Source organism: Hippoglossus hippoglossus, chromosome 6, assembly GCF_009819705.1.
Source record: "Hippoglossus hippoglossus isolate fHipHip1 chromosome 6, fHipHip1.pri, whole genome shotgun sequence".
Classification (NCBI taxonomy): Eukaryota; Metazoa; Chordata; class Actinopteri; order Pleuronectiformes; family Pleuronectidae; genus Hippoglossus; species Hippoglossus hippoglossus.
The window spans coordinates 9,549,349-9,757,496 of NC_047156.1; the positions used below are offsets into that span (position 1 = coordinate 9,549,349).

Here is a 208,148-nt window from a genome sequence, read left to right on the forward strand (position 1 = left end):
CGGCACTAAGACACATTGAGCCCCAGGGTTAAACTAGAGTTTCCTTGTGTCTGGTAACAGAGTGTTTATAATAAGTTGTATCCCACTGCTGAGGTCAGTGAAGATCAGAATATGAACCTGGAATTAGAAAACTGGGAAGAGTCACATCAAATTCCCCAGATGTGTGTATTACATAGTTTTTTCCTCACTCAGGCGCAGCTTTGCGATCATTCTGCCAAATGACTTATATAACCCAGGAGCTGGAGGACACGAGCGCATTTAGAAATCCAGAGTGGTTTCCAGGCCACAGCCTCGCAGTTTAGCCAGCGAGGCTGCAGGGTTCATCCGTCATATTCAGAAAACTCACCGGGCAGATAATTAAAGGTATGCGTACACACAAGCACATGAACATGCAGTCCTGCTGCTACAGGACGGGCTCCGCCTCTGACTGAGAACCCTGTTGATTGAAATGTAGAGACAAACAATAAAAGGTGTGATCTGGTTTGCCAATAACAATATGACCTATCAACTGGTAAATACTGTTATTACTTGCACTGGGGTCAACAAATGCTTTCTTTCAGGATCACTGTGCTGCACAGTCATTGTTGTCTATGAATATGCAACATATTTCAGGCACATCGAATTATGAATCTAAAAACGAAATAGAGTAAAGTTAATGGGTACAGCCAGAAGCATAGATTAAAAAAAAAAAAAAATCAAGTTGCCATCATACAAAGGTGTTTGTTGTCTTTTTTCAGTTGTTCGATTGTGACAATCCATGGGTTTTGTAAATATGCAACTGGAACACAGGAGAGACGACCTAACCCAGGTGCTGAGGCTGAGCTGAGATTTATTAAACTCAAACGGGAACAAAAGTCTTCAAACAGGCACGAGTCATAAAACCAGGGAGTGGAGGGCAAACGGCGAAACAAGGTCAGGAGGGATCAGACAAAAAACTCCAATCCAATCAAACAGTCAAATGGGCAAACGCATGTGAATCAGGTAAAACACAGGGAACAAAGACAAGAAGCACTTGTCTGACATACGGTTCTTCACACATGATGTGAAATACGAGGCTTTAAATATTCTTCTGATGAGCAAATAAGAAACTGAAAAGAAGACGGGAAGTAAAGTCACAACAGTAATTTCCAAATAAAGCAGGAAACAGTGTGGAAAGACAGTCACTGAAGGAACAGATGGTGACAGTGTAACTGTTCTGTTGTATTACATCAAACCTTTAGATGTGTCTATGTGGCCAGTGAATGAACTGTGCAGAGTTACTACAGAACACCAGGTTTACAGTACAGGACATAAATGAGCTTGCAGTCAACCTGTGTGTGTGTGTGTGTGTGTGTGTGTGTGTGTGTGTGTGTGTGTGTGTGTGTGTGTGTGTGTGTGTGTGTGAGTGTGTGTGTGTGTATGTGAGACCATATGTTAGAAAAGTCTCTGTATAAGACCTCAGTTGCACAAACCACACTTTATTTTATGAGATAAGTTATGCTTGCGCACAGACACAACAAACCAGACACAGTGTTCACTGAGCATCGCTCACTGCTCCAGCACATGCTTGCTCCTGAGGCTGAACTCTGTGTTATCATTGGTGACATGTGCTTCTGAAACGACAGAGATGTGAAGCAGATTTCTGAAACCCTCACAGTTTTTCCATCGGTCTTATCTTAAACCGTGCAGAGCGACAGTTAAATAACAAGTCAGCATTAAAACAACAGGTTAAATACGCCTCAAGACACAATACAAATACATTTGATAAAACAAAAACTAAATCACACATCACATTAATTACACAACTCTTCACGGCATCTTTTAAAATGTTATATAAAACAGTTCAAATAAATACAACACAACTCCCATGTTCCCATTAATAAAAAAAAAAGTGTGATTTAAGCTACTATGACTTTATTACATGACAAATTCATCTTTTGCAGTCTTCATGTTTCTTTCTTTTCTTTTCCTCTTTAGTCCATTTCATGTTTGCTTCATGTTTCAGTCTTTAGTTTTCATGAAGTGTTCAATCAGTCGTCATCAGGCCGATAGTTGTTCCAGCAGTTTCTCCCTTGTGTGTTTAGAGTCAACAGGATGAGGTCCTTAGCGATTCATCAAAGAAGGCCAGGCGGTTGTGTGCCACCAGGGGGGTGTTCTCCCCTAGAACGGCCTCGGTGAAGTTTGGTCGTCTCCAGGCGTAAACCATACTGTTCAGGAAGCCCTGCAGGGACACACCAGCAGCCTGAAAAAGACAACAAAAATAACTATTTGCAACTCAAAAATCAGATAAAATTCTTCTTTTCTCTCATTAGGTGAAATCTTATACCTGTATCATATAAAGGCCAAATAGACTGCGCTGTTCAATATTTGTCCATCTCATCAGGGTGGAAAACAGAATGAGGACAAGAGCTGCAACATAGAAGAGCCAGCTGACGTTGAGTTAAGGTCAATGAGATGAAATACATGATCTTTAAATGTGTGTGTGTGTGTGTGTGTGTGTGTGTGTGTACCTGGTGCCCAACAAACTAAGATGACCATCACCATATTTCTTGCTGTAGAAAACACTGTCTTGAATCGCTTTCTCGAACGCCCGTCTCCTTCCACTGGAAAAAGACCCTGATGCTGATATCTTTCATACCATTTACCAACCTTATAATAAATCACCTGAAACAAGAAAAAAACAGGGATTACATTTTGCTCACACAATATACAATATAAAAATAAATACACTATACAAGCCTTTAAATAGCATCGTGAAAAATCACGAAAGAAAATCTTTAAATTGTGCAGTTGCTTATGACTTACGGAGCAAGACAGCATCACTGGTATCACCACAATGACCAGAAATATTTTGATGAAGTTATCATGGACTACATCCTGTTAAAGAAAAAGGAACATGCTTATATAATAAATACAATATGCAACCAAAACGGAAGAGGAAACAATCATAAAATCTGTGAAATGCAAGACTGCAGATAAAATGAATGTGTACAAGAGAGTTGACGGCACGTGTACAATGAGAGAGTTTCTTACTCACCGTATCCGAGCAGGAATCTCCCCAGACGTGCAAGAACAAAATACAACTGAGGGAAAAAGGAAAATCCAAAGAGTGAAAAACACAGGAGAAAAGATTATTTCACTTCTGTAACGTCTTTGGAAGAAGTTCATTTTGAAGGTTGTGTGCTCACCTGGTGCAGTACTTGCTTTCATTATGGAAGACCTGTGACTGGTTATTGTTTGCAATCAGCAACGTTGTGGTTATGAAGGAAGTGAGCACGTATGCTAAGTACAGAAATATAGGAATCAGCCTGTGATATTGGAGAGAAAGGGACAGAATTAAATTCAGTTCACCAGGGATGATATCCATATTTTGGAAAGGTTTAGTTTCAAGTTCCTGAACTCACCACACGATGGCATATACAGGCATAGCCACCATTTTTCTTCTACACTGACTCTGTAAACCAAGACAGAAGGTGATGAAAAATGATTAAATGATAATGACACTTTATTTCTATAGCACTTATTAAAAAAATTACAAAATATATGGAAATAAAACAACACAGGTCAAAATGAGTCAAAACAGAAATAAGAAAAGATGACATAAAAGAAAATATTAAAAACAAACACGATATGTTAAAACGGTTTTCCGAAAAAATATATATACTATAATATTTTTTCGTGTTGTGATAAATCATAATCCACAAATACAGTCTAGTTTACCTGCGCGCCCTCGTCCTCTGCCGGTCTCGTTCTCCATCCTTGAATCGCATTCTTCGACTGCCATGCATACATGACCACCAGCAGAAATGAAATAAAGTAAAATGTCTGGAACAGAACAGACAAACACATAGAGAATATATAGTGAGGCAGAATGTATCATGGAGATGAAAGATGATAGTGTAAATACATCTCTGAAAAAAGGTACAAATATTTGCTTTCATACATTAAAGGTTCAGAGTGTAGAATCTACTGACATCTAGTGGTGAGGTTTTATGTTGCAGCTGAATACCCCTCACCTCACCCTCCCCTTCCCCCTGTGGTCGCCTTCAGTTGTCATAAAAACTCAAAAGGTGTTTAGTTTGTCCAGTTAAGGCTACTGTAAAAAAAAAATGGCGGTCTCTGTAGAGAGGATCTGCTCCCGATGTAAATATTAAGTATATAAATATAAAGGGCCCATTCTAGGGTAAAGAAAACAACATTTCAAACAATTTAGATGAAACACACTAGTGAAAACGTCACTCGGAATATTTCATATTGAAATTCTGCCAATAGATCCCTTTCACATAAATCTTATACAATCCTTTAAATGTCAAACGGCTCAATTAAATGTTGAATAACATTTCTCCAGTAGGTGACTGGCGTTTTCTCTGTGTCTTTATGAGAACATTCTTTATGAGTCTGTTTGAGGACATTTTTACTATTCAGTTTAGTTTTATAACCTGCTCATAAAAAAGCTGCTCTACTTTCATCAGAACAGTCAGTTACATGTATTTTATTTTAAAACCTTCTAAAAAAACATTTCAATAGTTAGAGTGGTGACCTGTTAAAAGTTTATCTATACGGAGATTTTGAAGAATAGATCCGTAAATTAATTTTGTACAGTCGGCATTGCTTCCATTTCAACTTTCAATTTCAAATTGTAGTGTTTTAACTTAGATATCCTCTATATAAATATGTATACAGTACACTACATGTATATACAGCAGCTTGTACAGAATGCGCCGAAGTCTTTGAAACTCCTGCTCTAATTAATGTTTCTCTAATATTATTTTTCATTAGTAGTCTGATGTGGGCTCATACCATTTTATATTTTGTGTGACTTAATTCCATCAATTCAATTCAATTTTATTTGTATTGTGCTAAATCATACTCTACATGATCTCAAGGCACTTTACATAAAGGGTCAAGACCTTTAAAATGTATAGAGAAATTGTGCCATTCTGTTTTTGTTCCAACATTTCTAATCTTTTCTCTTTTTGTTTCATGTAAAATCAATATACATATGCTTAAGTCTTATCAATGTAAAATGTAATGTGAAATATTTGCAAAACTTTGGATTTAATTGAATGTAGTTAACAAAAGACTTACAGAGGGATCATAACCCTTTTTCGATTTTAACTCCTAAAACTATTTATAATTTTACAGCATGATACTTGCCTCTCGGGCTGAAGAAACAGCAACGTTTACGTAACCTGAGACATCAAAACAGCTCACAACTTGACTTTATAGATGCGATATAAGGAGTATTTTACTGGGATGACGTGACACTGCTGAGTCACAGTCCCAATTGACCCAGTGAAAATCCTGAGACCATCATGGGAAGTACCGCAAAAACCCTGGAGGATTTTTATTCAATCCAACGCCCTCCTTCTCCGCACCTTCTCAACGACCCCACCACCACACAATAAAACGAATGATGTATTTCTAGGGGTGACAGCTTTGGTCTAGCAGAGTGAAAGTGACTGTTCCTCACCAGCGACAGTGGCAGGCTGTACTGGCAGATGGGGACATTGCTGTGGATTCCCACTTTGTTCATGACACTGGTGGACATCAGGATCAGAGCAGCCAGAATGTCTGCCAGGGCGAGCTGCACGAGGAGCTGCACCTGTTAAATCAAGATATTATGGATTATTTGGCAGTGGTGACAAACTATCAAAAAATATATATATATAAATTTCAACTGTTTAACTAGCCATGAAATACATATAACACCAAGAATGCAGACACGCACGTAGACAAAAACACACAACTGGACTCACCTGTTGCTGTAGATGCTTCCTTCTCACTATGGACACTACCAGGACAGAAAAACTCCCAACCACACTGCATTAAATCAGAAACATGTGAACTGTTAAATCATGTCTGCAACACATTCAATTTAATCAGATTCTTGACCATGTGTATAAAGTTTTAAATTTGCAAACTGTGTGAGTGAGCAACAAGGCAGTGCCGAATAATAAAGTTTCTATGAGGAAAATAGGTGTCAGTGATTTTAACAGAACAGGAAGTGAAGGAATTCACAAGGTAATCACCAGCCTGTCTCTTGTTAAATTACTGGTTTGGCAGATGAAATCACCTAATTCTTTAAAGCCAGTTTGATAACTCAAGCATGAAAGTGATAGAGTGTGAGGAAGCATATTACCTGGGAGTGAGTAACACTAAGTACATGGTGGTGAGAACGTCAATCTGAAAAAAAAAAACAATTTTAAGGAATGCATGACAATTGTTTCCCTGCAAAACCTTTTCAAGCAAAGAAGCTGTTCATTGAATTTTTGGGATTGACAGTGACAAGAGAGTAACACCTACCTGATCTCCACTCAGTATACCATTCATGTCCATGGTAAATATCCAGTTATCAGTCTATCCAAAATTCACACCTCTCTCCATAACAAACCTTTGTGAAAAAGTTTTCCCATCACAGCACACTTATATAAAAACCTGCACCTTCGTCACGTGCTGCTGCTTTGACTCCACCTGCTCTGAGCCTGTGTGTTGGCCTTTGTCCTGTGGGTGGTTCAGTGGCACTTCCATGCTTTTACATGGGAATCCCCAAGTAGAATGGGAAAATTCTTTGTCTTACCAACAGTCTCAAAAAATTCAGACCATTAAGGGAGACAAAAGAATGAGATTTGGAATTCCCTCTGTACTATTTGGATAATTACCCTGTCTGGGCTGTTGGGGACACGTTTCCTGACAAAAAAACAAATGCAGATACTTTCATTTCCTCTGCTGCCAGGCTACATGTTTATCATCTGCTGTCCTGAGAATGTCTTAGTAACTTGTTCCACTGCATAGAACAGTGGTTCTCAAACTTTTTCTGTCATGCCCCACTTTGGAGCTAGAATATGTTTCCTGCCCCACCCGCTCCCCTGCCCCAACAAAATGATGACAAAATGGGCCAAGTTTAACATGTGTATTTACATAACATACACATGAACATTAAATTCACATTACTTTCAGGAATTTCTGATGTGCAAATAAAAAACCTTTTTCAAACAACTTTTTGTGACATTTGCCACTTTTTTCAAAGAATAGTGCAATAACTTTGCTTGAATTCAACTTAATTGAAGTACTTTTGGTGACATTTATCACTACATTCCTCCATCAGTCTGTACTTTTTCAAAAATGATAACGATGATAAAGCTCAACCAAAAAGAACACATGCATGTGACTGGGGTGTAATGTTTCTAAGTGTCTTCTTAATTTGTTGGGTCTCATTCTGTCAGCTGCCAGAGTTTTCAGACCTAAAATACACACTGGTCTCTCCTCATGTCCTCCTTCATTCACTGTGAACCCAAGAGCAAGATAGACTTCATCGTACTTTCTTTTCAACTTGGTTTTTGAACACTGTGTCTTGTTTGTCCCTGACCGGCTGCTTCACGTGAACGAGCTCTGATCTCACCTGGCTTGTGTGTGTGTGTGTGTGTGTGTGTGTGTGTGTGTGTGTGTGTGTGTGTGTGTGTGTGTGTGTGTGTGTGTGTGTGTGTGTGTGTGTGTGTGTGTGTGTGTGTGTGTGCTGTCTGGGGGCACACACAGACACACACACACATTCGCCCGCTCCTGGTATTTCATGCTGGCCTGATATGACGATGATTTAACAAATTAACGTGCTCGTGAAAAAAAAATGAATGTAGACATGAATTAATAAAAGAAAGAATTAATGAATGAATAAATAATTGAAAAAATTATAAATAACTATTGTATAAATATATAAATGTATGAAAAACAAACGAATAAATGTAGAAATAAATGAAAAGTAGAAATACAGAAATAGCCTTTTTCATCACAAAATATTTGTTACTGTTTATTTATTTAATAATTTATGTTATTTGTTTGTTTATTTATTTATACTTATGTCATGTTTTGTCCTTCATAGCACTGATTATACCCAGCACACTAGTTTGATCCACGTTTGTAATGTAGTGACATCTGGTGGTAGAAATCGGGCCTGCATTTAACAGCGAGTGACGAAAACAGTTTTTCACATTATAATGATCACGTTTCTGTCAGAGTCTGGCAGTGAGAGTGAAGAAGAGGAGGAGATATGTATGTGTGTATATAGAATGGATTTGTTTATGTGTGTGCATGTGTTTATGTTGTGTATGTTCGTGCATTGTGTTCTGTTGTCTATGCATCACTGGAGCAGCAGACTGACATGAGTGCGCTCAATTTCTAATTAAGTTCAAAACATCGATAATGACGTGAGAACCTTGCTTCAAATTTGTTTTTTTTCCAACCATATCTTGATTGTAATTGATGTTTCATTTGTATTGCATTTCATCACAAAAAAAACCAATAGCACTTAACCCAATTCTCCTTTTATTGTATGTCTTACTTTGTATCTTTATTACAACATCTTTTAATTGTTTGTATTCTATTTCATTTAACACTTTCATTTATATTTTTAACACAAACATTTGACCTCTTTCTTCTTATCTTCATCACAACATCTTTTAATTGTTTTGACTCTATTTCATTTATATTTTATTTGTATTTGAACCCAACCCTCCTTTCAATGTTACGTCTTCACAGAAACTGCACCGGAACGCGTCACTGTCCGTCCACGCGTGTCGATAAAGTTGATTCAAAGTGATGACGTAGCGGATTCCACGTTGGCCCGGACGTGGCAGTCGTGGTGAATCAGAGCAGCCGGAACAGAGAGAAACCTCCATCACAGCCTCTCTTCTGCCGGAGCGAAGCCACCAGCGTTTACCCCCCGAGAACACTCGCCCGTCCCCGCTCAGCCATGGGCCTCACGTTGTCCTCTATCTTCGACAAGTTCTTCGGCAAAAAGCAGATGCGGATCCTGATGGGTGAGTGGGCGCCTGTGGTGCGGCTAGCGCTCGTTAGCTTTAGCCGCGGCTCGACGGGGAGTTAGCTAGTTTCCCGACGCGCTGCTTGGGGGGGGGGGCGGCTTCTGGACGTGTCAAAACTTTTTTTGAAGTAAAAAGAAAGAAGGACACGGGACCGAAGCGGGAGTTAAAAGTAACGCGGGGCTGGTTTGATCCGTTGGAGTTTGGGAATTTAAAGTAAAGAGCCACTTTGACAAGCAAGTTTTTCGGCTGATGGGAGTCCGGGTGTTGTTAAAAGGGAGTTCGGCTGCTAGAGGCGACTTTATCACGGAAACAGCTTTTAAAATAAACACCAAATTACTTCAATACTTTTGGACGTTACGTTGGCTTCGTTAAAACAAGGTTTGTCTTGTACCCGATAATTCTTACTAAAATAACGTTGATGATTGGCTCTATTTTTTTAGTGAACAACCATGTTAGATAGTGACTCATTACAGTGCTGCCTCTTTTCTTTACTTTATCTAACTAGTTATCATGTAACTAAGTCCTCACATTAAATGGACGTTAGTCACTATTGACTCTAAAGGCTACTTCCGGTTACTACTGGACTGACGTGTTGTCACTTGAACTGTTTGTTAACACTAAGAGCAGCTGTAATAATGATGAATTGGTTTCCCCGGCTCGTTAATGAATCATTCAGTGTCGGTGCAGGTGATTGGCTTCGTACGGTCACATGTCCTCCGCTGTGTGGAGATCTATAGGACAACGCTGGTTATGTAATACAGAGTTCATGTTGTTATCTGTGGCTCTCGTCCTCCCCTCATGTAAATGTTGGTGTCAACCACATTTCTCTCCTCTGCAGTCGGGCTGGACGCTGCAGGGAAAACAACCATCTTGTACAAACTGAAGCTCGGAGAAATTGTGACCACCATCCCAACCATTGGTAAGAGATTATCAATAATTAGTTTTTTTTTAATGTGTATCTCACATTAGCAATACACGTGTTGTTAAAATATGTTCCTTCTCTCTCTCTCTCTCTCCCCCCCCTGCACAGGTTTCAATGTGGAGACGGTAGAATATAAAAATGTTAGTTTCACTGTGTGGGACGTCGGTGGACAGGACAAGATCAGACCTCTCTGGAGACACTACTTCCAGAACACACAGGTAAGAGAGGGACTGTCCCTCTGCTGTGTTTAGAATATGGACAAGTGTCCAATCAGCCTCAGATAACACTTAATGTCACAGTAATGTTTGTGTTTTCATTCTAGTACTTAAAATAGATGAATGTTCTGTTACTCCCCAAAACTGTATTTTATATGTATAGGAAATTAAGTAAAAAATACATGTAAAAGTTATGCATTTAGTATTTTACCAGAATACAGTTTAGTTCTATATTATTAATAAATAACATTTTATTAAACTTTTGTTCGGAGTTTGCCTTTCTCTGGAGTGCATGTCTGAAAACTGCTCTCGAGCTCCCTACGTAGCTGAATTGCTGGCAAACTGCAGATCAACCTGTCAGTAAACCAGCCAATCCCGTGTCTCGTTTAGCTCACATGACGACGCCTTCCTCTCTGGGGTAAATGTTGTAATGTAAAAATGGCGGAGACAAGTCCTCACAAGTGTGGAAACACTTCACATTAAAGTCTTCAGAGCTGCAAACTGTGTAAAGGGGACTTCACATGGAACAGCAGCTCGACTTCACTGAGGTATGAACCTGAAGAGAAAACATGTTGGAGCCATTGATCATCATCTTCTTCGTCTTCTCACGGTTTACTGGAGGATCGTAAACGACTTTAGGTTCATACCACAGTGATGTTGTGCCGTTTTGTTATGTGAAATCAGCCTTGCACAACTTTTCTCTGAGGTTTTGACGTAAAATGTTGACACACTTTTGACGATTGTAGAGAGAGAGAGAGAGAGAGAGAGAAACAAAATAAGTAATCGAATGGAAAGCCTTACAAATTACATTTTAGGTTATGTAAAAGTGACTCTTCTAAAACAATACATATACATCTATGTATATAAAACATATATGTATAGTGTGTTTATCATATTGATTATGATTGGTGCTGTTTGAAAATATTTATTAAAGTTGCACTTTTATAAAAATTAACTTTCATTTCCCCAGATATTTTTTTTGTTGTTGGATCTAAAACAATAATTGACAATTTCTCAAAATCTTTGTAATCCAAACATCAGCAGTGTTTTAGTAACCGTACATTCATTTCATTACTCAAATTCAGAAAAGGGTAAATCTAACCACTTGACTGTCTTGTCCATCCAGGGCCTCATCTTTGTGGTGGACAGTAACGACAGAGATCGAGTGGAAGAGTCTGCGGAAGAACTCTCAAAGATGGTACGTATTTATTATGTGAATCTCAGTAGGGGTGGTAAGTTATCATCAGTGTGCACTGTGACGTGGCTAAATTAGAACAAATAGTGTTATTGTTTGTTCCTCCTGGCTCCTCAGATGTGGAATGAGCCTCCCACACTAGTTACAACAGCAGAGTCACACTCTTGTCTTCGGTTGTTGGCTGAAACTTAATCTTTGTCAGTTACTTCCCCTCAAATCCTGTTTATATCATGGAATGTGAAAGCTCTGAATTGGATGACAATATTTTTGTAGGTAAAATATGACCTAACAGATGCAGGTCAAGTGAAACTGAAAATCTTTTTTTTTTAATGTGTTAAAGAGATATTAAGACCCTGTATTGTCGTGAAGAGGATCAGTTCATATTGCGATTGCAATTCATACATTTCTTTGTAACAACCACAATTATAAATGATATTGTAAAATTCCAGTTCCTGTATTGTAAATCTTATTTAACCCTAAAGGGGAAGGAAGCACCTTAAGTGTTGACATGAAGCCAATGTCGGCGTGGCTCACTAAAGTAGCCTGTTCTTTTGTGTTGCTCTGTGTTTGTTTTGGCAGTGCTTAGTGCTGAGTTTGTTGTACTGGTTGCTAGTAACTTGTGTATTGTGTTCTTCATCTTTTGAAACACAATCACTTACCTGCCCATCGATTTATTTGGGTCATACATTCCAACCTATGCTTGCAGATTCTGGAGCTGCTGGTATTGAATATTATTGTTTATTGTATCTTACATTTCATTCATTGTGCAGAAACCCTGTTTTGCATTATTGCTCCATTGAACCACAGCTGGTTTTGGCGGTCCCTCTATACAGTCACTTGCCTTTTTCTGCACATTTCGAACCATATCGATGTAATCGTAGTTAACTCCAATGGATTTATTTAAAACAGAAATGGTTGAACTGTTGACTAGACTTCTTTCTGGGACTAAAATTCTTATTTTTAGATTCTTTTTTAGGTTTTCAGGCAAACACGAAATCTCATTGTTCCTGTTCTTATCTATTTTCTGTCTCTAGTTGCTGGAGGACGAGTTGAAAGACGCAGTTTTGCTGGTGTTTGCTAACAAACAGGACCTCCCCAATGCCTTATCAGTCAGCGAACTCTCAGACAGACTTCGCCTGCAGACTCTCCGCAACAAAACTGTGAGTAATCTGATCAGAGGCACGATCCCTACACCTGCAGTAAAATTCAAATCTGTAAGCATGTGCACAGAGCTGTATTGATGTTCTCCGTAACTAAAACCATAAAATCTCTGAACCCACAGTGGCACATTGAGTCCACCTGCGCCACCCAGGGCACTGGGCTGTATGAAGGAATGGAGTGGCTATCCAGAGAACTTTCCAAGTAATGAAGGACGGGCTGGACAGAGAGTGAGAGAGACTGAACACCACAGCACAGGAGAGCGAAGGCACAGACATTCATACAGAAACATTTGGTCTTCAAGCACCGATGTTCAAAGAGGGACGAGGCTGGTGGACAATATAATCATCTTTGGGAAATTTTACTATTACTTGTTTCTTATTTTGTTATCAGTGCTATTAACATATTATCTTTTCACTTTCGGTACTTTTCTCCATTTGTTACCAAACTCTTACTTGACAACAAGTTTTAATCCAGTTACACATTGAGCAAATGGCTTAATATGGAAATTAATCAAACAATAAATAGCAAGTGGCTTTTCCAATCGACACCTTGGCTTCTGTTGAGGCAGCATTTGCAGTAATCAACCACTTGCCTCATCATTGGACTTCTAGTCATTGTTGAGCCTAAGTTAAGTGTGGGGGGGGGGCGATGATATGACCTTAGAGTTTTGGGGACGGACATCTTTTAAGCTGCCGCAGCTGTTTGAGTCCCTCGTGGATTTTTGACTCCCCTGCAGCCCTGACTCTGTTCTCTTCACTGCTCTGCCCTCGATCTCATGCCAAATCATTTATCTTCAGGCCTGAACGAGACGGAGGATTGCAGTGATTTCGCAGATAGATTTTGTCGGTGATGTGGAACCAAGTGGCCTCTCTGTAAATGGATCCAAAAAAGGAACATTGTGCCTTCTGGTCCCTCTACACAAATCTGACTAATCCTTCCCTCATCTCATTCGTAGGTCATGCTCCCTCCTAAGATGCTTTCGTGACTTTTTTAGCTTTTGAAAGAGAAAATGATGCAATAGCATACTTCCACTCATGCTGCAGTGCATGGTGAGGTGCTGCAGAATCACAATCGGTCGAGTATAGATGGCGCCATCGCAACTTGACTTTACCATTAACCAGGAATCGATCCTGTTTGAACATTTGTGAAGTTGTCCTCACTCCTCTTCCTTTCTTTTTAACAACCATGATGAAAACTGATCCAATAAAAGTGTCGGTTCCTGTATTGTCTCTGAAAGTAAATCTTATTTAACCCTAAAAGGGGAAGGAAGCATTTTGAAGTGTTGACATGAGGCCAATTTCAGTGCAGATCACTAAAGTAGCATGTTCTTTTGTGTTGCACAGTGCTTAGTGCTGACCTTGTTGTACTGGTTGTTGGTAAGTTCTGTATTGTATTCTTCATCTTTGGAAACACAAACACTTACCTGCCCATCGATTTATTTGGGTCATACATTCCAACCTATGCTTGCAGATTCTTGAGCTGCTGGTATTGAACATTATTCGCTAAAAATATTTTACAAAAAAGCTCTGAATAAAGCCAGTGTTTGAAAATATTACTTGTGTTGGACTCAAGTCATTGCTTTAGAATACGCTGGCGTCATCTCACCAGGATATGACGCTTTAACCCATTTAATATATAAAACATTTCTGATTACTATATTCACAGATGTGGGTCATGCTTCTTCACTTTCAGGTTATGTTTCTACCAGGAACTAGCTGAAGAAATGTGTTCTGCTGTCGCCTCTCCTTTCATCATTGACTTTGTTTAAGCTGGAGGCAAACTAAACTGCTTCTGTTGTCATGCTGATGATGGCCCCAGGAAAAACTAACAGGTTTTAATAAGCTTTCACGTGTCTTACTTAATCTTGCACTTAGGAGCAATACAGCAGAACTGCCCTGCTCTGTGTGAGACCTTTGCTCTGACTACTAAAGATACTGAACGACACGAGAGGAGAAGCACAGAGAGAACGTGTCAGCATGTTTATGTAAATGTTTTGTTTAAGAAACAGACACATACATACAGACATTCAGAATAATGTGGTTTCTGCATAAGGTGGTACATGAGAAAAAAAAGTGGTTGGTCTGCGTTAGTTTGTCGCAGGATTGCACAAAAACCACCGGACAGATTACTACGAAAACCTGCAGTAGGTTGCAGAATCAGTCAGGGAGGAACTCATTCAATTTGAGTGAGGATCTGGATCAGTTTTCACTTTCTTTATGCAAGATGAGGCATTTTTCATTAATTCATGGATCTTTAGGAGAAAAATCTGACAAGTTTGTATGAGTGTGTGTAATTTAGAGCAGATCTAAAAAGAAATCCCGATCTTGTGAATTCTACTGTGATTTCATATTGGGACAGTTTTATGGGAGTTCTCCACCCTGCTGAGGGTCTTTCTAGTTATAAGGTTGTCAGGAAGATACGAGTTCGACAACAAGAGAAAAAGCAGCACTTTCATATAAACTATTTTCTTTATGTTGGGCTGGAGTGAATGTGTAAAATCCTTTGAAGACTTTTCTTCAGGAGTTCTACAAGTGTACACAGACAACTAACTGGACCTGCCTGTCCAACAATAAAGCAGTAAACTTACAAATGGTAAGAAAACAGTTTTGTGTTTGTATTGACAGGAGCTAATATCACTCACCTATAGAGGAGCAGTATGTGTGGCCACCTCTCTCCTTAAATTGCTATCAGTATTATACTGTTCCCATCGCTGCACTGCAGGGGGCGACATGTCCACAGCTGCATGCAGCAAAACCTACTGTATGGTTTGTGTAATTTTGCTCTAAGACTGGGTCAATATATTAAAGTGAAACGATCAGAAATAGTTTTTTTTTATTAATTAATTTCAAAGTTCAACAACTGCTTCTTTTAAAGTCATGATTCTGCTCATACATTGTATATTTAAACCTGTTTATATAGAAGGAAGGGAAACTCTGCTGATGTGTTTAGATGACACCAGGATACATTGACATGTTCTTGTGGATGTTAACAGTAGCGAGCTCAATTATCAGCAGTTGCTCGGCAGCTCAATCTAAATAGCCGTGCACACCAGCAGCAGGTAATACACAGTGATTATAAGTGAAGGTGTGATCATTATATAATTGGCTTGTGATCGTGTGTGAATGTCTGTTCTAATGTATTTATGACAGTTAATCAGGATTAGTGGAGCTGGGTCAGCAAACCCAGTGTGAGTGTGTGTCTGTCAGCAGCAGGGGGGGTCAGCAGAGACGAGCACATGCTGCGTTCAACCCCCTTCCGCTTCTTCTCGGTTCACGATGATATATTCATGGGATTAAAACCTTCACCGTCCAACATAATCAGAAAGGTACGTTTCTGATTTGATTCATGCATTTTTAATCATCCAATTTATCACTGATTACCTGGTTAATTCCACGAGCTGTATCTTTTTCAAACTGCAGAAACTCAGTGATATGAGATGGCGAGTTAGCCCGGACGAGACATAGTTCTTCATATCTGCAGTGTGGTGGTTCAGGCGGATCTTGAGGTGCAGGATGATGCCGACCTTGACCTCGCACATACCGGTACCACGGCCCTCCTACTCCCAGGCCAGGGAGAACCTGGTGAGGGCCATCCCCCCCAGACTTCTCTGTCTGCTGGCCTGTGGAGGAATAGACTGTCGCTATGAAGGACCAGAGTGCTGGACGTTAAACCAACAGGTCATCCGAGGCCTTTTCTCCTCCTGGTGAGAATGTTTGACTGCAGCCCCATGGATGTTATTTGCTTATAGGATGTAGCAAAAACAGTAAGTGTTCATTTACTGATTGTGAACTTCATTTTAATGCCAGGGTGACGGATGATATAATTGCCATGGCACGGCCATCCAAACATTTAATTGAGAAATACAACATCATAGAGCAGTTTCAAAGGTAATCACTTTTTTTTATTTGTTCCTGCAAATGTTTGTGTGTGTGTGCAGTGTCTGGATATGCATGATTCATGAGTATATATAGACTAGTGTCTCATGTTGTCTTCATACTTTGGACTTTTTCCCAGGTTGAACATCCGGTCAATCGTCAACATGCAGTTCCCAGGAGAGCACGCTCACTGTGGACCCCCCCTCAACCCTGAAAGTGGTTTCACGTACTCCCCACAGATCTTCATGGACAATGACGGTGAGAATTACTCACTCTTTTATACATTATCCTGATGAGACGATTCCAAGTTAAGATGATTAGAACTGCACTGACTGCCCTTTGTCAATCACAAAGTGGGAGATGTGAATAAATAGAAACAGTTAAGATATTAACAGATATTATAGGAGACAGCTGAGTAGTGGTTTGTATCTGTGGGACACTAACTAATAAGTTGCACTATACTGTGTGCTGTGCCTCTACAAATACAGTTAATCCATATCATTTTACATTATGTTCCTAAATGCACTCCCGTGTTTTGCAGTTTACTTTTACAACTTTGCGATGCCGGACTTCGGTGTGTCCTCCCTCGTTGGGATAATTGATGGGGTGAAGGTTTTGGCGTTTGCAGTGAGGGAGGGAAGAGTGGCCGTGCACTGCCATGCAGGCTTGGGCAGGACAGGTAGGAATCAACATGCATCAGTCGGCGTGGGCACATGTCTCTGTCATGTCCTGTATGTTCACTGTTTCATGTGCTCTCACTGCTCAGGTGTGCTGATAGCCTGTTACTTGATCTACACCCTGCGAATCAGCCCAAGCGAGGCCGTCCACTACGTGCGGATCAAACGGCCTCGCTCTATCCAGACCCGGGCACAGATCAGCCAGGTGTTTGACTTTGCTCGCCTGCTTGGCACCCAGCTGGTCCAGTATCCAGACCTCAGCCTGCGGCACGGAGCCCCCTTCACCCTGCAGCATTACCTGAACCGACAGTCACTGCTGCTGCACGGCCAGGAGGGACGCACCCTCAGACAAACACCAAAGGTGAGGACTTGATCATTACACTACACTAATCCTGTGCCATGACCATACGTGACTACACTGCAGAACTCATTGTCCTCTCTGACTGCCACTGCACCATCTCATCAGGTGGTGTACCTCCTGTGTGTGCGCATCTCCTGCCTGGCCCTGGGTCTCCCTGCTCCTCCAGAGGTGCAAGCTGAGCTGGAGAAGAGGTCAGCACTGAGGACCCTGAGCAGGACTGTGAGGGAGACCCTGGTGGCCAAACAGTACTTGCCCTTGCTGAGGGAGGGTCAGAAGGGCTCGTGGGAGGGCTCGGGGTCGGTGTCCTCCTGGGACGAGCCACTGGGATTTTTGGAGAGGAAGAGAGACGTCCTGCTGGACAAACGCAGCTACAGCGACTCTGACCTCAGCAAGATCACAGTAAATGAGGTCAGATTTCACATTATGCATCCAACAGTATTTAAATAAATGAATAATCCTCGAAACATCATCGAGGCTTTTCTCACTCTCTTACCTTCTGTCCTGAAGGATCTGGAGCTGAGTCCATACTGCACCGCAGCTCTTGGAAATGAGAAGCACTGGTGTGTGCAGGATCTGGTGCGGCCTGATCTGAAGCTGTTCAGTCCGGTAGCTGCCAAACTTTCACAGGGTCACCAGATCTCCAGACAGGAGTCTCACAACATCCCAATGTCCAGCATGAAAACCAGCAACAACTGCACGAAGAGGTTGTGCACAGCTAAGATAACGTTTCCCAAATACAGCTCCAACATTGAGGTAATTATGATTCCTGCTTTAGAATAAAACTGAAAATGTGAATGCGTTAAATCATTCAGATTTTTGTCTTGTGAAAGCAGTGCAGAAATCCACATAATCCAGGCCCAACCTCAGTGGCCCGGGCTGTGGCTCAGGCGCTGGCAGGCCACGGTACTCCAGGGGAAACCATACTGCAGAGATCGGCTCTGCTGCAGGTAAAACAAGATAAAACACTGGTGAGAAGCTGTTTTTACATATCATTTTAAGTTTGTCCTCTGATGCCTCAATAATACTGTCACTTTACAACAGGAGGAGCTGAACAGTAGTGACTGTGGATGGGCTCTGCTGGTCACTGAGTCAGACCCTCACGTTCTCAGTTGCCTGTTGTGGACCTGGCTGGAAAGATTAAGGGTCAGTGACATTCAACAAGAGGCCGTGATGCCAGTTACACCAATGTGTCCAGGAGAGGCTTCACACACTGTGTTAAAAGTCTCTCTCTGTTTCTTAATCCTAATCCAGGAGCCGGTTCTAAGTACAGAGGATGTGCACAGGTTGTGTATCGGAGCAAAAAACAGAAAGTCTCTCAGTGTGCTCAAGAAGGTAAGGACACGGGTGCACCAGGCTCAGAATGATGAAACTTTAAGAAAGAGTTGAAGAGTTATTTGTTATTTCAGCCACAGAGACACACCATCTACTGCCTGCTGAGCTGTGTGAGCACAGTGACCAGCCTGTGTCCTCACAGAGAGGAGGAGGTGCTGCTGCGGCTCATCCGAGCGCTTACAAAGGTGAGACACATGTGGAATGATGGTGCGTTAAAGCCTCACATATGCTTCTGCTCCTGAAAGACTCGTATATGTTGAATTCAGTATTTGTTTGTTTGTTTTTAGCGCCCCCAAGAGGAAATTGGAAACCTTGCAACTTTGATGAAGGTACTAAAGTCAAGTTTGCGAGAAACTTTCCACAACTACAGACAGCTGACGAGGACCCGCAGCACCAGTGCTACACTCTGAAGAACGATGGCAACAACCTGAGCAGTTTTTAATTTGAAATTAGTCAGTATTTCATCCTGGAAACCCGATTGTGAACAAAATCATGAAGTGTAATTTTTTTTACTTTTATTACATTTTCTACATTTTGTCTTGCAAGAACAGAGCAGGTGTAAAGGTGAACTCCATTTGTTCCGTTTCAGGGTGTGGACTCACTGTCACATGTCTCGAGCCTGCATTAATGTTATTAATTTACATTATATTAAAACATCTGCAGTGAAAAGAATGATTTTTGCAGCTCTACGTGAGGGAGTCTCCTTCACATCTTACTGTTACAACCCAATTATAATTTATTTATATTTATTAAATATAACAAGTGGACAATTCATGTGAGTTCAAAACCAGCTGTTTCTACTGCTTCTATATTTTTAGATAAAATAAAAAATAATACAAAGAACAACTTTGAACACTATGATCTTAAATGCTCTGTTGTTTGTGTTTTCGCTCATATTTTCACAGAACTCCAACAAAACACAATAAATTATTGTCAGTGTCAATCATCAAAAAGGGAGCAAAAGATGAACAAATATTTCTAGCCGATTTTTTTTATTGAGTCTTAGGTGATGAACTGATTAATTTGCCTTAACATTCATATAATTTAAAATTATGTCACAGATTGATTGAATCTTTCTGATTTGATCTAATCTTTGTTTCATGTCTACTTTCACTCGTGTGTAAGCTCCTGTACTTTAGTTAAATTTGACCCCTGTTACAGCCTTTTTTACATAATTAATCATTTACACCATTCGTACACTGTATTCACATGCTGAGAATTCCTCCACTGTTTAAACACACACACACACACACACACACACACACACACACACACACACACACGTATTAAGCACGCCTGTCAAAGAGCCATCTCCATGGAAACATTGTTACGGTGAAGTTGACAACCAGTAAACAATCTGAGTTTGGGTTTAGAGAACATGCTGAAATAAAAGCTGCCACAGAGGGCCACTTGCAGTACGATCAGGAGTTTTACAAGGTAAACATATTTATATATTCATTCATCTATTTTATCTGATATCATTTTATTATTCATTTAAGTTTATTTAACCATGAAGTCTCAATGAAAGCAGTCACTGGTTTCATAAGCTTGTATGTCCTCTGCAGACATCTTGTATTTGTGACAAGGTACATTTGTTTACTATATTCACTTTACCTAAAAATTGAAATATATAGAATACACCGATAGATGATGATTTAGCAGTTTTATTAAATAACCTAAAAGAAATATCAGTGACTGATGTTACTGCTGCTCAGGTGTAAGTCAAAAAAAATAGTTTCCAGTAAATTAGCCAATGGAATAATTTAGGATCCAGAAATACAGAGAGACATGCACTTTATATGTTTTTTGTTTATGTCTTAATTTTGTTATGCCCTGAAAACTTAATATTTCATTGAGCTATATGTTTTCATGGTGAAATATTTGGACTTGAAACTAGTCCCTGGAAACAACCCTGCTATTTAGGGCCCGAGCACCAACAGTGCGAATGACCTATTGCTTTTAGTTTGATTATTTAGGAAAATCAATCGCATTTTGACGGCTTGAACATACTCAAAAACTCACCAAACTTCGCGGGCGCGTCAGGCATGAAAAATGTACGTATTCTGGAGTAAATTGAATTGGGCGTGGCAACATGGCTCAACAGCGCCCCCTAAAACGCAGCAATACCCTCTGGTTTCACCAATCTTCATGAAATTCAGTACACATGTGTATCATGACTGGACGACAAAAAAGTCCCTTGCACTGATTTGATTAACACTACAGGAAGTCGGCCATTTTGACGACCGTTTTACACATTGTGTATTTTAACAAACTCCTCCTTTCATCATATCAACTTCAAAATCAATGAGTGTCACTTTAACATCTGTACTCCTCCTCGTCCATTGACCAAAACCATGTCAAACTTTGTCAGAAGGGCCTCAAGACATTGATAATGCAGTCTTATGGCCGTGACACACAAAATTGCTGTAACTTTAGTGGACTTTGTTCAATCTCCCTCAAACTACATGTGTGTAACAACAGCTCTCTTGTGTAAAAATGGCCACTAAATCCAAAATGTCCAACTTCCTGTTGCGTTAATGGTGGCAGGACTTTTTTTCCGTCTGGTCATGATACACATGTATACTGAATTTCGTGAAGATCGGTTAAACCAGACAGAATTGCTGCGTTTTAGGAGGCGCTGTTGAGACATTTTGCCACAACCACTTCCAATTACTCCAGAATACGTACATTTTCTCCAAGACTAATGCGCCCGCGACGTTTGGTGAATTTTCAAATATGTTCAAAAAGCTGTCAGCTTCGCTTTGACCTCATTGTTTCTCTCCTGAAGTTTTCTCCAGTCTGTCTCAGCAGAGTCTTCTTTGTTAGCAGAGCTGGATATTCAGCAATTTTAAGAGCTCGAGAATTTTGCCTCTAGAATTATAGTGTCATCTGCCACCTTTTTCTCATTTTTCATTGTCGCCACTTCCTCACTGGGCTCCTGATAGTCATCGTACATAATGAACATTTCTTTCATCTTCTGCAGTTGTTGTCTGCTCTTCTCTTCATTCTCGTTGGCCCTCAATTCTGCAAGGTACAGCGGAAAGTTTATCAGCTGTTTGTCATTCTTCTCGTGTGCCATTATGGTCTTTTCCTCGATTTACTGCACTGTTGAGTTTAGTTGTTCAGGTGATTACTCTGAATATGTTAACCCTGTTATACACAAGCTATCCGAACCCCTACTAATGCACAACATGGGTCAAAAATGACCCGTATTAATTTCCTGTGTTATCTCATGCATGGCTGGGTGTTTCTTTGCTATATTCTTTTAAAGCTTATTCTTCCTTCTCTGATTTAGGAGAGCTGGATTCCAAGACCAGCCCACAACTCCAGCTTGATCCTGTAGAACATAGTCTGGGTCCTCAGCATCAGTGATTTCAGACTCAGAATCAAGACCAAGAATTGCCTTCTCATCTTCCTCATCCTGTTCTTGAAACAGCATCATTATGATCATATCAAACGTAAGTCTGAAATGATTGCGACCAGCCATACTAACACTCTGGATAAAGAAAATCCAAATCATATTTTCAAATGCACATCTATCAGTCTATTAAGTATATACTGTTATATTTCGAATTTTATTCTGTTGATCTAGCTATGGTTAGCTAGCCAGAATAGAAGCTAGCTAGCTAACAGCTTGTACATATTTCACTTTCTCACTAGTAATGGATTGTAATATAAGACTTACTTGCAGGTGTTCGGGAGTGAATACATACTTTATGTACCCATGTGTTAAAAGTTATTTGTGGTAATCAAAAACAAGATACTTAGAATATTAAATGATAAAATACATTTATTTCAAACATAAAGCAAAGAAACAGGAAATGAATACGGGTAATTTTCGACCCATGTTGTGCATTAGAAGGGCAAAGATACAAAAATGATTTTTGTTCAAAAAGTAACAAAGGAAGAATTCAAATAAGGATTAATGGGGGAATACCTGAAATACTGAATGGATAAATTCATTCACTGAAAGATATAGAAAATACAAACTGAGCCGGGTCACTTTTGACCCATGTTGTGTATCAAAGGGTTAAAAATGAAAGAATAACACTTGTTTGTGACTATTTAACTCGAAACGGGCTTTATATAAAGAGGATTCATTAAGCAAAGAATTCCTTTTTGTCTGTTTGCTTTAATGTGACAGGGTCAATGTTCATAGATTCCTTTGATGTCTTAGACTGTTGCAAAGGTGAAAGAAAAAGACCTGAAGGGAAACAAGAGAGGGGTTTTTGACCTGTCTATTAGCCTGTATGTAGTGATAGAAATAGCACCACCTACTGCCAAATGGAGGTGAGCCTTGTTTTTACAACTTTAATTTCGATTTACATTCAATTTTCACCGTGTGGTCTACACTTGATGGTGTGGACCGTAATGCTTGATTAGTGGGTGTGGTCCAGTGTTGCGTGACGGACGCGGGAAGCTACATGTTTATCCTTCCTGCGATGCACAAAACGTTCGCAACACGGAGCCGTTGCGCCCGGTCCCTGTTCGCCCTCCCCCACACCATTAGGTCCCGAGATCTCAAGTGCTCGGGCCTGCACAGTTCTGCTCGCAGCTCTAGTTTTACTCTGTATCTTACTGTTGAGTTTCAATGAGATTGTTTTGCTAGTTTTATGACAACTTGATTTAAGTCTGTGAGACTGTGGGTCTGTGGGTGACAGTTTTCCATCAAAGTTGGTTGTTTTACTAAAACCCTCAAACGCTTTGTGGTGGACAGATCTGTAAGTGACTGTAACACTTTTTCACAATGTACTTAATAATATTTGAACCATCCACTCAAATACCTGGAATTAGACAGCCCTAGATGGCATTTTGTCACTTTTTAAAATAACTTATTTCCCCCTACAGCAACACTGTATGAGTGACAGCTTATTTTATTACTCCTTTTCTTTTATGACATAAAAGCAAAAACTACAAATGTGCTTTCATTCACAATCTCTTCAAGGAAATAAAAAATGCTGAACTTTGGGTTGGAACATGGAGGCCCCACAAACCAAGAGGGCCCATAGCTGCCCTCTATGGTAGCCCAGGGCCGAAGTATGCGCTGCCTGGACTCACAGGTAGAGTCAAAGTTTCCATCAAGCCCTTTTCACCTCGAACACCATTTTTATTTTATAACTGACATTGTACGTTCTTGTTTCCTCCCATAAAGGTGTTTCTAAACATGACCCTACTAAATTCAAAGCACCAATGTTCAGCTTTGGGACGCGTCATGACCAGGAAATGTCAAGTTGCTCCCCTGGACCAAAGTACCTCATCCACTCTAACATCACCAGAACAGGGACAGGCGGCGCTCCTGCGTTTTCACTGCACAGCCGCTCAAAGGAGCAGGGATTGTTCCAGGGCCCTGGACCAGGTCAGCAAAACCAATTAGACATAAAAACACACTTTGTAGAAGCAGGTGGAAATGAAACATTGTCGATCTCCGATACATGTGAACAATATTCCAGTTCTGTGATGATGCAGACTGTTGTCATTTGAGTCTGTCATCAGATACTTTTTACTTACAAATATAAACTTCCCTTGGTGCTTCTTCAGGCCAGTACTCCCCTGAGCTTTCAGGAAAGATGACCTTTCTCTCTGCTCCTGCTTATTCTCTGTTTGGGAGAAGCAAAGACTTCCGCATCAACAAAACACCAGGTAACATATTGGATTTTTTTGGTCAACTTTAGTTTTTCAGAACATTCATGGTAGAAAGAATATAAAGTTTAGCAATGGCCCCGTTCTGCAGGTCCAGCCTCGTACACACTGCCCTCTGTGCTGGGGCCCAGGACTGTGGTCACAGCTACAGCTCCCGCCCACTCACTCCGTGGACGCAGCAAAACTGGAAGCTTCCACGAGGACCTGAACAAGGTACATGTGCACAATCATGAAATCTATTTTATTTTTTTTAATCTAGAAATCTTGTGATTTACTCTTGTTCTCTATACATTAATTTTACCTCTAGACTCCTGGCCCTGCTGCCTACAAAGTGGTGGACCCCTGTACTTACAGTCAGAAACCGCCACAGTTCAGCATGACGGGCCGCAACTTTGCTCCTGGTGAAACCACACAGAAACCAGGGCCTGGTTCCCACTGTCCTGAGCGGGTAAGAAAACCCCATTATATTTAATAATCATTAAGGAGGTTTGAATGTCGTTCACTTACTAAATGTTGTCTTTCTAGGTGACCACGACAAAAGCTAAAGCTCCGAGCTTCTCCTTCGGGATTCGTCACTCAGAATTCATCTCACCCCTCATTGTCAATGTGCCTGAATGACGACACGTGATCTCTTATTATGACTGAAAAGAAATCACACAAGAGCGTCAAATAAAGCCCAAGAAGAAAGTGACTCTGGATTCCTTAGATCATATTTTATCACCACAGATTAAGAGCTTGTTCTGTTGGTAATTGCCACTTTATCAGGCTTATGACGCTGTCTGTGTTTTGAGTGTCATTACATTTGTATTAATTCAACACGATCCTTGTGAAAGTCCTTTTCAAACCGCCTTATTTTTATAGTCCAGCTTTTTCTTCTTACTGTTTAATTCACATTCTCGGTAGATATTGTGGAGGAAATTTGACTTTGCGAGACTTCTGAAATAAAGAGAACTGACCATAATGGTCTTTAAAGTGCACGATTATTCTTTTGTCAAAGAAGGTCAAACAGATTTTACAGCATGCGGACAATGAAGATGGGTAAGACAAAGAAATGTTTTCGGGAGTGCTCTTTTATATAGAAAGAGGTGATGCATGTGCGTTATTCTCTTGTCTAACTCTTTTTGACCTGCCTGCTGCTGTAACAAGTGAATTTCCCCCGATGTGTGGATAAATAAAATTCTATCTAATCTAATCTAATCTAAGAAGCAAATATGTGTGTGTGTGTAAAGAGAAAGTGTGATAAAAGTCATGATGAATCTGCCTGCATGAGGCAGGTCACCAACGGACATCATGTCAGGTCACACATGGTGCGGTCATCTTGTCACACATGATATGCATAAGCAGAGATAATAGTGTGGTAACATAAGCAGAGATAATACAGAGTATAGTATGATTGTATAGTTTACATGACAGTATCTGCAGCAAATTACTTAAGTACTCATCATAACATCAATTAAGGTTTAATACATTTAAAGTGAGCCAACACGCACAATGGCTGCTGTCAATGTTACACCTGTGTTTTTAAAGCAAAGGCCGTTAATCTGGCAAATAAAAAAATTCTACATAACAGCAACAACTGAATTATTTCAACAAGACGTTATAATTTTATGAAAATAAATACATTTTTGGTGCTTTGAAGAATTTATGTGTCTCAGTCCACACACCCATGGATTTGCCACAAGCCTCGACAATCAGCTACTCAACACAAACATTGAGCACAAATAGGCTCCATCTAACGTAGGGCCGAAAGACGATGTAACACGAGTAAATACAATTATTATAGAATTATTATGAAGCTAAATGTGAGGACGTGAATGTTGCTGCTCATCAGCTTCACAGAGCTCGAGCATATTAAGAGGAAATCTGCACTGTTCATATGTGCAAAGCTGATAAAGTTCAATCTGTGCAGGTTCAAAGCTGTAAACGCTGCCAGAACTGCTCTCTATATGACAGAGAGGGGAAATAATCATGAACTCTATTTGCAGAAACTTTGACACGATACGACTTATATGTTCATCAGTATGGAGGTGTCACAGAAATCAGTGTCGGCACCATTTTTATTTCATCCACTGTGAGTTATTCTAATTGACTATCAGAGAAACATCAACAGGAATAAATGCAGAATACTGATTCAACGTTTGTGGCCCAGTGTCTCACACAGAGGGGGTTTCCATCCCTTCTGCAGACCCCCCACACCTCACTGTCATTCAGTGCAACTAAAAACTGTTAGTTCAGAGAAAAACTGAGTACATGCATTATTTGGTTTTGACTTTGATGTCATATTATTCTGTAATAGGCTCCATCTCTGAGTTTCAACACAGCAGAGCAAACATTTCTTCTGGTGATTTGTGAACCGGAAATAAGAGGATAATTAAAAAATATATTTTTCCTTATGAAATGTTTCTACAAATATTGCTGTCTAGCTGCTTTATATGTAAAAAATAATTAAAATAATTTACTATTAAATTAAATTAAAACTTCTGAATGTGTGATTGTTGACAGGCACTTGTGAGGACAGCAGCACACGCAGTGGAGTGGTCCTTCAGGCGTCCCCGTTGCGTAGGAACGAAACCCAGTCGGAGACTCGAAGCTTCATCTCCAAACTTTGACTTCCTGGATTCACAGACGAGCGGAGGACGCGGTACAAACTGCTCTCGGGTTATAAAAGAGTCGCACATGTAAAATACTCGGAGATATTCACATCATGTCTCTTTGTTAACGACAGATTCCAGTTAGCGGTGCTTAGCTAACTGTTAGCCTCCGCCAGCGGCTCTGTGGCGGAAACAGTCCAGCGCCGAAGAGACACTTTGAAAAAAAAAAGACAAATGTGACCAGTGGACTTCTCTGTAATGTCCTCACTTTTCTGCTGGAGTCACGTTTTGTAGATGTAACAACCCACGAACCGGTGAGATGACCGATTTCAAACCGACGCTCAGCTCAGCTAACCGGGGACAGACCAGCTAACGCGCCCCGTCGTGGAGGACGCGGCTCAGGAGACTAAGACAGACAGAGAAGCTCCTGTTGATCCAGTGGTTACAGTGGGAGCTGTGGTACAGGAGGAACATGGCCGGGGACGCGGACAGTCTCCCGGAACTGGACCAGAAGAAGTACGATGCGGACGAGCAGGTGAAGATCATCTGTCTGGGGGACAGCGCGGTGGGGAAATCCAAGTAAGTGTCGGTGAGCTGTGATTTGACCTTTACCTTCAGATGGATGATCTGTTTCCTGTGTAACTTCAGTGTTCTGATCTCCCTCTAGGCTGATGGAGAGGTTTCTCTTGGATGAATAGTATCCTTCATTTGTCCTTTCAACTCCTCTTCTGTACATGTTACTGTGTTTTTCTTCTCTACACACTTTCTCTCCAACATTGTTTCTCTCCATCACCCAGGCCCGTGTTGCCTTCCTCTCCCGTGTTTGTGAGATTTATAATAAGATTTATTATCAGAAGGCTCTGATGAGTTTTGTCTTGTGTCCCAAGACGTGCACTGTTTCACATAAATGACAAAAGAAACTGACATCACTAAACAACAAAGCATATACATAAGTTCAATTGATATTATCACTTCATTTAACATTTACTGCTCAGTCCACACAGGGAAATCTATTTAGAGATACAACTTTATAACTGTGACAGTTCCACAGTCTGTTCAGGTCTGTAAGACTCTTAATCTTCTGCTTGATTCCAAAAACTATAAAAATATTCTTCTGATAAGATATGAGTGTTCGGATTTTATATATAGATATATAACAGAGACAACACTGTTTTTGAACATGTTGCATGAAAAATTGACACAAGAGCTTGAAACCACAATCTTAGACATGTAGCAGTCTACCACGTCAAACTTAAAGCTGAGACAACTCTGCTATGAATTGATTCCATACTGCATTTTAACATTCTGTATTATAATTCTTAAAAACAACACCAGGCTCTGTTTGTTTGATCAATCTCCTGAGAAAGTAAAGTCAAAGTAAAGCCCTGTGGTTCAGTTCCTGTTGTTTAGAACGGGCTATAAATATAAATCTGACTTGACACGACCGTATCAGCTGTAAAAATGTTTGTATCAGTTGTTTGGTCAAAGCTGTCACAATCAATGTCTGCACATCATCGTGGTGTTAAAGATCAAGCATGTCTCCAACAAGAGAGATCCAGATCCTTAACTCTTTGCACAGTCGTCCCCAGCAGCTGTCAACCTACGCTCTGACTCTCTACAAACACACAGCCACTGTAGGAAACAAGACAGTAGCAGTGGGTATGTATGATGTTGTGCATCTACTACCGGTGACAGAAAAATCCTATCTGCCAAATGACACTTATCTTAAATCCGCAGCATTAGGAGCATGGGTCAGACTCTGAGCTGCTTCTGCAGGGACAGACGTCTTTGACCTTTTGTTTTTGATCCACAGATTTCTGGGACACAGCTGGTCAGGAGAGGTTCCAGAGCATGCATCCCTCTTACTACCACAAAGCACACGCATGCATCATGGTAAGACTCACTGCTGGCTTCACGGCAGGTGCTTCCCACTCAAGGGACTGACAGGAAAGTAAACAGAGAACAGAAAATTCTAGTAATCAGAGACGTTAGGAATACAATGGATGGCTGTGTTTAAAATATACATGTAAGTGCACATTTTGTTGTTTGTGCGCTTGACTGGCCTCGAAGCATTTACCTCACAAATGTTACTCGGTATAGTCACATAATGGGATTTCAGATGAAGGTCAACGAGGGCTGGTCAGACGGCTGCTGGCACCAGTCGACCTGAGCTGAACTCGGGCTGAACTCTTCTGTATTCTACCTTCTGTTCAAGGTTTTTGACGTTCAACGGAAGATCACATACAAGAACTTGACCAACTGGTACAAGGAGCTGAGAGAGTACAGACCGGAGATACCCTGCTGTGTGGTCGCCAACAAAATCGACGGTGGGTCCGGTTGCGGAGCGTATATACGTCCACCAAGGCCCAGCAGTCCCCTTAAAATCAATCCAGCTGCAGTAAAGTACACACACGTAATTTAGTCCCCTAAATATGCCGGATTTATTCCACCAAGATTCCATTCCTTGGGAAAAGTTGTGACTTTAAATAATCACTCTATCTTGTGACATTAAAGAAAGTGAAAAAAAAAAAAAATTAAATTCATCCGCCCCAGAATTGTTTGTCCTTTCCGGGCCGATCCTTCCACCAAGTTCTGTGGAAATCCATTCAGTAGATTTTGCGTAATCCTGCTGACAAACAAACGAACCTCCTTGGGGGATTTCAACATGTTCTTTTTTGGATTTGTGTTCATTATTCATATTTGCTCTTTTTTTTTTTTTTATCACAAAGTTGACTCTAGAATAACAGATGTTAAGACGTGTGTTTTTTCTTGTGTGCAGCTGATTTGAAGGTGACACAGAGAAGCTTCAGCTTCGGGAAGAAGCAAGGACTCCCGTTCTACTTTGTGTCCGCGGCCGACGGGACGAACGTAGTTAAGGTTTGAACTTTATTCTCCCGCAGTATTAATGGTAGTGATCCAGGAGTTCAGGCTCATCAGTAGTTTCACGGTTCACGCTGTGTCATTTTACTACCACACACAACTCTCCTTTTATAAGTCAAATGAGTTCAACCTGTAATTCAGTGTGAGCTCATCAATGTTGTAGACTGCTTAGCTGCCTGATCGTTTTCTGTCACAACAGATGTTCAGAGAGACGATCAAGAGAGCGGTGGAATACAAGCAAAACCCCAGCGACTTCATGGATGAAGTGATGCAAGAGTTAGAGGTACACGTCTCTGAATACTCAAACAGCCTGAGCAGGCATGTGCTCAACTTAAACTGCTGTACTTTTAACTGAATGATGTTTGAAAAATACAAAATAAAAATGTTGTTTTATGTAATACTTCCTCTGAGAAATCCCATCATTTAATCCACCATTGTTTTTGTCTATAGAATGTTTTCATATTCTTCCTCCAAACCTGCTTCTTTAAACTCAACACAATTCACTTTTCTATTGACTTTTCTGTTCATGAAATACAAACAATAATCTGCTTTTGTGTTTTGGACCAAAACCATGTATTTATGTCGGTTTCTCGCCCTCATCCTACAGAACTTTGACCTGGAGAAGAAGGAAGAGAATTCAGAAGCCGATGAAGATGGATTAAAAGCCGAGAGTCCTGAGCTGGTCTGACAGATTTTTTTCATTTACAATTCCTCTCATCATCTCATGGATTATTTCTCCTCCTCTGGAGTCGATGCTGCAAATAGACCATGATTTTAGTGAAAATGTCCGAGAGCTCTGATTCTCTGTGACGCTCTTGACGTAATTTTGGTGGTCTGCTTTAATCACTATTGAATTGTTGCTACTACTGGAGCGTGGCTGACATTGGGTTTGAAGTCACCGTCCTCCATCTGTCCACTGACAGGAAACACACCTGGTGGAATGATCAGGATTTGTTGAGCAGGTTCCTTTAGCCTCCATTTCTAACATCGTCACTTTTAAACAATATCTACTTTTGTAACAGGTGAAAATCCCTTAGTGAAGCTTAATGTTTGTTTCAGCGTGAAAACCAATTACTTTGTGTCGTGTAATGTGAATGTGAAGCATCGAAAAGCCAACTTGCAAAGAGAACGTGTGATTATGAATTTGCTGCTGTTCTCCGTGTTTGTCTGTAGTGTTGTGAGCAGTGTCAGCAGGGAGCCGTGTCTGTTGGCTGCGTCTGTTGCTTTCATTCTATTATGTAAAGTCTGTTTTCTAGTGTCCTTCAAATGTTTTTAATCGTATCATAGAAACATATGATCCCGGTTCTATTTCCAAGAGCACGTTGTAGATGCAACTGTCAGTCATTCGATGTGAAAGCAGACTGTTTATAAAGATGGACGACATTACGGCTCCACAGAAGTGAAGCCAAAGTGTACCGATCCCACCCCCCCCCCCGGTGGCTGGCTGTGGTATAAGTCATAAATTCTGCCTCCTCGTGTTAGCGAATGGGACATGGAGCAAACTAAAAGTCAAAAAATGTTTCTCAAGCTGGTTTCTGTCATTTTAGGGCTTAACTTGACTTCAAAACGGGCTGAAATGTGATGATCGACTGCTGAGACTTTCTCACAATTGGTAGAGAACGTCTTTTGGCAGAGTGGGGGGGAAGTGAACACGCTTCGTCCATCTTTATAGATAGAATGTGTACGAGTGGACATCAACTGAATCGTACTCTAGTACTCAAGTACTCAAGTCGCAGCCTTGTGTAATGTTGAGTCTTTTGTGATGAGTTTGAGGTGTTTGCACAGGAACGTTGCTATGACGATGTTTTAAACCTGTTTTCTGGCAGAAGAATCTGTGTGAAGGGTGAAACACACGATTCCATTATTTCTACATGTTTACGTATACACAGAAACCCTGGATGTATATTTTCTGTTTGTATTTGACTGTATTGTGTGAAATTTACAATAAATCACACTGGAACATAGTTTGAATACTGAAACACTAAATTAGCAGGGACAAGAATTTGACGCAGGTCATGTTTTAATTATAAATTTATTACATAATATAACAAACATATATCTCTGTGGTGGAGATATCCTGGGCAACATCTCAGATCTTGCCTCAGACTTCACTGTCACCCTTTCTCGGAGTATTACTAGGTAGCTTCTTGCGTGCTCGCGATTCAACTTGGGTTTTCGCGTATTAAAATCGTATCAGTAATGCTGAATGCGTCACTCGCTTGGAGAATAGTTTGATGATTTTCCTGCTCATCAGATGCCGAGAAGGGGACGTGACCCCTGTGAGACAAGGCTGAGGTGTTGCAGCGATACGTCCACCATTCTAAACTTCACAGTGCAAACAAGGAGAAAACCAACAATGAAAGAAAAAACCCCTTTCATGATAAGATCACTGGTTCCGGTGAGTGACCGGAGCCCAGTGGGTTTTTAAAAACTGCTCCCCCTACACTATGTAGATTGTGCTTTGTTGATTAGAAAATAAGACAAAGATAAACCCCCTCGCTGAACTTATTTGACCTAATGATGTGTAAGTCTGTTACACGCTGCTCATTTTGCATCTGTGAATTTGGTAAACTTACACAACAACCCAACCAGGTATTCACTACAGCATTGTTGCTCCTCAGCACATCAGCCTGTGTGAGTCCAGACTGCACACGTCATCTGTTGTTTGTATTTATAGGGGAACAGTAAGCCAAGCCGGATAATAACCTTCATCATCACAGTAAAATCAAGCAGTTGTGATACTTTGTCTCAAATGTTAAATAGAAACCATGTTGATGCAAAGCTCACAGGTAAGATACACACAGGATACATGTGTATATATAAATATATCATATACATATATATCCTGCATCTTCACAAAAGAATAACAATGACTGTATTTCCACCTGCAGGAAATACTGAAGGATCTCACAAATGTCTGTAGTTCTCAAGATTTCCAGGAGATGGCACCATATTATTGAGTCTAACAGCTCAAGAATGCTGTAACTAAGATAGTCCTAAAGCAAAGACAAATATACAGTTAAAAGTTTATTTTTTGGCACATTTTTTTTCTTTGTGTCGTTTCCTCCTCACTGGATCACCTCATGTAGCATATCGCCAAAAAACTCAGAAACCCAATGTCTGAAAAAGGAAAAAGGAGTGCTGCCAGACAGAGTGGAGGGTAAGGAGCGCAAATGCCATCTGGGAATGGGCGTACAAAACAGTGACTGTGCGCAGGCTTCAGCTACACACTTACAAGGTGAGTTACAGTAGAAAATGTTAACAATGGGTTCATTCAGTATCCCCAGGGTGATCGCGCTCCCTCTCTTTCTGCCTCTCCCATCCTCTGGGGCAGGACAGTCCACGTCTGAAGATGCCGCTCAGAACGAAACAAGAAAAACAATTATGTTCAGTCTGGAGTCGAAGGTGAGTGTGTGCATTGTTCTGTATATGTGTGTACCTAATGTCTGTGTGTGTGTTTGTGTGACACAGCCACTGCCGGGAATCTCTGATCGTATCACAGTAAGGCTATAGTGGACTAACTTCAGTGATGTAAACCCTAGTAATCAACCACGCACTCTCTCACTGTCATATGTGTATCATCATCGACACTCTCACACACACAAAATGGAAACATGCATCTGCACACATACACACAGCTGTAAACACGCTGAGGAGGAGCGACCGCACACACACACAGATTCAGGGAATCCAGATGCACGCATGCGCTTGAATGATGGGGTGGCTTTTAATGTTAGCACCTTGTCACCTTGTTTTGTGCAAATCATCCCCTAGTTCATAGTTCAGAGTTCAAAAGTTCAAGAGTTCATAGAAAGAATAAAATCTGCTCACCTTTTCCACAGGTGGTTAACTATGCATATATGCCAAACATTCATATATAGATCTATATACTTTTTGTTTTTCAAAAATTTATATGAAATCTATCATATATACATTGCTTGTGATCTTTTAAAAAAAAAAAAAAAGAAGAAACATTTGTAGTTTGTTCATTTTTACAAGTGTAAGTATGTTTTAGAATGGACAGGATATCAGTTTTTTTTCTTTTTCTGTCACTCTAAAATTCAAATGAGTGAAGAAATTTAAGTATCATGTTTCACACGCTACAAAATCTACCCCCAGTGTCTGAGGGTAACAAATCAACACACAAAAAAAATAATAATCAAAGAACCATTAACAAAAAAAAAAGTCCAAATGAGTTTGCGGACGAAACACTGGAGTCAGAAATTAAAATAATCAGTGAGGTCACAGTGAGGCAGTGAGTGCTATTCCTACAACCCAGATACCACGTTATATTCACCACCTGCTTTTACAAACTGTTCAAAAGAAGAGAAAAGAGAAATGTACACAACTCATCGCCACGAAGAAGTGCCGTGGCGTCCTGCTGATGTATGGAGGTTGTTTTGTGGTAATAGAGAAAATGGACAAAATGCTTTGTTGTTGTTGTCGTGAATAAAACTCACTGTTTCTCACTGCCAGCAGAAGCTACTCATGAGTACAATTATAGATTTTATATTGTTAAAGGAAAATTCAGTTTCTGTTCCTTTGTTGTTTTTTTTTTACATTTACAACCTGGGTCTTATGTTAAAAGTTCTGGCTGCTGCTGTTAATGATAATATTTTACTCACTAAGTAAATTGCAGAGATACAGAGAAGCAGCGATGTAGCAAGACACTGCCAGGTTGTAAAAATACAGAATTTTCTTTATGACCTTACAGAAGTGTTCCCATCCCCAGGGCCTGATGAGCTACAGACACGTTTCCAGTCGTCTCTTTTCAGATTCTGTACGTCCAGGTCACTTAAGCCCTTGTGTGGCAACTTTTTGTTGGTTCGATTTTAAAGGAAAATAATAAATTTGGTCAGGTTTACACTTAACTGGTTTCCTTATCTAGGAAAATGAAATCTTAAAAAGATTTCTGCCGTGCAGTACGTCCACAGTCATTTCCTCTCTGCAGATGAGGAAAACCCCAATGTTTCCTTTTCCTGACCTGCTTTCAGACCTTGTGCAGCTCAGTCTGAGAAGCATCCTCAGGGGTTGCAGGGATGGAAATTTCTTTACTAGCCGTCTAACATTTTTCAGAATGCTGTGGTGTTAAAACTGCCTTACAGGTAAGAATTTGAAATGATGATAAGAGTCAAAACCTCTCCATGCTAGTGCCCCAAACTTCCATCCCTGAGTGATTAACAGGCATAAGATGAAGAGCGCCCCCCCCCCCCCCCCCCCCTTTTTTTTTTCAAACTCCCTGGCTCATCAGTTGGATAAATCCGAGACGCTGGTGAGCTCTGTAGCAGAAGGGGCGGTGGGGATGGGTGTCACCTGCGGCCTCAGCCTCACATTACGGGATGCCCTTTAGTATGAAGGAAGACTGTAAGAAAAATAAAAACAAACGACAAACTCTCTGTTCAAGACCATGATGCAACTCGTCATGCTACGGTTCAAGATAGGGTGACCATAAGGAAAATTGTATACCTATGACAAAAAATTCATTTCCATATCTATATACTTTTTTCTTTCAAATATATATATTTATATATATGTATATAATTGGTAGAAATGAGTAAACTATTGGTGGAATAAATTTAAAGATTTCTCTTTGCCCTCTATACTAAAAACCAAAAACAGGCGAAGATTAATTTATTACATTTCCTCTTTGCAACATTGTCTTTTCTTCTGAAAGCTATATTTAGATACATATATATCATATTATATAATACCTATATATAATATTCCCTTTGGAAAAACCAAAAAATTGATTATGAAAAAAGCCACGAGTGTTGGTTAAACATTCTCCAAATATAATAGATAGCACAGTCTGGGTACCAAGGCGGAGGGGTTTTCTCCCGTGGTTTACTTGGTGGAGCTCCACCTCTGGGCTCGAAAGTCTTCGGTTTAAAAACAACAGCAGGTTATAGAGACGACACACCTCGTCAGAGCTGTGTCAACACTACGTCCTTAGTCCTGTGTTCATCACTGTAGAAATTATTTGAAAGGCAACTGAGCTCTGTGTTTGGAACAAAATCTCTTCCTCCTCCTCCTTTACTCAAACTGCGAAGGCTTTCAGAGGCCTGGTGGATGGCGGGATAGAGGTAGAGAAGGAGAGGAGGGAACAGGGACAGAGAAAGTGTGGGTGTTAGTCAGGGACCAACTGAAGCTTTCACAAATCAAATGTTAAATTGGAGCTCATGTAATTCTCCTCGGCAAAGAAACACCAGAGCCCATTTTGAAGTCTGATCTGATTGGCTGTGGGCGAGGAGGTGGGCCGATACAAAGGGCTGAGTAGAGTGTTGACTCCTCGTCTTCAGTGCAGCACCAGGTGCAGGGTATTTATGCAGGATGGGAAGGAAAAGTGTCACTAAGGACCACAAGTAAACATTAGTGATGCAGAAAATAAAAGCAGCCAGAGTAAAAGAGGAGCGGTAATTATCTGTTCTCTTTTCTGTCTTTTCATTAGCTCTGTATCTTCCCAGTTCAATCCAAATCTTCCTCTCCAACTGTTGCTCTGTCCCCAGGCAGGGGTCAGCTCTCCAGCAGCAGTTTTAGTGCTCGTTCAATGTTCATGCGATGTCCAACTCGTGTCACTCCCAGTTCTGCAAAGTCGTCCTTGGTCAGAGCTGGAAGATGAGAGCCTTCGATCTCGTGTTCCTGAAACCCTGCTCTGTGCTCACCCAGGTTGATGCTATCCAGCCAGTCTCCGACGTCGTACTTGTTCCAGAGGTGGAGGGGTTTTTGGTGGAAGGGCCGAAGGGCTAAAAGTGGTGACCCCAGCCCTGGTGAATGGGAGGGTGACGGGGAAGGGGAGCGAGAGCGGGAACGGGCGCTGGAGCTCCTCATGACAAAGCGGACCTCTTTAGGCTCCTGGGGCAGGCTGAGGCTGGAGGATTTGAGGATGGTTTGCGGTGGTGTTGTTGGTGAGGGGGGCAGGCCGTAGCCGGAAAATCTTCCAAGAGGGTCGCCCCGATCAGGCGAGCCTGAACCTGGGCTGAGGGTGCGTCGGCTGACGGGGTAACGGCTACCAGGGCGGATGGTGAATGTGGTGCCGTAACTTCTTTGAGAAATGGTGTGGAGCTCGCCTAGGCTGCTGAAAAGTCTGGCGGGAGACAGAGACAGAGAGAGGGATTCAGGAAAACCACGGAGATGAAAGTGATGAAAATGAAAATAGGGTAGAAGAAAAGAAGATAGAGCTTTAGCTTCGACGGTGCGTATCAGTTATTGTAGGCTAAAGGTTACTGACTGTTAGAAAGACCAAGGTAGTTTCACATCAAAGCAACATCAAAGCAGGAAGATACACTCACTGGTAGGTAGTAACATTATGAGAATATTTCCAGCTCGGGATACAAATCTTTTTACTCCTTAGTCATGAAAAATCACTTTGAACTCGCATCAGGATTTCAAGTTACACATGAACTGTACAAGAAAATAAATGATAACATTTGAGAATGAAATTGTATTTCACGATCCTCAGTCCTGTAATAAATTGAATGGAACCTACTGCCTGTTACGGAACACTGTAGCCTGCCTGACGTGATTTCTATTAATTGCTCTAAATTCTTATCTAAGTGATACAAATACAGTAACACATGCACACACATATACAGTACACACTCAACTGCGGCTGCTAAAGGACACGTGGAGGCACATGGAGAAGAATCTTTTCCAAAGTTTAATTCAATTACATAATTGCTTATTTACCTTGGACGAGCAGCTGACACTCACTTCAATACATGGGTCTACATTTAGAGAATCTCCTTGACAAATCTCATTAGCACCTGCAGCATGTAGAGGAAGGGCTGAACTAATATGAACTGATACTGCAGCAACAGCCACTCTGCTCTCTGACTCAACAAATGCTGGTTTATCTAGAGTTTCTATCCCTCTTTTGAAAAACAATAGAAGTGAAAGAGTACTATGGATACTGTAAACTACTACTACATACTATGGAGGAAAGGATGGTCAGAAAGGAGAAGCGTGATGCATTAGAGGTTTAGGCTAACATAAAAGTTTTGATTAGCTTGATGCAGGCAGGGAGACTCAAAGGGGAGGCCCTAAAGAGTTGGTGCAATGGTGTCCGTTTTATTCATGCATGTTAGTAAGTGTCTGATGTTCAGGTGCTGGTGCAGGATTTCCCTCCACTGTGTTTGAAACTTTTGACAGGGGTGAGCTTTGAACTAAAGAGTGTAATGGAACAAAGGTAGGCAGAGCACAGGCTGGAAAAAATGATCAAACTACAAGGGAGCGGACGGATATGAGATGAGCTCCATGCGCACTTACACAGTCGTCCTGCCCTCCTGGGCGCACAGTCAGTTCTAGACCAATCAGATCAGAGCAGCAGGGCGGAGCATGCAAGGTGAGCAGAGAGAGAGCAATGGGAGAGAATGTTAGCATCACTCCATGAGACGCAGCCTTCCAACCAGACTTCAACCGACTCTGCTGTCTGTGACAAGTCTCGTGTATGTGCACAGGCGGGACTGTGTGAGTGTGGCAGTGAGAACATGTATGCACATACAGTGTATATTTAAATGTGTTTGTGTGCTGGTGTTGCTGCAGCATGACAAAGACAGCAGAGTAGGCCTCAGCACTGGCAGGTCTGACCACTGGGCTACATGAGAGAGAAATGCGCAAACTATTCACATATCAACCACTGCACAAAGAAAACAAACACACAAACAAACAAACTAAAATAAAATAAAAGGAGGGCACATGTCCCTTGACTTTTGTGGTTGCTTTTGAAATATATTTTGAAATGACGTGGGCTTAAAGAACTGCAAAGTACTAATTATGGATTTACTTTTGTATATGCTGCCTTATATGTATGTGTCTATACGTATTGGCTCAAAAAGTAATACAACATATTCTGTTTTGTTTTAGCGTGATTTAAGTAACCTACAGTATCAAATTATAAACAGTCAGGGAACCATGGCCATCCTCAACACAATCACCGAAAAACAAAAACAAAGTTATGCAAATTACATAAACAGAGAAGAACAGAAAACCAAAGAGCAAAACTGAAATAAAACAAAAACCACAGGTTTCTAAACCACCCAAAGCTATGAAACACAGCATGTGAACAAGGTGGATACAAGAGAGACAAAATACAGCAGCATATGTGGTTTCTGAAGGGGTTTAAATGGGGTACGACGTGCTTGGAGTAGGTGATGGAAGAACATTACAATTAGGAGTGCTGGGATGAAGTGGAGGTGAGCAGACAAAAATGCAGAGATAGAGAGAGAGTGAGAGAAATAATGGTGTGCATGTTCATTTTAGTCACAGCCGAGGGCAATCAACTGTCAGAATGAGGATGGCGGGGATGATTTTGATTGCACCATCTCTGGAAAGAGTCCAGTCAGAACTGTGTTACATGATATGTTGTATTTAATATCATGGTCGCCTTCTCCATCCAGGGATCATGATGGTGTTGTGGTACAAATCAATGAGTGAGTCACATAATGGCTACAGTACATGTTTAATTTGTGGTCACCGAAGCAATGCATTGGGAATGTAAAAGATGCTTATAGGTCATTAACAATGAAAAGTTAAAGCTCATATGTTTGTTCTTGTTTTTAAAGAACCAGTGCTTTGAATAAATAACACTGATGTGTCTTCTCATGTGGAGGTCAACAGTGATAATTATAAAATATGGACAAGTGCAGGAAAGGCCATTAATTAGTTGCTCTCTTTTGATCAGTCCTAGAAAATAATTATTCTGACACAACTATGTAAGTAATTTTGTGGACAGCTGGATGGAAACAAAAACGTGAAGCACTTTGGTTTCAGGTCTGAAGTTCCAGACAAAAGCTCCACCTACAATCTTCCCAATCTTAGCTTGTCTATCTGTCTCTTTGAGCTTCGTCTTGATCAGCAGTGAAGTCAAGTGAACGCAAAACTTCCCACACATTATTCAGAGATGAGTACAAAGCAACAAAAATCAACCTGAACTGCATCTGAACAGTACTTACAAACTCCTGAGCTCTTTTATAGCTGCATGCTAAAACGGAGACAGATGAATCACAACATCTCTCCTAAAAAGAACATTAGCACTAACATCAGTTTATGTCAATTTCATGGCTGATTAAACTACAACAGACGACCCAAAAAATATTTATTCTCAAGCATCAGTTTATTACTCCCAACCAACCCACCAATCCATAAAAACACAACCGGGCTGAGGCAGGTTATTGTTCACCTGAGAAAAATCCTAAAGAGTAGATCAAAACAGAAGACTTGACAGTTACTCCCTGTGGCACCTCAGCACTACTGACAAGGTCGGGACATTGTCTGGTCGTCTTGTCATTAACATAGCCAAGATTGTGCGGGGATGGTTTTAACATGACACACCATTATAGTTCAGTCGTGTTCAAATACTTGTGAAAATACATCCTTAAATCTTTGCGCTTATCACTGACATCACTGTGGGATGTGGGGAGAGTGATTTAAAAAAAAGGAAAGTACAGTTTCTATATCAGTGACGGCTACAAAGAGCTGTGGATATAAGGATGTATTATGTGTTATTTGAACAAGGACTCTAGGAAAAGGTCAAGGGAAAACTGTAAGGGAAGCTACAAGCAGGGTCAAAGGTTAAAATCCAACAGTGAGAGTGTGTGTGAGATGAGGAGAAGCTTTAAGGAAGTGCATGACTTCAAACCCTGTTACCTTGTTTGCACCAACAGATTATCTACTACACACCCACAAACTTTCTGACTACTACTATCTACTGTATGTACTTAACAACACAGGTCATTTAACAGGAGGTCAACCCGTATCTATGGAAACAAGAAGAAGATGAGATCTGGGACCAGAGCCATCAACTGTAGTACTACTGTATACCGTATCAGTAAAATCAGTAATTCTGGCACTACAACCATTTCTTCCTCGCTAATTTTACTTTTGAAAGATTCTGACAGACTCTCGTGGTGCAAACAAGGTAACAAATAATATTTATAAGAAAATCAATCAAACAAAACTTATAAAAGGGTTGTTCTCTTTCAATGGGATTAGTTGGCTGGTTAGGACAAAAATATATTTTAAGAGGTTTTGGTTTACCCTATTTTCTATAACCATAAGGTTTACTCTCTTCGGTGTCCTCACATCTGCAGAAATATAAACAACTTGATTGAAAATTGTATTTTCAGGTAAGGTTAACAGACATAAAAAGAAAAAACACTTCAGATAACCCTGGTGTCACTGCGTAAACAAGTTAGTCTTTGCTTCATGTGTTTTATATCACTCATGTTGCAACATATTGTATGGTCAACAAAAAGGTAAAGAATGGATTTGTGTCTGCAAAGCCCTGTGGTGCCCTCTAATTATCACTGATAATCACAGTATGGACCCACAATAATTATTCACATATTTTAAATGTGACTAAAATGGCATCATGCACAGAAATAAATCTTTAAGCCAATGGCTTTAACTTGGCCTCTTGGTATCTTCCTTTCCAGAGAAGTTATACACAATTTCCGACAAAAAAGACTTTATATTCTGTATTGTTTGTTTTTAAACAATTTTGAAAGCCTCTGTGTTTGCAATCTTTCATCAAATAAACTTGTATTGCAAGTAGGCATTAGGTAATGAACAAATTTAACTCAGTGTCTGACAAGTATTCAAATTTAAATGAATTAAAAAACATTGTCTCTGAGGTTTGGCACTTGAACTGCTTTTTTTGATTGTAATGTATTAATTTCAGTCGACGCAACCATTTGTTCTGTCACTCAGTGTTAAACACAGTTTTGCAGAAGATTTTACTTGATTTGTTCTTACCTGGCACCTGCCACAGGTGACTTCCTCCCTGGGTCAAGTGATGCGCCCAGTGGTTCCTCTCCTAGTGACCTAGTGTCTTTATTTAGCTGCTGGAGTCGTGAACTGAGCTCCCCTATAACAGATGGTTTTGCTCCCTCATCTGCACCCAGCCCCAGTCCGAGCCCACCAAGATTGCCCAAACTCCCAATACCTAGCCCCACGCCTGGCCCACGGGGCTCCACTGGGTCCCCCCATAGCTTGGACCTCCGCTGGAAGAGGTAGCGCGGCTTGGTAGGAGCTAGTCCAGTCACTGAGGCTGAACCACCTGAGGGGAGCCCAGCTCCTCCTGCCGCAGCAGCAGCCAAGGCAGCAGCCTGTTGCTGTGACAGCAGCTCGCTGTCAGAGCTCTGCTTCAGCAGAGGGTCCCTGAAGGTGACAGGGCCTTTACTGCCACCTATCTGGGACTTGAGTCGAGGTTTAGGAGGCACTGGCGGCTTGTCGAGCACAAAAGTCTGCCCTTCGGCATAGGAGGTGTGCGTGGTGTGAGTGTCGGCAGGCTCGCCGCTTTCTGAGGACAACGTGGACATGCTGGATACTGTGGAGACGGTGCTGGTGGTCTCGAGATGGTGGTCTCGCTCTCTGTCACTTGAGCTGCGCGTGTCAGCCTCCTCCACGCCTGAGTCGGCCGCAGAGCCAGACTCGCCCACCGGTGGGGGCTCCCGAGGGTCAGAGGTCTTCCCTGAGACAGCTGCTGCACTGGGTTGCGGTGGGGGCTGGGGAGCCTGAGGCTGGGTGGGGGTCACAGTTGGGGTTGTTGGGGTAGAGGGAGTTTGGGATGTTGGTGTTGCAGGGGCTTTGGGAGGGGTGGCAGGTTTAGCTGGGGACACTGGAGTCTCCTTTGCCCGTGCCAGTAGCCCATTGGCAAACTCATCTGGTGGTGGAACGACTCCAATCTTCCGTAGCTCCTCTCTTGTTTCCTCATCACTTGAGGACAAAATTACCGGAGGCAGGGTCACTGTGTATGGATCCACATCCTCCTCGGAGCTTCCCTGAACCAGACTCTTCTCTTGGGCAGGACTTGCAGGACGCTGAGTTTGAGGCAGGACCTTGGGCTGGGAGACTGTGGGACTGGGAGATTTAGCCCGTGGACTTGGAGATTTGCTGGGCTCAATTGAAGCTGGGACAGGGGTCTGTTCTAGTTCTGAGCCTACCCCAACAGCCTGGCCATTACTGGTGGCATGAACCATAATTAGTCCTGCTGTCTTCTGCTGCGATGTATCCATAATACTGATCAACATACTTTTTTTATCCTCTAGTCTCTTCTCCTCCTTTCTCTCCTCTACTCTGGCCTCCATCTCCTGTCGGAACGATACAGGTGACTGTGATGGGGCCCACTGTTTAGTGGGCTGGTGAACTAAAATTGATGCTGGGGAGGATCCAACTCCATACCCTGCTGCCTTGGTGCTTTTGGGAGAGAAAGGGGGAGATGTAGGTGCCCCTTCATGTGGAGACTCTTTGGTCTGAGTGTCAATGAATATTATGCCCTGGCCTACCCGCTCCTGTTTAGTCCTAGGCTCTGGGCTGCTAGTTGGGGACTGGGTCAGTGCCCTCTCCCTTGCGGCCAGCGCAAGAGCCAGTGGTGAGTTTGGGTCCAGGGGTTTTCCTGTGAGCGGATGAATGAAAGTGGTCCCACTAGGTGAGGGGCTCAGGGCCAAGGCAGGGGGAGGCAGGTGACCCAGCTCTCTGGTGAGCAATCGCTCATCGATGGAGTGAGACTGGGAGAGGTGAGAGGGGGCATCGCAGCTGGTGGAAGATGCCCCCTCCATGGTACCAACAGAAAGGAAGACTGTGGATTTCCTCCGTTCTTCTAGGCGGCGCTCACGATCTTTTACTGCTCCAGCAATTGCTGCAGCAAAGGGGCCCTTACCCTGAAACATCATCTCTCCCTGGGCACGCATACGTTCTCGCTCTGCCATCAGCTGCTGCTGGTAGTAGTCTGCACGGCTGGTGTGTGTGTGCCCATGGGTATGTTGGTGTCGTCCTGAGGGTGAACTGTCTCGGGAGTGGGCAGCAGCTAAGGCCAAACTAGCTTTTTCTTGTGCATCTTCCACCTGCAGTCAAAAAAATGAACCAGACATGTAAAGGTCAAAAGATCCTTAGTACTCAAGATTAAAGGTTCAGTGTATAGGATTTAGTGAGATCTAGTGGTGAAGTTGCATATTGCAGCTGAATACCCCTCACCTCACCCTCCTAGCATGAAAGAGAGGGCCGTAGAGAGGACCAGCACCCGATGTAAATGTAAAGGGCAAATTTTGGGGTAAAGAAAAACAATTCTTACAATTTAGGTGATTACACACTAATGAAAACATCACTAGTATTATCTTATATTCTATTTCTGCCAATAGATCCCGTTCACCGAACTCTTACACACTTGACCTTTAAATCAGAAATCATACCAAACATGCAACATACCTGTAGTTGTTTTACCAGGGGACTTTTCTTCCTCTGGGGCTTGGTAGGTGTGTACAGTCCAATACTAAATTGACCCACATTAGCATAAGGGTTGTCAATAACCCGACCCTTCCTTTTGATGCGCTCAGGTGGAGTAGCAGCAGAGGGTCGGGGGATTTCTGTAGGTTCTACGGGCAGATGGGAAGAGTCCTGAAGGATGATCATGGAACGGGCTTTTTTCTGTCTCTCTAAGTGTGTGGCCTGCCGCTGAGCGGCCTCGTAAGGCAGGTCCAAGGAGGAGGGCTTGAAGCTGGAGCGTCCTCCAGGCTCATGGCCCTGACTTTGAGTCCTAGATGGGGGAGGAGGGGGGCAAAAGGCTGGGGGAGGACCAGTGTCTAGGTAGTAAGGAGGAGGAGGAGGTGCTGTCTGTGGAGGTGGCGGGATGGGATGGGGCTGCGAGTGGTCTCGGAGGCTGTCTGTCATAGAGGAACTACGGGGAAATCGGTGCTCGCCTGCCAGGGCAGACAGTCGATCCTCCTCAGTGGCACCTGATGAAGGGGATTTAAAGCAAAGATCATCTGGTGATGGAGTGTAAGCTCATGAAAAAGTACCATTTCACACAAGCCCAGCAGGTCCACAGCTTCATGTAAAATACACTGGAACGCATCCATTTGTTAATCTGTTAATTCTCACAGTTAATTATATTATGTGTCTCAAACCAAGCTATACAATAATATATAATAAACATGTAATTCTTAATTTTGTATTATTTAACTTATTTAGAATGTAATTCTTAATTTTGTCTCATTTAACAATTAGTTCTATATTCATTTAATGGGTGTACTTGAAAACAGGAAATGTTTATTAATACAGAGTACTAATAATGAATGTGTGTATCTACTTTGAAAGAAGACTGTGCTTGAACATCTGCTCTGCAAATCTGTTCCTGTGAATATTCAATATGGAGATTTGCACATCCTGAACATGTAATGCAGTCGAAGCATACATTTGTAACTACGTCAACTGTCAACATTTGCTCATCTGTCAAGGGGAAATTATTATATATCAATAGGTACTTTAAAGGTGATTGATTGGAGTACAGCTTCAACCTCTGTTGTGCTGCTGTCTACATGTTTTTCATTGTGGGTGTAGTGATGCAATTTATCTAATATTCTCTATATGTGAAAGTATTACCTATGAGCATACTGTACATAAGATACACTATCATTCACCTTATTTGAATATGTACAGGATGGGTGATAGTTTTACCAAAAGACTTGGTCCTGGACATCCCCTTTGGTAGTGGTATGTGACCTCTCTCCATGCCTGGGTGAAGACCTCCATGTAGAGTCATCCCCTGTCTCTCAAACAGTGACTGCGGCACAAAAAATAATTTGCCATGTCATTAAATCCATGATTGAATGACATGGTTGCTTCAAAAACAGTTTAGAATACTCAGTAGTGCATGCAGACATGTGTGCAGTGTTGCATGTGATGTGGCTCAGGTCTTTTGAGGTCATGTGTTTGTATATTAGCATAATGGCATATGCAGTCTGCCAGTGTGCTGTGTGTAGGTGCACTCACACTGATCTCTGCTGGTGTTATTCTCCTGCTGGTAGGCCGTTGTTTGACAGTGGCTGCTCTGTAATCTGCCTCCGAGGGCTGAGAACGTAACATAGACTCTTGGGATGCCAACATCTCGTCTAGTCTCTCTATTGAGGAGGAAATAAGCCAGAACTAAATACCAACACATTAAGCCCAGAGAAGCATTGTGCTGTCATTTCTGACAGTCTAACACAAACAATTAAAGTGGACTGTGATTAAAAAGGCATCTACAAAATCTAGCTATACACTACAATGTGATGTCATGCTCTGTGGTATTGTACCACATATCATTCATCTCAATGTGTGTCCTTGATGACCACTAGGAGAGTGCTACGAGATGAAAAAGGCAAAGAGAAAAAAAGATAGAAAGTGGGAAAAGAGGCCACATGTTTCAAGTGTTCTGCTCTTCTGTTCTGACTAACACTGCTTAAAATTGAAACAGCAGTGATGAATTATTATGACGTTCGGAGGGGTGACAATTTCTTGCCTCAGACTCACCTCCTCTTCTCCTCCGAGCAGAAGCTTGGTGGGAAAAAGATAGCGTCAGCAGAGGAGGGAAAATGACAAGAACAAGCCAACAGAAGTGACTATGCTAAAAGTTAGGAGACACACCAAGCTAATTACAAAGGGAAAGCAGAACTGTGACAGAAAAGGAGGAGGAGAGTGCAGAGTTTGGATGCCAGCTCTCTGGCACTCACCCAGTTCCTCGAGCTCAGCGGTCATGGACTTCGAGCGCAGTGTCAGGGTGGTGCTAGGAGCTCTCTTGGGTGGTGGGGGAGCTGCGGAGAAAAGGCATGGTGTTGAGGATGACGTTGAGGGGGATGAAAATCCTTTGGCTTTGCGGCTCAGTGCTCTCTTGGCGTCCCCCAGACGACCGGCCCAACCCGTCTTGGTTGCTTTGATCTGATCGAACTCAGATGAACTGGACGCTTCGCACTTAGTCAAGACCTTGTTCAGGCTACGATTGGAGCTCAACTTCTTCATGTTTTGTTGTCTGTTGGTCCAGTGCCTTTAAATTGTCAGTCTGTCTCCAAGTATTTCAGTTTTTTAGTCTTTGTGCTGCAAGAATTCCTCTCTGCTGAGGAGCCCAGAGGCAGTAAATGTACAGCTCAGTCCTCTCTGTAACATCCCTGGCTTTCTGAATCTTCCACTCACACACAGAACTGAATTTGTCCACTGCAGTAGGCAGAGTGCAAAAAATGAGTGAGGCAAGGAAAGGGAAAAAGTCGTCCATCTTACTTTTAATATGCTGCCTGTCTGGAATTTAGCAGGTGTGCATCAGACAGAAACACTCACACACTGGCTTATACACACACGCATATCCTCCCACATGTAGGACCACATGCAGATACACAGAGAAAACTCCCTGAGGGAGGTCATAATGAGGTGGGCTGACAGACGAAGAGATGACTATAGATTCAACAGCTAAAGAAAATGATTTGCTGCAGACTTTATACCCCAAAGCTCATGGGAGCCTCCCAATCCTACGATACACACAAAGCAACTGGGCTGATTTCAGCCCACTCACAGCAGTAAAGCACCAAATGTTTGTTGCAAGTGTAAACTACAGTTACAGGTTTTAATTAGGTCACAGTAAACACTGTAATCAACCAAATTAAAAAATAATGCAGTCAAGTACTTAAGCATGTTCAGTCTGCAGTACAAATGTAATGCCATGCAGGTGAATGGATCATAAAGCCACATACAACAGCAGTCTGTGCATGCTTTAACAAACCTAACTTTCTTATCAATACCCGACAACACAAAAACTAGATCAGCTCACTCTATCCAGGCTCGACCAGCTAACACTCAATGCACCAATGTGGAGCGATAGATCTCTAAATCCCACAGATGCCCTAGCGCCTTGCTAGAGCCCCACTATCCTGCTGTTGTCAGCAGCTGCAAATCTAGTGTACATACGCCATCCCGGGTACAGTCCATATCAAACATCTTCAATTCATCACCAATCTGCACAGTCTGGTACAGTAGCAGGGAGTAGAGGAGATGGAGGAGGAGGATGGAGAGAGAGAGAGAGAGAGAGAGAGAGAGAGAGAGAGAGAGAGAGAGAGAGAGAGAGAGAGAGAGAGAGAGAGATGCTTTTGCTGTAATGTAATGCTTAATTCAAACATGCAGTGTAGTCACCATGGCAACGGTGGCAGTAGTGAGGGCTCACATGGTGCAGAGAGTGTGTTTGCTTGTGTGTGTGTGAGAATGTGTGAGCATGCGTCTGGGCATTTGTGCGAAAGTGCGGCACAATATGCAGAGTGTGTCCCACTGGAGGAGCGGTGCAGGGGGAGAGGGTGTTCAACACAGCTTAGCAAGTTTGAGACACGAGTGGAGAATCTCTTTCTCCCTCAGCTCTGAAACACTAAACACACTCCATTGTGTCTCCAGCTGTTTGCACTGTCTGTGTGTCAGCACTTGAATCTGCCCGTCACAAGAAAGGATCTTATTACAGCTGTCTTTTCAATCAGCCTCAGTCATTCTACCTCAGACCAAATGTCTGAGGACTCAGCAGCTTAGACACAAGTAGAAACAGGCTTCAATGGAGGCAAAAAGACAATGACTTTGAAAGACAACAAGACGGAACTGACATAGACGACTAGTTAGACCTAAACCACTTGAAATAAATGCAATTAAACAAACATATTTTCATATAGTTTAAAAGAATATACCACAATGGTGTTACACTGCACAACCACCTGTATATACTGAAAACAATTATGTGTATAGATCTACACTTTGGGTATGCACTTAGCGCTTTATTCGGAACACCATATTAATATTGGTTCCTCCCTTTGCTCTAAAAACAGCCTCAACTCTTCACGGTACGGATTTCCTTGACATTGCATCAATTCTACAGATGTGTCAGCTGCACATTCACACTGTAAATCACCACTTCACCACATCCCAAAGGTTTTCTATTTGATTCATATCTGGTGTCTGAGGAAGCCACTGACTGAAGTACACTGAACTCAAGGTGACTTTTGCTCTATGACATTCTGCATTATCATGTTGGAAGTAGCCATTACAAGATAAGAACATTTTGCATTTGTGTATCAATAAATGGATACACATAACCAGGAACAATGCACAATACAAACTAAGAAAACAAAAACTTTCCCCACATAATTACACCACCACCACCAGCCTGGACTGTTGACACAACGCAGGGTGGGTCCATAGATTCATGCTGTTGACGCCAATTTCTGTCCCGACCATCTGTGTGCCTCCGCAGAAATCCAGATTCATTCGACTAGGCTACATTTCTCCAGTTTTCAGTTCGACATGTTTCTGAGATGCTTTCCAGCTCAACACAGTTGTAAAAGGTGGTTATCTGAGTTACTTTAGCTTCTCTGTCAGCTCCTGGCAGTCTGACTGTTCTCCTCGGATCTCTCTCATCAACCCGACCTTTCTGTACGCAGAAATACTGCTCACTGGGTTTTTGATCATGTTTAGATTTCTGAGCTTATGTGGAAAACTATTTCTGTGTAGGAACTAGCAACTAGAGACTTGGAGTCTGCTGGTTGCCTGGCAACTAGTCAGAGCCAAGAAATGTCTGGCACATAACCACCATAAACAATGTGTTGTCATTTTTACATTGTTTTTAAAAAGCACATATATAACATCTTTAATTAGTCTACCTTCAGAGATGAGCCATGCTAGCTGTTTCCCTGTTTGATGTCTCTGTGCTAAGCTAACCAGCTGTTGGCTGAACAGAAATTAACGTATTCATTGTTTCTTCTGACTCTGTCAAGTGTTAAATAAATTTTTTTAACTTTTTACCTCAACTGACAACTGAGCAATTTCAGTTCTAGGAGGATGGTGAATGTGAGCTGCAGGTCAAGGCTAAAAACGAAAGCCGGTAAGTGGATCTTCAGTTAAGATTTTTTTGTGTATGTACTGGCATCAGTCATGTCAAGAAATAATAATATTGAGAGACGATTATAAGACAACAGAGGTGAGGGACAGACAGTCAGGTGGAGAAGAAATCGCTAAAGATGGAGAAAGAGAGATTAAGAGATACCACAAGGGCCTAAAGATTGAGTTGATACAGTCTGTTTGTTCAAAACCATTGAACAAAGTGTCACTGAAGCCCCTCTGAAACTAGGTCAAACCCATTTATCAGTCTTTGTATCACAGTAATCTCTCACACACACACACACACACACACACACACACACACACACACACACACACACACACACACACACACACACACACACACACACTCTCCTGAGGTCAGAGTGGCAGGACTGTGTGGGAGCTGAGTAATGGTTGACATGGAAACCACATGAATTTACAGCAGAGATGAACATGGCAGAAATCACCTTGAAAATTGAAACATACATATTTTATACATAAATAACTTGTCTCCATTTAAACAATAAAAAAATCCATTAACAAATATCTGAGACATCCTGAGAAGTGCTACAATCAACAAACTTTAATTAAGTCAGTGTGTAATTACTAGAACATTTTCGATTTTAATTATAGTTCATACTAATGAATGAGATTGGTAATGGTTGAGTCAGTCCTCAAAAAAAGAACAGATGAAGCAGCTTGTCACATTCCACAAAATCGGGGGTGTTTTTGAGATGAAAAACCAATAGATGAAAATATATAATATATAAATATTAAATATTACATGTATTACATTTTAAAGTCACATAAACATGGGAGAATATGAATTTAGCATTGACCTTTTCTAAAGGGAGGATACAGAGGAGCTTGTCCATCCCACTGGTCTTTACCTTTCTTACGAATGACTTCCTCAGACTCGGGTTTGCGTGTGACAGACACCACCTTCATCAGCAGCCTGTTGCCCCCTTGCCGGATCAAGGACACCACCTGCTTGTGGCCCACCTTCACTACATTCACCCCATTTACCTGAGAGAAAACACACAGAATGAGACATGCTGACACAAGTCTCACCTTGTTTCCTGGAGAGCTGCTGACATTAACGCACCATAGTTACCAAAGTCTAGACAGTCAGGGTGAGATGCTTCACACGATTAAACATCCTGTGCCTCTTTGCAGAGACACAGGAGGGACAACTCATCACAACTTCAGCAGCACTACAGGACTGCAGCTTCCTGCACTTGTTAGTTTCCCCTCTGCATTCATCGACATTACCAGTGAGTTCATCCATGAGATTAAAAAGCAAGTGAAGAGCTGTCCTTAATTACCTCAATGAGGAAGTCTCCTGTCCTCAGACCAGCCCTCCAGGCCACTCCCTCCACATCCACAGACTCCAGGTACTGCAGGGCAGGGAATGCTGGGGTCGGAGTGAACTCTTCAATGGGCGTCTCAGCTGAGAATAAACACACAGAGAAAACCCAACCCGGAGCAGTTAATTAAAATCTATTGCTTCCAACTGAGGCATTTTTGTTCCTTCACTAAATGACCACCAAACGATCACAAACAGAAAAACGAATTGCATGCTGCAGAGAATATTTGAAAAATGTTTGCTATCAGTTTAAGTATGTTCAGTTTTATTTCCTAGGCAATGATTTATTCCTCAAATGTTTCCTTTCATCTTTACCAAATAATAATTTATTGATTAATATGTTGTGTTTAGTTCAATAAAAAATATGTTAGAGTGTATTAAACGGGAACATTAGTAGTAGGGGTGCAACTGTGGCCTCCTGCACCTGAACAGTCATTTATCAACTATCATTGATTTAAGCAGGGTCACAGAAAAACATGTGCACATGTCCACAGCTTCATGCATGTTTTAACAAAATACACACATGCACGCAAACAGTGCACAATCACACTTCATGAACGCGCTACTACAAACTCCATTTAATCCTGGAGCGAATCCAACAAAATCACTGACACATGAGAGTGCTCAATGGACCACTGCAGTGTGTTAGTGCATGTGTGTGTGTTTAAGGTTAGTGGGGAGTAAAAGACAGAGTGAGTAAAAGGGAACAGTGTGAGCCAGGATCCATGGCAGTGAGTGATGGAGCAGTAACAGACTCCCGGCAAGGTGCCTGAGAAGGGGTTGCCATGGTAACCATCCCGAGCAGGGGAGCTGGCACGTGCATGAGTAAAATTAATTTGCGGCGATGGAGATGAGTAGAGAGATGATTTTCCTAAAGAAAAAAATGCTGAAGGTAAGAAAGTGATTGTGTAAAAAAATATTTTGAGATGATAATGGAAAGGAAGGACATGAAGGAGGTGGAGGAGAGCAGAGAGGAATAAAAACAAGATAGACAAAGGAACGATGAAATGAGAGAGGAGAGTAAGGAGGAGAGTGTCTAGTAAAGCTCAACGCCATGTGCGGGGAACAGATGGGACAGCTAGCTGACAGCTCAGCCAAGGATGACGCCACACACACACACAGAAAGAGAGAGAGAGAGAGAGAGAGAAGCCTGAGTGCATCTAAGTATACAAGCAGAGTGTTGACCAAAGCTGGTCGTGTTGTTGACTCACACAGTAACAATCAAGAGACTCACAGTCGGTGAGTCAGATCAATAAACTATTTCTTAGTTCGAAACTCAGACAAATGTTGAAAAAAGGTAGATATAGTGAATGTGACTGTTTCGAGGTTTGTGTTTGTGCATGTGTGTGTGTAGCTCACCTTTGGCTCCTCGCAAGACAAAGCCAAATCCTTCATTTTCTTTTTTCTGCAAAACAGCATTCTTCTCCTCTATGATATAGTCACTGTGAAGGAGAGAAAAGAGGGAGAGCAGGTATGAATCCAACACCATCCCCACAAACACACACACACAAGCTGAGAGTGAGGGGCGAGAGGTAGAGCAGGAGAGTAAAGAGGGTCAGTCCGCGGGGGTTGAGAAGTTAGAGGCACACAAACACACACACACCTTTCCTGTTAACCAATCAAGTTAAAAGCCAAGCCAAGACACCACAGCTCAGGATTCCCAGAGGTTATTGTGAGAAAGAGTCAGAGAGGTATAGAGACAGGAAACAAGAGTGAGAGAAAGCGAGCAGACGAAAGAGGGAGTCCTCGTGATTGAAGAAGAGTGAATCAATCCTCCAACTGATCCTTCAGATGAGACTGCAGCTGAGGAGGGTGTTAAGGGCTCCTGCTAAAGAAACTGACAGAGATGGCTTCTGTGCAATATTATTCCCTGACTAATGATGGAGGGAATCAGAGGCAAAAGAAGGTGAGCAGTTCATCACTGTCTGATTTTGAGCGTTGAGAGGTGAAAGCTGTTATTTGATGTTAAGTCTGGGAGCCAAAACCAAAGCAGAGTTAGTAAAGCATTCAAAATAGCATGATGGCTGGTTGTGTGAGGAGAAGAATGCTGTATATAAAGATGGACGGCTCCCTAAAAGTAAAGCCAAAGCATCTTGATCGCCACCTGGTGGCTGGCTGCAAAACAGGTAATGAACACCACCTCCTTCATGTTAGTGGATGGGACATGTACCAAATTAAAAGCTCTAAGTACATGTAAATGTAAGAGTTTTGTAGTAAATGTAACAAGTACAAAAAAAAGTGTGTTTCTTATGGTAAATTTGGTTTTATTCACTTTGATGCTATGAAAATTGGGTAAAATGTAATGACTGATGGCTAAGACTGATTCGATACTGCTGCACCATCCCCTGATGGCTACCGCACAGACAGTCGCTCTAAATGTGCACGATGGCAGCATTTGTATATTTCGGCTTCATTTCTGGATAGTGTCATTCATCTTTATATACAATCTATACTTGTACATTTTATCTATATTTATGATATATGAAGAGGTAAATTGAGGAAAGGGTTACAGTAAAATGGATGTGAAAAAAGGCTAAAGACCATTTTCATTTTCAATGTAAAATAAAATATCATTAGGGTGACCTGAACATCTCAACCTTCATGTGTAGATGACTATAATCCAGTTTTCATTAACTTAAAAATGGTGTGGCTGTTATGTTACGTGTGTCTTCACAACACACTTGGACTGAGAAGACTGCTTTCAGTTAACAGCCGGAACACCATCACAAGAGTTTTGTAGTATTTTGTGATTTCCTCCATTAGACGTCATTCCTTGTTACGGCAAAGGCAGGTGTGGAGGGCAAGTGTTCATGTTGCAACTCAGTGCACTGCAGTCTCCATTAGCTCAGTTACACACCACTCTCTCAGACTTACCAAGGGAACACAAAGCTCCTGCTGCTGGAGCCAGGAGACCCGTAACAAACCTTTCTGCAGGAGGGAGGTCAAAGGTGTGTTTTCATAAAAAGCTATCCACTTCTGCACAAATTGTTATGCACAGAGAAACTGTGTTGGTTGAGCATCAGTAAGATGGTTTGTTTCTGTCCAAACCCTTTTATCCACTAGACTTTCATCTCTGCTCTAATGCCAGATTAATGCAATACGCTCACTGTCCTCGTTCAGAATCTCTATCCACCTACATAACTCAATAAAGAGAAACTATGATGTAAGAATTTCCCCTGAAAATAAATGTGTCATTTGACATTTGTGATTCTGAAATTTCTGAGACTGCAGTTCAGATACGATCTCGGAAATTGTAGAGTGTAACTCACTCACTGTCCTACAGTATCTATATTTACTCAGACATTCATGTTACATCTGGCCCTTAAAATTCCAGAGCTCTATCCTGCTATGATTAAATGCGGTGGCATTTATGCTGTTGCACTTCTGGAAGGCGACAAGATATTTATTTTATTTTCAGGTCTGAACATAACATACCTACCTATGGAAATCACAGCCTGTACTAAACCCAGAGCTCTGGTGAATGAAGTGATATTTAATCTGTCTAAAACATGGACATTTCATAAAAAGCTGAGAAAGTGGATGGAAACAATGCTCACTCAGAGTAGCTCTGTCACTCTTGTCTGACATACCTTGTCATTAAAGCGAAAATTTGCATTATAAAAAAAACCTCACATCACTTGCTTTTCCACTCTCAGCTAACAAATCCGATTTAAAGGAGCGGGAGCACTCACAATAAATTTCAGTTTGAGACAGGGAAAGAATTCAATAAGAATCCTGGCAGAAAAATAGAGATATAAAAGGCACAAAACCGTGCATGTTCCAATACACATGCATGCAGAGCATACAGTATTATGCCTGTGTGTGCACAGTGCACAAATACCGACAAAACATAGTGTTAAACAGCTATGCAACAGAAACTCAGTTTTACTGTTAGAACTGGGTGCAGTGGCTGCATGATGTCTATAGATGGCAGCAGCTCCAAAGCACTCAAACTGCTTTTTACATGCTCTTCATCACCCCTCTTAAGGTAACGTAATGTGACCTACATTGTTTGTGCAGTACAGTATGCACTAATCCACATGGCCTGCACACTGCAGTGGCACAGTGTCTCAGAGAAAGCGGCTGTACCTGTATGAGGTGAAGTTGTCGTAGGATCCCACAGTGTAGTGTCTGAACAGTCTCTTGGTGCGGTCCTCCCGAGTCTCTGCAAAACAAATGAAAAGCATTTTAATGCAATCAGACCATCCAGTACCTCCAGTTGCTCTGCATCATACCTTCATGCCAATTATATGCTCACATCAGACATAAAAAACATCTTTACAGGTAAAAAAAATGACTAAATGCCTTCACACTAAGTTACTGTGTATTTAAGTTATAGATCATTTATATGTAGTTTATTTATATTTATTTATGTTTACAAATAAACATGATTTTGATATTATTTTGAGAAATTCAAAATTCAAGAGAAAAGATGTATAAGCTGTAAAACTAAAAACCACAGTTTTTGATTTCCATAAGTGTCTTGCACTCACAGAATGGATGAGTCGTAATACCATCAACTTTTGACAGAATTATTGTCATGATTTCATATCAGAGGCTCTCTTGCAATTAACCACACGTCATCCAAGGTTTAAATTGCTAGTGCAGTGTCTTGGAAGGAAGGTCAACCCCATTTCCCGGTGTATGGGGTTCTTGCAGTGTTCGAGGAAATAAGCAACTTCTCAAATGGCACTATTTTAAATGTTATTAAAAAAGAACACAGTTTATTTTTCTGAATTACTTCCACGTTTGCTTAAATCTTTTCAGTCCACAAAAATGTCAGAAGTGTGACTGGTGTTTCTACCCCTGTTAGTATTAAACTGTCCTCAGAAATCTAATTCAGTTATCACAGAGAAGAATTAAGTTACCACACAGAAGTAATCATCATTAACATGCTTCATTTATCATAACCTACCAGAGTATAATTGTTCCATGGTATTTTTTATATTTTGAAACAGTTCATGAATTACAAAATTATTTTTCTTTAAAATGTTTCTTTTGAAGTGGGAAGTGTACTAGACTAGACATCATGTTGAGCACAATTAATAGTGTGTGTATGTGTGTGCGCATGTGCACGGTTTCCTGTCAGCATGTGGGTGGATTTATCCTCAGGGAGTGCAGATAGAGATTGATGCCCTCTCGCCATCACAATAATACACGTTGCTCCTCCACTAAACAACAGTCTGCTGACTACACAGCCCAAAACCCTTTCAGGTCACACGGACACGCTTTAAAAGTTCTTAGTGAAACAAATCAAGACATATGTGAGACAACACAGGACATAAAGTGCGTCTCACAAGAGAGGTTGCATATATTTTTTTCCCCGTTCCTTTCTTCTATCTGTGGCCGTCACACCTCCACCTCCAAATAAAATGTATTCCATTGTTATAATATACATTATTATCATGAGTACTAATACTGATGATGATAAAGTGTTTCAACAGAGACCTAACTCATAGCAACAATAGTATTTATGATACTGCTGACAAACAAATACTGGTAATAAACACACACAGACCTACCTACCTACCCACTGATCGACCTACCTATTCATCTATCTATACTGTACATATGGATTCATACACAGTAACCTTTGATTTGGTGAAGCTGTGAGAGTGAGCAGTGTCCTGCTGGTAATGTGAGACACTGCATGTAACCATAAGTCTTGCTGTACCATATTTCTGCGTTTCCTATCACTTCTGACAGTCTGCTATCTAATAAAGGTAATACATCAAACTGTTTGCGATGTCCTGTATATGTGGGGATAAAAAGACACGTAAAGAGTGAAAAGGAAAAGAGATCAAAGTAAGTGAGCACACTTGAAGTGGCGGGCATCCTCAGATCCACCTTAGCCTGTGCACTGACAGTGTGTGACTGACAGACAGTCAGCTGCGGAAAACTTGAAGCTCTGACGACTGCGTCCACTGTCACTTGGTGACACAACAGAAGGAAATTAGCAATCTGCTCCAAAATACAAAGTTCACGTTAAACTTTGACCTCTGGGAATGGAGAGACTGGGTTCTTCCTCTTTCACCTGCACTCTCATTTTCATCTGCTTTTCGATTTGTTGTTTATCATATTTTCTTTTAGTTCAGGCGAGGAATCCTCAACATTAATCCCGGTGGAGATTAATGTAGTTGGGAACACCTGTGCAGAGGGCTTTTTCCTTTTGGCAAACACGACTGGGTTTGTAGGTGTGTTGGCAAACTGCCGAGATAATGATGTTATGCCAACATTGTAATCAGCAGATGCAGTAAGAGGTGTCACTGTCCCCTTCTTCTAATGAGGCAGGGATTCTCCGGCTTTCACTGATGCCAAAAGAAGTCCAGTGAATTGTTTTAATGTGCTCTGACGTTTTACTACCTGGACGACTAAAACAGCTGCACACAGACCAGAAATGGGCAAATAGAAGTAGAAAGGCGTATCGATGGAAAGTGAACTCATGGAAATGACTGCCACACCTTTCAAAAAGATAAAAAACATAATATGTTTATGTTTATGTTTATCTAAAATTGTATATTATACAATTTTAGATGAATCAAACGTGTGTAAAGGACTGAGATGTGTTAATAAATAGGAAAAGAGAGTTAAGAGCTGGCTGGTGTTCATTCTGGGTTATAGAAGGTTACTCTACATCTGGTCGTGGGAGGAAGGATGTGGCATTTTGTTCGCACTAGTTGCCAAAGGGAAGATGAAATAAAAGGTGTTATTTGCTGAGATAGTTGTAGATGAGTGACTGTCTCTTCCTGCATATTCAGAGCCTGTCTTTTACAGCCGTCACTCAGCTTTCTCACACACCTTCATCCTCACGCATCATCAAAATGTCCTCACCTCAAAAAAGAGAATCAGTCAAATGTTGGATAATTCTGGGAGATTGTGAGTGAAATGTTGTGTGTCAGTTTTGTGAACATACAGTATATTTGTGTGAGTGTGCGTGCACGATGTGACACCAGATGCAATCTAATAGTATGAAATGCAGCTCATTCATCACAACTGTCACCTATTTTGTCCAGCCCAGGAGCATCTAAAGGCAGAGCTCAGATAGTACAGATAACCTCAACCACACACACACACACACTCACACAGGACACACTCACACAGGACAAAGCGTACCCACTGTAATTAAAGGCTGTTTAAGTTATGTACATCAGATCATTTAAGGTGTAATATGTCAGCTATCTCTGCTGTAGAACATGTTTTCTTGCTGTGAGCGGGTGGTGGTGACGGTCGCTTGCCGAGTTCAGCCATCGCTGCATTTACAAGACAAGAGTTTCTAATATGCTGTCTGAGCAGCACCGTTTCCTCAGGGAAGACTGGATGCTGTAGTGACTTGCTATCGGGAAGTAACGAGATGGCTCGTTAGCATGCAAACTTCAGTTGGAAACCAAATAGTGAGAGAAACATTGCAATTGTTTTCCACAGCCGGAGACAGCTCTTGCGAAGTAAGGGAACTTGCAACGTTTCTATTACATTGGTAAACAGCTGTTAATGCTAATGTAAGCTACAGTATGTAGGGTGGATTTCCAAAACACTGGGTGTCAGGATGTGGTATGGTTTAGGGAAGAATCTATAACATTTTAATGTGGATCTCGGGCAGGGGGCAGATCCAGGAATTCTTTGTTTTTATTGAGATAAGGCATTTTTAAATATTTTCACTGTTTTCCCATCTTAAAGAGAGAATCAGCTGCTGGAAACTTACTTCTATGAGTGTGGGAAATTTGGCGCATCTTGATTGAATTTAAGGGGACTGTTGGGCCTTGGTGGGGGAACGTGCTCTACTGAGTGTCTCTATGTGTTTCAAGTGATACCTCATCCATAAACATTTGAGAATAAGCTGTTAATCTTGTCTCTCTGGCGATAGCTGCAAACACAGCTGTCATTTTTAGCACATCAAGCTGCATCTCACGCTGTAACGTTGCTGCTCTTTCTGCTACTCTGCTAAACATGCAACGTCTCAGACTTCTGCTGTAAACATCTGTGTTTTAGCTCACATTGACAGATTGTTCCACCCTCACTACCCTTGTCTGAAGGACGCAAGTGTCACATCACACACACATCCCACACACATCACAACACAACACAAACACACACACACACACACACACACAATCTCTGGACCCTGATAAATAGAATTAACCTGTGCTGTTTTACCACTGATAAGAGCTGCAGACAAACATGTACACAGGGTCACGCGAACACACACACTTATCAAGTGTGCCTCATTGACTTTTTTATTCTTTCCATCCAAGCCCCCACTCATCCCTCTTTTCCTTGTCTCCTTTCTCTGTCTAATTACATTCGTGTTGTGCATTTTAACCATTTTAACCAGGTCAACAGAAGCGTAACAGGGGGAGTAGTAATATCTGCGGGCTCCTTACACCTTGAATACTAAAAACTTTTAAAAATTAATCTCAACAATGCTGGCTTGTGGAAGAAAAAGTACATAAAGAAAGACAGAATCGTTCTCTCTTTCTTTCTCCATTGTGCTGTCACACAATGCACCTGTCATTTCCTAGATCCAACAGGGAGTCATTGGACCGTACAGGTGGATACAGAACTAACCCACTTTCACGCAGCACAGAGGACAGAGCAATGTCTTCATTTTCTATTCTCTCCTCATATTCCTTTGTCTATCTCTGATTTTCTATTCTCTACAAACCAGTCATTCTCACAGTAGGACAGAATGTGACAGAGGTCACTAAAGGAGAACAACAATCAATCCAAAAGGAAGAAAAAAAAGAATATAAGCAGGTGTATTGTGAATTTAAACAAACAATGCAGTGGTTTGGATAATATTCAACATCAAAGGCCTCTGCAACAATTCAAACCAGTATTCAGTCAATGCAAGATTTCACAAGTATAATTTATGAACCAAATGTACACAGTTGGGATAGTTTACAAACAAACTGGACCTTTGTCAAACTAAATACTGAAGAAGAAACTCGTAATCTTGGTGCCAGCTGTTGCAGCAGTTCTTCAAACAGTCCAACGGATATCCTGAAATACATCCTGAAGCAGCTGTGGCACAGTTAAAGCTCCTGAACCAAGTAGTTCTCCTCTCTTCATTAATATTGGGTGTACCAAGATATTTAGTCATTTTCTTCTTGTCCTTAAGTAAAAGGACCAGATCATCATCGCTTGATGTAGATTTCATCTTTCTTTTCCGGAGGCGCAATTTTTCTCAATCCTTTTTTATTCACTAAATTGTGTCAAAATTCGACTCTAAATCATTCGCTATTCTATGCGATTCCGATTGATTTGCGTCGCCATTGATGTGCAAAGGCCTAAAAGCTGAAAAAACTAAAACTGTGTGAGCACATATCTTTGATGTGAGTGGGACGCACGACTTAATCTTCAAATCAAGCCATTTTTCTGCATAGATGGACATGATAAAGCAAATGTAGGGGAACTTAATTAACTGGGAAGTAGGGAGTTCCCAAACATAGAAAGATGAGAAGGAAAAAACAAAGCATGTTAGACTGGGAATACAGGGAGAACAAATAAAGCTGAAACAAAATCAACTCCATGGGGTGAAGGTTGTAGATGAGAATAGAGTTTAAAAGTCTGTATCCAGCAAAATAGTTCACCACTCCCCCCTCTCTACTGCCCTTTTAACGGATATCCCACTACTTTGTCATTAGGAAGATCCCTTATTATGCAGTGTTTGCTTGTTTACACTAAACCATGTAAGATGGCATAATGACACCCCAAAATGTGTGATTTCAGAGTGCATGCTCTCCCAGTCTGTGTCTGAATGGTTTGTGTTAAAGGGGCTTATGACAGCAGGTTTGTCACCCTCCCTTTGAGTGTGGTCATTCGGAAAATGGAGAACATGTTGTAAACAAATTATTCATTTTGAGCACAACCCAACCTGCAAAAGTGTATTATACAGTGTATACGTATTCGTTGCCATGGATTACTGCACAGAAGTACATCAGTTCAAAATATTGCAGCAAACGATAGAACAAGAAGAATCAGCCACAGGGAAATGTTAGATGAAGAGCTGCGGACAACAGGCTGCAAATGCCAAACTCCTCAACAAGGGAACAGGTTTTACTGTGACCCGCTGTTGATCTGGAAAACTATTTTTGTGCCATACGAAGCATGAAATCAGATTGTGGTTGCAATCATTTTGACTGATCTCTTTATTAAAACGATGCATGTATATTTGGCTGCTGTGAACACAGATACATCATTTGCTCTTCTGTTGTGCTGTTACTAACCCTGGGTGTAGCCAAATAAACAATGACTCAAATGCATGACTAAGTTTAGGGAACAATCGCGAGCACAGTAAAACCATGACATGAAGTGAGCTGCTGTCTTAAGTTCCCAAACAACAATATTTACACAATCCCAAGAGATTGCATGCTGGGTAAATGTAAGCTGATTTAAGTTTCCTCTATTGCACCTTTCACATAGCAAGACTAAGTGTCTGACACTGCAGAAGCCAAGAAAGGAGGAGAAAGAGAGGGCAGAGATTTTAAACTCAACCTTTGAGTCTGAGCAGTCACAATCTAACAAGATGCTTTGTTAAGAGTACAGAATAAGACAATGCCACTGCAAGCACTGGTCTGTTGGGAATCGGGCTTTTAATTAAATAGAATATGAGATTAGATCTAATAATGCTGTACTGAAGGAAAAGAGTTCATCAAAGCTATCGAGTGTGAGAGTTATGAGTTAAAATCGCACATCTACCAACTCTTATTTCATTAAATGCAACAGAAGGTCACTTGAGGAATGAGATTTACTTGATTATCATGACATATCTTTATTAAAATGGACACATGAGTAAGAATCCTTCATTACAAACATAAATGTTCAAATATGAAACAAAACAGCTTTGCATTTGTAGCAGGGAGATGAAGAGGAGGGAAATGATGGGGAAAGTCGACAAATGATTGGAAAGCCCTCTGATAAGTTCTTAATCGTAAAATCTATATTTGACAAGCAGTCAGATACGTTCCCCAAGGCTAATGTGTGTATTTTCAGTCACAGTCACTTGAGTTTGTAGTATTGCACAGCCCCGTCTTCTAAAAATAGAAACGTTTGTACGCTTGCAGACACTATGCTTCTGTCTTTTACTACATTTCCCCTTATGCTGAGTCATATTGCAAGTTTCACACATTTACAAAAGGCAGTATTTTTTATTTTATCCCACAAGACACCACGTTACATGCAGTGTGACTATAAGTGAGCTGTCTGCTCAGTGTGCTGACTATAAGAATAGTGTGCAGAGAAAAACTTACCCCAATACAGCTCATGACACGTGTAGATCGGTCGTTCTGCCTTCACGACTGTTACAACTCCGTCTATCCTGCTACACAGCACTGGCATATCTGACACCATGACTGGACAACAGTCCATATTTTTTACTTTACAACTCCCGTCCTAAGACTTCCACCAGGAAGTTATACCTCAACCATGACACTTGTCTGTCTCCTGGAGCTGGGCCTGGTCTCTCTCTCATCCTCACCTAGAGATAACTAAAAGCAAAATGTCAATTTTCTGCAGCTTTGCAGACTCCTAGTTTTAGACTTCCTGGACAAGTACCATAGAAAACAGTCCTATTCCATTTCAGCTTCCAGCGTATATGTTTCAAATCTCTGCTTCCTTTCTTTCTCCTCCTCTCCCTCAGAATTGGTTGGTTTGTTGAAGAGTCTTCAGAAAGCTTGTTGTTTAGGTGTAAGTGTCAGAGGCAGAGACCAACGCCTATAAATACTTCCGCTCTGTCAAAGTGGAAGAAACCTTGAATAATTCAGTCAAATTCAGACAACAAGAAGAAACTGCTCTACAAGCTCTTCAAATACTGGGATGGTTTATCATGACATGCCTTTGAGTCAAGGTCAAGACAAGCTGAGTTGCACTAAGACAAACAAATACATATTCAAGGAAAGGAAAGAGAGCAGGAGAGTATAAGTGTTCAGCACAGGAACAAACGTATCAGTATCAGTAGCTGAATTGAATGTACTGAACTATCAATGTCACTGATTAATTCAGTAGCCGTATGTGTTCCTTTACCGGCGACTGTCACTGTCAGCTCAGCTGTATGACAGTATATTACTTTATGTTTAAAAATATTGTGGTGGTCAATTGGCAGATCATTAACTGTAAAGTGACAACATCCTGAGGTTCTTCTAATCTTACTGATTAGCTTGTTGATATCCGACCTGAGCCTGATGGCTCCGGACAGGTCAGGCTAGGTTCTGACAAAAACTTTGAAATGATATCCGGGCTGGGGTTCGGTACGGTTACGTTGGCGGGGCTATCTACTTGAAAATGTCAGGCTTGGCGAAGGTTCCGACACGAACGTCTCTCTCCGACAGTTGGTTAGGTTTGGACAGAAAAGTGCTTCTAACTGATGTGCCTCGGAAAATCATGTTTGCTGTTCTCGAAGACAAAAGAACTAAATTGTCAGTTACAATCTCTGAACTCAAAACAAAAGTTTTCTGAACTGCTCGGGAAAGTGGGAAAGTGATGCTGGTAAGAAGATGGAGAGAAGTAGAGTGAAACAGTTGTAAATGTTGGTGATAAATCATGCTCAGTCTCTGCTGAGTAAGTTGCTCTGTGTGTTATGACATGTTGTGATGTGACATCCCACAGCAGTTATAGTTTTCAGTCAGGCCGGTCAAACTGTAAACAAAATGATTTGACCAACTGTGTTGACAGAATACTGGAAAGAACGACTGCTGCAGGTAAGTATCGTGAGCAAGAGCAGCCACGATGCTGTGAAATAGACTTCACTTTGAGACAAATGTAGAAAACCTGCCCATGTGTATATGTGCTTGTTTTTGTGTACGTGTGTGTGTGAGAGTGCATGTGACCTGCTGTCATCCAATGCGGCACCTGTCAAAAGTGATATGTCTCTGCTCCTCTGTGAGACCTGATACAGCTTTGATTCATTGTTCAAATATCATCGCCATCTATTATGATTTGATACGGCTCTGTCCTCCAGAGACGGAGAGGGAGGGAGAGGGAGGGAGGGAGAGAGAGAGAGAGAGAGAGAGATGGCTCAACACACTCCACTGACTCCTGATGAAAAGTATCAGATAGTGGCCATCACTCTGCTGCGAACAAACAAACGACAAGTACACACACACACAAAAACACACACTAACACCTTGAGATGTGTCACTGTAGGACACTTACTGTGATTTTTTTTTTACAGGGTTAAACAGCAGACCTCCTCTTGAACTGGCCCTCTGTAATGCTGACTCAGCTAAACCTTAATACCAGAGACATGTCTTTCAACCCATAAGCCGTACTCACTATCTCTTTCTCATGAGATGGATTAGTTGGCTATGCTAATTTAACTGCTGACTCCACACGGAGTATAGACAATAACCAAAGTGTGTGCATGTGCATAAACATGTGAATGTAAAAAAAGGCCAGAGAAAGTCAATTTGCATGCCCATACACAGACACTGCTCTGTGGTGTCAGCATTTGCATACTCACTCGGCATTTTACAAGTCGCCACTAGAGAGTAACTGACTAAACACACTATCAATGTGATTTGCAGTCTTGGCCCGTACGTACAAATTTATGGTACCATGAGAGAACTTAACAGAGTAGTTTCTTACTAAAAGGTAAATGCATTTCTGTTTCCTTTATCTTTACGAGTTTGCTCAGTTTAATCTTTGAGAACTGTAAAAGTACCGACTGAATAAATCTGAACAACAGGACATAAAATGTAGAATCGCTGCTACAATAAAGAGATAAGGTGACGGTTGGAGCACAACACGCTTGATGAGGAATGAGGACACGCTGGAGGATCAACACCAATTCAAGATTTCTATGAAATGAGCGGCTCAGGATTTTTCATTTCACCACATCACAGAATCAGTCTTTAACTTTCTAGTTTTCTGAATTAAATAGCATACATCAATTAAGTAGGGTAGGTCAAATATAATGAAAATACATAATATTGAAAAATCACAATGAGTTTAAGCCTGTACATTCAACACAATGCATTAAATTTATTCTCATTTCACAGCTCCTGTTGAGGTGCCACTGAGTTAAGCCACCCTTAAGCCTCAAGCCTCCACGCTTTCTAAGAATATATAGAATAAGAGCGGAGAAATAAAAAGGATTTCCAGTCTCCTCCAGAGTAAACAAAGAGAAAAGGTGTGATAAGAAAGAAGCAGGTTTTATCAACATGTCATCAGTGTGACTGGCCTTCCATGAAAATATGAATATTCGTTATGTAAGAGAAGGGTGAAGACTGGACCTGTACTGGAAAGGCTGATCAAATGACAAACTGAAAAAGATGTTAACTAACAACGATAACTAGATAAAAATGTACCACCTACCAAGACACAAATCAAATATTAACTTGCAGTATATACAATATGTATTATTTGACTATTACTCTTCTATTTCTAGCATCCACATGGCTGCCTCTGAGAATATCTTCTTTGATCTGTTCCTTTGACCAAATTCCCCAAGAGCACTCTTCTCCCTGAGTGATATGACTCATTGATTATTAAGTTAACACTGAATCAAGCCTTTGTATGAATGTCCTCTGTTGTTGCATGTGTTCACTTGATACAGAATAGCGTTCTGATTATGAAGCCGCACAGAATGTGGCTATTACAACATAGTTATAGTAATTCTTGCTCTGCCCATGACAAGAATATCTCTGACTGATGTTTTAATAGCATAGCGTACATTAGGCTTAAATTGTACAAACTACAAAATACAGCTCTCAGTATCATATATAAGGTGACAATGTTCGAAGATGCACAAAAGAAATATTGTGCAATTTATTGAGAAAGTGCCAAAAAATAGAAATACAATTTAACAGGCTCAGATAATGACTGAGATCCATCATTGTAGCAGAAAAACTACTGACCTTGCACCTCGGACATGAGTGGGGAAGAACCAAACTACAAAGAAGCCCACACAGAAACTACGCTCATTAGCTTCACAGTTTTGTCCAGATGACTTATATGATCCCTCACCAATCCATTACACCATCTTCCTATCCCTCCTTACCACTCTCCTCCACCGCAACCCTCCGACTTTGCTCTGCCCATGTCAGTCTCAGCTGCCGCAGCAACACTGATGTTTGAGCATTCTAGAGGAGTGCAGACACACTCCAAAACTTCTTAATGGGCAGGCTAAAAATAGCTCAGGCTGGATCTGACTGGGCTGATTCATGCGGCTGTGAGTCATTCAACTGTGCCGCGGTGTGAGGGGAGCGGGTGAACGAGCACAAAGAGAAAAGAAATAAAAGTTTGCACGCTTGTTAAGATATCAAACCATTGAGAAATCAAGCATTGCTTATCCCATCACAGAGAAAAAATACACATTATTATGCTCTGTGTGTGTGTGTGTGTGCGTGTGTGTGTGCGTGTGTGCGTGTGGGGGGGGGGGGGGGGGGGGGCGCGAAGGTCCTATAAGGACATCTGAGGCTGCAGGGCACTCAAAGTAAAAAAGGAAGGCTGATATAATGGAATCTAGGGCTGGTAAAAATCTTTCATTTAACATTTGGTAGAATTTTTTTTTATCAGGAGGTTAACAGCGTGAGGGGGTGGGGTCTTTCGATTGGGGGGGGCCTGTATGATCCCGACAGAATGTAGATTAACAGACCTACTGCTGAAAATGAGTGGCCGCTGGCAATATGGTAGCATCATTAGAATGAGACGAGCAGTTAATACTCACATCATTATCCCCTCCATTGCCATGAGTAAACATCTTCCATTAACCCCCACATACAGGGCAGCAGCATGTGTGCAGTGTGTTTGTGAGAGAGGCAGTGAGATGTTCGCAGGGTGGGTACAGATGTTCAGGTATATTCCAAAGATTTAAACCTCTTTTTAGAATCATAATGGACTCTCAGTAGTATGAGGGGCACAGTGAGATTGGTTTTTTTTTAAACAGTACAATGATTTATAAACACTCTACACCTCCCCAACACTAGCACATATCAGCCATTTGCCCACAGCAGTGTTACACCACGGCATCACTCATTGTGCTCTTAATGAATTCAATCAATGGCCTTTGCTTTTTGCCCTCATTTTCTCCATCAGTCGCTCATGCCCCGTTCTTTCCCATTTCTCCTCCCTGTGACAGCTACACTTTGCATCTGTCTTTCCTCCCTCCCTCTGTCCCCTCGAGCAGCAGCGGAAGATGAACTGCTGGCTGCAGGTAGCTCCGGCCGAGAGAGAGAGAGAGAGAGAGAGAGAGAGAGAGAGAGAGAGAGAGAGAGAGAGAAGAGCAGCGTAGTGACAGATAACAGCCGAGAGATTCGGTGACGATTTAAAGCATGCCTCGTTCACATGGTCACCTGCTTCCTTTCTCTTTCACTCCCTGTCCTCTATTGCTCGCTAGCTGCCCTCTACTATCCCCACTTGCTGCCCCAACACCGAAACTGCTTTTTCCATCACCTAATATTTTTGTCTTTTCCCTTTTCTATCATTGCTCTTTCAAACCTGGCAGGGAGGAGAGGAAAGAGATGAAGGCAGACTGAGATAAAGAGAAATAGCACTTTCAGAATCATGACTTATGGGCGGTGTACAGTGGCAGGGGGGGAGGGAGGGAGGGAGAGAGAGAGAGAGAGAGAGAGAGAGAGCAGTAGTATTTGGGTTACTTAATTGTTGACAGGGCTGTCTTTCCTGCTTCACTAGGCCGAGACATATTGCCCTAACTGTCAGTGATGCCTCAGTGGTTGCCTTTAGATAAACAACTGTGTGTGTTTCAGTGTGTGTTGAGAGTGTCTGTTGTGTCTTCCTGTGTTATTTTGCCTTTGTATCACTGCTGATGAATCTATAGATAAGCATGGGATTAGCTTTAAAATGCCTCAGTAGATTCAGAAATTAGTATGTTATTAGATTACATTTCCATCATATTGTGCTGTATTATGTACTTTTAATTTCTATGATTACACAGAGTTATAATCAAATCACCTTTCACCAAAAAGTAATAGTACTGTCGATAATATGTTCATGAAGTTTTCAATTTGTAATGTATTTCTGATTAGAATGGTTTGGGGGTGGACTATTTCTATATTAAAGTCAAACTCCTCTGATTTGATTGGACCAGTAAAAGAAGAGATGGCTTACTGGAAAAAGAGCTATATGGAAATTTCTGCCATATGTCATTAAAACACATCTCTTCCTGTTATACCTCGGCTCTATATGGTGCAAGCCACCTAAAATTACATCTTGATTGAATTACCTATTTTATAATTATGTCCCAGAGTTCATTGGGAATTAGCGAAATTATTGTAATGCTTTCAAAATAAGAGAAACAATTAAACAGGACTTTAAATTTAAAAAGATCTAACCAACTGTAAAACCAACACGAGGTCCCACTGTAAAGGTGCCCGGTGGTCTGGATGGTGAACTAAGAGCCTCTTTAAAATCAAGTGAGAATAAATGTATGTTGATTACAACATCCTAGTTTAATATCAAAGTGGAACAACACCACTTTGTGTTGGAGATGCAGGACAGAGGAAACACACAACGCTTTTTCATTCTAGAGAAACAGATATGAGGTTCTGAGTTTTTCAGGATTTATGAGTGAGTGCAGCCAATATCAGGCCCATCTCACTCCACTCGCTCTATTTCTCTCTACCTCTCTGGAAGACACGCTCCGCCGTCTCCACTTTGCTGTCCTTTAGAGTATGCTCCACCATCCGTCTCCCTCACTATCTGGCCCTTTCTTTCCCACCTTCCCCTATCTTTTTCTCACAATGCATTTAAATGGGGTATTTAGAGATTCTGGCCTTTCTCATCTCTTCACACCTACTCTGAGGTAACCTCAATCCCCCAACAACCCTTTAAAAAGGGAAAAATGCCCCCAATTGCTCCAGAAATAGTTCTCAGGAGATTCATGAGAAACACACAAGGAACAGAGAGATATTTATGACAAACTTATCCTTGTCCTATGTCTGATATATTGAATGTGCTCGCTGGAACATCTCAGTAAGCTTTTTCACACAATGACCAGATGTTTTTCATTATGGCTGTTTTTGATGCTGCACTGAATTTAAATCCAGTGTGAGTGCTGCACATGTTAGTGAACTGAGACCACAGCGAAGAAATGTGCCATCTGCTAATTAAACAACAGTCTAAACAGGGATGTGGTCACATTAATCTGATGTACTCCCACTGGTTTACACAGGGTTTCATTCAAAGCTGTCGTAGCAGCATGGATGGAAGATTCATCATGGTCAGCAAACATTTAGTGTGTAATATGGAAGATAATCCACCAAAAATAGCTCCTTAAAAATGTTTAATATCTTTAAACAGAACTACAGCGTTTATACTGTTTTATTTGTTTATGTTTTATTAGTTTGTTTGCTTCCTAGATGGTTGGTTGTAGGACTATATGTGATCTGTTGTGAAGAAGTGTTTAACGACCCAATGATAGATCTCATCAGCTTACGATTTCAACAGCAGCAATTAATGTTGTGATTTTTTCTTTTTTGTCTCAAGGTTAAAAAAAGAAAAATCTAAATACATCAACTAATCTACAACTGAAATTACGTATTGATTTCTCATTTGGAAAATAATCATGTTTAATAAGCTATGTTGCATTTCGGTCAATACTCTATGTGAATTATTGGGCAAAGGAAAAGAAGCTCCCTTTTGCTAAAGTATGCAAACTATTACATGGTTGCTTTCTTCACATTAAACATCTGAAATTCAAGTTCAGGCTCATTCTCAGGTGGCTCTTTACAGAGTTAGAGAACAACCTGATGTTGAACTTCATGAGTAAATGAAATGTAAATAATCCTGGAAAACATCATATCACATATTGATAATAGGTAAACATAACTATTTAACTGTGACATTTTCTACACTAACTTGTACTGTGTCTTAAGTATAAGTTTTTAGATTTTCTTAAGAAAATATAAGCAAGGTAGGTGAAAGCGTATAATGAAATGTTAATATGACATTTTACTAGCAGTTCGCTAATACATTTGCTAAATATGTCCCTTGATGCTGAACCTGTGGACATATTTTTAGCAAAAGCTAAACTGTTCGACCTTTCCAGTGCGCCTGCATATGATTAGGCACTAATTAAGTGTCCCATTTAGAAACAGCTGGTTGTCAACATAACAAGTCAAATGTCAACTAATGAAGAAGGAAAGTCTAGTCTCCATTCTCGAAGGACTATCAGTAAATTCTCACTGTCACGTGTGAGTATTTGAGAGGGCTCAGTGTTAGGCAGTGTTAAGGCAACCTATTCATTTACTACTTTACCTATTCTTGTTGAAACAGGAACACACTGATCAGTCACAATATTAAAACGCGGTTCTTGTCATTCCCACTTTGCATACTGTTGTTCGATATCATTTAATCTGTACTTAAAAATTATCATTCAAATCAATATTTAAATTTTGATGGCAGCAGGTGGTAGCTGCGGGGGGGGAGCTATTTCACTGAGCAAATTTCAGTCAATGACAATGACACAGCTGGTTAATTTGAAAATATGAAATTTAAATAAATTAGAAAAGTAAGAATGATCAGCAAAATAAAGTAAAATAAGGATAAAAAGTTAATGTTTCTCAATTAATTTACAGAAAAGGATTCCTTATTTAAGGAATGGTTTTAAGGTATTTACAGTGAAATTATCATTACATCAACCGAGACAAAAACATGAATGTTTAAATATTTTAACGCTTCTCGCTCATTTAATTCAAAGAGCAGATGTTGTGATACAATGGGGAGAGCTATAGGACTAAGAACTTTGCTTTTCAGCACCATGGACAGAGCTATGCAACACACTACTTACCCAGCCGAGGGTCAAACTGCCTCATCTGAACTTCTTCCACACAGTCTGCTGGAAACCAGCCTGTCCTTCCTTTGACCGTGCCCTCCCAGAATCCTCCTTCTCCGATACTCAGCACTGACAGACAGAGGAAAAGAATGGGAGGGAGTTAATTCACTCAAATGTTGTCATAAAATAAACCTAGCTGCTTTCAAGGTGAACCTTTGGATCAACCTTGTGGATCCAAAAGAGTCTTGGAGAAAAGACAAAAAAGGACAAAGGGCCATTAAAGTAGCAGAAGGAGGTGTTTTTATGGTCCAGGTTCATAAATAAAAGAAGAATGTGCAGTCAGGGAGAGGGAAGGTGACAAGAGTGAGGGAGAGTGAAAGATTCAATTTTATAAATACAGAAACACAAAGTTCACTGATACAAGGCAGGTGAAAGTAGTATTGGTCTGGAACTAATTTACCTTTCTGAAGCACTTGAGGAATAAGGTTAAATTCTTTCATTTAATAATTTGAAGACAGAGATATAAAGTCAAGAGAATGTAGTAATGGGAGAAGGGACATTATGAAAAACAGAAAGTAGAAGTATTGCCTCCACCAAACGGTCCAGTTGCAGTTCACATCCATGTTTGTCCAGACATATAATATATGTAGTGCAGAGAAATTCAATAAAAGGTGCAGTATTAAGTGTTTGTTTGGCAAAATGAAACAAATCACTAACATTACGACCACCAAAATCTGTAACTCTGAGTCGATGAGAAGAAATTCCTTTGAGGTGTTCCCGAGAACAGGCTGGAGGTTTGGACGAAAGGATGTACAAACCAAAAACATAATGCCTTTCCCCCCCACAGCTGTTGGCTGTATGAAGGATACAAAAGAGGTAGAAAAGGGCTGAAGGGAAGAGACATTTCCTCTAAGATTATTAGAGATGAATGTAGAGTTGATATTGATCTTCCCTGCTGGACTGAGCCAGCGTGCTCACACTATTATACCAACACAAAAACACACACTCCTCAGATATCACCAGCTGGAACTGAAGCCTTGCTTGAGCGAGCCCCTCTTCTAAACCGGTTGCTAGGATACGGCAGTATGATGTTGCAGCCAGTAGATATCCTGCTAAATGATGTCGTCTACTTCCTCCAAACTACATTCTACTCTGGGATGGGGAAATGTCACAGTGATGTAACCTGGAGGACTACGAGGAGCAACCAGTTGGACTTCATCTTGTGACACAATACCATCAATTCACATGGTTCCTTGCTGTAAAACACATTGTTTTGTCCAGGACTTACTGCTCTTTGCCCCATATCCTACTTCACCTAAAAGTTAAGTCCATCTACCTCCTGTTCAGAGGCACTCATATAGAAATAGGCCACAGCAGCAGAGCGTGTTTCTTTACCTCTGCCTTGGAGATTATGTTTTCAACTGTGTGTGTTTGTTTGTTGTTAGCAGGATTACAAAAAAATTACTCGGTACTTGGTAAGAACCCACGTTCATAAACATTAGTTTATGAGCGTGGGTTCTTAAACTGATGTTTATGAGTGTGTAATATTTGGTGCGGATCAAAACATAAATTCAGATCTAGTGACTTCAAATGTTTAATAAGGGGACTCTTGGGCCTTGGAGATATGGACTCTAGTTACAATGTGTGACCAGTCATTTTTAAATGAACCCTAAAACATTAATTTCACAACATAGATTTTGTCCTGGCTTCTTCTCTCTTAGCATATTATATAATTAAAGCCTAAATGTTGGGCCTAAGTAAAACATTTACTGGCTTTCATGATCCATTTTTAAAGCATTTCCTTCCAGTGGCTTTCCCAAGTAAATAAGTCATCCTTCCAAATTGTTGCCCCACTTTACTGCTAAAGAACAACTGACTGTGACTGCTAAATATCAAAGTTAGCTGGCCCCATATTGTTAAAATCACAATATTTACTTGCAAACCGAGCTAACAACTAGAAAGCTCAGCCAGGCTGAACATATAGTCCACTAGCTTAGATGGGGGGGGGGGGTGTTTGAGAGGCGAGTACGACTGTTTATTGAATTGCTGCAGTAAAAAAAACATGACACTCAGCACACAGAGGATACGTGAACTGATCCCTCTCTGATCTCAGCTTAACTCAACTTTACCCTGCCTGTCTCCTGAGAACACACCGTCTTTTTCCCCCTTTATTTTTTTTACTATTGTCGTCTTTAACTGTACACAACTTTTCCATCTCTGTGTTTCTGAATGATTTCTTTGTCTCTGTCAGTGGCTGTGTTCTGTTTCCCAATTGACAGAAATGAAAGAAAAGGTGAGACCTCTGATTGAGCTTCTAGGCTCACCTCGATCTCACCCCCCTCACGTCTAATCAATTTCTGGTCCCTGACACTATTATCCAACAAAATGGACAGAATTGACCATTGAGTATCTAAAAATTACAGCAAAAAACACTATTTTACAATCTACGATATACAGTATACATACATCTGTTCATCATGGAGGTTATTCCACATACACGTACATATGTAATCTCTAGAGAAATATCCTCTCTAGTTGAGTTCATATCTCCACAAAGACCCAACAGTCCCCTATGAACCACATTCAAATGTACTAGATCCAGAGAAATTAGCACCAAATTACAGAAACGACACAGATATCATCCTCCTAAACATACTGGATTTTTTCATCAAGCTCCATGAATTAAATCGAGAAATGTGGAAAATCTTGCCATTTAAAAGGAAGTGAGAAGAAATTCATTGATCCGCTCCCGGATCTGGATCAGAACCAAACTTTTTTTTCTGACCCGTACTACATCCTTCCCCTAAATTTCATGGTTATCCATCCAAAGGTTTTTGCCTATTCGTGCAAACAAACAAAGAACCGAGATGAAAACATAACCTCCTTGACAAAGGTAACTGATTGCTTCTCAGTAAAGTTCAGAAAAGGTAAATCTCTCTCTCTCTCTTTCTCACACACATGAACAAGCACACACAGAAGCATTTTAAAACATGTTTAATAATCTTCACAAGGCTGCCAGCAATTGAGAGCACAGGCTGCATAAACAGAAAGAAAAATTAACGTTGTAAACAAATCGTCCTGCAACACTCTTAAGAAGTTCTCAATCAAAATAGCTAAGGTTGAAATTTTGGCTAAATTATAGTGTTAAGTTATATCATATATTTAAAATAAATCTGTTTGTGAAGGTCAAATACTACGATTCTCACAGTTATTGGCTCTACATTATATCTGGCACAAACTACACAACAGCCACACACACAGCCACACAGCAAAAACGCATGCACATGCAGTATGTCCGTGAGTCCCCTGCTGCACGAGTAGTCTATATACCTTACACTGCTACTCTGTTTTGGTGCTTGCCAGCACTGTGTTGGCATGACAACTGTCCCTGTGATGAATCAGATGTGGGCTCACAGGAGCCAAGTGGCAGGAAGGAACTCAAACAGTGCATGTCTGTGCACTTAGGAGGATTTACAATATGTGCACCATGATGATGTTTTTTCCAAGCAGACCACTTTGGGACCACTGCCATGTGGACAGCTACAGTAATAGATTGTAGTGGGAAAAGGTCTAAGAAGTTGTTGAAAAGTTTATGGCAACAGTAATGTCTCAAGAGGAACTAGAAGCCTCATGGTTGTGAATGTGAAATCTCATTGAGAAGGAGAATTTGTGAGGAAATTACCTGCTGCAGAGCTGCGAACACCCGACAAAGCAAAATTGTTCTAAAGTGTCAGTTTCTCTCAAAGAAAGAAGGACTAGTGATATTGCTCAGGATATTGGGGAGAAAAAAAAACAAGGAACGTTCACCTTTTCTCTCTCAACCGCGAAGACACAGCGTAAAATACCACCCAACTAGTCATTTTTATAAATGGGATTACTGCCAAGTTTCACTTGATGAGGCACAAATTACAAGCATGCAATAGGCCAAATGGCACTCCCAAATATGAGGATTTGTTTGAGGAAGTTGTTTTGGCTAAAACCAGCTACCACCTTACATCAGATGCCTCACAAGGGAGAAGCAGCTCAATAATTGAGTTTGGCCAATAAAGTATATTTTAAAATCTGCATTTCCCTCCTTGATAGGGAAAAGGTTGCCCACCTCTGATGTAGTTGGATCCTGGTATTTGATGAGGGTGTTCTAGATTCAAAAGAGTAGAATTCTGATTGAGAAGGAAAGCTAAAGTCTGTTAAAATTGAAGGTGCAAGTACCTGATATTGACACAGAAAGGTTATTTAAAAATTTATATTTTTTAAAGTACATTTCTGAGTTTTGGAAAATAGGAGAGGAGCTCAAAAAACGAGGTAAAAATGAAGAATGCAGTTATATCTTTAATGGATGCCTCCTGGGCAGATATTTACGATGAGATGTACAGCTTTCCGTTTGGAAAATAAATATACTAATCTGCAGTAGGCAGGAGTCAATTTCATGCATATCATGGAGATAAAACGTTTTTAAGAAGAGTTGCTTCCATGCAAAACAATAAACCTCATTTTTCCCCTCTCTGTTCCCTCTATAGAGATCTATTGGGGCTTGACTAAACAGCAGTTCACCACATAAAGCAATCAACACCTCAGCTGGACATCAGATTTTCTTTCTGCTGCACAATCAGGCCTATTTCAACTGAGTCACTAAGCACAGACCTACCACACTGATTCATAATCACCTCCACAGGCAAACAAAAGGCACACCATACGTTTACATGTGTTTATACACACACACACCTGCATGCACAAACACACTATTGCATGTTTGTTTATGCATTGAACAGCCAGCTTATCATTTGTATGAAAGCAGGAGCATACTTGATAAATTGGCATCTCCTTTAGTAATTGACAGTTTTTGTATTTTCCGCACACTGACATCCACCAACATGTAAACACATTTTTATCATTAACAATTAAACCCGAACTGCTCCAGTCTACTGTAGATCAACACCCTGTATCTTCTCTGACTCTGTCTAACCTACTCTATTGTAAGACCTCACAGAAATTCACAGCACGTTCCCACAGTAGACTGTACATCATCCCACTGGGCCATTAAAGGGAAATTCTCAGGCTATATATAAATAACATACAAAAAAGCATGAAACTGTAACCAGAGAGGAGAAAAGGATAATAGAGAGACATATTACATGGAACAAAGGGAGAGAGTGTGACGGAAAGCGTCTTGCATTCAGCAATGAAAAAGAGACGAGAGCCAACTGAAGAGACACAAGCTGACACAGGAAGAGAGCTGGGCTTTGACAAGTGCCTAGTTATTCATGACTGTCCAAGAAGTCTGCTGTTTTGTGAAAAGTCTGGTACAGTATTGTTCTCTTTCTCCCCCTCTCAGAGTGTGTTTGTGTGTGTGTGTGTGTAAGAGTGTGTGCGTGTGCAGGCGCACGGTACTCCTGAGTTTTGCCCTTGGTTAAGTCAGTCACGACTCCTGGTTTAAAAATAGCATCAGTGAGGATGCAGAACTATTTATACCCTTCACACACCCTGCCTGCAAGCTTCAATGCATCTGTGCTCGAGAGCGTGAGTGTGTGTGTGAGTGAGACGGCCGATTCAGCTCATTTTAATTCTTACTTTGCTTCTCTCTGCTTTGAGCTGAGTCATTCATTTTCTTCTTCCTCCTCCCACCGTCTTTGTTTCTCACTCAAACAGGATGAGGGTAACTTCCATGAATGAATGAGTGACAGCTCACACACACACACACACATGCTCAGTTTCATTTTATTAGGTACACCAGCCTAATGCAGTCAAATACAGCAGTTATATACCTTCATGAAGAATGTTTACTTTTGGTGAAACTATAATGAGTTGATTTGACTGGATGTTTACATCAGAGACAGTTTTGCATTTTACACAGTAGTGTATTATTTAGCCTAACATTATGGATTTGATTAAGGTGGATAAAATAAATGCACATGTCAAAATAAGACATTGCAGTTCTGCAGCAACACAGACAAAATCCTCCAAAATGATCATACAGTTGACTTAACAACTATTTTAAACAGTTTCATCAACAACTGAAAACAGAATTACAACATTCATGAAGGTAGGATTTATTGCAGGACTGTTGTTTTAGACTTCATCATCTTTAGCTTGGTGTTCCTGACTTTATTTTTTCACAGGTAACAGTGCGTCACACTCCTGTACTCTGCAGAAACAGAAAATAAAAGATGCAGCTGTGCTGAGAGAGGCTGATGGCGTTCTGCCACTGATGCACTCACACTGATTCAAACAGAGAAGCCACGGAGGACTTGCCAAACCAAAATACAGCTTGATTTCCATAAAATGCCATGGTAGGACTTTTGCTCAGTGGATTTGCTGTAAAAAACACAGGAACACTGTGCACTTCTGATGGTACTATTAGTAAATCATGTAATGGAGGTGACTACTTAGTTCGCCTATTAATTCTCAACTGCTGAAGCAAGTGTGCTGCTTCATGGTAAAATTATGTTCAGATGTTCCCCTTTTCTCTCTAGGTGCTACGTTGAATTCTTAATGGCTTTTCAAAAAAATATGTCACTCGCCTTTTCATTTTCTACATCTCCACTTAACTGTGGTCTTCAGGCATACATAAATTTGGGCAGTTTCATATCCAACTGTATATGTTCCTCAGCTACACACATTCCCCATTCTGCTGCTGCTCCCTGCTGTTCACTCAATGCCCAGTGCTCTGCTTCTCAGTTTCCTATGTGTTTCTTTAGTGCAATGAGTAATTAAACACTATAGTGTAGAGATGCTAGCGTATATTAGGCCTGGAGTTAAAAATAATAAAGATAAATATTAAGGTTATTTCTGATTCTAAATGATCATGCAAATATGAATACCTCAGTGTGATCCCACCTGTGGTCCTCACCTCTGGGTCAGCTCCATTGTGGGGATTGCACTTTTCTCTGTTAAACGTTATCCTCTAAATAAACCATGTGTCTTTTTGCATTCCATGTACATAAAGTGGAATATAATGTGAAAGATGGTCTTTACTCCGGGTTTTTCTGAATAAAGACAATATATTACTCCGCCTATATAGCTACGTGAGTGTATGTGCATTAGCATGCAACAAAGTGTTTGAAGATGAGTGTGGAGAGGATTCCAATAACCAAAGTAGAGCTGTTATTAGATTTGGATCTGTGCACTCTTTATTAAACCTTGGTTCAATTCAGTGTCGTAGACAGAGCGAGTGAGCTGCATCTTTATGAAACAAGAGGGACACAACATGCCGCCCCCCCCCCCGACATCCACACACAAGGAAGAGAAAGGGGGATGACTACAGCTCTGCAGCAGTGATGTTCATGATTAGTTATAATATATGAATCAAAGAATATATGCACGGCTGAGCCCAGCCACCCAACAGAAATGGCTCATTTCACTGGCATCTATCCACATTCTCATTCCTTCTGTCACTACTCAAAGCTCATGACCAACTGAGGGCCAGAGCGTAGATCTACTGGTAAATTGAAAACTTTGCCTTCTGGCTCAGCTTCCTCTTTACCAAAACAGCCTGGTACAGAGCCTGCATTACTGCTGATGCTGCATAAATCTCCATCCATCTCCCGCATGATTGTCCCCTCACTTGTGGAAAACACCCTGAGACACTTAAACTACTTAAGGCAGCAATCCACATTTTTACAGCAAAAAAACACAGCTTCAACCTTGGGGGCTCTGACTCTCATCCCTACTGCATTCCCCTCTTGCTGCCTACTGAAGCCAATATAACCAGATCATCTGCAAAAAGAAGGGACACAATTGTCTGGGAACCAAACCAGGCACTCTCATCAACCTAGCAGTGTCTAGAAATCCTGTCTATGGAAATACAATAGAATTGGTGACAAGGGGCAACCTCGAGTCCAAGATGGTCCATGGCAACGGCCTTGGTATCCTCAACTCTGTTGTTCCCTGATAATTGGAGATGAATTTCGGACATTGGAGGACGCTTTTCTGGAGGCAGGCCAAGAACTCAAAACAGTGTTTTTCAGACATATGGTAAAACCAGACTGACATTAAAATAACGAACATGCAAATGGACAAAATATGGGCACTTTGATGAAAAAGATGGAGGTGGACATGGAATAGAAGCAGAGGTGGTTGATAATTCAGAAGGTGATGTGGAAAAAGGGTGAGTGGACCCCAGAGTATATAGAAGAGTGAATGAAGTAGAGAGCCAATAAATAAGACGGAAGAGGGACAGTCACACCGCTCTGAGTCAAATATGTGCTGTGGTTTGATGTGTGTTCGTCCTTACAGGACTTCTTTTGCCTGTAAGAGGACAAGGGAGTGGTGCAGTCTCTGGCTCATCAGTATTCGAGAGAGAGATAGAGAGAGAGAGAGAGAGAGAGAGAGAGAGAGAGAGAGAGAGAGAGAGAGAGAGAGAGATGGAGAGAGAGAGAGAGAGAGAGAGAGAGAGTAAAAGAAATGGAATAGTCAAATTTAAGAAAAAAACAGCTTTTTTGTGAATGACAGTCGAGTCAGAAGAGGGAGGAGAGGAAGAGAGCTACAGAAAAAAGATAAAGCAAGGTGGGTGGGAGTGATGTAAATTATAGTGGGAGGGGGGGAGGAGGAGGAGGAGGGAGTGGAGGAAAGCTCCAAGGCTGACTCAGAGGGATCCCTCTTCTCTTCTCTCTGGGCTCCAGGGGAGCTACATGACATTCTCCTTTCATTTCATTGCTTTTTATTGCATCTCTCTTCTATTTATTCTTCTGTATCAATCCTTAAGTGGAGACAAAAATAAAACAGGCAACCCAATAGTTAAACTCTGTCTTGGCTCCAGTTTATTTTCTTACTCCAGGGCAAAATCACAGTTAATGCATACAAATAGAGGCAAACTGTATTAAATATAATGTAAAACGTGCATGAACACACGTGCGTCATCATACACTGATATGATATAAGATAAGTTCCACTATTACCTAGTACAGGGACTTGCAAAGAACAAGAACAAATATTGGAGTCGTTCATCAGATACAGGTGATTGATTAGCTGTAGACCAAACATTGATTGTCCTTTGATTGTAAATAGATTAGTGAATGTTTTTTGTCGACTCATTAATCACACAATCGTTATATTTACTCGTCAGAGTGACATATAAATGATTGTGTTTATACTGTAATAAATTAACAGATTTTTAGCAGCTGACCAGCTCAGATTCACACAAGACTTTATTCTATATTATTACAAATATAAAATACCTGCTGCTGACTGAAACTGCACATATACTGCACTGGAGAGCTCAGTGTGTGAGTAGTCATTGAACTCGAGGACATTAATAACAACGCTACTAAGGCATAGTCCATTCTTGTTTTGTTTTTAATTTCAAACAGGATTCTGCTTGAAACTCAAGCTTTTTCCAAACATGTTAAAAGCTACTCTTCCCGACACCAACGACTAAGGACATGACCTTTACACGTGCATGTTCACACCCCCGACTGCAAAGTAGGTTGTCACTGTGCAGGACAGAAAATGCCTGTTGCTAACAACCATCTGGAGTCATTCAGTCTGTTCAGCTCTGTCCTCACCTTCAAACAGTGTGTGTCACATTGTACATGATAGAGTGATTGTAAGTCAAAAGCATATCAGTGTTACTGTTGAATATGTATTTGCGTCAGTCAACGGCTCCTGTTTGTGAAGCAGTGTTCCTGTTCATGTTTATTCATAAACTGATTAACTCTGCAACTGCTGTTTCTGCCGTGTTTGTAATTAGCATTTTGTGTGAGGCTACATCTCAGTAAATTAGATGTATGTTAGTCGAGCATGGGTTTTAATTTTAGATAATCCTGCATGGCACGTCCATGTTTGGAATGCACAATGAAAAAAAAGAGTAATAGGAGGACAGGTGGTATGTTCAGCAGGGGTGGGCTAGGTGTGTGGGCGGGACTTTACATCCCGCTGCTACTCTGATTGGACAGCTACAAGGTTAGCTGTGACATCAATGTCCTTGCCTTAGGCTCATGACCCTGTCCAATATCAATAATAGCCTCACACACACACTTACATACACACACAGGTGTTTCTATACTTGTAAGGACAATCATTGACATAACGCCCAAGGTCCTCACCCTTGCAGTAATTTGTTAGAGATACAAGCTGAGCTGAAGAAACCACCAACTCAATCTACAATTCAATTGTTTGAAAGACAGTGGATAAGACTGTGGCAGTAAATCTCTTAGATTAGGGCCTGTCATGTCTCGTGATTTTCTCCGTCCTTAACGTCTCTGCTGAACTTTGTCATCTTCACCACTCTGCATTCCTTCCTGGCTCAATAAGTATTAAGATTACTCCTCTGAACTGAGTAAAACTATGCAGTAAATGTGCAGTAAAAATTTAAAGAAATCAAACAAAAGAACTAAATCTATCTGACATCTCAAACTTACTGGAGATCTTGTACAGATAATTCTACTTTAGTTAATGTCAGTCACCTTTTCATTTTCTACATCTCCATTTAACTGTGGTTAGTTAACAGAAGGGAAAATATACTAATATGACAAATAAAGAGCAGTGGATAATTAAAAGGCTTGGGTAATACGTTCTTAACTGTAAATATGTAAACTGAACATCGTATTATCACACATGTTGACCTCATCTGTGCTGCAGAATGTTGTGCATTCTAATTCTGCTACAGGAAAAGGAGGCTTGTTGAACCAATCACAATCCTGGGATTTCATAGACAGTACTCCTGCAGAACAGAGTCAGGGGGAACTTGGGTTGGCGGAACATTTGCATGTAGAGAGTCATGCACTGTCATTAAAATACCTAATTTCGTCAAAGAAAAATGGCACAAAAAGCAGTACAAAATGAATGTCGACCGTGTAATTGCTCAATTCAACTATTCCTCAAAAGTTGCAATTTTCAGCATGTCGGTAGCTAGCACAGAGGTTGCTAGCTCATTGTTTCCTGGAGCAAAGAGGCTTTTAACCAACCGAAAGCGGGAAAACAGAATGTCGCCTAAAATTGGCACCCGATGGCAGGCTTACACCCACAGTCTACATCTGGTGAGTCACACAGATAGACAGAACATGTCGGTTTTCTCAGCCTACTTGCTTTTCATTATTGATGGTTGGAAAGTTTTGGCACTAATTCGAAGTGAATGGACAGGCTACGAGACAGAGAGTGAAATCATTCCACAAGGTTACAAACAGCTGTTTCTACAAGCCTCCCCGCTCCCACAGAGTGGGAGAGTTTTGCTCAGCACATAGGGTGGTCCACACAATCATGTTGGCTGTTGGAAAAGATCATGCACATCAAACAAACCTTTGAAGTTGTGAAAGTCCTCACAGCTATGATGTCAAACACAAATTTGTCCACACAACCATAGAAAGACATTTGTGTAAACACACACACACAGAGCTTGGCACATTATGAATGACCAATGAGTGAAATCTGCCAATAACTGACTAGCCTCAGGTTCTATACTGTGATAACAATTTCCCCTGGGTATCATGGGACACGGACACACACACACGGGCACGCGGGCACGCGGGCACGCACACACACACCTGAATATCATTGCGGTCTCTCAGGCTTTTCAACTGTGGGCTGATGTGCATGGGAACACAGTGCTTTTGAAGTGTAATGCATTTCATTCACTTCTCCTGTGGTTGCATTTTTTCCACATCTATAGTTAAAACATTTAGTTTCTAACCTGTTATAAATTCTAATTTCTCTGTACAAATTACATTAATATGCTTTTGGGAAATAGCTCACAAATATGTTTAAAAGGTTTTCCATCATTATTTCATATTTCTATCTTGGGGACACATCACACAAGTAAGTGTGACCTATTCAGTCTCTGGAAATAAAAATCTTGGTTATCATAGGAATTGTGTGGCTCTTGGTTCACTTAATTATCTCAAATGAGAACAGCAAACATTGCTTTTCACATTTTCTGGCAGCAGAAGAAGTGATAATCTGACAGAATACTGTACTTATGAATAGATCTGACCATTGTCACAGTTACTATTAGTTTGATGAGCCACTACTGCTGCAGTCTTGTAGTTGCGCTCTGGCTTCCACATGCAAAAGAGCACACATCGAAAGATCAGCAGGGGTTCGTTTTAGAAACACTCAAGTGCATAGAAATTACCACAAACATGTGATAGCTTTGCTTTTAACTGCTATCATACTGCAGTCAAATTAAATGCTTAAAATCAACTGACATAAATGTCTCAATTAAGTGTAAGTAAATTATGGGAAAATGCATAGAAAATACTGCATAAATTATCAAAAAGTAACAAATCTGTTGCCTCATGAAAACATAAATGGATATTGTCTGTGTGTATGTGTACATAATCTAAAGAAAGACAGAAAGAGAGAGAAGGAGAGAAAGAGAGAAAGAGAGATAGAGAGATAGAGAGAGAAAGACAGTTCTTCCATATGTGACTTGGATATTAGGACAGCTGGTTGTTGAATACTTGACGGATGCTGTTTATCTAACTTGTGGGAGGCAATTACTTACAATGTGCTGCACAAAGACAAACACACACAAAGAAAGCACACAGGCAGACATCAACATACACAAATTTGCACACAAGCAGGCACCACATACACACAATAATAAGAGAGCAGCTCCAACTTGCACATACTGAGAAACACATTTATACGCACAACACTTCAAGCCCCTACCAGACAGACAGGACGTCTAATTAATTCTTCCTAAGCTCACTGTGGGAAGTTAACAGTGATATTTAGTCTAAATTCAACACTTAGCACACAGGCTCTCTTCCAAGCTGATCTGCATGCGAAACATAAAGAGAAAATGAAGGGAATTTTCGAATAATCATGGATAAAAATATGCAGGGAAAGAAATATTGTCACCGAGAACCAAATGGATGTGTTGATACTCAATAAAGGCACAGTTTAATTATTTTATATTTCAGTCTTCAAACTAGTCAGCGCTGAGTTGCACTTTGCACCTGTTGCTTGGTAACAAAACAGATGCATAAGCATTTTCTGTCTTAACAATAGCAAGCCTTGTAGTGAAAAATATTATGTATTGTGCTCCGTTTCATTTGTACAATCTACTGGCGCTTGGCCTTGTTCAAAAACACACGTACACATCAATGAACATATGTAGCTATTGTGAGAGAGAAAATGTGCACAGGAAGAGAAGCATACATTCAGACAATGGTTTGAACAGAAAGCTTTTCAGACATTTAGTAAACCAATATTAGTAAATGGCTGAGCTATACTGTGTGTGTTCCCAGAGATCATAACAGCAGTAAAAGCTGCTTTCTAGGTCTGTGTAAAGATAGACCTGGAGTAATCCATTAAAACCCAGTATATGTATGTGTGTTTGTGTCAGTATAGCTGGTCCAGGTATCCTCCAGTGCCCATAGCAGCGTTAATATTCTGCACACACTGGGTTCGGCCAAACCCCATTAATCATGTTTGTGAATGTCTAATCTCAACGTTACTTGCGCTGGTTTCATTTTCATGGCTGTCTGCAAGATTTATAATGGCGTTTGGAGAAGGTGGATGTGTGTGTGTGTGTGTGTGTGCAATAATACACTGTTATGGAGGCATGTTCTTAAATGTGTCACCTTGTTGAAGAGAAGAATATCCTGAATATGCAGTTAAAGCTCCTTGAGAGGGGGCAGCATGTCGACACACATCTGTTTCTTTGGACGCGTTTGTGTTCCTTTGTGTGTTGTGGCTATATCTGCGAATGTGTTGTTTTCTATGTGCGGCTCTAAATGTGTTAGGTTACAGTGGTGTGTGTCCTTGTTTGTTACCATGGTGACAATAAATGGCCTTTTAAAAGATGTCCATCCAGATGATGAGATCAGATTACATCAATGAAGAGAAAGAGCAGAACACAGGGGTGACTGTAGAAGTGGGATGCAAGGGGGTGGGCCCCATGGACCTGTTAATGGAGTGTACCAAAGTGATCATCTCTCACACACGCAGTTCATTCAGCTATCCTTGTTAGGACACTGCATTGACTTTCACTCATAGGGAACAGCCTAATCAAAACCTTATCCCTAATTGTTACCGTGACCAGCTCACGCCTAAACCAAACCTTAACCTAACCTTACACAGGACCTCAGAACTGAGGTTTTGCCTCATTAGGACTGAGCTTAGGTTCCCGTTAGGTCTATTGGTCGTGACAAGATCAGCATTTATACTAGAAAACGTCCTAAAGAGGTAACAAAAACGAGTACACACATGCCCCACGATACCAAATGCATAATAGTTTTGTGGTCCAGCGGCAGCGAGTGAGTGGATGAGCGAGAAGGGAAAAACATACCTGAAAGTTTGCTTAAAGAGCTGGATGTGGATGACGCTGCTAAAGAGCGAACAGCAGGACTGTTTGTCTAGACGAAGGCTGTCTGGAGACATTGGGCCTTATTCACTGTTCACTATTCAATATCTTTTAAGAATTTTCCTTAATTTGTTCTTCAGAAGTTTTCTAAGAAAAACTACAGATTTGTTTGCATTTGTCTTCTTATATTGATGAACACCATGTGTTTGTAAGTTGAAAGCACGTGTCAGTATTTCCTAATTAGCCCAGGTAAAGGCCCTGCCAATGCCCATATAAGGGCATGAGACTGAAAAAAGCATTTAAGAAGCCAGGAATGATAGAACAAAAATCTAAAGACGGCGCCGCACCGGAATCAAACTTTAAAAAGAGTTATTATATTTCTTAGTTTAGTAGTGAACATAAAATACCACATAAGCGATACATGGAATGCAGCTGCACGTTAAGTGAAAAGCTGTATTGGGAGAAAGTTGCATAATTGAAGTCAAATAAAAAGTTTGATCTAAGATTTGAAGTCAAAGTAAATCTCGTCGAACACAGAAGAGAGAGGGGAAGGGAAAAGGAAGGTGCAGAGTTTTCTGAGCGGGAGCAGCACATCATTGGAAACTCAGCACTGCAGGTGAATCCTCAGCTGAGCATCTGTGGATACTCGACCTGAGCCTGACGGAAACCACCGGGACTGGACATGCTGGGCCATCTTCAGTCAAAATAATTTGAATAATATACGGGTTCAGGTCCACTTGTTCGACACAGGGAGCACTGCATCCACAAACCTGGTGATGTGAGGTTGCATCTCCTGAACCACCTCACGTCTCAGATCAGAATTAAGAGTGTGCGTAGATTCTGTTCTTACATAAGAACATAGCCCCGATAAAACATTGGTGAATGTCAGAATCTTTGGAAAAACTGTACCTGGGTTTTAAGAAGAAATATCTTCTTAACAACAGTTGGTGCATGAGGCCCATTGATCTCAGACAGCAGAGCAATAGACTGACAATCACAGGGTGAAGACTAGGAGTTTTTCAAAGCAATACTTCATAATGGATAAAACACAACGACTCTTGGGACATTTATGTAGTCACTAAAACCAAAACAACCATTTAAGATCCATCTACTGGGTACTGGGTAAAGTACACTGGGGTTATAAGCTATGTACATCTATCAATGCTATTCAAAGTGAATATGAAGGATGACAAAGCAGAAGCATTAAAGCCTTACTTACACTTACACATTATCTCAGTCTCAAGTGCTCTTTTTATTTCCTCTCACTGCTCAATATTGTGAAAATCATTGGTTGAGATCACTAGAGGGAACACAAGACTGCAACATTTACATCATTTTCTTGTGGTAGCAGAATAATAAATAATTAGGTCTCCTTAATGATTTACTGTTTTAACCACTTTGCCATCCTTCTTTCAAAAGCTAAAAAGGAAGGTATTCATTTTACCTTCATCTTCATCATCATCATCCTCATTAACGTCATTCGTGTAATCTTCATCGTCCTCATTGCACAGGATGTCAACTATAGGGCATTAGATGAATTAATGCATAACTGATAAGAGGTAATTTAATTGTTCTTTCAATTTTTTTTAAATGTTTTAATAATTTTATATTTACAAAAGGCTTGGCTACACACACACATTTGACCAGGGACTTGCTACAGCTCTACTGCTGAGAGACACAGTATGTCTCCCATTAGAACAAAATCAATGGTGTTCATTAAACTACACAGTGTGACACATCTTTCCCTGTGTGGCATACAATACTCCCCGCCTCAACAGGCCACCGGTTGGATCTGCTAACAGGAGGGCTAATAAACAGTTATGCTAATGCTTACATACGCAAGCATAGATACTACCACACACATCTCTCTCACACAGAAACAACCACAAACACAGACAGACAGTTATTTAAGTAGGATTTACCCAGTCTGATCTCATCATACAGATGCTCCTCTGGTTTTGCTGGTGATTAACAAGGGTGTGAGGTCATCAACAGAAAGACAGAGATGAGGGAAAAAGTGACTTCATGTTTCAGGCAAGTGTGTGTGTGTAAGGTAAAGTGAATCATCAACATATTTCACGCATCAGAGTTAGCCTGAGGGCACAGACAGCATTGCTGATTACTTCACATGCATTCACATACGCACACACATGAACTAGTCTTGACCTCGATCGACATCCCTGAAGGTGATGGAGGTTCTGATTTGTTTGTCACCTTTATCAGGAGGATAAGCCAGGAAAAGATAAAGAAATATTTTTTTTACCGTCTCTTTCATTTGCCTTACCTCCTCTTGTCCTCCACTGCAAATGAGCCCTATTACTGTTAGCAACTCATCCATTTATGAATGCAGATTAGATCAAATGCATTATGTATCAAACCAAGGGTCATCCATCCCTTCAGGAAGTGGCCTCTCAAGCCTTGCCTCTCTGTACCAGTGGGGGTGGTCACTCCCTGATAGAACTACATGCACTACAGAGAGTTGGATTATCAAAACAAATCCTTTCCATAGAACCTGAACTGCTCTTTAAGCAGTTCAACAACCCTGCAGTCTTCAGAAATGTTCTTCTCACTTCATATCCCAGGACTACAGAAGCATAGTAAATGCAACAGAGTCATGGTTTGATGGTCAGTAATGCATAACAATGCCAGATGGTTTACTTGGCCAGGCCTTGGTGCTGGCAGTCATGCAACCGTAAGCTTGTTTCCTGCCTGACCAACATGAAAGAACTGCAAAACCAGGGGTATGGATTTGGCTGCACCAACAGAAAAGCCAGTGACAGCAGATCCATACAGTAGATGGAGGCATGGCGTTGAGTCATCACATTTCTGATAACATTTGTGTCAACAACAGCATACATCACAATTTCAGACAATGCCACCTCATTCAGATTTGTTCAACAAAAACATGTGTGATTTGTTTGGTCTAATATTGGTTAGTCTAATATTAAAACAGTCACCTGTTTTAATAATTCTTGGTCAAATGACAGCAGAGTTTCCATAAAACAGAAAATACTATACGGAGGCATCAAAGCATAAAGGAGCAGTTCTGCTGGTGAGGGTGTGTGAGGACAGAGAGGCTGTGACACAGTAAACGTCTAGCGAGTGGTGGGAATACTCAAGTACGTATCCAGGCAGAGAGAAGGACTCTTGTCACTGGGTTTACACTACAATTTATGTTGTTTGCTACTGAACAAATAAGAGGAAGAAAGAGTCTGAGAGTGTGTATGTTCATTAGTGGGTTATGGGCACTCCAAATTGACCCTTTACTTCCTGTGCTTCTGTAGATCTGAAATGAACATGAGAGGTCTCAGCAGGAGTGCGGCCCCCCCTCTTCTCTCCAGCCTTTCTAAGGACATGAGGGAACTGTTCTATAAAGTTAATGTGGGTTTGATCCACGTTGATGTATGTGATGGGGCAGGATGGAGGGTGTGTGGGGTCAATGTGGAAGTGGGAGTCTGTGGACAGGTGATAAGAGGAGAGAGAAACGTAGTTCTATGTTCAGGGAGAAGCACTTTCACAGAGGAAGAAGGACAGTGGTATGCATAACAACGATGAAAAGCAAACAGGGACCTGTTTGAATTTGCATGCCCTCTCCTTGAAGTAATCACAGATTTATACTGAGATTGTAAACACATCTCAAGTGGATTCAAACGGGGCCAAGAACTGACTGCTACACTGCAGGTGCAGGGTTGACACACTGAGATTTACGGGAGAGATACAGGGTGAGAAGAATATTATGGAGTTTACCTTCTACGTCATTAGAGTCATAGTCTTGAGTGAAGCATGGATGGAGACAAAAGCACACACACAAACATATGAAAGCGAAGCCACGACACCTCTATGTAGAGCACAAAACAGCATATTTACAAAGTGAATGAAATGGTAATTCACAATGTCAACTCAAATGACACTGAAATGACTTCCAGCTTTAAAGATTACATAACCGCTTTGCAGCGAAAAATCATAGTGAAGTAATGGTGTGCTTTGTATCTGAGAAGTATGAGCACAGGAATGTCTGTTTATTTTATTCTGCAACAGACCCAACTCTGGCAGTCATGTAGCCATGGACGTCACAGTACAACTGAAACATCACTAGTGGTGATGACAGAGAGCTGCTGTCATGCTATGAAATATAGATTAGTGGCGGTGGTGTGAAAAAGTAGTAGTTACAGTAGTAGGTTAAGCAAGGGGATACAATTTGTAGTGAGGAATATGACAGTAGACATCTTACCTTTGACCCTCTCTCCACGGTTGAGTTGGATTTCTCCCTCCCCCTGTGGCGTGTAAGGCTTGACCACGATGAAGGTACGTCCTGGGACAGCACTGTAGAGTTTCCGTTTGGGCCCACGGGGGCCTGTCAGCGCTGGAGGTGTGTGATGAGGGGGGCTCGGATCTCGCTGCACTGAGCCGGGGCTGTAAACAAACACATATGTTACTGTGGTGATTCCAGGGAGCTGGTAACTGAGGCCCGTGGTCACTGACATGGTCGTCAGGGGGACAGCAACCTGGTGGCTCCCCCCGGTTGTTATGGTAGCCAGGGAGGGAATCATAAACAAGTCCTGTGCCTGCCGATCAACAGTCAACAGTCGGTGGTCCGTAGGAGAGTCCTGAGAGGAGAGTACACTCCTCCCATCCCCCCAAACCCCCCTTCTTATTCCCTTCTCTTCCTTCCCTAATGGCACAGAGAAAATCCTTCTTGCTCCCTGTTACCCTCTCTCTTTTCTATCTCTCCCCTCTGCCCAGCATCATAACCAAGGGAGAAGCAGAAATATTTAACGGTAAGAGGGACTGCACAGTTTCTATCTCTGTATGGGTCTGATCCGTCTGGAAGCCCCCCTTAGTCAGACACATCTCGAGTTGGGGTTCCAGTAGTAGCCCCCTCCAGAGAGGGACAGAGATCTCCCGTGTGTCCCCAGTTCCAGCTGCTCCAGGCAAGACTACAGATCTTGCCTCGTCCTTGGGTCCTGGTTCTCCTGCTGTGGAGGAGAGAGGCTGGATCTACTCCCCGACTCCTGCTCCTTCTCCCGGGAGTCCCGCCGCGTCTGCCTCTCCTCTCCCCTCCACCCCTCACACACGCACACTCGCTCACACACACTCTGGCAATGCTGCTGTTACTGCTGCTGCGCTCCGTGGCTCCCCTCCCCTTTGACGGCTCGCTCACACTCACACACCACAAGCCCTCTATGTGCATTCTAGCCGTGTGCACAGGCACATACACAGACAGCCACCCCCCCTACTCATGCTAAGATTGCACCTCCGCTAGCAAGCATGGCATACGCCACTACCAGCATGTCACTAACACATCGCTGACATACACATACGCGTCCCAGAGCACAATTGATCTCCTCCTGCCTGTCTGCCTGCGAGTGTGCATGCGCCATGGCTCCCTGAGGCGGGCTGTGAGAGTATGTGTATGCGCGCTTCTGTCTGTGTTTGTGTGTGTGTGTATTTGCATGCTTGTGTGCAGTGGGGTGGGGGGGCAAAAAGCTCCAACCCATTTGGTTTAATTGTCGCCCCTCCCTCTTTCGCTTTGCCTTCAATCTCCTCCTCTCTTTCATTCTCTTGCTTCCATTTCCCCCTCTTATCCCTCTCCTTCTCAACCTTTGTTGGCATTGCATCTTCACCGTCTCTCTCTCTTTTTCTCTCTCACTCTCTGGTGGTGAATTCTAATACAACAGCAGAAGAGCTCCGCCTAGTCTTCATTCATCAGCACGTTGCATTCAGTATTATTCTGCTGCTTGTGTAGAAATGAAAGCATACAGACACACACACCTATATAAACACACAAGTGACACACTCTGATCATTCACTGTAACAAGTGACTTGATTATGCAGTGAAATGAGACTTTGACATTATTCACAGCGACATTTCCTAGAAAGACGTTAGATCTCAGGAAATCTCTAAATTGAACTAAATAACTGTCTATCTACCTTTTAACCTTTTTCAGTCTTGTGCCATTCCTCCACTTGTAAGTTATATCAGACACTTCATTCTTTCATTCACCTGATTCCTGTCTCCTGTGCCCTTTCCCCCTTTCCATCCCTATGTCCTCCCTGTTCCCTTGTTTCAAGCCTTGTTTGTCTCTTTCCCTTCCTAACTCTCTATTGCTTTTCTTGCCCTCCCCATCTCACCCAGCCTCTCTTTCTCTGTCCCCCTCTCCATCGAAACAACGGCTTGCTGACGGCTTTCCAATTACCGCAGGGACTGAGGGGCCGGGATGGCTGCCGCATGTTAATGTCGGAGCCCTGGCACTGAAAATCAGCAGCACACAGAGAGGAGATGGAGAGCTGGAGGAGTAGGGAGATGAGGCTTTGTCAACGTGACACACACAACAAAAAAAATGTGTTCTCTTAAAGGTCATCTATTTCAATGATCAAATCAGCCTCCTCCACCGGCACACCTTTGCCACCTCATATATCTAGAGGTTGAGAGGTTGTGTACACAGCCTGACCCCAGTTGCTCCCTGTAGCCTGGATGATAATCGTCAGATTGACACCCTATCAAGCAAAATGGAAGCAAGCATGATTATGTCTTTGCTAATTTCACACTGATGCAGTTGTCATTTACCCGCGCCCATGTTTAAGAAAATGCACTTGTGCCCTTCTGAATGCAGAGAAGTGTTTTTCTACCTTGCAAATCCGCAATTATAAAAACATTCTGCCAAGATTCAAGTGCACCCGGCTTTGGTCTATTGCGTGTTACGGGTGTTGGTGGGTTCAGTAAGGTGAGTGAGAAAAATCCTTTGCATTAATGCAGTGTAGAGAACAGCTGTCGATGGTTTGATAACAAAGGCTGGTTGTTCCTTCTATTGGCTGTATCTAATTATCTTGAAGGCAGGCCTAAATCAAACGTGGCTGGTGTCAGTGTGTGTTGTCTCTGCAACCCACTGACAGTACTTGTCAAAGATAGTTTGAGAGAGAAGCACCACCACTCTGTAACGCATATGTACAACTACGAGTGTTTCCGCAGTTCCAACAAATCCAACAAAGTGAGACATCTCAGCGTTTCACATCAAGTCACTGTTATTGAACTTTCAGTCAAATCAAAGCAACACATTATGCTTACACAATTTTATATTAATGGGCCAATGATATAATAAATAATAAAAACGTAGTAAAGAAACCTAAACTACAGTTCTGTTATTTCAGTGTTAATGTGTTAGTGTAAGATATACAGGCTGTTGAATCAGCATATAAGCAATGTAAATTAAGAGTAGGACTGACATTGGTTAACATGGTTTGGTATTGGTGCCAAAAAGATTTAATCAGTTCATGACTCTTATTAAATAACAGGTTATAAATGTAGTTTTGTTATGGCAGAGACACTTGTTAAACAGTGTGTGTTTGTATGTTCCAAGGTGTGCAAGGTCAGCAGAGGTGGTGTGTTGTAGGAGGAGATCGTGGGTGGAGGGGGTTTTGATTCTGCGCAGTCATCACTAATTGATATAGGACACGCCCACCTACCAGCTAGTTTGACTTGAACTGACCCTACTAATGCCTTGACTATAGCGATGTTGGCAGCTGATCAGGAAGCCTCTTGGTTCAATGTGTGACACACGCTCTTAGTCGTTGACATGAGATTGGGCCATCTGACATTGCCATTTCAGCAAGGGATGTATTTTTTCCTATAAGTAACACATGAGTGTGTCATCTAATGTTTGGGGTTCATATTCAGTTAACATGATGGTGAGTCATGCTGCATTCGACACAGAAGCTCTTATTTCTGCCTCCTTTTGTTTCGCTGCATGGATTTCTCTTCTCTTTCAATGTGCCTCATTAAAAGTAGCTTGTACGCGATACAGATGTAGGATGCATCACAAGTACACACAAGTACACACAAAGTTCTAAGGCAGACTATTACAAAAGCTGTGTCGTTTCCTAGGACACCAGCCCTGCCTCTGTAACGATGGCAACTGTCAATAAAAGGAGAGAAAATATAGCCAACAAATGAACTGATAAGTCAATAATATGAACCTGGAACACTTAAAAAACATGGATTATTGATCCAATTGACTTCTTTCTTCTCTCATCTTACACATTTTAATAACTCGCTGAAAACAGTGCACTACACATTTTATCTTTCAAATAAAATGGGGGTTACAACTTTTAGGTTTTAACTTTAATCAACAAAAATTTACATAAATATTTAACGAAATATTTATCATTTAACCCAAATTGTGAGTTGCACAAAGCAATCAAGAGCAAATGCTTGTGTCTTCCTGTGTTTTCAAGATTGGAGCAAACCTGAGATTATCACAGATAAGACGTCCCTTATCAGAAGTCTTTAAATCAATAATTTGAGCATTCCAGCTCTCAAATACTTGATTAGGATCAATGAGCCAGACAGGTTAACATTTGAACAGCTCAATAATGAGTCAAGCTGCGTCAGTTAGAATGTCAAAATCTATGAACTCCCTACATAGCTCTGAGGATGCAACAGAAAATGTCATTAAATGCCATTTTCGCAGATGCTATCAAACTAAGCGGCTTCAGTGTAGCCTCCCCTCACATGACTGCATTGCTGTCTCAGGTAAATGGCTTTTTCCTCAAATAGCCCAGCTCTCTGAGGTGAGATGAGCCCATTACACCCAGTCATAATCAGCATCACACTTTGCATCCTAATGATCGTCAGCTTGCCTTTGCTTTGCTGCACTTGTATGAAAATATGCTCTCTCATTCTTTCTTGTCCGATGTGGGAGTGTTTATGGCTATGAAGGAGGAAGAATAAATATGCAGATTAGGTTTAGCAGAGAATCTGAAGTAAAATTAGAACAAGGGTCAATTGGTTTGACCAACAGATAACTCGAAACTCCACCTCAATCAAAGAATGGGGAGGAGGCTGAGATAAACAAACCACTTAGCTCATATGGACAACAGTTGTTTGCTTTGGCATTTTTTTCAGGGTGTGTTGTGGGTTTGTGGAGGGAATATGGGGACACAGGGCCTTGCTCTGAGCCATCTGTTATACATAATTAATCCCCAACTGAAATTAAGAAATTTAAGTGTTTTATGGTCTTGCTCACAATTGTGTTAATTTAGTCAGTGACTAGACTACCCAACTTTTTGAATCATTTAACAATAACCGTGACAGATGTAGTTTTGAAAATAAAAATGTACCTGTAAAATCTATTTTTTGTTGTTAAAAAAAAGGAGAAACATTTGATAACATCTTTGATAATCTCTGAAACTAATCTTGACAAGCAATAAAAAGGGGGACATTGATGAAATATGACTCAAACACACACAAGTGTTTTTGATTTAAAGACTAAATTTAAAAATAGCTACCAACTTATTTCACAAGGTGTAAGTCAAACAGACTCAGTGATTTACAGGTGGAGGAGGTATGCAGTGATGTAGGAGGTTGACTGTCATGGTAAAAGGGATCTGAGCCTGAAGCGAGGCCCCTGAGTTTATCAGTGCACCTACCTTCACCTGTGGTCATACATTCTGGGAACTGACAGAAAGCAGGAGTTCATGGATACAAGGAGGCAAAGTTAGTTCCCTTCCAAAACTTCCTGGGCTAACCCTCAGGGACGAGGTGAAGGGATTAGATATGCAGAAGGCGCTTCATGGACAGATCAAACTGGAGGAGACCCCCAGGGTAAACCCAGAACATGCTGTAAGGATTACATTTCAAATCTGACCTGGGAATACCTTGTAATCCCCCAGGAAAAGCTGAAGGATGTGTGTGAAAAGAGACAGTAGAGCTAACGTGATTAGCAAACTGTTACCATGAACTGGTCCGGAATGAGTGGCAGAAGAGGCTGAAGATAAGATGCCAGAGTTATCAGCATATTCTGGTTCTGTCCTGCAGTGACTGGCCTTCACCATATTGTAAACCATGCACATCCACATTGTTTGATGCATTCTGACTTTGAGCAATGCTTCAATCAGCTGTAAATCTGTGCTGCGTGACATGGCTCTATTGTTGATTTATTGTGTGTGTCCAGGCCCAAGCAGACAACATCAGTGTTTTAAATCACCCTCACATAAGAATTATGATTTACACAGAGCAATACCACTTTCCCGTGTCCTTTGGTTCTGATGTTTATTCTCCCCAGGTGAAGCAGAAAAAGCCCAACTCTGCATCTTCTCCCCCTCTTTCCCTCTATTCCTGTCCTCCTTTTTCTCTGTGTACCTCAGCCCTTTGGCTGTGTTACACCCCATGGATAATCTACACACCAACAGCCACTGGTGTGACTAATGCAAAGAAAGAGGGAAGAATATGAGATGAGGGAGAGGTGAGGAGAACAGCAAATAAGAGAGAATTAAAAGGTGAAGAAAATGGGACGATGCTTTTACATCACATGAGGGGTTATGATACATCACAGCGGCAGGCAATGACAGTTCTCTGGCTCAGTGAGTCCTCCAGCTAGCACCACAATCTCACATGATTCAGACTGAGTAGATGTTTGAAAGGTGTAGCGTCTTGTGTACAAATCCCCTCATCAAAATATCACAATTTCTCAAACTGATGCTGTCAAGACACCGTGCTTTCTACTGAAAATCACTTTTTATTGATGGCACTAGTAGCAATCACACAGCCAATTAGCTTCTTATGACAGAGGAAATTTGGGTTATTCAAAATAAAATTCTGCCATATTATCATTCAGTGTTGTCATATCTGATAAACTGAATCAGTTTGAGTAATTGTTATCAAGTTTTGCTTTAATCTGCCTTGGTTTTATTGTTTTTCCTTGATTAAGTGTTACTATGCTACTCTGACATATCTGTATCCTCTCCATTGTCTCTGTCTAAACTTTCCTGGCCAAGCTATTGAACCCTGACAGCACTGCACACAACCGAGGTGCAAGGGAAGGTAAATTCCACAGGAACATGCTGGAGTCTGCTGCTGAGCGGGCTGTTGACTGGCCAAGCTAATTTCACACTCCCCTGGTACCCATGATGCCTCCAGAGTTACCATGGGCATAAACAGAAGGTCAGGGTGAGAAACAGAGAGCAGGCGGGAGAAGTGAGAGAGAGAAAATGTTCAAGGACAGCATCAGTCTCACTTGGGTGCAGGTTCTGGCCATTGAGACCAGCTGCTCGTTTTAGGCTTTTTATACATTCACCTCACCTTAGTACTTGGTGTAAGGCTAATGTGCACAGAGGAACAAGGTCTAAACTCCCTGTGTACAGAAGGCCATTTAGGTCAGGACACAGCAGACATACCAAACCTACAAGAGTCCATTTTCTTTTTCAGCTCTTTCTTTTTCCCTTTCTTCAAACTTGAATTATCAAAATCAAAACAGTGCCAGGTATCTCTCTCAGTGAACGCTGCTGCCAATGTAGTGCAAGATGGAGCAGAAGAAGAAGTGCTCACTCTAAAGATACACATGATAGAAAGAGAGGAAGGGGGTTTAATAATGCAGTGTAAATTTATGAATGAACCAAATTCACTTCATGTAACTCAATTTTAGATTGATCATTTCAGAGCTCAGGTTTCTATGGTCTGACATGTGCACGTTACATGATGTAATAAAGGATGTTGACTGCTCTGAGGCGCAAAACCTTAGATTAATGGCACCGTTTGTATGTGTTTATATGAGCGCGTACAAGAGAGAGGATGAGAGGTAGAGAGAGAGAGGTAGAAAAATAGAGAGGTAGAGAGAGAGGGAGGGAGGGAGGGAGAGGGAGAGAGAGAGAGAGAGAGAGAGAGAGAGAGAGAGAGAAAGGGGCTTTGATGGATGGAGTAAAGTGACAGAAGAGTATTAGAGGAGAGGAGAGTACAGCTGGAGTTGGGCTGTAATGCAATTCCCCTGTCAGACATCAGACTGTTTCACACAAACACTGGCATCCTCATACTGTCAAATCATATTAGCTGTGTTATGTATGTAAGTGATCTATCTCTGACAAGTTATTATTATAAAAGGTGGAACAAACCACGGTCTCTATTTTACTGATCTATGCACGTGGTTTTAAGCGAAGGGCACATATGTATTTAAGGCACAAATACGCTTTTGCTAATTTAATGGCAGAAAAAAAGTGACCGCATCAGGCTCAAAAGGGTAGTGTATGCATGTACGCAAGTTGCACACCTGCCTATGTAGGTACATTACAGTCTTGATAATGTGCCCTTAAAAACAACCCTGAAACTAGACCAGTGTTCTAAGGAGCAACCGCTCTGCTGTCTAAAGATGGCAATGGGCCAACAATGCACCTAAACAGACATCTTTTGAAAACAAACTCACCCATGGGTGCACAGATGGGCGCAGTTTCATGAACAATATATAACGATGTGGGTCTTGGACTGGAAAATGACAACTGTGTTGGTCTACGACAACATCAGATTTGGCACCACTATGTGCCAGGTGTAAGGCAGAGCCCCAAGTGTCAGTAAACTACTTCAGTCTTTCAGTCTGAGATGTGATCAGGGCCCTAGTTCACTGTTCAGTTTGTCTAATGGTTCAGTGTACAAGGGAGGTGGATTTATGCATCAACCGAGTGACAAGCTGTTTTGAGTGGCACGTCCAATGGCATTGCCCATAGCTCTAATTTCCAAAAGCGTATCAACCGTCTCTCAAACTCTTTTATACAAACTGACTGAGACAGAGACAGAGACACACACACACACACACACACACACACACACACACACACACACACACACACACACACACACACACACACACACACACACACACACACACAGCTTGTGAGGGCATGTGCATGTGTCTAAATATACACATTGACATGTACAAACACACACAGATTTTAAGTATGTTATTTACCCTCTGTCCTTATTGCAGGATAAATGCTGCATTTCAGCCCAGATTGTTACATTAGCAGACCAACTGTCTCTGTCAGAAACACCTGGCATAGACAAACCCTGACAAGAGCAAGGGCCACACAATGGCTACAACAAATTGTAAGACAACTCCTAATGATCAAGGTTTCAGTTCACCACTATACATCTAATCCAGAATCCATTAACGTACGGCACATTTTCATGTTCAGTTCATGTTTATCTCCACCATGTGATGCGATGCAGAATGCTGCCTCGTGACTAACAAGTGACTCAGACCACCACATGGGGCTTTTCTGAAATTAGGTTTAAATATCAAAGTAGGTGCGTGATCACAAGGCCACACAGATTGTCTATTTAAAGTGAATAGCTGCCAAGACTGGTAAGTGTGAGGCATTGAGTGGGAGCTGGAGGAAAAAAATGTGCTTCTTCATAAAGATCTCCCTAAAAAGTTAGTTTAGAGTTTAGATGGGTAATCACTGAAGTTGAACTGAGGTCAAACCTTACAGACCTGAGTCTTCCACGAGGGCCGTGTCCGTGAGGGTAGCCATGGCTGTGGGACCTTCTGGGAATCGGCTTGTCCTCTTCATGCATGTGGTGTAGTGAAGGCGAACGTGAATGGGAGGATCTAGAGCTGCCGGTACTCTGGAGACTGCTGTCAGGCATCTCGCCATGACGGCTCTGACATACAGCATAAGAAGAGAAGTATCACATGCATGTTTATAATATTGCAATTGTCTTTGTGTAACATATAATATAACAAAATATACAAAGGAACCACATTAAAGAGATTATGTCAAATCATCCGTCTCATTTTCTCCTTCACTAGTCTCCTACTCATTCATGCTAAAATATTCACATATAGATAACAATTCAATGGCTCCATCTCACCTCTCCGAAGCTGCTGTGTTGCTGCCCGAAAGCTGGCAGACTGCGCAGTGAGGGGACAGGGGAGTGACCCTGGCGGCCGCGGATTTCTCGGGGGGCCTGACTGTGGATGTGATCGTGGTCCCCGTTCAGATTGTTGTCACTCGCAGAGCGGAGCAAGGAACGTGGCGAGGGCAGGGGGCCAGCAATCACACGTCGACGGTTGGTGTAGGAGGGGGTCTCCCTGAAAGGTACTGAGAGAGAGAAGACATATGAAGGCCTTGACCACCTCTTAACAGCCTCACCACATCATGTGGAGCAGATGTAATGACCGGAATGCTGTGATGGGAAATTACTCATCTCAAGGTCACTGAAATTAGCTCGTTAAAGATCACTAATAATTCACACAAACCTGGCTGTAGACTGCAATTCCTTTTTTTAATGACTTTACACTGAGAAAAACTAAATGCATGTGACACAATGGATCCGGGGCTGATGGTTCTGCAGCTAACCCTTAGAGATGAGATTATTAAACTGCAGTAGTCTTATCAATTCTCATAATTTAATATTGACCACTGAAGAATGAAAATCCAAAATAAGAGGAGCGATTTAATATCCTTGATGACAGAAATACTGGATTCTTATTGTATCTGCAAATTAAATATTCTTATGATGAAACAAAGACTTAAACCAAAAATAATTGTTTGTTCACACGTACATTACCGGCTCATTGTCTGGGTAATTTAACCTGCATGCAGTGTAATGAGGGAGGGGTACAAATTTAATATAAAATTAATATCTGAAATCTATTTTATGATATGAAAAGAAGGGTATTACAGTCTATCAACACTAGATGGCAGAGTTTTCTTGTTCATGTCACAGAGAACCACAGCAGGGATCTAATAAACACCTGAGATGTTCTCCACATTTCTTTCATTTCCATCTCCTTCATTTTCACACACCTCAGTGTTCAACCTGTAATCACAGAGACTCTCCACCGTCTACCCCTGACCATTCATCTATCTGATGTCTCCCTGACACCACATTAACATTTGATCTAATGAAACACTGACAGTGGGTGTTGGTGTTCAGTACTACCACTGCTTTAAACTTACCAACGTCTGATACTTTGTGGACTTTTATGATTTCAGCCAGATCAAAGTTTCCTGCGATGATAGCCACCTGGAGGTAGAAATAAGTGAATTTAAAAACATTACATTTTCATCTCTCACTCTCCTAATAAATGTTTTATACATTCAGTACTTTGTTGTATCAGGTACATAACATCTGTGTTGTGTGGCAAATTTCTGGGCACTGTGTGGACTACACAAACAAGCTTTGATCTGCACAGTGTCAGTGTCAATTTTTTTCACAGACTTTGTCAACCAGAACGTCTGGAGTTCAGACACTGGCCACATTGGAAATACAGAGATGGAGGGAGCTGTTATGTGGCTTCAATTTTAATAGCAAGATTAGGACCTTGGCCTTGTTATTCAATCCATTAAGCTCTGACATGTCAGGTATGATAATACACAGAAACACACTGTGGTCGTTGGATACCGCACACACCTGAAAGGCAGTCTGGCTGTTGTAGTTCTTCATCTCTTTATTGGCCCCTCGGAACAGGAGAACTCGTGTACAGCTATCCTGAATACAACAGACAGATGTATGTGTTTGAAAGTCAGAGGTTATCGAATGGACAACACGGATGAAGCTGGGGACTAGGATTTGAAAAAATATTCATAGCGCTTCTGGATATCTGTCTTCAAGGACATTATTACATTTGCTTTTAGAGTAATCCTACATTGCTGATTGTCATTTCTTTTTCAGTGGATCGAGATTAGAGATATCAGTCTTTTTCTCTTTATGGTTGTGAAACTAAAATCTCATATCCCAGTAATTTCATATCCAGATGACGCTACATATCATAACTCGTTACTCACACCTTTTCTCAGCTATGTAAATTGGATCCATGTGTTTGCAGATGCAAATTGTAACAGCAGCCTTTATCTCCTTCCATCTTCATGATTCTTTGCCATATGGTGTTTTCTGGGCAAAATATTTTTTGTTTTGAGCAATCAACTGTTCTTTTGTGGCTCACATCTGCAAAGAAGTGCTGTTTGAGTCTGTTGTGGCGTCTAAGACATAATTTGCAAAGTTTTCTAGTTTGTGTTAGACCACCCCATGTCAACAGTAGCCCCTCCTTTCAGTACGAGCTGCTCATTTTGTTGGAGCCAAAAATCTCATGACAGACATTTTTCTATTGTCATGTGGTATGTATTATTATGTTGCACAGCCGTATCTGCCCTTTTCTCCACTGTATGCATCTGTGTTGCACTGATAGGCAGTCAAGGAAGAGAGGAGATGCACACAAGATTCTCTGTTCAGTTGCATTTTTTCAATATCAATAATAAGCAAATTTACATTGAATGACAACCACCAATTTTCATTCCATGATACGTCGTGAAACTGGTTTACCCCTGAAAACCTAAACCTCACCTCATGCCAAGATTAAAACATGTCTTCCCTTAAAAATTCTATGAGTTAGGTTCTAGAGATAAATCTTTTAATCACATGAAACACAAATAAGAGGGAGAAAGAAAACAAATGAAGGACATAGAAATGGACGGTCTTTAAAAAGAGACTAATGTCCGTCAGAAAATCAATTGTTAATCTATAACTAAAAGCAGCATGTTGGTAAAGGAAAAAAACACAAGTTGAAATTGGTTTCATATGGGATACACATCACAACAAGACCAATCAGTTGACAACCGCACATTCCTCTCTCTTGTGTATACTGTCATATACATTGCCATATATATTGGTGTGTAAATGAGCACAGGCGCCTCTGGCAAAAAAGAGCCCAATAATAGATTGATAGACATGGTTACATGTCCATGTACTGGCTGGCTGACGGTCGATATGTAATTTAACACTGAGAGCAAAATTAACACAACTAGCCTTGCTCCCCAATCACAACAATGACTCTGGTGACTACCGTGACCACTGAGTCACTCATTCAGGGGCACACATGGAGAGATTGATTGAGTATGTGGTTCAGAATATAAACGTCCATGTGGCTTTACTCATCAAGCTGGGTATAACTCATGAACCCCACACATATTACATTTTACTGTATAAAGCTAACACTTCTGGTAAAGTGTGTGGTGCTGTGTCTGACTGCCCAGAACTGAGCTAGGTGTATAAATACCATGGTGTCGACTAGGACACGGAAAACCTACATGAACCTGCACAGCCCATGAAAAACATACAGTTGATAGTGAAGACAAGAGGCTTTTTGTAAATAGAGTAGGTCCTATGAATAATGCATCATTACTCCTGCTGCTACAAGCCTGTACCACCATTAAGGCTCTTAAACACCTAAAAACACCTACGGCTGTTAGCTTAGTTAATTGCTAATTAACCATATATTATGCAGTTTTAATGCACAGCTCTCGCTCTCTCTCTCTCTATATATATATATACACACACACACTAAAAAAAAAAAATACTTTGTATGCTTTACAAAGACAAATAAGTCAATTAAAGTTAAAATTCTACAAGGAAAAAGGATAGAGAACAATACAAAGGTGAACTCATGTTAAGCACAATAGCTGAAAATAATATCCCCTTAGTCTTGTCCATTTGGGGGCCGTTGGCATGAATCTCAGTCTCTCCGGCTAATTCAGCTCACAGGAATGAAAGAAGCAAGGTTAGCAAGATGCCTTATGTTTCATAACACATGGATCTTGATAGGTTGAGAAAATAAAAGAGATAATAAAATAAAATAAACAAAATTACACACATCTTTAACCGTGGAGATATTTTAAAATAAATGGTTCTAGCACCTCAACAGCTATTTTCTTTTGGTGTTTTTTGAATTTCTCATCGCACATAGTATACACACACATGCACACATGATGGCCAGTTACAGTGTGGGTCATCCGTTTTACTCTTCTCTCCAAGGCCTCCTATAGGAGCTCCTTTAGAAAACCATTTCAGGTGTCCCTCCATTGATTGCTAGATTTGATTACTCCGGTCAAATAGGAATACATAGTAAATACAAGTCAAGTGTTTTACACTAATGATGTGGGTCAGTCATGTGAAAAGAGTGTGACAGATGTTCCTCTCAGTGGTGTTTAATGTGCGAAGATTCCTTCCCTCATTAGAAATTGACGTAGCAGAATAAACATCCTCCGCTGGATGTACAGCTTGTGTTTACATTGAATCATTCAAAGGACAAGCACAGACTGTACATACACATAAATTACAGTTAAGTGGTAAAGTTTAAGGGCATACCTCCACCGACAGAGACACATCCCACAGACACTCAAACAATCCAGTCTTCAACCAATCCTCTAAACTTAATAAGCCTTTGGTAGAAAGCTCGTGGCATGGGGTCTTGCTAGGGGTTCTTTTGTCCACGGTGTTGCAGTTTACTGAACATTGCCAATCAGAGAATTTAAGGAGGTTCTCAGAAAATTGTCACGGTTGTGTAAAAACGTAATCAGCGTTTCTCAGGGGCCCCCCTCTTAGCTCCAGGCTCCAGGCAATAATCCTGCTTTGACTACCCTGTTCCAACGACCCTTCTTAAGAGCTGAATTCTTCCCCTTTAAAGTGCATGAAAAGCAGTGACGTATCTCATCAGCTCACGATAGAGTTTAATTGGTCTTACTGATTTCTACAGTTTGAGTGTCAACTCTCTTTAATTACACTCATTATTGTGTTATTTCTCAACCGTTAGTTCAACCATTTCCCATGGATCGATCTGCCAGTTAAAGGCCCCTGACATTCACTGCTGCTGGGCACATCTGCCAAGCTAAAAGACCACTATGTAAATGGACAGCTAGATCTCAGAATTGGGACTTTCAGACCATTGATCAGGCTTTTTTTTTTTGCTGATTATGTAATTTTGTCATCCATCCACTCACACCATAATGTGTCCGTCTTTGTGACACAGTTTTTTTCTGTGTGGATCTATTGATCAGTACCACTTTCCTGGTCAATTCTACCAGTCCCTGTCTTTCTGTGATTGCACATAATCAGCCGAGCCAAGCCTGTTTGGAGTTTGCTGGAGCCCTGCTAAGACGAACTGTTTCTGGGATCAATCAACTCAACGTGGTGTTTGGCTTCCACTGGCAGGATAACGGTCTTTAGCACCCAAGAGCTGGGGCACGGTCCATTACCGGGGTGTGACTTACAAGAAGCTCTAACTGTAAATTAAACAATTCATCCATTCACTGTATGACTGTATCGCCTCCTGCTCCACAGACGCACAACTCCTGGCCCTATCCCTTCACAGTGAACTGGAACGTGTAATGACTTTGGTCACGTGGATGTGTTACAAATGACTTGTATTAAGTATTGATGTTGTGCTTCCCAACCACACAAACTTCCTGCCTCCCTCCCTCCCCTGAGACTTTGGTGTTCCAGTCCAGTTGAAGCAGGTCATTCCTCATGAACGGAATTAGCCAAAGTACGCAGATAAAATTAACTCACACACATGCATGTCAAGATTTTTCGCTTCGTTTGTATCACACTTTTAATGTTCATGAAGTGATCACTTAAAGTATCAAAGTATCAGCAAAAAGCCTCTCACACAACTCCTGGTGACAAGTTCCTCTGTAAGGAGCCTCTGATAGGACTTTGCTGCATATTTTAAAAATCATGACATGAGTAAGGCGGTTTTCACTGCCCTCATGTCCCAGTGCCCTTGTGGTATAGAACACATAAATTCAGACTTTAATGGAAACACTATATGCATTTCTTGCCTCTTAGGACCCTACAATCATGTCATCTCATTATAAACTGCTACTACCACTTTTCTGGTATATTGCATTGAGTGCGATACAAATACCACCAGCCCAAACAGCATAAGGCAGGAAAAATGGAGACAGCAAATATTGGCAGATCACTTAAGATTTCTCAAGCAGGACTTTAGTTTATGGTGATTTGCTGGCAGTGCTAACAAATCTCAAAACAAGACCAAATTGATCATGAACTTATCTGATATATATTATCTATGCTTTATTGATTAATCCTCTGTGATTTAAATATTTATTGATTTTAAAATATTATTAAAAACACATCAATGACCTACGCTTGCCTTTGGAAACAGTCATACACAAGAACTGGACTATATTTTTTATATAACCCTTCTGCTGCCATAGATCCTCAAGTGCACCATACATGTGTGAATAATCACCAACTAATGCACAGCTTGATTCTGTTACAGTAACATTTGCAATAAAAATTTGTGCCTGCATGTTACACCAAAAAAATGTTTTCACTAGATATTTTAATTTGAAGCTGATAATTGATCATTATGAGGGCAAGTCAACGATGATCCCATAATATATTGCAAACAGTCCCAGTCTGGCAGCGATGAGTCACTTTCTAAATACAAATCCTAAAAATGACCAAACAAACGGTTTGCTGCTTTCATCCAGCCATACTCCCACTTGGACCGCTTGTCCATAATCTCCCCTTTCAGTCCATTATCACAACTGGCAACAAAAACAGTGCGAAACAATGACCAGGTGAATGAAACCTCTGCTTCAATCACACACACACACACACACACACACACACACACACACACACACACACACACACACACACACACACACACACACACACACACACACACACACACACACACACACACACACACACACACTTCAAAGACTGTCTGAGAAGGTAAAAGCATCACATTTATCCTCTTGACCTCCTCCTGCTATGAACAGTAAATATGACTCTTTCCAACTGTGTTGGCACCGAATACTGATATTAAATTTAATGCACAACGACCCCACAGATAACTGCCCCGGCTCCACTCCCCCATCCCACATGCTGTAATACATTTTTTATGTTACCTGGTTGTAGAGAGCACACACGTGCAGCGCAGTGTTTCCAGATGCATTCTGAGCACTCATGTCAGCTCCGTAGAACAGCAGATGTTCCAGGTGTTGCACATGGCCATAGCGGCATGCCTAGAAGGACACACACACACACACACAAACAATTAACCATTTAATCCTTACTTACTGAGTCAAGAGGGAGCAACCACAAAGGATAAAAGAAGAGAGATATGCAGGATAGAATATTTTACAGTTGTATTGATGACTTATAAGCATGAACATGTCCATCTTTTTCTATAGACAAACAAGACGCCACCTAACCCAACTCTTTCCTTTGTCTCAAAATTTGTGTTGGAACAGTGGAAAACATTGAATATGCTGAAAAACAAAAGGCAGCCCAAAAAATCGTTTCTGTAACACTTAGACCACCTGAATGTTACAAAGACAAAATCCAACCTGTTTCTTGTATTTTTCTCCTTGGGCTACGTTCTTGGTGTACATCTCCTCTCTCATGCTGCTAAAAGTCTCTAAACGCAGTGGAAAACCTTGTTTGCATCCCTTACAGTACCTGAGGCAAAATGCAAATCTGTGAGTTCAAGTTATTCTGGCAAGATTGATGCCATTTTCCGGCTTTGCTTCACATAACTTGGAGCAATAAACTTTTCATCTAATCTTTATCTCCTCTCCCTGTGTTCTCCCTCCTACTCCCTGGTTTTGTTCTGTGTCATTGACAAAGAAATGAACTAACTCTCCCCGACAATTGTTCCCTCCCTCCTGAATTCTGTCTCACTAAGAGTGTGTGACAGTGCACAAATGATGTTGGGATTGTTGCTGGTTATCAGACCTTCCACACAGTGTAACCCATTGTACACAATATAAAGTATACCGCTTGAATACCAATGCTGGAAAAGACGGAGAAAAAAACAGGCGATAAGGAGAACAAGATAAAAGAAATGAAATTGTGAGAAATCGGACTGAGGGACTATTTCATGCGCTGAACAGTTGAATTTCTAAACAAGCATGATCTGATTCAGCATTTAACTATCAATCCTTCTATTCAAACCTCTTGCTGTATCCTCACATTGAAAAATGACGTGAATAAAAGCTTTCCCTCATGGTCTTCTGTCCCACTGTAAATGACTTGGATGCTATTCTAAGAAGTTTTTGTTCAGACTAACCTGCCTCTTCGGCCCCCACAGCATTGTGTAACATAATCAGCTCCTAACTCAAAATCCATATGACATATAACCACAAAAAAGCATCATATGACTTATTTAGTAAGGCCTGTCTGGCCAAAGAGTTTTGTGACCAATGAGGGGGAAAGTTGGGGTCAGCATCATTGGACAATGGCATGTCAGAAAACCGATACATTTGTCACTGTCCCTATCTTTCTCCTTACAGGCCCTTCTCTGTCTGCCTCTCATTCAGGGTGCGCATGAGATTGTGATGTCTGCTTCTTCCCTAGTGTCATAGCACCATTGGTAGATATTGCGTTGCAGCCAATCTCTTGTCTGCAGCATCAATTAATCCCAATCAAACCTCCACGTGGTCTGTCTACAGCAGAAGACATCTCTCCTTCTCCTGATAATCCTTTAATTGGCACAATCCACTTGTTTCACACTATTGAATGCCACTTATGCATGAGGAGGTGCACATTTGTTCGATTTTCTCATTCCCATAATCTATTCCACTAAAATTGAGCCAAATAAGGCTCATCTCTTGTAGGTGTGGGAAACTTTCATTCAAAAAAATGTCACACAAGCTCAAATAGAAAGAATTTCACCATGATGCATTCAAAGTCCTGTTGTCACAAATCAGCAAACACAATTATTTAGTGTCAGCTGTCATATTAGAAGATCACTTTGTTTTTGAGAATATTTCTTAACAATTTTAAATTATTGATAGAACAACTTGCAACAATGTGACATCAGAGTTATAAAGAATAAAGCAGGAATGTTTTCAGAGAGGTTAGATGCTGGAAAATGTGTTCGGGTGATATGAGAGACTGTCATAGGGACAACAGTCCCTGAGATATTAGACTAAATATTTTAGTCCAGCACAGTGTCAAGTGCAGCAGAGGATGGTAGTGGACAGTGACCTGCATATAGATGCCGATGCAGCAGTCTGAGTCAGAGAATTTTCCTCACAAGAACTGAAATGTAAAAGCTGCTGGGACAAAATACGGCCAAGAGCTTTGGGCACTTTAAATGAGCAACATGACAACATCCCCAAACATACAGTCAGAGTCATAAAGAGCAAGCAACAAGGAAAACGAAAGAAGTCCCATAACAGATGCTATGGTGCCCACTGAGCCCTGATGTCATCATCATGTCAGTCTGGGATACCACGAAGAGACAGTGAGAGAGGCTACATTTACAGAGGAACTGTCTTAAACTGCTTGTATCTGTCACATACAAACAAATCTGTCTGTGCTTGTTTGTCTTCTTGCTCATAATTAATTACCTCACAGTAATAAAGCCCGACCTCGAGAAACAACTTTGCAGGACCAATAGTAAATATTAGTAACTGTGAGAGAATAAAAGACAGACTAGCAGACAGAAAGATGAAGCACATGTGAGTAATGAAAGGTCATTGCAGGAAATGTTTAGCTTCTTACTTCAAATGGGTTTTTATATTTATTGTGGCAAAAAAAAACTACGGCAGTAAAATAAATTGAATGAAAATAGTACATTTTCTTCCACAGACCATTTGCATAGAAATATACATTCAAGTGTTTTTACTCTCACTACAGTGAAATGCTGCTCTTAAACCCAGAAGGAACTTCTGTTCTAATTCATATTCAGTGTCAGCAACAAAAAAGTTGAAACCCACAGCCTTGTTGTCTGTACGGTTCCATTGTTCTGTATAAGAACATTCACATTTTGAGAGTGTTTCTGTCACTACTGAGATATAAGCAAAAAACAAACAAAGACAGCATGTGGGCACCAACCTCCATTAGTTTGCAGAGCAGGGTGTGTCTTGAGGCTGTGTGTATATAATAAGTACACAACATACTGCGTTTTGCTTCTTTAGTCAAGAACCTACATCCACAGTATACTTGACGCAGCACCGCTTAGACTGGAAGGCACTTAAGATTGAGCTGCAGCTACAGCACAATGAAAACTTTGTGAGAATCAGTGAACTCTGAACCATTAGAAATTTCTGTAGGCCTCTAAACTCTGTTGTGTCGACATAGATATCGACATGCATAGCAAATCAAATTTCAGTAGCCATCAGTGTTTGTGCTACTGTATGCATATCTTTGATTGAGTATTACAAATGAACAAATGTGTACTGTATATATAGGGGTGGGTAGTCGAAGCAAACTGCCATGGAATAAACCCCATCAATTACTACAATAATTTACAAATGTTTTTTCAAATAAATGCATTTATTTCTTCCTTTAAAAAGTCTTGTTACAAATGGACTTAAAAGAGGAGATCTACAGAAAAGTCTGACAGTCCTCCCACACTTCCTTCCAACCCTGAGGGCTCGACTACCAAAAAAGGAACTGTTGAAAACACAAAAATAAAAAAACTCTGAAAACCAGACAAGAGCACTTACACTGCACCTGCTTTTATATTCTGCACACAACCCACCACTGTTTTATCCGTGTGTGTGTGTGTGTGTCAGTGTGTAATACCTGGTGTATCTCCTGCCAGCCATTCTCATCCACACAGCCGACCTGGGCGTGATCGTGCAGCAGCAGCTCACAGCAGTAGGGGTCTCCTCCGACCATCGAGCTGTGGTACAGAGGAGTCAACCCCCTACTGTCTTTATAGTCAGGTGATGCGCCCAAGTCCAACAGCGTCTGGTGGGAAAAGAAGTTGGTTACAGGGGAATGATGCTTGAAGGTCTTCACACAGTCCCATCCATCATCATGTTCTATCATGTTACATCTATCACCACCATGCAATGTGAAGGTCAAAGACACAGGTACGTGTGGATGGATTATATACAGTAGCTGTTCTTATCATTAGGTAATGGTGTGTCAGGGAAAAAAAACAGAAACATTAGTAAAGAATATTTAATCAGTGGCACTGATCAATTCAGTCACACATCTGCAAATGTAGAATACCAGCAGCAACAGCTCAAGTGTGTTACATGGCCCAGCGCGACTGAATTAGTTAAGTACTAATAACTGTGTGGAACTAGCAAATTTCTATTTCAACAGTTCCTGCTCATCATGAAATCAATTAGTATGACTCATGTAAAGCCTTTCATTTGGGATACAAGCCTCCTCAGACCAGACACATTCAGGGCCATTCAGTGAATATGCCAGCCCATTCACAGATGGAGTATTAAGCCCCACATATTTAGTAATTGCTCAAGCACCCTCTGCTACAGATTGACTGCCTGCAAATTCAAATTTTCCATAGGGGAAGTTTGCAAGCAGGCAATTGGGTTTGCAAAAGAAATAAAAGAGATGATTCAGCTTTCTGCTGTGATTGTGTGTGTGCGCGTGTGTTTTACTCACTATAAGTGCTGTATGGTTCTTGCTGCGCACAGCCTTGTGTAAAGCAGTAATGCCATCTTTTGTTCTGAAGTCCACATGTGCCCCTCCACTCTTCAGCACCTTGATGAGATCTGCACATCCCTCCAGCTGTGCCGCCAGTGTTAAAGGACATTCTGTAAAATGCAAAGATGTATAAGCAATCTATATTTTCTCCATGACATTATTGTGAATTCTTCTAACGAATTAACTTCTCTCACAATTGAAGCTGTCAATATTTGATGCCAAAATTACCCAGTACAGTTATTAAAACTGTGGGTTTACATCTACAGTGGCTTTCCAGTTAGATAACTGCCTTGGCTGCCGTGATTGTCAGCCTCTGGTGGGCCTAAGTGGCCGCATCCTGTAGGTGTTAAACCAACCTATTCTCATGTTGCCCTCGCTTCACAGCTCCTCTGTTAGACTACAGGTCACCCAACAGGGAAATCTCCTTTATGGCTGGACAAACAGTTGCATAAACATGAGGAGATTAGCAAAGAGAGTAATCCAGCTTTACCCAGCTTGCATAGGGCTTATTTCAGAAAATCCATACATGGTCATTTTGTGGTGAAGACAGAGAAAGAGACAGAACAAGAGTGTGTGTGAGAGAGAGAAAGAGGGAGATAGAGAAAAAACACAAGAGAATAAATAAATCACGGTTGACAAAAAGGGCAATAAATTAAATAGTGTATGGATGGACTATTTCTAAGCAGTGTTCATTACCTCCTGTGTCTGGATCATGGAAGTTTGGGTCCAGGCCTCTCTCCAGGAACCTTGAAACCTTTTCAATGTTTCTCTGCTGCACATACTCCATAAACTTCTTCAAGTTTGCCTAATAGAGGGAGAAAAGGGAACGGGGAGATCGGGAAGCAAGAGGAAGAGACAACTGTGATTGGGTGATGTCAGACTCATGTGGATGGTGATGCTTAATAATGCAGCAGTTCAGAGATGAAAGCTTAAGTGTCTGCTCTCTGCTTCTATGTTGCTAGGTTTTATTTTTGTTCCATCATACCAAGCAAATTGACCATGTGCAGTAGATATATGAGCAATTATAGGATGAACCAAAAAAGACAAGGCAAAGTGCTGCAAAGTAAAGGAAAATCAGCTTTTGCGCATCCCTTCCCATTGCTATGCACATGGTGCCTCACAACAGCTTTGTGTGGACGTCTACAGTGCACTGAGTAAAGTGCTGGTGTGGAAAGTTCAAACTTGTTGAGCTTTCACCCCAGCTCGACTGACCTTAGTGGGCACAGCCAATCACTTATGACCACTGCTTGAACTGTAAAATTGCAATTTCCAGAATTGCAAAATACAAACTGTCTTCATATGTTGAAAAGACAAAATAATACACAGATGCAGCTACATTTACAATTGCTACAAAGGCTCTGTTGCAATATTTGAAACATACAAAGTGCTGAACAACAACGTGGAACACACAACCCTGCAGGACATCATGTTACATTTGATTTCATACTATTCTGCAGTGCCTGAGAGGCAATATCAATGTTTAAAATCATTTTCATTAAAAAAGATATACATGTGCAAATCTGACCCAGCAAAATCCTAATGTATGCACACATGCACACAAACACTTAATTTCTTCTGTAATTAAAAAACATTAACCCCCCTGTGCTGATGAACATAGAACTATACTTTAGTCTAAAGAAAGAGGAATCGGGTAAACTATCTTAGACTGTTAGATAATATCATAGGCCGCAATGTATTTAATGACCATCTGCTGAAATTACACTAGACAAATATTTACACAAATTAGCTCCAGTATGTTAGGATTTTGGTAATATAAACTATATTTAAAAAAAATTATGAAAACATGATAGCCTAAGATGCATCTTGAGGACCTAATTACAGTTTCTGCAGTATCCCAAATGAGCTTCAGAACTTTCATTATTATTGCAATCAAGGTTTCTGAGCGCAAGTCATTACATAACATCCACATGTGCAAAAGCTTCCACACACACACACACACATACACACACTGTATTTACAAACTTGATAATTTGCACAAGGCTCAGACAGGAATGAGAAGAGAATCAAGCAGCCGTTAGACACTCACCATATGCGGCATCATCTACCATATATCCCTCGTTCTGAAAAGTCACACTCTACGATACCTTCCAAATTTCACATCACACAGCGGCTCTCGTCAAACTGAGTCATCTGGAGCCCGCTTGCCTCTACAAGCCTGCTTCATGTTCACTCTGACACACCACACTGACATGCCGCGAGGAGCTGCCGACCGCTACTCTCACCATCTCCAAGTCAGACTGAGTGAGAGAAATCCACTTTGGCTTTTTCCTTTTTTTCCAGATGCTCTGTGAGGCAGTTGTTATGGTGATGGGATACAAAGACAGCTCTGGCAGCCAATGTACATGAGTGGGAAGAGCACTGAGTTTGCGTTGCTCGATGTTGTGTGTGTGTGTGTGCGCGTATGTGTTTTTGTATCCTGCACATTACCTTGGTGGACGCTCAGGGATGATTTTTCACTGATCAGTTGGATCTGATGTGTGTTGTATTGCCTCTTTAACAGAGGGCTGACAAAAAGTCGTTGTAATGATTTATCTGCTTTGGTGATGTTAATAAACATTTTCTCCCTCTTGCCATCATCCTTTCGCTCAAACACGCACAAATAAACACAAACAACCAGTGTAATCAACTGTCAGTGTCAGTCCAGGTCAAATTGATCAATATAAGATCATTGTTAAAACAACATTTTGTTTTTCATTCCTCATACAGATTAAAGTCTCAGTTACATTGACATTTTTTGTACAATAATATAAAGTAATTAAACAGATCTATTCACTATTAACAGATTTAAACATAAAATAAGATAAAATACGTTGTGGGCCTCTCTCCTGCAGCAAGTCAGAATAATCAGTGTGAGAGCTTTTCACTCCCATCATGTAACGCACTTGCTGCTGAGTGGTGTGAGCAGAGTAAGATATCCCATGGTGTGCGAGTGTGCACAGAAAGCCTACATACACACTCACACAAGTACGGTGAACTTATGTTAGGAAGGCATTTTAAGGCAGGCAGGGACATTCGTTCCACTCGGTTGCAATCCAAAAACCTCAAATGAATAAATTAGTAGAGAACTGAAACATACGGTAGATTGCAGTCGTAGGCTACAGCAGTTAAAACATGTTTCATGTTGTCGTGTATGAAACGACCCGAAATGATCATGTAACCAGACAATTTGATTACAATAGGTGGATTATTTAAACAGCACTAGTTGAGAAATGACTCTGGCCCAAGATTTTAATCCATGTAAGGAGAAGATCATTTGATGGTGACTCTTTTTGTAAGACCAAATAATTTGCTATAAAAGTAATAAATACTAAAATCCATCCTACTACTAAATGTATCTACTAATTAACACTGGTCAAAGGACCAGACAGTAATTTTCCTTCATTTAAAACGCAGCTGCATTGATGTCACCTGTGTTCTATAAAATATAAACTTAAGTAACAGCCAGAAATTAAGTGACTCAGCAATTAACTGATTTCCAGAACTTAAAATTAATCTAAGTTTAAAAAACAAGACATTGTGTGAAAGACATTTCAACTCAAACTCTTTCCCAAAAAGTCCCTAAATGTTATCCTTCGGAAACATAAAAGAAGAATCTTACAAAATTTTAATGTGCGCACCTCTTTTATGTCTGCTTCTTAAGATTCAGCAATTCTGTTTCTTCCTAACTTAATCAAAAACTCCCTGTCATGTTCCCAAGCTTCAACAAAAACTTGGAGAAAAGCCTTCAGCTGGTACAGAGAGATAACTGGGGATTGTTTTTTGCAACCATCTTTGCAATGATTACCTATTACTCTTAGTAGCAACCTGCTTAACAGTAGATAAGTCTATCTATTGCATTTTCAGTCCCATTCATCAGTTTGTACATGGACAAGCAGCCCATCCTGATTTACGAGTGACAGATAAAAAAACACTTCACACTTCATGAAAGACTTTAAGAAGTAAAAGTGCAAAAATTAAAAAGAAATGTATATAGAAAAAGTAGTAATTGTCTGTTTACATTTCATTATTTCATCTTATAATGACAGGTTAGATAGAGTGAAGCAGAAAACTAAATCTGGGGTAACATCATGCAAACAGCAGATAGTTCTGCTCACTTCAAAACCACAGTGTCAGCAAGAACAAAACGTCAAATATTGTGAAAAAACAACTCCTCGACAGAGAAGTGGATGATTAACTGATATATCACAAAATCATGTCCCATACAACCTTAATCTACAGCAGTGGAAAGTGGTCTTTGAGGATGACTGAAAAATATTTTTTCACTCAACCTTTTAAAAAACACCAACATAGCTGTTTTACTGTGGACTTGAAAGATTACACAGACTCTACAGGGTGATTAATGAACGTGTAGTATCCATGTAGGCTTCTCTGGCAATCGTCCCTGTTTGTAACAGCATGACAGCTTGTCTGAAACCACCGACTGCACAGCTGTAGGAGGCAATAACCCACTAACACAGAAACAACAGTCAATCACACTATTAGGAAAATGGTTGGGGAGCTGTGATTGAACTCATTGTTGGGGGAGTTGATGCTCTGCTGAAACCATATTGTCTGTAACTATTTCCGCATAAGAGCACAAGCACAATTACTGCTTAGGGAAAGTCAGTGAATGTGAATTACATGTCCCTAATTTTGTGAAGTAGAAATCAATGTTTTTATTGGCCAGCCTTAAAGATCCAGCATAGACCCTGATGAGCCATACCATTATGGGCACTTACAGACGAAGGCAATATGGTTGATTATCTTATGACAACCGTGCTTTTCTGGCTCTGGGATATATTAGACGATAAGTAAAGTGTCAGTTCTCACAGTCAGTGTGTCGAGTAAAGGAGAAATGGACACCTGTAAAGACCTGAGCGACTTTGACAAAGGCCAGATCGTTACGGCTTGACAACTGGATCAGCACATCTCTTAAAAGGCAAGAGTGGGCAGCTCCCTGTTAGAAGGGTTGAGCACCTATTGACAGCATCCGGAAGGAGAGATAAGCCACAAAACACCAGTGCCAGGGTGGCAGGGGATGGGATGGAACAAATCTGATCTGTGGTGACTTCACACTGCAACTTGCAGGATTGAAAGGATCTGCTGTTAATATCTTGGTCCCAGATTCACCCAGGTCAACACATGAATCTGTACATGTTTTCATAAATGTTAATTAGCTGCAGTAACATGAATTCCAAGGTAAAACCCCATCACATACACAAGTGCACACACAAATGCATGTAAGTTGTCCTATCTACATCACTGCAACCACAGCCCTTTCCATGGAGGAACGGGGGCCCAATTAAATCCGCAAGGACAGATGTGGAACACTGTGTTGCCACTTTAAGAGAAGCTCCTTTTGAATAAAATAATGTAGAGAAGGTATCTACAGACGTTACAGATGTAAATCCACACAGATAGAAAAAGCTGCACAGAGAACTGAGAGAGGCAGACACAGGCCTGTTTTCCTTTAGCAGGAAAGATGTGCTCTTGGTCATTCCTAACAAATTTTGGCTAATGGAGAAGGAGACAGTTCCTATCTCTTTTCAGTAGCAATTCAATACGGATTACATACACAGCAGGAAACTCAGCAGCTGATATTCGTCAGTCACATAAGTCTCATTCTCATGTCTCACATCAATTGCCCTTGAATCTCATACTTTATTCAAAGCCATAAACGTTTTGGTCTGGTGTGGTAAGATACTGTGATGGCTTGAAGCCATTTTTGGAGACTCTGCCACTAAATTTTATAAGGAACCAGTGCAGTTTGCATCCCCCCCGCCCCCAGTTAAATTCCGATGCATCATGTATATAGTAGGTGTGTGTATGTGTGTAAGTCACATAGAGTGTGATTAGAGTGGACCGCTAATGCAAGGCTCTTGTCATCTTATCACCGTGGGATGAAGAGAGCTCTTAGCGTTATGTCATCTTCCTCTATCCTGTCTGTAAGTACTCTCACTGTCACTTGGCCCTTTGGTGTCAGTGAAATTAACTATCAATTGATTTGATCAAAAGTAGGATCATTCACAACAGATCATTCATTCATTCAAAGACCTGATTCGGACAGAAAGGACTCGTGCAGTTTTACATGGCTGTGAAATTGCGTGTGTATATTTAATAGATGTGTTGTATAGCTGCTCTTGGTGTGGCAAAATGTTTACATGGAAAACTACGCTTTCTTACCACAAACTGAAAACAGGAAACACAGCATGAAGCATGTTGTGGTTATGCTGTAATGACCGTAACTGCAGCATTTCTCATACATGCACTTTTTTTGTTTTATTCGCTTCAACTTTTGTGAGCTGAAGTATTTGTGGGGAAAAGTAGTTACTCTATGTGCTGCCTCCTAGCAACCGTGTACAGATAGAACGGATGTTTGGCATTTAGAAAACATTTGTAAAAGGCAGCATCTACAGATAGTTACAGTATGTCAGGTATCTAGGTTTTTAAAAGCACAAATTAACTTCCTGATTTTTTTCGAAACGCACTTCCACAATTTTAGACTTTTTCCTTTAAAATAAAACAGCACATTGTTATTTCTGAAATTTGTCCATTTGTTATCAATGTCAGTGATACAGTAAATTTGGAACAAAGATGAATGTGTTGTGTTGCATGTTCACTTAAGTTCGGGTTTTCAGTAGCAAGCACCAGTGCTTCTGGTGGCAAAAGTTGTACTGCAGTATTTAGTGTTTCTCCTTATTTCTGTTATCATCTCATCACATGAGACCTTTTTTCTCTTACTCTCTTACTCGTTTTATTAGTTTGAAGTTACACTTGCTGAGGTTGTGATGTTTAAGTTTGTTCTTTTAGTACATTTTAGAGATTACTGGCTTAATCATTATATGTTTTATTATATAATCAAATACTCAAACCTTAAATCAAAATACACAGATTTACAGATATTTACTCATTAGCACTCCTTGTGTTGGCCCAAAAAATATATACATGTTCTACAAACACTGCTGTCATGACAAAAGGTGACCCTGCTGTGCTGAATCAAAAGAAAAGGAGAAAAGACGAGGAAAGAGAGGAGGAAAGTAATGAACCATAGTGTTTAATCTCAGTACACAAGAGCAAGAAACAGCAGCAATAATAAATGTGTAGACTCTATTGTCTATTTACCAACTTGTCTAAAGGAAATAGCCTCCTTATTCAGTTTGATGCTCGACACAAGGTTTACTTCTTGATGTTTCCAGAAAAGTGTCTGATAAAGAATGTAATAAGTATAAATTATTGATAAAAGTAATCCGAAATTTGCATTGGAAAGAATTGCCACGGCAGCTACTCTTTTTAATGTTGACTGCAACCTGTGAGACCTCCCCTCCAATCCAAAAATATGATTTTAGCAGAGTACCTGACTATTTGTCCAGGAGACAAATTCTGCAATGCTGCCTTATTAATGTGAGATCCACTGCATGTAAGAGTTTAGAAGTGGAGAAAGTTGTGACCAGATTTAGAGGTGGAAGACTTTAGAACTTAGACTAACACAGGATTTTGCCCCCACATATTAAAAAAAAAGAAATTGGCAATTAAAAATGTAAAAATAGGACAAGAAGATGAATATCCCCTTATCCGTTTAGATAGATGATCAATTACCAACCAGCAGATGTTAGTGACCACCAGTGGAAGTAAAGAATACATCATCAGTTGTGTACCTTGTCAGAGTTCACTATACCGCTTTTTGAATCATTAGGTTTAAAACCTGGCTTTGAATATTTCCATATTTGGAGTATATTCATGTTTTCATTTTCTTTGTTGCGCAGTATATTTTCCTTGTAAGGAGTTTTGACTTCCTGGCTTCAGCTTTATCTCTCTTAATTTTATGGCATGCCTGGATTTGTCCTGAGTACCTAGTAGCACCATGTGCAGCATCGCAAGCCTTTTCAGCTACAAGGGCACAGAAGATAAAGGCTCCTTCTTTTAGTCGAGTACACCGAGGAGCCTCTCCTCCAGCACTGGAGGGGGATTATCTGCCACTACCTGATAAAAGTCTGGGTAGGAGGGCAGAAATCACAGAGACAACACGACTCCCCCTGCCTCCAATACTGTCCTCCGTGTCTGTTTTACTCACTGTTTTCTACAGCTTTTCTCTTTTGGTCTTTCTCCTACTTTTACAAAGCCTCATGAAAGGAGGTTTGCAATGTCCTGTTCAATAGCTTATGTGCATCCATGTGTGATCCATACAGTGGTACCAATGTGTGTCAGACAATTTCACTGCCCTATATTTACACTCATTACCACATGGCTACGTAGCCCCTGGTCCCTCACAGCTGGCCTACAGTACGCCGTGCCATGGATGAAAAGTAATTACAACGCTCACCAACATAATGCTTATTCAGGAGGATCATGTACTGGCCTGATGGGAGTTGGCCCGTAAATTACACACATGCTCTAAAGTGTCTCAGCTGCTTAGGCGATAAACACAGTGAGCCAGTGCAGTGGGTCATGGAGATGCTCTCGGGACCATCAGACATCAGAATGATAAGAGCACAGCCTAAACTGTTGGGAAAGAGCATAGGCCTCGAGCGGACACAGAAGCAATGCTTCACACTGTCAACACAGATTACTGCTGTCAGTGCAAGCAGTATAACAGATTGTGTATCACTAAGAAAAGCAAATGGTCACAGTCAAAGATATCACTCCCATCATAAGTCACTAAAATGCATTACGTTGTGTAATGAGCATATGTCAGAAACAACAACAATAACGACTATATACTGGTTTCTTTGTTTGGTTAGCGCTGCTGTGCAGAGAGGAAAATATCAGTTTGAATATCTGCAGGAGTATAGACAAGGCCTCAGAAAGTGCCCATTAATACAATCCAACCAAAAGCATTTTCAGCGTATGGAGAAGTGATGCATTTACTTGCAAACCAACTGTGGCAACAAAAATCAGTTGCGAATTAAAACAGACAACAGCCTCTCCTGGTGTGTAGTCACGTCAGCAGACACAAACACCCTCATCTGGCACAGAGTGTTCCTGATTCTCTGTCTACGCTTTGTTGGCAGTCACTTATATAAAGGCTGTAGCATGAGTGGGCAGGCCTTGACCCCTTCCTCCCAGATGCTTTGTACCGAGGCTGTCCCTGCTGCAGGGGCACTGCATTTTAATTAGACACACAAACCAAGAGACACACAATTCCAGATTAGATACATGCATACTCAGGGTACATTCTCATACCCACACTCACACAACAGCTTTTAACAGCAGTGATAAATACATTAACACCTCTGTTTATCAATGTACGACTCAACACCAGCATTAGTCTTCCTAAGTGTTTTGTTGCATTTTTCCTTAGTGTTTAATCAAAAGTAAAATTCTGTCAAAATACAGCGGGGTGCAAAGTCTCAGAACACTTTCACAGTTCACTTGAATGTGAAAATGGTCTCAGATAAGAAAGCAAGAGGAAAAATGACTCAAGCGGTTTTAAAAATACGAGGATGATGAACTACTACTGCAAAGTAGAGGCACTGCAGTTCCAAAAACATGGGTTTTGTTGATCATGTTGTATAAATATGGACAGAGAACTCAGACTCAAGTTAAGTCATGTTAAGCCCCATGAGACACATTTGTGATATTAGGCTACGTAAACTGAATTTCACTTGACTTAACTTGAAATCACCAAGTGGAAATAAAAAGAAGCATCCGGAATACTCTCTCAGGCTGAAGAAAATAAAAGCAAAACGCATCACGTGAGCATACTGAGATGCACTTAAGGTCTTTGGCAAAACTAGTGAGCATACAGACTATAGTTATCAGGGTCATACAGCATTTTCCTTTTGACTCAAGGATCATGATGAAAGCAAGAGGCTCCTCTTTTCAAACCTATTCTCATCAGCAGGAGAAAAAAAACACAGTCTAATGGCTTAGCTGGTTGTATTTGTCAGTTTTTTCTATAATTCATGGATTTATTGCAGAGCAAGTTTCCATTAAAAATGCAAAACAATGATGTGGTGCGGCAGAAACACAAGAAAATGGAGACACGTGAGGGGAAGGAATGGAGGAGAGTAGGGCAAAGACATGAAGAGAGAGAGAGAGAAGGATAAGAAACGAGAGAGCAAAGCAATATTCATCTTACAGGTCTAGTCCTTTTTACTCTGTTTTTATAATTTGTTTCTCTTTAAACATTAATCTAATTAAAGTTGTGTACACTCTGTTACCTGTAAATACCTCATCCTCAGCTAGTGTAAATGTTACATTAGGTAAAATTCACTTAGTTGTAACAAGTCATATTCTTTGTTCTTTTCAGTCCATGCCTTATTTGCTAAAAACACCAGCCATGCACCGGGGACCAGTAACATCTTGGTATTCTGAATACACCAGTAAAGGTATCACACACTGGCAAACAGATATTTTAGATCATTTGAAATTTGCTTACAGTACATATGTTTTTGTCAGTTCCCAGTTTTATTTCTGCTGACCATTGTGACTCGCTCACTGTGAGTCAATCTAATTATAGCAAAAATAATGGCTCTGTGTCAAATGGGCTCCTCACTGGCTGTCTGACTCAATGGGTTTACACAAAGCATCAGCATTCTAGACTTGCTGGGTTGATAATCTATGATAAGTACTCCTTCCTCTGCCATGATTGTAGAGCACTTTGGCTCAAATCCTGTAGTTTTTAATGTGCTATATAAATACATTTGACTTGAAATATGTAAAACTGTAACTGTGTGTGTGGGGGGGAGGGGTGTCAGTGTTCAAAGGGTTTTCTTTACTTCTTAATTTCATGAAGAATTACAGCAGTAAGCCGCATGAGTGGGCACAACTTAAATTAATGAACACTTTTTTCCCAAACTAAAAGTAAAGAAGTTGAAAAACACTACTGGAGTTAAATGTAACATTTCTGATGTAGTTAGTTCACTTTCTGTAAATCGTAATATTCAATATAACCTATAATTAAGATGTGTTTATATGTTTAGTATTCATATAAAATACTATATTTGTAAAGCTGCCAATATTGATTTATTTTGAGACATGTTTATTTTATTTCTATAACTTCACTATGTAGTAACATTTTGTTGTACTCCACTGTTTTTGAGTGTTAAATCCTATTGAGTTAAAAGCTCTGAAATGTATGTTGCATGCTGCAATAGAAAATATTCCTGAAAGCAAAGATATTTTTTTATGCTGGTTTTAAGTAGCTAATGGCTAAATAAACTAAATTCATGCACTTAATATTTAAGCAATTTGGGTGGAATAATCCTTAAAAAAATAAATACAGATTTCCACTGACGGATTTCTACTAACTTAAACATTTAGAAGTCAACCACAGACAGACACACGCACAAACACACACACACAGACACACACAGAGCTGAACAATACATCTTGCTGATGTATTTAGTAAAGCTACTGAACATATTAATTAACCTTCTTGGTTTAATGTGGGTATTTAAACTCTCCTTAAAGACGCAGCTGCTGTGAACAGCTTCACGCCTATTAGCACAGATTGGTGTATTTTTGTGCAATTTATCCGTGTGTGTGTGTGTGTGTGTGTGTGTGTGTGTGTGTGTGTGTGTGTGTCTGAAAGCATTTCTGCCACCATCCGTCTGGTTTGGCTGCAGCCGACAGTATTCAGTAATCTTCAATATCCATACTAACAGGCTTAAAGTGTAATGCTCTGCACTACAAAAAGACAAATATACTGAATTTCAGAGAGTGTCGACTTGATCTCAAGGAGTAGGATTTTCTATGAGAGAAATCTTCAACCTTTACTGTACAGCTGCAGAATAAATCTCTGAGTAATTTGATACACTTCTAAGCTTAGGGGGAGACTAACACCACAGGAAAAAGCACTGGAGGCTCAGGGCTGAAATTTATTGGACTCATTCACACACATACTTACACGAGCAATCACATCTACACAAACACACTCACACCAGCTTATGATTCATATTTCAACACACTAAACACACGTTATTCATGAAAATATCCCACACTAAGACAGTGATGGGATGCTGTTACTATAGCAACAGCATCTAACACATCATTGACTGTAAATGTTTCTGTGTAATATGCAATTAAATTTCACACCTCTGTGTTTATCATCATAATGCCTGTTGCTCCCTTTCAGGGTTTGTAGGCGTTAGCAAAGTTCATAGTGCAGCAAACACATTCAGAACATATTTCAGAGTCCTTTAACTGAGATTGATATCTGTTTGTCTAGCTTTAGGAGGGGGGGCAGGGGCTCCTGTTTTTTTTATTGGTGTTTTTTGAGGTGTAATGGAAAGCAGATAAAGGACAAGAAAAAAAGAGACAAAGAGAAACAAAAGCGCCTCTTTGCATTCTTGCCAAAATCAAGCCTTTACCTGGACCCCTGCCATCCGCTGACACAGCATGCACATACCAGTTTGGTAACCCTATTGTGTAGGGTATCTCTACATTTAAGCTTTTTAAATGTTTAATGTTTAGAAATTAAAGCGGGACACACTTATTGTGATGCAATTCTTCTAACAGAGACATGTCAAATCACTCTTAACTAACTGTTTGTTTTTATCGTTCACACACAAAGCAGTAATCATGGTGTTGGGGTCAAATGAACGGTACAACGGTACATGTCAAAATGGATGTTTTAACTACTTTTCAACATTAAATGACACATGATAATTGTAAATAGTAAGTCCACAAAATTCAAAGCTGGCAAACAAACAAATTGCAGACCAAACTAAAGCTCACTCTGAAAAAACCTGCTTCCTTAATGGGTATCTAGCTGAAAACATCATCTTGCACTTGCACAGCCCCGCTGTGACAGTAACCTGCATTTACTCTGAGTCATTTTAGCAGTAGTGTGCTGGGTCTAACCTCTGTGGCCCGGCTCCTGGTCGCTCTCTCTGAACGCAGAAGCATGGTGTCTCCTGAGTAATCCTGTTCAGCAGCACGGGGATAATATATTTTAGCTTCGTATAATATCTCGTATTCTATAGTTTGGGCAGGCGAGATGATGTGAACTGGCTCTGAGAGGGTTGGCTAAAGGTCTGGAACAAAGCAGGGAAAAGCCATGGCCTTTTTCCCCACTCGTCAACACACTCAAAAACATGCAGAGCACAGGGATATTGTACGTGGATCCCCAAACACATTCTGCTGCACACTCAACCCTTGCCACCCACCCTCCTGGCTAAACTGGCTTCATGGCTTTGTCCAGCATTGTCTCTTCTATCACTACAATTGAGCCCTTGTTTACTTGCCAACCCATTAATGCAATAAAAAGAATGCATAGGCATAAAATGTAGCTCACTAGCAAGGTCTCAACAAAAGGGCAAACTATTAACGAGTGTTTTTGGCAGTGATATTCCACTTCTGTTGTTTTCAAAAGTAGCTTGAATTTGAGGCACTTACAATTATATCAGGCCAATGTCATAAGGTTTTGATCACATCATCTTGGGAATCACTTCAAATTATGTGTGTTTAAGATACTGATAAATGAGGCAAAAAATTCATATACTACATATGTATATATCTCAGTATCTGAAATTGTTTGCCTCTAAAATGGGTATCAGCGTCCCATTGGATGCAATTAACAGACATGACGAAGAGATGTGTTTCGTCATATTTTCTGTTGTGTTTAGTCATATTTTCTGTTGTGGAGAAGGTCAGAAGCTACAGAATTGGTTTGAGTGTTTCTATTTGGATATTATTATAAATTTTTCCACCATGTCACTGGAATCAATTCTAGCCACAGTGACAGATGAAAACTTGAACAGTAATTATAAATATTAAGTCCATGTGCAGCCTAAATAAAATGAAATATGACAGCAGAGCATTATTGCTGCATTACTACATGTTTTTGTGTCTTTGTGTTTGTTAGCGGGGCAGTGAGGGAGAATGTGGGGAATGCATGCGGTCATCAGTATCAAAGAGTCCACAGAAAGAAAGAGCTGAATCAGGTCCAGTCATGTGCTTTCAGACAGACACACAAACGGATACCAGAAAACAAGCAGACAGACAGACAGCAGGGGGGATGAGCCATAGAATGAAACGCAACTAAACAGATTGAAGGTGAACTGGAGCTCAGCCTAGGAGAGCATATGTCAAATATCGTTGAAAATATAGCAAAAAACATCCTCCCCTACACTTGAGCTTTGGTTGCTAACAGGCCCACAGGCCATGGAGCGGAAACAGAGGAGGGCAGCCAGCCTGCTCCAGGCTGAGACAGGGGGTATGTGGGTAGTGTATTTATTCATGCAGATGATTATTAGAACTCTATTGTACTTTATGCCTCTGGCATCCTATTCTACAGTTATCTATTCATACTGCCTGACCTAGAATAATGGAGCTTCATGCTAGTGGGATGTTGCAGAGTATGGAGCAAGAGCTTTACCCTGCCTTAATGTTTTATTACGAAATGGACTTGGGCAATGAGGCGTAGAATCATCAAGACCAAACAGCAAGTCCAGTTCCAGTTCAGTTAAATGGACAAATCCAAGAAGCACAATATGAGCACTTTTTATCAAAAGTAGCAGTGTTTATAAAGTCTCCATCATGCATATACCGAAACAAATGGGCAGATATTATTTCCACATACAGTATGTGAAGTATACACTGCACAGTGTGAGCCATGATGCACACAGTGGGGGATGTACTGCATCCTCTCTGCTGTACATGTTTAACACTGACTGGTAGAAGCCAGACTGGGAAATTGTTTTGGTCAACCAAACCAAGATAAGAGCAATTAGACTAAATGTTTGAGCTCCTTCCTTCAACTTCTGCTTCACCATCTGCTAATGTGACCCTCATTTTTACATATCAATATAACTGGTTTAAAAGAGGTGATATGGAAACATGTGCCTCCGTACTTTTTATGGCACTGACATAAAACTTAACTTGAAGACAAAAACAGAGTCAAAAGAATTTGACTTCGCATTAACTATGAGCAAACATCCACACAGAGCTTACTGGGGTGTATTATGAACAGCCCGGAGCTATAGTTTGTACATGGCCTGGTTTCAGAGCATACTGAACAAAACAGAATCAATTCATTCTTTCTCTTCGGTTTAATCACCGTCTCTCTCACGCACACACAAATATTTACAACCTGCAGAGTTTGAGAGAAGATTTAAACACAAAATAATGAATTGCTGCTACGGTATTCTCAATGAAAATTCTCACATTAGAGAGTTTGGGGACTTCGTCGAGTAACATGATATCATGGGAGTTGTTTTCTTTACCACCATTGCCATCAGCACCTCCCAGGTCTCCATTCATTTGGCTGTCAACCACTCAAAGAAGATATGACGCCATTAACAGACGACATATTATTAACATGCTTATGTTTGAACATTATTGGAAAAGTTTTGAATAATGGATGAACAGAGCTCAACAAAATACATAATATCCGTATAGTAATTTTTTATTTTTTTTTAATTGTTATGCAGAAAGGACACAGTGCTCTCCAAACTGGACACCATCATGTGATGAGATGACACCAGCCAAAATGCCACTAAACATTTTGACATACTCACTCATCACATTATTAGATACTCAGTGCTCCTAGTTCACACCAAACTCATCTAAGAACTCCACCTTGATTTTGATCTCAGCTACACATCTGTTAAGTTTTGTGACTGTGTCTTACATGGTTGTGATGCCATCAGGGTGAGAAAATCTGTTCACAGACACCTAAACACCTGCCAAAGAACTAGTTTGTACTACAGTTGACTGCTTGTCATCATAAACCACAATCAAAGACACAAAATCTGCTGTCACAGCTGGTAACAATAGGTTTTTATACACCGTAATTACCATACAAACTAAATCATTAATTGACCTTATGAGCAGTCGGTGTGGAATATATTGTAGAGTAGCTCAGGTCACATTTTGGTTGACAGCTGCTAGCTGCTGAGTCCTTAGTGACTGAGACTGACAGCTCTGAGACTGTCAGCGGAGTTCACAGAAAATACTGTATGTGGCAGTTACTTAGCTTAACAAGTTTACCCACTGTGCACCGGCCATGATTGTATGCTGTCTTCTCAGCCCTTTGCAGCTTTTTATCTCCCTGACACACACACACACACACACACACACACACACACACACACACACACACACACACACACACACACACACACACACACACACACACACACACACACACACACACAGAGAGAAGCTGTCTCCATCAGAGAGCATCAATGACAGGTTATGACAGCAATGTGAGACAAGCAGAACATTGTGATAACACAGAGTAAAGACCAAAGGGCAAGTTCTGTCCTACAGAGACCCACTGACAGATTCTTCCACACACATTGTTATGTGCATGCATAAACACATTCATACATGCGTGCACCCACACACTTGAATACAGGAATGTGTGAAAAACAAAGACATGACCACACACAAAAATAATTTGCCCTAACTCCAAGATCCAAAAGTAAAACAAAACCACTCACAGTAGTGACAGAGTTAAGACACAAACATCCACACATCCTCAGACACATCAGGTACACACAAACAAACGGTATACACACAGACACACTAATCCAAGCCCACAGTTAGTAACTAAACCAGTGCAGAGAGAAACATTAGCATTCTGACAGGGTGTCAGACAAGACTGCACCAGCTCTTCACACAGCCAACATGCAGCAGAGCATAACAACAGAACGAAAGCCAGAGAGAGGGAGAGAGCAGGAGACAGGTAGACAGGGATGGGTGGGGGAGTGTTTGTGAATAATTGGAGGTAGAAAAGTGTGAAAAAGAGAGAGACAAAGAAAAAAGGTGCATTTACAGAGAGAATCATGGTTAAATTAAATTTAAAAAGATGGTGAGAGCAATTGGGGTACCTTACTATTGAGTCTGGCCTTCCTGGCTTCTTTAGATTTTTTTTCCCTCCTCACGGCTGCTTGTCTTCTGCCCAGAGCGGATCCCATCTCATTTACACACACACACACCGACACACTCCCTGTCACACACGCACTCCCGAAGGTCAGCTACAGTCCCAATGCCAAAACATCCTCCACATGGCCATATACAGTCCCCCTCCTCCTCGTGTCCTCTCCTCTTGTTCTCTCTTTCCTTTGCTAGCTCTGTTCTTGTCAAAGAAGCACATGCAGACTCACATGGTCACTCACACCAAAACTCAACCGAGCACAGACGCGCACAGTGACTCCTGTGCATGCACAGACAGACGGAGAGATGGTAAGGGGTGATTTTGCAGGATGCTGACGAGAACAGAGGGAGGGTGGGGGAGAGAGAGACAGAGAGAGAGAGGGTTAGAGAAGAGGGAGGGAAAATAAAGGGAGGAGAAAAGGCATTAGGGGAGAGGGAGGGAAAACTGAAAGAGAAAATGAGAGGTACAATGATTGGGATGTAGGAGCAAGGAAAGATATGGATGTATACAAAGTGAGAAGAGTGCAAACCCCTGATAGAAACAAAAAATGTCTGGTTTTACAGCAACATTGTGTTACACAATACATGCTTTATGACTGTTGACTAGTGGACATGTGCTTGTGTCTTCCTGAAAATATTGTCACAATACACAAATAATACCACTTACAAGGAGTATGAATACATACACTGTATACTTCATACAGTATATGAAGTGCATCTTTTCTTTACACATCAAGGGGAAAAAAGAGATACATATGTATTTCCTCTTGTTTGGTGGGTGGTTGTGGGTTTTAGTTTTATTGAGAAATTTTAATATAAAAATATATTTAAAATATTAATAATATTATTTCAGCTGAACTATCTTGACATCTCAGTAAATATATTTTTTTTTTATTCCAAGTTGTGTGTTTTTTAACACAAATGTCAATGTTCACTCTCTTTTAGGGGATCGTCAATAGGGGGAACGTAAAGGGATTCCCCAATGGAAATACCCTCTCATCCTTTGCCATGCAGCAGCTACTTGTGCATGTGTGTGTGAATTATGCAAAAATCCCAACTCAAATTTAATGCTGGCTGCAGATGCAATAACACTGCGGTGTTAGGAGAGTTTTTTTGCGTTCTATGAATGTTCTGTGGGATCTGGCATCTTAGAACAATATCACACCTACAATGAGCTACATCCTCTGTGTAGTTTCATTGTAAACTGAAAATAATGCAGGAATTCTCATTCATAAATACAATAAGCTGCTAACGACAATACAAAGCCTCGGCGTAGGAGGAATAGCATTAGTCTGCAATATGTTTTATGTGAGAGTCTTTTGTGAATTGTGCTCTCCCACACGTACACCAACGAAAATGTGGCATGTATGAGTTTAGCTTGTGTATCAAACTGGAAAAGACTAATCTGTTTTATCCCGAGAGCAATTTTGTGTTTTAATACTGCAAGTGATTTCTAGACTGGTTCATTATAGTAACACATATGAAATGCCCTCGTTCTGGCTGTGTGCTCTGTGGCAATCGTGACCACATTACCAAATAGTGCGTTACTAAATGCTCTCTACTACTGTGTGTGCCTCTCATGTATTTTCTCCAACTAATCCCCTCCCCGTTGTCCATCTTTATGCTCAGGGCTTTCGTTCATTATATATATGATTTGACCTCCCTTCTTATCAAATGGAGGTCCATAAACTGTAAACTGCATGAGGTCTGTTCAGGACTGTCTCGTGAATTCCTTGTGAAGTGTTCCTCACAAGGTCACAAACATTTGCACTGATGAATCCCCCGTCTCAGCTAAACCATTAGTACCTTGTTCCTAATGAATACAACAGCAAGAAGTAGGTGATCTTGCAAGTAAGTGCTCATTCATTTGCTTGAGTGCGGTTCTCATAAATTCAATCAGTTCCAGCCCACAGAACTTTATCTTAAATTCTCATTAGATCCCGCTAACGACTAAACACATCACTGTGGTTGAATGACGCACACCCAGAATAGTTCCCTTCGATGTGAAGGCATAAAATACCTCTACTCAATATACTGCATCCAATGGCTTGTGTAGAATGCTAGTGTGTTGAATGAAGTACTGATATATACGGTATGCAGAGTAGACAACATAAATTAGTTTCTCAAATGGGAAAATTTGAAAGTAAAGGTTTGCATTTTAGTTACTATATATTAAAAAAGGGGGTGGACAAGAAAGCAGTGCATTTTTTAATCTGATTCATCACTTGGCCGATCTTCTACGCCACACAAGTAATCCTTTATTCATTAAAATTATATTAAATGTAAATTTTCCATGCATCCGCGCTTTGCTTGGGTCAGGTGAGGAGGGGGAAAAAAATACTATCAATTTTGACCTAATTTTAAACTTTAGCCTGCGGCAATGAGCTGCATACTAGCAAAGTAGGCTAATGCTTGACCTCTGCCTCACTGGGCAGCTCGCTGCACAATGAATAGTGATCACTGTGACTTCCGAGGTTGCAAGAGTCATTCGTAACAGGATTTCCCTCTTAAACCCTGGACATCGTTATGCAACAGATGCACAATTACCAGAAAGAAACATCAGCCTACAAAGTTAGCATACTGGTGGTTTGTGTGAACAGGGTGTCCTTTTTTCATTTGAGAATTTCCCAAATTGCACTTCTCTCTCTTGCCAGATGATGTATGTTGTGAAAAGACCACTTCAGCTACAGCAGGGCAGGAAATAATCTAGGTTTTGGTATGTCAGGTTAGAAAAAAGATAATATTTGAGAGCATGTCTCATCCCACTTATGAATGCTTTTCTATATCTCCCTCTCATTCACCATTTCACACTTCATTTCTCACGGACACTCAATATAGGTATGCAGCCAAAGGCACTCACTGCCCATTAATGTACAACAATAGCAGAAAACCAACAAATCCCCAATCTGTCTAGAAAACCACTTTAATGAAATTAACACTCTTACATTCCCTCAACAGAAATCTAAGCAGCATCTTTTTTATTTTGCTATATAGACATATAGGGTGAAAAAGATATAGAATAATAAAAAGCAGCCAAATTTACTAATATTCCACCTGCCATCAATGCAATAATAACAAAAAAAATCTGCATTTTAATCAGTCCCTTTGGGTAAACGTTAACAGATTAATAGCTTTGAACATCCAAATCTTCCCTTAGTTTAGTTCCCTTAAGTTTGATTCTTAGGATCAACAATATGATAAAAACTGTTCATTCTGTTGGCAAAATCAACATATGCTGAACACTGAACTGGTATTTTCCGTTAAGTTTGTCTATAGCTGTAAAATGATCTTTTCCCATAGAAAAGAGGGGAAAAAACTGCCATTAGAACAGCAGCCCTAACTATTCCTTTCTCTCACAAAAAACACACAAAAATGCACCGTCGACACTATTGATTCTCCCCGGTGTAAATCTCCTGCCCTCTGATGGGGTTTGGTGCAAATGCATTAAATTCTTGTCTGTCTGCTCTACTCACTACACCCACATAAATACACACAAAAACATGCATCTCTCTCTCTCACTGTCACTCTCACAAAATCACAGTCTCATTTGCATCTCCTGGTACTTCAGAGCTACCACTCTAGCTCCAAATGTAAAGTCACTTCAGATGCTGTAACCGTCACTGCCCACACTTTCATTCTTTCTTTATGCTGGCATGGCTTTTAAGCGATTCATCCACCGAAGGGCAGCACAGAGTCGAGAGTTTCTGACAGCAACAAACATGGCAATGGTGGTGAAGGTTGTGATAATGTAACTCTTAAAAATCCTTGTCCCAAAGTAACAATCGAAGCAGGTCGCAGAAAAACTTATGTTAGTGTTGAAATTTCTTCCTCGGGTCTTACGTTTGTCTCGCTTGAACAATTGTGTACACTGGCCTCCACAATTTCCAGAGATACTGCTCCATTTTTTTCTGTTTTGGCCATATCCGAAAAAGCTTTCAAAGGATGTGCACAAATCAAATGAAAAGAACGCAGTGTACGGACAGAAGGCTCCATCTGTTTTCATATTTGTATCTAATGTTGAGTATAAATGAGCCTGTACCTACTCCCTATCATCAGCACATGGCATATTTTCTATTCTGCTCAGGAGCCAGATCTATTCTCCTTCTCTGTATCTGCAATCCTAACAACCTGCCTGCCCTTGACCAAAGTCTGCAAGGGTTAGCCATTTGGTTTGTCAGATTGAATAACTTTTTTAGTGCCGTCTATAACCCTGCTTATCCACCAAGTTTAGACTCGTAAAGCATGTTAGGGATAAAAAGAAGTGCTACGCTAAGTATTTTGGCAGAAGCAATTATGCAGGAAGGGTGAAATGTCATATGATGGGAAACAAATGCAACCATTCGCTCTGAAGCATAGGTGTAAGGGGTCTGCATGGTCTAAACAAAGTGTTCAATTACACATGAATGAACCAAGCAATCATACATAAGTCAATAAGTTTCATATATTGTACTTCAGATGTGTCAGTCACTCAGTTGAGAAGGTTGAACAAAGAAAAAGGTGTTCAGATGTCTGGATGACAGAGGGCACACAGATCTTACCTTGGTGTGGAGCTTTGAGAGCTGCTTTTCATCCAGGTGAGTCTGAGTGTAGACACGTCTTTTATAGCGGAACTGAAAGAGAAGTACAATGAACATAAGACAAAATATTATTTCCCTTTGTTTTTGTTAATGTCTTGATTTCAAAAGACTACAAAAGTACAGCACACAAAAACAAACCCATAACAGAGCTATTTATTAAAGTTTTTCAAAAGTATGCTTCCACAACTGCAAAAACATCTGACTTCTGTTCTCTGTACTTTACAGCTCTGGGCTCCTACCATTTCCCAACTTGTCCAAAGCCAGGTCATTCACTAAGTCTTGGTCAAGCTATTTGTTTAACGGACAGGTTTCTGAACACTGACAGCCTGTAATAGTTTTAAAAAGGTGTATGTGTGTTGTCTGTTTGTGGGGTAAACACAGGGTAAATCTGTGACAGAACAGAGGGTTTGAGCTGCTAATCCAAACCTGTCAATCATCTCCACACACCACAGGCCTCAGGGAATAACTGCTGGTCAATCAATAACACACGCACGCACGCGCACACGCACACACACACACACACACACACTTAAACTGATGGGAGCCAACAACTATTCAGCTAAAACATAAGCTTGTCCAAGTACAACTACGACTGTATCATAATAAATATCTATATTGACAAAGATTACATCTAGCAGATAAACGTATTCCCTGAAACTCACATAAATACATCCTTGTGCATCACATACAGTTTACTGCTTTAATGGCATATGCATGAAGTATTGCCAACTGGACACAATGGGGGGCACACAGCCAGAAACCAACAAAATGAGATTAAACACAACTAAATATTTGCTGTCTACCACTCATCTGCTATTTTACAACAGATTCATGACATTGCCCCCAAGTGTTTCAGTATAATAAACAGAAAAGCTGATTGGCTGCTTTCTAGCAGGGAGCTGTGTGCGCTTTACTTGGATTGTGTGCATTATTATACAAATTTGGTAATTTTTTTAATGCTGAGTGGTTTAAGTATATTAAACTGTTAAAAACATATGAGAAGATTACATCATTATTAGTAAAGTCAAAACTAAAAATAACTAAACTTAAAAAATACATAATAAAGGCTTTTTAATAAACAACTGGATTACAATTCCCAAAGCAAGTATTAACTCTCATCAATAATAAAAGCGGTTTCTTCCAATACATCACAGTTTCACTTTAAACTGAGGCTCAAGGAGGATAGTAAATCTTCATTATGCTCTCCATCTCTTCATGCATCATAAAACTAGAGAAAATAGAGACGACCAGTCAAAAAACTACCTGACATCTTTACAGCATCTGTACTGACACATTTGCATATGACCAGCGATTCTCTCAGATCACAAACCGTGACGGAAAAGCAATACGATTATCCAAGAGATGTCAGGCGCTGCAGACAACAGACTGTCACTGAGTGCGGTAATATTGTGACTAGGTTTGACTGACACATCAAATCAGAAAGATCAAATTGCATGCACCGTGTATGGACATAGAAAATTACCTGAGAGTAATTGAGATTATTTAAGGAAGCATGTTAATTTTTGTATACCTGATGTTCTCAAGCTAGATCACTTACTGGGCAGAAGGAGTAAATACCCTTTTGGGGAGGGTAAGAAAGAACCCAGCAAATTCTGGCACTGATCCAGACAAATTGGTAGATGCAGAATATATTTTTCATCGATGTGAGACACCATTTTATTTTTTTTTCACTTTCTTCCCAGGTACTGATTTATGGATCTTGATCAAAACAAGTCAAGCATATTTATGGGACTGATACCTATGAGTGTGTGCAATAATGTGGTGCAGCTTGATTGAATTTAAGGGTATCGTTGAGCCTTGGTGGACATAGGCACTCTATTGAGTGTCATTCCAGTTTGAATGCTTTATGCATACTCTACAAACTGTAGGTCTTTATGAATGAAACAGGATAAGGGCTACATTATTTTCTTTACCTTTGGTTTGAGGTCTTGTAAAGTGATAAAGTGTGTTAGTTGACTGGTTTGCAAACGATAGTCTGGTGCTCAGCTTTAATAACATGATACTTATGTGCCTGATATTCATAAAACACCACACATATACTCCACAAAGCAAATTATCAATATTAAAATCCAAAATTTTAAAGAACATAACTCTGGTGTGTATATGTAGTGCACTGTTCTGATGCCTCACTATGCACTATGTGGCTGGGCTCTGCCTTTTTTGGTTCTCTCAACAGAAAATAAATGAGTCTGACTGTATTTACCACCTATTTTTCAGCCTTTCACTCCCTAAAGCCTCATACACATGATCCATACCTACCTCCAGGTAAGGTACAGGAGCGATGGATGGGAAGGGGTATTCCCTTAGCTGTCTCTCCTCATCCAGAAATTTGCCAGCCTTGCCATTATAAGCCGGCTGGAATAGGCCATAGTTGAGGACATCCTTCAAGCTGTGGTTAAGAGTGCACAGGATTCGCTGCTTGGACAGCCAGATAGGAGCATCCACATTGAATTTCATACATTTCTGTGGACACAGGACCAGAAGAGGGTGGAGGGTTAAGCACATGTCACTTTTCTAAATATCACACATATACTTCAGCCAAGTAAAACAAGAGATTAAAGAGTGATCTTTTACTGATTCACATCAACATAACATTTAGCTGCTCTTTCATCAGAAAGACATTTATTGAACTTCCAATGTCATGCCCAGGGGAGAAGCTGGGTCTTTCATTATAATAAACGATTCATATTGGCCCAGTAGTATTTCACCATTTTCCTTTCCTTTTCACAAAAGGTCATCCCAAGAGCCAGTTGATGTTACCATACTGAAGTAAACAAAATGGTTATAAAAGCAACAGCTGTTGCAGAAACACTCTTGACACATATATTTCAGCCACATAAATTTGACTATGTCAGTGTGCATTATTCATGCTCTGAAAATTAAGCTGGACAATATGAGACGGCTAAACCACGACCTGCAGCAGCTCTGGGTCCAGTCAGAACAGGTCACAGGTATAAATGGTCAACGTATTTGGTCAACTTCTACACTCTAATAATAACCTATAGTGTTTTATTACCTAGACTGTGACAACCCAGCATATTAAAGATATGAATTACTAAGTGGGTGTTTTACACGTTTGCTTCATTGCAGAGCTGTAAACATGGCTCTTGTTGAGCTCTCTCTAACATATTGACCCATCTGTTATTGTGGTCACCGGCAGCACCAGGTGAGATCCCGCTACATCAGTGGGAGTGTAAAAAAATCCATTAAGTTCTTAATGTGCACAGCAGACAGGCAGAACTTGGCATAACAATGGTAGTTTCTGCTTTTGCTGTAAACTAACACCTGGCCTCTCTGTGTACCTGCTATTTAGGTGCACATGAATGTACTGTGTGCATGTTCACTGGGGAATCACAATAATCAACCCTCATTAGCCTGACCCTCGGCAGCTACCGCTATAGACACAATGTAATTCTGTGGAAAACACTGGACTATACATGTAGTAGATAGTGGTACTGTACTCTAATTTCCATTAAATTTGATAAAATGTGGTTAATTATCAAATGAACTTCACATGTGTATCATACTGAATTTAACACATAAGAATAACACTGTTTTTTGATCTGCCCAGTGTTGGTCATGGTAAATGCGGGTAGGCAGAGCACTTCCCTCTGGTTACCACATTGTGGAGCCTGAGCCACAGATGGCAGAGTAAGAGAGTAGAGAGTGAGTGAGTGAGCGGGAGTGTGCAAACCCCACAAGCAATAAATCAATCACTGCTGCCAATATTGATTTGGAAACTCAACTCTATCCTGTTCAGCGCCACTATGTTTCTGACACTCGGATACAACAGTAGAAAACTCGCGTCTTCTAACAGCGCTACAGCAACATGCATATGCCGGGAGTCAGATGGCAACTGGAGCTGACACATCAGTACAGCCAATAACATGAAAACATACTAAAATAGGAGACATGATTCTGACATTTAAAATATTCATACACAGAGAAAACCATGAGTTATGCTATTGAATAATGGCCAGAAAGGAGTTTTTGCAGTAAAGTTGACCTTTGACCTTTTTGTCCAAAATAGGTTATGAATGTTTGAGCTATGGCAATATAAATTCCCCTTTGACCGCTATGGTTGTAGCAGTAGTCTGTTTTGCCGGTGTTGCACGGTGTTCAGATAGACCCAGATTACATAACTCGCCCACCAGCCCAACTATCCATTACATTTTTTTTAATAGACATAAATCTCAATTGGTTTATTTTTTATCATGAATATGTGGTAAAGGCCATATTCATCAAATAACAAACTCTACTTTGTAAAATACCATTTATCAGTACTTAATCAGATGCTGCAGTTAAAAATTTAAAGTGTCGGCTCTGTGCAGCAGCAGAGCAGTCACATCTCAGAATAGCGAAGGCCTATCACGTGACAAGTGGAGAGTTGACTGACCGGGTGACAAGGCAAAAAACCAAAGCACATGTTTGGCAGCATTTCAGATCTAACCTGATGCTGAAGGGAGTCTGATAAAACGGATTAGGCAATCTGCCGACTTTGGCGAATGGCAGCATCTGAAAACAGGCACTGCAGGTACACTCAAACACAGGTACACAGTGAGGGCAGGTGTTTTGTCGAGGTCTGCCTGCCTGCCAAGGAGGGTAAAAACTTTATGGATTTTCTGATGGCCCACTGGCTCACTGACTAGGTGGCATTTCTCCCAGTGTTGCCAATGGTCAGACGATTGTGACAGACGGGTCAATGAGTTTGTGAGTGGGAGAAAGAGACAGAGCAAGCGAGTGAGTGAGAGGGAAAGTCTGCCGCCCAGGATGAAAATAATGCACCCCGGTCATTTTTGTTAAATTACCATGTAGATAAGAATGCAGATTAGGGCCAATAGCCCCTGATACCTCTCTTAACAGACTCAAGAGGTTTATGTCAAGTGGGTTACGTGAGGCTGCGTTCTTTTTTTTTAATACACAGAGAGATAGTAGAGGGTTGAAGAGAATGAAGGCTTCCATCCAGAACCTACACTGATTTCTTATCGAATTTGCCACAAGACAGACAAGAGCCTGCAGTTCAACCTTTAAAAAGTTTGCCTTAAAACATAAGCCATGGAAATACCCATAATACAAGCTCAATTATGACTAAATGTCCTTGTATGTTATTAGCCCTGTGTCGGACTTAGAATCAATCAAAAACAATCCCAGCTTGGAAAGTCACTTTCAAGAGTGATTAGTGGCATAAAGTGAAAAGTGTTTCAGTGCAAACAAATAACACAGCATCACTGTGGTGACAAATACAAAAAAGGCTCAATATGATGAAAATCATCTCATATTTAATACTGGCTTTGAACTTATTACCTCCAGGATTTGTTGGTGTCTGGACACTGTTATGTCACAGAGCAGAAGGTGCCTTATTTATATAGCAGAGAAACTTTTTTCATTTCATTGCTGCCCATCTTGACCTTGACTCCATAGTAGAGGAGATATTATATTTCAATGGGAGCATTCCTGTGTAACTAGAGGATAATCTGGTGCTCTTAGGTTTTATTTCAGTCAAATTATTTGTTTTGGTTTGAGAGAGAACATGCACACTCTTGACCCACAATATATCCACTGCTGCTATCTCACTTTCAAGTTTTGGGCCACCGCTTTTATATCAGCCTGACACATAGATCACAGAATTTTTGAAAATTAAATCCAATTCTATTTGTATAGTGCTAAATAACAACATACTTCATACAGCTCACAATAAAACAGAGTTTCACAAAGAGAGTTAGGTGTTGTTCATTATTTATCAGGAGAATGGATGACTGAAAACAAGGGAGGAACATCAAAGAGTGTGTTTAAGCAAAGCAAAGAAAAAAGACTTGTTTTGTTCATTTTCCTATAAAATGTCTTTTATTCTGTAGTATATGTTTTGGGTCATGTGTCAATGCATTCACTTAAATATATACAGAGTTTCTCCATAAAGGGTGACTGCATTCTTGTATCATTCATATTTTAAGTAGCACTGATCTGGAAAATTAGCTTTATTTTAGTTCTCAAGGTGACAGCACAACAAGTACAGTATGTTTTTGTATTTATGAGTCCTTGAGTCTGTTCACTTTTCCTAGCTAATGTGTGTCTGACTTTCCCTTTGTCCTTCAAAATAAAGTTTGCATTAATGTTCACAGAAAAAAACAACCTTAGAATTAAACCACAACGCCTCAAACCGTGTTTGCCAATTACCTGTCCACTGAATAAATTTTGACTTTGGCTTGTTTTGATTCATTTCTTATCATAAGTCCCTTTCACAACAGCTGCAATTTTTTAATGAATGTTATTTAATATTTATCTCAGAATAACTCACTACTTTAAGGCCTGTACGTGCTTTAACGTTAATGTCCAATGGCCTATGGATTTGTCGAAAATGTTTTAGTTGTTTTGTTAGTTTTATTCAACAAAATGACGTCTCATTTTCATTATTAATTTACAGTTATTTTTTAAGTCTTCAATAGATTTCGAGGCTACAGCTGTGATCATCCGTGAACAGTTTCCAGGGTTACAAGTCTCTCTGCTCAGCAGTAGTACAAATGGACCCAAACTGTCTGTTTGAAAAGACACACTGTCTTTTTTTCTAATCTAATACAATCCTTGCTGCTCTTTTTTTTTTTAAATGTACCATAATTCATTTGTAGCCACTTTATCTCGATACAGGAAAAGTGGTACACAAAGTAACGTATAAAGCCATTTAGCTTCAAGTACTTTTAAAGCATAATCAGTGTAATACCAAGTTAAAATACAATCCACCAACTGCGGTACTAATCATCTTCTATATTTTGAAAAGTATAAAAGACACGGACAATCTGCAAACATGAGCAATACAATTCAAAAATAATCTAAATTAATCTCATTAAGTAACAGAGACTAACCAATATCTTTATACAAATCAGTGTTATCCCTATTGCCACTAATCCCCCTTTGTCAAAATGCTTAGCTCCTGGAGCTCTTAGAGACCCAGCACACAGGTATTTTCTTTTATTTTGGTGGGTTTATTTCTTCTTAGGACAACACTGGCATGTCCCTGGCTCTGTTTGTATTTGGCAGAACAATTTACACCTCAATAAGTTGATGGTTGATTTTGATAATGTCACTGAAACACTATTCATAAAATGTACATAATAACATCACAATAATATCCATTAAAAATCAATATGTTTGCACAATTATTTATTATACATAATTTATTCAGTTAGAGCAGAAGCTCTAGTCTCTGGTAAAAATGATTAAAAAATGTGGAGGACAGCAGCAGTGGAATACTTTTTACTGTCAGCATGTTCAAAGCGCACTGATTAGCTGAAGATAAGAGGACCCCATGCTCTCATCTTCTTTATCCTCTAACCCACGGAGAGCTCAGGTCTTGTCTCCAAATTTACTCAACATTGTTTATGTTCCTACACTGACTACATTTTATAGCTCGATATTACATGTGCCTGAGGCTGTATTTCATTCAAGACCAAACCGGACCATTGATACATTTAAAATCCCTGTCTGGATTCCCACTGATAAGTCTACAGTGTCTCTCTCATGCTGCATGTTCCGAGCCACAGAGGGTTCTCTGCCCAAAGGAGTAAGTGCTGCATTGTACCGAAAGGCCTTCATTTAGAAGATTCAGCATCATCACCTCTTAGATATTAGCTGTTTTAATAGTTTCAGAAAAATCAAGCTACATGCAGTCTCCAACTACTATGTTTGTTTGTTTTGAGTCACAAAATGACTGTGTGTAAATCTTAATGGGTCAATTTGTCAGTGAAGATGTCAGTGACAAAGGATAAATATGTTTGTGGCATCTTGTATTTTATACTGTATAAGTATAGTTATTGTCAATACTGTTTGAGTTGTACTATGTGCAGGACATGACACTTGAACCAATTTTATCTTTGGGTGTTTAAGAGTAATTCAAAGTTTGAAATGTCTGCTTGTTTCTTTATTTTCTGTTTATTTCGTTGCCATGCTCGACACACTGTCTTTCAATGAATGGACGGGTCTTTGACTTTGTTGTTGTTCCTTGGTGCCACTGAAAACAAAGGTCTTCCCTCAAAGTTTCTCAGAGGTCTAAATAAAGGCCATGAATGAATCCCCCCCCTCCTCCTCTCCCCAGTCGTGTCTTTGAACTGCAATGCAGAGCCAGTGAGGCTGGCATCCACAGCATTAGGAAATGAGAGAGAGGGAGTTCAGCAGAAAGAAAAAGATGGATAGACTGAAGCAGAGTGGGAGACAGAGAGAGAGTGTGTGTGTGTATGTGTGTCTGATCGAAAGGCTGTTTTTAAGGCAATCACAACCTTTGCAAAGAATTACAGGAATATGGTTTTAGTGAACATGAGGTGAATTGTATTTGAAGTTCTTTGAGCAAAACAAGTCACCCTTACTTTAATTATGAGAAACATTGTTTTTTTAAGTACAATTTCCACACTATCTCCATCAGATATGCAAAGGTAATCTAATATCATATGTAGTAATTTCACCAATAGTTTTTTCTGTAAATGCTTCTATCACACTACAACTGCTGCCATCTTTAACGGCTATTTACTACATCCTGTGGTTGTACATTACATTACTTCCCATGAAGTATCTTTGCACTCTCGATCCATATTTCAGTTTGCACTACTCTCATCCTATCCACCGTGTTCCTTATTAATGCATACTATGTGTTGCATACTTATATGTACATTGACAAAAAAGTTGACTGACTTGAATTTGAAATGAGATAACCACATCTACTATTATTTGGAGCGAGGTCGTCATACTCATGTTGGCTTGATACAAGAAATCATTGATACAGGTAATGGTCCAGAGCTATTAAAGCTACAGTGATCAGAGACTCACTAAATCTTGTGATCGCTGACAAAACTGTGGCCATTCAGACATTCTACAACTCGTCATTAATGATGAAAAAGACACTGAAACACCCATTTAGCAGATTATGATACACGGTCATAACCTGAAGCAGCATGCCATGAGGTATGACAGCAGGACAGCTGTGTGGGCCACTACTAAGCTGTCACGTTGACTTCAGCTGCAATTATTCAGGAGAAGTGCTGGATCACAACTCTCTGCCAAAGTGCACATGTTGGTTCTGTCTGTATTTGTTTACATGTGCAGCCAATGTGTGTTTATCAACGTCCCTCCATGTTAAACTCATTCACACACTGGTTGAGATCAAACACCCAGGGGTTTGACATTCTTCTCTTATGTCTCCCACCCGTCTTCATACTTTTTCATCAAAGGCCACCCCTTGATCTTTTGTCTGCTTAAATTAGAGACAGAAGTGAAATATGATTGGATGGCAGAGTACGAGCTTGAGGGGGAAGATAAGAGAAAACTGTAGGTCACACTTCTGGAGCACTGTAGGACAACTAACCGAAGGTGTCTAAAAGGACACAGAGAAGACAGCTCCAATTAATAATGGCACATTGCTACACATGAATCACTGGGCATTTAAAGGGTAAAGGTAACAAGGTTTAAAAACTTTTTTAAACTGCCTCTTACAATAACAAATGTAATCAACTCTTACAATGTTAGTCTGTTAAATGAAGCACATGAAATTTAAATGTGATTGTGAATAAAAACTATTTGTAATACTAGTATTAATCACACCACCAAACGACACACAGCAGCTCGCTAGCTAGCCAGGTAGCACAGGTTTGTAAATGGATGGAAGAGAATTAATCTCTCAGACTGCTTTTCAAACATTATATAAACAACACTAAAGCAAGATGGAAGCAGAACTACAAATATAGTAACACACTCTTTTTATAAGTTGGTGGTACATCTATTTATCTCTTCAAATTCGACAACTGTTTAACGCACACTGCCTTCTATACCAGCCTATGGTATCAAGAAGCTTTGCTATAAACTGTGCGTGATGGAATAAAAAAAGGATATTCTATGCACTCATCACAATAGAATAAGCCACTATAAGTGTATATCAAGGCTTCGACACTGATTTTCTCTCTCTCTCTCTCTCTCTCTCTCTCAGAGAGCTGACCACTTGAGGTCAGATCACCCAAGATGCATGTACTGTATATACCAGGTATGAAATTGCTTGAGTGGGAAATAAAAAATACAAGTTGAGTTCAATTAATTGCAAACAGGTCAACTAAGTGGAAACAAACAGACATTACATCACACCACATCTGAATTCAAAACACGTCCCAAATGGGCCCTACTAATTAAGATGCATTGTTTGTGTGTGTTTGTTTGTGATTATGCAAGCAAGGATGATGCATGGGGCAGGACATGACTATAGTATCTCAAAAGCCACAGATGGCATCCAGTCACAATAGAAAGAGACAGGGTATTGTGTTTGCCTTTTAGCAAGAAGTGATGCATCGACAGAGAAGAGAAAGGAGAGTGAAACAAAGTGGTGAATTGAAGTGAAAGAAGTGAGGAGGGCTGAGATGATGGAGTGTAATGACTCTCACACAGCCCGGTCTCCATCTCCCAAGACCTCTGGCTGTCTCTGCCCAGATGACATATGCACTAATTAACAGGGCCGAGCCTACTACTGGATGTGGGGAGAGTCCTTACCAATGCCCTTAAGGAATCATACAGATCACTAATATTGCTAACATGTGTTTACTCCCTTGTAAACAGCATCATACATTTGATAATATTATGGTATGTGTGCCCACTGTGCTCGCAATCGACTATACAAGCTTGGGATCATTTGACAGACATCCATTCCCTGGTTCTCCGCTCTCTGGGTTTCCTTCTGTTTGGCCGTAGTCCAGCCTGATAGCAGAAGCAAATGTTTCTCTTTCTCAATCCGAGCATCTGCTCGGAGAAAACTAATACTGCTTCATCTTTCTTCCCCTCCATATTTTATAGCACAGGTAAAGCAATTTATAATAGATGAGCAGAAAGAGGTAGCACGTTAGTGCCTTTCGTGTGAATGACTCGCTCGTCTCTTTTTTTCCTCCTCCTTACGGAGTCTGTTTTCTTTGCTTCTGTCTCTTTCTGTCTACAGAGTGCTCATCTCAGTATGCTACAAAGATGTTGAATAAACAATATTTTCAAAAACCATTAAAATTCAACCGAAACTTAGCCCATTTCTAAATGGATTAGCTGTGCTACAGCTCTAATTGATGTTTGCTGCCACAGAGAGCACATCTTTTAAGAAGAGAACCAGCATCTAGCACAAGACAAAATTCATAAGATATTAAACATCAGAGTTTCTGCATGTTTCAGTTAGCTAAATTTAAGATTCTTAAGGTCTTTTAAAGACGTTTTCAGACCATAATGAATGTAATTTAAGATCTATGTCAAGTACGACAGATATTGGAGTCCCAGAATTACTTATGTTTCCCAGTAATTGAAGATACGATGAAGTAGCCGAATAGAGAATAACCCTTGACACACTAAGTTATCTTGCAAAATACAGGCAGAGACAGGTGGAAATAGCGTTAAATGAATCTTAACATAATTAAGAACGACCTGAAACTTATTTTATACCATAATAGTTTAATGTTTAAGACTTTTCAACGCCTAAAATTCTGATTTATTATGACTTTTTAAAGGCCTCATCAAAACCCTGAACATGACCTCAGAGGGATATGGTATTCAACTTCAAGATGTGTCACTGCAGTGCATGCACGAAGAATTACAAAACATATTTACCAGAAACAGCAGTAAACAATGTTCAAGCTATCACTCTCCTTTATTAGGGGCCTAGGCTCAAAAGGTAGAGCGGGTCATTCAGTAATTAGGCAGCCGTTGGTTTGATCCCTGGCTCCTCCACTCCAAATGGCAGTGATGCTGGCCAATCAGTGTGTGAATGTATGAGTGATGGAGATGCACCACAAATATAGAAGCACTGTGCTTGCTTAATTTAACTGCAGGAGTGTCTGAAGGCTGGTGTTACATATTCTGCTGCCACAGAGCAAATAAATTAATGAAGTGAAATTGAGTTCTTAGCGTCTCCCAACGTCTTTTACCGCAGAGATGAAACGAAGGAAATCTGTCAAACAGCCAAGAATTTCAGCTGTCACCGTGTGAAAAATGTTAACTGTCAGAAAAATAATTACGTGAGAGGAGTGAGCAAGGAATCGACTGGCTACAGTAACTCCAGTATCTTACCAAAGATTCTGGTAAGCAGCCAGATGATGTGAAATTTGTTTCTTGTTCAAAAGTCCACTCACTGTGAGTCTTGTTTTACCAATGTTAATTTGTATGGTGCAAAGTGCAATCACTCAAATGTAAAGGATTTTTTCAGGACATAGTGCTCACTTCTTTAATATTTGTCTTCTTGCCAATGTCTGAGTATCATGTGAAATAAGTGTTGCAAATATTGTTATGACAATATGATAATATATATATGATAATATTCTAATGATAATGCTCCAAAATGATGTGTTTGATGCAGACTTCCCTCCCCGACCCAACTGAGACATGAAGTGTAACAAATGAGAATGGGGAGTGGAAATCAGTCACAGTTTGTTACACAGCCCCAATCTCACGTTTGTTAGGTGTTCACTGGTGTATAGAGTGCAGACAGTCACTTAAGAGCAATGTACCAATATCTTATGCATGTTCCTTCCTCTCTGCTTAGGCTTGTTAGGTGTATGCTCTGCAGCTGAGCAATGGATCATAGCCAAATTTTTCAAATCTCATTTTTGAAGCCAACTGCTGAAATAGCAAGAACAACTTTTCTCTTATATGCACCTTTGGCAGTTTGTGGGTATAGACCATATGTCACATACAGTGAGATCCAAAAGTCTGAGACCACTTTAGTATTCCTGAGAAAGTATCAGACTTAAGGATCCCACCGTATATTATGTTATTTATTTATGCTCATTTCTTTATGTACTAGTGCAGTGCCCGTTCTAAACTTGCCTGTTTGGAATGGGCTGTTTGAAGCTTTCTTTCTAAAACTGCTAAACCAGTTGTAGACTCAATACGTAGAACCTCAAAATGAAGAATCTATTTGCGTTGCTCTGAACACGGCCACTGTCATCAACCTGCAGTTGTCATAATCGACTACATCGCTTACATTGATGAGTCCCAAGCTTGTTGCCTGTTTATTCAAATGTTATCAATATTGAACATATCACAAGACCAAATCACGTGTGTGAAGCTGATACAATGTACAGTTCTTGAGAAATCCCAACCACATACAGACAGACTGACAGAGATTTGTCAGATAAGTAGATGAATGACCTTTCACTCACACTTTGAAATTAATCCAAAATGCATGTTAAAAAACATTTAATTTAGTATATTTACATCAAAATATCCCAGTATGCACCCTTCTTCCATCAGTGAAATATGTTCAAACGCACTGCAGCCATCTTTGTCTCACTCTGCCATCACTGCATACAGCAAGTCAACCATGAAACATCGCTGTTACAAGTGAACATGTCATGAGGACACATCTGGCTATGGGCAAAACTAATATAAACACAGTGTGTTCCCATTTGTGTCTATCACAGTCATCATCTACCCAAATTTGTTGGAGAATGAACAGTCTGAGCCCTTTTGGTAATCACATCCAACAGCTGAGCTCACTTTTAACAGAATCTGTTTGATATGGGGTATTATCTATTAAATACCATGAACAAGACACTCTTTAATCTTAGCTGTAGGAACTGTGCGTCTACGCACAGCACTTTCTACTCCATCTCCAAATCCCATCACATAAAATGAACACGCTACAGAAGGGTTTACATCTGAACTATTACCATCCTACACCCCTGGGACAAGGTGGGGAGAACAGCATTGATTCAATTAACTTGGATTAATGGGCTGCAATCCAGATTCAGACACCTTGAAAGACAATGCGTGAACACACAGTACACACTCTATTCACACGGAAAATGCTTAGGCTGGACTTTCCCTTGTTAAGTACAATGGTGCCCAATTCATGTTGTCCATTTGATAGTGAGTTTAATTTACGTTGACATGGCTTGTTGCCAAGAAAATTAGAGCAGAAAGCAAAGGTGTATGTGCATAATCTGTTGCAGCCGCAGTTAAATAAATCTCAGGGACAAAAAGTGGTTTTAATGTCTTACAAGAAAATGCAAAATGATTGAGAAAAAAAATTGAACTGCTGATATTCCACAAAATGTATGAAAAGGTATATTCTATGGCAAAGTTTAGTCTAGTACTATTTTATAGCCTGTCAATTTTGTCAATAATACACACTTGGTTAACAGCCCACAGGTTGAGAATTTACTTATGGTGGTAGGTAGCATGCAGAGGGTTATTTTCTGTTGCTACAGTCCACAAATGTCCCCTACTCCTCACATACGTCTAACAAAAAAATCCCTCTAACTACCACGTGGGGGCAGTATATATGTCTTCTCAAGCTCAGGTCCTCTGTCAGAGGCCTGGGATTTGGATGGTTCTGGGATCTTAACTGTTCCTTGGTATTCACTCTCCTGGAAAGACACTCCAGATGTTGTGCCAGGAATCTGCTGGAAGCCTCTCTCAGTTCAGGAGTCACAGCCCCTAATGTTCCTTTTACCACAGGGACCCCTTTGTTGTAAAGTTCCAGGCACTTCTAGACACTCCAGGTGTTGGACAGGTTGGTCTGTGTTGTCTTAAGAGGGTTGGATAATTGCGCTGGTGACTAGGAGCTGGTGCTTTGACCCTTTGGTGGCTGGCTTCTGCTGATCTTTCTCAACTTAGCTTCTATGACGTCTGAGAGGAGCTTCCATGTGTAGAGGAGGTAGGTTATCGACTGGTAGATGAAAGTGGTAGTTCTTCATGATCAGAATTGTCCTGTCCTGTGTTAGCAAGTGGAGGTGAATGTTGTTCTCAGCGCTCTCACTCTTGCTGCCAGGAGAACAAGGAGCTATTACCTTCTTCTGCCAGTAGTAGTGGATCAGGTCATGTCTGGGTGGGTCTGTCCTTGTACTATTTAACTTCATTGGTTTCAATGATAGTGGTAGTAGAGCACTGAATACAGGTGCAATTTCTTCCCAAGTTGGAGTTGCCTGTGTTTGAGTCTGGCCACAACTTCACATTTATCTATATAGATGTATGTGTATATAGAGAAAGAGAACTGCAGTCAAGAGGGGCAGAGGGAGTGTATTAGTGAGAGTGTACATCAGGGACAGAGATTATAAATGTGAAGTTCTAACAGCTTTAAATTGAGCAACTTTAAATGCTGAGACTCAGAGGAACCTTATCTTTTATCTGCAGAGAACCCTGACCTGAATCTGTAAAGAGGTACCAGGCTGTATTCACCGGTCAGTAGCCACTGGCAGCCACTTCAAATTCAGCATTTGGCCTCATTTGTACGGCCAACTTTCCCTCACTGGCACAGAGTGATCGCAGGTTTAAACACTCCTTAATGAATCTGTTATCACTACAAGGAATGTGGCCTTATGATCACCATCTACTTAACTGTTACACACAGTACCACAACCATAAATACAACTATATGTGTTACGTTTATGCAATGGCACTGGTGGAAAAGTGATCTCATTATTTACATAAGATTCAAGACATTAAAAGAAAATTAATGAAGACAAGAATACTAACTCCAAAATGCTCACACACTGTGCAGTACGCATCACACAGTACTTAGCTATATGTGCTGATATAAATATCTTTTTAGCAGCTCCTTCTGCCACTTTCTTTATCCTAAAGTCGTATGGTTTACTTTTTTTTGTTAAGGAGTATAGTTATAAATGAGACATGCTTTGACCTGCAATGAGAAATACTGTTCTCCAAGAGCAGCATGTTACCCCCTTAATAAGCAATGAGCATAATATGAGAACCATCAATTTCTCTACCATGTTATATTGTGAAACAGGTGCATTGCTGCAACCCAAAGTATCTATCCAGCACACAGGTGAAGCACAACACTGTCTTCAGTCCAAACAACTCTATAAACTGTAGTAAATATTTTATACAGATTCTCAAGAAAAAAGGTTTTTGTTTCCCAAGACATATTTTGCCTCTCAGTCCTTCTTAACTTTAGCTTCTGTTTTCCTTTAATTTGCATATCATTAGTCAGTTACTCTCAGGGTGTGCCAAGGAGCCGTGCACGCTGGTTGGCAAGGAAACTTGCAAACTGGTGAATGCGTTGTTGGTTGAAGCTTTCAGAGCATGTCAATTTCTTTAACAGCTATTGAGTATGAGAGACCTGTCACTATACCAACCAATTGCCGCCTTCATTGTCAAAGGAAAAATCATTAATAGTTCTAATGTTTCATTTTCTAAATGTGTTAATCTGTTAAAAACTACACTCAATAAACAACAAGACCCCTCTTTTTGCACAGCTCTAAACAAGGGTATGATGAAATGGTAACAGGTAGATTTCACTCTGTAAGGCTGACAAGATTGTATCTCCCTGCTGTAAATTGAGAAGAGGACAAGGGGGTGTGACCGTACCTTAGAGAAGCCAGGCATCTTTGTAGCCCAACAGTGTCACTAATATTAAACAACTAAAACAGAATCAGAGGTCAAACTCATAACAATGTATTATCCATCAGTAATGGCATGAGCTGCATCAAAATGCAAATGCAAAACAATAAAGAATACTGGGACGTGAAAAACATTCACAAATTACATTGTCACAACACATTCACACATATTACACACAAGTGTGATTGCTCAGCCGTTACCCACACTGGTGAGAGGGACCCACTTAAATAATCAATCTCATCTATAATTACTGAAGTTCACACACAATTCTGCTTGCACATTTCAACTGAATATACTATGTAATAGTATGCTGACTACAAACACCATGGGGACATGCCAAGTGAAGTCTAGTCCAGCTGTTCCTCTGTTACTCCCAGAGATTTACTTCAGAAGTGACTCCGATTATGTATTGTACTGTAGTCCATTAAACATGTGTATCTGTTGTTTTGCCCGCTCTTGTTGATTTGAATAGGGTGGACAAAATAATTAGGCACAACCAACAACATAATGTCATTCAGCAGCACCATAGACTACATCCTCAATTATGATCATAGAGTTGAACCTCTTTAACACAGTTTCAACAATAACCTCTACATTGAAACCTTCATGAGGGTAGAAGCTATTTCAGGACTTTTGTATTTGCCTGCATTAGTTTTATCTATTTATTACAAACTAGTGAAGTGCCTGATATAAACATGCTTGGTTGGTATGGTCTGCTTGCTTGGCCTGTGGTAATGCTAGTTTCAGCTTTCTTTCTGAAACTGTAATAGTGACCCGTAGTAATTGAGCCGCAGCAAGTCAAGACCGACTGCAGGAATTAAACTGCAGAACCCTGAAGCTGTGCCACTGCTGCTGCACAACAAGCTGTTCACCAGTGTATTTAAAGCCCAGTGAAGCTCAACTCAGTTCACAGAACTCCAAACTGGAAAATCGGTTGTCGTTGTGATCGACAACATCAATTACCTTGATGAGTCCCAGCCACCGATGTTACAGAGAACTCTTTGCCTGTTTATTCAAAGTTGTTAATATTGAACGCACGGTGTCTCCAAATCACACCAAACATCTCAACTATACACATTTCAGGTGTGAGTCAGATAAAATGAATGGAGCCACATTCAGAAAGACAAAAAGACAAACCTCTTCTCCATTATTGTTGATAGGCGAGACAGAATATGCCAAGATGTATAGTTTGTAAGTCACCAGGGAGATATGAACCCTCATAAAGACACAGACACACAAACATAATATCCTACATGTAGATCACTGTAATATAAAACCCAATGATGACAAAAAGGTGTAATACGTTTATGGTAAAGCTTGCTGAAAAAGACAAAGAAGTGGATGGAGACGAGGGAGAAGAAGATGATGAAGATTATCACTAGAAGTGTGTAAATTGCCATGGGGCCCATTAGCAGCAAGGCAGAGGCTACAGTATGACTGTACTGATATATAGTGACTAAAAGGATCATATTCAAAGGCTCCTCTAGAGTTCTTGCCACCGCCACACTGCATAGACAGAGAGTGACAGCTGAAGTCTCATAAAATACTGCTCAATTAGATGATTTCATCTCTTGGTGGAGGCCACACAAGTCGCCCAATGCCTAAAAAAAGAAACCAAAGATTAAAATCTAGTGTCCTCTCCTTTCTAGTTATATTACATTGGAAAGAGGTGTTCCCCCTGCACAAACACAATGAGTATCTAGCCCAGACCTTTAAAAAAGAAAGCTCAGTCTCATTGGGTTGATATTAATGTCTATCTATTCCCAGGTTTCTCTCAGGCTAGACAGAGATAAAGACATGGTGGAAAACAAAGACAGGAAAACAACAGAAGAAGGGAATAATAGAGAGGGAGAGAAGAAAAGTAGAAGCTATATAATAGAGTTAACTCAAAAGGTGAGTGGATCAATAAAGCAATCACTGAGGTAAATGAGAATTGCCTATCCTCTCAGAAACATTGTTTCATCATATAATTGACTAGTACTCAACTCCACTGTACCCACAATAGCATATATTCTATTACATTGCGATCACAACGTATTTTCCTAATTCACCAATATAAGACTGTTATATCACCTACAAGAGGCTTACTGGAGTTAGAAATAACGACATTGCTTTAGCCGCCATGCTTATGGAAATGATACTTCTTACACTTCTCTACTATCTTTCGGGCAGGAGCTGATTGACAGATGATGGATGAGCTAAGGAGAAATGAATGAATTGGTAGTTATGATGAGAGAAGGCGAAGCAGTGTTACACTGGGTCAAATCTCTCTCAATCACTGTCGCTCTCCTTGATAGGCGTTGTGGGCAGATGGCGATAGGAATATGCAAGCCACGTCTTGTGCCCATGCAGCCACAGTGAATGAAGATATAAATAGCAACATTGGGACGTGAGAGGCTTTCCAGAGAGATGCCTACCTATCCCGGATTCAACATTGCACATGTCAATCTCTGCTCGTGAGTGTATTTGGAGGAACTGTCAAATCACTGTTGCGTGTAAGACCTGAATCAGGTGCAGGGGAAAAAACCATGAAGTGTGGATGAAAGACAGCGGAGAGGGTGACAAGCAAGAGGAGGCAGAGAAGGAGGGAAAAGGAAAAGGTAATTAAATTAGGGAGATTCTCAGTCATCCAGGTCATGGTATATCCAAGTGCTAAAAAACAGGTCAACTCAACTTGGTTGAATCCAGGTGCGATTGTTGAAAAAAAATGATCCATTCCGGGTTTTACCGCAGAACTTTATCAACCAACCACTGAGGAAAGTAAACAGAAAGAAGTGTCAGTGTTGCTTCAATAACAACAGCGTTCCTATATATAATATGTACAGGGCACTCAGGGTACCGTCGATGGTTAAGTCAGTAAGTCAGTCGGGCATACGTATCTGAAGATACTAGTCACTTCTGTGTTTGGTTCAGATTACGCAGGGGTTGTGGTTTCGCGGTTACAGTTTTGGTTTGAGAATAGTTACAACCCTAATGACAAAAGAGCAAATTTTGTGTTAAATCAAATGTCAATTTTATCATATATTGGGGACATGTCCTTGGATGTAAGTTACAGAGGCTTCCATCATCTCTGTCCATCTTCGTTATTTTTTGCCATGTGGTTATGGGTAAAAAACTGTCAACATCTGACTCAGGGGTGTTTCTTGAGGACTCCACTGTACTTTAGTGGCTATTATCCATGGACACTGTTTTATATGATTCTTGCAGAGATGGTAAAACAGGTTAACGGTATTTGACTGTGATGAAGGAACCTGCAAAGTACATATTTCTGGTCTCTAAGACTTTTCACAACGAAACCATTCCATTGCAACACTTTTAGGTATAAGCTCATTGTTTAGTCTTGGCTTGTTGGAGTCCTGCTTATGTTCAGAATTACAGAGTGTGTGTTCACACTCCTCCGTGTTTGTTTGTGTTGCCTTCATGCAAATTTCATACCTACCTCTGTGCCATGTGGAAAAACACAACGCATAATTGAAATGATGAAAAATACAGCAGTGAAATGAATAAATGATGGAGCATGATCTGAAAAATTAGACGTCACACAATATTGCACTATACTGTATGCCACCCAGCCCTAAAGTAAGATATAACCAGTGTCCTCCTCTGAAAAACTGAAAGTGTAACAATCAGGAACAGCTCTTGGCCACTGCAGACATACAATGGGATGCCCACAACTGTGGCCCCTGGAGACTGCTAAACACAGGTACACAATGCTGGCAGCCAGACTGAGGAAACACTCTAGAGAATCACAAGACAAAACGATAAACACTGATCTCATAAAAACAAATGAAGAGCGCAAAACAGCTAGAGGTGCAGTACTATGATGAGACCATGCAAAAGACGAAACTGAGCAGATTTAGACGCTCATATGGAAGAAACAATAATCATATACCATCAGTGAGTAATTGTTCTGAAAGCAGACCACTCCAGTATCCAAGAGCAGGAGCATTCACCGTCATAGCAGCAGACTCAACAAGTTGATACCACGAGGGCTTGAGTCAATTAACAGCTACTCCTCAATGAAACAGTTCCGTCTGTCTAATGCAATCTTCCGCCAAGAAGAAAGTTATAAAAACATGTCTGGAGTCTGCACACATTGGCTAAGCCCAATCTGCCTGAAAAATTAACACTGACAGCCACAAGTATGCAATTTTGTTCAATTTTGCCACTCCATGGCATTTTCTAAATATGTTCATTATTATCCATCAAAGTTTCAAAGCTTTGCAATGAAAGACAGGAGTGTGGCTTGATATTAAAGGGATAGTTCACCCAAAAATGAAAATTCACTCGTTATCTTCTCACCACTATGCCGATGGAGGGGTGGGTGAAGTGTTCGAGTCCACAAAACACTTCTGGAGTCTCAGGGGTAAATTTTGCTGCAGCAGAATCCAATACAATTGAAGTCAATTGTGAGACTTTCTTTGGACGTCATAAAACAGAAAAATCATAACATGCCTCCATACTGCTCATATACTGTATTCAATTGTATTGGATTCTGCAATAAAAAGCATTTACACACACACAAAAAGGAGCAATTCAGGGATTGGGTACCTTGCTCAAGGGCAAATCAGCTGTGGATGTTGGTGGATAAGGAAGTACAGTTTATTCAATCCTCCTGCCACATGTTTTGAAGAAGTCCAGAGAACTAAAACCAAAGACCTGTTTTCCCAGAGCCACCTCTTATTGTAAATTAGCAATAATTCCTAAAGGTTGATGATGTGCCGTTTCGTGTTTCACAACTTGTCTCCACTACCCTGAGTTAAACCTTTCATTATCTTTTTTTAATTCAGAAATAGACCAAATTGATTCAACAAGTCCCTCTGTTCAAACTTTCCTCAGGCATTACAGAAACCATTTACCGACTGGTGAGTGACTGTTGCAGTGAACAAACCTGGCAGCTGCAGTTTTTATTACAGCTCAGAAAATATAAAAAGGGAGGAAAAGAAATAATTAACAAATCAAATAAACATTTACAGTAGGCTGTGATGATAATAGGACTTATATGAGACCAAGATATGAGAATAGTCCTTCCAGCTGTTAAACGGCTGGATCATCACACTTTGCCAACATGGTTTCATTTTCAAAGTAGCCTGAAAAATTGCCGTGGGCAATATGGCAATATGTTTCGTAAAATGATAGAAATTAGTTTGCCGATACTGAAACGTTTCTATTGGTGAATCTCTCTTTAATATATCTAGTTATGTTATATTGGATCATTATGGGGCTGCTTTACATGAATGGGCAGGGCTACTTAACTACAATATTTATACAGTTTAATGCATCAATGTGAAGAAGTAACACAATTTGTAAAAAATTTAGTTTTATTCTAATTTGGCTATTTTTAATATACATTGTGATATACAGTAAACTGCTTATGACACATTTTCACAAAATGAAAATGTTTTTTGCTTTTACGCATTGAAAACAAACAATTATTTTACATATTTGTCACACATCAAACATTCTAAAGTAATTGTCCTATACACAATGAAATCAGTTCATTGTGTGCAGGATCAACCATGTACATCCTAGAAAAGGCATTTTTAGTACTGAATTCTTGGTTGTGCACAAACCATACCCACCAACCAATCTATCCATCGACCAAACAGGGTCAGGCCTACCAGCAGGACAGATAACTAGTTATTGACCGCACGCTCTACTTGCTAAGTCAGAGAATGAACATGGATTGAATACAGGAAAGCCTAAAACTGGCAAACTGATCCAGTTTATCTGGAGCTTCAACAATAGCATAATGATGTGGAACTGCAAAGCATGTGCTGAAACAGAATGGCTTTACTCAACTGTCAGTAACAGTAGTTATTTATTATATTTATGCCTTGTTTGTTTTAGCACTTCTCAGATGAGCTTAATTTTCTGATTAGTACTTAGAGTAATTAGAGGGTAAAGGCCTGTAAAACTTCAAAGCTGTAGCTTTAACCTGCTTGCTTCCGTAGTAATTATTTACTAGACAATTAAATATGTACAAAGATGAGCTAAAGTTCAATTTAACATTTAACTTGATTTCAGGCTCTCTGTAACTGTCTAATCAGTCAGATCTTCAGGCAAAAATTCTGTGCACACAGGGATCCAGTTGTGTTGCTGATGGAGGTCATTTAAACATTCATCCATCCATTAGCTACACCACTATGAGGGTTATGGGGGGGCTGGAGCCAATCCCAGCTGAAAGTGGCTGAGTGGAAGGGTACACCCTGGGCTATCACAGGGCTGACACACACAGACAAAAAACCTGCACAATCACATTCACAACAACGCACAAATTAGAGTCTCCAATTATAAGACTTTGCATGTCTTTGGATTGTGAAGATGGAGTACACAGACAAAGCCCACAATTCTAAATCAGCATCCAGAGAGTATTTGCCAGCTAGATAGAGAATCAAGCATCAAGGTCAGCGTCCTGAATGAAACATGAAGCATCCATGAGTAAAATGGCTCCTGAAAATAAACTGGGCTAAGTATATCGCATAACAGCAAGATAAGAGAATAAGGGGGTGCAGGGGGTACCTTAGAAAAGAAAAAACCCTACCTGGGAACATGGTAAGGCAAAAGAGGCAGCGGGGGGAAAACAGTTGCAAGTCGAGAAGGCACAAGAGTAGTCCTTTGAACTATAAGGTTTAATCAACTGGAAAAACACATTCAGAGTTCAGCACTTAGTATGATGCAAGCCGTAAAGGTAAGCATGTGAGTAAAAATGCACAAAGTAAAGGCTGGATCCTACAAGTCATTGATTTTTGTCTCACAACCAGACAAACAAATGGTTGTCCAAACAGTAAGGATACTTTACAGAACCCACAAACCAATATGTGTATACTTGGTTGAAGATGGCACATACTGGCGTGATATTTTTTGATTTCCATATATTTTTTCATTTTACAGCAAAACCATCATCCCATTGTTATAGTTCTGACAGCAAAACATCTTCTGTAAATGAATATAGGGAGCATGGCATCAAGGAGAATAAGATCAAATGTAGGTAGAGAGAAGTGGGTAGACTTTGTATATCAGCATCTCCTGCTCCCTTTGAATGACACCTATTAGCAGTATTTGGAAGATGCCTTTTTTTGCTGCAAACATTGAAAGTGAGTTATGGTGGAGTTGGATAAGAAAAATGGCAACGGATACCCATCATCCGAAAAAACAACCATCTTTGCAAATAATCTGCTCAGCAGTCTGGATGAACAAATGGTAGAATCAAGTGCTAATGCAACTTGCATATCTCCTGTTCCACAGTACACGGGACTAAGTTAAAGTTACACAGAGGACTGAGCAATACTGTTATGTAATAAAACACTTTGCTCGTGTCTAAACCACAGCATATCCTTCCCATTTCCCCATCATTAACTTTTGGATATACCTATTCACAGGGATTCCTCTCAACAAAAAATTAATGATCCAGTAATCAAAACTTTCTCAATGTCCAACTTTTCGCAGCATTTGACTTTTCCACCTCTGTGGTTTATTCTACTTCACCTACCTCACTGGAAACTAAGAAAAATACACCAAACAAGAGCCAGGTTTTATCTTTGAGATCTCCATTACATTGATGTTGTAAATAAAAAAGTCCTCTAAACCAAATTGTTGGTGGGAATAGTGGGATATTGAGCTCATAGATGAGTCTAAACTCAACCCATCGATTTTCTCCTCCTCGCAGCTGTAGCCAAAGTCATGCTCTATCCTTTAAGACTGTTCCTATCACTTACGTAGTTCCTCTGCTCCAGCTGTCGTTTTGTGGCCCTCAGGTGGAAGACTAAATGATACAGAAATGCCTCTGTACCTGCAGTCATTGCAGTATTATACAAGGCTAACACGAGTTGATGAATGGCACTATGGGCTGTGTTTGTGTTGTTTTTTTTAAAACTCTATAATGCTGCAAAAAAACGTATCCCCACAAATTAGCTAGCAAAAACAGTGGCCATTCGATATAACCCGCCAGGATTTGAAATAGGAGGTGTGAGGATTAAGCCATTTTCGACTTGCTCCTCCCTTCTGTCCTGCTGAAAGGGTAAAGTGTTGCCTGGTGTGATCTTTGCATGGTGCTCTGCATTCTCCTGATCCTGGCTTGAAACACAGCAGGAGATGTGTAATCCTACTTCAGGCGGACTATTCTAGTGTAATCTCCTTCTTACTCAGAGTACACAAAAGTCACTTTTGAGTACTCCATAAAAGATTCAAACTGTCAGAGTTTGGCCATCTGTCATCTGCTTCTGTTTGTCTGTCAGACTTTCAGGCTGTCTCTCTGTTTGTCTCTTTATCTATCATTGTGTCACACTCTTCAAGTTCTTGGCTGTCATATCAAACCATCGTGACGCCTTGAAAGTGAAACTAATGATCTGTTGAGTATCTTTAAATTATGTAAGCACATTAAAGGGAAGTCCGGTGGTAATAGGATTAGGACTTACGAGGTGTGTGTGTGTGTGTGAGCATGGATACTTACGAACGTGTGCGTTAAAGGGCATGCTTGTGTGCTCATGTATACATTAGGATTTTGTGTCTATATGGTGTAAGCTTGACATGGACTTGAAGATGTGTGTGTGTACATGTCTTTCTATGGTTGGGTTGGGCTAGAATTAGTTAAATAGTTAGAATAGGAGTCTAGGTGGGAATGCATTTTGACAGTAAGTGTCCTCACATCTGCAGAAAGACAAGAATGTGTGTGTGAGCTCAAGCGTGTGTGTGTGTGTGTGTGAGCCTGACTGAAAACCGTTTTTGTTCACAGACAGTGATTGTGCAGCACCTTTGGGGAATTCTCTGCTTTCTTTTCAACTGCTCTCCTTTTATGTCCTGTCTTTATTTCTGGCATGCAGCGCTGGAGCTTCACTAGGATACAATGGGTCATTTCAGCCAAGTAGCCAACAACAATGAGGTAATCAACAATAACAAACAGACGGTCACTTGCTTTCACCATCAGCATCTGGAGAAAGAATCCGAAATTAATTCAAAATGAGCCACAGACTGAGGACGTCAGCACAAGTTTGCAGTGAGTTGTTGTAAAGACTTGATCTGCATTTCACTATATCATTAGCAGAGGATGTCAACAGTGAAAATATGAGAGCAGGAGAGGAGGGGTTGGTTGACACACAGGGACATTAGTAATAAAAAGCTTAATGCTGTGCTGTTGCATGGAAAAAGTCATGTGGTACCTCTCTAATAGTGTGACCTTATGTGTGTGCTACTGTGCTACAGGGAGAGGGATGTGGTTAGAGATATGTTGAAATGCTTCATTTGATTCTCCAGCCAACGATGGGTAAAATGTTTCTTCTTCTCTGCCTGTATGTGCAGTTCCACACCATGTCTGTTCGAGATCATTAAAACATGTGACTTGTAAAAAACATTTTAATGGGAGTATTGTCCTCATTTAACAGTAAGGAATCGACTACTTAAAACAGGTATAGCCAGATGACATATCATTAAAATGGCTGCTGATGTAATCACCCAAAAATTACAGAAATACAAAAGAAAAGATAAATCCATATACACTACTATAGCAGAGCCTGAAAAATTCATGAAACGAAGCTGATGATCTGTTCCACACCGCCTTCTGCAGATAACGAACATAGACAGACACACTTCTGAATGGTTGCAGGGATTTTGTGAAAAGAGGGAGAGTACATGCTCTATACTGAAAATGGGAAGATAAAGAAAGGATCAATGTCACAGTCTCTGGATGCCATATAAAAAAGACAGACTACATCCTCAGGGGAACTGCTGGGCAAAGATTTTAGTCAGACGAACGTTAGCTTGGATCTCTGTCTTGGCACAGAGCAACAGCAGAGACTGACAGACAGGGTGAGGTTAAGTTTCACAATTCAGGTATAACTGTCTTGATTTTGTACTTTGTGTCTTTCTGTGGATTTACAATGCCTCTCATAGCCTCGTCTATTCTGGTTGCCTCTTCTCTCCCTCACCCCTCCGTACCTCCCCAGCTCTCACCCTAAGTGGCCAGTTGTCAAAGTCAGCTGAAGCCCAGTTAATGAAGAGGTAGATTTATTAGCGAGACATCAGTGGAATAGAAGAGGGGGAGTGGAACCCCCAGAAGCCAGCAAGCAAATACAGCCACAAAGTGTGCATACCAGAAGCACACGAGTAGGAAAAGAGACAACAGAAGGATGGGATGAAAAGAAATAATGGTAAAGAAAGAGAAAATGAGACAAATTCATTAAGCAGACATGGGGAGATGTAAGAAAGCATCCAGTCAGAGAGACAGGGGGAGAGGCTGCTTCCCTCTCTTTTATCCTCTCCAGCAGTGGCTACAGAACAAGCTCTTACCGTCTGTTGTAGGTCTGGGATACCAATGCGGATGACCACAGTATTGCCTGTGGGTTCCTCCATGGGTGCTCTTGCACTGTGGCTCCGCTGTGCACCGGGACAGAAAGCCGGAACACCGACAGGAACAGGAACGCCGCTGTCCTCTTCCCGGGAGCTGCTGCTGTCAGTGCTGGCCCCCCGGCTGCCGTTTGCTGTGTGTGTGTAAGGGTGTGTGAGTGTGTGTGAGTGTGTGTGCTGCTGCTGCTGCTGGTCCTGCCGTGGAGGGCTGGGTGGCTCATGTTTGCCGGCTGCCGGACGCAGAGGCATGCTCCGTGTTAGGGGCTCAGTCTATGTCTCTCTCTACACACACACACACACACACACACACACACACACACACACACACACACGCACACACACCAATGACTCTCGCTCACACTACACGCACACTCAGCTTGCAGCGTGCATCATTTGCCTGCGAGAGACAAGAGGGAGGGGGAGAGAGAGGCAGAGAAGGAGGGTGGCAGAGAGGGAATGGGCAAAGAGGAGGAGGTAAAAACACAAAGAAGATAAGTACCAAGGAAAACTGGAAATAAAACTGAGATTCTGAGATAAAGCAAGACAATTGATAGAATAGTGTAAAATGATTTAACTCTTATCTGTGATTTGTACAATAGATAATCATGAGGCAATTTGCCAAAATGAGGCACAGTTCGGGTTATGCAGGGGAGGTGGTTGGTATTCGTCCAGAACGATGTTTGGTAGGGTTTGGCCTTCCTGCTTCACTTTACCAGGCAATGATTTGATCAGCGACACCCCCCCAGAGATGGATAAACAGACACAGAACAAAGTTCTTTCTATTAAATGTTTTATTTATTTAATGTTTGATCATACAGGCCATGTACAATGGGACTAAACAGAAAACAGCATTCAAAATCAATTATATAGTTTGTATATAGTCATGCAGTAGTGGAAAATCACAATGTACATTTACTGATTAACTGTACTCCAGTAGAAGTTTGAGCTACTTGTACTTCACTGGGGTATTTTAATTTTATGCTATTTCATACATCTGTTCGACTACCAGGGTTTTAACTACTACTTTTAATTTTGTCCGGAGGTGGCATGAAATTTGACAGAGGCGGCCACTTCACAATATTATGGTTAGATCATCCAATATCTCACTAAAAGATCTAACATTAAAGAAAAAAGGTGTAATGTATAGATTGGGTGAAACGGGTCAAGTTAAATAAAACAACACATTCAGTTAACTACAGTCACATTTTGGGGCATGTAAAGCTACCGAGTAGTTGGGGTATGAGGGTGGGGTTTAAGTAGAGTAACGGGTGCCAACATTTCCTGATGTACTAAAAATTATCTCTGAGGGTGAACAACTTGCAGGTATATAGAGAAACTTCCTAGTTTACTCAGCTGTGGGAAGCTGACCTAGTGGAGTTTCCGCCAAGCCAGAGGGTCCACCTCACAGTCTATGTGGGGTGGGGGAAAGCAAATAGCTGTTTAGTTCAGCTTCTACAGCTTGCTCCAGTTGGACAGAAGATGAGGCAGTGACTGGGGTTGTCTTGAAGAAACTGCCAGGTGATTTATTTTGCCTTCTTCAGAGTGGCACTGGGTGGATGTGTGCTCTGGGCCTCTGGGTCAGTGGGGCCTCTCTCCTAGAACAGAGATAAGAATACAGCCTTAAAAAATACATTATTCATTTTGCACTGCATATTATGTTGTATATCATGTTCCATTCAAGATCATGCAATATCTGATTTGCGTATGTGAAACATTTTATCACCAGACCTTGAGTCAAATAAACATTATAATCCAATTACCTTCCGTGCTGTTGCTTCCATTTCTGACATAACCCTGGTCTTGATGTCTGCGACCTTTTCGCTCCTGATGCAGCTGCCTTTGAATCTGGATCCATGAAGCACATCATGTCCAGAAGTTCTTGGGTTGCTGGTTTGTCATACTTAGTGTTCATGTAGTCCAGGATTTTCTTCTTAATGGACTTCGTTAAATCACTATCTTCTTCCTTCCCTGCAAGAACTGATGTCTTCATCAGATGAAGGACTAGTTTCAAATATGAAACACTCCTAACGCTCACCTGAAAGAGCATCTGTAAATTATTGCAGAGGCTGTAATGTCTGGTTTACAGACTCAAGCACATCCATGTCCTGCCAGTTGGGAGTTGCCTGGAACCTCACACCTAGTGGGTCATTCTGTGATGAGTGAGTGCTCTGGGAGGTTGTGATCCTGCTGTGCTTCTTTCAGTGCCACTTTCTATTTCCAGCTGTGGGAGAAATGTCCCACCAACTTTTTGCAAAGCCCAGTAGCTCGAGCAATGCGGCCATAATCTTTAGTGGGGAGAAGACAAAACATTATGAATTAAAACATGGACAACTGCAATATATAACTTAGTTTTATAACTTAAATAATTAAAGATAATACTACCAATACTACAGCATTTGAGACAGACTACAATCCCCTACCATTTAGTAGTCTAACTTGTGTGTGCATGAGCTTAAAATCAATAGGTTATAAAACATGCTATACAATACAAAGTCTCTGCTGTTAATTTTTCATCTGTCTCACTTTGCTCTTTATGCTACCCTACACACCCCATGTGTGTATTCTCCACTGTAGCCTCTCCTCTCCCTTCAACGGTCGTCCCCTCCCACACAAAATGGTCATATTATGTCAACAAATAATCATACCTTTTCAAGTTTCAAAACAATAAGACTACATTATACACTATCATTAGAGTGACAAGCAGATCAGTTAATTCCCCCAGCCATTTAAACACTTACCGATGGCCAGATGTAGCCTGAAGTCTGACACAGTTGTTGAGCTCGGTGGCCTTCACAATGTTGGTGCCGTTGTCTGTGGTGATATTCACTTGCCTGTCATCATGTAAATCCCTGCTGTCTAACACCTCACGTAATCCAAGAGCTATATTTTCACTGGTGTGTGATTCTGGGAAATATAGTCTCTAGACATCGTGTTTTCAGTTCAAAGTCCTCAGTGAGGAAAGGCACAGTAAAACTCATGTAGGGCTCTGTTGTGCGACTAGACGATGGCTAGGCAACCTTTACTATCAAAAGAGCCATTTTGCCCCCTCTTCCACCAAATAAAATTTGTCGGGATAACACAGCTTATAAAGTTTTTATATAGTTATACTCAGTGTTGTGCCAGTTCACACCTAAAATGAACTAGTTCAAAGTTCAGTTCATGCAGATGAAAATGAACTAGTTCACGTTCATTTGTTCCATTGTTTATTGGGATGATTTAGATGACAAACTTACGATTATGTGTTTAGTTATTAATCGATGGTGTCGGATCATGTCTGCGCGTCGCTCAGGTCAATTTAACACCGAGTCCTGACTGTGTGTCACGTCTTGTGTTGTACTGAGCACAAAATGTTGAGTCATTTTTCATGATGTTTAAATGCAGTCTCAAACTCTTGAGTGAATCAAACAAACACTAAGTTACTTCATGGCCTGATCAGGTCCTGATAGTAGTTCAAGTGAGAGCAGATGGCCTCTGTTATTTCTTTGTGGCGCTTTGAGGTTTTCCCATTAGGAGTTGCAAAACTCTGATGAATGGATGTCTGTTGGACAGCTTTGATGCTACTTGACTTAACGTGAGTAGGTTTGCCTTGCTAACACTAGATTTTTTAAACTCTTCGCTGAGCTTGTGTTGTAGGTGGCTATAGAGATTAGTCGCGTTTCCTCTGGTTGTTGCCACAAGTGTTTGTCAGGACTTGCATAGTACCTGTGTTTGTAACAGGTCATCTTTGTTGTATCCGATATAGTTCCAAATTACAGATATGCTGTTCTTTTTAGCCAAAAATTATTCTTGTGGCACATGTCGATGCCACCAGGGTCTCACCACAACAGCCAGAGACGAACCATTCACTTTTCAGCATACTTTATTCCTTCAGAACACACAGGGTGCAAACATAAATTCAAAACTAAATGGAAAATCTTTGGCTTTTCAGTTTAGCTCTCCAGTCTCTCATGTGTCTCTCCCCCCATGTGTGTCTGTGTCTCCATGTCTCCCTTCTGGCCGCTCAGCTGCTGCCTTCTGAATCCAGGGAGAGCTGATTGGCCAACTAGTCTCAGTTGTGCCAATCATCTCTCCCTGGTTCACATGGAGGTTCTCTCTGAGCCTGTTCAAGCAGTCTTTTGCGATACGCATATTGAGCATGTTGTGCATTGTGATGCCGATACATTTTCGATATATCGTGCAGCCCTAGTAATGAAAAAGTGTCAAAGTCTCGCAGCTGTTAGTCAATCTTGGAAATGTCAAGTGGAAAAGAAACAAACACTGCAACACGTTTGGCTTATGCAAGGTGCAATACTTCCAATATGATTAACCATTTAAGAAGACATCACCACTGACTGTTGACAGCGCAATGAATGAGAAATTCTTTGACCAAGCATTTTAACAGTCTCTCAATACAGATTTAGTTGTGAACCGTTCCATCTCCAGATAGCACATGCAGGACTTTTCACTTTTTTGCTGTAGTAGTAAGTAAAGGATCTTAACGCTACACAGTCCACCATTTGAACAAGATAACTTCTCATGCAAGGAAAATGTGCCACAAAACATTTGTGGCAGGACTGTAAATTATTAACTATGAGCATAAGTCAGTGATATGCTCCATTGTGTTCTTAGTGTCCTCACTGTTTAGTTTCACAAAAACATTGTTTTCTTATACAGGGAACATCAAGAAAGGGAAAATACAAAGGATGAAATCTCTGAGGCTGATGTTGCACAGAAAATGTTGAGCTGACACATGCTGATATATGCACACAAAAATGTTCCGGTATATACAAACTAAATAGACAACGTAAACTTTTTTATATTGTAGTAATACCATTTTATACTGACATCATTATGTCACCATTTGATGATGGCGATAGGCTGTATATTTTATTGGTGGCAAGAGTTTATATATTACTATACCATATGACATCACTTATCATATGATATATATTCATTTTCTGATCAATAAGCCTTCGTTCATCTCTCTAGTGCTGCTATTTGCAGAGATATATGGAATACCTTGACCTTTAACCAATCTGCTCCAAAGGTTTATCATCAAGAGATACCCTCCCCAAGAAATATTGCCACCAAGTTTGGTGAAATCCCATTCATGCATTCTTAAAGGGATAGATGAAAATTCATCGTGGGTGAAGTGCTCGAGTCCACAAAACACTTCCGGAGTCTCAGAATGTAGTCGCGGGCACATCGTACATGCGCGCGCACACGCACGCACGCTTGTTTTATTATGTTTAAAGAAGTGGTCATGATTGACTTCAATTGTATTGGATTCAGCTGCAACACTGTTTACCCCTGAGACTCCAGAAGTGTTTTGTGGACTCAAACACTTCACCCACCCCTCCATCGGCATAGTGGTGAATGAATGAGTGAATTTTCATTATTCTGTAAACTATCCCTTTAAGTTATTTTGTGCATATACACACACAGGGGAGAAAACAACAGCCTCTTTCTGGCTATGCTGTCAGGGGGAGTAATCAACATTCGTCCGCTGGATTCTTCCAGTGCTCCTCTTGTTAAGGTTCAGTGTGTTGCTGGATTTCCTGTGATGATACTTTTAGCAAAAATATCACATCATTATATCAGAAATGCCTCTGATTCCTGCAGAGATCTTCTATGAGAAAAGAGTTTAAAAGCAAATCCTGCTGCTTTCTATATGCTAACAACCGTTTGGAAAATCTTAAATGGCAAGAGAGTCTCAAAACAGATACCAAAACAGCTAACTTTGATGGCATGTGTTTGCTTTCAGCTGAGGTAAACAAACTCTATGGAAATGTATTCGGTTGTCAAAATTAACCTCTTCGCATAGTTAAAAAATATTTTGACACAAAATCATTCTGTCACACATTTTCTTCTCACTGAAAACCACAGGCTAAATGTGCTTTTCACCCAGCAGACGTTCGACTGTGTGTATTTCCCTGCACTAGAGACTTGCATGTGAGCACCCTGCCACTGCTGGACACTACACTATGTAATCCCATTAGGACTGGAGAAAGAGCATGGCAGACAGCCCTAATACATTAGAGGATTTAGCAGATCACTCTACCTGTAAGTGACTGCGGCTTGCCAGGTCTACAGAGCAAGGGAATTTGATGACTATTACCCAAACCCTGTAGTGTAGCTCAATATTCACAGTTTATGAAGTGATTTTTTTGCTCTTGCAGTATTTGCCACATGGGTCTCCATTAGGGGTGTAACGGTACATGTATCCGAACCGAGAATTTCCGATAAGGGCCTTTCGGTTCGGTAATTAAACAAAATAAATTCTGCACGTGGACTCGTTGCATTTGTTCGGTACACGTGCAGAACTTATCTGTGTGCATGTGGGTCTCCATGTACTTTCAAAGTGGATTACTGACAAATTACAACTAATTTCATTCATAATTTCTAATTCTGTTCGAGTTGATACGAGTACCAAACTGCAAAACTTGAACTTTTATTTAGAATGACTGATACCTGATGTAATTTTGGGTGCATAAATAGCATAACCATGATAACTTGAAGGCTTCAGTTCAGGGGATGTAGCAAACAAAAAGCAATAATGTTTCCCCCTAGATAGTTGGGGCAGGGACAGAGAGACATTTCATCCTACTTGCATCATACATCAATAAACTGTGTGTGCTACAGCACTTGAAAAGTTCTACTTACAGGGAAATGGTTATCTGTCTGGACAAATGGAGAGAAAAAGAAGGGAACAAAGCTTTGGGGCTGATTACAGAACACTTTTTCACTTTTAATTTTCACCTGCATCGTTCACAGGCTTTTACAATCTAATGTGACAGATGTTAAATACTTCACACAGAGGGCACATTTACAAATAAAATTGGTGTTCTAGGATATTGAAAAACTGTAAAATTAACATTTGATTTGACGCTTTACACAAATGATATTTTGACAACATTGCCTGTTCAATGTGTTTGTAATATATCTTAGAAAACTACTGTAAAAACCACAATGTACACAAAGATGATTAAGGAATCCTCATTCTTTAAGCCCATATACATCTATAAGGTGTGAAGTACAAGCAGCAATTGTTTAAGTTTCTGCCAACTGTGTTTTCCAAAGTATACTAGCCCATTTAATGAGGATGTCCTCTGTCTGTACAATCAATGCTGTTCTTGATGTGTTTTGTCATCAATTATTTTGCTGAAATTTATTAACACTGAAGACAACAGCACCACCTCTACTTGGCAGAACTTAACCTCGCAGCTGAGTGTGCACACACATTTACATAGAGCACGTGGGGGCGGGACTGATACAGAGAGACAGAGTTGTTTCACTATTAATGTGCTCGCATTGTTTTGAAGTTGAGCCAGAGGTCGTAAGTTCTACACGAATTTTGTATCACAACTGCATCAAAACTATTGTTTTGGAATTGAAAATGACTAAGATTAATTATCCAGCTGGACTTAGAGGAGTAGTTGGCTGTTTGGCCATCTGCCAGCACTTGGAAAGCTCTGCGGACCTGGCCTGAATAAAATGACATTGGCTTACCCAGGGCTGGAGGATAATTTACCATCTCTCTCTCTTTAATTGTATAGTGACAACGTTTACCTGCACATCTAATAATCGGTGTAGAGTGAAGTCTTATATCTCTTTAGAGACTTGGCTGGTAACAGAGCATAAAAACATCTGGCATCTATGAGTACCTATAGTTTAACACTGCAGTACAGATTCTTTCTAGCTACCATGTCTTGGGAACATTAAGAGAGTGGACTAGAATTATAAGGAGGCTCGCTCCCATGCATCAGCTAACAGCTACTGCCTCTTCTCTCCTAAACTCAGATCTCTTTCACCCCACCCCCTCTCACCCCATCTCTTGCGCTCCAGCCCAGTGAAAACAAAGTGAATAATTCATGACCATAGCAGTGTGTGCATGGATCCAGTGCAATGTATGTGTGTATCTGAAACATTCGCTGGGCTTCATAAGTCCTTGCCGTAGAGCTATACTGTACATGAGGACCTTCACAAGCACAACTGAAACCCACTGCAAGCCCTCAGCCAGCCTTACCTGGCCCCCTCCAAGATATATGCACTAGAAAGAAAGAGGCAGGTGCAGAGGGAAGAAGAAGAAGATAAAGGTGAGCAGGCTGACTGCATGAAGCAGAGAGGGTGACAGAGGATGTGGCCGAGACAGTAAGCAGGTCAAGCAAAAAGTAGAGAGAAAGGGAGCGAGGAAGAAAAGGGGAGGGAGGCGGTGAAAACAGAAAAAGAAGGTGGTAGGGCTGGCGAGAGGGTGGGAGAGAGGGAGGGAGGGAGAGCACTACGTACAGTCAGCTTTGACAAACCAGCCACATAGCCTGTAGCCTGGAGTAAATGTGATAACTGTTCACAGACCCTATCAGAGTATGCTTCACGCTCCTCTACACCTGGTAAAGCAAATGTCATGGCCACTCACAAACCAGAGTCACCTGGGGCCACATTTATTCACACACATACACATTTTATCTCTCTGTCCCTTACAACATTTCCATTCATTCCGTCTTCCATTCTCTTGCAACCTCCCTCTCTCATAGTGAATTGGAATGAGGGTACTTTATTGGTAAGGTTGAGAAGCATCAAACAAAAAGGGAGACTGTGGTTTAAGCTGCCTGCTTTGGTGCTCTGCAGTTAGGGTTGAGTACCGTTCACATTTGAACCACATTTTTTTACTCTCTCTGTATGACAAAAAAATGTCAGACCAGGGTTTTTCCTGCATCTAGAATTACGAGGCGGCCACCTCCATCAAATTTCGTGCTACATCCTGACAAAATTCTAGTACAATGGAAACAGCTTAAAGTGATTACGTTTGTCCCGGGCCAAATTCATCACTATAAGCAGTTGATTACTTTAAAAGAATTGTGTAGCTTCTGTATGATAGTCCCAGAACTTGAACCAAAGATGAGTATGGAGAGCCGGAGGAGATGGCGAGATAGTGGAGCGGTGCATGGCCACAGTCTTCACTCAATGCTCATTTTGTCAAAAGTGTAAAACCCTAAAAGCAGGAACTTGTGAGAGGAGGAATTTCAAGCTACAACACTTTCCATCTCATCTAACGGGCAGTGAGAATTCACATTGCTGATGCTTAAACATCATCTTCTATCATAGATTAGTCACTCTTTTTAAACAAAACAGCACCTGATCCATCCAGAGCACAGGGCCACATGCAGAAGCCCCATATGGAAAATTAGCCATGCGCTAAAAGCTTTTGGAATCAATACTTTACAGTAGCTGCACCACATCCCAGAGCCACAGTCTCTATCCAGTTTGGATGGCGCATGGGCTGACACAGCAAGCAGATGTGCCCCACTCCTCCTCCTCTCTCACACTCACACACACACACACACACACACACACACAGACAAACACAGCTGACATACATGAAAACTACAGTGATATTCGTTGGCTCACAGCAGCGTTATGTTATGCCCTTTATGCGTTATAATATCAATATTTGTCTCGATTTGGCTGCAAGGGTAGAAATCCTGCTTGGCAAGCTCCTTTTCTGAGGATTTTCAATCCGTCACCCCTGCAGACTGAACTGGAAATGTGACAAAGTGACGAAGAGAAACATTTTTAATGTTATGGAAAACCTATTGCATCCCTCTTTTTTTTTTTTCAAATACTGCAAAGGGTACATTTGAGGACATGGCTATTTCTACAATCTGTCAGAAAACATTTTGCAGATTTGAGACTGGGAATTGCATCACTACAGCTGACAGGATATATTTAATACTAGCTTGTAGAAGCGCTTTCTTTTAGAGACACCAACACATGCATACTGTTATATTAACATGCATACATTCAGGAAATCAAAAATAAAGTACAGTATGTTGTTTCCCTCGACATACTTGATCACTTCTGACAAATAAAAATCAGATTGTAGCTGACAAAGAAGACAGGTTTGTAAAGTCAGTTGTGTACAAGGTATACAGCAAACATACAATTGGGATGCAGAAGAAAACAGGCAGAGACACTTTATAATGATCAAAATCCTGTATTCCAGTATCCATTCCTCCACTGCATCCTCAAAGATTTTCCTCCCATCTTTGCAGTTATTACATCTTCTTGTTCTCAGAAAATCTTGCACTGTCTGTCTCTCAGTTTATAAATTCTCTCTCTACGGCCACAGAAAGTTGTGGCTGTATGGTATCTGTTGATCTCTGTGTTTCCAGGGTTGCTGCTCGAGTGTCGGTTTGGCTCTTTGATGCTGCCTGCCTATTAATAATCAATGGGGCTCCCCAGAGAGAACTTCATAAAACCTGCCAGCCAATTAGAACGCGTTTCATACTATGCACTGCCTTATCTCTTCACACACCACCACAGCTCTAAAAAGGCAGGTCGGGGACCTGGGGAGGTCAAGGATGTCACTGTGCCAGGCTCAAATTAATGCTATCAAATATATGAGAGACTGGGGAATCAGGTTTTGTAACTATTAGACTAACAAACTGCAACATGCATTTTAACCGAACCCGTTCTCATTCCCAGATAGTTTGGTTTTTCCATTTGAATGAACAGATGAACACAGGAACAACATTAAAATATTGTACCTCCAGCCTTGGCTGTTGCTGATGTAGAGATGGTGGTTTTAGCCTTAATACATGTTCATATATTTGTACATGTTAATTCAATTATTTGAGCATATATTTACTCATATATATTATGGGACTGGAAGAACAAGAGATTTTAAACTATTTTGAGTGAGTATTATATTGCATTAGTAAAACGAGACATTCTTAACATTTGGAATGGTTACATTTTTGAAAAGGAAAAAGAAAGTGGACTATGTCATCCTGTTCCCCATTTCTTCCACAATCAAAGCTATAAATGTATTTTATTTCATTATAATGTTTAGGTGGTATTCTTACCTTTTATAGTCTGAAGATTTAGTTAAAATATTGTTTGATGATGATGTTCCATCATCACCATCATAATAGGATAAAAAGATTGTTAATTAATATATTTCAACAGATGCAACATTGAGGACAAGGAACTACTTAAACATGCTGTGAACATAATTAACACTAAGGTGATTAACTGTATAACACTGTGCACCCCATTGATTTGAGTATAGCTGCATTTTACCGGTGGGAGTAAATTTGTGCATCCCAAGGACATCTGAATATGGATTAAGGTTTAAAATTTGCATCACTAGTTCCCTCTAATTTATCAGTACAGGGAGAGAATGAATATGAAACTGACAGAAGGTAAGCCACTCTTTATAAGATCAACCAGATCACTCTCAACCAGAGATATAAGCCATTACTAAGCAATCTATTCCTGAGCTATTATGACTATTGATCTACATCTGTCGTTTGTTAGAGACACACTGGGTCACAATCCAGTCAAGTGGCAGCTTGACACATCAGAATATAGCTCTGATATGAGAAATCATGCTTAGAAAAATCACTAAAAAATTCTAAAAAAGTCAGGCAACCTTATAGCTGAAGAGTTGGGGCACATGATACATGGATGCCAGGTTTCCAGTTAGACTCCCAGCCAGCGGGTGTGTGTGATGGGGAAAATTGAAGACATCGTTATAACGGAAATCTACTATGTAGCTGACACATACTACCAACATACGCACTTTATTTAGCCTTATCAGTTAAAAATAATTACATATTAAAGAAGTAAATACAGAGGACAACGTGCTATACTTAATGTGTCGCTAGGCAACCCCTTGGTACTGCAAGAACACAAAAATGTTGTCTGTGACTATCAAATAGAAGCACACAGCTTAAGAAAATAATTGTGTTGCTAATTCATGCTGAAATTTGAACAGATGGAAATTAACCTGAACAAAACAAAGCTTTATTTTGAGGCGATACGATGGACAGACATCTTGAGTGGAACCCTAAATTAACTGATACAGGCTATGCAATAATTGTTACTTATATATTCGTTTTAAAGTAAGTAAAATTATGAATGTCCACAACTTGCAGTTCATTCAGTCAGACAGTAACATCAGTAAAAACCTACATCTACCATCAGACCTGCTTGAAAGGCAAAAGATAGCTTTGCTGGGCAATTGCAAAGTGCTAATGTGCGTATGTGAAAACCGCTGCTGAATACATGCATGCAAAAATTCCCTGGTTCAATTTCAATCTGTAGGGATGTGGACAAATATATGAAAAAAAAACATACATATGAACAAAAAACACTCAGCGACAAGTCTTTGCTGTAGGATTCTCAAGTAGTTAAAGTATGTTTCTGCAGATGCATTAGTCAGTTCTTGCAACATCCCCTATTTTCACTGTTCCTCTCTGTCATCTTCACTGATATAGAAACTGATAAAGGTTGGGAGCAAACAGTGTTTCAGCTCAACCCGTCCCCAACATTGTGAGTAATGGGAAAAGAGAAAATGGTAGAGCAGAACAGCTACACGTTACAAAAGGGCAAATCCTCTTCAGCAAAGGCTGCTTGCTGCAAAAAGTCTCAGCCTCGTGTCCACAATTTATGAACCACTTTTCATAACATCTGTGAATAATACCATGATTGTCAATACGTCCCTCCTGTCAGGTGTGTTCCCAAAGGCCCTGAAAACTGCCATCATCAAGCCCCTCTTAAAAAAAGAACACTCTAGGCACATTAGTCATGCACAATTACAGCCCATATCAAATCTCTCTTTTTTAGGTAAAATAATTTAAAAGGCTCTGTTCCAACAGCTGAAAAACTTTTTTGCACAAAACAGTTTTGATGTCCTTCCAGTCAAGTTTTTGACCGCACCACAGCACTGAAACTGCTCTAGTTAAGGTCTTAAATGACTCGTCTAAGTCTTAGTATTACTGGATCTCAGTGCTGCATTCCACACAGTGGTGTGTTCACAGGTCTCGATCGATCAGAAAGGTGCAGCTAATTCAAAATGCTGTTGCTCGAGTCGTCATTAACATAAAGAAAGTGGATCATATCACTCTAGTTCTAAGATCTTTACACTGGCTCCCTGTCTGTCTGTCAAAGTCAAAAATATTTTGTTGGTTTATAAAGCACTGAATGGTTTAGGGCCAAAATATATTTCTGATCTCCTGCAACGTTATGAACCATCCAGACCCCTCAGGTCGTCTGGAACAGGTCTGCATTCTGTCCCCAGAGTCCAAACTAAACATGGAGAAGCAGCGTTCAGCTTCTAAGCTCCTCATTTGTGGAACAGGCTCCCAGAGAACTGCAGGTCAGCTGCAAATCTTTTAGATCAATGCTCAAGACATTCCTGTTTGCCACGGCCTTTTCTTAAATAAAAAAATTACTCATTCCTTACACTGCAGTGTTATTTTAACTATTTCATTTCTTATTGTATTTATTTATTCTTTTATTTTGTATATACCTCTTTTTATTAATTTTTTTTATGTATTTTGTATTTTCTTTTACAATTCGTCATGATGCATTTTGCCTTGTTGTTGAAATGTGCTATTTAAATACACTTGCCTTGCCTTGATGAAATAAGATATTTTACAAAACAAGCATTAGATGGCCTTTCTGTGTTTAGTTGGTGCCATCCTAGGAAACAAACAAAACTAATATGACTTTGAAAACTCAACATGTTAGCACCACAGTGTCGCTTTAGCACTGCAATATCATACTGAGAGAGAGAGCAATAGTGATGGTTGTAACATGTTTGACTTCCAGTGTGCTGCCTGATGTACGAGCAGCGTGTTGACTTTGATATAAGCCCCGTACAGTCCTGCCTAAAATGTTTTCATTTGTGTGTAGCCATCATCTGATTCTTACTATGGGTTTACCAGTGGTAAATACTTTCCAACAACTGCGCAGCTGGAGTGATGAATGTGATCAACTTCATATTCATAACCAAACAACCCTGAATCACTGCAAGGTTTCTAGTGCTTCCATCAGTTTCCTGATGCAACACAAATACTTTGCATACAAATAGATGCCAGTGACATCAAGAGGTTGTAAAATATTTAATCACAAAAAACTGTGAGGAAGTGAATCATGTCGTTGATTTGTGCATGAAAAACTGGAAGAGTGCTCAAAGTGAGTCCTCTTCAAACATTATGCAAACAAGATGTGGCATTTGTATGCTGAACATTTTAAGGCTTTTTTAACGGAAATGGCAAAACGACTGTGCACATGATGACATCAAGACATTTTAAAGTGACACTCCTTGACGCATCTGGAGTTTGCTTATGCATAGGATTATGTGCCTTTGTTAGGCAAGACTTCCAGTTATAATACTACTTAATGCTGCTTGCTGCCACTATGCATTGAGTTTAATGCCATTAAACCAAAAAATATATTTTTATTTTGAGATATTTAGAAAAGTCTCTTGCACTCATTGCCACTCATGAAAAGTTTGACTAAAATTAAATCGTAAGTCTATTTAAATAATGTAAAACCATGATTAAGTTCCTCTATAATAAATGTTTTTTTCAGTCTTTACAAACAAATATTTACTGTCAACGATTCAAATGCCTGCTTCACACTCGCTTTGACATTCGTTATCCACATAAAAGAAGTTGGCAACAGATGAAGAGAATTCACTGTATGCTTTTGTTCAGTCTCTTTTGTACACACAAATCCTGTCTGTTTTTCATAAAGAATGGTACAAGGATTCACTCTTAACTTTTGGAATTGAAAATTATTTACAGCATAATATCCATCTCTAATATTCATCACTACTATAGTTAGTGAGTCAGTTGGTTTGTCTCTGCTGTACTTGGAGCAATTTTTTTGGGATGAGTTGATGGGATGAAGTAGTCAGGCGATTTCTTGTTTTGTGCACCTCTCGGTGTGCATTTTATTTACAAACATTTTAGGGCTACAGAGAACTTCCCGGGTGTCACCAAAACATCCGCTTTTAACCCCTCCCAGTGCCCTTGTTACCATGGTAACCCACAGCTCCTTACAGAATGTGTAATCGTGCAAACCACGTAGTGCAAATCAAAATAGTGTAAACCACGTCAACAGTCTTTGGTGAATTCTGTCTATCACATGTGTCCACTACATACGTCCCCCCAGAATTCACACACAAAGTTAACGCGTTGGGGCCCGAATCACCCGACCTGCACGGCTCCGTAAAACATGAGCAGGGGATGAAGTCGGGGGTTTAACTGGAGGAACATGAAGGGCTGTGCGGTGGCACGGGGAATGAGCAGGAGGGCGCCCCCGCCGTGGAGGCATAGCTACTTCAGTAGGATGATCTAGGTCCAAGTGGACAGGTTTCAGCCGGTCCACTGATACAATTGTTTAAGGCATTTAGTTGAATATAGATTTATGAAAAACATGTTCAGTTCTGTCTTCCTTGAACAACTTGTTTACCTGTTCAGAGTCTTTATCATTTCCCAACTTAATCAAGCATTCAGAAAATGTGTCCTGAACTTGCATTTGCAGTAAATGCACAAGCAGATCTCTTTTCCGAGAGGAATAATCAATTCCAAATAGCAATTTCCTTCTACTGCACACCAGCAGTACCTGGTGCAGGGACTATATTAAAGGGCACAACTGCAAGTCAACTTGGAGCCTTTTCACATTGTCAGCTCCTCAGTACTACCCTGTACTTCATATTATTTCTTCATCAAATCTTAAATGTCAGCAATGATTTGCTTAAATTTTACTTCTTTCTCAACAAAATTTGAACACTTACAATGACAATTATAAGCATATTCTGAGTCATGAATATTTAATTGTGCCACTCACAGCACGCACGTAAAAAACGTTATTCTTCTGTAGGTAGAGTTCAGACAATTGAAATAAAAATGAGGGCCTTAAACACATAATGACAATAGAAGGGCGCTCGGAGAGTGCATGCCTCTGTCATCTTTATCACCCTATCTCGCCATATTAAAGAAAGTAAAAAGAAATCCTGGATCTCTTATTCATCAGGATTGACTCAAAAAATGTAATGCGTTCTTGAGTCATGCCCCATCCATCCAAATTTCACGCAAATTGGTTCAGTAGTTTTTGAGTAATCCTGCTGAGAAGCAGACAAACAAACAGCAATGAAAACACAACCTCCTTGGCAGAGGTAAATATATCTACTTGGAGGACCCAAAAGTGAAATAATCATTCTGAAATTAGATAGTTTAGAAAAGATAAGGCCTGGTACGCTAAGCCCAAAGGTCACTAAGAGACACACCCAACATGAAAGGTATCACTGTGTGGGGGATTTGTGTCGTGTCTCAACACGACACAAATCTACCATGCAACTGCCTTGCTCTTCAGCGACAGCAAATCTGTGGGCTCACCAATTAACTTTCCACCCAACCGAATATGTTCGAACTGATTGTGTGTCATCTCAAAATAAACAACAGCCCCAAAAGTCTGTGGTAGATCGTCATAGGTAGAAGAAATTTGTGACTAATTGGATTTCTTAATTTTTCCAAAGGTATCCCACTGTACATCTAACACGCAGATACGCACACAAATAATCCTCAACAGGAAGACACCCACTTCCCTCTGCTAACATGGATGACTGTCAAATGAAACTTTTCATATAATGCTATGATTTGTTTTAATTAAATCTTTTGGGAAAAAAAAAAATCTGTGGTTCTCTTCTTCTGCCTCACAACATCCTTCCTCACCGCCACATTTCTCTTCTCTGTGGCTCATCCCCTCCCCTACACCAAAATTTGTCAGTTGTCGATTTGTCGTGACCGTCTGCCAAGTGCAGTAATTACAGTACAGCACTAGGAGCTGAGCAATAGAGAGAGAAGCAGCATATCAAACATGACTGCACAGGGCAACGGGTGTAAAAATTCATTCTCAGAACTATAGGCTGCTGCAGAGCACCAGGCCAAAAAATATTAATGTCTTCATTTCTCCTCATGTATTTACTTAGAGGTTATTAATATTATAGCATTTGAGACATATTGTAGATTGTATAAAATGAGTCATAGGTTTAATCTCTGACCATCCCACTTACGCACATTTCACAGTCCAAAGCTATTAGATGTAATTCATTGATAAAAAGATCAACACTGAGACAGAGTTCTTCCGGACACTTTCATGCACACTTTACCTCTAAAAATGCTGCGATCTCACACTTTGACTCAGACGAACTCACTCACACACACACACAAACACACATACATGCACTTGTTGATGTATTGGCTATTACATTGCAATGACAGTACTGGCAATGGGCCCAGAGCAGTGGATAGTTTATGATGTTGGGAATAATAGGGAACGGTTAAAAAAAACTTTATTATCAAATGCACCACAGAGACAATTGTGACGTAGGAAAAGGGGGCACACTCCCTGACAGGTGATGTTGGAAAGGACACACACAGCGTGGGCTGGTGCAGAAGGGGTTGCAACATAATACAGTCACAAATTTGCCAGACTTAACTGTAACTGTCACGAAATTTAATGGACAGAAACGGAGCAGACAATAAAGAAGTCATCTACAGTAGTGAGAGGGCGATATATGGTTGCCCAGTGACAGTATGATTACATTTTTACAGCATTATTCCAAGCCGTACCTCAAGAAAAACTACATAAACCACAATAAACACATTAATCTTAGTATTAAAAAATACACGTTTAAAGGAGGTTACTGTGGGCTATGGTCAAGCAATTGGTAACATTTTTCTTTTCCAAATGGTATTACAGACGGCCAAGTCTGTAACTAGGGCCTACCAACCTTAAACTGTGATAAGTCTCTTGTGGATTTTACGAAGGATGCTCATTTATTGGTTGCCCCATGGCTACACAGTGCTAGATTAACCAAAGAGTTATTACTGGGCAGGGCTCATTGCCAGTGGCTTAAAATAAACAAGAATTTTTGCAGGAATGGTTCATTTCAAGATAGTGATAGCAAAAATATACATGTTTGGGATATGCTGAACACACAAAGGATACTTGGAGTTTGTGGCATACATACTCTTGTAAGTTTTTTATTTTGCATGCACACCAACTCACTCTTTAACCCTAAACTTACAGGTAAACAGATCGATCACGTTAAGAATCAAGGTAAGGAAGGTATGGTTCCTTATTAATATTTAGCATTTCATTCAGGATTCAGTAAGCCCTGAAACTGAAAAACAACACATCTACAACTCTGCAGGGGGAAGGCTAATCAATAGCCTCTGGAAATGGGTTGGAGATGAAGTGTTCATTTCTCTAGAGCTACAATAATGACCTAATACCTCCACTTCTAAGTCCACAGGGGTCTGTGAGGATTTGTGTGCCTTTTATGTACATGTGTATGTGTGTCCATGAGTGTGTCATTATGTGTGTATGAGTGTGTGCGCTTGTACATTTGCCTGCATGTGAAATTGCGGTCCTTCAACCTAATAGTCAACAGAGAAAAATGTATTCCCCATTTTCTCAGGGGCAGTGAATTAAGAGCTGTTGCGCCTTTTCCTGCTCCACAAAGCAAACCCACCACTCGGAACAGGGAAAATACTATGGAAAGGTATGATTGCAGATAAAAAGTGAATGTGTAATGCCCGAAAAATCACGGCTTACGGCTCTTTCATACACAAACAGCTTGGATGAGGGTTGACTTAAAAACACTGACCTTGCTGTGTAGTTTGCCCTACCACTGAACCAGATGTTTACCACATAAATGTCTGAGCATCTTCAGGGGTGATATTGTGAGGACTGCAGAGAGAGAGTGTGTGTGTGTGTGTGTGTGTGTGTGTGTGTGTGTGTGTGTGTGTGTGTGTCTCTCTCTCTCTCTCTAACACAGAGAAGAGCCATTTTGCACCACAAATGCACTCACACACAATAAATATACACGGTAGAAAAAATGTAGATGTTTTTTGCATTGTTAATGTTCTAATGCAGTGCTAGAGACAGAGACAGTGCTGGAGACAGAGAAAATGAGATGGGAAAGTGTTGACACTCAACAGAAAAGAGTTATTTGCTATATTCTACATACTGTTAACAAGATGAATACGACTGTCTAATCTACAGTTTATATCTTAGCTGCCTAATTTAAAAAATGTGACAGTCCTACAGTGTTGGTTATATTTACATAGTCAGTGCATGCTTCTCTATAAACATCATAGTTACACCAGTACCTAAAAAGAAACTGTTAAGTTTCATGCTAGAGAGCAACATATTTATTATAATGAACATAAGTACTAACTACTGTATTCATTTATAAGTAGTTATGGAAAAAATAAATACATTTTATTCATTAAGCCACTGTAAAATCAATCTTTTCAGGTGTGCACATAAACCTTTTCGCTATTCATTTCAGTGTTTTCGCTGGTAACATTTCTGCATCGCGCCCATCACTCACTCATTCATTCACTCACACACATTCACTCGCACACAACAAAAAGTGTGAATACAGGGTTTCCACTACAGACCAACGCTGTAAAATGGAAGCAGTAGTTGGTTTATGAGACACGTATTTTAGAATTCCTTTCATATCCAAGCAAAATTGGTATTCTACAATGAAATATCATTAACTGAATCAATGTGTGTGTGTGTACAGCAAAAGCCCTCCAGTTCTATTTTTGATCCAAAACATTGTCATTTCTTTCGAGCGTGATCAGCTACATAAATTCACACGCGGATTCTCACACACACACACACACACACACACACACACACACACACACACACACACACACACACACACACACACACACACACACACACACACACACACACACACACACACACACACACACACACACACACACCATAACTCTCCTCAGTTTTCTTCACTGCCTCCCATCCCATTATACACACACCATTTACTTTAGTTTCCATAACTGTATATTCTTTACAAAATTAAAATGAAAGTCAGAGAGTTTGTTATGGAGACCTAGTCCCATGAGAGGGCCATTTTTTGGGATGAACCTTATATAAAATCATAATGTATGCAGGTTAGATTTCCTTTTCTGGATAATTAACTGACCTCCTGCAGAATGGGGGTCCCTTTCCTTGGGTTCTGAGAAGTGGGATACGCAGAAATACCAACAGTAGTGTAGACAGAAAGATCAGTGGACGTACACACACGAGTATAACATCAAGTTTTCTTTTGCTGGAAATACACAATGAGAGCTATGATGCACAAAGCTATCACTAGGATTAAAAGTTTCATTGTCAGACAGTCTCAGATTGAAGTAGCCGATTTTGTATAAAAATGTTCTTAAGAAGAATTACTTTGAAGCTGACAAAAACACAGAGGGGAAAAATAGAGTGAAGCAAAAGAGAATCATCACTGATGGAAAACAAGAAAAATAAAGCGGCCGAAGAATCAAAGAAGCAACATTTCCCTATGAAACTAAAATGTGATTATGGTGAGATTAAAAAATAATTAATTTCCTCGGAGGAAAGAACATTAATGAATTTAGGGTCATTATTATGTCTGCTGGCCAGACAACACAAACCGAGAATGAACGGATATTACTTCATTCCTTCTGTTATGTATCAACGGTCGTGCCTGTAATTCCACAGTTACACAATATACAAGTCATCTCAGACCGTAAAGGCATAACAGCTTGAGATTAGTTTGATGATATTTAGGCCTGTTATTATATTACAGTATATGTTGGTGTAATCCTCACAGCCCCTTTGGGACAACACTGACACTCATATACACAGACAACAGTGTTGAGTGTTGAGGCATTCGTTAATCTTGTAAACATCCTTTCACTGATCTCTCATTAATTCAGCCCAGAGGCTGACAAGGAGAAAGAGAGGGAGGGACAGAGTAAGACAGAGAGAGAGTGAGAGAAAGAGAGAAAGCGAGAAAGAGAGAGAGACTCATGTATTTGAAATTGAGTCAATTAACCACTAGTGTAATGGCAGCTCTCTCCTCTCTTTCACCAATATGCTAATATCAAACCATGCTAATCTCTTCTCTCTCAAAGGCTGCTTTTGAAACACTGTTGCAGTATATCTGCATTTTATAATTACTTTTCAAAACACTTTGTGTATCCATGTTTGTGACTTCTTTTTGCAAGCAAGTGAAGATCTGTGGAGATTAAAGACAGACTTTAGGGAAATCATTAAAGGTACAGTTAATACAATTACTGAGTGGTAGTGATATTCAAGCATCAAAACACACTAAGTATGGTTGTTCCTGTTGGAGGATTGACTATAAAAAACATTTAGGCCCAACAATAACTACACACAAAAGGGGGTGTAGTGGGTGCAATTGCAAAATCAAACAAGTCTAGAAGCGTGCCTCATGATCCAGCAATGGGCTCTCACTATTAGCTTGACCTATTGCATGCCCTGTTGACCCATCTGTACAGAAAGCAACTAGCAAACAAAGCCACCCTGAGCGGACAATCACACACCTAAGTGTCTGAGAAGCTACGTGTGGAGGTGCTTTGTGTTGTTCAATGAACAAAAGTAAGGCGGTTTGTCATCTTTGTTTCTACCATGCAACTGCCTTGCTCTTCAGCGACAACAAATCTGTGGGCTCACCAATTAACTTTCCACCCAACCGAATATGTTCGAACTGATTGTGTGTCATCTCAAAATAGTTTTTTGCATCATATTGCCTCATATAGAGTATTTAACTAATTAAATGTTTGCTGATTTAGTATTTGTTGCTCCACATTGTCAAAGTGTCTTGGCTAAACATCTACATAAACACTTCCAGTGCAAGAAGATGCTAAAGCATGATTTAAGAAAAATAACAACAGTATTAATGTGCACTGTATAAACCTTCAGGGTGTGATGCTGGAGTCTTGTGTAGGTCAGTGGAGAAAAGAGACCACTCAAATCAGAGCAGACACTGGGACAGATGGTGATTTTACCCCAGCATGGGAAAAGAAATGGCTCTTTAACATCAAACCTCAGCATGTTACTTTGAAACCAGCTGGCCAGTCACAAAAAGGGACTCTGAGTCTGGGGAAGCAGCCAGACTCCTAAGCAGAGGTGCCTGAGAAATGGTGAACCAGGAAAGATGGAAACCCTATCACACTGCTTTCAAAGATCTCTGCATAATTATGATTTAATTTGAATGTTTTGTGTGCAAAATTTAAGCCCTACTTCTTAGTGGGTATTTATCCATTTATCAAATTCTTGACTTGAAAACAACCCTGTAACTTAAGAGTAACTATTATCCTTGTTCTCTTTCCATCACTCTCCACATTCCATCACTCTCCACATTCCATCGCCGCCGCCCTTGCACTAACCATCTCCTCACCCTCATCTCTGCATCCAGCGAATGAAGGGACCTTCTATAATTACTGAATGTAAATGTGAGACGTTGACAGTGTGTGCCGTGTATTATAACAGACAGGACTAATCGATTAGTAAATAAGTTGCCAACAATTTTTTATAATCGATTCAATCTAACCAAGTGTCCCCATTTTCAAGGTCTGAGTGTTATTCAGTTTTGTTAATGACCTATCATGTCTTATTTTCATCTGCCTTCATCGGTTTTCCAAAAAGCCAGCACTGAATACTCTGACTGACATGCCTTCGAAATGCTTCAGCTAAAAAAAAACTAAAAAAAAAAACTGTGTTCTCTTAAGTGTTATGTCAAAATCAGTAGGTCAGACTCTTCTTTGAAATACAAATTAATAAGACACAATTTTGTTCATGCTGTTTTAAATGAACACTTCTTGGAAAGCACCATGCTCCAAATCACCCTTGAGACATTCATAAGCAGCATGTCACCACTGCTGAGCTATTGGCGTCACGGATGACTATCAAATTAATATCTGTGGATATGAACTTTCATGATCAAAGTGACAAACCCTAACTTGTTGTTGCAGACAGAACGTGCACACTTGGCGAGAGACACACACACACAACACTTGCTTGTCGTTGCCTCACTAATTTGGCAATGCCTGTCACACCAGAATGGAGAATACAGAATGGAGAATACAGCTGGTGTTATGTTGCAGTCATGTTACACTCAAAGTGTTGGACCAATTTACATCCAAGCTTGGATAGCTAGGCTGCAAAATGTGCCAAAAATGGGGGAACGTGAGAGACGGGGTTTAATGGAATAAAGTATGTGGTGGTGTTTCTATATTACTGGAAACATTCCAATGCCACCAGTGAGTTTTCTAGTAAAAACAATATTTGCTCTGGGCTTAAGAGTCAGTCTCTTATAACATGATGAACTGACTTAAATTAAAAAAATAAATAAATTACACCACATTAATGTGGAATGATACAATCAGAAACAAAACTGTCTCTATTGACAGATCCATCACTATGAAAACAAATGCAACAATTTACTTGTGCCCAAATACAAGAAAAACACTAACATCAAAACTGTTCATTTGTAAAATCTTACATTTTCCTACTCTCATCCAGAAAGCCTAAAAAATTTAGATAAAATGTTCATCTCAACATGTCGTCCTGTCGAACAACCAAAAAATAGATTAGCAGCATGAAACAGATTTAGGGAACAAGACAATGAAGTCATTATTCATATTTAACAGGGAGATGATAGTAATGTCTCACGTGTGACAAAAAGCTAAAGCATCTTCATGACAAACGCTTCAACATTTGTAGCCAGCTATTAAAGCCATTTAGTAGCAATCAAATGTTTTCATCTTTCATAATCAATAAATTATCATGTTAAAGCATTTTTGTTTGCTATTTTATCTCGTTCTTTAATAATTAATTATGTTTAACCGGGTTATTATAAATACAAATATATCAATCGTACCCCAGATACAGTCCAGTGATATTTGCTTCAAGGTTTTTCTTTATCTTTATCTCAACTAGTTCTCCTGCACTCTCTGATTTTTCTACTGAATTTGGAAATCTGTCAGACCCATTAAGTCTCAATTTCTAAATTAGACCTTTCAATGCTTAAAAAAAAAATTAGTTGCACTTTTCGAACAGAGATTAAATACATTCCTGCTCTCAGTTTCTACCTCACTGCTTCCCTCAATAAAGTAGAGCCATGTTCAAATAACCAACTGCCACTGTGTGTGAAACATGAATGAGCTGCACATGAGCAATCCAGTGTGACCAACAGCCAATCATTCATCAGTACCGCCACTGACCCCTCGGTGTGCACTTGTTTTCTCTTCATCTTAAACCTGACAGATAACTGACAGAATACTTACATTGCACTTACATAATGATGATATAAAACTCCAGATATCCCAACCACATGGTTACATTGCCACAAGTATCAAATCTCCACATTTAAGATCAACAAATCCTGCTTTAGAGACACATACCATGAACCGTGCTCAGTCCTGTTTCATGAATGGATAGGCAGGGGAGTCAGAGGTCTGTTCAGTGTTAATGAGCAGAAGAAAGTCCATGTGTGCTGTCTGCTGTGGTAATGCAGGGTCTGGAGGCAGAGACACAACTGCAAGAAGTAACAGAGGTAATAGGATCACGGCTGTCCATCTGGCCTCATCCCTTGACACACTACAGGCTATAAATAACATGTCAGCAGCTAATACTGTTGATTTAGTAATTCTGTCTCTACTACAGAGACAATTTAATGTGCAAATGCAACCAAATGACAAATGTTTACATCCATTCAGGTTGAAGCTTTATTGATTTAATGGTTTATGCAACAACTCTAATCTATTTTGGATTACTTTATCTATTTTTTCACAAAATATGTGTGAAAATGACTCCTCATTACCAAGAGAGTCCTCACAATAGTTACTCTGATGTTTCTATAGGCCTTTTTATTTGCTGATCTGAAAATAATGACCAATGAGGGAGGAACTCTTTCCTAAAAAGTGTCATCTGGCAGAAGTGTTCTGTTCAGAAACTCCCCATGAAAACACTGGGACCTATTGGAGATCCCAGCATTGTATCTCATAGCAGGTGCACCATGTAATCTCACAAAAAAATAAATAGCTACCACCAGATCGATGCTGACAGCAGGTAATGCAAGTGGAGCCCAATACACACCTGTAAGGTTTCCTGACTGTATTTTGCACAGTTGACACACTATTATGGTGACAAAACCAAAACTACTCGCAACTGCCTCTGTTGAAAATAATACTAGCTGGTAAAAGCTTAGAGAAAAGAAGACAGGAAGAAAGAGACTACACAATATTGAGGGTCTGTGGATATGATATATGTTGGTATTTTGGGCTTCATTAAAAAACTGACTGACCTTGAATAGGGGTATTACCTTTGTATAGAGAATTACAAGATTACAAATAATAAGATAAAGAATGAAATTACATATTTAATTCATCTTTTTTTCTCAATTTCAATGGACCTGGATCTTCCACCAAATAAAAACAATCAAATCAATGAATGTCCTGACAGCACACAAGTAGAAAGTCCTCACCGTGTGGAAAAAGGTTCATTCCAGTTACACTTACATGGAGCTGGAGAGATTATTTCCAGGACCATATACAGTACTGTATCTTCTGGAGAGCAGAGACTGTAGAAATCAGAGCACTCAAAAACTTACTCAGTCATCTCCAACACCACACACAGATACACGGCGCCCCTCACCTCTCGCACACAGTAATCTGATTCATATCAATTTAATGCTTAAGCCAGTGACAGCCCCCCCCTGGTCCCTTAGGTCCATCACCTGTTTGAGGTCTATGAGAGCGACACGACACGATGGAGAGGAAGAGACACAATGACACTGTAAGAGGGAATAATGCTGCGAGAGGCAGTTGATCTGCAATGCTGCCACAGTGTTTGGGGTGTGCATGTCAAATGCCAGTGCACTCCATAGGAATACGATAACGAGGACTGCACACAGAGGGAATGCCAAATGAGATATCAAACACATTGGAGAATCACAGAGCACAGCACTGAGCCATTTAATAAGACGGATGGAAAGACCGCCTGCCTACGTTGGACTTCAATTCCATAATTTATCTGTGTGGTGACAAGACAGAAGATAGAAGGACGAAGCATCAAGACTCATATTTCACAATGTGTTTTCTGCTAGAGTCTAATGATGATGATGTGCATTGTCAAAAGATCCCATTAAAACATAAACTCCTAAATAATTAACTAAAGAGTGAACTACATTGAATTAACATTAAGCTTAATAATTATGATTCCACTTATGTTGTATTTCTTTGCGCACACTATCCAGTAGCCCATCGAAAGAGTTATGTATTAGTATTTTTCATGTGCTTGACCGTACATTGCTCACTAAATGCAGTTCAACAACATTGTTAAGAATTGGTGATGTGATGCCACCTGAGATAAGTGATCATAACTCATCAACAACAACAAAAAAGTAAAGAGTAAACTTTCTGGAGGTCATGGTGATGTTTTAAGTTACCTTGGTGAAATTTTGACCAATTCTAAAAGGGAGCAGGGGGGGTTTTGCAAGTCAACTATAACTGTAATATTAATAATAATCACAATCAGAAATACCCAATTGATCGCAGGGGGAAATTGTGTTTGTTACAATAGCTCCATGCAAAAGTAGAAATATAAGCCTATAAAGATGTTTATTTTTGTATTGGTGATAATATGTCATTTCATTCAAATGATGAGACATTTTGTGACATATATATATATATATATATATATATATATATTAAGAGAGATACAGCCACTCTAAGTCAAAGAGTCCCCTCAAAAATGTCAAACTTCGATTGCAAATCGAGACACATGACATTTCCATGTTACAGGTTTCTACTCTGCCCAACATGTCCAAATACATCAACACCTGTGACAGCGCGGCCAAAGCGTGAGGACTTGACACTGAATGACCCAGTAGTCAAGATCAGAGTTTGTATCCCCGAGTTGACAACCTTTCATAATGGTAGACAAAATAATGTAATTTCAGGCACCTACAAAATGTTATGGACTAGGATTTGTGGAAAATAAACATACGAGGAGCCTTGTCTGCCATTATGAACAGAAAACAATGTACTCACTCTTTGGGAAGAATTCACTACTGCTTTGATGAACTTGATAGATTTGGGGGCAGTGCAACCTCAGCTCTCCTCCACCCTGAGCTGGATACACATGGTGACCTGGGGAAACGTCTGATGATATCTTGACCCTGCACAATATGAATGAGAGGAGCCACCATTAAATCCATAGAGGTTTACAATAGGGTGGTTTAAAACAATTACCGAGGGAAAAGGTAGATTAAGGCAGAATGTGAAGTGATTAATTCAGTTTATGGCTCTGTTAAAAGCCAGTGAGCAACAACACTAAAACAAGGCCCACCGCCATTTTACTGAGGAATTTAATGCAGCAACCGTTACAAATTACCTGCGTTTGACATGACAAACAATTAGCTTTTTCCTGCTTAAGTGCTCATGGTAACACAAGCCGCCATTTTGTTCTGTAACTAACTGCGCGTACTGAAGTTACCATGAAGTTAATTGGCGCGAGGTAGCTGTTAACTCTTTGAAACAACTTAGCACCAAACAAACCCGAATGAGAATAATTAACACGATAATTTAAACGTCACTCAGCCTGAGACAGTTACACTCAGAGAACTTTACCTGAACAGAATTTGAACGTGTCCAGAAGCCGCAGACATTTTACTCACAGAACTCATCAGAGAGGACACGAGCGAGTTACCTGCCAGGTGGTCAACGGAAGACTCTCTTCAAAATAAAGGGCACCTGAGCTAAGTTACAGTGAAACTAACTATCTACGACAGGTGGCATGCTTTTATTTTGAAACCCTTTCTCTGATACGTCATACAACATGGAACCAGCAGCCTGTGAGAACAAATACAGAGTTTTAAATTGCACACTTTCACTCTAGGTCTTTTAAAATAGATAAATAAAAAGTGTACGCTACATAGGGCAGAGAAATAAAACAATATCAATAATATAATGATATAATCCTATTTCTTTTTATTTGCATATGAATGTGTCAGGTACAAGGCACAATTTACACTTTCTTGCAATTTTCTTGTTTTGTTTTTATGAACAAGTAAATCATCAAAAGCAGGGAACAGACCACCGAAAGGGGGGAAAAAGTGCTTAATGGAGCTGACCTTTTAACACAAATCTGTTCTGTATGGGCTGATAAACTTGATCCATCCTTTCCAACACCTATGAAATACGTCCGTCTTAAGTCTAAAAGCATGTGTACATTTTTTTATTCCAAAAATTTCATGCATCACATTAAACCAGTCAGTTTGTGTGGGAGGACCTTGACATAGCCATTTTTTTTGTGACAGCTTTTTATACTGGCGACCAACATTATTCTAAACATATATGTTTGGAGAAGCCGAGAAGCTGTGGTGGCAAATGATATAATATGTATGCATGCTGCAAACACATGTGAGGAGGTTTAACTCTTAGTTGATCGACTTCAGATTTTTACAATATCTTGCTGTTCATCAAGTGTTTATTATTCTCTGCTCATGAAGTTGAGTTTAAAACCACAACCTTAACTCGGGAGGACAAACTGAGCCTTTAAACATTCAACTATTTTATTGTGATTATTATCGATATCGACTGATATGAAACGTTCTCTTTTTATATAATTTTTGACTGTGTCGCCAAGCTCTAATGGTACGACATTCAGTATTACTATTTATTAGTATAAGAGTCATAACTTAGCTTAACATGTGGCAACAGTGTGTTTAAGACCCTGTGGTTGGGCACAAAACAGGGTTGGAAAAATAACAGATGTGACATGCACAGAGTCCTGACTTTAAAACCATCAAACTGCTTTGGGTTAATTTCAAAAACGAACTCTCTGTCAAGGCAAGTGTTGACATCATCAACAGTCTGAAAAAAACTAACAGATGATGTTTATATCTCTATGGGAGCTCACCCTGAACAATGAAGAAAAGTCTGAATTGTAATTTCATTTTTCTTACCTCAGTAAGAGCCCTATTCTATTATTAGGTGGTTCTTTCACTACATTTTCCCACATATACGCTGAAAGGTTGCAATACAATGACAAATAACTACACATTCATACTGTCTACCCCATATTGATCTCTGTATTCACTATTGCCCTGGCATTCAATTTTCTCCAAAGGTATTTTTCTCTAACCATTTCATAAATATGATCTTCACCTCAAAAAGTGAAATAGCTGTCTGTACAGTCGCTCCAACAGCTTAACTCATGTATCTCCACCTCCTTCAACCCTATATAGGATTAAAAAGACAAACTTAACAAATCCTGAATGTACAAGCCAAAAGATATTCCTGACTGCATTGTATTGTATCGAGATAAGTGCTGGAGAGGAAAGCAAAAAACTGACTGTTTATAACATTAATGAAAAAGAAGAGAAGAGGATGAAAACTCCTCAAGTGCTGTCAACCTGTCGTACTGAAAAATTAGCTGTGACACTGCTGAAATTGCAAATTATGGACTTCTGTGCACGAGTGTGCGTGAATATGACAGTGGGCTTGTGAGATTGTGCTTATGCAAGTTTATGAAAGTGTATTTTGTGTCTGGGATCAACAAACAAGAGAACCCTTGCTGGGCAGAGGATGCATTTTTGCATTTTAAGTTGGTGTCAAAGTCAGCAAGTCCCAGGTGTCACCTGTTCGTAGTTTTATGTGTCCGTGTCTTTTCAAAGACTCTGCAAGAACCGGAGACACGACACTTTAGAGATGACACCAGCAACTATCTAACACAGTCAGTGTCTCTAAAACATTCCCCTGACATGTCTAAATCAGGACACATCTTCTCATCATACGTGAGTTGTTTTAAATAGTACCCAAGCCAAGCCTTTGTATGCTATGAATATCATCAGCGGTACCACCCTGTACAAAACAATGCACCCTGATCTACACACCCTGAAGGAAAGGCCAGTGCCATTCCCTTATTTCCTTCCCAACAGAGCAGAACAATGAGCACTAGTGACCTTCACTTAGATGATGTGGTAGTAGGGTTATTGGAGGGTCACATACTGTATAAAGCATCGGCCTGATTCTGCCTTTGATGATAATCCTCCTTGACTCTGATGGAAGAATATGATGCAGTTTAAATGCTATAATAGCAAGATGCACAATGCCCTCTCTAAACGCTCATTGCTGTTGTTATGATTGAAATCCATTCTCCGTCATGGCTTTAGTGCTAAGTTGAACTCTGGCTCCGTGTGGCAGCAGACGGGAGAGATGGTCAGCATATGAAGATAAATGGCTGTGTGGTAACCACCTGGCAGCAGAGCCTCAACCATAGCTCTGTAAAGAGGCAAACTGGTCCTCTGCTGCAAGCTCAGACACATGGAACCATTAAGAAAAAAACACAAACCGTCCTCTGTGCCGCCTTGGCAGGGGAAACCCTCTGAGCAGTCCCACAGCCCACCTCTTCCTACCTCCCCTCTTCTCCTGGTCCTCGCTCTGTCTCCATCTCTCAAGATCTCTGCTGGACTGTTGCCCAGCAAGCAGAGGAAAAGCCCTTTTACAGTAACAGTTAAAGACAGAATAGTACTAGAGGCAGTGTCAGGATGAGGTCAGGTGGCTGCTGTGTGAAAAAGCCCTGGAAGGGGAGGTAATGGTGTAAATAAGAACTGAAAACACACCCTAGAAGATACACTGAATCAAAAACATGGCAACTCAATAAATAAATGATTCAACCACAGAACATGCTACAGTTTGTTAAGATGCATTGAGACAACAGATCTAGTGTTACTAATGTAAAGTATTTTTGGAGAAAATTATTGCTCAAAAGTCTGCGGAAATATCATTGTTATTTAAACCTTTTACTCTAATGAACCCTTACCAGTTCCAAGAACTTTTTACATCAGCCGATCTTTCCATTTAAATAACTTTTCAGTTTTGACCCAGCAATATAGTCCATGTTAATTAGCACAGATGATTAATCTTGCATAGTATTGCTCTCACTGGGTCCATTTTTTCTCATGTGAACGAAGATGAACTGCACTTGTTGGATTTACTGTCTAAGCTACTTTTTACTGCTGAGTTTGATATTCATTGTATTGTATTCATTATTTACTTTATTACTTTACTTTATTTTTTTTACTTGGGTAGTCACATGACCTGTCAGGTGAACTGTTGATGCAGGTATACATATGTGTGTCATGCTTTGGGTCCTGTGCCCAAATGTTACCAACCTGGGAGGTAAAATCAGTTTGTGGAAGCATCAACGGGTTTGCAGACATTTCCTGTCTTCAGGTTATTTAGATTCCCCAGATCTTAGGACAGGTCCCTTCAGTTGTGTCAGTGTGACTTTTAGGAAACAGCACAGCATGAATAACCCTGCATGACAAATCATGATTCTTTTTTAATCCAGAAATACAAGGATTACTTAATCATAATTTAACGTTACCAGTTTGAGGAACAGCAGGTTTCAGTCCCGGGTGTTTTATTAAAGGATCTACAGTACCCTTTCATTTTCATTTGGATTATAGACTGTGTCTTTATCTGAATTTTTATTCTAAGATTTGAGAACACAAGTGTCTTGTAGACTGAAGTCTTACAGCTGGGAGGTTCATTCATAGCAAATTTACATTCGGATTATTGAGGATTATTCTCTCTATGAGTTGTTTTGTGAATGGGCTCGAGATGTAAATGAAGTGGGATCATTGCTATTGAGCTGTGAGTGCATGCCTAGTGAGAAGGATAGTGTCAGTGATTAGTGTCTATACGACAAATATCGATCAGCTGCTGCCAGGCTCAATAGAAACAAGCATATGCAAGATAACAAGGCACAGTGATCACAGTAAAGGGGGGGGGGGGAAAGCACGCCATCACGTGACGTCCTCCCTCTGCGAAGTTTATATTCCACAAACAGTTGTGCAAATGAGCAGGAGAACGGGGGAGAGATGGAGAGAGATGGATGACTTGCACCTGGCAAGGGGAGACTGATTAATTGTTTGTGAAGAGGGAGAGAAATTTAACAGATAATAGAAAGGAAACACAGGAATAAAAAGACAGATAAGATAATCAGAAGAAAGATTGGGCTGTGGATCTCTGCAGGTATGTGGTTATGGATATTAATAAAAGGTGGATAAATATGAAAAATGTGAAAGTAACAAAAGATTTAAGGTAGTAGAATAAGAAAGTGGGAAAGAGCGAAAAATAGAGTAGGAGATAAAGTGAGAGTTTGAGGAGAGACACAAAACGAACCAAATCACAAAGTTCATCTCCTGGCTTTAAACCTATGCCAGCGTCTTCCTCTGCTAATCCATCATCAACTGTTCCCATCCCTGCTGCCAAGCTGGAATGTGTGTAGTCCTGAGTGGATAAACAACCTGATAAATGAAGGTCGCAACCAGACAAAGTGGCCAATCTCAAAACTGTTGCTGGGGACGCAAAGGGCCAAGTAAACCATTTACTGACCTGCAGCATCACATGTATGTCAATGTTTAGACAGTTATCTGGTCTGTGGTGTCAGTTTAGTTCATGGTTTATATGAATCCGTTGGTTAATTAATGTAGAACAGATTCTACTTTGTGTTTACCTTGTTTCAGACGCACTGCGGTGTTTATTATAGCGTATGGGTGTGAACAGCTGGTGGTGTAAAAAAAAATTGAACACTTCTTTGTTTCACGGTTTGGTTATTTGTCAGTGTGTGTGAGAGAGTGTGTGAGAGAAAGATAGATAACCGGCGTTGCTGTGTGGCTCAGTGTTCAGCCATGCAGAACACAGAAACAGTAATCAAACAGAAAGGCAAAAAACAAACCACCATGACTACAACCTGGAACACCTGCTATCACACATTCGACTGGGCCTCACTCTCTAGCCCTCCATTAAGGATTTGCTCTGCAAATACCTAAAGCAACCTGGGAATATGGTTAGCCATTAGTGAAGGACACCCTTTTAAGAGGTTATGGGTATAGCAAATAGCACAGAGCCACGTAGCACGATGGGACGTTGCTGTATTACAGACAAGATAGATGAACAGTATGTCAACTTGGTTTGGTAAACCTGGAAAAGTTAGCAAAAGCTGGCTATGTTTTAAAAATATCCAACCAATACACACATCCGTTTCTATCGGCCGTCTCGTCAAAGCTTCACCCTCAAAACATAGGAAATAAGATAAAAAGTGTTTCAGAAACAACTGAATTTGGACTTTATCAGGACTGATTATATTATATAATTATATAATCATACATTATTATTAGTTGAAGCGTTTAAAGGGGAGCACAGCAGCCGCCTTGTAGGAAGATTTGAGCTAAACTAACTCTGACATGCCTGTCACCAAAGTCAATCACCAAACCCAAGATGCATGCTAACACGTCGTAAACAACACATTCAGATTCACGTACATGTGCACACGTGCAAACATGGACACATACTCTCTCTCTCTGTCCCTCTCTTCCTCTCTCTGCACCAGTTTACTAATTGCTGATTATCCTTCATCAGCTTCATCAAACTCCAGTGCATCACTATGGGGTAGATTACACAGACAACCGTGCCAATGTTAATGATAATGGAAATGGAAAGTACTCATCATCAGCCATGAGACACACTCTGATTACAGTCGTTATTAGTTATGATGACATGGGCTGATTAATAATTTAAATAATCAAGTTGATTCGTCCAACTAGGTGATGCACAATTTTAAATGATTTAAAACCATTTCATTTACCATAGACTATACTGTATATTAGATAACCACATTTAAATTGTCTTTCAGTCGGTCAAACAATGACAAATATGATTTCAGTTCTGATTAAAACATTTCCACAGATTATATTAGCAGACATTTTTACTTTAAATCTGTGTTTTTTTGTCAAAAGTGTGTGAATGTGTTTGTTCCTCCTCTGACAGATTGTTAAACTGGCTGAGCCAAACGAGGGGCTTCCTCATTAGCCTCATTAAGCTCAACCCTTGTTTTGTTAATTGACATAAAAACAAACACTTGCTCATGAAAGAAAGACTGCCAATTATCTTCTGTCCCCTCCCCCCATTTTCTCTCTGCCCTGTGTGTGTGTGTGTGTGTGTGTGTGTGTGTGTGTGTGCGTGTGTGTGTGCTTGCTTGTAAATCAGGGCCCAAAGATGATTCCATCTTTGTGTGAAACCTTCATTCACCCCAAATTAATCACATATTTATATTTTAATTGCTTTGTTACTTGCAAGTAACCTTCACTTCTCTTCTTTGTAGAGAGGTTTTTATAACATTTTCACGAAAGACTATTAATAATGAAAAAGCAAATATTTCCTTAAAACTTTGCATATGGACATTTTTGGGCTAGTTAAGCTTTTAAAATGATAATCATTTTATTATTTTGCTTTGACTGAAGAGTTGAAAGAGGTTGGTGAAATGAGGCTCCAGGACGGTTGGTGTAAGCCTCAGACAGTGAAAAGCTGAATGCAGTTAGTTCCAGTGTTATGGGCAATAAAAAACTAATATCAAAGAGAAAAGATCAAAGAGCACTTTTGGCAATGTAAAGATGAGTTGTCACAGTTATATGTTTTAGGTCAGAATATCACACAATGTTTTTTTGTTGATTTACCCACTCGGGAGAATCTTGTTCTTCTAAACACAAGAGAGAGAAGCATGCTTGCTGGTAACCATGGAGACCCCACAGTATTTCTAAGAGGAACATAGCAGAAAGCTTTAGTCAGACATTTCCACGTACCGTGAAAAACGATGCTTTGTAAGTCTTACTCACGCGTAAAGGATGTGGCTGCAGCCATCAGTGAAACATGAAATCAATAACTGTTTCCATGTGGAAAGAAGGTGATCACTAGCAGCAGAAAGAAACAAGCACTCAAGTCTTCTAGTAGCCTTGACACACTAACACACACACACACACACACACACACACACACACACACACACACACACACACACACACACACACACACACGTGTACACAGCAGCGTTTGAGTTGTTGCGATGGTGACAAATGCATAGGAAAAGAGCAGAGGACAGAGATGAGATTTTTGCGGGAAACGTTTAATCTCTTTCACACACGGTGCCAGATAACACTGCACAGAGACTGACAAACACACACCAAACACACACACACACACACACACACACACACACACGCACACACACATGGAGATCAAGCTAAGAAATGGGGTGGTAACGGGAAGTGAACAGAGGCAATCTCTACAAATGTGACAAAACATGTAGCGATTGAACATGGAATGATTTATCACCCATTCGCCATTGCTTAGGTAAAGAGTGTGTAAAGTGTGAGCTGGTTGGAAAAAAAGTGACAGCTGAAAGTCACGTTGCACTATCTAGAGTACGAGTGACTTAACATATGTAAACAAGGCAACCCTTCAGCATTGTTGACCAAGAAGTGTCAAAGACAAAGACCCACATGCACACACAGCGACCCGCACACTGAAATCCCAGGTGATAAGAAGAGAGTGGGACTGGCCAAGGAATGTCTTTGCTTGACATTTGCAGAGGATTCATAGAGAGGGGGGGGGAAAGGGAGAGAGAGACAAGTGTCAACCCAAGAATGAGTCTGGACAGCCAGGATGTAAGAGCGGAAATCAATGAGTACCATTTGTCCATCAGTGTCTGCTAAAGACACCGTCAACAGGACATTACCAGGAGTTTCTCACCGGCTCACATGCCTCAAATCAGTGAGAGGTGTTAAAGGAGGCGTTGACTTAAATTTTTTTATTATTGTAACTGCAATAGTCAGTCACCTGAACTTGATTTACTTTGCACTTTTTTTTTTGCCATCTGCATTATTAGTTACCACTCAGATTAAAACATTTGATCAAACTTTCATCCTATAATTGTCTGAGAAAAAGAGAAAATTGTCCATTTAAATGGAAAACTACCCAACAGGATGTGAAAGAGATGGAAATAGTTCCACCTTGATGGACAACATGTTCGTTCAACATAAGTAATCAAGTATCATAAATATATTAACTAGAATGGCACTCAGTCAAGTGCATACCTCTGCCAAGGCTCAACAGTCCTCTTGTGAAACCACATTTAAATTCACTAGATTTGGATTTTCATTTGGATGTGCACCAAATAAGAAAAACTCATAAATATCAGTCCCCTGAACATGTCAGATTTGTTCCCATCAAGATCTATGAATTATTCTCTGAGAAATTAACAAATATGAGGAGTAAAAAAAAATCTTGGATCCATCCCCTGATATGGATCCGCAACAAAATTAAATATTTTTTGTTCTGACCCTAGTATTTGCTTATAAGAAACAAACAAACAACAAACAAACCCTAACCCACATGACCTACTTAGCTGATGAAATGTAATATGTAATATGAAAGGGCTCATAATTATTATTACTTGGAACGTTGAGGACATTTTGTTGAAACCTCTTCCAAACCATCTTTTCTCTTACTTTTTAAACAACTTTAGTCGTATGTTTTGAATTCTTCAGTGCATGAAAAATTACAAGGTTTCTGATAAAAGAATCAAATATAAAATATAATAATAATAAGACATTAGTTATAACTCAGTCATCCACTTTGGTGGTACTTCCCTGTCTTTCACTGATCTGTCTAAAACCATCCTATTGGGCAAGTGATGATGACACGTAGCATTTTTTGACGCATATCTTTAAATAATTGTTAAAAGTTTGGAAATATCTTGTTCTTGTTATAATTAACTAGATTTCAGGACCCAAGATGCAGATCTCTGACTCAGACACGGAGTAGAAAGTGAATTGGTATAATTAAAAACTGAAGGTGAAGTGGACAGACAAACAAAAACTGCTGGTGACCAAATAGCAGGAGTTCCAGCTGAGTCCTCAAAAAACTAAAACGGACTTCCAGGGCGTGGCAGACAAACGGAGGGACTGGACTGGACTGGACTGGTAACTGTGTGGGTAAACGAACGATCTGACAAAGAGAGGAGTGAAGCAGCAGGGTTTATAAGCAGCAGGAGTCAGGTGTGGTAATGAGCCAGATTGATCTTGGGTGAGTTTGATAATGAGGAGGAAAGACTCAGGTATAGGAGGAAGGGATAGCCACGCCCTGGAAAACAAACTCAGAAGAGACACCGTGACGGGAAAAAAACACCAGCCAGGAGAGAGGAGAGAGGTGAACTGCCATATAACAGTTTTCTAAGCAATATCTATTGGTGCATATAACACACAGTCAAGTGTCTATTGTAAGATGAGTGTCACCAGCCTCCTGACTGCAGTGAAGAAACACAGATGGAGTCATGTGAAGTGTGAGGAAGTAGAAGAGTCAAAGAGAAGTGTCTGTCTTTTGTTATAACTTTGAAGAGACGGATATCCAGCAGGTCTTGTGGCTGATCTACACTTTCACTGTGTGTCTGTGGGAGTGTGTGTTTGTACTTGTGGGCTTGACATGGCAGTATAGTGCTTCGTCCTCTCATAGCTGTCATGTGCTTACATTATTACGTGCACTCGGGCATGCATGGGTGCATGTTTGTAATGACTTTGTGTGTGTGTGTGTGTGTGTGTGTGTGTGTGTGTGTGTGTGTGTGTGTGTGTGTGTGTGTGTGTGTGTGTGTGTGTGCATGGGCGCTTGTGTGTCTTCATGTATCCCCTCGGTTGTCTATGGCAGAGCCTCTATCTGAATCTTCATGCTGGTGACTAAGCTTATTAAAGTCAGCGGTCCCAGCAGTCCGGTGCATCAAAGACTACCAATTACCATCCACATTACAAAGAGCGACCTGATGTAAATGGATGTGTAGTTCTGCTTCATATCCTTTCAACCGAGGATTGTCAGACTGCAGAGCCGTGCACTGATGATCCTAACAGGGTTTTGATTAACTTTACTGGGTTTCAATAATGCGAGTGATCCCTGACCATTGTGCTACATGAATTATGACACTAATAAGTTTAGCTTATTACAAAAAGTGTAGCAAAAGACATGTATTTATACCCAATAATTAACAGCCATGTGAAAAATATTGCGCTGAAACAAAGCGAAGAAAGTGAGAGACACAATAGCTCAAGGTCTGTTCTCTCACGGTCTCTCTCACTTGCTGCAGAGCTTTCACCAGGTCGCTATGGTAACTTAGGTTTCCTGCCAGGATCGCTTCCAATGCACCAGATTTGACATTCCTCCTTTCTTCATTTCCTCCTATTCCTCTACTGTCCGTCACTCCTGTCTTCCTTTCCCATTCTCACCTCTCTGTGACTCACCTGGTTGTCAAGAAGCAAGAAGCGTATCAGTAATCCACCCTAAACTCCAGCTGCCTCCGTTCTCATCTTCCTCATCTCACAAAGTGGATTAACTGTTTGTGAGTTGACTTTTGTGTTGGGCGTGGAGAGATTTGTTCTTCAATAAGTGTATAGTTTCCGAGCCGAATGGAAATTGAATGTAAACTCAGTCGTACCTCCACCAAGGCCCAACAGTCCCCTTAAATTCAATCAAGCTGCACCAAATTGCAAACTCTCAGATATCTGTTCCCTAAACATGTCAGATTTTATTCATCAAGACACTGATGAAATTGAAATCTGTGAAAATATCAAAACTTTCGCATCGTTAAAGAAAGTGGAAAAAACTTCCTGGATTCATCCTCTGATCTGGATCTGCACAAACATTTCAGACCTTATCCTTCCACCAGGTTTCATTGAAATCTGTCCATTAGTTTTTGATCAGTCCAGCTAACTAACGGACAAACAAACAAACAAGCTGCCGAAACTATAACGTATATCCCATTTGAATTTCACTCATCTTGCATTTGATCAAACACACATACCTGCAGAGAACTAGTTAACTAAAGAAAGTTAACTAATAGTTATAATTAAGAATAACTTGCTTTCCAACAGTATCATACGAGCACATCATCACAAACACGACGTAAATGTCATTCTCACTTCACAAACGCTCACACAATACACAAGGAGTGCATGTGTGAGTGCTCTTTGGAGTTTAATTACCTGTGTTAATAGGTGTAATTGTGTCAGATGTTTGGGGATTACAGCTCCAGTCAAAGTTTGATTACTGAGCCGTTTCTCCTCACTGGTTTTTCAGGGTGAAAGATTCTCAAGGGTCGAAACTACAACAGGGAAATCAAACTGCTGATGCTGAGCTAAATTCCCATGAAACCAAGACCCTTTCAGAATTATGAAATTATTGTGAAATGAGACAAATTTAGCACCAGACCTCAGTCCTTTGGTAATTTCTATCCGTTTTTGTGTGTTTTCATGTGAAAAATGTGGTCCTGGAGACACCTAAGATACCACAAAGGCAATTTTCAAGGCTTGGCAGGTATTTATGTCTTTGAATAGATTTTGTCGACACGATAAAATCACAGCCGTGCAAGTTTCAGTCACGAAACTCAAAATAAAGGCAGAGTACGACAATGGATCTGGTCTTCCTTGACCCATACTGCATGTTTCCACTAAGTTTAATGGTAATTTAATGTCCTGTAGTATTTACATACCCTTGCTTATAAACAATCAAACCAACCAACAGATAAACGGACAGGGGTAAAACCATTGGAGGAACATTGGCAGAGGTAATGACAACTCAAGGGTCAGAACGTAACTAAGTTTATACACTTTTTACAGACAAGAGTCACAAAGTGCATTACTGTTTTAAATCATTCCATAGAATCAGCAAACATTAGAGATGTAGGTATAGGGAATCCCAAAACTCAAAAGCTCCATCAGCACAAGTCTTTAGAAGGTAGCATGGGATATGTAATAGATTTAAATTACTGGACCTGAGAGAGCAAGCAGATGAGTATAATAACTTATCAGCAACAAGATGATATTTTGTTTAGAAATCTACCTGTTTCTGTTGGATTAAAAACAACCACGGATCTCTGCAATGGTAACAAATCACATCACCAAGTATAATTAGCTCCTCAAGTGCAGAACTTCAGAAATTATTCAACAGCAGTAAGTTTTCAGCGGCCGCCGTCCTCTGACCTCACTGTCCAGAGCTGTCACGAAGCAACAAATGCTCTACACGACATACGGAGGACAGAATCTGACTCAGGGACGCATTTAATAAAAGACACACCGAGCTCTGACCTGTTCGCTGACAAAACTTTCCCAGGAGCATCTGTTCTCAAAGCCAACCACATACTGAGGTCAACAGGAAGACAGACACTCAGACTGACAGAGCACACACACAAACACACACACACAGACACACACACACACACATGAACACGATAGATACCATTCTTATACAATCACTTTCCCAGCTCTGACCCTTACAGCAGCCATCATAATTGTATGTGTTACCTATACCCTCACAGTCACCCTGGCCTGAAGTCTGACTTGTAACCTTCACCCCATGGGAAACAAACTTTGCTAATGAGGTCTAGAAAATCATCCTTGCATGCAATCACTTTTCGGAGTTTTCAATTGTAGCGGGGACAAGGTGACTCCACAAGGACGAGCCATCTCCCCCGTCCCTCAGTCTGTGCGCTCTATCTCATGTTCTCTTTTGCTTCACACAGAGAAAATAATCCCACCCGAGTGCGGGACGGACCATTAATTACTCGTCCTATCAGCCTCTCTTCCTCGACTCTGGCTTCACAGAGCTGTTGGCTGATAGTTTGGTGGTGTTGTGCCATTGAGAATTTGGAGCCTCTGAGGGATGGTCTGGACCTCTGCCCAGCTATGAGATGAGAAGCTATGAGACTTCTATGTCGGTCCAGTGGCCACTTCTGGCAAATCAGAGACAATGTAGGCCCAGATCAGATAAAGAGGAAATGCATCTGAGACAGAGGCAGGTTAATCAGAATGGAAAGACTGTGTTAGTCTTGCCAAAATATTTATTTCAGGGACTTCAAAGGTTTGGCCGGGGTCTTTCTGTTTGAGTGTTCTCAACTCTGCGTGGATTTTATGTCCAGCTTCCTTCCACGTCTTAAAACATGAAGTTTGGGGTTAGGTCAATTGGAGACTCTAAATTCACCGTCGGTGTGATTGTGAGTGTGAATGAATATTTATCTTTATGTGTTGCCCCTGTGATACGCTAGTGACCTGTGTAACCCACCTCTCACCCAATGTCAGCTGGGATTAGCTCCAACTCTTCCTACGACCCTCAAAAGGATAAGCGGTTCAGGTAATGGATGGATGGAAGGATTTAAAGCTACCCAATTGACATGCATGTGTCAGCGCAATGTTAGACTGCAGATGTGAACATCTTTAAATTCAGTGATGCCAAGACCATTGCAGAAAAACACATTTTCTTTTGTTTTGGGCTGAAAACCGTGAAAGGTCTTATGAGACATCTATTTCTCTGCCAGACCGACACCCATATCTACGTAAGATTTATGAGGTCTTATAACCCTATGAGACAGGACTAAGCATTACTGAGTCATACATACACAAAGACAGACACACACACATGCTGTATTTATTTCTGGAACTTTTTGCAGCCTCTCCCTTGAAATAAATAAAAAATCAACTGGAAGGCTAGAGGAGCAGTAATGAGTTTCTCTGTTTTCTTCGTTTTTGGCCAACAGCTGAATCGTGATCAGAGTGAGTGTGCAACCAGAGCACAGAGCAGGGGGAAGAAAAGTGCTACACAGATGAGACACATTTCTCTAACTGTATGCAGAGGGCAAGGCTTCAAAGACAAAACCCTCAGAACTCATCTCCAACACTGTTAATTAGGTTAGGCCATTTTATATGGAAACAAAACACAGTAATTCAATGAGAAATTTAACGTCTCATAAAAAGGCTGCAATGTCCAAATTCATATTATTATCGTCATCTTCCATTTGTAATGGCTAAGCATGGTTGATATAGCTGATATTGAAAGTGTAACAACCTTAATGTTGTATATGCACCCCTGCAGTTCTCTGTAATTGCATTTACTTCTCTTGGTGTGTGTTTGCACACAGGTTTGTGCATGACTTCTGACTGTCTTACTGTTTCTGTGGGTACCAGACGGTCTCTCCTCTCCATACGACTAACTCTCTCCATCATATTTCTATGGGCTGAACCCCCTGGAGCAGAGGCTCTGAGTTCTGACTCCACATCTGTGAAGCATGTAAATTGCAGCTCCTCAGTCACTGTCCTGCTGAGCCTTTTTCCATCTCTGAGTCCAACCACATGGAAGCGGGTGAGTTCATTCTGCTTGTAAACAGCAGGTTACAGCAGCGGCCTAACCTTCCATCAGCTCTGGCTTCAGTTCCAGCTCTCACCAATTTTAATGGAGGTACTTGTGATTATAATTTCATCAAGATCCCCATTAGCTGATTCAGAACATTAGCTACTCTTTCAAGGGTTGACGCAAAACACAACAGACCAAATATACATATGTCACAAGGGTTGGTGCGTTCTACCTCAGTCCTCGTTTTATCCATCTGTAGCTCTGCATCTGCAGCAAGCGTTTTATGGACCTTGACATCAGATTACTCCCACTTCTCATATGGAGACTGAGGAATTCCATCTACACTTATATTTTTCCATCTCAACCGACCTTCTAGGTGGTTTGTTTTCTGAGTTATTGATAAGACTCATTCAAGCACTGGTGCAGTGGTTAGCAATGTCATTTCACAGCAAGAAGGGTCCTTCTTCAAATCTCCCCTTTTGAATCTCATTCTGTGTGGAGACTGCATGTTTTCTGCGGGTACTCTGGCTTCCTTCCCCAGTCCAAAGATATGCAGATTTTTGTTAGGGTTGATTGGAGATGCTAAATTGACTGTAGGTGTAAATATGAGTGTAAATTGTTGTTTGTCTCTGTATGCTGGCACTGTGATACACTCTCCTGGGTGTACCCCTCCTCTCGCCCCAATATCTACTGGGATTGACTCCAGATCCACACCCCCCCGGGACCCTCTAAGGAAAAACATTATGGATATTGGATGGATGATTCAAACCCAGTACTGATTTCTATGTCTCCTAACACTTTTCACTATCTTTCACAGATTTTTGGGTGAACTGCCAGCTGAACACAACCTTTCATGGCTCAATTATACATTTTCATCCAAATGGAGCCTCACAAGTCAAAGTTAAATTATCCTCTAAATTGATTCTGCAGAGTTAAAGATGTGTTGCTGCTATTTCAAAATCCCTCTCCAGCTCTGAACTGAAGAGCCCTGGATGAATGGTTTATTTCATTTGGACATGACAAACTAGTTAGGGACAAACTACCACCTGTTTTCTATTATGCAGGAGAAGACCAGCAACAGTTTTCAGAGTAAGGACCCTTACACATAAAGCAAACAGTGCATGCTGAATAGACTGGCTGTCATCTGTTTTACTGCTACACAAATCTGCTGCACAGACATTGCACTTAACAAACTGCTGAGGCAAAAAGGTGTGTGAAATGCCATTGCATACTGCAGAAGGATGATAGAGCAACGGCCCATATATTTGCATAACTGAAACACAACCCTGTGCTGTGCTGGTGTCACAGCAGGTGAGTGCAAGTATCTGACTTCACCCTCCTAAGCCCATGTAGCCCATTAGAGGGTAAAACCTGTGTGAAATAAAGCCAAGGTTGTGTATCCTTACTTTAGCTCCATCCACACAGGTGGAACCCCGAAGCGTGGCAGCTCCTCAGCTCACCTCAGACTCCAGGTTGGAGTAAGACAACAATTTAGAAAGGTTGTAGAAAGAAGGATCTTTAACATTCTGTAAGAGCCTGTAACATGGTGTTGGTGTGAATTACACTCAATTGAATTAATTATACCCATGTAACCCCAAATAATAAATGTGTCTGTAAAAAGTAAAAGTCCAAACAACTCTGTAATTTTTTATCTTTTGATTCATATAGCATAGACTGTATATAAAAGATGGACAAAGTGACACCTCCCCAAAAGTGAAGCCAAATCATCTCCATTGTCCCCTGGTGGCTGGCTGCAGCATAGGTCATAAACCTTGTCTCCCCCATGTTAGTGGATCAGAAATGGATCAAAAGTCAAATTCAACGTTACATTTTTTCCCCCTCAAAGATTGTTTCTATCATTTTAGGTAGTTCTTATCCGTTGCTATATGATGTATGATGCAGACGTTTTTACTCTCAGTACCAGATGCATCAGAGAGACCAGGTTAATGAGGCTTACAGAAAGTAAACAAGTTATCAGCTATATTAAACTCTGAGCAGTCCTTGCGAAAATGAATGTTATATTGGACAAATATTTCTAAACCTTGGCTCATCTCGCCAAACCATTGTTGTGTCTTCTCTAGTCTATGTTTCTCCATGAAGGTCAGTGTCCTCTTGCAGAGCGGTCACCTTCCTCCAGTTGTTATCTGTCTAGCTTTCCAACTCAACCTTGGCTCCTACTGATACTGCAACAGAGATTAGGGGACTCAGTGAATTTGAAGAAAACTTCCTCTGACTAAGTCTATGTAACGTCCCCCTGGGTTAGAGAGGCCCAAAATAAGACAATACATACCAAGTGAAAAAGAATGAAACTCAATTAACAAAATAGCCTTAAACCATAAGAAATTCCAGAACAGTTGGGACCTTGATACCATCCTACAACACCACTGCTCAAACTCTGGCTCCAAATGACGTCAGAAGCATAAGATGGTGGCACCCGTCATTTTTGTAAGTGGAGGAAGTGGAGACACATCCATCAAGTCCATGATTCATAGAAGTATTTTTTCACAAGGTATAATTTCTGTGCTCAACAAACTGTGTGGGAGGAAAAATTGGTTTATTTCTGTCCTTATACTACAACCCTCCCCCACATCACTCGTACACAGGGAAACACAAACCTGCTCTACGTCACAACAACATAATTCACACAAGAGTTCACTGATTGAGAACAATGCGCTTAATTGCAACATGATTGTTTGTCAAGACAACAACCTAGAGTCAGCCGATAACAGTTGTTTAATTATAATGTACGTCCCTGTGTCATGAAGTGAGCAAAATATAATGTTGGAGTGGTTGCAAGAAAATTACACTTAAAAAATCCATGACTTTATTAAACCTCTTGTTGTATTGATCTGCATTATTAGATGTAAGCAAACATCAGCAGTTATGGGGTTCAACTCTGAGTTGTTGTAAAATGGAGGCAAAGTGGGACAGAAGTCTGACACTTGAAGTAAGGAAAAGAGACGGAGAGAAGAAACAAAGGTAGATAGAAAATAAAAAATGAGAGATGAGATAGACTGAGGCCCGGTGGCAAAGTCAACACTGTCATTATGGTGACGATTAGATCAGCAGGAGGGGTGAACCATGGAGCAGACACTAAACACCTCAGACCACAGCTGAGCGGTTCTGACACGACCTTCATGAATTAACCACCAATGCTGCTGGGACTCATGTGACCCTGCAAAACCAACACATATACCAATAACATAATAATCAGTCTCACAGAGGGGAATCAAAGGGTAGACACACCATATTAGAATGATGCAGATATGGAACAGTGGTACACTGATACCAGCGTTTCTGCATTATGTATGCATATACTTTGTTGTTTGAGCAATGAAGGGAAGATCAGATATATTCACTTCACAGATAATTAGGGTACTTCTGAGAGTACACAATGAATAATTAACTGTTGTGTTAAATGTTACATCAAAGTAAGGTATAAGTTTACTACTAATGGATGAGTTCATTGGTGAGAAAATGTAACATCAACCTAATTAGTAAGCAAAAGACTGCAATGGATTTTCTCTAGAAATAAATATAGAACGTTTACTTATCCTGTATTTCATATGACACTGGTTATAGTGGTTACACTGTATGGATAATAGAACAGACCATATGAAGATGTGCTGCTGTTAAATAATTAGTCCCATCTTTAAATCTGCATGTTAAATTATTTAAATGACTAAATCAAAACTGTGAACTTTAAACCCTCCGTGTGGTGTCAAATTCCAGATGAGATTATATCACGTCTGTAGACTGAGGAAAATGAACGCAATCAGATACCATCTGTGGAAAGAAGAGGCTAAATGTCAGGTCAAATCATTGCAACTATAACCTCTGAAAGTATGTTTTCAGATCAGTGTCTTTCAGGCCTTCTCAACTGGTTCTCATGAAAACTGACCAGATTTTAATACGACAAAAAACACAAGTTTAAACACTTCAGTCAAAGTTCACTTACGGTTTGTTTTCAGGAGTAAAACTAACGCAGCAACTCTGGATGTTCTGTCTCCAACGATAAATCGGTTCTTTGTAGTTTTCTACAGCATCAGTTGAAATGTTCAGCCGGAGAAAAATAGTACTACTCACATAGCTAAAAAAAAATAGTCAAGCTTTTGTCAACACACCCACAGTGTTTAACCTCCTGCAATGATCGACCATGAGTCCACTGACCTCAGCCTTGGTGGTTTTACTGCTCCCCACCCAATGTTTGTGAGATCGTCACAGCAGTGAATGACAGATAGAGAGAGAGAGAGAGAGAGAGAGAGAGAGAGAGAGAGAGAGAGAGAGATAGGGGGGGGGGGGCTGAAAGTGACAGATGAGTTTGACTGTCGCCCCAAAGTGCTCGTCTCATCCTTGATGGGGGGTTAGAGACAAACAGTCAATCATTCTTCACGATGGGTCCCCCTCATAGGCACCTATCAGCCAGTGAGCGATGAATTCACCCCAAGCTTCATGTTGGGAGAGAGAGAGAGAGAGAGAGAGACACCACGTCCGATGGAGGGAGAGTTTTTGTGCAGCCTAAGTCTAATTGCTTGTTGTTGAGCTGAGGAAATATATGGAGAAGCCTGAAAACAAATTAGATGAAGCCTGTGTGTTTACGTGACGCTGGAATCTTCTCCAGAGGAGGAGGAGGTTTGTTCTATACGTGTTTTAAAGATGTACGACACTTCCTCCCACTATCCAGAAGTGAAGCCAAAACATCCAGGATACAAACACCACGCTGTTGCGCACTTGGAGCTGCACAAAGGTGATTGGGGATGGAGCAGTGGGAGGGAGGTCATGTCATTACACACACTCGACCAATCGTGAGTCAGTCTCAGCTTTCATTCATGACATATCACATCGTTAAATAACTAATTAAAAACAAACGTACCCGAAAAATGATCCATAAAAGAACTATAAAATGACAAAACCCATCTTAGAGAAAAAAATATTTAGCATGGTTGGTTGAAATCGGTGACATCAACGTAAGATTCCACCAATGAACCCTCAGGGGGAGACATGTACAGTCTCATCACGCACATTTCATAGATCCTGTTAACTGCACTTATGCCTTTAATTGCAAAACATTTGCTGCTACATGTTCTGACTAACCTCTTGTTACTCTAGCACGATGATCTAAGCTGTCTGCAGGCTTAGAAGTGACCAGAGAGAAAGAGTCATTAGTGTTTCTCTCGATACATCTCCTCAGTGCCGCAGGGAGAACGTCATTTGCATCTTTTCTGTGTGACAGGGAGTCAAAAGAGCATCTGCCTCTGTTCTGCTGGTGTCACATCCTCTATCACTCATCCCTCGAGGGCCTTAACACTGCTGTGCACCATTGGTTTACCTGGCCGCCATTCATTAGGCCGAGCACAAACACAGAGGGCTTCTGTTTTATTCTAGTGGTGGAGCATGTGGTTCAAACCTTTCTTGGTTCAAGGCTGAAACACTTTGACGGTCACACACAGATGTACGGATTCAAAGGCATCTGATCACCATCCTGACGACATCGCCAGCAGCATGTTAGCCTGTCGCTGAGATTAGAGAGATAGACTCAGGCCTGAAATGAGTCACTTTTACCTGTTCAGTTTATTCTATAAGCTCAGCTCAGTGTGTCCTGGCTGTAACTTCATGTTTATTACATCAATCTTATTGTCGTTGTGCACAGATTAGGTTTAAAGTTTTTTCCTTTGTGTTCACTTTGAAAAATTGTCCTCCTCACTTTTATTTAATATTGCAATGAGAGTTGCAATGTCTTTTCAGAATTGAGCTTCTCTAATACAGCACCAGCCTCCAACTCGCATTTCTCAACATATTCTGCAGCACCCTCAGGTGCAGTGGTTTGCACTATCGCCTCAAATCCTGGTTCAGCCGGGGTCATATTTGTAGAGTTTGCATGTTCTCCCCGTGTCTGGTCCGGGTCCTCCGGCTTCCTCCCACAGTCCCAAGACATGCAGATTCAGGTTAGTTTGACTGGAGACTCTATACTGACTGTAGGTGTGAGTGTGAATGTGAGTGGTTGTTTCAGTCCTGCAATACACAGTCCCAATGCCTGTTGGGGTCAGCTACGGCTCCCCCCCCCCGCACTACCCTCCAAGCATAAGCGGTAGTGATGATGGATGGATGGATGCAGCACCCTCCTTTTTAATACACAAATCACTTAGTTACGCTGAATTTATATCACTACACCAGGGGACACAAATGCACCAAATGTAATGAGATTACACCCATGCATTAACACAAGAAGCCTCACGCACCAGAAACCTACTGTGTAAAGGTTCAGTTATGTTCCCCAGTCGTCTGTGTACTGTGCTCTGCAGTCCTCAACCCCATAATAAAGCTCAGGAGGGCACATCCACTGTTAGTACGAAGTGAAGGGAAACACAAAGACAAAGTTTCATACATGCACAGCAGAAAATGGTGCAGGACGGGGCTCCAGTCTGTGGTCCGAGGGTGGAGGAGATAATCAGGAGATGGCATGGGGGGGGGGTGATAATGCATGTGTATTTGTATGCCTTTCCCTGTGTCTCTGGTGCTCTGATTGTCACTGAATGCCTGTCACCATGTTCCCAAATGGCTTCAGCATTCCACAAAGCTCCATCACTGCAATGACAGCCGCACGCTCGCACCTGTGACAGTGTAAACCGTGACAGGCCCAGAGTGAGTCCTGTTTGTCAGCCGCGTGCTACGCTGCCGCCGCTGTACCTGCAGCGCTCTGCCTGTGTGATCGACCTCTGTGCTCCACCCTGCACTCCGGCTAATTGAAACAGATGGAGGAGTTGAGGAGGGTGAGGAGGAGCCCTGAGGGCAGCGGTGATGAAAGGAGAAAAGAGGCAGAGAGCATGTCGAGGCCATCAGGCGAGGACGCAGAGGACCCTCTCCCTTTTCTGCCACATGTAAACAAACACTTTTACCTACTGAGGCTTCCTAATGAGCAACCCTGAAGGTGTGAGACATTCTGCACAACACTGAGGAGTAAGATGTATTTTTAATATCAGGTATTGTTTTAATTTGTCCCAGAGTTATTAAAGGTAATATCGAATTCAGCAGCAGTCAAAGGCCGTTATTAAAGATCCTAAAGTGTGTGCTCACAGAGCTCCAAGTTCAAGTCAACGCAGCAACTTTAAATTTATGGAGCAGATGTCACAGAGAAGCTCTCCCTCCTCCCCACAGACTGTGTTCGCCTTATGGTTTTTCTTATCTATTGCACGTCCTCCTGATTGTGGCTGGAACAAAATAAACCTCAGGTCTCGTTCTGTTCCTGTTGGTGATTTAACAGCGATGCTTTGATATTGCTGTTATTTCATGGGGGAACATGTGTTTTCTGCTCATATTATCACCTGCTGCTTTTTCATTATTCTGCAGCTTCCTATATTGAAGTTTGTTGATTATTCCCGACTAGTGGGAGCGTGTGTATTTATCCTGTTGACATTGATTACGTTTACATGGAAGCATATATTCAGACATTAACCAGACTCAGCCAATAGTCTGGATAAGACACAGCCATTTTAAGCATTTTCTGATTAACTTAACCCGAATAAGGTCATACTCAGAATACACAATAATCCAATTAAGACATGTTGAGTATTCCAACCTTGACATGTGTATAGCTATTAATTGCGTTATCACATCCACAGGTAGTTACCAACTGGGTGTAAACAAGATGGAGCTTTTGCAAAATTAGAAAGAAAACACCCAAACGGTAACATCGTACATTAAACTATTTCCAAATCGAGTTTTAAAACTGGGTGAAAAACATGAGACGTAATGGTGTGAATTATAATCAGACTATTCTCTGTAACATGCAAATATAATAGCATATGAATGTATTATTATATCAGCAACTCATGTAAACACCATAATCGAAATAATGTCTTATTCTGAATTAGGTCAACAGTGTCCATTAAGACGTAATTATTTTTGCTGGCATTTTCAGTCCTTATATATTTGTGCTAGTTTTTCACTTCAGTTGGACCTGTTGTTTTGAAGTTTGATCATATTTTCTGTCACTGTAGCTGGGAGATGTTCATGTGAATGAAATGTAAAATATAAGAATGTACACAACACTTTTGACCAATCTCAAGATGTCAGAGGAAAAAAAGGACATTTAGTGACATCATAATCCTTCCCCACATCAGCTGGTCAGTGTGCTTGGCTACTAATCCAGTGCTAATATAATGTATTCAAGTCCAATACATATATACAATAAATTAAATGCAATAGAGTGATGCACAACAAAAGGAAATCGCTAAAACAGCCTCCACTTTGTGATAATTCAGATTGAAAGAACAAATATTGTTTGTAATGGTCATCAATCGATATTAGTGAATGAGAATCTACAAACATGCAAAGAGACATTTAACATAGCACTTGTTCATTCATTTGCTCCGTCCTACCTGAAGAGAAAGATCCCAAACAGCAGGAGGAGAGAGCCCTGCTGAGTTTTCTCTCATGAGGATTCTCTCATGAAAAAGCAGAGAAGTCCAGCCACCACGAAAGGGAGATACTGTATCTGCTCCTCTTAAAGTCGAGAAAGAACTTGTTTCCCTCGCAGCTCTCCAGGCAGACGTCTGGGAAACACGTGACTGCTGCTCTCAGACTGTCCGCCTGAAAACTGTTCCACTGCGTGTGTGTGTGTGTGTGTGTGTGTGTGTGTGTGTGTGTGTGTGTGTGTGTGTGTGTGTGTGTGTGTGTGTGTGTGTGTGTGTGTGTGTGTGAGGAGGGGGTAAGGCGGCCTCTCTTTGTTGACCACGGTAAGAGGA

The 208,148-nt window shown here is 40.6% G+C and overlaps 6 protein-coding genes across 18 annotated transcripts; 4 read left to right on the top strand and 2 right to left on the bottom strand.

Moving 5' to 3' along the window:
• Positions 1 to 1,436: 1,436 nt before the first annotated feature.
• Positions 1,437 to 6,443, bottom strand: si:dkey-30c15.2 (uncharacterized protein LOC558938 homolog). The gene is made up of 12 exons (XM_034589193.1): positions 6,286 to 6,443; positions 6,122 to 6,165; positions 5,739 to 5,802; positions 5,453 to 5,584; positions 3,700 to 3,804; positions 3,384 to 3,433; positions 3,168 to 3,287; positions 3,017 to 3,062; positions 2,785 to 2,856; positions 2,490 to 2,643; positions 2,306 to 2,388; positions 1,437 to 2,221 (listed from the first exon to the last, which is right to left on the bottom strand). Exons 1-12 carry the CDS (start codon positions 6,316 to 6,318, stop codon positions 2,066 to 2,068), a joined length of 1,059 nt encoding a protein of 352 aa, XP_034445084.1. The 5' UTR covers positions 6,319 to 6,443; the 3' UTR covers positions 1,437 to 2,065.
• A 2,131-nt stretch (positions 6,444 to 8,574) lies between these two features.
• Positions 8,575 to 13,840, top strand: LOC117763786 (ADP-ribosylation factor 4-like). The gene is made up of 6 exons (XM_034589196.1): positions 8,575 to 8,792; positions 9,634 to 9,714; positions 9,826 to 9,935; positions 11,059 to 11,130; positions 12,162 to 12,287; positions 12,410 to 13,840. The coding sequence occupies exons 1-6, from the start codon at positions 8,726 to 8,728 to the stop codon at positions 12,491 to 12,493; spliced, it is 540 nt and encodes a 179-aa protein (XP_034445087.1). The 5' UTR covers positions 8,575 to 8,725; the 3' UTR covers positions 12,494 to 13,840.
• A 1,960-nt stretch (positions 13,841 to 15,800) lies between these two features.
• zgc:77752 (uncharacterized protein LOC393862 homolog) lies at positions 15,801 to 19,160 on the top strand. The gene is made up of 12 exons (XM_034589191.1): positions 15,801 to 15,991; positions 16,095 to 16,175; positions 16,303 to 16,421; positions 16,705 to 16,842; positions 16,930 to 17,201; positions 17,307 to 17,609; positions 17,709 to 17,954; positions 18,032 to 18,148; positions 18,243 to 18,344; positions 18,453 to 18,533; positions 18,608 to 18,718; positions 18,821 to 19,160. Exons 1-12 carry the CDS (start codon positions 15,801 to 15,803, stop codon positions 18,941 to 18,943), a joined length of 1,884 nt encoding a protein of 627 aa, XP_034445082.1. The 3' UTR covers positions 18,944 to 19,160.
• A 688-nt stretch (positions 19,161 to 19,848) lies between these two features.
• On the top strand, positions 19,849 to 25,134 carry odf3b (outer dense fiber of sperm tails 3B). Of its 3 annotated transcripts, XM_034589099.1 has the most exons (9): positions 19,849 to 19,970; positions 21,829 to 21,991; positions 23,479 to 23,593; positions 23,686 to 23,889; positions 24,072 to 24,173; positions 24,265 to 24,386; positions 24,481 to 24,621; positions 24,699 to 24,815; positions 24,848 to 25,134. In XM_034589099.1, exons 2-8 carry the CDS (start codon positions 21,977 to 21,979, stop codon positions 24,789 to 24,791), a joined length of 792 nt encoding a protein of 263 aa, XP_034444990.1. In that variant the 5' UTR covers positions 19,849 to 19,970; positions 21,829 to 21,976; the 3' UTR covers positions 24,792 to 24,815; positions 24,848 to 25,134. The 3 variants fall into 3 exon arrangements, with proteins under 3 accessions (XP_034444990.1, XP_034444988.1, XP_034444989.1); XM_034589097.1 differs by having other exon boundaries at positions 24,699 to 25,134; XM_034589098.1 differs by lacking the exon at positions 19,849 to 19,970 and having other exon boundaries at positions 21,746 to 21,991; positions 24,699 to 25,134.
• Positions 25,135 to 26,701: 1,567 nt separating this feature from the next.
• On the top strand, positions 26,702 to 31,606 carry rabl2 (RAB, member of RAS oncogene family-like 2). Its single transcript, XM_034588117.1, has 8 exons — positions 26,702 to 27,343; positions 27,432 to 27,461; positions 28,344 to 28,423; positions 28,578 to 28,657; positions 28,980 to 29,091; positions 29,544 to 29,641; positions 29,844 to 29,927; positions 30,252 to 31,606. Exons 1-8 carry the CDS (start codon positions 27,237 to 27,239, stop codon positions 30,330 to 30,332), a joined length of 672 nt encoding a protein of 223 aa, XP_034444008.1. The 5' UTR covers positions 26,702 to 27,236; the 3' UTR covers positions 30,333 to 31,606.
• Positions 31,607 to 31,657: 51 nt separating this feature from the next.
• On the bottom strand, positions 31,658 to 203,528 carry shank3a (SH3 and multiple ankyrin repeat domains 3a). Of its 11 annotated transcripts, XM_034588090.1 has the most exons (29): positions 203,363 to 203,528; positions 184,444 to 184,571; positions 157,685 to 158,138; positions 133,301 to 133,504; positions 130,982 to 131,053; positions 110,316 to 110,424; positions 109,578 to 109,729; positions 108,744 to 108,911; positions 105,116 to 105,232; positions 99,810 to 99,887; positions 99,356 to 99,422; positions 98,265 to 98,494; positions 97,885 to 98,054; positions 88,860 to 89,041; positions 88,376 to 88,399; positions 70,402 to 70,515; positions 54,750 to 54,825; positions 52,020 to 52,102; positions 50,620 to 50,744; positions 50,185 to 50,320; positions 46,129 to 46,209; positions 45,929 to 45,952; positions 45,410 to 45,537; positions 45,095 to 45,200; positions 43,847 to 44,373; positions 41,396 to 43,485; positions 40,679 to 40,725; positions 37,910 to 37,944; positions 36,622 to 36,728 (listed from the first exon to the last, which is right to left on the bottom strand). In XM_034588090.1, the coding sequence occupies exons 3-27, from the start codon at positions 157,988 to 157,990 to the stop codon at positions 40,680 to 40,682; spliced, it is 5,415 nt and encodes a 1,804-aa protein (XP_034443981.1). In that variant the 5' UTR covers positions 157,991 to 158,138; positions 184,444 to 184,571; positions 203,363 to 203,528; the 3' UTR covers positions 36,622 to 36,728; positions 37,910 to 37,944; position 40,679. The 11 variants fall into 11 exon arrangements, with proteins under 11 accessions (XP_034443973.1, XP_034443974.1, XP_034443977.1 ...); XM_034588089.1 differs by lacking the exon at positions 40,679 to 40,725 and having other exon boundaries at positions 36,570 to 36,728; XM_034588082.1 differs by lacking the exons at positions 37,910 to 37,944; positions 40,679 to 40,725 and having other exon boundaries at positions 31,658 to 36,728; positions 203,363 to 203,526.
• Between the last annotated feature and the right edge of the window lie 4,620 nt (positions 203,529 to 208,148).

What these genes read in the sequence shown, in the direction of transcription:
- si:dkey-30c15.2 (XM_034589193.1), bottom strand. Translation starts at nt 6,318, where the DNA reads ATGGACATGAATGGTATACTGAGTGGAGATCAG. An exon ending in GTATACTGAGTGGAGATCAG is followed by an intron (nt 6,166 to 6,285) that starts GTAGGTGTTACT and finishes TTTTTTTTTCAG; the next exon opens with ATTGACGTTCTCACCACCAT. An exon ending in GGAAGCATCTACAGCAACAG is followed by an intron (nt 5,585 to 5,738) that starts GTGAGTCCAGTT and finishes TTGATTTAACAG; the next exon opens with GTGCAGCTCCTCGTGCAGCT.
- zgc:77752 (XM_034589191.1), top strand. Translation starts at nt 15,801, where the DNA reads ATGATGCCGACCTTGACCTCGCACATACCGGTACCACGGCCCTCCTAC. An exon ending in ATCATAGAGCAGTTTCAAAG is followed by an intron (nt 16,176 to 16,302) that starts GTAATCACTTTT and finishes ACTTTTTCCCAG; the next exon opens with GTTGAACATCCGGTCAATCG. An exon ending in TCATCCGAGCGCTTACAAAG is followed by an intron (nt 18,719 to 18,820) that starts GTGAGACACATG and finishes GTTTGTTTTTAG; the next exon opens with CGCCCCCAAGAGGAAATTGG.
- odf3b (XM_034589097.1), top strand. An exon ending in GTTCCAGGGCCCTGGACCAG is followed by an intron (nt 23,890 to 24,071) that starts GTCAGCAAAACC and finishes GTGCTTCTTCAG; the next exon opens with GCCAGTACTCCCCTGAGCTT. An exon ending in CCGCATCAACAAAACACCAG is followed by an intron (nt 24,174 to 24,264) that starts GTAACATATTGG and finishes CCCGTTCTGCAG; the next exon opens with GTCCAGCCTCGTACACACTG.
- shank3a (XM_034588082.1), bottom strand. Translation starts at nt 157,990, where the DNA reads ATGCCTCTGCGTCCGGCAGCCGGCAAACATGAGCCACCCAGCCCTCCA. An exon ending in GGAAGTCATTCGTAAGAAAG is followed by an intron (nt 46,210 to 50,184) that starts GTAAAGACCAGT and finishes TTTTCTCCGCAG; the next exon opens with CTCCCCCACCACCCAAGAGA. An exon ending in CGCTGAGCTCGAGGAACTGG is followed by an intron (nt 45,953 to 46,128) that starts GTGAGTGCCAGA and finishes TTTCCCACCAAG; the next exon opens with CTTCTGCTCGGAGGAGAAGA.
- rabl2 (XM_034588117.1), top strand. Translation starts at nt 27,237, where the DNA reads ATGGCCGGGGACGCGGACAGTCTCCCGGAACTGGACCAGAAGAAGTAC. An exon ending in AGGTTTCTCTTGGATGAATA is followed by an intron (nt 27,462 to 28,343) that starts GTATCCTTCATT and finishes CTCTTTGCACAG; the next exon opens with TCGTCCCCAGCAGCTGTCAA. An exon ending in AAACAAGACAGTAGCAGTGG is followed by an intron (nt 28,424 to 28,577) that starts GTATGTATGATG and finishes TTTGATCCACAG; the next exon opens with ATTTCTGGGACACAGCTGGT.
- LOC117763786 (XM_034589196.1), top strand. Translation starts at nt 8,726, where the DNA reads ATGGGCCTCACGTTGTCCTCTATCTTCGACAAGTTCTTCGGCAAAAAG. An exon ending in CGGAAGAACTCTCAAAGATG is followed by an intron (nt 11,131 to 12,161) that starts GTACGTATTTAT and finishes TTCTGTCTCTAG; the next exon opens with TTGCTGGAGGACGAGTTGAA. An exon ending in AGACTCTCCGCAACAAAACT is followed by an intron (nt 12,288 to 12,409) that starts GTGAGTAATCTG and finishes CTGAACCCACAG; the next exon opens with TGGCACATTGAGTCCACCTG.